Consider the following 218,500-nt stretch of genomic DNA (forward strand, 5'->3'; position numbering starts at 1 on the left):
AACGTGCAGATTTAATGTTTTTGGACTAGAAGCTTTATCCTGATTATCTTTTCCTTTCTAATTCACCTCTATTTATTTTAAATGTTGACATAATTTATGTTATCTTCTGAAAATACCCCTACCTTATCTGTCTCAGCAACACACACAAAATGCTGGAGGAACTCAGCAAGTCAGGCAGCATCAATGGATGGGAATTAATAGTCAACAAAGGGTCTTGGCCCAAAACATCAACTGTTTATTCCCCTTCATAAAGATGATGCCTGACTTGCGGAGTTCCCCCAGCTTTTTATGTGCGTTGCTCAAGATTTCCAGCATATGTGGAATCTCGTGTTTACGATTTGCACCTTATCTGTCTGCCCGGTGGACATAGAATTAAGTATTTATTTAATATTTACACCATTTTCTTTTGTATTTCCCACTATTGAGCTCAACTTACTACTTTTATTTGTGTTTCTTAGCTGTGATCTGTCTTATTCACTTCAGTCGGATGGGGTTTCCGGCCATAATATGATATGTAATAATAGTAGGTTCCCTCTGTTGGAGGAAAGAGCTATGCTGGCCTTTACATTAGTGAGAATATCTCGACCCCTTGCTACTCCGACCCACCAATAATCACTTGAAGACTGATGCGTCCTTGGTCTCTTCCTAAACCTATAACAGGCACTGAGAACTTTTTTTTTAAAAAGGGAAACATCACATGACCATCAGGCTTTTTCGTTCAGTGATAACTCTCGAGTCAGAACGCCACAGGCTCAAGCCCCAATCACTTGAACATTTAATCTTAGAAAACACTTCGGTCAAATACTGCGGGAGTACTGTTGTATCAGGGGTTCTGTCCTTCAGATACATTACTAAACCGAAGTCACACCTCAGGTTATTCTAAAAGATTCTTCTGCACTTTTCAAACTACACCATGCTGTTGTCAAACTGGTAATTTACCAACCCCCCCCACCCCACCTCCCATGTAACTATCTTGAAAACTCAAAAGGCAGAAAAGTATTGAGGGATATTATTAAAATCATTATATACATGATTTTTTAAAATGTCCTGATTGTTGTATTGATGTTACTATAGCAGTAAGAAGAGGTCAATTATCATTCTACACATGGGATCATCATGCAGAACAAAAGGAGGGAGAAAATACTTACGAGACCAAACTGAGATCAATAAAGTCAATAAACTATATCACATCATCTGGACAGGTGTTTGCCAGTTACTGAGTTCTGCCTCCCATCAATACCTACATCACAATTAAGAGGGTCTTTCCTAATATACCACAATAAAATGCCAGAAGATTTCATCTATTTTTAATTGTAATTCAGGACTCAAATCACAGTCAAAGCTTCACCCTTTTATAATCTTTAGATTGGTATTTGTATTTTCCCCTTAAGAAAACCATTCAAACTGATTGCTATAACATACAATACTCCCGTTCTATGGATGTGCAGTAGTGAGTGTATTGACTGGCTGCATCACAGTCTGGTATGGAAACACCAATGCCTTTGAACAGAAATTCCTACAAAAGGTAATGAATTCGCCCCAGTACATCACAGGTAAAACTTTCCCAACCATTGAGCATCTCTACCTGAAATGCTTTCATAGGAAAGCAGCATCCATCATCCGAGATGCCCAACACCCAGGCCTTGCTCTTCTCCCGCTGCTGCTATCAGGTAGAAGGTACAGGTGCCTCAGGACTCACACCACCAGGTTCAAGAACAGTTACTACCCCTCAACCTCAACAGAGGGCTAACTACACTCACTTGCTCATCCATTGAGATGTTCCCACAACAAACGATCTCACTTTAGGGACACTTTACTTTGTTATTTCATGTACTCCTTATTTATTGCTATTTATTTATATTTCCATTTGCACACTTTGTTGGCTTCTGCACTCTAGTTGATCTTTGATTGATTCTGTTCCACAGATTCCACAGATTTGCTGAGTACGCCCACAGGAAAATTAATCTTAGGGTTGTATGTGGTGACATATACATACTCTGATAATAAAATCGACTTTGAACTTTCTGTTACAACCCTACTAAAGAGTTAACTGGTCTGTGAAAGCTCAGTTTCTGGTGCAGATGACAGGTCTGTTTGCTGGATTGTACAGCAGCAATTGTTCTGAGAAACCAAATGGCATATTGCCAACTTTGCTGATGATACAAAACTAAACAGGATTGTAATTAGTGAGGAAGTTATAGAGAGAAGCCAAAGGGATATGAATAAACTAAGGGAGCAGCGAGAACACAGTAAATAGATTATAGAGTGCAAAAACATAAGGCAATCCATTTTGCTGCAATAAACAAAAAAGGTATATATTTAAAATGGTGACAAAATGTAAAATGCTGATGCTCAAAGCGTTCGTGCAAGCTACAGTGTATTGAATTAAATTGAATTGACTTTATTACTTGCATCCTTCATATACATGAGGAGAAAAGTCTTTACGTGAAAGCAGTTGCAGAACAACAAATTTATGCATAGCGACATTAACTATGATTGTTGGCCTGGTGTAGAAACATCAATGCCCAGGAACAGAAAAATCCGCAGAAAGCGGTGAATATGGCCCAATCCATCACAGGCAAAGCCCTCCACCCCATTCAGCACTTTTTCAAGAACCACTGGCATAAGAAAGCAGCATCCAACACCAAGGAGCCCCACCATCCTGGCTATCTCTCTTCTCACTACCACCATCAGGCAGGAGGTACAGAAGCCTTGGGTCCAAGAGCAGCAGATTTAGGAACAGTTATTACCCTACAAACATCAGGGTCCCAAACCAGCGTGGATAACTTCACTCATCTCAACTCTGAACTGATTCCACAACCTGTGGAATCACAGGTTCCACAGGTTGTGGGCTGAGTGGCCTGTATTGTGCTGTAGGTTTTCTGTGTTCTAACCTACATACTCACTTTCAAGTTCTCCGCAATTCATGTTCATAGCATTATTTATTGATTTATTTATTTTAAATTTGCACAACTTGCCCTCAACTGCACATTGTTTGTCAATCTTTCTTTATGTATAGTTTCCATAAATTTTGTTTTATTTATTTTCCTGTAAATGCCTGTAAGAAAATGAATCTCAAGGTAATTTATTATCAAAATATGTACGTGGTGACTTAGAGTCATAGAGAAATACAGCACAGAAACAGATCCTTCATCCCATCTAGTCCATGCCAAAAGCATTTAAGCTGCCTACTCCTGTCAACCTGCACTGGGACCGTAGCCTTCCATACCTCTGCTATCCATGTACCTATCCAAATTTCTCTTAAACATTGGAATCAAGCTCATGTGGACCACTTGTGCTGGCAGCTCATTCCACACTCTCAGGACTCTCTGTGTTAAGAAGTTTCCCGTCATGTTCGCCTTTAAAATTCTCACCTTTCACGCTTATGCCAAGACCTCTGGTTTCCATCCCATGCAACCTCAGTGGAAAAAGCCTGCTTCCATTTACCCTATCCATACCCCTCACAATTTTGTGCACTTGCCTCCCATGGTGTCTGAGGGAACACCTTGTCAGGTCCTGAGGATTTATCCACCCTGATTTGCTTCAGGATAGCAAACAACTCCTCCTCTGTAATCTATACAGGGTCCATGATGTCGATGCAATTTTGCCTCACTTCTGTAGACTCCATATTTGGCTCCAGGGTAATTACAGATGTATAGAATGCATTTAAGATCGCCCCCATCTGTTTTGGCTATACAATTTTGTCCCTTGCAATCCTTTTGCTCTTAACATACCTGTAGTATCCCTTAGGATTCAACTTTACCTTGTCTGCTAGAGCAACTTCTTGTCTTCTTTTAGCCTCCTGATTTCTTTCTTAAGTGTTCTCTTGCATTTCTTGTACTCCATAAGCAGCTCATTTGTTCCTACTTGCCTATACCTGCTATACACCTGGGCCTCAGTATCTCTTGAAAACCAAGGCTCCCTACTCTTGATAGCTTTACCTTTTATTCTGAAAAACACATACAAGCTTTCTACTCTCAACTTGGAAAGTTGGAGGCCTTCAAAAATAAAATTTTGAGAGTAGGAAGCTTGAAAACAGTCCGTCCCAATCCACACTTGCTAGATCAGTTCTAGCAAAATAGTAGATACTATCAGAACTGAATTTTCTCCAATTTAGATTCTCAAACCACTGACCAGACCTATCTCTTTGCATACTTAATTTGAAAATAATGCCCTTATGATCACTGGATACAAAGCGTTCCCCTATACAAACTTCTGTAACCCACCCTGTCTCATTCCCTAGTAGCAGGTCCAGTTTCGCACGCTCTCTCATTGGGACTTCTACATACTGATGAAGGACACTTTCCTAAACACATTTGACAGGCTCTATCCCATGTAGTCCTTTTACAGTATGGGACTCCCAGTCAAAATCACCGACTATAACAAACTTATGTTTCTTGCCACAGTCTGCGATCTCTTTACAAATGTGTTCCTCTAAATCCCTAGGATAGTTGGTAGCCTGTAACATAGCCCCATTAACATGGCCATACCTTTCTTACTTCTCAGTTGCACCCACAATGCCTCACTTTGTCAAGTTCTCTAGTCTGTCCTGATGGAGCACTGCCATGACATTTTTCCTGACTAGTAATGCCACCCCTTCTCTTTTAATCTCTCCCACTCAGTCACATCTAAAACAACAGAGCCCCTGGATATTGAGCTGCCAGTCCTGCCCCCCCCCCAACCAAGTCTCACAAATAGCAACATCATAATTCCAGGTGTTGACCCATGCCCTGAGAGCAACTGCCTTTCCACGATACTCCTTGCTTTGAAATATACACACCTCAGGACACTAGTCACACCATTCTCAAACTTTTGGTTCCTGACTTTGTCTGAAGTCTTACCAACATTTGCCTCTACAAAATTGTTCTGGCACTCTGGTTCCCATCTCCCTGCAACTCTAGTTTAAACCGTGAAGTACATACATGTATTCCAATAATAAATTTACTTTACCACTGCAAGAGGCTGTGTGTCTTTCTACAGTTATATGGGGTCTTGGTAACACTGCACCTCAGGTCTGGTGTAGTTTTGGTCTCCTTAAAAATAGATGCCCCTGCCTAAGAAAGAGTGTTACAAAGATTCACCAGACAAGCAGCAGAGATGGTGACTTTTACAAGGAGCCTCTGTAGACTGGGATCTTGAGAAGACTCGAGAATAGGGGCGGCATTTTGAAAATACATTTCAATACATTTTTGAAAGTGTGTGCCCAAATTGGTGAAAATACTTGAAAAAATTCTCTCACTGCTTAGGTTCAGTTTGAGCAGATTATTATTGATTAATGAATCAGTAACACTAATTATGGGCTTTTTAAAAATAAATTATGCTTATTTATGTGTATTAATTGTTTTACTGTTAAAATTACAAGAGACAGATTGAAATAAATGAAGCATTTTAGAAAACTAGTGCAAAAAATTTATTAATCCTTTAAAAAGACAATCGAAAAATAACAGTTTCTAAACAGTATTGTTACATTAAACATTTACTATCCAAATACTGATGTGCACATCAGGTTTGCAGGGATTTCAAAACATATCATCCAGTGTTCTTGCAGCCGTTAATCTAGCACCAAGCTGAAGCTGTGCGACATGATTTCTTGTGAAAGCATCTCACTCTTCTCAGGTTGTAAAAAAATAATTTGTTGCTTCATTTGGCAATAAACGTAATCACCCCTTATTGTGGGTGGAGTTTAAATAATTACAAGGCAAAACTGCATACTGTGTACCAACAAAAATTTTGTGCATGCCATTTTAGGGACAAGTGATATAGGTTCATCATCCCATGAGTTTAGAACTTAGAAGAATAAGAGATCTCAGACATTTTTTAAAGATCTAATATATAGGTTGGATGCAGGTCAGATAGTTATCTTGGCTATGAGTGCTAAAACTATGGGTGACAGTCTCAGAATAGGGAACAGGAATGAAATGAGAAAAAACCATTTGACTAAAGGTAACAAATCTTCGGGATTCTCCACCTGTGACCTGAGGTGCCTCAGTCATCGAGTACATTCAAAACAAAGATTGATATGTTCTGGATATTAAGGGAATCAAGAAATATAGGAATATTGCAGGAAAATCATACTAATGTGGATCATAATAAATGGAAGATGACTGATGCTTTTGTGTCTCTAAAGCTATTAATCCCTATGCAGAGTTAACTTACGTGATCATTAATGGAAAACAGAAATGGACTCAATATGACACATCCAATAAAAAATTCTTAGTTGAGTATTTGAAACATTTCTCAGAAAATATCGAACAACTCAAAGGGAAGGATAGTGTTATTTTAATTGTTTCACAAAGTCATTGACCAGTACTAGGTAGTTGGTGCTCATTTATTGTCAGAAGGGAAGGTGATTTGAACTAGTAAATAACCATCATAGACCAGATGGCTCCAGTTTGTCTCTTCCTAGCCATTAGCTTTATCCATCATCATAACATTTCAACAATTTAACTAAATGACAGAGACTGCCTTCAGCAAGAATGATAAAATCTTCTAGTGGGATTTATAGTTCTGCTACTGCTCTCCCATCCCCTCAGGTAACAGTAGGTCACCTGCCATACTCTAAACTATGGCCTTGAAGACAAAGAATATGAAGTCATGATATATTTTATACACACTTTACGGCATGCATACAAGCCATGTTTTTCCATTGAAATCCAAATTGTTTTCTTAAAATATTGTGAAAGGACTTATACAATATCTGTTTTTATGTTCCTTTAACCTATTAGCCCAGGCTAACTTCATTTTGTAAGCTTAAGGATCCAATACATGTCTCGCTGATCATCTTCTGCATGAATTTGAGAGGCTTAAGATCTAGATGTGATTTATGGGGACCCTGAAGGTAATTGATATTCAGCCATGAACTTTTGACTATAAAGCTAGCAAACTGTCAAAAAAAAAAGTAAAAACCAACAGAGTTAAGACTCTTTTGTGTAGAAGCAGATCTGGGACCCTTACATGTTCCGTACATATGATTAGGTGTTTACATTAATGAATGTAAGTGTACAGTGGATCTAATACAATGGTCACAGGGTATATTAAATAAATCAGAGATCAATTCATGGATAGAGCAGTCAATGATATTACAATTATTGTGTCCTAGGTTGAAAACTAATGTAACTAAAGATTCTGAAACCTGAGTGAAATCTACTGCTTGCGATCATCAGAAAATCTTCTGCAACAATGGACATCAAGTAAACTTCCAATATTTACATCTAAGGTTACAGGCTTTCTCCCACTTTACACAAGTATTTTCCAGAAGCTATTTAAAAACAAATTCTTTTACTGAACCAACAATCCAGTGGCCAACAAAAGATTTTTCTTAAAACAGGAAAAATGCTATTAATTAAAAGCATAATCACTTGTCAAAATAAGTCACTGTACTAACATACTGTTTTGCAGTCATTAAAATAAAATTCTCATTTAAATCGTTAATTGTAAACTTAAACGTTAAATACTTGCTCTTTTGTTCATAAAGCAGATCTAGATGAAGGATGAATTCAAAAGAATTTAAGATTACTAAAATCATCTGATTAAAAAAACTTTTATTGTATTGAATTTGCTCTTTGCACCTATTTACATTTCATAATTCATTTTATTGAGCTTTCAACACAAAAATAAACTTTGAATGATCAGAGATTGACTATTTACTCAAGATCTACGGGCAGAAAAATGATGACCATAATGCACCCAAGTCTTTTCTCCTCCCTATCAGGATCCCAACTGCAAACCGCAGTGAAATTTGATTTCCTCTCCTCCTTCCTGAACCAAAACTCAAAATTCACCATCTTAGGAGCTGCAGTTTAGCTCTGGCAATTCAGACCCTAGAGCAATTCTGTCCTATTTTCATTTATCTGCTTCTTTATTGACTACTCCTGTCTGAGTTTTGAAGTTCAAAGAATAAAATGCTGTACACTGCTATGCATACTTTCCAATCGGTTATTAGATAGTGTAAGTGAAAATGCTTATTGTATTCACAGCAAGCATTGTTGGAAGAACAGCTGTACTTCCTTTTCAAAGTTGTTAACACGCTACCATTGTCTTGAACAATGACTTCACCTGGCCATAATTGCTTGCAGCAGTCCAGTAGTATAGTATGTGCATAACTCAGGAAGGAATATGAAAGCTACTGATTGGAAGATGCAATGGCCATTTAGTCTTTTCATTATTTTCTCCTGCCAACTTTACCCCAAATCTGTATAACACATGGGCTAATTTTGAGATAATAATTACAAGAAAATGTCCCTGGAGAAAATATAAGATTAAACACTTGAACACCCTGGTCTTAATGTCATCTAAAGACTGGGATGGAAAGTAGTCAATAGTTATTGCTATGGTAAACACAAGTGATTCTGCAGATGCTGGAAACCTTAAGCAACACACACAAAATGCTGGATGAACTCAGCAGGTCATCGATGGAAGAGAGTGCACAGTCAACATTTCTGCCCATGGTCCTCCATCAGATTTGGAACAGAAGGTGGGGGGGTGGGGGGGGAGAGGAAGAAGCCAGAATAACAGGTATTGCTATGATCTTGCAGCTACAACTTGTGTTACTTCATGATATGGTGCATCCATGCTGTGGTCTGAAGGATGGAAACACATCCCTATTTAACAAAGTATCATGTTCAATTAGAGGAGCAACTTTAGATGATTGTCCTGCTGGCAACAGCTCAAATCTATGCTTATTAGCAGTTCAGGATTGCTCTCAATTCAAGTTACCTTAAGTTCAGGCATACTGTAGTTACAGACATAAAACTGAACTTGGCAGGTGTACAGTACTTGGTTGATGGAAGTGACCAACCGTCTTTGCTCACCTTCCCCATCTGGATGGGTAGACAAATCAAAGGAGGCCAGGATTCCTCTTTCTCATCTCCAATTAGGCCTTCAAGCCAATGCACTAATGAGTCTAGATTGCCTCCAACCTGATGGCATGTAGATCGATCTCTCCACCCGGTAAAAAAAAATTCCCTCTACCTTCCCTCTTCTGTTCACCACTCTGGCCTCTTACCTCTTCTCACCTGCCTATCGTCTCCCCCTTCGATCTCCTCCTCCTCCTCCTTCCTTTTTTCCTGTAGTCCACTCTCCTCTCCTATCAGATTCCTTCCTTTCCAGCCTTTACCTTTCCCACCCATCTGGTTTCACCTATCACTACATCCCAGAGGCCTGAGTGAGGTTGCTGAAGAGATAACAGATCCACTGGTCAAGAATCACTTGATTCCGGCATGGTCCTGAAGGACTAGAAGATTGCAAATATCACTCCATTCTTTAAGAAGGGAGAAAGGTAAAAGAAAGGAAATTATAGGCCAGTTAGCCTTACCTCAGTGGTTAGAAAGTGTTAGAATCTATTATTAAGGATGAGGTTTCAGGGTACTTGGAGACTTATGATAAGTCAAAGTCAGGATGGTTTCTTTAAAGGAAAATCTTGCTTGACAAATCTATTAGAGTTCTTCGAGGAAGCAACACACAGGGAGGACAAAGGAGAGACAGTTTATGTCATTTACTTGGATTTTCCAAAGGCGTTTGACAAGGTGCCAAACATGAGGCTGCTTAACAAGATAAAATCCTATGGCAATCTAGGAAAGGTACTGGTATGGATAGTGGAATGACCCACAGGCAGGAGGCAGCGAGTGGGAATAAAATGGGCCTTTTCTAGTTGGCTGCCAGTGACTAGTGGTGTTCCTCAGGGGTCAGAGCTGGGACTGCTACTTTTCACATTGCCTGTTAATGATTTCACTAATGGAATTGATGGCTTTGTGGCAGAGTTTGTGGATGATACACAGGTCGGTGGAAGGTAGGTAGTACTGAGAAAGCAATGCAATTGCAGCAGGACTTGTACAAATTGGAAGAATGGGCAAAAAATGTGGCAGATGGAATGAAATGAATGATAATCCATTTTGGTAAAAGGAACAACAGTGCGGACTATTATCTAAATGGGGAGAAGGTTCAAACATCAGAGGTGCAGAGGGACTTGGGAGTCCTCGTGCCAGACTCTCAGAAGGTTAGTTTACAGGTTGAGTGTGTAATAAAGAAGGCAAATGCAATGTTGGCATTTATTTCAAGGGGCACAGAATATAAAAGTAAGGAGAAAATGCTGAGTATTTATAAGACAGTTGTCAGGCTGCACTTAAGAACACTGTCAACAGCTTTAGCTCCAAATCTCAGAAAGGATGTGTTGCCATTGGAGAGTCCATAGGAGGATCATGAGGATGATTCCAGGGATGCAGGGCTTTACATATGAGGAGCGTTTGGCAGCTCTGGGCCTGTACTCACTAGAATTTAGAAGAATGAGGGGGAATCTCATTGAAACCTACCGAATGTTGAAAGGACAAGATAAGGTGGATGTGGAGAGGATGCTTCCTTTAGTGGGGCTATCCAGAACTAGCAGGCACAAACTCAAATTTGAGGGGCCACCCTTCAGAACAGAGGTAAGGAGGAAATTTTTTTTAGTCAGAGAGTAGTAAATCTGTGTAATGCTCTGCCACAGACTGCAGTGGAGGCTGAGTCCATGGGTATACTTAAAGGGAAAGTGATTGTTTCCTGATTGGTCAGGACATCAACGGATATAGCAAGAAGGCAGGTATATGGGGTTAAGTAGGATCTGGAATCAGCCATGATGGAATGGTGGAGCAGACTCACTGGGCTGAATGGCCTAATTCTGCTCTTGTGTCTTATGATCTTATCACCTTTCAGCTAGCTTCCATTCCCTCCCCCCCCACCTTTTTATTCTGGCATTTCCCCCCCCCCTTCCTTTCCAGTCCTAAAGAAGAGCCTTGGCCTGAAGTGTTGACTGTTCATTCATTTCCAAAGATGCTACCTGACCTACTGAGTTCTTACAACATTTTGCATGCATTACAGTGAGTAGAATCATTAGGATTGCAAAGTTGAACAAAAAGACAGTTTGGAGTGCAGGTAACTTTCATGGATTATCTCTTAATTCTACAAGAACTCACACACATTTGGCACACCACCTCACCAAACTTCTCTCACTTTCTGCACTAAAGCAAATTCCATATCAAACACAAATCTGACATGCCTAATTACCTCAAACAAGGTAAGTTCAACTTCTGGCAAGTCACTGATAGCAATTAAACAGATAAGCCCAGGTCAATCATTCTCCAACCCAAATGATGGTCTTATAAACACAGTCTAGTTTTGACTTTGGTACAAACCACAGTCTGAGAATGACATGGCTTTTAAAACACACTGTCATACAGTATAGTACATGTATCTACTGATCCGTTAGCGGAAGTTAAAATGTAACTATTTTCTAAAAATGTGGTGTTTTTTTTAATTCACAGAGTTACAGAATGAATGCCTGTTGATGACAGTATTATCACTTCATCTTAGAGGTCTGAAGTTTCACTGGCTTTCTCAGCAGAAGCATCCATATTCCTTGCAGCACAGGACCGCCATGTAACCGACTTATCACCAGCTGCCTCACGGGGTGCAGAAAGAAAGAAAATTCGATTCACTTCACTGATGGAAACATCTTGTAGGCCAGGGATTGCTCCTTTAACGTATGGTTTGCTCTGTTGATTTTTTGCATAACTATCTGAAAAGAAAAATGCTTTCTTATAACAGATGTTTAGTGTTTATGAAGAGCCACATTACTATAAAAATTGTCAGAATAAATATTAAACAATGCACAAATTATCTTTCATCGGTATGTATGCACTGCAATATCAATAAACTCTCGCACACAATATTTAACATTCCTAACCTAGAGAGATTAATAATTCACAGTATTATTCTTGGGCATCACTGAATAGGCTTGCGTTCATAGGCAATACAAATTGCCTGCAAAATTTTGATGAATTGCCTCACTGAACAACTGAGGATTCAGTCTAGCTGACTGCAAGAAAGTTATGCCAACTCTAATGCTACAGGCTTAAAAACTACAGATAAGTATCCAGAAACTGGGCCAAAGAATTCCTTCTAGAAAGGACATCGGTGAATCTGATTACACCTTCCAAGAATCTGGTACTTTCATGGTTCCTATTATTGAATATTAACTTTCTTTAAATCCATATTTATTTTGTTAATTAAATGAATGTAAAATCTCCAACTGCTGTGGTGAGATTTGATCACTGTCACTAGAACAATAGCCAGATCTCATAGATTAGTAACCCAAATCATTAGCCTGTCATAATCACTAAATTTGAATTTTAAATTCTATGAAGTTATCTCTCCTACATTAAACCAACTTATAAATTTAAAAAGATTTCCTTCAATATTCTTATATTCACAGTATGAAACTAGGGCTTACAAAAATATGAGCGGAAGTTCTCATTGAACAAAACTGCACTTTGAGCTTTACTTTACACCCCTCTACTTTTCATAAAATCGTCGTAACTGGAACCAAAGGCTATGTTTATAAATCAGATGACTACTTTTCATTCCTAAAACAACACAGACTATTTTGCCAGAAAATCAAATTGACATTCCATACAATTTTGTTGCAGTAAATCTCTATTGTTTAATTTAAAATACATTAAATTACTCCAAATGTAAGAAAGCAACTAAGTTGTTTAGTGGTCACATAATTCCACAATTATCACCCTACCCCTTTGCTGGGTTTAACATTCAAACTCACCTGTGACGGTATCTACAGAGTCAAGTGGAGGTGTGCTCATCATGTTAACTCCACAGAGTAAAATATAAGCAATGACTATGACAACAAGAAGATAGATAGGCAAAGCCACTGCCCAGTACCTAAGGAAAATATTAATATTGTGTTAAATTGTAACTGAATTCACATTGTGTTTACAATCCAACAAAAAACTGCAGAACCTTTTTTTAAATAAAATTTTGATGCTGGGGTTTTGCATATGAATATAAAAATTTTATTTAACTCCTTACACATCACTGGCTTATTCACATTTCTACATACAGGGGTAAAGTTCTTCAATAATGTAATGAAAAACAGAAACATTACAAAGCTATAGATACATCATCGTTCCTCTACTTAGGTTAGTGAAAAAGTAACTATTCAAGAAGAAATAATCTACATTTATTCAAAGTTACTCTTCACCTCAAGATATCACAGACACTTCAGACGGATACTTGTCAACTGTACATAAATATGTGTGTTCAGTGTGCCTGAAGGCATACACTCAACACACTTGATTCAGGAATAGCTTCTTCCCCTCTGCATTCAGATTTCTGAATGGACAATGAACACATGAACACTGCTTCATTACTTTTTCTCTTTTTGCACTAATTTTATTTAACTTTTTAAACACATACTTCTTATTGTAATTTACAGTTTTCATTAATATGCATTGCAATGTATTGCTGACGCATAACAACAAATTTCACATGTGTTGGTGATAATCATTTGTGCACAAATTCCCACAAATGCTTAAAAGGGATTAAATAATGACACCCTTCAAAATTTGCAAATTTTCTACTAAATTTGCAGCACAATGATATAGTAAATTAAAGAGGTTAATTCTGACCTCATCTAACAAATCAGTAAATAAGGCACTTCAAAAAATGTTTGAAACTGGCAAACTCTTATCAAAACTGACACCATTCCAGTTTCAATACTCAATCAGAATTATACCATAAATTGTATGCATGCATATTCTGTTGAGCCTGGATTATTAATATAAATTCAATGACACTTACTTCTGTGGCCAATAGGTGAGACCCACGGAGTGCAACCACGATTCTGGAATGTAGGCCCATACTAAATACAGAACTGTTAAGTGAGTATAATAAAACACTGTTAAAAAAAATGAATCACCTCAAAAGTCTGTTTCAGCAACCACCCTCATCTAATATCTTAAGCAAATTTAATTCTGCCCTGTTAAATGATCTGAATATTCATTTAAATTATTAAAATAGTTTATCATTTTCCCAGAATTACTACCATCACAAAATTAGCGAAGTTAATAAGAAAATTAAGAGATCCAGATTTAGTTTAGCACCATAATGTGATCATAAGCAACTGCAGTTTTGATCCAAGATGCAGATGTTTCACATATGCTTATTTTCATTTTGCAGGGGGGGGGGGGAGTAAATGCAGGCTGAAATATTATCTATGATTTTCTTTCCATTCTGTGTTCATTAGTGCCATGCTGAAGCATTAATGCAAACACTTTTAATGCAACACTTATAATATAAATGCAGCCCAAATCCAACAATAACTCTAAATGCAACAAAAATAATCATGATTCAATTTCAATTAACATTAATAGAATCATAGTATATTGGCCACTTTGTCAATATGCCAACTGAAAGACAGCTATTTAAATAAATTCCATTTTCCAGCTTAGGCCACAACTTTGCAAGTCATGACACCAGTTGTTCATTGGTACCCTTATTAAATGTGATAATCTTTTCTACCTTAACTACCCTTTCAAACAACATGTTCAAAAATCCTACTAATCTGTGCGAGAACATCTTTCCTGAATATACCTCAACCCTTCTGCCTATTAGATCTATGTTTTCTAGTAGTTGATCACTTTATAATTTGGAAATACTTCCCCCATTTACTCTAAATCATTCCTAAATTTTTTGTATTTCAAATTCTCCTCACACAATCTTCAGCTTCTTTTACGCTTCAAACAAAAAGCCAATGCAATTATTCCTCAACCATTCTCATAGATCTCCTCTGAAATCTCACCAGTAGCATCACACTCTTCTTACATGATGAATGAATGAAACATTAGGAATGAGAGGACTGGGCTTGTACCCAAGAGGAGGCAATCACTCTCTAAATGGTAAGACATTAAAAAGTAGAGAACTTTAAAAAACTGGGTCTCCATGTACAATGGAATAAAGAAATGTAGAAAGTAATCAAAAGTGAAACAATGGCCTATGGAATGGAGTGCAAACTGATTAAAAAATAGTTCCTGTTAGAACATATCTCAAGTATGGCAACCTATCGTGGGCACTATACCTTAGGAAGGATATATGTAGATGCTAGAGATTTAATCCTACATAAAACTCCAAGGATGTCAACAAACAAAATTAAACAGAAGGTGCCAGGAAAACCCAGTAAGGTGGTTTAATGTGGAGAGAAGAAAATATTTAACAATTGAAAACATTAATTGTTTTGCTTTCTACAGATGCTGATTAGGAACCAAGAGTAATAATTACATAAACTAGGGATTATGTAGTAGTATTCATTCATTTGCAGAGGGTGGTAGAAGCTTGGGATATTTCTCCACTAACAGAAAGTGATGTTAGATCAACTGCTTGATTTTTGTAAACCAAAGATATGAACTAAACTGGGACAAAGGGTGGAAGTAGGCAAGTCACACATTGGCAATAATCTCAATGAAAGGCTAGTCAGCTTACTCCTGACCCGATATCACTGAACTGGAATTGGATATTCCTTTATAAAACTGTAAAAGGTAAAGTGAATCAATTTACGCTACTGAACCAGTAATCTATGAACTCAATCACTTTATAAAAAAGTGTCAGATAATTACTGATTTGATGGTTTCCTTCAAATGAGGAAGAGTAATTGTCATATTAACCCAACTGGACCTATATGAAAATTCAAGTCCATACTTAATTGCAATCCACTATTCACCTTCAATGCTTTGGGCACCATGGTTGAAGGCTGTAAACATCACAACTATGAGCAACAAAAGTCAACTCGATCTGCTACTCCACATTTTATTCAACTAATCCTTTTGCTCAGGTAGGATTAAATATCCATTGTCAAATATTCTGATCAATTAAAAATTCTCTTCTCAGGATTTGTCTGTTCAAGTTAAACTTTTACAATATTGATCCACAAGGAGGAGGAGCTAAGGAGAGACAAGGCCACCTAACGTCAACTCCTTTGCTTGCATCTTTGGAAACAGCTCTATTTCTATCTTTAATATCTCTATTTTTCCCTTTCAGGGTTCTTTTGAAGACCCTGACCTGGAGTTACACGCTGACTTCAGATCTTTGCGGGAATGGGACTTGCTCTCAGGGTCTCACGACTGGCTGTTATTCAATATACGGCCTAGAAGATTAGCTCGCCTTTGGAGTTTCGGGGTTTCATGGCTCTGGAGGCAGGCGGACTCGAGGTCGGTGCCTCTGCAGGAAATTGGTGTGTCGTTGGAGATGGAAGATCTCCGGCTGTGTGCCCAGAAACCTGAGTTCTTTGGGCACAGAGCTCAGAAAAAGCGAGGCAACAGACTTTTAACATCGTAAATCAGCGAGCTGTTTGTTATGTCTCCCATCTTGCTGTGAAATGGAGACACTTCTTTTTTCCCTTATCAGGGAGAGAGAGCGAGCCTGTGGTATGTCAAACACCGGGTGAACTAGTAGTCTTTGGGGTACTGCTAGTCTGTGTCTTTATTGATGCTTTGCTGCACACTTGAGTGCTTGGTGGGTGGGCACTGATGCTTTTTTTTTTGTTGGTGGGGTGGATTGTTGTGTTGCTGTTGCTTACGCGTGGGAGGGGGGAGCTGGGGTGCTCTGGGGTTCTAACATTTAACTGTCATTCATTCTTTGGGGAACTATTTTTGTGGATGGTTACGAAGAAAAAGCATTTCAAGATGTATATTGTATACATTTCTCTGACATTAAATGTACCTTTGAAAACAAGACAGGTACTGAGGTAGGAACGTACGAGGGGTGATTGATAAGTTCCTGGCCTAAGGTAGAAGGAGTCTATTTTAGAAAACCTAGTACATTTATTTGGCAACATAGTCCCCTCCTACATTTACACGCTTAGTCCAGCGGTCATGGAGCATACGGATCTTGGACCTCCAGAAAGTGTCCACAGCATGGGTGATTGATAAGTTCATGGCCTAAGGTAGAAGGAGATGAGTTATACAGCTCTCATTAAGCGCACATGCAAGTCAACTCTTTCAGTGATTATGCAGAAAGTTTGAAGTTAATAACTCATCTCCTTCTACCTTAGGCCACAAACTTACCAATCACCCCTCGTAAGAACATAAGACATAGGAGCAGGAGTAGGCCATCCGGCCCATCTAGCCTGCCCCGCCATTCAATAAGACCATGGCTGATCTGTCCGTAAACTCAGTTCCATCTACCTGCCTTTTCCTGATAACCCTCAATTCCACTACTATGTAAAAACCTATCTAACTGTATCTTAAATATATTTAGTGAAGAAGCCTCAACTGTTTCCCTGGACAGAGAATTCGACAGATTCACCACTCTCTGGGAAAAACAGTTTCTCCTCATCTCCATTCTAAATCTTCTCCCCTGAATCTTGAGGCAATGTCCCCTAGTTCTAGTCTCAACTACCAATGGAAACAACTTTCCTACTTCTATCTTATCTATCCCTTTTAAAATGTTGTATGTTTCTACAAGATCCTCTCTCATTCTTCTGAATTCCAGAGAGTATAGTCCCAGGCGACTCAATCTCTCCTCATGTTAACCCCTTCATCCCTAGAATCAACCTGGTGAACCTCCTCTGCACTGTCTCCAAAGCCAGTATATCCTTCCTCAGGCATGGAGACCAGAACTGCACACAGTACTCCAGGTGTGGCCTCACCAGTACCCTGTATAGTTACAGCATGACCTCCCTGCTCTTGAATTCAATCCCTCTTGCAATGAAGGCCAACATTCCATTTGCCTTCTTAATAACAGAAGGAGCCGTAAAAAATAATCAAGTTGAAACATAACTGCTTCTTATAATTGGTGAAATACTTCAAATGAATTCATTTATTTTTAATAAATCCTACAAAAGTACTTACTGAATGCGAACTTTGAGGCAAGAAACAGCACAAATCCATAAATGGCTCTTTCAGGTAATGGTGACGGAGACGTTACCGCCATCGTACATTTCTAAAACAGACAGATTAGCATTTACCAATGGTACTCAAATGTCCTTTGGAGATCTTGGACCAGCACTTGGCTGAACTTCAGAAGGGCAAATTACAGCCCATGATATATTGACTAATTGCATAAATTAGTCAAATAAAATATCAATAGAATCAATTGCAAAGGGAAAGGTCAGTGTGCCTTGTACATCCCACCAAGAGGAGATGTTTATAGAAACATAGGAAACCTACAGCACAATACAGGCCCTTCAGCCCACAATGCTGTGCTGAACATGTTCTTAGAAATTACCTAAGGTTACCCATAGCCCTCTATTTTTCTAAGCTCCATGTTAATACTATTTCCCATTTGTAAGTCCATAATTCTGCAAGTCACATCTGCGTATTTGGGTAGTTTTTAAATGAAACTAGGATTCTACCTCTGCTGTATTTTTAAGCAAAGTTCCACATTCTAGGTGAAATTTTTTTCTTCAACCTCTTCTAGCAACTAGTTTAACTCCATGCCCCATTATAGTCATTTTAACAACTTGCATAGATATTTAATTCAAACCTGAAGTTGTAGAAATGAAGAGGTATTCTTACTTCTGATTAAATATTGAAACACAGGAGAGAATTCATTCATTAAAATGATGCACATTCCCCGCCCCCACAGATGAGTAAATGAAAACATTGGCTGAAGTGTTACTGGGCCATAGTTGTTACTGGGATAACAGCTAGGTATCAATAAATTTCCAATATCCAATCAAGTTTCACACCTACCCATAAATTGTTCAAAAATATTCCAAGAACTTCACAGGTCAGTCAGCACCTTTGAGGGCCACCTTTGTATAACACAGATGCTGCCTGAGCCGTTGACAACTTCCAACATTTTCTATTACTGTTTTCGCCTTTTCCTCCAATTTATTCATTTTATTGTCTAAAATTCACACCCTGGCAAAGAAGCTTGTTTTAAATGACTGTATGTAGACAGATTACAAACCAATTCCCGCATCTGCGGATATTTACACACAACGCTGGAGGAATTCAGCAGGCCAGGCAGCATTCATGGAAAAGTCTCCAGTCGACATTTCGGGTCGAGACCGTCCTTCAGAGCTCTGGTGAAGGGTCCCGGCCCGAACCGTCGACTGTTCACTCTTTCCCATGGATGCGACCTGGTCTGCTGAGTTCCTCCAGCATTCTGAGTGTGTGTTACTTTGATTTTCAGCTGCAGATTTTCTCGTGTTTGTTATACGCAAATGAACCTGAATGCCAGCTCCGGCCTCCCCTCCCCGGGGCTAAACGCAGACGACTTTTATCCTACCGACAAACACACCGATACAGGTACGGCGCAGACCCGCCGCTCTGAACGCTAAGCGGGGCACATATCTACGGCAACACACGCTCCCCGGCCCCTCACCTATATCGACATGGCGGTGACGGGGGTCCTGGCTCAGCGCGCATGCGCCGGGCTGCCTCCGGCCCGGTGACGCGCGGCGGCTGCAGCCAAGAGCCGGCAGAGTGGCAGAGCTGTGCATGCTGCTCATGCAGGGACTGCGCTTTGTGTGTGTGTGTGTGTGTGTGTGTGTTACGCAGTGCATATGAGTGGTGCATATTTCTGTGTGATCTCTTGCTTCGTTCAACGATTGACATGCCCTCTTTTCATTGTTTACCCTCAGGTGAGAGATACAGAAGCCTGAAGGCACACGCTCAGCGATTCAGGAACAGCTTCTTCCCCTCTGCCGTCCAACGTCTAGATGGACATTGAAGCCATGAACACTACCTCACTTTTTTATTTCTGTTTTTGCACACATAATTTAACTATTATATACATACATACTTATTGTAATTCAGCTTTTTTTTCCCCCTAAAATTTAACATATATTGCATTGTGCTGCTGCAAAATTAACAAGTTTCAGAACATACAACGCACACAAAATGCTGGTGGAACGCAGCAGGCCAGGCAGCATCTATAGGGAGAAGTACAGTCGATGTTTCGGCTTGAATTTCCAGTATCTGCATATTTCCTCGTGAAGTTTCACAACGTATGCTGGTTTCGTTAAACCTGATTCAGATTCAGATTCTGATGCTTGTGTATCAATCAGTTACAGTAAGATGCATCCGTGAGTTATCTGTTAACAGAAGTGCTGATATTGAGCGTGGAGCAGAGAAAATTGGTGGCTTGGCAGTATACTGTCACATGCAATTTTATCCCATAAAAACGGCTTTCAGTTATTTCAGAACTAATTCAACAGAGAAGATGCTGGAGGAACGCAGCAGGTCAGACATCATCTATGGATGGGAATAAACTTTTGATGTTTGGGGCAGAGACCTTTCATCAGGACCTCGGTTCGAAACGGCGACTGTTTATTGATATGCTCTGACCTGCCACCTTTTTGTGTGTTGCTCAAGATTCCCAGTATCTGCAGAATCTCTTGTGTTTGTGAAACGAAGAACTTTTGAGTCATTATACTTGTGCAGTTCTTTAAAAGAGCTATCAAGTTCACATTCAAGTTTATTGTCAACTGATTACACCCACACAACATATATCACACAGCACATAAACTAAAAAACTACCATAAGTTAGTAAAATATAATTCACAGATACAGTCTAATGAGTCAGAGTTAAGAGTTCAAAAGCCACCATGACAACTAGAAAAAATTTAAACTCACCAGGAAAACAATCTAATAACAGTGTACTGGTCCCTGCTTAGCACTGCCCCTGAGGACCACTGCTTTGTTACAGTGCACTTGGTTCTCCATTCCAAATGTTCAGGTACATACCTAACTTCACTTTAAGAAATGCATTGCTTCAGATTCAGATTTATTTATTGATGCACCATCAATAACTCACTCTGAGACGTAAAGGCGAGGTATCGGCTTTTATTGACTGGAAGAAGGAACAAGCAGTGATTGACCACCATACTACATCCTGGAGACAGAGAGGCCGGGCTCAGACCTCAATCACCTTTATACCGGGGTCTGTGGGAGGAGCCACAGGAGCAGTCAGCAGGGGGCGTGTCCAGACAGGTATAGGTAGTTCACCACATTTATCACGTACTTTGAAGCATACTGTGGAATGTGTTGCTTGCATTAACAGGGGGGCAGCCCACAAGTGTCACCACACATTCTGGTGCCAAGGTAGCATGCCCACAATGTTCAGCAGAACAGAATAAACAAGCAACAAAAGAACAACAGCAACACAATCCCCGATCCTCCCTTGCCTGGGCGGTGAGCTGCTGTGTTGGGAATGTGGCTTGAACCTCTATCCTCCACACCCTGCATGCTGCTGCACCAGGCGTGAAACCAGATCGTTGCTGGTGCTTCCCCACCAATGACTCGCACCATGGCTTGGTGAGGGGAGGCTGCCCTTGAGGGCTGATGCTGGGCAAGCTGGGGCGAGCAGCATTGCCACCCAGTGCTGAGTTGTGTGGCTGAGGACTGAGGCTTGATTGGCATGGGTGGGTGTGAACCTAGCTGAGGACTGGCAGCGACTTCTCAATGTGTTCCTCATCACCTTCTCTTCAGTGAGTTGGAACGGCTGTCTCTGCCTCTCCTCGTTCAGCTGTACAGCCCTCCCCATCCCAGAGATTTTCCACAGTAACAAATCCAAATGCCAGCAGCCAACTGTGGGTTTGTTACCACAGGGAAAATTCTAGACGGGACAGAGCTTTCTCCCCTAGCAAAGCGAGTATTTCTTCTAAATCAAGGCATATGCAATGTTGGCATTCATTTCTAGAGGACTAGAATATAAAAGCAAGGATATAATAGCGAGGCTTTATAAGTCAGACAGCACTTGGAAAATTGTGAGCAGTTTTGGGCACCCTATCTAAGAAATGATGTGCTGGCATTGGAGGGGGTCCAGAGGAGGTCCACATGAATGATCCCAGGAATAAAAGGGTTAATGAACGAGGAAAGTTTGATGGCTCTGGGCCTGCACTCACTGGAATTTAGAAGAATGGGGTGGAATCTCATCGAAACCCATCAAATATTGAAAAGCCTAGATAGAATGGATGTGGAGAGGAGGAATAAAGGGGGCCTTGTCTGGTTGGCTGCTGGCAACTAGTGGTGTGTCACAGGGGTTGGTGATGGGATCCCTTACTTTCACATTATATGTCAATGATTTGCATGAGGGAATTGATGGATTTGTGGCCAAGTTTGAAGATGATATAAAGATAGGTAGTGTTGAGGAAGCAGGGAGTCTGCAGAAGGACAGGCAGAGTGGCAGAATGGGCAGAGGAGTGGCAGAGTGGCAGAATGGGCAGAGGAGTGGCAGAGTGGCAGAATGGGCAGAGGAGTGGCAGAGTGGCAGAATGGGCAGATGAGTGGCAGATGGAATATAGTGTAAGGAGGTGTATGGTCATGCACTTTGTGAAAAGAATAAAGGTGTAGACTATTTTCTAAACAGGGAGAAAATTCAAAAATCAGCGGTGCAAAGGAGCTTGGGAGTCCTTGTGCAGGATTCCCTAAAGGTTAACTTGCAGGTTGAGTCGATGATAAGGAAAGCAAATTCAATGTTAACATTCATTCCCAGAGGACTAGAATATAGAAGCAAGTGGCTTTATAACACATTGGTCAGACCACACTTGGAGATGATTGTGGGACTTCAGGAAGGTGCAGGTAGGTCTCCACCATGGAAAGAATGAAGAGCACAAAGTTCCTTAGTGTGCACACAGCAGACAATCGAACTGCACCCACATCACGTCCTCTCTAGTCAAGAAGGCACAGCAGCATCTGCACTTTCTGAGGAGACTGAGGCATGCAAGCTTCCTCGTCCCCATTCAAACAACTTTCTACAGGAGCACCATTGAGAGTGTCCTGGCTGCATCATTGTGTGGTACGGTGCTGCAAGACCCTATAGAGGACAGTAAAAACTGATTGAATGGTGGAATGGTCAAATGTACTGCATTCAGTGTTCACAATGTGTTTCCTCAATATTGCAGAAACCAAACACAGGTTGAATGATGATTTTGCCCAGCACCTGCACTCAGCTCATCATTGTGACCCTGAGTTTCCGACACCTGTCAATTTAATTCATCATCCCAATCCCATTCTGACCTTCCTGCCTTGTAGCCTGCTGAACTGTCATAATGAGGCCCAATACAAGCCTGAGAGAACAAGCACTCATCTTCCATCTGGACATCTACAGCCTGCAGGCCTCAGTATCAAATTCTCCAACCTTAGACAACTCACATCTCCAACAGAACTGTCATCATTTTGGTCAGGTTTTCGTTTTCTTTCACTTTCAGTAGTCTGACCTGCTGGGCAAGTCTCAAATACTTCCTGTCAGCAAAACATTTCATGGACAGAAAACTTGAACCTGATCTTAAACTGCTACTTAACAGCTATGCTCAGGCACCCACCCAGACCCTCCCTCCTACCTTTCTTCCTCTGACACCTAAAACTAACTTGTTTTCTCTCTTTCACAGTTCTGATATCGGGTGTTGAACCCAAAATGTTAAACATTTCTCCTCCCACGGAATCTACCTGACCTGTTATGTATTTCCAACATTTTCTTTTTCATTACAGTGATGCCCTCTGTTCTGGAGAATAAGATCTGTTCTGCTCACTTGCTCGGTGTCACATTCAGTGCACACCTCCTGTACCTAACAAACTGGCCACCAAGTGTATGTCCATGGTGGTCTGCTGCTGTAGCCCATCTACATCGTGGTGCGACATGTGCCTCCAGCTTTTCTGCACGCCTCTGTTGTAATGTGTGATTATTTGAGTTACTGTCACCTTCCTGTCAGCTTGATAGGTTTATTTTGTCATTGTAAATTGCGTCATGATTGGGCTAGGATTAAATTGGGAGATTGCTGGGTGACATGCCTCAGAGGTCCAGAAGAGCCTGTTCCATGCTGTATCTCAATAAATAGATTATCGTTTCATTTTATCATTTGAAAACATTTAATTCTGACATGACTCGGGTGCTATGACTATGTGTTTGAAGTTCAAAGTCAATTTATTATCAAAGGACATTTATGTCAACATATAGAACCCTGAGATTTGTTTTCTTGCGGGCATACTCAGCAAATCCGACAACCCTAATAGGATCGATGAAGGACCGCAGCCAACAGAGTGGGAAACCAGTGAACAAAAGACAACAAGCTGCAAATAAACAAACAATAAATAAATAAACATCAAGCACATGAGATGAAGAATCCTTGAAAGTCAGTCCATACAATTCAGTGATGGGGCAAGTGAAGTTGAGTGAAGTTATCCCCTGTGGTTCAAGACCCTGATGGTTGAGGGGTAATTACTGTTTCTAAACCTGGTGGTATGGGACCTAAGGCTCCTATACCTTCCTCCTGATGCAGCAGCAAGAAGAGAGCATGACCTGGGTGGTGAAATTCCCTGATGAAGGATGCTGCTTTCCTGTGACAACGCTCCATGTCGATGTGCTCAATGGTGGGGAGGGTTTTACCCATAATGGACTGTGCTGCATCAGCTACTTTTTTGTTGGATTTTCCATTCAGGGATATTGGTGTTTCCATACCAGGCTGTGATGGAGCCAGACAACATACTCTTCACTACACATCTATAGAAGTTTGTCAAAGTTTTAGATGTATGGTCAAATTATAACAGTGTTTCTTTTTCATATTGTGTTTGTTACGAAATGAATATATTGCTTTCTGAATGTTTCTAATAGTAACGACTGAGATAGTGGTTACTAATCTAATGTAATCCACTCATCCTGAAATTCTATGGATAGGGTGTATTTAATGGGGAGTAAATTCAGACTAAATGTGGAACATGCATTGCAAATGACCTTGCCTCTTTTGCAAGGGTGGTTATGTTATAATTGACCTTACTGCCTTTTTAAAGTACTCCTAGATCTCTCAGATTTACCATGAACTGTGAATTATTGATGACTTTGCTGTGCACGTATGATCATTTTCAATCAAAACCATTTGCTTCAGGCAGATAGGGCTCATCAGCTGTGGTTCAAAGTTCAAAGTAAATTTTATTATCAAAGTACATATATGTTACCTTATAAAACCTGAGATTCATTTTCTTGTGGGCATACTCAACAAATCTATAGAATAGTAACTATAACAGGATCAATGAAAGATCAACCAGAGTGCAGAAAACAACAAACTGTGCAAAAAATGCAAACATAAATAAACAGCAATATATCATGAGAACATAAGATAATGAGATAGAGTCCTTAAAGCGAAATCATTGGTTGTGAGAACATTTCAAGTAGTTATGGAGCAAGTAGTTATCCCCTTTCAAGAGCCTGATGGTTGAGGGGTAATAACTGTTCTTGAAACTGGTGGTGCAAGTCCTGAGGCTCCTGTGCTTCTTCCTGATGGCAGCAACGAGGAGAGAGCATGTCCCGAGTGGTGGGGATCTCTGATGATGGATGCTGCTTTCCTGTGACAGCGTTTCATGTAGATGTGCTCAATGGTTGGGATGGCTTTACCCGTGAAGTATTGGACCAAATCCTCCACCTATTGTTGGCAGCTCATCTAGAAGGAAAATCCTGATCTCAAACCTCCACTGCCTTGCAGCTATACCCACTCAGGGGGAAGGGTTCAGGAGTAAATCCCAAGGAAAAATCTAGAGCTCGAGTCCTTAAGGCAGTCTTATGCTGAGGTTCAACACTGACTGGCAACTCCTGCGACGCCACGGCTGCCAAACTGTATCAGTCTCTGCCACTCCTTTGGATTTATGAGCTGCATGGGCAACAGTTTGCTTTCTATATTACAAGCAACGCACACAAAATGCTGGTGGAACGCAGCAGGCCAGGCAGCATCTACAGGGAGAAGCGCTGTCGACGTTTCGGGCCGAAACGTCAACAGCGCTTCTCCCTGTAGATGCTGCCTGGCCTGCTGCATTCTACCAGCATTTTGTGTGCATTGCCTGATTTTCCAGCATCTGCAGATTTCCTCGTGTTTGCTTTCTATATTGTACTGCCCTGGATTGCTTATCACATAGACAGCTGGGATGTAACATCCATGGTCAATCCCAACCAATGGAGGGCCTCAAAACTGAGAATATTCTATGAAACATCTCTCAAACACTGATTTATTTTCCAGTCACTGAGATAGGCTGCCTCCAAGAGAACCACAACCTTATCATGGTTTGGAGGCTTGCGTGCCTCAATGACCCAGAGGTCTATTTTGGCTGGAGTCAGGGGTTTAGGCTTTGGCTCTTAGTAGGGTCAAGCATGCCAAACAGGTCAATGGGTAGAGGCCAGACTAAGAGTGGTTCACCAATCCTTCAGGTTCGGGGGTTCAGATCAGGGCTGACAACCCTGACTGGTAAAACGAAACGGTTATGAAACAGCAGTGAAGAATCCTTCTACATCTGTGTGCGATGGAATTCCTGAGTCTCCACCCAGGACTTGCAATGACTGTCAGTAAACCGAGAGGAAGCTACTGGCACGATGAAGGAAGTTGTAAACACCGCCACAGATGAAGGGCCTTCATTGCTTCCCTAAATGCCAGCAGCATAACGGGCAAAAGAAGCAGTGATAGGCTGACCAATCAACTCAAGTCCTTTCTCATAATCTCTGTTGCTCTTTACAACACATAATTTTTCAGTCATCCATTATCTAACTATTCTTCTTCAAGGAGCAAGGATCAGGGATGAACTTTGTTCACTATTTCCATTTACAGGTATTAGGTATGTAACATTTACAGGTATGTAACAAAAAAAACTTCAACAATGATAAAGAATAAAGAATTATGTTAAAATAGTTAGATGTTTTAAGTATGGATATGTTATAAAATATGCAAAAATCTATAAACACCAGCATATATTTACAGTGTAAGCTGCACTGTAAAAAGCAGCTTAAGGCATTTAAGTGCTTTCCCCTCACATTCCTTCTTCACCTTTCCTGCCTATCCCCTCCCTGCTTCCCCTCCCCCACCTTGATCTTTCCTCTGATGGTTTTTCACCTGGCGCCTACCAGCCTTCTCCTTCCCACCCTCCCCCCACCTTCTTTATAGGGCCCCTGCCCCCTCCCTCTTCAGTCCTGACGAAGGGTCTCGGCCCGAAACGTTGACTGCTCGTTTCAACGGATGCTGCCCGACCTGCTGAGTTCCTCCAGCGTGTTGTACATGAAGCTTAAGGCACTTACAGTGTTCCTCAAATGAAATTCAAAATCTCGTCATCATTTATAAATTCTGCACCAATTCTATCACATTTGATCCTACATATCGGCACTTCATTCCTCTCGTTCTCCGGTTCTACACAGAACTCATCTTGCCATTCCACCATAAGAGGGACATTTTTATTCTGTTGAAGGCTAATGTTTGCAAATCATTTTTCTGCCTGTTTAAAAAATTCCATTGAAACCTCCTTTGAACTTTACATTGCTTAAGCTGTTCAAATCAGTGCTCAGGTTTGTGTATTTTTCTGTAGCCATTAATATTGTTGCCCTGGGATCTTCAAAAATGCATTCATTGGGACCTCCACTGAGAGATTTCCATGTGATCCCTGAAACACAGGCTTTAAAAGAATCTCTTTTGTTGTCTAAACTGCAGTGAGAATGTAATACTAATTCTATGTTGCATGTGTACAACACAGCATTCATCGTCAAGCACTGGTAATTCATTTTGTCATGACTTCCAGTGCCATTTCTCTGTGATGTCTTAACTAAATTCAGATAGGTATGTCAGAGCCTTTTTCTTACTAGGAACAAAATCAGAATTAAGTTTGTTATCAATAACATGCTGTGAGATTTGAAGCAGTAGTGCAATAAATTAAATATACTATTAATTATAATAAGAAATACATATTAAAAATAAAAAAGCAGTGCAAAAAGAGAGCAAAATAGTGAGTTAGTATTCATGGGTGCATTATCCATTCAGAAATCTGATGGCGGAGGGGAAGATGCCGTCTCTAAAACATTGAGTGTGTGCCTTCAGGCTCCTGTACCTCCTCCCTGATGGTAGTAATGAGAAGAGGGCAGGTCCCAGGTGGTGTGGATCTTTAATCTCGGGCACCACAGTAGTGTAGCAGTTAGTGTGACGCTATTACAGCTCAGGCATCGGAGTTCTGAGTTCAATTCCAGTGCCGTCTGTAAAGAGTCTTTGTACATCCTCCCCATAGTATGTGTGGGTTTTCTCTGGGTGGTCCCAGTTCCTCCCACAGTCCAAAGATGTAATGAGCAGGTTCATTGTACATTGTAAATTGTCCCGTGATTGGGTTGGGGTTATTCAGGGTTGTTGGGGGATCCCTGAGGCAGCGCAGCTCGAACGGCCAGAAGACCCTACTCCACGTTGCATCACTAAATTAATTAATTAATGATAGACGCTGCCTTCTTTAAGCATCACCTAAATAGATATCCTCAATGGCGGGGAGGCTAGTGCCTGCGGTGGAGCTGGCTGAGTTTACAGTCTTCTGAAACTTCTCCTAATCCTGTGCAGTGGCCCCTCCATACCAGATGGTGATGCAACCAGTTAGGATGCTCTCTGCCGTACATCTGTGGAAATTTCCTAGAGTCCTTGATATCATACCAAATCTCCTCAAAATCCGTTCTGTTTCACAGTTGCTCACCACACCAACCTACAGGCAGCATGTAACCGTTACAATGCCCATCACTTGTGGTGATTGGTAAGTCCCAACAGCCTAATTCTTTCGCTCCCTGGAGAACGTGCTCCCCCTCTCCAACACCTGCGCTGACTCACATCATCCTTGGAACAATGAAGTTGAATTCAGCATCCTGAGCCACTGGGAATAAGGATCAGTGATCACCTTTAGTCACCATATATATTCACATGTATCAGGAATTTGCTGTGGTGTTTTGGCACAACATGCAACAGAAAACAGCATTCAACAATTACGAAGAATGAAGAATCACACAAAAACAACTTAGAGATTAAAGTACGGATGAAATATGCACAAATACATAAATACCAGCATGTATTTACAGTGTAAGCTGTATTACAAAAATGTTTACCGTGCATTGCAGTGACTGAGGTAATAGACAGAGGGAGCAGCAAGATAAAGCAGCTAGGAACCTGTTTTAAGTGACAAAAGTCAATTGTAAATAAGGCTCACCATGATGCCCTCAATGGCGGAATAATTTACTGATATTTATTAACTAAAAATACACCAAAAAATTATTCACTTGGTCAGGGTTCAAGACTGCCAATGGAAAGAAAACTAAGGAAGAGTTAATGCCTTCTTTTGCGAGGGTGGGACTGAATTCACAGAAAAAAGTTTATAATTTAAATGGATTCAATTCAGGAAAGATTTTAAGTGTGAATATTCCATTTACCTGCAGCCATTGCAAACATCAGTGTCCACACTGTTGGAAGTGAGTATCAGTTATTGGTGCAATCACTCCACACTGAAATCTTAATTAAAGGTTAATCCATTACAGGGAGAAGGGATCAATATTGAAGCTCGTGCTGAACAAACAGAAAGTGTTAAATACTTTCAGCCCAGTCGGTGAAGATTTGATCACTAGTCACCCTTCTCTAAATACACAAAGATGTAATGGCATATCTGATCCCCACGGCAGAGGCACAAAAAGTGATGACACACCTTGCATTGATCTATGGGAAACTAGAAGTCCGAGCCCGGCAGGAAAATTAGAGTCAGCAAAAGTTCATCATTGCAGTTGACCTTTGGATACCCTGTGCGGACGTTCCCAGTCAATGGAGTGTCATGGGGTCACTGACTGGTCAGAGGAGCGATCGATGACAGTGGAGGGCCTAATAAGAAGCAGGGTTTCTGCTTTAATCAAGGTACACTGATATTTAGCAGCAGTGCTAAAAAAAAAAGGACTGAAAACAAACCTTATGTTCAGCTTCCATGGAAAACACTGCTACTCTGTAAACCATATTTCAACAATTCCAAACTTTGGAGATCAATTCCCTCCCTAATCCTCAATCTAGCCAAATTAGACTGAAGGAAGTATACCATTGAACAGACAGGTGATAATGTTTTACTTATACAGTACAGGGAAATTTTGAGATAGAGTACTTCCTGCTTTGTCTGAGTTTGCTGCTCTAAATCGTGACAAGCTACAGCACCTATTATCATTGATTGGGGTTCAATTCCCATCACCACCTCTAGGGAGTTAGCACATTCTCCCCTTGACCACAGGGGTTTCCACTGGGAGCTCCAGTCTCCTATGACATTCCAAAGATGTACAGGTTAGGACTGGTAAGTTGTGGGCATGCTACGTTGGCGCTGGAAGCATGCCAGCACTTGTGGGCTACCCAGCACAGTCCTGATTTGATTTGACACAAACAACAAACTTCTCTGTTTTTTTTGATGCATGTGACAAATACAGTTATCTTTAGCCACTCTTTCAATACTTAGAAAATATGCTGAAATTTCCTGTTTATTTCAGCAATGCTGCAGTGAGACGTATAGTATTCTGTTCCAGGAGTTCCTCAGAGTGGCGTCTTAGCGCCATCTTCATCAATCGACTTTCCTTCATAAGTTCAAAAGTGAGAAGGTTGGATAAAGACTACATGGTATTCTGTTCCATTCACTACTCATCACATAATCCAGTTGGGCAAATTAAGTCTTGCTGCATGCAGTAAGACCTAAATAAATTCACCATCCTGGAGGTCACCAGTGATCAGAAACTATAACGGTCCTTCTACATAAATATGTAGCTGCAAAGACAGGTCAGAGTGCTGATTTTTGTGAAGACTGGCTCACTTCAGGTGATTTGATATGTCAGCAAAGACTCATGCAAATTTCTAGAGATTGTGACATGATTGGTTGATTCAAAACACTGTGAAATCCGCTGATTTAATCTGATCACGGGACAATTTACAATGACCAATTAACCCACTAACAGGTACACCTGTTAGTATGTGTCAGGTACACATTACAAACACAGTTTGGACTGTGGGAGGAAACTGGAGCACGTGGAGGAAACCAATGCAGTCACAGGGAGAACATATAAACTCCTTATAGGCAGTGGCGGAAATTGAACCCCGGGTCACCTGTACGGTAAACTGTTGTGCTAACCACTGGGCTACAGTGCAGCCCCGTTTTTAGTGTCCTGATAATCCAGGATTGAGTGAAGAACTAACGAGATGGCATCTGCTGTGGACCTGTTGCTCTGGTACGCAAATTGGAGCAGATCCAAGCTGGCTCTCTGGCAGGAGCTGCTATGTTTCATCACCAGCCTCTCAAAGCATTTCCTCACTGTGGTTGTAAGTGCAAATGGATGAGAGATGTACGTTGTGAACTCTATTGTTATGCAGCAGCAGTACAGTGCAATACATACAAATTGCAATAAATTACTATAAGAATATATAAAAAGTAAACAACCAGTGCAAAAAGAGAGCAAAATAGTGATCAATGATTCATGGACTATTCAGAAATCTGATGGTGGAGCTGTAGGGTTGATGGAGTTGAGTGTGTGACCTCAGCCTCCTGTATCTCCTCTCTGATGGTAGTAACGAGAAGAGGTCATGTCCTGGATAGTAAGGGTCCTGTGTGGAAGTTTGGTTGATTGCCGAGCTTGGCAAAATGTTTGCAGATGTTTCTGCTCCAATCGAGAAGCCATCATCGGTGTGCGGTTGAGGGTATGCCTCCTCAGGATGCCTGCTTATATACCCCTCCAGGGTCTGAATGGATATTGGTTAGTCATGATCTGTTGTCAGTTCAAACCACTGAACACTATGAACCAAACACGACGATCGGTGCGGCTCAAAGATGCATACATCAAGATGCTGGTAGAACACAGCAGGCCAGGCAGCATCTATAGGGAGAAGCGCTGTTGACGTTTTGGGCCGAGACCCTTCGTCAGGACTAACTGAAAGGAAAGATACTAAGAGATTTGAAAGTATGAGGGGCAGGGGGAAATGCAAAATGATAGGAGAAGACCGGAGGGGGTGGGATGAAGCTAAGAGCTGAAAAGGTGATTGGTGAAAGTGATACAGAGCTGGAGAAGGGAAAGGATCATGGGACAGGAGGCCTCAGGAGAAAGAAAGGGGGAGGGGAGCACCAGAGGGAGATGGAGAACAGGCAGAGTGATGGGCAGAGAGAGAGAGAAAAAAAAACAAACAACTAAATATGTCAGGGATGGGGTAAGAAGGGGAGGAGGGGCATTAATGGAAGTTAGAGAAGTCAATGTTCATGCCATCAGGTTGGAGGCTACCCAGCCGGTATATAAGGTGTTGTTCCTCCAACCTGAGTGTGGCTTCATCTTGACAGTAGAGGAGGCCATGGATAGACATATCAGAATGGGAATGGGACGTGGAATTAAAATGTGTGGCCACTGGGAGATCCTGCTTTCTCTGGCGGACCGAGCGTAGGTGTTCAGCGAAACGGTCTCCCAGTCTGTGTCGGGTCTCACCAATATATAAAAGGCCACACCGGGAGCACCGGACACAGTATACCACACCAGCCGACTCACAGGTGAAGTGTCGCCTCACCTGGAAGGACTGTCTGGGGCCCTGAATGGTGGTGAGGGAGGAAGTGTAAGGGCAGGTGTAGCACTTGTTCCGTTTACAAGGATAAGTGCCAGGAGGGAGATCGGTGGGAAGGGATTGGGGGGGGGGGGGGGGGGGAACGAGTGGACAAGGGAGTCGCGTAGGGAGCGATCCCTGCAGAAAGCAGAAGGGGGGGAGGGAAAGATGTGCTTGGTAGTGGGATCCCGTTGGAGGTGGCGGAAGTTACGGAGAATTATATGTTGGACCTGGAGGCTGGTGGGGTGGTAGGTGAGCACAAGGGGAACCCTATCCCGAGTGGGGTGGCGGGCGGATGGGGTGAGGGCAGATGTGCGGGAAGTGGGAGAGATGCGTTTGAGAGCAGAGTTGATGGTGGAAGAAGGGAAGCCCCTTTGTTTAAAAAAGGAAGACATCTCCTTCATCCTGGAATGAAAAGCCTTGTCCTGAGAGCGGATGCGGCGGAGACGGAGGAATTGTGAGAAGGGGATAGCATTTTTTCGAGAGACAGGGTGGGAAGAGGAATAGTCCGGGTAACTACAATAGGTAGTGGATTCGGCCCAGTCCATCACAGGTAAATAACCTCCCATCCACTGAGGGCATTTACATGAAACACTGTTGTAGGAAAACAGCATCCATCTTCAGAGATCACCACCACCAGGTCATGCTCTCTTCTTGGTATCAGAGCCTCAGGACTCTCACCACCAGGTTCAAAACAGTTAACACCCCTCAACCATCAGGCTCTTGAATAAAATGGGACAACTACACTCACTTGCTCCATCAATGAAACAATCCCACAACCAAGGATCTCACTTCAAGGACTCTTTATCTCATTATTTCATATTCTGGTTATTTACTACTATTTATTTACATTTGCATTTGCACAGTTTGTTGTCTTCTGCACTCCAGATGATTTTTCACTGATCCTGTTGCAATTACTATTCTATAGATTTGCTGAGTATGCCCGCAGGAAAATAAATCTCAGGGCTGTATATGGTGACATATATATACTTTGATAATAAATCTGCTTTGAACCTTGAACTTTAATTTTTAAAAAACTGATTTTGATTCTGACTTCCTAACTTTCGAAAGCCTTACCACTACGTGTGATGCATATCTGGAACGTAATGGAATTACTTGCCTCAAGCCTGGAAGACTGGAGCTCCAACAGCATTCAGAGTTTTCAAGTCATATTGTTGTACGGCATAGAAACAAGCCCTTCATTGAGGATCGTTCCACAACGGTGCGAGGGAAGAAGATCTAGGATTTAGACTGAGTGTTGATGAAGGTACATTTGCAAACCAGGAGGTTGTGTGACCTCAAGGGGAAGCCGGAGATGATGGTATTCAGGAGTAATTACAGAGCGTTTTGCAAATAATACACACTGCAGCCTCTAGGCATCAACAGCGGAGGGAATGAACGTAGAGCACCGGATGTAGTGCTGGTCAAGTGGACTACTTTATCCTAGGTGATATTACGCATCTTGACTAATTGGTAGTGCCTCATTCATCCAGATAACTAGAAAGAGTTCCACCATGCTCCAGATTTGTGCCTTACAAATGATGCAAAGAATTTGGAATGTCAGAACTTATGTCCTCTGGTCTCAGGACACTGAGTATCTACCCTATTCTTATACCCACTGTACTTACAGTATATAGTTGGTCCATTTGAGGTTCTGGTCAATGGTGGCCCGAGGATGTTGAAGGTGGCATCTTGGCTTTAGCGATGACTTTGTACATCAAGGATATATGGCTAACCTCTGAACATAGTCACAGTAGCATTGCAGTTAGCATGGCATTATTACAGCTCGGGGCATCACAGTTCAGAGTTCAGTTCTGGTGCCATCCGTAACTTCTCCCCATGACCGCACAGGTTTTCTCCAGGAGCACAGGTTTCCTCCCACAATCCAAAGATGTACAAGTTAGCAGATTGATTGGTTATTGTAAATTGACCCATGATTTTAGCACGACACAGCCGCAGGGGACCGTGCTCTCTCCGGTCCTGTTCACCCTGTACACATCGGACTTCCAATATAACTCGGAGTCCTGCCATGTGCAGAAGTTTGCTGATGACACGGCCATAGTGGGGTGTGTCAGGAATGGACAGGAGGAGGAGTATAGGAAACTGATACAGGACTTTGTGATATGGTGCAACTCAAACTACCTGCATCTCAATATCACCAAGACCAAGGAGATGGTGGTGGACTTTAGGAGATCTAGGCCTCATATGGAGCCAGTGATCATTAATGGAGAATGTGTGGAGCAGGTTAAGACCTACAAGTATCTGGGAGTACAGTTAGACGAGAAGCTAGACTGGACTGCCAACACAGATGCCTTGTGCAGGAAGGCACAGAGTCGACTGTACTTCCTTAGAAGGTTGGCGTCATTCAATGTCTGTAGTGAGATGCTGAAGATGTTCTATAGGTCAGTTGTGGAGAGCGCCCTCTTCTTTGAGGTGGCGTGTTGGGGAGGAAGCATTAAGAAGAGGGACGCCTCACGTCTTAATAAGCTGGTAAGGAAGGCGGGCTCTGTCGTGGGCAAAGTACTGGAGAGTTTAACATCGGTAGCTGAGCGAAGGGCGCTGAGTAGGCTACGGTCAATTATGGAAAACTCTGAACATCCTCTACATAGCACCATCCAGAGACAGAGAAGCAGTTTCAGCGACAGGTTACTATCGATGCAATGCTCCTCAGACAGGATGAAGAGGTCAATACTCCCCAATGCCATTAGGCTTTACAATTCTACCGCCAGGACTTAAGAACTTTTTAAAAGCTATTATTAATGCTTTTTGAGATAGTGATTTAGATGCATATCATATTTTTTACTGAGTTAAGTATTGTATGTAATTAGTTTTGCTACAACAAGTGTATGGGACATTGGAAAAAAAGTTGAATTTCCCCATGGGGATGAATAAAGTATCTATCTATCTACTATTACAACTCGGGTCATCCAAGAATTCAGAGTACATTTCCGGTGCTGTTCTGTAAAGAGTCTCTGTATGTCCTCCCTGTGGAATGGGTGGGTTCTCTCCGGGTTTTCTGGATCTGCCCCTCCCATAGTCCGAAGACATATCCGTTAGGTTAATTGGTCATTGTAAATTGTCCCATGATTAGGTCAGGGTTAAATCGGGTTTGTCGGGGGTTTGCTGGGGTGGCGTGGCTCGAAGGTTCAGAAAGACTCACTGGTTTGCTAAATCAATAAACTAGGCTAGTGTTAAATAGGTGGGTTGCTGGGCAGCACAGCTCATTGGGCCAGAAGAGCCTGTTCAGTGATGTATGTCTCAGTAAAATAAATAAAAATATAGCCGTTGGTTGGCACTTGGTTCTCTTTTACACCTGTGTACTGAAGAATGATAACAAACAATCTTGAATCTTGCAAAATGTTGCTTGCCAATATTATCCTACAATTCAATGTTACCTAGGCCTGGATACATGTAAGCACGGGCTGTTCTATGTTCTAAGGAACTGCCAATGAAATTAAACATTGTACAATTTCAGTGGGCATTCCCTCTCCTAACCTTGTAATGGAAGAAACATAGAACATGGGAAACCAAAGCACAATATAGGCCATTTGGTCCACAATGTCGTGCCACACAATTAATCTAACCCTTCCCTTCCACATCGCCTACCATTTTTCTATCGCCCATGTCCCTATCTAAGTGTTGCTTAACTCATTGTTATTGATGACCATCAAGGTCTTTGATGAAGCACTTGAACATGATTGGCCCACCCGAGAAACTCCTGAATTGCGTACTGGCATAGTAATGATTGCCCTCCAGCAACCACAGGTATTGTCCTGTGACCCCAACCATCGGAGTGTTTTCCGCTGATGCTCATTAACTTCAGATTGACTGGAGTTCCCACTGTCTTTTTATAACAGGAGAATTTTCCACATTAACGAAAATTCCACCATGAAATGTCAATGAACAAAAACACTAATTCTAGATTTCTCCACAAATGCTGTCTGACCCACTGAGTATTTCCCCTGCTTTGCTTTTTATTTCAGATTTCCTTTATTTATCAAATTTTGCTTTTCAGTTTCCCATCAAAGTCAGTTTGATGTCAATGTGACAAATGAGCTGGAACAGCTTGTTTAGAGGTGTGTCCACTCCTGGAGCATCTTCAGAGCCATAGCCAAGATAATGCTGCTCTGGATTTCCAGCATCTGCAGAATCTCTTGTGTTTATGATTTACTGCTGTATTTCAATCTCTCTGCTCTTTCTTGATATTAAAGAATTGGCTGAGGGCTGGCATTTTATGGTGGGAATCCCAATGTGATTCATGAATCAGCATGAATCATCTGCTGAATGTGGCCACCAGAGATTAAGTCCATTCTTAGCAGTTCTATTCTAGGAACTTTGTTGAAGATAAATCTGCCTTCAGCATCTGGGATATGCTCTCTTCTCATTACTACCACTGGGGAGGAGACACAGGACCCTGAAGACCCGCAAACAACGTTTAGGAACAGCTTCTTCCCCTCCAGCATCAGATTTCTGAACAGTCTGTGAACCCATAGAAACGACCTCACTATTCCTCTTTTTTGCATTAGTTGCTTAAAGTACTTTTTATTGCCTTGCTATCACAAAATAATAAATGTCAAGATATATGTGAGTGATAATATCTGATTCTGATCTGATTCTAAGCCTCCTCCTTCCATTAATTGTTGAATTGTTCACCATCGTTCAGGATCAGATATCACAGGGCTGTAGAACTCTGGTCTGATCCATTGCTTGTAAGGTTCCTAAGCTCTATTGCACGCTGTTTAGCACATACACTCAGTGGCCACTTTATTAGGTACACCTGCATGTTAATTCAAATATCTAATCAGCCAGTAGCTGCAACTCAATGCATAAAAGCATGCAGACATGGTTAAGAGGTTCATTCAGTTGCTGTTCAGACCAAACATAAGAATGGGAATAAATGTGATCTAAGTGACTTTGACTGTGGAACAATTCCTGGTGCCAGATGGAGTGGTTTAAGTGTCTGAGAACACAACTGATCTCCTGGGATGTTCACGCACAACAGTCTCTGGAGTTTATAGAGAACGGTACGAAACAGAAATTCCTTGTTAATGAGAGATGTGAAAGGAGAGTGATGAGACTAGTTCAAGCTGACAGGAAGGTGACAGTAACTCGGGTAACCATGTGTTACAACAGTGATTATCTCAGAATGCACAACACGTGGATGGGCTACAGGAGCAGAAGACCATGAACGTACAGGAGGAACCTCATAAAGTGGCCTCTGAGTGTATATGTTTGTGCGTTTTATGACTTACTGGTGGTGGTTTAAATTCTTCCAAACCTGCAAACCAAAGAAGTAAACCATAGAAAACATTGTTTTTATTTTTGGGTCATTTGGTACTTGTCAAAAAATAGACACAAGATGAACAACTAGTTAATTTCTTAGATGAAGGAATGAGGGTCAGGAAACTACAGCGTCTCTCTACTCTTCAGATAATTTTACAGGCAATTTGCAGATAATTTTCTATTCACAGGCAATAGGTGCTTGTTTTTAATAACTAATCCCAACAACACATCCCATCCTTCAGTGAGTCATTAAAATACCTGGCCAGAGTAATGAGATCAAAATCTGGAAACACAGATGGGAAATGTTTAGAAGAGGGATGTGGCTAAGTGGGACCAGCTACAATGTATTTTGGTCAGCAAGGACCTTTTGGGTTGAAAGGCCGGTTACCTTACTACACTAGTTCTAAGTTTAATCTTTGTGAACCAGAGACATTTACAAACTGGACAGCACGGGTGAAGGCAGTTTCTAGAACTCTTAAGCAGGAAAGTTTCAGAATCTCTGCAGAAAGCCCCTGAGATCTATTCCACTAGTGGAGCGACCAAATTTCAATGACAGGTGGGTGGCACAGAGTAAATAGAGTCACTGACTCACAGAGCCAGACATTGGGTTCAGTCCTGGTCTTGGGAGCCGTCTTTGTGGAGTTTACCCTCATGCTAAGACTGTGTGGGTCTCCCCCCCCCCCCCAGGTGCCCCGGTTTCATCACCCCCCCCCCGTAAAAAAGTGTGGGTTGATGGATGAATTTGCCACTCGTGTGTAGGTGGTTGGTAGAATCCGGAGGGAGTTAATATACAAAGTTAAGTTTACAAGTGTAAACTTTGTACTGATTGTCGGCGTATATTAAACGAGCCGAAGTCCTTGTTTCCGTTCTGTATCTCCCTATTTCATGACTGCAGCACCTGGACTTGTTTAAAAAAAGAAATAAAGGAAACATATTTCAAAATATATTTTGTGTTTTAAGTTCACTGAATTCCGTGTACCAGTCACCGTTCTCCGGATTCAAGTTCTCCCAAGGGCATTTACATTCAGTTTTATAGAATCTCATGTAATTCCATCAGTTACGCAGTTCCATCTGTTGTGTAACGGACAGAGCCGAGTCCACTGCTACTGCGGCGGTGGGTTTATAGACAGCGGAGCAGTTGCTTGTCAGGGAGAGACGAGGCATGTCCGGGGTGCAACTTTATATCTCCAGCGTCTCAGCATCGAGAGAAGTAAGTACAGTATGGTGTAATGAATCCACACCACGGCTAGGGGGAGACACTTACCGCCGGCAGACCAGCCACGCCTCTCATAGAATCACAGTATTATCAAAAACAACATTCTTTCAATTTCATTATGATGTGCTAAGTATCTGGCGTGTAAATAAAAATTCTAATGTCAGTTGATGAGCTTGAACAACATAATCAAATGTTTGGTGTACAGAGTCCCTATTTAGTACCGTCGGAGATTGTCCAACAATCTATTTGACCCTCTACCATCCGGCAGGAGGTACCGTACCATTAGGACAAGAACTTAAGATGAGATATTAAGATGGCTTCTTCCAGGGAGACCACTGAACTCCCTGCCACCACACAGGTCTCATCACATGTGCAGCACTACTTTTTGACCTGTGTCATAAATGCACCTTATTATTTGATTTACTTGAGATAATATTACCTTTGTGTTGTGTACCTTGGTCCGGAAGAACGTTGTTTCGTTTGGCAGTACGAGAGTAACTGGCCAAAGCAAAGGATGTTGGGAATGGCGAGGGCGGAGCGCCGCGGGTGGGGACAGGTGGCAGAGAGGGGGTGCCAGGGGCTGGGGAATAGCGCGGGTGCAGACACACCCACCCCTGAGACACCAGGCAAGGTCATTTGATTCCAAACAATTGGTTTATTGATCATTACAGAATGTCTCTCGAGTGCTTCCTGCTTCCTCTCCTCTCCGTTCCCCTTTTCCCAACCGTGGTTCCCCTCTCCCTGCCCCCTTCCCACTCTCAGTCCACAATAGAGACCCAGATCAGAATCAAGTCACTCACAAATCAGTAACAGGTCACATAAAATTAGTATAGTACTGTGCAAAAGTCTTGGGCACCCTAGCTATATACACACACACCCCTAAAACTTTTGCACAGTGCTGTATACATGTATGATACTGTTGGATGAAAATAAATTTGAACTTGAACTTGTATAAAACCATGGTTCCTCAATTGCACTACATGGAAATCTGTTGTGATGGTTTGGAGATAGCTTAATGAAATGATAAGCAAAAAAGGTGTAATTACTGCTTCAGGGTATTTTTTGAAAGGAATTGCCTGGAGAATTTCCAGCTCCAAGAGGAGGATTGGGTGCAATCTGAGTGGATTTGAAACTAAACAAAGACACTGGGATCTCACAAGCAAAATAATCTCTCCCTTGACACCACACACTATTGCTGATAGAGTGACCTCAGAATACACCCAGTGTCCACTTTATTAAGTACACCTCTTTGGGTAGCACGTCCATTTCCAGGTTCGACATGTTGTGCAATCAGATATGCTCTTTTCACACCACTGTTGTAACACGTGGTTATTTCGGTTACTGTCAGCTTGATCCAGTCTGGCCATTTTCCTCTGACCTCTCTCAATCACAAGGCTGCTCACTGGATGTTCTTTAATTTTTCTCACCACTCTCTGCAAACTCCAGAGACCGCTATGCATGAGAATCCCGGGAGATCATATTTCTTTCCCGTTCTGATGTTTGGTCTGAACAAGACCTGAACCTCTTGACCATGTCTGCATGCTTCAATGCACTGAGATGTCCCCACGATTGGCTGATTAGATATTTACATTAACAAACAGGTGTACCTAATGAAGTTCCCACTGAGTGCACATCCTGTTGATGGCTGTGGGTTCATTTGGTTTTACCCAAGGCTGCAGGATTGGTTTCTTCAGAGCTTGGAAATTTTGTTCTAGCATTTGCCCTGACATCTGTCTCTGACTCAGACCCATGTGATCACAGAGGAAGCCATCGGGCCATGTTTCATACATGGGCCTTTGTAGGAGCAACCCCACTTGTCCTTCTTAGCTGCCCTTTCTATTTAGCTCAGTAATATATAAACTGTCCCAAAGACAGTTAGATGAACACTTGAAGGTTATTATTAAGTCTGTGCAGGCTATGTAATTTAGCTTAGACAGATGGCAGCATAATTTGGTATTGGTTTATTATTGTCATATGTACTAAGATACAGTGAAAAGCTTGTCTTGCAAACTGTTCATGCAGATCAATTACTGATGTAGAACAAGGTAAACAATAACGATGCAAAATAAAGTGTGAAAGCTTGGAAGTGCAGTGCAGGTAAACAATAAGAAGAGGTCAAGAGTCCATCTTATTGTACAAGGGGTCCATTCAGGAGTCTGATAACAGTGGGATAGAAACAGCCCTTGAGCCTGGTGGTACATTCTTTCAGGCTTTTGTATCTTCTGCTCAATGGGAGAGGGAGAAGAGAGAACGTCCAGTGGAGGAGTATTTGGCTATGTTGGCTGTTTTACTGAGACAGTGAGAAGCACTGGGAGGGGAGGCTGTATTCCATGATGTGCTGTGTCCACAACTCTCTGCAGTTCCTTTCAAGATTATTTAATGTCTTTTCAAGTACACAAGTGTAAAGAGGAGAACAAAATAGCTGTTACTCTGGAGCTGATGGAGGATCCGGTGGTGGAGAGGGTCAGCAACTTTAAATTCCTTGATGTTGTAATTTCAGAGAATGTTATCATTCCTGTGGCATGAATGCTACAAAGCTTAACTCCTGATGGGAGTGGAATAAACAGTTCGTGAGCACTGTAGATGGGATCTTTTATGATGGCACTGGCTCCCTCTGTATTTATGCCCTCGTTGGAGGGTAGGCTGGTGCCAGTGAGGCGTATCGACAACCCGTTGTACAGCCTTCCTGTCTGCTGCAGTGCCATTTCAGTAGTTGCAGCCTGTTAGGACTCTCTCTACCGCAAAGCTGTAGAATTACGTCAGTATACATGTACATAGTACGGCTCTCTTCAGCCTCCTCGGAAAGTAAGAGGCATTGGTGAGCTTCCCTGATTACGTATGATGTGTTCTGGGACAAGAGGTTGTGCAAGATGTGCACTCCAGGCACTCGAAACTGTGTGCAGTTTCCACTGCTGTGGCCCAGATAGAAAGAGGGGTATGAGTGATGCGAAATCTTCTGAAGTCAAGACTTTTTTCCTTTGTCTTGTTGACATTGAGAAAGAGGTACTTGCCTGGCCCCTGGCTTCAAGCTCTTCCACTTGCTCTCTTTAAACCACCTCATTGTTGTCAGTGATTAGCCCCACCACTGTCGTGTCATTGGCTAACTTAACAATGTGATTGCTTGGGTGTTTGGGCACGCAGTCATGTGTGAGCAGAGGGTACAGCATTGGGCTCGGCCCACAGCCTGGGGGAGGGTGGGCGGGCATGGGGGTGGTGGGGGTCAGTGTGTCTGTGCTGAAGATAATGGGAAGGGAGGACCAGTTGTGATCTTGCAGAGCAGTTGCCATAGCAAGCCGTTACGCATCCAGGTAGAATGCCTTCTATAGTGCATTGTTTAAAATTGGTAAGAGTCAAGGGAAACATGCCAAATTTCTTTAGGCTCCTCAACAGATAGAGATGTTAATGAGCTTTCTTGGTCGTGATAGCAATGTGGTTGGACCAGGTCAGGCTACTGGTGATGTTCACACGTAGGAACTTGAAGATCTCTACCTGAACTCCATTACACCGTTGATGTAGACAGGAGCAGGTGCACTGCTCCCAGCCCCTTTCTGAAGTCACTGACCAATTCTTTTGTTGAGGGTGTTGGATCCAACTTAGATTGGATTGTTAATTGTTATTTTCTTTGCAGTTTAACTATTAATTATCTGCTTGTATCTTAAATAGTTCTTATATGCATATAACAATTTAGTGGCTATACAAAGTATAACTCTAGAAAGCTCTAGGAGTTTCTTTGTTCTGCAGTATTTGAATAGGAGATATTTCATTGGTTAACCCTTATCTACAAATTCAAATGAAATGTTTCCTTACTATGGCTATAAAATATTCTAAGCACAAAGCAGCACCATCTTAGCCTCGTCTTTAAGCCTTCTGTTACTAGTTTCTGCTCCTGTTTCCTTTTTCTGATCAACGCTTAATAAACTGATTGTGAAGCAACAAGTTTTATGTCTCTTCCTTGACTTCTGAAAGAACCTTGGATTAAAAACATAAACATCAACAAGAGAAAGGTTGTTGTCACTCCATGTCGCTAAACTCTCTACATTTCCTTCATGCGCTGACTCATTGTTATTTGTGATGCGGCCCACTACCGCTAGCCTCCTGAAACAGAGATGTCGGTGAACTTCCTTAACCACAAAATCAACAGGATTGTTATTGTTTCCCTTCTGCTTCCTTTAACAATCAACATAAATCTTTGTCTGTTGGCTTCTAATATCTCTGCACCTAGAAAATTATTTCATCTCTCCACCCTGCTAAAGGGTGTTGAATGCTGTTGCATGAGGCATATTCTAGTTTCATCATTGTGACCCTTGTATAAACATTCTCTAACCCCCATTCACATTCTAGTAATTGTCGTTTCCATGTCCCTCAGCCCTCGCTATGCCTCAATGTGAAGTGTGGTACCCAGATAAAATCTGTTTCTCAAGTTTGGCATCCATGCTTCTCATCTATAAAAGCTTGTTGACAGCTTTATTTGCTTATCCTGTCATCTTCAGTGGATTTTACAAAACTCTCCGTTGAGTATCATCTTGCCTGTCTGCCTTTAAATTATACTAAATTTAATCACCATCCCTCAGTCTTCCTACCAAGTGGATCATTACGCTGTCTTTGCACTATACTGCCAGATATTTTCTAAAGTTTATTACTGTATTGCAGATGACATGAAATTCAGTGAACTGAAACCAAGGCTTATACACATGAAAAGATCAGTGTTTCTGATACTGCGCCTTCTAATATCATTGTGTACTTACATCCAACTTGAAAACCTCACTTTCATACAAGCTGTCTTAGTCACCATGCAGGCAAAGGACTTCATACTTGCAAAAAATCTCTTTCAGGTGGTACTTTAACAAATGGATTTTGAACTTTACATCTGATCATTAATCTAATTCCTCAAACATGAGTTCCCTTTAAACTTTGCAGTGCTGTTTCAAGTATCAGCCACAGATTTATTTTTATAATTAGGTTACTGTAAGCTTTAAATTCACAAAGAGAACTAGTAACTGAACTTCCCATCACTTCGGCCCAATCATCCAGCGTCATGAAATTAAAATAAGAAGTGAATATGACAGAAAAGCTCAATAGATCAGGAGACATTTGTGGAAGGAAAAGTTAACATTTCTAATTGAAGATCCATTGTTGGAATTCAGAAAGATGGAAAACAGGCTAGATTTACATTGCAGAGAAGGTGAGAGAGGGGTGGTCTAGGGAACACTGAGAATCTCTGATTGGGCAAGGCCAAGCTGGCCCTGGAGATGTTACCAAGGTCATCCATCCAACATGTTAATAGGGCAGTTAGAGACAAAACTGAACACGAGATATGAAATGAGTGCAATTAATATGTGCAAATATGAAACAAATGTAAAATGCAGACTGTAGGACATATATGTCAAACTCAAGGCCCGCGGGCCAAATCCGGCCCGCAGTGGAATTATCTTTGGCCTGCGAGATAATATCTAATTACTATTAAAGCTGGCCCCAGTTATCGAAGCGCCTATGGCGTATGATATGGCTAATGCTGAGTTTATTCAGGTACCAGGTTTTCAGGGTTTTTAGTGTTTATTCGGCAGTCTTCTTCATAAGAAACGGAATTTGTAAAGTGAAACACTTTGTAGTTATAGCAGAGACTGAGACACATGAGAGCAGGCTGAAAAAAACGGAGGCAACGAAAGCTGTGTTCTCACGCGTCCGACTGATCCGGCCCGCATGAAGCTGCATTTTGCTCAATCCGGCCCGTGACCTAAAATGAGTTTGACACCCCTGCGTAGGACATGCCCAGCTAGCCATAGTATGCTAATATACAGTGAAAACAGAGTCATTAGCTCCGATGGCTGATTTACAGTCAAAATGGCTGTTCAAGTACAGATGTAGAAATCAAGGTACCATATCAGACATTCTCTCCTCTTAAATCCAGCAGAAGATACAAAAGCTTAAAGCATAAACCACTGGGTTCAAGGACAATGTTTACCTTGCTGATGTAAGACTATTAAATGGCTCCCTAGTCAGATTAGATGGGCTCATGACCTCACAATCTATTTCATGATTATTTGCACCTTATTGTTACCTCACTGCATTTTCTCTGTAGCTGTAACACTTTATTTTGCATTATCCTCAGTTGTTACTCATTTTGTAGTCTAAGACTATTAGCAAGGCCTTTGACAAGGTCCAGCATGAGGGGTCAGTCACTTGGCATTCAAGATGAAGTAGTCAATTGAAATAGGTCTCCTGTGGAGCCAATGCCAACGTCCAGAGGAGAGCCACAGTGATCAGTACCAGGTCTGTGGTCTATATCAATGATCTTGATGATAATATCGTACACTTGATCAACAAATTTGCAGATAATACCAAGATCAGTGGTGTATTTAATGCAGACGAGTGTGAGGTGTTGCACTTTGGAAGGACAAACAAGGGTAGGACTTACACAGTGAGGGAAAAGGCACTGAAGAGTGCAGTAGAACAGAGGGTTCTGGGAAGACAAATCCAGAATTCCTTTAAAATAGCATCACATGTGGATAGGGTGGTAAAATGGGACAGGGCAGCTGAAATCATTTAGCACAGACTAGATAAGCAAAGAGCCAGTTTCTGTGCTGTGGTGTTCTAGGACTCTAAAACTTCTGTCACATTAACCTTCATATATCAGAGTATTGTGTACAGCAGTTGGGATGCAATGTTGAAACTGTATAAGTTAGTGAGGCCTAATTTGGAGTTTTGTGTGCAGGAAAGATGTAAATAATATTGGAAAAACTGCAGAGAAAATTTACTGAGATGGTGACAGGACTGGAGAGCCTGAGTTATAGGGAAATGTTGAATAGGTTTATTCCCTGGAGTTTAGGAGAATGAGGGGAGATTGGATAGAAGCATACAAAATTGTGGGGTGTAGATAGGGTAAATGCAAGCAGGCTTTTTCCACTGAAGCTGGGTGAGACTACAACTGGAAGTCATGGTTTAAGGGTGAAAGTTCAAGGGGAACTTCTTCACTCCGAGGGTGGTTGGAGTGTGCTATGAGCTGTTAGCGGAAGTGGTGGATGTGGGTTCAATTTCAACATTTAAGAGAAATTTGGATCGGAACATGGATCGGAGGGTGTGGAGGGTATGGTCAGGTGCAGGTCCATGGGACGAGGCAGATTAATAGTTCAGCACAGACTAGATGGACCAAAGGGCCAAATAATCAGAATCAGGTTAATTAAAACCAGCAAATATTGTGAAATTTGTTAACTTAGCAGCAGCACTACAATGCAATATATAATATAGAAAAAGGTGAATTAAAGTATATTAAAAGTTATATTAAAAACAGAAATAATATTTTTTTTTAAAGTGAGGTAGTGTTCATGGGTTCAATGTCCATTTAGGAACCACGTGGCAGAGGGGAAGAAGCTGTTCCTGAATCATTGAGTGTGTGCGTTCAAACTTCTGTACCTTCTTCCTGATGGTAACAATGAGAAGAGGACATGTTATGGGTGATGGGGATCCTTAACAATGGACACCGCCTTTCTGAGGCGCCGCTCCTTGAAGATGTCTTGGATATGACAAAGGCCGATTAAAAAGGACTAATTTTACAAATTTTATCAGCTTCTTTCAATCTTGTGCAGTAGCCCCCACCCCCATGCCATTCTTCAGCCCATCAGAATGCTCTCCATGGTACATCTGTAGAGGTTTAAGTGTTTTAGGTGTCAAACCGAATCTCCTCAAACTCCTGATGAAATATAACTGCTGTCCAACCTTCATTTAGCTGCATCTATATATTAGGACCAGGTTAGGCCCTCAGAGATCTTGACACCCAGGAACTTGAAATTGTTCACTCTCTCCACTTCTGATCCCTCTGTGGGGACTGGCTGGTGTTCTTTTGTCTGCAAGATATACAGCCAGATAAAAGGGAATATAAAAATCCTATTTAAAGCTTACTAAAAAATAGAAAAATTAATAGAATTTGGTAGAAGCGTTAGCTGGTTTCCAATTTCCAAGTAATTTTGCTCTGCAAACAAGCCAGTGTAGGTTGTGTGAACCTTTTAAGCATTTTAATTCCTCCTGAAATATCTTCAGCACTCTTCAACAGCTCTGGTAAAAGTCTCTTTATACATGATCACCAGATGGCAGATACCAAAGATGGCTTTCTATTTCAGTTGCTAGTTATTTATACAATCTCTCTTCTCCTAGGTTAGGTCTCAGCAGTCGGAAGTGGAAAGGGTGCTGGAAGTAAAGAGAATAAATTACAAGCCGATCGATATCTCTGTCAGTGAAGCACTGCTGGAAGAAATGAGAAGTCGGGCTGGAGATCCCAATGCACTTCCACCACAAATATTCAATGGTAACAATTATTGTGGGGTAAGAAATCACCAATTCCGGATTAATTGAAGACCTGCCATCCTCTCAGGAGGGTATAAAATAGTTTCTGTCACAATTTCAAAGAAAAGCAGGGTAATTTTATTAACATTCCTGCCAGTATTCGTTCCTATGATAATCTGTCTCAAATTATTTTTACAATCAAGAACAGAGAGTACTACAGCACTAAGTAGGCCCCTCGGCCCATCTAGTCTGTGCCAAACTATTAACCTGTCTAGTTCCATCGACCTGTGCCAGGACAATAGCCCTCCATACACCTCCCTTGCATGTAGTTATCCAAATTTCTCTTAAATGCTGAAATTGAACCTTGATTGGTTGCCTCCACTGGCAGTTCAACCCACACTCTCACCACCTGCTAAATGAAGTTCTCCCTCATGTTCCTCTTAAACAGTTCACCTTTCACCCTTAACCCATCACGAGTTATAGTCTCCCCTAAATGAAGTTCCCCTCGTGTTCCTCTTAAACAGTTCACCTTTCACCCTTAACCCATTACCTCAAGTTATAGTCTCCCCCAACCTCAGTGGAAAAAGCTTGCATTTATTTACCCTATCTCTAACCTCATAATTTTGTACTTACCCACCAAATCTCCCCTCATTCTTCTAAGGTTCAGAGAATAAAGTCCTAACCTTTTCGATCTTTCCTTATAACTCAGGTCTCCAGTCCTGGCAACACTTGTTGGTTTTCTCTGCACTCTTTCAATCTTATCGATATCTTTCCTGTTGGACGGTGACCAGAACTACACACAATATACCTAACCTCGTTACGCCTAACTAACACCTTTTAATAAACGTTTTTAGTCAGTAAATGAGATTTTTTTTTAAATCACAAGTGATTACAAAAACATAACTCTACACATTGTGGTGTTCTGAACGAGGTGAGGAGGCAGCTAAATCAAGGTTATATTTTTTAATTAAAATTCGGATGTTCCGATCAAAATCTACCAGTTCCACTGAGTTGAGAAAAGTACCAGGAGGTTATTTGTAGCACACTCCTATTAAAAAAGACAGGATTAGCTCACAGTGGTATCCACTCAATTAAATATCAGCAGGGGAGCGCAGGGAGGGGGCACCTATAAGCATAAATTGGAGCAGAACTAAATGAAACTTGAAATGTTCAAGGAAATATGCAACTGAGAAATTAGTGCTTTGCTGAATTTACAGAACTAAAGATGTTCATTTGATCTTTATTTGACAATCTAAAGCTCAATTCATAACTTTTTTTTTAAAAAAAGGACTGAAACCGAAGGTATATGGATGAAAGTCAAAGGACAGCACTAAGTACCAGCTGTTCCAGTCAGAAGGGAATAGTACAGTGAATTATCAACCCTAGGGCTCTCCAATGTGCATTAATAAACGATGTGCAGGCATCCATTCAAAGATTGCTCACCATACTCAGAAATGTTTTAAATGAAGAAGGTAACATATCAGACTGGCACGAAGATGCAGAAATAGACACATACCAATATAATTTTTATGGCAGATTTCCCACTCTCCAAAGGCAGTCGTGTTAATAGATTATGTTAGCTGCTTGAAGGACCACTCACGGCCTGTTCTCGGTAAGAGTGGATTGACTGCGGCACGGAAGCAGATCCAGGCTGCATCTCATTAATCTTTTGCAATCTATGTTACAGAATGAGTGTAGGTATGTGCCGGTGTACTTGACAGCAAAATATCTCGTCTCTATCTATGCATTAATCTGACATTGCTGACAGGGGTAGCAATTATTATCTATCCCCATACCCCTCCACCCTATCAAGTGGCAACGTAGAAGGCAGGCAAGATTCAACTACATTAGCGACTTGTATACAATCTATACCTGTATATAATGGCCACATTACTAGGTACACTTGCTCATTTAAGCAAATATCTGATTTGCCAGTCATGTGGCAGTAACTCAATGCATGCAGACACGGTCAAGCTGCTCAGTGGTTGTTCAGACCAAATGTCAGAACGGGGAAGAAATCCGATCAAAGTGACTTTGACCGTGGAATGATTACTGATGCCAGACCGACAATTGATTTTAGTATCTCAGAAACTTCCGATCTGGGATTTTCATGCACAACAGTCTCCACGGTTAACAGAGATTGATGTGGGAAACAAAAAATATCCAGTGAGCAGCAGGTTTGTGGGTGGAAATGTCTAGTTAATGAGAGAGATGAGAGGAGAATGGTCAGACTAGTTCAAGCTGAACGGAAGACAACGGTAACTCAAAAGAACATGTTACAACAATGGTGTGCAGAAGAGCATCTCTGAACACACATGACAAACCTTGACGTGGATGGGCTACAGCAGAAGATCATGAACATACACCCGGTGGCCACTTTTATTAGTTACCTCCTGTACCTAATAAAGTGGCCACAGAGTAAAATTCCAATTTCACATCATGTAAGAATAGATTTTATTTTCTTCAAGGAGATTGTAATTTGAAAAAATCTAGTTTACCTGTTTAATAATTCCAAAGCTATTACCAAGAACAATTTTAACTGCACAATGAGACTTAAATTCAAATCCTTTTAATAATCCAGGCCTCCGCCTATTGGCCCAGCTACGTAACTACTGACTTAAACTTAGCAGTAAGAACACATTTTCAGTCAAAAGTGAAAGTTCCACTTCATCTTCTTCTGGAATTTTATGTTTGGATGTGGATGCGCGGGAAGAAATGGGGGTTGTTGATAACGCTGCTTCAAGGAAATACTTGTGGAAAGAGCAGTGAGCGTTCATCATATGATAATGTCAACAGCAGATCTTCGCATGTCACGATCTGCATTGTCAAGGCCAGATTTTTTACTGTTTTGCACTGGCACACCAATGGATAGTTGACCAGTTGTTCTATGTGCACCCCAAAATTTAACACTCTCACGTCCTCTTGCACTGCCTAATCTTGACAAGCAGTGAAATTTGGTTTATTTGACCAAATCATTTAAGGACAGATACAGCCCAGGTTTTCTGCATTTGGAGACGGATTTGGACTATGGACTTCTTTCAGTCTTAGTTTTTGTTTAAAATATAGTTTTCACCTGATCCTTTTTTTGCATGAAGGGGAGGGGGATTTGGGGGTTGTTGATCGTTCTTCTCTTTCTTGGTTTCCTGGCTATCTGGAGAAGGATTTCAGAATTGTTTACTTTGATAATAGCCGAACCTTCAAACTTAATATCTCTTTCGAACTGCAGTGAATTTTCTCTCATTTATTCCCCCAGGATTACCATCGGTTTTACGAAGCTGTAGAGAATGATGAAATAGACACCTTCTTAAAATTAAGAGAAAAAGTGCAGCTGTAGGCTTCACAGATGACATCAGTCAAAATTATGCTGCAGAGATCTGTTATGATGAACCTGTTATTGCACACTGGTGCCATCAATTATTAAAACTACTTAAATTTATACTTTTTAATTATTCTAGAAAGGTAGAATTTCTGGTGACAGCACTCAAGATGGGCTTTACTTTTGCACCAGGAGTGTTGAAATAGTGGGAGCCAAACTCTGCCTCCTGTCAATAATGCAGGCCACCGGCTGGTGATCCAGTAACATAACCACAGTGCTATGTAAGCATTATGGCTTAAATTGGTACAGGGGGGGTGGGGTGGTGATTCTAGCAGCCGGGATGGAAAGCAAAAGGTAGAAGTTACATCAGAAAGAATTTATTAAACATATATAGAGAAAATACTTTGCATGGAATAAATTTGGAGCAGAAATGGGACAAATGGGAATGCCAAGAGCAAACATTGCCTTAGTAACCAAGTACAAAACACTGAGGGGGGAAAAAAAAAGGAAATCAAAGTCACAATGAAATCTACAGCCTAGAAATCCTAAACTTTAGAAGGTCAATAAACTTACTTTAATACAAACCTATTAAAATATAAAGGGATTTTACTGAAATATTATCAAGCGCTGTGCTCGTGAACCAGATCCCCATTTATGGGTAAATAGCCCCACTGCCTTATGGGCAGCCTCAGGAAAGATGAAGGCAATGGGAGTAAACCCAGACAGAAGATCTAGAGTGGAACCCCTAAGGTGGCTGAACATCACTAAACATCCTTCCGACAGCTCCTGCAGCCAAGTTGGTGCCAAATGTATTGCTTCATAAGCTTTCCTTTGGACTAGAATGGTGTCGCCAAGAGAGGGACCTTGAAGACCGGGCATCCCAGGATCTCCATACCTTCCTCCCAGATTGTGAAAAACTACCCGCATTGTCCTTTGAGACAGCTAGATGCCATCGTCAAGAAATCTCGACCCACTTTTTTAAAAATAGATTTAAAAAAGGGAGACATTTGCACTGGTGTTCAAATGCTCAGAAACAAGATCAGGAAATTTAAGCAGTCTTTCAGAAGATATTAGTGCAGCAAGCTACATTGTGGATAGATTTCTAAGCAGAAGAATGGGCTCAATTGTAATTCAGAGGAAGTGGGAAGGGTAGAATTGAAGGAACACAGTTGGTGGAAGATAATTCAGTTTTGAGGTGCTCTGAATTGCAGAAAGGGTGAGAAGTCCAACATTATAGAACAAGGGAGTTGTTCAAGCAACAACAGTTGAGCTGTTCTACTCAGTGTACCAAACAGCATTCTCCACAACAGGAGTGTACATCTGTTGTACCAAACACAAAATGTTGAAGGAACTCGGATCAGGCTGGATTTATGGAGAGGAATAAATAGTCAATGCTTCAGGCCGAACCTTTCATCAGGATTGGAAAGGAGGAGGAAAGAAGCCAGCATAGAAGGGTGGGGAAAGGGGAAGGACAAGTTGGGAGGTGATAAATGAAGCCAAATTGATGGGAAAAGGATTGGAGAAGGAGGAATTTGATAGGAGAGTAAAACATGTGAGAAAGGGAAGAAGGAAAGGCACCAGGGGAAGGTGATAGACAGGTGAGAAGAAGAGGCATGAGGCCAAGTGAGGAATGGAAGGGGGAAGGGAAAAGAAAATAATTACAGGAAGGAGAAATCGATGTTCGTTCCAACAGTTTGGAGGCTACCAAGATGGAATACGAAGTGTTGCTTCTCCACCCTGAGAGTGCCATCATTGTGGTAGAAAAGGCAGCCATGGACCGACAGATAGGCAGATATTAAAATGATTGGAACCGGGAAATTCTGCTTTTTGCGGATAGAGCAGAGGGCTCAACAAAGCAGTTATCCAATTTGTGAAGGGAATCACCAAGGAGAAGACTGTACTGAGAGCTCCAGATACAATAGATGACCCCAACAGATTTGCAGGTGAAGTGTTGCCTCTCATGGAAGGACCAATGGGGGCCCTGAAGGTGGTGAGGGAGGAGTGATATGAGAAGCTTATGGCATTAAAATAGAGCTAACATTTATTCCCTGTTCTCAGGTTCTGAAGCTGGATTCAATCTAAAACTCTTCCTCCTGTAGACTTTTCATCGAATTCCTCATTTATGCACTACCAGTTGCCAGTAAATGTAAAAATTCAGATGCTGAAGTTGCACCTCTGTACTGCAAGAACAGAATACAGCACAGGAATAGCCCCTTCAGTCCACAAACAAATTAATTAAATGACTCCTGCTGACACAATGTCCATATCCGTCCATCTTCCTCACATTCACGTCCCTATCTAAACACCTTTTAAAAGTCTGTAGTGTTTCTGCCTCTACCACCACCCAAGGCAATGCATTCTGGGCATCTACCTCTGTGTGTAAAAAATTTTGCCCCCACACCTCCTTTGAAATTATCCCCCCTCTCACCTTAAGTGCAAGCCCTCTGGTATCAGACATTTCAATTCTGGGAAAAAGATACTGTCTGTATACTCTATCCATGACTCTCAATCTTATAAACCTCTCAGATCTTCCCTCAGCCTGTTGCTCCAAAGAAAACACAGCCTTTCATGAGAATACATGCCCTCTAATCCAGGCAGCGTCCTGGTAAATCTCTTCTGCACCTTCTCCAATGTTTCAACATCCTTCCTATAACAGGGAAACCAGAAATGCATGCAATACTCCAGATGCAGTGACATAACCTCCTGACTTTCGAACTCAATACTTCAACTAATAAAGCAAGTCATATGCCTTCTTAACCATCCTGTCAGCCTGTGTAGACACTTACAGGGAGCTAAGTGGGACCTCAAGATCCCTCTACTCATCAACACTGTTAAGGATCTTGATTTTACAGTGTACTGTCTCTTTGCAAAGTGCAACACTTCACATTTGGCCATGTTAAGCTCCATCTGCCATTTCTCCACCCATATCTCCAACTGATCCGTATCCACTGCCAGTCTTGTATGCCATCCACAATACCAATCTTCATATCATCTGCAAACTTACTAACCCACCCATCTACATCATCATCCAGGTCATTTATATACATCACAAGGAGTAGAAGTCCCAGTACAGATCCCAGTACAAATCACTGACCTCTAACTAGAGTAAGTCCAATTCACCACTACTTTGTCTTCTATAAGACAAGCCAGTTCTGAATCCAAATGGCCAATTCACCATGAATCCCAAGCATCTTAATCTTCTGGATGAGCCTCCCATGAGGGACCTTGTCAAATGACTTACTCAAATCCATGCTCCACAGCTCTATCAATCACCATTGACACCTCATCAAAAAATCCAATCAAATTAGTAAGACACAGACTGCCCTGCATAAAGCCATACTGGCTCTTCCCAATTAAGCCATGGTTTTCCAAATGCTCGCAAGTGTAATTTCTAATACACCTTTCCAATAACTGACATAAGACTCACCAGTCTATAGTTTACAGGATTACCCCCGGTTTCTTTCTTGAATAATGGAACATTAGATACTCAGTCCTCCAGGACCTCACCTGTGCCTAGAGGGGACCTCAAGATTTTGGTCAAGGCCTCAGCAATCTCTTCTCGTCTCTCTCAATAACTTGGGGTATATTCCATCAGGACCTGGGACATATCCACCTTAATTTAAGAGACCAAACACTGCCTCCTTCTTTACTTAAAAATGCCCTAGCATTTCAATATGCTAAGCACTGATCTCCCTATTCTCCTTGGTAAATACTGTAATGTATTCATTAAGGACCTTACCCACATCCTTCAAGTCCAGGCAAATGTCCCTCCCTTTAACATCGAGTGGCCTGACCCTTGATTTTAATATATGTATGGAATGCCTTGAGATTCTCTTTAATCCTACTTTCAAAGGATTTTTAATGCCACCCCCCCAGGCTTTCTGAATTCCTTTGAGCTTCTCTCTGGCTTTATAATCCTCAAGGGTTCTGTTTGATCCCAGCTTCCTAAGCTTTACACTTTTCCCTTTTTCTCCATGACTAAATTCATCACCTCTCTCATCATCCAAGGTTCTCTTACCTTGCCATCCTTGTCCTTCCTTCTTACTGAAGATACCTGTCCTGTTGGTCTTTAAACACCCATCACATGACTGATGTGACTTGCCCAAAAACAGCTGTTCCCAATCAACTCTCCCTCGCTGCTGCCCAATACTCTCATAATTTACCCTGCTCCAGTTTAGTACTCTCCAACAAGGTACATGCTCATCCTCATCGAAAGCCATCTTTAACTCATCTTGACTTGTTGGATGCTGTTTCATAACTGTTCACCCACTAAAAGGCTGGTCACCCGGCCAGGCTCAATACCCACCACCAGGTCCAGTCCAGCCCTTCTCTTGTTGGACTATCTGTATACTGATTTAAGATATTCTCCTGGATGCATCTAATCAAGTCTGCCCCATTTGATCCACCTGCCCTGAGTTGGTCCCGGTTTATATTAGGGAAGTTGAAGGTGTCATGACAACAGTCCTATTGTTTTTACAACTTCCCTTAATCTGACTGCAAAATCTGTTCCTCAATGTTCCAGTGGTTGTGTGTGTGTCCCCGTCCGTGTGTGTGGAGGTGGTGGGGGGGGGGGGGGGCGGACTGTATTTCCATTAAAGATGGAAATAGAACTGCTTCTGAAGAGCAAGCAAAGGAGTCACCATTTAGCAGCATCTTAACTCCGCCTCTGTCTCACATTCTATAATTGAATGATATACCAATTTCTAACAACTGCAGTTTTATTGGCATCCCAAATATTAAGCTATTGATGCTCTAAACTTGAAGCTCTTGGTTATGAATAAGAAAAAAACTATATTTGATTCTTAGTTCTCTCAGATATAACTAAATATCATTCAAACATCATTATGATTAGATCAAGTTCGTTCTTTTTTTTCTAGGACATTTATCGTTATGAAAAATACCACAGAAACATTGCTCAAATGCAAAAGGAAGAGAAATCTGAAATAAAAAGCAGAAAAGGCTGGAAAAATGCCAGGCAATGAAGGATCCTGAAGCAGTGCTTCAGGTTAATAAACTTTCAGGGATCTGGAATATTAGCTTTCTCCCTGACTTCCAGTCAGATTCACAGAAAGACAGTGTTTTCTGTTTGGCATTGCTGCCTGCTGTAGCTCCAACACTTGCCCTTAGGTCAGCTGCAGGGTCATCAACCAGGGACCACTGCTCATTGATGTTTCACAGGGACATCTCATTGCCACCCTCTACAGCTTCCAATGGAGTTAGTTGGTCCAATTTCTGTCTTTCCTCAGCCACAGCCAAAAGCCATTTCTAGTATTTACTCTTTAATTGCTTCAACTTGTTTAGCTCAAGAGCTCCCCTGATATTCAACAGGCAAAATTTGGGGAATACAAACGACAATTACCCTAGTTTTTTTAGTCTCAATATATGCCAAATTATAAAATACTTATCAAGACAGTATTGGAATGTTGTAGTTACGGTTTGTTGTGGTAGTTAATGGGTTAATCCTATGTCACTCAGTTAGTTGCTCCTACATGGGGGGACTTCACATAATAAAGTTCAGTTGAATATCCTGCATGCTAGCCTCCTGGTGTGCTTTGCATCCTCCCTCAATATTGAACACAACAGCGTTAAACAAATAAATCAAACAATCTATCTGCTTCAATTGTTAGGTTTAGTATTGGGCAAAGATCTATGAGGCACATATTATGAAAATTTGCCTGCCAATACTCATGTCAGTAGTCATGTGTCTGGAGGAGAACTGTTGCTAATTAATAGAAGGGGTGCATTTTAGTTTTACATAACCTAACAATTTTAAAATTGCTTTGTATTGTTAAGAATACATACTTTGCTGCAGGAAGTTAAAGTTTTGAGTATTTCAGTTACTTGAAATAGACCACAACATGAAATTGGAAAAGGTGTAGCTGTAAGAATTGAGAATGGAGAACTAATTTTGGGCTGCATACCTCAGGATAGAAACAAATCTGCTCCGTAGAACTGGAATCAACATGCACTGTCAGATTTGGGGATGAATGTAACTTCTGTAAGTGCAAAAATTAAAATAAATCATGACAGACAAGACAATTTTATAAAAAAAATCCATTGCATCATTTATCAGTAATTACTCTCTCCAACATTCACAGCAACTGATTTCAGTGAAAGGAACACTGGCAGATAAAAAGAGGGGAAAATAGGCAACTCGGCATAATTAAGATGATGCAAAATTTTGCAATAATTGGCAGTATTTTTTTTTGAGGAAAGCTTTGATTTAAGGCTCTAATTGGCATTTGCAAGGTAGAAATTTTCAGAAACAGAAGCAGAGTTTAACCAAGCCTTAGAAAATGGGACTGCTTGCATTAACTTCCAAAAACTTAGATTTGCATCTAAAAAGTCCACTGAATCTAAATCATCTACAAATCAGAGGGGCTAGTTTGGTTGAGGCTCAGCGTTTGCGAAAGGGAGTAGAGGTTCGAAGGCTATGCCTCTGTTGAAATTCATGCGTTGAAATGAAGAACTTTTTTGGGCAGCGCCAATGTTTTTCTGAGATTACCACGGGTGGTCCAATGTTCCTGGTTCAAGTTCCTACACTTGCTGTTGTTCTGCAAGAGCTTCTGCTTCCTAAAAATGAGAAACAATGAAAATAGATGTTTAATTAAACAGAACATCACTCAAGTACAGAAATCAATATTGCTGTTTTCTGAAACCAATTCCCTCTAAATCCGTTCAAATCTTTTAGTGAATTCTCCTAGCAAAATTGAGATGCAAATCTTATAGTTGAGAGCGTCTGACCAAACTTACTTTATTTTTGGATTACTCTACACAAGTATCCAATAAGATCAACTTAATATTTGAGCCTATGCTGGATGGAAAAGGAGGAACATTGTCCGAATGGATATCTTACTCCAAGACATTATTTTGGTATCATCACATTTACTGCAAGTCCACTACATTCTACACAGTCTTTAATTATGACTTAATGTATCAAATGTACAAAGCATTTCATGTGATTTTACACTTCACACAAAAAGCTCAAAATATTACATCACCAGTGTATCACAATTTAAAACTGAGGTTAAATGCAGAAACAATATTACACAGTAAAATCATTGGCAAATCCTTTAATAAATAATAGATTGAAAATTAACCTGAAAGGCAAGGGTCATTAGCCACAAATCAGTAGTCATTGCTTCACTACCTGCAGATACAGTTGATGCAGACCAATGTTTACAAAATGGTTTACCTGGAGTCTATTACATTGAAGTCTTGGAAAGGAAAAGTACAATGCTCTTTACAAAGAGTTGCAGTAAATTCTAAGAAACAGATGTTATATGATATGCAGGTGTAACAGTATAAAAGCCTCAACTTCAATGCTTTAAAAATTAGATACTTCAAATGTCAAAATCATATGGGAAACACAGCCAAACATGTACATGCATTAGTTCCAAACACACACTTCGAGCAGAGCTAATCCTGTCATATGATGCAATCTACTGCAAATAGTTCAGCTAAGTTCCTCCAAGAGGACCACAACCTCTTGTGCCTCAATGACCCAGAGAACTATATCGTTGGAGTCAGGGCTTTATGCTTTGGCTCTTCGTAGGTCACCCATACCAAACAGGTCAAAGAGTAGAGGCCAGACTAAGAGTGGACTACTGGTCCTCCAGGTTTGGGGATTCAGCTAACAACACTGACTGATGAAACAAAACTGTTCCAGAAACAGCAATGAAGGATCCTTTGACAGCTGAGTGGCCAAGAACAGACAGAGATGGAGGACCTTCATTGCTGCCCGAACAGCAGCAGGCGTAACAGGCAACAACTTCATCCACAATACAGTCAAATGCATTTGGACTTCTTGAAATGCACAACGTTCTAGAGATTAGTCAACTGCAAACCACAAAATACATATTCAGATGGCTAGTTTGAGATATATTACTCACTGAAGCTAATTAGGTTTCAGGCCCAATAGCAGCAACCTGAACAGGCATATTAACTGTTTTGCATTTTTAAAATCAGAATATTTGACTTAGGCAGTCACATGTTTCGCGTTACCTTAAACCCTTGCAGAGGAAATCATACAAAAGCAAAAACATTGTTTTAAGATTCATCCGCTTCATCCTAATCAAGAAATAACAAAATAAACGACTACATTAAATTTCCTGGAACATAAACATCAGCAACTAAAAGAAAATATGCCCACCAACACCATTCATGTCATTCTCATTTAAGATGTACGGCAAAAATTATATAATATTCTTTAAGTTAAATTTCAATACCTTATGATGACACTGCCGTACACTTAAATATTTAAAATGCATTCCATAGTTCAAAGAATGCAAGGTGTCTCTAAATGCACACAGACCATTTCAGTTATTGAAGTTTATACTTGCCCATTAGTCATGTAATATCCAATGTGAAAATGTGCAATCAAGTTGCACACTTATACAGTATTTAAATACATTTTATGTTTGTCATTGCCAAGCTCGAGTTGAAAGACTCAAAACTACCTCAGTCAGTGGTTCTTCATCTTCCTCCTCCTGAAACGTATGGAGGGAGGGGAGGGGGAAAAATGAGTGACAGGAAAAAAAAGGAAGAGGAAAAACTTAAAATCAGAACAGAAAACACTCCATAAAATAACCATGGAATAATTCAACACAACAATAATGATGAGGGAGTGGTGGATGAAATTATACTGAAAAGAAAGCTACCAATCTTGGAAATTGAAAATATTCTTATGCAGAACTGAGTGATATTTTGACCAGATAAAGGAATTTTATCCACCAAGGTGTGTTGCAATACTGTTCAACTAGCGGGTCAAAGCCCAGCAGTGCTCTTTGTGGAGAATGCACTATAGGTCCGCCTGGGACAAAGTGAAAATGCAACCCAAACTTGACTAGACCAGAGCAGGTCTGAATCTTAACAGCCAATTTTACCCCCGCATCCAACCAAGAGATATTTCACTATGACATTGCAGAGGACATTCACACCGAAGAGCTGAGCACTAGTCTGAACTTGGCTAAAACACAATTTATTTGTAACTTGAAAGAGCCACTTAAATTCTGGATACAACTCCAAAAATTTAAACTATATTGTATTCCAACAATTCTACCAGATTACATTTGAAATATTGAAATGGAAACAACAATGATTAATGAGATGGCAAGAAAGATTAATGAGATGATGAGATGAGTTCACAGATCATCTACCTCAGTTACAGGCTGCTCTTCTTCATTCTAAAGGAGAAATTAAAATGGAATAAATATTTGAATAAATAGAAATCAATAAGGTTAAAATGTTTTAGTTAGCTATGATGGAGAGGGTGAAAAAAATGAGGAATGTAATGTGTCTAAATCTAATAGGAACTCCAAGCCATTTGCATAATGAACTCAAATTCATGATGAGGGCATGCTTGAAAACAAAATTTGTTAATATGAGAATGTGTTAATTTTTAATGTAATGGTGTCTTGGCACTCCAAATCTATTGGTCGAACCTCTGAAACTGGTTCCTCCTCTTCCTTGTCCTGGTAAAATTAACAGAATCAAGTTAGAGACAAAGCCAGGGACAACAGAGAAGAATGCAACTGCACAAGAGTTCTATCACACACAACAACTTTGTCTATGGCCAATACACAATTGGTTTACTTTTTGTTACCTTAATGGATTTTCTAAGTTAACATACATCAGATAAAACAGTCAATTACTCAAGACATTAAATTTTAAGGTGGAACTAGAGCAGACTTCATGAATAATGGTGAGTGTGGTGGAATGGGGGAGGGGTGAAGAGAGAAAAGAGAAGACACTATGGTAATTCAGGTGCATGGAGTAGAGAACTTTGTAATCTAGAGCAAGAAAACAAGCTGCCGGAGGAAGTCTGCAGGTCAGGCAGCATCTGTGGAGACAAAGGGATGGCCGACATTTCAGGGGGCAGCTCTATGTCGGTACTGAGTGTAAGGGGAGGCAATATTAAAAGGTGAGGGAGGTTCCACTATGCGCAATCTCATTAAGTAAATTACAGATTTGAAGAAAAAAGCTCTCCCAATTTCCTTCCCAGCAAATGGTTTGTATTGAAAGTAATTCCCTATTACATTTCCTTTAATCAGCTCAATTGTTGCAAACATGCAATTAGTTCACAATATTAACAGACTATCGGGCCAAAACTATGTGACCAGCCATTCCATTTCATTTGATCATAAAATCATGGAGAAAAGAAATGTCTGAGGCAGTGAAAAGAAATGGGAGATGTGCTCATGTAGGTGTGCACATACAAAGTTGCATCAAGTTTCAAAAGCATCATTGCTATCTCCATTGTTTACTATTGGTCACAAGCATACACTGTTTAAATGCCAATATAACCCATTCCTTACAAGACCTTGTTTAGGCATTTCCTATCATGAACTGGTCAAACTACAGAATTCAGTAAGGAGGGGGGAAAAAAAAATCAGTAAATGGTAGGATGCTGAGAGATCAAGAGATTCATATTCCCCCTAATCTACACTAGGGGACAGGTTAAAAAAAATACAAATAAAAATCTCCACAAAATACAAAAGCTGGGATGCAAACACAGAATTGCATATAGTTAGGCTCCAGCTACAGTACTATTAGGTGTGTCAGTCACTGGATTACAGATTGAGAAAGGTATGATAACGTGCAAGTAGAGCAGAGATCTTGTCCAAATCTGGAAATTTTAAATGAAGATAAACTGATCTTTTCTTTTGGAAGGTGAACACCAGGAGATTAAACAATAGGGTTTGCAAGGTTTTGATAAAATACCCATATCCTAATGCAGTTAAATTAATAGTAAAGCCCAGATTTAAGATAATTAAAAGTAAAGAGTGTAGAGGATACCAACTCCTTCCCACCACACACAGTATCCTGAATTACATAAAAATACAGAACAGTGTACAACAACCTACACACTTCCACTTCACACAAATGATATTATTTCAGGATGAGTGAAAATTTCCAACAGATCAGGAAGATCAAAGCATCAGGTGGAGATTTCCCCGCTACCCACCTCCCATGAATCCAAACTGCTTGGCCACAATTCTGTCCTTGTTTCTGACCAGTCATGAGATGAATCACAACAGTATTCACTCCTATAACATTCTCACCATCTCACTTCTCCACTAATGATCTAACCCATTTGTTTGTAATGTCTTGCAACTTTCATCTTCCTTATCATTAAACTGCTCACTTTGCCCAACAATAAAATCTTCACTCTTCCAGACAAGATTTTAATTCTTCAAACCCCTTTAGCCATTTCCTTTCCTCTGGTTCGCTAGTCATTGTAGTCTGCACTTCCCATTTCTCTATTATTGCTTGTTTGCTTGGGACTTCAATACACACCCCCAGTCTTTCTGATGTCACCACCCTTGAAGCCTTAAAACGCTAACTTTACAGACATCTTTCCAAAGAGTCCCAGTAATTACTTTCTCTCTCTCCCCCTCTCTCCCACGTGTTCTACACATGCATGCTGCTATTGCACAAGTACTATAGCACACGCATTATAGATCAGTACCTCTTTTTCCACCAATTCGCCTTCAGGAGTAGACTCCTTAGTGAAAGAAATTGGAAAGGATAAAGTAAAATGGAAGGCATTCATTTTTAATGCAATATCATTAATGGCCTTTTTGCCAGAATGTATCTAAGTAAATGATTAGTTCAAATATTAACACAAGGATAACGGAAACAGTGTTACTCATGATGAAAATGGTGGGGAATTCATCTAAATTTTGTCAAAGTAACAGAATGTAAAAATACTGTTTAAAAAATGACATAGCAAACAAATCTCAATACCACAAGCACCTATATGCAGCCCACTGCAAATGACAACTTAAACACTGTCTTCAGCAACTGTGATTGAAACACAGAACACTCCTTGGCTCGACTTCAAGCCTACCATCAAGTACCCATTAACAACACTTCCATTATTCTTACTACATCCTAGTAAACGAGTCTGCAGATAAATGAATGTAAGTGTGGAAATGGAACAATCAAGGCTTATTTGGGAGATAAGGTTGAAAAAAACATCGTCAGAGTGAACAAGACAAACGATAGCAAAATATGAACAGTACCTATCAATGGCTGATTCATTACATAAATCTGCATTTCCCCCATTCCCTTTTCCATTCATCATTTGCCAAGAGAAGCAAACCTCAGAAAGGTTTAAAAACTACCAACCTCAAACACTTTACAGAGAATTTTCAAGCTTCTACCTCCGTATTTGCCCAGAACTGATTCTCCTCCCCAAATCCTCAGCTTCAACCAGTTGAAAACTCCTGAGGTGAAGCAGTCCAAGTCTACAAGCAGAAACAATCTGACACCGTTCATAATGTTGAGGCTTTGTTAAGTCACTGGTGAGGCCTTGAAGCATACAAGTCACTTGAAGCATGGAGAGCAGTTTTGGTCCGCTTATCCAAGAAAGGTGTGCTGACATTGGAGAGGGTTCAAAGGAGGCTCGTGAAAATAATTACAGGATTTAAAGGCTCATCATAAGAAGAGCATTGTCGACTTTGGGCCTCTTTCTCAATGGAATTCAGAAGAATGAGGGGTGACCTCACTGAAATCGATCCATTGTTGAAAAGCTTCAATACAGTAAATATAGAGAAGATATTTCCTATGGTGGAGAAGTCTAACGCCAGAGGACACAGCCTCAGAATGGAGGAGTGTCCTTTTAGAACAGAGAGGAAGAGGAATTTCTTTAGCCAGAGAGTGGTGGTGAATCAATGGAATTCAAACGCTTGAATTACCTTTCATTCCCACAATCATTCTCCTGAACCTCCTCTTCAATGTCTCCAAGATAAAGTGCCCAAAATTGCTCAAAAAACTCTAAGTATGACCACTGCTCTATAAAGCCTTAGCATTATACATCTTTCCTTTCATATTCTAGTCCTTTCAAAATGAATGGTAACATTCGTTTGCTTCCTCGCCATCAATTCAACCTGCAAGTTATCCTTTAAGGCAGGGACCCCACCCTGGGGTCCATGGCATAAAAAGGGTTGGGAATACCTGCTTCAGGGAATACTGCAAGGACTCCCAAGTGCCCTTGTACCTTTGATTTAAAAAATTTTCTCGTTTAGAAAATAACTTATGCACTTTTACCAAAGTGCATGATCGTACACTTCCCAAAACTTTATTCCATCTATTACTTCTTTACCTGTTCTCCTAATCTGTCCAAGTCCCTCCGCAGCCTTGCTGCCTCCTCAAGACTACCTGCTCCTCTGCCTTTCTTCATATCGTTGGCAAACTTGGCCACAAAGCCATCAATTCCATTCACCAAATCACTGACATAAAGCTCAAAAAGAATTGGCCCCAACACCTACCCCTGCGGAACACCACTAACCACCCGCAGCCAAACAGACAAGGCTCCCTTTATTCCCGCTCATCTTGTTAAGCAGCCTCAATGTGTGGCACTTTGTTAAAGGCCTTCTGACAAAGTACACAACATTCACTAATTCTCCTTCGTCTATCCCTGCATGTTATTTCCTCAACGATTTCTGATAGACTTGTCAAGCATAATTTTCTCCTCAGGGAAACCAGGCTGAGGTTTTATCATGAGCCTCCAAGACCACATCCTTAACAACTGGCTTCAGCATCTTCCCAACCACTGAGGTCAGACTAACTGGCCTATAATTCCCTTTATTAGGTACATCTAGGAGTTATTACCATGATTACTGGAAATACAGTACAGTACAGATATTAGCTTGGGCTCCCAAGACTTTTGCACAGTACTGTAGTAATTTTATGTATTGCTGTGTACTGCTGCTGCAAGAACAAATTTCACGACATGTGAGTGATGATAAACTAGTTTCTGATATACGTGGGTCTCTATTGTGGACTCAGAGTGGGAAGGGGACAGAGAGAGAAGAATCTTGGTTGGGGAAAAAAAGGATGAGAGAGAAGGACCAGAGAAACATTCCATAATGATCAATAAAACAATTGTTTGGAATCAAGTGACCGTGCCCGGTTTCTCAGGGCTGGGTGCGTCTGCACCTGCATCATTTTCCCCCCACCCCCACCCCAGCACTCCTTCTCTGCCACCTGTCCCACACCCTTCCCATGGTGCTCCATCCTCACCATTCCCAACATCCTTTGCTCCTGCCAAAATTATAAACTTGCTCTTCACTCCACATTGACAAATACAGTCTGGGGTACCCTAGATAAATAAGTGCTTAAGACTTTTGCATATTACAGTATTGTTACTTTGAGATGAGCCATCTCCAAAATTGAGGAAAGAATATTCTAAAATGTTGGAATACCCTATCCTCACTTTCTTCACCTAAACTAATGTTTGGTGTCCTAATTCAATTAGCTTGTTAGCTGCAAAGATTATAAAATTGAATGAGAGTTATTAAAAGAATGCTAGGCATATGTCGATTCTTGATCATTGCCAAATTAAATTTGTCTTGAGTTAATTATTCAAACTGAAGTGGCTAAGGCACAAGAGAAAGAAAAATTTACAGGTTTGAGAGATTCTCCTACATCGTCTTCTGGTTCAACCATTTGCTGAGCAGTCTCCTTGTTCTTTGCAGTTTCGCTCTCAATGTTTTCCTGCAGAACAATAACAACATTTGAAGGGAAACAAAGCACGTTTTTTTAAAAAAACATCCACTGATTCTAGAGGTTCTGACAAAAGGTGGAAGATTACAGGTGCTGTAAATTCAAAAGTGAGCAAACACTTGTTAGCATCGGTGTAGAGCAAACATCGGGAGTGTGATTCAGTAGAACTGAAGTGATGATCAATAGGCTGAACAAAAGGAGGAATTTAATACGTGAACATGCGTGAATACAAAACATAGCAAAAAATGAGATTAGCACAAACTTGTTTCTTCCCTTTATTTAAGGAGGGAGGAAAAACCTGAGCTTATTGTCTGCTATAAATTCTACTGCCTGGATAAACTATCACATTGCTTGAAGTCTTCAGGGGATATGAAGTGGAAATACAAAGTTCTCCAGTATAATTGTTTGGTCTCCCTTAGGAGACATGTTCCAGTTTTATAAAAGATTAAATACTACCTTGGTTTATATTTTGTAGTAATCAGATTTAAAGGTGTTATAAGTTCAGTTGTGAGTTTTAACTGAAAATCCTGACAGATGTAATGCCATTGTCAGATTATGTAACATACATAAAACAAGGTTGAAAACTTATAACGTAACAGCTGAAGGTACAAGCCTTTACAACTCACTTCAAAGAGCTGAAAGTAAAGTTCTGCCCAAAAATTATCTGATGGCAATGATTTTAAAAGTCAAAATACTCTACAAAAATTTGAAACACCATGTAATATCCTTCCCCTACTTTAATATTTTGCAGGCCAGGGTTTATACAGCATTTATAAATATGGAATTGTATGACAAACTTATTTACTATTACTCCAAGCTTTTTTTCCCCCCAAATTAATTGTATTAAAAATATTGCTCATCTGCTAGACAGTTATTCAGGTTAAGGATTTAACTCACAATCTTATAAATTTCCATCTGGTTAAAAATGAAAGATTACACACAAAACACATGCAACATATACACACACAGAGCAATATAAGCAAATACATAATTACATTTATATCTGTTGACCGCTCAAAGTGATTATGTAACATTTCATTATTTTCTCCGAGCTGATCTTCAGTGGTTCTACACAAGGGCTGCTCATTGGCACACCAAAAAGAGAAATGGAAGTGAGGAAAAAGGTGCGCCATGCAAATATGCTGTAAACAATAATGTTATTGAAAGACTATTTGTTAATTAAACCAAAATTAATTATACACTGCAATTTGTCCTCACTCTTTTTTTAAAAAAATGGCTGAAATTAGAATTAGATTTTAACCAGGTTCCATTGACAAATCTACATTTCTTGTAGCTTGATTTATTTAAAATTCATTTCCTTTGAGATTTGAAGACACAGATCTTTCTCTAGTATCCAGTCTTTCCAACACAAACAGATTTGACCCAAGGTGCCATTGATATTTCTCCTCTGAGCAATAAATACAACCCTACAGGGTAGCTCAAAGAGAGGGGGCAGGGGTGTCTACAATGTTTCTATCATTCATTCTGTCGCGTTCTTGTTTCATGGAGGTCTCTGAAGAGTAAGAATTTCAGGTTGTATACTGTATACATTCTCTGATATTAAAATGAACCTTTAAACCTTTGTTTCATTTGAACCCTCTTCAAGGATTCTGGTGCAAGCTCCAGTCAATGCTCTAAAGCTGTCATAGCTTTGGTTCAGAGTTTCACAGCCTGAATTCACTTTCGTGCTCCCTGCCCTAATTTTCTTTAATAGTCATTCCGATTGCATATTATCTATTTCAGTGCTACCCGTTCTTTCGTAATATTACAAAAAAATAACAAAAAAGATTTCAGATCACAATGCTCCATCTCCTCCCGGTGCTTATGCTACTTAACTTGTGGGTATTTTGGTTACAATCAAAAGTATCAACAATGGAGGTAATTTAGCATGTCAATGAGCTTGCAGCTAATCATACCCAAAGTCATGAATATTCAAGATACATACAGGTCTTCAAGTCTGAAATTGAACAATTCAATATGTTCTGGGGGGGTGGGGAACTTTGCTTCTCCAAGGAAGCCAGCTGCTGCATTCTCTCCACATTAATGAAATTCCCAACCCTTCCTGTTACACCAATAATACATTTCCTGCACAACAATATGCAGAATGGCACACAACTGGTTGAAATCCAGTTACTTAAAATGTTTTGCATTATCTCCTTTACATTACAATTTGCAGCAGTCCTGGCCTGGACAAAGATTCGATATGTATTTTCAGCAACTGTACTAATGGGCCAGGGGTAGAGATGGGTCTCTACCGAAGGTGCTGCAAAGCTCACCTTTCTTCCACTAGAGTGTAGGTCACCCTTGGGCAAGGTGTAGCACCTGCTTAGCAACAACCTCCGCTTCCCCCAGATCAGGGTCACATGAAGCTGTGGGATCAGGTGGCGGGTGGTCGAATGAGCAGCTAGTGCATATCACAAGTCCTGGTTATGTGACCACTGATGCCAGAGAGACCATCTCTGAAGAGTATTGATAACGGCAGCCATAAAGACAGTCATGGAAAAAGACCATGATCACCCATGTCACGTGACACAGCACATAACAAACGAACTAACGGGCCACAACTTCTCGGTATAGACTCATCGGCAATCACCACCCAGTGCAATCCCACACTCACACTGAGAGATGAAGGGACACTTTGCCAAATTAAACACCCAGATTCCAGTTGTGAGGCCAGATTAGAAGTGCATCTAACAGCACACTCCAGAAACCTCCTCCATCTGAAACAAGCCTGAGGGACTACGATAGCTGGCGTAGCTCACTCAGTTAAATAATTTCATTTTTAATGCTTTGTTTATACTTCAATCAAATAATAATTGAAATAATTTAATAGAAAAAAAAGAACTTGCCCTTTCATTTCTTGCCTCAGACCTCTATCGACCAGGCTACCAACCCTACTCCAGTTCTAACTTGTTGCAGGATCCAAGAACCATTTTCTCAGGATTGAGGCAAACCACTGGCTCCACGGGGAAGCCAGCATTAGAGACAGGAAAACTAAAGTACATTTTCCAATAAATCTGAGCCATCCATATTTGACCACACATACACTGCAGTGCAAGGTTGACACATTGTGTGCAGTCACCTGCAAAGGCTGGCATTTGAACTCCTCGTTCTGCACCCCATTTAGTTTGCCAACCATGTCACTTACGTTGTTTTCCATTCTTCTTTCCAGGCACATCACTAGCTAATCCCCAGAAGGTTCTATGATTCTGCTCAATTCACCAGTTAACCTAAACCACAAAGCATGCCACTTACATCACCAATAAGGGAAAATAAATGGAGCCCATGGAGAGTTGGGAAACATCAGATAAAACTTCCAATATATCTCTGCATTTAATCCTACGACAATTCTAACTTGAAAAACCCAACTTCAAAGCAAAACTGACATTTAAAATGCACCTGGTAGCTTGAGCTCTTTTGAGAGAGGAACTGTATAATGGATTACAACCCCATTACAATTAATACTATAGCTTCAAGTATGACCATGGTGAGAATATACTGTTTGCAAAATCCAGAACCTGTAGGTCTGTAAAACAGCTTCAGATGTATGAATGCACAGTTCAAACATCACAAGTGCATATCAAAGCATCTATTTTGGTGGGTTAATGTCAAAGCTATCACCAGTGCAATAAATATTTGCAAACCAAGCAGAATGCTGCTCTGAAATAGAACTCTAACTAAACAGTGATGCGCAGTGCATGCATCAGAGCAATCACAATACATCAACAGCTGGATAAGCATCAATTCAAACGCAAGACCAATTACAAATTGTAAAGAAATTCAAAGCTTAATTACAAGGATTGCTTTATTTTCTGGAACTTCACCGTTCTGGATGATTGCAGCCTGATGTGCTTCCTGGACCAGAGAAAAAGCAAGCACAAGAAATCCAGGGTTAGGCAAACCACTAATCAGAAGGACAAGACAAATGTGTATTTTCAAACCCATGAAATATTAAAACTGAAACTAAGTTATTGCGAGTGTTGTTCCTCAGTCATTGAAAGATTTAGACTTCTAGTATAAGCAAATTTCAGAAACCAAATTTTAAGTTGCTACACAAGCTTTCAATAAGATTCCTTATACATAAAAAGAACATTAAAGTCTTCATAAGAAATACTCATGCAATCTTTAACAGGACCAGATATCCCAATCCCATCGGTAAACTGCAGCCTTGTTCAAAATAAAGTGGACACTGCTTAATTGGGCCATCTGTTAATTGGGGCAGACGCTTATTTGGGACAACTCTTAAAGAACAAAAACCATTCAAGAAAACAGCTGGGACTCCTATTTGGGACACTACACCACTTAATTTGGTCAGGAGTCTGTTGCCAAACTGGTTCTAACTAGTGTCAGCCAACATGCACTTGCGTGGCTGTTAGGTACTATACTGTGCTTAGAACAGAAGTTTTTAAAAAGTATCAGCTGTGTTAAAAAAAAAGTGATTTTTGTCACTGACTGTTGGCAAGAAATAAGCAGAAAGATAATTCAGAACTATTTTGCCCACTGCAGTTTTAAGCATCCAGGCTTGGAGATGGCAGAAACTGCCAAAAGTGAAAATGGAACTATTTCACCACTTCAGGTTAAGAACTACGAAGAATTTTAAAAGTATCAACAATCCCCTTGAATGTTATAATGAAAAAGATCTGGAGGATGCAATCGCCAATGGCATCGTATGAAGGCAGTTCATTATCTACACTAGGAGTCTGCACTGATTTTACTTACAGCAAAATCAAAAGAACACTACGGTGTACACTGGACGAATTCCTGTCGATAAATATCAGGAACTAATACAGCTTTATCGTACTGGAGTAATATTGGTACTGTTCTCATTTGTTCTGTATTTCATTTAAATACACAATTCATTGCTCAGTTTGTTTTTTTAATACCTTTATTAACTACTTCCATGAAACTTTGGCTAAATGGGGCTGCTTTCTACTTGGGCCAAAACATACTGGTCCTGGTGTGACCCAATTAACTGGAATCCACTATATAACATTCAGGTCAAAATGGAAAAAAGTTTACATGTTGAAGAATTCATTTACTCATCTTACATGCATTAAGCACAGAGCATTCTTTAAATCTCTTATCAATATGTAGTTTTACCACTTATAATCCATCACATCTTCTTGAGTTAATTACAGATGTTCTTCCATTACATTTTATATCCTTAAACATTGACTAAGATAATAGACAAGGAGGAAATTGTGCAAGGTAGAGATAAAGCAAAAATTTGAACCCTGGATTTTGGCTCCAATGCAGATCAGAATTTAAAAATCACAAAATGATTAATTCCTGCAACTGACAGGTAAACAATGCTGAGAAACCCTTAACCCAGCACCGAGTGGCTGTGGGTCCACTGTGAAAATGACTCGCTGACCACCTCACTCACAGACCTTACAAATGTTAAAAAGTGGGGGGGGAAGTGCAGTGCAGGAAAGCATTCCCTTCTGAGGTGGGGTTAGGGCTGGAGAAAAGTTTCATCCAAACGTGCTGCTTCTAAGGAGGTAATAATTCACTATGATATTGGACCAAATGTAATAAGCTGTTGCTTTATCCATTGCTCACATCCGACGTAAAAACACTGCATAGGAGTGGGGGGGGGGGGGTGGATAATGTGAAAGGGAAAATATTCTCAGAACTAAAATTCCGAAAGAAAGCCACGTGCTTTAATGAAACAAAAGAGCTATATTGGAGTTATAATTCCTACAACTATATAAAGTTAGCCATTTAATTTCAGTTCTGCCTGTCACCTTTGCCAGTCTATTCCAGATTAGCAGACAAACAGCAGATGTTTGCCCTTTCTCTTTTCACCTGCTCATCTGTTCGATCCCATCCCATGGGTCCACTTTCATTTATCATGGCATGGAAAATTAATTCTCCAGCTGCAGGGGATTTTAAAAAAAGCACTAATGGTGTTCATTACTCTCAACAATAAGTTTAAACACATCAGTCTGGGGTCTGCACAAGGTCTTTACACAAAGATCATCCAAGCCAGTTTGCAGAAACAATTGCATTTGAAGCTGTATAATCTTATACAGTGCAAGAGATTATAGAACTTCAAATGCAATCAAGTTTCCAGAAACTTTCTAGCTAGTTTATGAAATGTTACACTCGACTGGATTCTTCTCAACAACACAGACACATCAGTCAGATGGAATTAATTAGCATAAATAAATGGAAAAAAAGTACCTTGAAAGTTCAGATTCTTCTGGGTGCAGTGATACCAACAAGCACCCTCAAAAATAATCAGTAATTACTGAGAATCCACAGTTACCACTTACATACTTTTCCTCCAATTGATTTCGCTATTTAAAAAATCAAATCATATTCTGCATTCTGTCATTACTTTTCTTTTGTACTACCTCAATGTATTTGTTTGGAATGATTTGTCTGGGTCAAGTAAAAATGCTTTTCACTCTATTGTGGTACACGTGAAAATAATAGACTGGATGCTGCAAATAAAAATGTTACGAAAAGCCCATTTTCAGCTACCCTAATTAATTCATTAATTTCTCTTAAGATGAGATTCTCAAGCAATTACATTCTCAAGTTCAAGTTTTTCCTCATCTGGTTGTACATACATACAACCAAATAACAATATTCCTCCAGGCCACAGTGCACCCACAAAACATACACACAGCACATAAAACAAAGTACTATCACAAATAAGTTAATAAAATTCCAAAATGCATGTCGTGCACAGCACAGGTAAACAGTACAATAAGCAGCTCAGTCCTAGTGGCGAGACCTCACTTGTGGCAGGGTATTCATTAGTCTCACAGCCTGAGGGAAGAAGCCGTTACCCAGTCTGGCAGCCCTAGTCCCAATGCTCCTGTAACTTCTCCTTGACGGTAGTGGGTCAAAGAAGTTGTAGGATAGGTGTAGAATTGTAGCTTGCTGTTCTATTGTGTTGGTTCTTGTTAATGTATACATCAAAAACTAAAGCTAAAGGATTAGCCCAACTTTAATTCCTGTTATTTCCCTGCCTATTAACACTGACCTTCTCCATGTCCAAAATTTACAATTCCAGCCTCAAAGTAGCCATTGTCCATCACAGATATAGAAAATTCCAACCACTTTGGTTGCAAATGACTAATCTCTCACCCCAGAGCATGCCCTCTCCTTCTAGGCTCTCGGAGAAAATTGCCTCTTACGACCTAATCCATCAAATTTTGCATATTTCAATAAAGATCACAGCTCATTCTGAATTTCGAAGTGTAGGTCTATCTTAAATCTTCACTGCCTCATTTGAGGCAAAATCCAAAAAATGTTTGGGCAAGAATTTGAACTCTAGGAAAAAAAAATCAACACAATAGGACAGCATTCTAGATCACGCAATAGGATTAGTGCTTTTGCCTTGACCACAAAAACTTTAAACTTTTTGCTTTAAATCAGAGTCATCATTCTGAATGAACAGTAGACCAAGCTTAATCCAGTGGGCACAGACCTTTAAAAGGTTATTGCTCACTAACCAATGATTTGTCATCACTATTAAAATTGGTTTATAACTTTACAACAAATTGCATTTCTAATTTTATGGCCTGTCTTAATGAGCAAAAAATCCTAACTCTCCATTTCAAATTTTTTCCATTCATACACTTCAGGTTTGATAAACCCAACTCTGGCACAAAATTTCTTGAGACAATTGTCACCAGAACTGAGGTCAAATACTGCTGACCCCAAGGTTCCAACTGCCTGTCCCAAATCCAGATATTTATGTCGTCATTTTTGTATGGTCAATTCCAGATGCTCTGAAGGACCCAACTAGAATTCCTTCCCCTTTCCTACTGACACTAACCCTTGACAAGTTTTCCTTCATACTCATTCTGAGGAAAATTCCTTCTACTTTACCACCATCTCATCCTTTTCATTGTTAGCATGTATACAATCTGCTGTCATGATTATGTCATAAACATCTGAAATTCATCCCGTTTAATGTAAAACAGAGCAAATCCCTTTTCCAGCTGAAAACCCAGAAAAACTACATTGCACCATTTCCATCCTTTTCTGCACTGTACATTCACAGAACTATTTTTTGAATGACCATCATATCTTTGATGCAAGAACCATAGCTTGTTATATATTGTCGTACAAACTCTTCTCCCTCCTGCCATCTGGGAAGAGGCACCGTAGCATTCAGGCTCTCATGACCAGATTTTGTAACAGTTTCTTCCCCCAAGCTATCAGACTCCTCAATACCCAGAGCCTGGACTGACACCAACTTACTGCCCTATTGTCTTGTTTATTATTTATTGTAATGCTTGCACTGTTTTGTGCACTTTATGCAGTCCTGGGTAGGTCCGTAGTCTAGTGTAGCTTTCTCTGTTGTTGTTGTTTTTTTTTTTTGTTTTTTTTTTTACGTAGTTCCGTCTAGTTTTTGTATTTATTGTTTCATGTAACACCATGATCCTGAAAAACGTCTCATTTTTACTGTGTACTGTACCAGCAGTTATAGTCGAAATAACAATAAAAAGTGACTTGACTTATTATTCCAGTAACATTTATATTGCTTGATTAAGCATTCTTATACAGGTCATATGTATAATACACGAATTGCATACATCACTGTCACATGATATGTGCACGCTTCGCTTGAAGTAAACCCAAAATGGACTCAAATTTTGGACACCCCTGTTTTCTTTTGAATTAGTTTAATGTTTTGACGTTACAAAACATAATACATAGCTAATTTACAGAGAGCTGCTGCAAACAGTAGGACAACTTTAAACAGATAACCTGCTACAACGAAGTTGATAAGGATGCATTTTAGCCAGAATATTGGAGGAAACAGTGATATTTGCCATGCTCCTTAACAACTTAGTATTCTTAACACCCATTCTCCCTTTGACTTAAAACTGGTAACAATATTGTGTGTCGTCTATCATCCAAATAAAAAGTGAACCCAGTTGCTGGGGTATTAATAGAAATGGCATCCAACAGCCTGGAACACTTGCAAGTCCAGCTTCTTAAAGGCCAGAATGTGTCAAATCACTGGAGTTTTACCTTAGAATACCAAGTGGATTGAACTCCTACCTGTAAAACCTAAAAGGCTCAAGTTAGAAACGTGAAGTATTCGTGACTGGAGGAAGTATCCGCAATGCTTAGGAAACGTGGACAACCCAGTCCATACAGCGGCTTACTTTGAACCGCGTCCCTATTGTCAGATTCAGCATCCACCTCCCACTGCAACAGTACTCTTGACTGTAATATTTGCAGCCTACAGATACAATACAGCAACTGAACGGACACCATCACAAGGAGGGAACAATCTCTTGAGATCTTATCAAGAGGCTCACAAATACGTTATGAATTTGAAATTTCTGCCTGACAACAGTTGGAATCTCCAAAGCAAGGTGACTACAGAAGGAATCATGCAAAACGCACAAATCAATAAAATGGCCCAAAATGAACAGGACTATCAATAACTCTGCCAATCTTTTTCTATATCGAACACAGAAAGCAGGATAGCATTCAGTTACTGTAGTTCAAATGTCTGATGGCATGTAAAAATATTCAGAAGACAAGCCCACAAAAGATGTTAACCTAAATCCATATTACTTTTTTTTCTTTACACACATTTTCCAAACTTTCACATCAAGGAGTTGTCAGAATGCTCAGACAGCATTTACAATCCAATTTTTTGAACTGGTAGAAATTCAAATTCATTTCAATCCATTTAGTTCTAAGCACATGTTCGCTAAACCATTATTTCCCCAATACTAGAGTGTTTTAAAATCATTGTGATTTTATTTTAAACAGGTAAATTTGTCTCTCGAAAAGCTTTCTCAATGACAAAGGATCTCCCCCCCCCCCCCCACCATAATCACATAAAATACAAATAGATGAAAGTGCAGGGATATACCTTTGAACCAGGTGGTGGTGTCAGGCCAAGAAATGCGTAAACTCCGTTATCCTCTTTGGCATTGAAAAAAGCATCGAAATCCTACAATGGCAAGAACAATAACAATCAAATTAGTTAACAACAAGCTAGCTTTTAATTAACACTGCAAACGACATAAACACCATTACAATGAGATTACATTTACATGGTGCTGAAGTAGTTAAAATTGGATAGGCGTAAAAGAAGATGCTCTTCAATTTTAAGAATTTTTTTTGTTTACTTTTCTGCTTTAGGTTAATATCAATTGCAAAAGGGCCAAGATGAAACTGTTTTAAGGATGAATCACAATTGTAAAATGCCTTGATGTGATTAATTAAATTTTAATGCTAAAGCCGGCAAAGGAGGCACAGTTCAATTACTCAAGACTTATTTCACACAGACACAAGTGGCCCATGCAAGCTTGATTTCAAATTTTTAAAAGAGTTTGTATAGGTACATGGATGGTAGGGGTATGGAAGCCTATGGTCCGGGTGCAGGTCATCGGGAGGAGATAGTTTAAATGGTTCGGCACAAACTAGATGCGCCAAAGGGCCTGTTCTTTACTGTACTTTTCCATACCTTTTGGCCCATCAATTCTACTCTGACCAACTACCTACTTACAGGAAACTCATTTTATTCTCCTACCAGATGCTCAAGTCACAATGCAACCTGTGAATGATGCATATACTACTTATAAGTGGGGGGGCGGGGGGGAAGCGAAAAAAAAAACCAATATTTTTAAAAAAATCTTACCCCACAATACAGCTCATCATTGAATATCTGTGGCGGAAGAGGAATACCGTTCTGAGGGCGCTTTTCCCCGGGAACATTTTCCCGCATCCACTTTCGATTCTCCTCATTTGCTGCTATATCCATTTCTTTGAAGTCTATTTTATTGGCTTCCAAGAAGCCTAGAACATCCTGTTGTTTCTTCTTGATCTGTGAATGAGGAGATGGAAACATGATACAGGGTTAAATAACTAGCCATGATCTTGTTGAATGGTGGAGCAGGTCCAGTAAGGATCAATCATCTGAATCACCTCCTCGTGCTCATTTTCTGTTTCAAATGTTAATGACCAATTTTACAATCTGTTGCAACCCCACAATGTTTCCTCAAAATTATTTTCACCAAAACTAAGCATCACCAAGTCACCTGTAAACATCCCACTGCATTACATCTATTCTGGAATACAATGCCACTGTCATTCAGAGCAATGAACCAGAAGTTGGAGAAACTCAGTGGGTCAGGCAGTATCCGTGGAGGGAAATGATCAGTTGATGTTTCAGGCCCACACCCTTCATCTAGATAGAAAGGGTAGGAGGAAAAATGTCAGTATCAAGAGGAGGGGGCAAGGGAAGGGGTGAAACAAGAGATGGCAAGCAATATGTAGATCTAGGTAGGGAGAGACAGGCAGATGGAGGGGACGAGGGGGGAGGGGAGGGGGAAGAGTGGAAACAGCGACAGAGACTGGGTGGTGCCAGATGCAGTCAAACAGAGGATGTAACCTTGATCAGATGCTGAGACTTAGGTTTTGAAATGATCAATTATCCTGGCAAGGATCAGGAAATGTAATCAAATTGTGTGGTACTCGATAAAGGACAAATAGTAAATCTTAGAAAAGAGAAACAGATGATTAAATATTAAATTCAGCACAGACAGTAACGAAAATTTCAGTAGTTCTGAAGTATAAATTTAAATGCAATAACAGACACCCATTGCTCCTCACTGAGTGCTTGCTGTGAGAAAACATATTGGAATAAGAATTATTACTTCCTGTTTATTAAAAGCTAATAATCAATGATAAAAAAGCTAGTCATTACCAAGACTAATTTCCCCTACATATGGAAATAATTGTTGCTTACACAGTCATTATTTGAGAGGGTTTGCAGTACTTTGGGGAAATTGTGACCACGTGTACACAAGCCCACTTACTTGTTCTGATGGATGGGAACAGGATTTTCAAAATGGATTTGGGAACTCTACAGCATAATTTATTTCATGGAACTTACAGTCAGAAATTTAAATTGTTAAAGAATCAATGAACATGCTTTTGATTGCTTGAAAATAAAACTAAATCTCTTACATTGGCTTGTCTTGATTATATTTAAATCCACAGATCAGAAACTAGTTGCAAGTCCCGCAGCAATGTTTTAAGTGAAATAACATAACAGACGCCTCTTGATGTACTTACCAGTATTTGCATTAATTACTGAGACTCAGTTACCTGTTTCAATGCCAAAAGCAAAGTAAAGACCATAAGCCAATAATCTCTTAACTGTAAAACTACCAAAGATATTGATCAAGCACTCACTGATTTTAAACGCTGTTTATTTTACCTTACTAAAATACTTCCCGCATTTACCTGAATTAAATAGTTTGTGATTTACAGTAGGAAAGGCTACCAGCAATTATCATTGGGACTAGTCAAGTAGTCAAGCACTGTAATCTCTCTCCTAACCCCACGGAAAATAGTTTACATATAGTACCTACTCAAAAGTGTCAGCAGGCTTGTGGTGCTGTAAAAGGGAAAAAGATACATCGAGAAACAGATTCTCTTGAAGGCAAGACTCTCAACAGCACTGTCCGATACAAAGTATTATTGCCATCTTTTATATTGTTGAACCAATACATACTGCATCTATTAAGAATGAACTGAACCAAAACCCAAACTTGAATCTACTGACAGAATTTCTATCATGCTAGGTAGCCATTTTGTTATCATAACTAACAAATTTACATTATTCTTAAACTACTGGGGGAAACTTGTGGGTCATTATTCCTGGGAGGGGGGCGGGGGGGGAGAGAAGGAGAGGAAACAAATCATATCCTCATCTTCCCAAATTCCCAAAGTCCGCAGTGGACCATCAAGAACAAAATCAACTGGCACTTCAAAGGACTGAAGATTAAAAAAAACTGATCCCCAGCTTTCATTAAATCACGGAGAGAGGAAAAAATGTATGCTTTAGAAATCAAGTCACCTTTGGTCGGTAAAGCGTCCCATCCCTAAAATATTCATAAATATTCCAACTCGCTTTGAGGAAATGACAGGTCATTTACAGTCTACAGACATGGAGTCAATGTAAAAATAGAAATCTATTTTAATTTCCTCCCAAGGCATAGCAGCCATATCTCTGACAGGCAAACCCAAGATAACCCATCTCCCTGTCGAGGTGGAAGGGGAGTGCAGAAGACTCTGGCAAGGAACACGGCCGTCTCCCCACCCAAGCTGCCTCTTAGAGAAAGATGAGCTACTCTGAGGCGACTGAACATTCCAGACCACCAGCCTGTATGCCAGATGACGTAACTGAATACAGCAGATATACAATATCACGTCAATAGCAAAGAGCTGAAGTAATCTGCGTTGTTATCCCCATCTGCACTTCCTTGGTAATATCAACCACAATACACCCCACAATCATTGTAAGCAGCTGCACGACAATTTGTGTGGAACTTAACTGCAAAGTTCTGCTTTGTGGATTTGCTTTATTTACAAGAATTGAGTTTTAATAAATTAGTTTCATTAAAATTAAAGAGATCATGATCAATTTTTCAAACAGTAGGCACACCTTGGTAAAACTGCTACACCAAACTCTTTCCACTACTCTCAACTTCAGCACACAATTCTCAAAACTACTGCTAGCTGCCCCACCACTTCCAGTTAAATGACCCAAGTTCTAAGAGGAAGTTAAGTTCATCATAAGAAGCAACCGCCTTCATCTTTTCTGTTAAGCTTTTTGAAATACATTTTAAACACATTAAAACTGAAATATTTCCACGTAGAGCATCACCCAAATTAATTGCACTACAGAATCTTACTGAAGAAAATCACTAAGTACATGAGGAATAAATAGCTGATGATTTGGAGCCTATTTAACAGACAGATCAGACTTGAAATCTTTCCCCTTATATAGTGCAGCATATGACAAAGAACAAGAGGATGCCATTGACAAGAAGCCACGAGATCTGGAATGGGATCTGCCAAGTTCAGAATTCAAAAGCTCCACCATACAAGGATTTTTAAAAAAAAACTCATACAAGAACAGACATTGTTGAAATACTCCACAGGTCAGGAAATACTTATGGAGGGTAAAAAGGAGTTAATATGCAATGTTTTTTAGCAAGGACTCTCCAGCCCACACTGATGACTCTTCCTGTCTTCAACCCTACTCCTCTTGTCGGTCTTCTGCCTGCTCTGGATCTTTTCATTGCTAACTGCTTACGAGACATCGACTTCTTGACTTTACTACCCCCTCTCCAATTCTAACCTCACTCCATCTGAACACACTGCTCTCCATTCTCTCCTCACTAATCCTATCCTCACCATCAAGCCCGCAGACAAAGTCACACCTCAATCCAATTGAGAATTTGTGGCTGGGCTTGAAAAGGGCTGTTCACTCACAATCCCCAGGCAATCTGACAAGAGTTTGAGCAGTTTTGTAAAAAAAAAACAAATGGGCAGAAATTGCAGTGTCCAGATGTACAAAGCTGTTAGTGACCTATCCACACAGACTCAAGGCTGTAATTGCTGCCAAAAGTGCATCTACTAAATACTGACTTCAAGGAGTGAACACCTATGCTATCGACTGCTTTGTCTCGTATATTTGTAATTAATTTAGATCACTTTGTAGAGATCTATTTTCACTTTGACACAAAAGTATTTTTCTGTTGATCAGTGTCAGAAAAGCCAAATTAAGTCCACAGTGATTCAGTGTAGTAAAAACAATGAAACATGAAAACTTCCAAGGCACTGTACAAACCCACTGATTCTCTCAGCTACCTGGACTATACATCTTCCCACCCTGTCATTGTAAGAATGCCATCCGACACATCTGCTCTCAGGATGAGGCTTTTCATTCCAGAAATTATGAGATGTCCTCCTCCTTCAAAGAAAGGGGCTTTCCATCTTCCACCATCAAATGCTGCCCTCATCTGCATCTCTCCCATATTGCACACATCTGTCCGAACTCCATCCATCCACCACTCCACCAGGGACAGGGTTCCTCTTGTCATCACCAATCACCCCACCAGCCTCCACATCCAGCACATAAAATCTGCCATCTCCAACGGGATCCCATGACCAAGCACATCTTTCCCTCCCTCCCACTTTCTGCATTCCACAAGGATTGCTCCCTAAGCGATTCTCTGGTCCATTCGTCCCTCCGGGTACTTATCCTTGCAAGCGGAACAAGTGCCATACCTGCTCCTACACCTCCTCCCTCACTACCATTTAAGGGCCCCATACAGTCCTTATAGGTGAGGCAACACTTCACCTGAGAGTCTGTTGGGGTCATCTACTGTATCTGGTGCTCCAGGTGTGTTCTGATTGGAGACCACTTCGCCAAGTACTTGCGCTCCATCCGCCAGAAAAAGCAGGATCTCCCAGTGGCCACTCCTTGCAATTCTACTTCCCATTCTAACATGTCTATCCATAGCCTCTTCTACTGTTGCGAAGAGGCCACACACTCAGGTTGGAGGAGCAATGCCTTATATTTTGTCTGGGTAGCCTCCAGCCTGATGGCATGAACATCAATATCTTGAATGTCTGGTAATAGCCTCCCTCTCCTTCACCATTTCAATTTCTCTCTTACCTCATCTAACCTGCCCATCACCTCCCTCTCATGCTCCTACCCCTTCTCCGTCTTCCATAGCCTTCTGTCCTGTCCTAACAGATACCCTCTTTTCCAGCTCTTTTTCTCTTCTTAGTCGACTTCCCAGCTCTTTACTTCACCCCTCCCCCAGTTTCACCTATCACCTATCGTTTAGTTCTTCCTCCCCTACCCTCGCCTTCTTACACTGACTTCTCATCTTTTTTTCCTCCCAGTCCTGATGAAGGGTCTCGGCCCAAAACATCAACTGATTACTCTTTTCCACAGATAGTGCCTGGCCTGCTGAGTTTCTCCAGAATTGTATGGATTACTAAGATGCAATGTTGATGACGTTTCAAAACGTTTTCCCAGTTTCTGCAGAACCAAGTTTCAGAGGTATACAAGGCTTTTTTTAAAAATTTACATTGATTTTCACATGAACAGTGCAGGAAGTCAATGGAGGGGACAAATAAGAACAGCAGAGAACTAGAGAAATACAACAGGTTACGAATGCAAGCCAACTCGGACAATTCTACAAAATGGTTACTTGGTCCAAATTTGGTTTCCCCCAATGCAGAGACCATGACGTTGCTATCATCAATCATCCAATTGAAAGTACCAGTGAACTACAGGGCCACGGAGAAATGCTTAGAAGGGGAGTTGAAGCTTTGGACAGATCAGTGATGATCATGTTGAAGGGAAGAGGAGGCCTAAGGTACAAGATTGTCTTCTATTTATTACAACAAAAAGTGTATTATGTTTATTACAATGTGGATAAATATGAGGTTATCCACATTGGCTCTGAAGACATGTCAACAGTGACAGCTTGGTGAAAGTTTAAATGAGGCCTGGGTATCCTTGGGCACCAGCAGCTGAAGGCGGGCATTCAATAAACTGTGGGGAAGGTAAGTGGTACGTCACCAGCTTTAGTTTTAGGAGGATTTAATTACAAGAGCAAGAATATTGCTCTGCCTCTGTAGAGTGCCTTGCAAATACCCCAAACATAAAGCATACAATTAGGTTTCAGTGAATTATTTTACAAATCGAAGCATTGAAGAATGAGGGGGAATATCAGAAAACCAAGTTTTAACTGGACAAGACATTCCCACGAACCACAGTAGAAGTCCCAGAATATGGACAGAGAAGAAACAGAGGTGAACCTATTTAATTCTCTACCACAGAAGGCAGTGGAAGACAAGGTATTAATTTTGAGGATGTAGATACATTTCTTAATGCTAAGGGATAGAGAGAAAAGGGGGTAACAGGAGTTTGAAGTGAATGATCAACGCAAATCATACTGAAGTGGGTTGAAGAGCAAAATAACCTACTCCAGCTCCCATCTCCTCAGTCTGTCACTGATTTATGGGACACACTGCTATTTACATACTTGCTCATGTGGAATCCAAACTGTACTATCACGGAATATGTGCAGCTTGGAAAAAAGCCATTTGGCTCACTGAGTCCATATCATTTCAACACAAGAACAATACAGCAATTCCTATTCCCCTACGAACTCTGCTGCAAATTCTTCCCTTTCACATATTTATCCAGTGATAGTTGATTCCGCCTCCACTACTCCTCAAATGATATATTTAATAGAATTCTGTATAAAAGTGTTTCCCTTGTGACAAGATAAATGAATCCACATTTAAATCTGCATAGAAATGCACAGTAATGTAGAGGTTCATGTAATATTTCACAGATTCTGATTTAATATCACAAGCAGCTGGTGTGAAATTTGTGTAGCAGCACAATGAGAACTGTAAATTAAAGTACATACATTAAAAAGTCAAATTAAATTAGTGCAAAAAGAAAAACAAAAAAGGAGTGAGGTGGTGTTCATGGGTTCAATGTCCATTCAGAAATCAGATGGCAGAGGGGAAGAAGCTGTTCCTGAAATGTTGAGGGTAGCAATGAGAAAAGAGGCCATGTCCTGGGTGATGGGGGTCCTTAATGGTGGATGCCACCTTTTTGAAGAATCCTCCTTGAAGATGTCCTGGAGGTTGGGGGAGGCTAGTGCCCATGATGGAGATGACCAAGTTCACAACTTCCCGCAGCTTATTCCGATCCCGCTCAGTGCCAGCAAATGGGAGTTCAATTTCCGTCGCTGTCTTTTAGGGGTCTGGACATTCTCCCCGTGACTGTGTGTGTGTGTGTGGATTTCTGGGGTAATCCAGTTCCCTCACATTCCTTACACATTAATGGTTGGAGTTAGTGAGTTGTGGGCATGCTACGTTGGCGTCAAAAGCATGGCAACTCTCGTAGGCTACCCACGGCACATTTTTGGACTGTGATGGTCGTTGATGCAAACATTGCATTTCATTGCAAGTTTTGATGACAAATCAAGCAGATCTTTAAACATAAGCATTACAGCCAGTAGTGCCCTTACTTATAACCCAAGCAAAATATTCAAGTAACTGATAACCCAAAATTCTAAGCAAATGTATCTGCAACTATGTTTGGCCCAGTGGTGTGGACAGAGAGTTTACATTCCTGTTTTAGACCATGAATTTGTCATATCTAGGAAGATCTGGAAGCAATAGGCTGCAATGGATTAGTGAAGGGGAAGAGCACTGAATTATAAGATCCAGCAGTAGCATCAGTGTATTTGGTGTAAGAAATTCAAGGCATCAGATTATGACAAAATGATGGCCTGCTTATCATGCAGGAGTATTTTGTGACTGAAGGCGAAGCAGAATGAATGTCCAGAGAGCACGAACAGTATATTTCCAAAAGAACGCCTACAAGCACAGGAATCATAAAACACTAACTAGTTTCACACTCTGCACATGAAATGAAGGACAGCATCTTATTTCTAGTATTTTTAAATCCTGCTATGTTGGGGTCCATTACCAAGGTCCAAGTACTTGAGCAGCCTAAGTGCAGCACAAAAGCATGCCAACCAGACCAGAAAGGTGCATGCTACACACAAACTTCCTCTTGTCTCAGACCATCTGTATACCCTTGATTTTTCCACTTCCAATTAATCTCACGCCCTCAAAAGGGACTTGTGCTACCCCATTAAATGTTAATATTCAAGCTATAACCAATCTTACAGTAAACTGAAGGAATTGCAAGTTTGAAAATACAATATATGGCATCCAAAAAACTTACTTAATGAGATACAGCGCGGATTAGGCCCTTCCAGCCCTTTGAGCCAGGCCGCCCAGCAATCCCCCGATTTAACCCTAGCCTAATCACGGGACAATTTACAATGATCAATTAACCTACCAACAAGTAGGTCTTTGGACTGTGGGCGGAAACCAGAACACCTGAAGGAAACCCATACTAACATGGGAAAAAAGTACAAATGCTTTACAAGGAGCAGCGAGGATGTGAGAATGAAGTTAAAATTGTGTATTATCATACATTACTGGGAATGTAGTGATGAAAACTTTACAAAAAATTTATTGCATGTTCCTGCCAGTTTTTAAAACAGAAGGAAAAAGCAACACTACACTATTCTGGAAATCTAGTGACAAAGGTCAACACTCGGACCAAAGCTGCAAAGACTGCAAGGAAAATTAAACTAATGCAATAGTTGTGTGCCTTAACGCTGATGGAGTAATTCAAGAGTCCAAGATATAACTTACAAAGCAACACACACAAAATGCTGGAGGAACTCAGGTCAGGCATCATCTGTGGAAATGAGTAAACTGTCAACGTTTCCAGTCAAGACACTAGTTCAGGACTGGAAAGGAAATGGAAAGATGCCAGATTACAAATTATGTGGGGGGGGGGGGGGCAGAGAAAGAGGGCGAAGGAGAACTAGTCAGGTGATAGGTCAAGTCAGATGGGTGGGAAAGGTAAAGGGATCGGGATATAATATAACTTACCAGCACAATTAAGAAACTTGTCACTAAAATGCGTGACTGCAATAGCCAAAACAAAAAGTGATGTCATTTATACACAGACTGACAAATGCTTGCTTCAAGCAATATCTGAAAAGCTGAAGTGCTTCCACTCCCCACCCTACTACACTTAGCGTCAACTACTGCACTCCACTTGTCCATGTCTATACTTTTCATAAATCATTCCAACACAAATACAAAATTTGAGAAGTTAAGTCGCTGCGTGAAACTGGGATGGGCCACATTTGCAGCAGTATGTGCAGTTCTGATCACCAGACTATCAGAATGATGCTCAGGCTTTGGAGGGAGCACAGAAAACGTTCACCACAATGTTACCTGGATTAGAATGTATTAGTTATTGGAAGATGTCAGATAAACTACATTGCCCCAAAGATGATCCAGGAAAACAGTCAGTTTTCTTTCTCCCCACCCCCTCCCCACAGGGTGGAAACTTCCAATACTAGAGGCTGGGGGAGGGGGGAGAGGGAGGTCTAGCAGAGATTTGCAAGGCAAGTTTTTATTGCGTTTGGAATGCAAAGCAAGTAGATGCACAATATGATAGCAATGTTGCAAAGGCACCTAGGCAGTCATGATCAGGCAGAAAGTAGGGGGAATATTGTCCACGTACAGGTAGATGAAATTAGATGTGTATCAGTTTGCTGACAATACAACTATTGTTGGCAGAATTTCAGATGGTGATGAAAAGGCGTGCAGGAGCAAGCTAGATCAGCTGGTTGAGTGGTGTCACAGTAACAACCTTGCACCAAGACCAAAGAATTGACTGTGGACTTCAGAAAGGTTGAGATGAGGACACACACACACATTCTCTATCTCAGAGAACACATCCTGAAGCCAGCCTATTGATGCAGTTACAAAAATAAGCACAACAGTACCTATATTTCATTAGGCTTTTGAGGAGATTTGGTATGTCACAAAAGAGACACGTTCAAATTTCTACAGATGCATCATGAAGAGCATTCTGTCTGGCTGCATCACCATCTGGTTTGGGACGGGCACGGCACAGGATCAAAGCAAGATGCAGAAAGTTGTAAATTCAGTCAGCTTCATCAGGAGCTCTAGCCTCTGTAGTATCCAGCACACCTTCAAGGAACGATGCCTAAAAAAATGGCAGGATCCATCATTAAGGACACCCATCACCCAGGACATGCCCTCTTCTCATTGTTACCATCAGGAAAGAGGTACAGAAGCCTCTTCCTTTCTGCCAGTTGATTTCTGAATGGACACTGAACCCATGGACACTACCTCACTATTTTTTCCTATTTTTACACTACTAATTTCACAACATATGCCTGTGATATTAAATCTGATTCCAGTATCGTTATGTTCAGCATAGACAGGGTGGGCTAAAATGCCTGTACCTGTATTCTAACACTTTAATATTATTACAGAAGATCTGGATACTGATGACACCATTTATCATGGAATAAACGAGGCCATCTGGAGAGGAGGCTAAGAACTTATGTCTATGAGAAAGTGAATTGATTGGTAATATAAACTCAGCAATATTTCCACACTCTACAGTCTTACCCAATGCCAAATTATATTGTTCTGTTATTCATCAGAATAAAGCCACTAAGAACAAAGACAAAGCTGTTAAATTCAATTACAAAGTGGAAAAGTTCCAGACAAGTTAACTGCAAAATCCTTCCTTCAATGACTCCAGCCAAATAAACTGGTGAACATAACAGCTTTCACACAACCAGCTAACTACTCTAATCAGGCTATTAAGTTGAGAGTTAGTTCTCCGCCCTTGCTGTAGAAACCATCACCACACAACTTTGTACTTAATACTTCCATATATTGTTATGCCCATTACTGGAGTAAACATTGGTAACTCAGTTATAAATACAGAAAAAAAATTAGAAATACGTAGGTGAGGCTGTATCTATACAGAAATAAATATAATTAACATTTCAGGTCAATTATCTGTCACCAGAACCAATTCTGAAGATGGATGGCTCCCCTCTGTCAATAGATTTTGTCTCATTTCCTGAGCGTTTTTGGTATTTTCCATTCTCATTTTAATTTTTGTCAACTGTAAGTTTTGATTCTCAGTTTTAGTACCTTGATCCTCAGCTTTCCTGCTGGCTGTAATAATGCTCGCCATGCCTATAGAGCACTACAACAAAGAAACAGGCCCTTCAACCCATCTAGCTCCTGCTGACTTTATTCTGCCTAGTCCCATTGACCTACAACTGAACAATATCCCTCCCATTCATGTACCCATCTAACCCGTCTATAACATTGCAATTGAACCTGTATACAAACGTTTGTACATGTGCCGGAATCTTGTTCTGCACTCGTACCACATGCTGACTGAAAAAGTTCCCCTTCAGATTGCGCTTAAATATTTCACCATTAACCCTTATGACCTCTATTTCTAGTCTCAGCCAACCTGAAGGGAAAAGCCTACATGCAGTCGCCCTATTCCCACCTCTTATCATTTTGCATACCTCTTAAGATATCTCCCCATTCTGTTGCACTCCAGGGAATAAAGTCCTAACCTATTTAACCTTTCCCTGCAGCTCAGGTCTTCAAGTTCTGGCAACATCTATGTAACTTTGATTGTTCTCTTTTAAGTTTATTAACATCTCTCCTGAATTGAAGGAGACTAGAACTACACCCTATGATCCAAATTCTGCTTCACCAACATTAACACAAAACTGCTACTTCTCTACTTAATACTCTGATTTTTAAAGACCAATCTGCCAAAAGTTATCTTTATGATCTATTTGTAACATCGTTTAAGGAATTATGGATCTGTACTCCTAGGTCCCCTTGTTCTACCACACACCACTGGTTTGTCCTCACATTTGTCTGCATTAAATTCCAGCTGACATTTCTCAGCCCATTTTCCCCAGCTGGTCCAGATCACTTTGCAAGCTTTGATGGCCTTCCTCCCTATCACATCCCCAACCTTGGTGTAATCTGCAAATTCCAGTTTACCATATTATCTACATCATTAATATAGATCTTAAACAACGGATCCAGCACCAATCCCTGTGGCACAACACTCACAGAACTCCAATCAGAGACAACTACTACCACCCTCGAGCTTCCTCCACTAAATCAGGGATTCCCAACACTTTTTATGCCACAGATCAATACCATCAAGCAAGAGGTCCATGGATCCCAGGTTAGGAACCATTACGGATGTAAATGAAATACATCACAAATTAGAACACTAGCAATGCTACTATTTTACTATAGAACTTTGTATTAGTTCCTAATATTCATTGATAGAGGAATTCATGCAATGTTTGTGTTCTTTTGATTGACTATAAAACAAAATTAGCACAGACACCTAGTGCAGATAATGAACTGCCTTCAATAAGGATCTAAAATATTCATTTAAGATCTCACCCATCTCTTTTGGCTTCATGCCTAGATGACACTGATCTTCAAGAGGACAAATTTTGTCCTTTGCTATCCTTTTGCTCTAAGTATAACAATAGAAGCACTTGAGATTCCCTTTCACCTTGTCTGCCAGAGAATTATGCCAATATATTACTAAACATTTACTGTGTACTAGGCCGACAGCATGATTATTCCTGGTTTCAACACCAGAGTTTAAACAATCTCCAGCCTGAGGTATTTTAAATAGTAAAGAACACATTTCAAGGAAGTATGGTTTTAACATCAGGATGTTAATGCGTCTGACATACATTAAGAGCATACTTCACTTGAGTAAAATGTATAGTACTTCAATTTGAGAAGCATTTCAAAATAAGAGTCATAGGAGATCACAGCACAAAAACAGGCCCTTCAGCACAACTGGTCTGTGCTAAGCCATTTAAACTGCCTACTTTCAATGACCTACACCGGGACCATAGCCCTCTATACTCCTACCATCCATGTACCTGTCCAAACTTTCTTAAATGTGGAAATCAAATTTGCATTGGCTACTCATTCCACACTTTCATGACCTTCTACGCAAAGAAGATTCCCCTCATGTTCCCCTTTCACCCTTAATCCATGTCCTCTGGTTGTCATCTCACCAAACCCGAGTAAAAACAGCCTGCTTAAATCTACCCTATTTATACCCCTCAATTTGTATTCCTCTATCAAATCTCCTTTCAATCTTCTACATTCCAAGGAATAAAGTCCTAACCTATTTAATCTTACCTTATAACTCAGGACCTCCCGACCCAGCAACATCCTTGTTAATTTTCTCTGTACTCTTTCAACCTTATTTACATCTTTCCTGTAGGTAGGTGACCAAAACTGCACACAATCCTCCAAATTAGGCCTCACCAATGTCTTTTACAACTTCAACGTAACATCCCATCTACTTTGCTTTATGAAGGCCAATGCGCCAGAAGCTTTCTTTACAACCTTATCTCCCTGCGGCACTACTTCCAACGAATTATGGACCCATATTCCCAGATCCCTTTGTTCTACCACACTCCTCAGTGTCCTACCGTTCGCTGTGTAAGACCTACCCGGGTTGGTCCTGCCAAAGTGCAACACCTCACACTTGGCTGCAATAAATTCCATCTGCCATTTTTCACAAGCATAAGAAAATCTGCAGATGCTGGAAATTCAAAGCAACACGGACAAAAATGTTGGAGGAACTCAGCAGGCCAGGCAGCTTCTTTGGAAAAGAGAAAACAGTCAACAGTTGACCCTTCAGTGCTGTGCCCACTGCTGTACACTCTGCTCACACGAGTGTCATAACTGAGATACAATGGAATCCTTGCATTGCATCATTTGTTCATTATGTGCCATGTTGCATGATGTGGGTGACCATGGTCATTTGATCATGATTGGTCTTGGCAATTTTTTTCCTACAGAAATGGCTTGCTATTACCTTCTTCTGGGCAGTGTCTTTACATGACGGGTGACCCCAGCCAATATCAATATATTTCAGAGATTGTCTCCCTAGTGTCAGTGGTCGCATAACTAGGACTTATGATCTGCATCAGCTGCTCATACGACCAACCACCAGCGGCTCCCATGATTTCACATGACCCTGGTTAGTGGGGGGGGGGGGTCCTAGCAGATGGTGCACCTTACCCAAGGGTGACCTGCAGGCTAGCAGAGGGAAGGAGTGCCTAACACCTCCTTTGGTAGAGACATATCTCCACCCTGCTACTTATCCAAATCATTATTCTAGTAAAATGGCACCAATATTGTTCAGTTCTTTTTCAGGTGGCTCTGCTTAGACTTTCAATGTTATCGCAGCGTCAAGAACCAATCATTAGACAAATCAACCAGTTTTTACCACGGACAATGGACCTCACCAAAAGTGTTATCAGGTGAAAGTATACATAAAACGCTGAGGTTCTGAGGCTGGATTCCAGAACCTTCCAAAAGCAGGAGCTTCATTTCTAGTGCAAGAGAATGGAACAGAAATCTGAGAAACAACCGTTCACTTCATGTTTAATGTTTCTGTTGTGAAATGGAAAATGTAGTCAAAGTTTTCGTGCAGAGTCAACTTCAGGTTCATCGTTTTGACACTTGTGTAAACAGATCTGATTTTCCACAACCAATCACAAAATACAGACTGATATTTAAAGAAGATCTCTGGTGAAACTAGCTTGAAGATTTATCAATAAATAGCACTCTTAGCCAAGACTTCTTTGGACTGATGAGTTACTCTTATCTATTTTAAATCATCCTGTTCATCGACCAGAGGAAAATTAATGACTGGCAGTTAGCCTGGGTAGTTAACTTGGCCAATTTGCCGATTCTTTAGTAACATTTTCAACCAACCTCTCAGAATAAATATTATGAATAGTACTGCATTTTCTTTATTTGGAAACTAATAACCTTCTCATATTATACAATGACTCAGGCTTAAATGCTTTGAGAGACTACGTGAAGGCATTCATCACTTGAATAAAGAGTGGCCAAGACTATGATAAGATTTGCAGAGCAACTCAAATCAGAAGGCCGCAGATATAAATTTATGGAGCTTCACATGAACAATATCAATGAGAATGCAGCATTTAAATCCCAGTCACAACATTTTAGATTGATTAGTTTGAAAATAATGGAGATAGGGAGGATCATAAGGATGCAAAGGATTCAATCTTTAAAATCAATGAAGGGAGAAAAATGAGAATGTAATATGTAATATTGCTGAGGTCAGAATGCTCCATTGGAAAAGATTGGAACATAAAGGTCAACTCAACGAAAATAGATTGCTGGTGCATTACCCTTAACTAACACACATATCAAAATTTGCATTATTATTCTCTTCAGGCATCAAGCACACAAATTTATGCAAAAGTTCAACAGATAAGACAGAACACTCCCCACTTGCTCTGATCACTCACCATTTTTTGTTAGAGGATTTTAATATCTACCTTAAAAGGGAAACATTTGGCTTGCAGCTTATCCAAGATACAATGGTTAAAATAATTATTTACACAATATCATTGTGAATTGAAAATGGCAATTCATCCTTAAAGTTCTACCCGGTTCACCAAAGGAAATAGTCCAGCAAATATATCTGAGATATTGGGGACAATCAGTCCAATACACTGCACTCCCTCAGTGTTCCACAGGAACAGTCTAGATGAATCAATCATGCTAAACCAAAAATTCTGAACCATGAATGCAACTAAAATCCTTCACTAATTTGTCTTCCACCAACATGAAACCACACTTAGCTTGTTTTCATTTCTTTGTGAATATAGTTCATTCTAAGAGGGCTTGATTTACACAATGTGTGCCTACTTAGGGCTTGGTTTTCCATCCCTTATTACGTCAGCATTTACCTTTCTTCCTTCACTTACTCCAGTAAGTCTGCTCTGTTTTGACTGAATAATAAAGCTCTAACCGTCATCAGTTCCAGCAGCTTTGTTGGTAAAAATGAACCCAGATCAGGCAGTCCAGAAATCCCCGTTAGTTTGATCCATATTTGCTACCTAAAGCATTTTCTACCACAGCACTTTTACCATCCTTCCTCTCGTCCACTACCACACTAAACGCAGCTTGTGCCTTTATCATTTAAAGATTGAATTCAATATACTAACTGGCCTCATTATTCTTTACAAGATGTTCAACTGATAGAAAGCTCTACAGGCTACATTAAATTTGCACATTCTCATTACTGCTGTTCTTGATATGGTTTATGAATCCCTCGTTTCCAACATACGGATTTCAAATTCCTTCTTGGTTTAAAAATAATCACAGCCAGCCCTGACCCTTCCAAAGTAACAGGAGTCAGACAGTAGGGGTTTGCTTTTGTGACTGAATCCTGTGACCAGTGTGCACCCCAGGAATTAAACCAGAGACCCTTACTGTTTGTTACACATGTAACCGATTTGGACACAATTGTAGGACATATGATTATTAATACCAATACCACAAACATTGGTGGCGTGGACATTTGAAGATAGCCCTCTGTTGCAGAATGTTATAGATTAATTAAGAGAACAGACAGAGGAAAGGCAGTTGGGATTCTCCTGTTGTAGTTGGGAAAACTAACAAGATAGATCAGAAATGAATGGCAGGGTCCTAGGGAGTATAGCAGAATAACGAAGGGATTTCCAACCTGGGATCCACAGACCCCCTCAGTTAATGATCAGGGTCCATGGCATAAAAGGGTTGGGAACCCCAGGAAGAGAGTGATCTTGGTGTACACATCCAAAAAGTACTAAAAACACTAGTGATAAAGTGCTGAAGACAGTAGGTGCAAGACTTCATTAAGGACTTTATGTTCCAAAGACATTGGTTAGGTCACAGCTGGAATATCATGTAAAATACTGGTGCCCACACTACAGGAAAGATATGATCACACTTGAGAAGGTGCAGAGGAGATTCACCAGCTTGTAACCTGGGATGGAATTTTTCTATTATGATGCAAGACTTGGTTTGGCTTTTTGGAGTGGAGGAGCTAGTGGGGAGGGGGGGGTGAAAAGATTGCAAAGATGGCTACCTTTATGGTCAGCATAGACATATAGTCTGGAGGGCTCGTTTCTCTGCTGTATATTTCCTTGATAAGGTGATTATTACAAAAGAATCATTTGCTATACTGGTATTGGTTATTACTGTTAGGTGTACCAAGATAGGGTGAAAAGCTTGTCTCGAAAACTGTTTATACAGACCAAATCATTAAAGAGTGCATTGAGCTAGAATAAGGGAAAACAATAACAATGCAGCATGAAGTGTAAAAGCTACCGGGAAAGTGGAGTGCACGTAAACAATACAGTGCAAGGTCATAACAAGGTACATGTGGAGCCAGAAGTCTATCCTATCACACAAGAAGTCTGTTCCAATAATCAGATAACAGTGGGTTAGTAGCTGGACTTGAACCAGTGGTACGTGCTTTCAGGCTTTTGTATTTTCAGCCTGATGTGAGACGAGAGGATGTCTGGGGTGATTGGGGTCTTTGATTATGCTGGCAGCAAGAGTTTAAAGAGGAGAGGTTGGTTCCTGTGATGTGCTGAGCTGTCTACAATTCTCCACAATTCCATGCAATCAACTGCAGAGCAGTTGCCATACCAAGCCATTATGCATCCAGATAGAATGCTTCCTATAGTGCATCAATAAAAACTAGTTAGGGTCAATACCAGGGTTTCCCAACTTGGGGTCCACAGACCCCATGCTCTTGGCCCATGGCATAAAAAAGGTTGGGAACCACTGGTCAATAGGGACGTGCCAAATTTCTTTAATTTCTGAGGAAGTAGAGGCATTGGTGAGCTTCCTTGGCCATGGCATCAGCACAGTTGGATGAGGACAGGCTATGGGTGAGTTTCACATCTCGGAATTTGATGTTCTCAACCTCAACATCGATATGTAAACAGGAGCGTGTGCATTAGTACCCTTTCAGAAATCATTCCCCAGCTTTTGCTTTGTTGACATTGAGGGAAAGGCTGCTGTCATAACACTAAACTCTTCAGCTCCTTCATGTATTCCAACTCATCGATATTTGAGATGAGACCAACAGTGGTATCATCTGCAAACCTTGCAGATGGAATTAGATCAGAATCGGGCCATGCAGTCATCAGTGCAGAGGAAGTACAGTACAGAGAGGGCTGAGGAGCATCAGTAATCATGGCAAAGGTGCTGAGGCCTATTCTTATTGATTATAGTCTGCTAATGACTTAGGCACACTGCTTTAACACTCTCATGTAATTCATTACCCCAAATCAATTATATTTTGTTAAACAGCCCAGGAGCAGCACCAACAGCAGACAACATTCAGCTTTAACACCATCTACAAGTTTGCAGATGAGAACAGAGGGCCAAATCTCAAATAACGATGAGCAATGAGTCAGAGCACAGGAAGGAGGTGGTGAGCCTAGTGCATGGCATCATGACAACAACCTTGCTTTCAGTGTCAAAAAACAAAAGAGCAGTTCACTGACTTCACGAAGTGGGGTGTTTGACAGTGCCTCAGTTGAGAGGGCTGAAAGCATCAAGTTCCTAGATGTAAACATTGACAACTGCCTGTCACAATCCAACCAGCCATGAAAGTACACCAGTACCTTCAGAAAGCTAAAGGAATTCGACACATTATATTAACTCGCATCAATTTTTAATTGATGGGCCATAGAACTCAGTGGCATAAAAGTCTGGTATGATAACTGTTCTGTCCAAGACCACAAGAAATTGCAAAGTTGTGGATACAGCTCAGGAAACCAAAAACCCACCATGGACTCTTTGTACACTTCCTGTTGCCTCAGTAAAGTAGGCAGCATAATCAGTAACTCCACCCACCTCAGACATTCTCTTTTCTCCCCTGTCCCATAAGGCAGAAGATACAACAGCCTTATACCACATACAACCAGGTCAAGGACAGCTATCGTGCTGTTAAAAGACTACTGAAAGGTGCCCTACTACATTGAGATCAAGGGTTCCCGAACTGGGAACTTGCATAATGATTTTGGTCCATGGCATAAATAAAGTTGGGAACCCCTAAATAAGATGCACTCTTGACCTCACAATCTACCTCAATGTGACCATGCATCTTTTTATCCACCTGCACTTTTCCCAAAACTGTAATGTATTACTCTGCACTTAATATGTTTTACCTTTTACTGTAAAAATGAAGTGATCTGTATGGATGGCAGGCAAAACATTTTTTCACTCTTCCTCAGTATCAACCAATTTAATTTAGCAAGGTTTCAGTATGTTACCTTGCACAGTCAAACCCATTCCCATTTTTACTCCACATACGTATGGGTACCTTTCAACTCAGGCCACTAAACAGGAATCTAGCCAGTTTCTCCCCCTCACTCCTTAGCTTTGAATGCCAAGGTCAATAGTGGAACTAAATCTACCTCCCAAAACAGGGTCAGTAATGAATTGAACATTCTGGTCTATACAAATTAGCTGCTTTTAACCAATCGATGGAGGAAAAAAAAACCAGAAACCTATTTGTAGTAAAATCTTTAACAGAATTGAAAATTAAACCATGACCAAGTATCATAAACAGAAAATTTACTAGCAAATAATTAGACTTAAGTTTCATTTTGTTTTTACCACAACTCATTTTAAGAAATAGTTTTACTTCTTTTTAACAAAAATTATTCTTGACTATGATACTGTGAGCAAAGTAGCCAACAGGTTCTAACCTATTGGTGAACTATCTTACAAACCACTGCAACATTTAATCAAGCTGTATTTACCCAAGGAGTGTTGAAATGAAAACCAAGATAAATGTAAGAACATGTTGCCTAGTACCTAAATAAATCTCAATCTGTAGAAATTAGACATCAGCAACATAGACAAAATACTGGAGGAACTCAGCAGGTCAGGCAAAATCTATGTAGAGAAATTTACAATGGTCTAGGTTGAGACCCTTCATCAGGACTGGATCAGCAATAATGCTTCATAACAAAGACAATTCTAGAGTAACCCATCCAAGATGACTTGGCAGTTTTGATAGGTCAATTTTAGAGTTAAACCAGGAACCTGCAGCAGGCATGGCTCCCGATTGTGTGGTGGTATGTTCTGCATGGACACATATTATCAATGGTGCTATTAGTAAAATATCAGAGCACGTGGAGGAAAAAATAAATTATCAATAACATTTTCATTAACATTTATATTGTTAGATTTAGATTTAAATGCGTTTAGCAGCTGGACTGCAAAAGAAAATTAAAACTTGCAGTTTTGCTATTCCCTTTCCTCCAAGATATAATCAGGTTAAATGATGCAAATTCTGAGAGTTGCATCAATTTCTCAACACAGTAACAACCTTCAAGTCAATAATCTCCCCTTCTTGTGCAAAATCCAGTTTAGTTGATGGGATTTGTACTTCGGATTCCTATCATGGCTTGGAGACGTTGATTTAAGTAAGCTAACGGTTTCCAAACCAATCGTACCAGCACTATCTTCAAACTCTGAACTCATTACAACAGGGACTGCACTTAAAATACTTACTTGGTTGCAACAGCTTGCAAAAATAAATAAAAATGTGCTAAAATAGCCCTCCTTTCTTTAGAGCTACAGCTTCCTTAAACGAGCTCTCTACCAAGTCTGTTCAACTCAAGCTCTCACACTTCCTGTGCAACAGTCCTTCAAAGTTTTTTAAAAAATCACATCGTCGTTTTAATAATCTCACTCCATCACCTCTAACCTGGGAAACTCTCAGACCCCCTGCATTCCTCAATTACTCTCCTATCCATTCCCTCCTGCTGCTAAAAGGAACTATGTTGTCAACTGTCTAGCGTTGAAGCTCTGAAATTTCTCTCCTCACATCTGTTGAAGGCAAGGGTTCCTAGCCTTCTTTATGCCACGGAGCCTTACAATTAACAGAGGTTACTGCGGACTCCAGGTTGGGCACCCCTGGTGGGTACTTTTTAAAAAAAACATTATTGACTATGCTTTCTTTACCTGTCCCTTTATCTCTTTTTGTGAGTTGATGTCACTTTTTGACGTGAACGTCCATGTGACGCTATACCACATTAATGGCTGAGCATAAACAAGTCCTTACTCCAGCACAACATTGACTGATACACCAGATTTTCTTACAAGGGTTCAAATGTCTGCTGGAGAAGCTGTGTGCAGATGTGAACACTGATTACTTCATCACCGGGGTTCAAACCATGAAACCCCTCCCCAGCAGCACTGAATGAATAATAGCGACACCAGATAAAGTACATCAGTGCAAGGCAGTAGTCCGCTAGCAACTTCACAAGAACAATGAGCAGGGCAATAATTGCTGGCCTTGCATGTGACTTACACCTCCTCAAAAATAGAAACTTCATAGTCTACAAAAACTCAGAAGCCTGTTTATATCGATACCCTGCAAACCAGGCCAGTGAATTCTAGTGCAACGCACACGAAATGCTGGGACTCAGCAGCTTTGATTAAAAAAAAAGTGAATTCTAAACGTGTTTCGCTTTCTTAAACGTGCATCTGTATGAACATTGTACAATAGTCGACCAGCACAGACCTACGAACCAGAAGCATTCGTTTTGCACCGTTCAGCTAGTTAACTGTCTGAGTTACAACGCCGCGGAGTCCAAAACTTGCACTCTATTGTACTCCAAATGGAGACCTCGCAAGCGTTAGAACAAATATTAAACTATGAACTGACCGTAGAATATACACGAACGGAAAATATACATAAATGTGGAACGTTGAAGTGCACAAATGCAGTTGTAATTCTGGAAAATTCTGTGACCAGTCTGTGGGAGCGAGTGTGTTTGACTGATTGCTGCTGCGGTCTGGTATGTGTTATCAGCTGCGCTAGATAAAAAAAGAAACGCCGCTCCACCGTGAATGAAGGAAGGAGGAGGAAGCATAAATAACCTTACTTACCGCCGTGGAACCGGACTGCGTGGCAATAAAGACCTTGATAACCATGTCTTCCTTTAAAATAATCCCGAAAGAAATAGACGTAACAAAAATAGCTGCAAAAACTCCAACCCTATGAGCTCCCACCCATGCACAAGCAACGCCGAGGCGCAAGAAAACAGCACCGCTGCGCAAAGCCAAGCCCCGCTCGGAACCTCGGGCACGCCCCCCACCGGCCCTGAGATTGGCTACGTGGCACAAACGTGGGGGCGGGCCGATAGTAATCTGATTAATGAGTGGTCTTCTGACTAATCAATCATACGCTCTCCCAGGTTGGAGTAACAGGGTTTGCGCACCCTCCCTATATGGCAAGTGAACGCGACGAGCCAATCAGCTTGCAAAGCAGCAAGTTCCGCGGTGCGGTTTCTCCAAGTTAACAGAAGTTAAACGTTAAATTGGATAAACTCAAATATCTGCAGTTTTGTCCCTCGGTAGTAAACCTTAAAGTGCAGGGGACTTATTCCATCCAGGTCACTTCTTCAATTCGCAAAATGAGATGCATGTGAAAACGTCGGCGGGACAATACCCGAAAAAAGTTAAAACTACAAGTGCCGGATGTTCAGACTTAAATAAAACAGATAACATTTAAGACAGCAAGGCATGAAATGGAGAAGAAAAAGTGAAATACAATAAAAGGATTATAAGGCTAAAATAGAGTCTAAAATTTTTTTTAAAAACCTGTCGGCCCTGTAAATTTGAAATAAACAGAAAGTGCCGGCGAAAGCACTAGGTCAGGCATCAATAGGGAAAGCAACATTTAAAGTTTCAGTTCGGAGACCCCCTCATCAGAATTCATCAAACACTCATGGAGGAAGTTGGTTTTCTCTGGAGCTTCGGGTCTGAGAGGTGAGCTGACACAATGCTCGGAGATACAGGTAGATGGAGTCCTTTTCCCAGGGTAGAAATGCCAAATGCTATAGAACATGGCTTTAAAGTGACTGTAGTGAAGTTTGAAGAAGACTTATGAGGTAAGTTGTTTTACACTGAGTGTACCTGGAACGCGGTGCCAGTGGAAATGCAGGAAGCGGGTAAACAGGAACGTTTAGGAGGCAATTACACAGGCACATGAGCGAACGGGGAATGAAGGGATACAGATTACGAGCAGGAAAGTGAGATTAGCTTCATTTTGCATCTTGGTTAGCAGAAGCATCTTGTGCAAGGGGCCTGTGCATATGCTCCTCTTAGTTCCTCCGTCTCTGCCGCATCTGTTCTCAGGATGAGGCTTTCCATTCTAGGATATCTGAGATGTCCTCTTTTTTCAAGGAACTGTGTTTCCCTTCTACCACCATCGAAGCATCCTTCATCCGCAACTCCTCCATTTCCCGCAAATCTGCCCTCTACCTATCGTCCCGCCGCCGTAACTGGGATAGGATTCCGCTTGTCCTTACCGACTACCCCACGAGCTTTCGTACCCATAATATAATTCACTGCTACTTCCGCCGTCTCCGACGGGGTCCCACTGCTAAGCACATCTTTCCCTCCCCCTCCCCCTCCCACTCCCCAATACTCTGCGCTTCCCACTATGTATGACTTCCTTCTTAAGAACCTGCATGCAGGACAAGTGCTACACCAGCCTCAACAGCTCCTCCCTCACCACAATTCAGGGTTCCAAACACTCCTTTCAGGAGAGGCAGCACTTAACCTTAAGAAGAGGGACGCCTCACGTCTTAATAAGCTGGTAAGGAAGGCGGGCTCTGTCGTGGGCAAAGTACTGGAGAGTATAACATCGGTAGCTGAGCAGGCTACGGTCAATTATGGAAAACCCTGAACATCCTCTAAATAGCACCATCCAGAGACAGAGAAGCAGTTTCAGCGACAGGTTGCTATCGATGCAATGCTCCTCAGACAGGATGAAGAGGTCAATACTCCCCAATGCCATTAGGCTTTACAATTCAACCGCCAGGAGTAAGATATGTTAAAGTGCCGGGGTTGATTGTATTTAATGTATTTAAGTAAACTACTTAAGAACTTTTTAAAAGCTATTATTAATGCTTTTTGAGAGAGTGATTTAGAGGCATATCATATTTTTACTGAGTTAAGTATTGTATGTAATTAGTTTTGCTACAACAAGTGTATGGGACATTGGAAAAAAATGTTGAATTTCCCCATGGGGATGAATAAAGTATCTATCTATCTAACCCGCGGGTCTGTCGGGGTGATCTGCTGTATCCGGTTCTCCGGTGCCACTGCCTCATCGTTGAGACCCGAAGCCGACCAGGAGACCGCTCTGCCAAGCACCTTGCCAATGTATGCCGCAAAAGGCAAGATCTCCCGGAGACTACCTGTTACAATTCGACTTCCAGTCCCCATTCTGATACGATGATCCATGGTCTCCTCTACTGCCGTAATGAGGCCACTCAGGTTGGAGGAGCAACACCTCAGTCTGTCTGGGTAGCCTCCAACCTGTTGCATAGACATCGATTACTCGAACTTCCGGTAATTCTTACCCCCCCCCCCCCCCCACAACCTCTTTTTCCATTCCTCGTTCTGGATACCCTCTCACCCCTTCTCTTCTCCTCACGTGCCCATCACCTCCCTCTGATTCCTCTCAATAGATAGTAGGTGCAGGAGTAGGCCATTCAGCCCTTCTAGCCAGCACCGCCATTCACTGTGATCATGGCTGATCATACACAATCAGTACCCCCTTCCTGCCCACTCCCCATATCCCTTGACCCCGCTATCTATAAGAGCTCTATCTAACTCTCTCTTGAATGCATCCAGAGACTTGGCCTCCACTGCCTTCTGGGGCAGAGCATTCCACATATCCACCACTTCCTGGGTGAAAAAGTTTTTCCGCATCTCTGTTCTAAATGGCCTACCCCTTATTCTTAAACTGTGGCCTCTAGTTCTGGACTCACCCATCAGCGGGAACATGCTTCCTGCCTCCAGTGTGTCCAATTCCTTAATAATCTTATATGTTTTAATCAGATCCCCTCTCATCCTTCTAAATTCCAGTGTATACAAGCCCAGTCGCTCCAATCTTTCAACATATGACAGTCCCGCCATTCCGGGAATTAACCTTGTGAACCTATGCTGCACTCCCTCAATAGCAAGAATGTCCTTCCTCAAATTTGGAGACCAAAACTGTACACAATACTCCAGGTGAGGTCTCACCAGGGCCCTGTACAGCTGCAGAAGGACCTCTTTACTCCTATACTCAATTCCTTTTGTTAATGGCCAGCATGCCATTAGCTTTCTTTACTGCCTGCTGTACCTGCATCCTTAATCTCCTTCTTCCCTTTCTTCTGTGGTCCATTGTCCTCTCCCATTAGATTCCTTCGTCAGCCCTTTACCTCTTCCACCTGTCCCTCCATCTTTTCACCTCATCCCCCCCTCAACCATCCACTCACCTTCTCCCTCACCTGGTCTCACCTATCACCTGACAGTTTGTACTCCTCCCCTTCCCCGCCTTCTTAATCTGGCTTCTGCCCCCTACCTTTCTGGTCTTGATGAAGGGTCTGGCCCCTAAAGGCTGACTGTTTATTCCCCTCCAGAGTTGCTGCCTGACTTGCTGAGTTCCTTCAGCATTGTGAAATTCAAGATTCAAGTTTATTTATCCTGTGTACATTGAGACATAGGGTGAAATGTGTCATTTATGTTAACAACCAACACACCCAAGCTTGTGCTGGGAGCAGCTCTCAAGTGTCATTATACATTCGGGCACCAACACACCACGCCCCATTTTGTGTGCGTTGCTCAAGATTTCCAGCATCTGCAGAATCTTTTTGTGTTTATTCTCTACTGTTCTATGTTCTATTTTGGATGTCAGGTCACTGGCCTCAAATGTTAAAATGCATCTTTTTCACAGATGTGACCTGATCCGATAACTCGCTGTCAGAATTTATTTACTTTTGTAAATTTCTACTGTAATTCTTCATTTTTCCTATCAATGCCAGCAGGAAAATGAATCTTAAAATATACAGTCTGTACTTTGAAATAAATTTACTTTGAACTTTGTTTCTGGCAATATGTTGCCATCACCAAATGTTCTTTCATCTTTCACCATTCCAAAACGACTGTTCCTCCTAATATTCTTTATTCACTTTTCCATCTCCTAGGACACCCACTGCTTCCCATTGCAGGAGATGCAACACTTACCCTTTATCTCCAAACTCCCCACTACCCAGGGCCCCAAAAACTTATCCCAGCTGAAACAATAACTCACTTGGAAGTAGTGATCATAATATGATCGAGTTCAGCTTGGGAGCAGTGATCATAATATGATTGAGTTTAGTTTCAAATTTGAGAAGGAGAAGCTGATATCAGGTGTATCAATATTTCAGTGGAACAAAGGAAATTACAGTGGTATGAGAGAGGAACTGGCCCAAGCTGATTGGAAAAGTAAGCTAAATGGAGGGACAGTAGAGCAGAATTGGATGAAATTCCTACAAGAATTAAGGAAAGTACAGGAAAAAAATATTCCAAGAAAAAAGAAAATCATAAAAGGAAAAAATGACACAAATGTGGCTAACGAGAGAAGTTAAGGCTAAAATAAAAGCAAAAGAGGCAGCGTACAAGGAAGCAAAAATTAGTGGGAAAACTGAGGACTGGACGAATTTTAAAAATTTACAGAGGGAAACTAAGAAAGTCATTAGGAAAGAAAAGATGAATTATGAAAGGAAATTGGCAATTAACATAAAAAAGACACTGAGTTTTTTTAAATATATGAAGAGTAAAAGAGTGAAGATTTAAAAAAACTCCAGAAGATTAGTCAAGCATGATTTTCCCTTCATAAATCCATGCTGACTCGGACTGATCCTTCTACTGCTGTCCAAATGTGTCGTAATTTCCTCTTTTATAATTGACTCCAGCATCTTTCCCACCACTGACGTCAGGCTAACTGGTCTATAATTCCCTGCTTTCTCATTTTCATTAGAGTATAGAAGAATGAGAGGGGATCTCATAGAAACATTTTGAATGTTGAAAGGGTTGGACAGAGTAGATGTGGAAAGGCTGTATCCCTTGGTGGGTAAGTCCAAGACGAGAGGTCACAGTCTTAGAATTAGAGGGTACCCATTTAAAACAGAGATGAGGAGAAATTTTTTTAGCCAAAGGGTCGTGGATTTATGGAATTCATTGCCACATACAGCTGTGGAGGCCCAATCATTGAGGGTTTTTAAGGAGGAGATTGACAGGTATCTAATTAGTCAGGGTATGAAGGGATATGGGAAAAAAGCTGGAAATTGGAACTAGACGGAAGAATAGTTTAGCTCATGGTGGAGTGGCGGAGCAGACTCAATGGGCCAAATGGCCTACTTCTGCTCCTTTGTCTTGTGATCTTGCGATCTTGTACTTCTCCCAGTTTTGTTTCTTGCCAATGTAGAGGAGGCCACACCAGGAGCACCGGATGCACTTGTGAGTCTGTTGGGGCAATCTATTGTATCTGGTGCTCCTGGTGTGGCCTCCTCCACATCAGTGAGACCCGATGCAGATTGGGGAACCGCTTCGTTGAGCACCTCCACTCCGTCCGCCACAGCAGACAGGATCTCCCGGTTGCCACTCACTTCAACTCTCCTTCACATTCCCATTCGGATATGTCCATACATGGCCTCCTCTACTGCCATGATGAGGCCAAACTTCGGTTGGAGGAAGAACATCTCATCTACCGTCTAGGTAGTCTCCAGCCCCTTGGTATGAACATCAAATTCTCCAACTTCTGGTAATTTCCTCCCTCTCCCTTCCCCCATCCCACCTTCACTCTGTCTCCTCTTCTAGCTGCCTATTACCTCTCATGACTCTGCCTTCTTCTACTACCCATAGTGCTTTCCCCTTAGATTCCTTCTTCACCTCTCCTGCCTGTCCCCTCCCTGCTTCCCCTCCCCCACCCCTTGATCTTTCCTCTGATTGGTTTTCCACTCTCCCCCAACCTTCTTTATAGGGCCCCTGCCCCCTCCTTCTTTAGTCCTGATGAAGGATCTCGACACGAAATGTTGACTGCTCCTTTCAAAGGATGCTGCCCGACCTGCTGAGTTCATCCAGCTTTTTTGTAAGTCTGTAATATTCTGTGTTCTAATAAAGAAAGGTGAAGGACCGGAGGTGCTGCAGAGGAAAATATAATTCAAGTGTCATTTGTCTCATACAATCTGCAAGAAGAGCATGGCAGGTCTGGTAGCACCTGTGGTACAAAAATAATTTTCAATGTTTCAGCTCAAAGTCTAATGTGGCCACACCCAGTGAGTTCTTCCAACAGGTTGTTTGTCACTATTCCAACAAAACATTTAATTGGACTTGATATTGAGTTCAACAACTTCAGGCAACCAAATTGTCCAGTTCTTTACAGAGCAGAAATAAAAATAGCTGAAACCACTCAGAAGTTCAGACTGAATCTATTATAAGAAAGAAAAAAATTGAAGATTCAGATCAAAACTTGGAAAATGAGAAGTCAAAGAAAATGAGAAGAAGCTTTATGATGCAGAAGGGATGGAGGGGTCGGGAGCAATCTAGGTGTTATGGAGCCTTCTGTTTAATAGATCAGTGAGTTCCCTTTCAGAAAATACATTTACAGGTGTATTGACAGAAACCTTCAACCTCTTGCTCCAGCAGTGGATGGCACCCACCTGCTTCAAGCAGTCTTTAGTTGTACCAGTTGACTATTGCCTAGTGGCACTTAAATCGACAGTGATGAAGGCTGGTGTTGAAACATATCAGTTCCTGTCTGAATGGCGACTTGGATCTGCTCCAATTTGCCTACCGAAGCAACAGGTCACAGCAGATGCTTCCTCGTTGGCTCTTCACACAACTCTGTAACACCTGGACAGCAAAGATACATACTACAGGATGCTCCTTATCAATTACAGATCTGCATTTAACACCGTTATCTCCTCAAAACTAATCAGTGAACTCCAAGAACTCCAAGCCTCATTACCCACTTGTGCAGTTGGATCCTGGATTTCCTCACTGGTCGACCCCAGAGAGTTCAGATTGGCAAAAGCATTTCCTCTGCAATCTCCATCAGCACAGGAACACCGCAGGGATGTGTAATTAACCCCCTGCTCTACTCACTTTACACCTATGACTGTGTGGCTAAGTACAGCTCCAACACCATATACAAGTTTGCTGTTGACACCACTGTTGTGGGCTGTATCAAAGGGGATGATAAATCAGCATGCAGGAGGGAGACTGAAAACTTGGCTGAGTGGTGTAATAACACCAACCTCTCACTCAATTTCAATAAGAACAAAGAACAGATTGTAGACTTCAGGAGAGTGAAACCAGAGGTCCATGAGCCAGTAATCATTGGAGGATCAGAGGTGGGGAGGTCAGTAACTTCACATTCCTGGGTGTCACTATCTCAGAGGATCTGTCCTGGACGCACCATATAAATATTATTGCGAAGGAAGCACAATTCTGCTTCCTCAGGAGTCTGCAGAGTTTCAGCATGTCATCAACAACCTTGGCCAACTTCTATAGACGTGTGGTGGAAAGTGTGCTGACTGGCTGCATTATGGCCTGGTATGGGAACACCAATGCATTTGAGTGGAAAGTCCGACTAAAGGTAGTGCCTTCGGCCCAGTACATCAGGGGTAAAACCCTCCCAGCCGTTGAGCACATCTATATGAAACATGTTGTAGAAAAGTAGCATCCATCATCAAAATCCTCACCACCCAGGTCATCCTCTTTTCCCGCTGCTGCCACCAGAGAGAAGGTACCTCAGGACTCGCACCACCAGGTTCAAGAACAGCTACTACACCGCAACCATCAGACTTTTGAACAAAAGGAGATAGCTACACTCATTTAAGGACTCTAATATATTGTTATTTCATGTTCATTATTTATTACTATTTATTTTTTCCTGCATTTCCACAGTTTGTTTATAGTTTATAGTTCCTGATGTTTACGGATCCTGTTTACAGCTATTGCTCCATAGATTTGCTAAGTATGCTCACAGAAAAAGAATCTCAGGGTCGTATGTGGTGACATGTATGTACTCTGATAATAAGTTTTACTTTGAACTTTGGAAGAAATCAAACAAATAGACACACAAAAGCAGTGTAATGGGTGCTTGAATTATTACTGAACCTGAAATCAAAAAGACAAATGCCTGGCAATGTTTGTGAAGAAGAACGGACTGAAGATTGCAAATGTATAGCTTTACAACAGATCAGGCCATTTCTAACAGAAACATAGAAAATGAGCTATTTAAAACCGTTGAATGTGATATTGTGTACCAAAGGCTTGCGACATGCTGAGATAGAAGATGCGATCCTATTCCTAAAGTTTATTTTGAACTTCATAGGAACAGTGAAGAAGGTCACAGCTAGGTCAGAGTGGGATGAAAAGTTAACACGACAGTGAACTGAATGTGGCTGCTCTGTGAAGCTGTCACGCAGTTTGGGTTCTCCGCTGCAGAGCACAGCACATCATGTGCATGAACTTCAGTACATTAGATCAGAAGAAAAGGAAGTGAATTTCACTTCTCTGTTTCTCTCAAACTGTCAACGTTGATACAACTAACGAGTTTGTTCACAAACACTAGAATCAACCACAAGTTCCTCCTGCATTTTGCATTTGTTGCTCCGGTATCTGTAGAATCTCTTGTGTTTCTGGAAACACTGAGCAACCACGGCATCACCCTATCAGAGATAATACCCTTTTCTCTTATTTCTCCCCCACCATCTCTGCAACTAAAAACTAACTTGTTTTCTCATTTTGGTAAACGGTCTTTAACAGAAAGGGTAACTCTTTTTCTCTCTCCGTCGATGCGGCCTAACCTGCTGATGTTTTCATCATTTCCTGCTTTCATGTTTGATTTCCAGCAATAATTGATTTCACATCAAAATGCATCTCACAGTTCCAACATTGTATGTTTTGTGTCTCTTTCCTCTGTCCTCAGTCATCTTCTCTACACATCTCTTCCAGATAAATCATTTCCATTTAACCAGTCTTTCCCATCCTCTTCCAACGAGCTGCACCATCACTTACACTGCAATCTCTTTTGGTGTTTACCTTATCACATTCATAAGACATAAGAGCAGAATTAGGTTATCTGGCCCATTGAGTCTGCTCCACCATCTGATCATGGTTGATTTATTTAACCTCTCAACCTCATTCTTCTCCCTTCTTCCAGTAAGCTTTGATGTCCTTACTAATCAAGAACTGTGGTGAACTACATATACCTGTCTGGACTGCTCCTGTGGCTCCTCCCACAGACCCCCGCTGACTGCTCCTGTGGCTCCTCCCACAGACCCCCGCTGACTGCTCCTGTGGCTCCTCCCACTGACCCCTGCATAAAGGCGATTGAGGCCTGAGCCCGGCCTCATTCTCCAGGATGTAGTGTTGTTCATTCTTCCAGTCAATAAAAGCTGATATCTTGCTTCTTACGTCTCAGAGTGAGTTATTGATGGTGCATCAAGAACCCATCAACCTCCACTTTAAATATACCCAGTGACTTGGCCTCCACAGCCTTCTGTGGCAATGAATTCCATAGATTCACCACCCTCTGGCTGAAAAAATTCTTCCTCTCTCTTTCATTCCCTTTTCTCTCTCTACTCCTCCCTCTTCTCTACAACTGTAGTCATGCTTGTCTCTTAAGTTTGCCTAGTTTGAGGAAAAATCATTATGTAACATGTTGGACAAGAGAGATAGAGCACCTTAATTGGTTTATTGGTGTTTAACGAGGTTCATAGATTGTTTAGAGTTCCCTGTGTTTTTCTTGAGTGACTCTCTCATTGTACTGCAGTCTCCTGGTACTTTCTGCTTAAGCTTCTTAAATTTATCTTGATAGGCTCAGGGATTTAAGTGTTACTTATTTTATTTAAGCAGATGCTCATTTAGCGCTAATATGGGGTCCTAGTTTTGAGAATGTTACTTCTCATGGTGTTGTTTGGCCAAGCCACTGATGTTCATTTGGAATTATTATGAATAAACTCTTGTCATCTCTACTTTGGAGTCTGTATTTCCTCTACACTTGGGTTCCGATATTGCCGGCACACATCCTGACACAGTGACCTGAAAAATTAACCTTACGTCTCTCTCCATAGATATTTGAGCGTTTTTTTAGTATTTTCTGTTTGTATATCTGATCTCCAACATCTATACTTTTTTCCCCCTTGATCACAAAGATATGGGAGCAGCTGTGGATGGATTCTTGGGGACTCCAGATTTGGTGGCATTGCACCCAGGCAAGAATCTGTTGAAGTAATTCCTTGTATCAGCCTAAAGCAATCCTAAGCAAATGGACCAGGGAGGACTGATGCTGAGAGGATGATGTGGTCAAATGTGATCCAGGTTGTAGATTGGGAAGGAGGGTCAGACCTAACAGTTAAGTCACATGAGATGTCATTGTGACATTGATAAAGGCCCTTTCAGGTTATATGTTCATATCTGATATGCTATGCTCATGCAGAAGAGCTGAATTGTTATTAAATAATGCAAATTTAAGCAGCTTCTCGTCATTGTTCTATGGAGCTACATTCAAAAGCCCAAATGTTAAACAGAAAAAGGTTCGTCTCCGCTGAAACTAGACAGCTGATGCTTATGATGGCATGATCAACCGTAAGATTAAGTAGCTCAAAGATAATGAGTGGGAGGTGAATTTGGCAAGATATACTCTACAGAGCAGAAGCTCTGAAGCTGAATACATAAGAAAAAGGAGCAGGTTTAAGTCATACAGCCTGTAATTCAATAAGGTCATTGATTATTTTGTGCTTTAAGTCACCTTCCCTCTTAGTCCCCATATGTCAAAAAATTATTGATCTCAGCCTTGAGGACATTCAATAACTGAACATTCACTGCTTTCTGAGGTAGAGTTTTACAAACCTCCTTATGAATAATGTTTTCTTCATCACATACAGTATGCAAGGCTTTGTCATGGAGGTCTAGATATTCCAGCTTGAGAAAATAGCCTTTTGACATCCACGTTTTCAACCCCTCTCATAATTTTGCTTGCTTCAATAAGCTCACTACTAGTCTCTAATTTCCACTGAGTATAGACTAATTTTACTCAACTCTTCCTCAGAAGACACCTCATCATTCTAGGAAACATTGCATTGATTCTTAAAGCAGCAGTATCATTCTTTATATAAGGCCAGAACTGCACAAAGTATTCCAAATGATATGTTGACAAAGCCCTGAATAATCTTAGCAAGACTTCTTTGGTACAACCTATGGTTGCTGCTATCTTGTGTTTTGTGGGATGTCTTGTATTAAATACATCTTTGGCTCTCTTATCAGATTTTGGTCTGAGATATCAGTTTTTCCAACTACCCAACAGAGAAGCTGGTAGACCAGGACTAAGGTTCCCAAGCCTGGCCAGACATGAACAATTATGGAAGCACCAAAGATTCTGCAGATGCTAGAACCCAGAGAAACCCACACTAAAAATGCTGAAGGATCTCAGCAGGTCAGGCAGCATCCATGGAAAGGAATAAACAGTCGACATTTTGGGCCAAAATGTTTTCCAACTACAAAGAGGTCCAACATGATATGCTGGCTATATTTACAGTTACAATGTGTCATGCAGCAAGGAGAAAAGTCCTTAAACCTGACTTGTCCAAGACTGTGATACCTATCTGCTTTAATCCCACTTTCCTGTATTTGGCACACATCTCTCTCTTCCCTTCCTTGCCACGTACCTATCAAAATACTTTTTAAATGCTGTAATCATAGCTATGTCTACCACATCTTCTGGAAGATTGTCCCTATGCCCACCACCCTCTATATGGGTATATGTACTTTCACATCTACCCTATCTATGTTCATCATTTTATGAACATATAGAAGGACACTCCTCAGCCTCCTGCACTCCAGTGACAATAATCACAACCTATACAAACTCTCCTTGTAAGTAAAACCCTCTGTTCCCGACAACACCCTAATCATCTGCCCTTTTGGTGCAGTCCTTCATTGATTCTATTATGGTCATCGGATTTTTTTGAGTATGCCTGCAAACATTGAATCTCATGGTTGTATATGGTGACATGTACTGTATGTACTTTGAAAATGAATTTATTTTGAACTTTGAAACTCTTCTGCACTCTTTCTCACTCTACTCCATCCTTTCTATAGTTTGATGATCAGAAATGCACACTGTATTCCAAATGTGATGATCAGAAATGCACACTGTATTCTAAATGCGATTTAAAGCTTATCTTTATTTCTCAAATATACATCAAAACATCAAAATAAACAATGGTTGCATCCAATCAAATCAACAGGGAATGTGCTGGGCAGCACTCAATTGTCACCACTCCTCTGGCACTGAGCGTGCCCACAACTACTAATCCAAACTGTACATCTTTGGAATATTGGAGGAATCTGGAGCACTCAGAGGAAACCCATGCAGTTAAAGGGGAAGATAGAAACTCCAGCAGTGGGGATTGAACACTGATTGATGATCCCAGGTACTGTGAAGGGATGTGCTAACCACTGCATGACTGTGCTATCCTAACTAATATCTTGCACAGCTACAACATGGTGTCCCTTATCATACTCAAAGCCCTACAGTAACTTTGAAGGCAAAAAAATTCAAATGCTTTCTTTACTACCCTGCCCGCCTGTGTTGTCATTTTACAGGAGCTATGAAAATGTCCCCTGTGTATCAGTGCTTCTGAGGTTGACTGTATACATGCATTTATGGACAGTATAAGGCAAACCTAAATGCATTATCTCACACTTGTCTGGATTAAGTTCCCATCTGACATCACTTTGCTTAACAACCCAGCTCTCCTACTCTATGTCTTCTCCTAGCTCTGATCTCATGGAAAATAGTGAGCGTATATAAAACACAAGAATAAAATTCTGCAGATAGTGGAAACCTGAAATAAAAACTGACATTGCTGGAAATGCTCTGCATGTCAGGCAGTATCTATAGCAAGAGAAAGTAATTGACATTTTGTTGCAAGGACGTGGCAGTGGAAACAAACCCAAGTGCAGAACACAGACGTGGAGGCAGAGTCGGGAGGTATTATTAACATAGCAAGCATGGAATCAGTATCCAGGAGCGATGCTTGACCTAGAACTAGTAGTCCTAAGTACCATGAAACGAGGTTAACCAACGAACTGGCAGCTCCTTCTTGTGATCACAGAGTTTTTATACTACATTTGCTGATGGAAAGCAGGTGTTTGTGGTTAGTGGAACCTGGGAATGATTGGAACTAAATGAGGTGATTGAGGCCCAATTCCTGAGGTAAATAGCCAGGTAGGCAATTGTCAGAAGGGACCATGACCCATTTTACATGAATGAGAGAAAAAGTACCATGTTGTAGGAAAAGAGGTCAAAGTTCCTCACTGTTCCTCTCTTTAAAAAATGGATCGGAGTTCAACCTTGACATTGAGTGCTGCTGTATAGAGTTTGTACAATGCTCTGATTTCTTTCTGCATACCAAATGTATATAAATACAGATAGGTGGAAGGAGAATACCGAGAGCTGGTGGGGTGTGAGAGTGTGGAGGTGGGTGGAGTTGATTGGAAAATAATTTACAAAGAAATAAATGGGTGAATGGGATGAATGGGAATACTCACAGAGCCTGCAAAGATTTGATGGGCCAAATGGCATCCTATGTCATGAGGAAATATGGAAAGTCTGAGAGAATGAATTTCCCCTTACTCGTTTAATTGAAGTAAGGGGAAATATGAGGCTATCAGGCAGGAACTTGGAAGCATAAATTGGAAACAGATATTTTCAAGGAAACATACGGAAGAAATATGGCAAATGTTCAGGGGATATTTGCGTGGGCTTCTTCATAGGTATGTTCCAATGAGACAGGGAAAGGATGGTATGGTACAGGAACCATGGTGTACAAAGTCTGTTGTAAATCTAGTCAAGAAGAAAAGAAGTGCTTATGAAAGGTTCAAAAAAACTAGGTAATGATAGAGATCTGGAAGATTATAAAACTAGCGGGAAGGAACTTAAGAATGAAATTAGGAGAGCCAGAAGGGGCCATGAGAAGGCCTTGGCAGACAGAATTAAGGAAAACCCCAAGGCATTCCACAGGTATGTGAAGAGCAAGAGGATAAGACGTGAGAGAATAGGACCAATCAAGTGTGACAGTGGGAAAGTGTGTATGGAACCGGAGATAGCAAAGGTATTTAATGAGTACTTTGCTTCAGTATTCGGTACAGAAAAAGATCTTGGCCATTGTAGGGATGACTTTCAGTGGACCAAAAAGCTTGAGCATGTAGATATTAAGGAAGAGGATGTGCTGGAGCTTTTGGAAAGCATCAAGTTGGATAAGTCACCAGGACCAGATGGGATGTACCCCTGGCTATTGTGGGAAGTGAGGGAGGAGATTGCTGAGCCTCTGGGGATGATCTTTGCAACATCAATGGGGACGGGAGAGGTTCCACAGGATTGGAGGGTTGCAGATGTTGTCCCTTATTTAAGAAAGGGAGTAGAGATAACTCAGGAAATTATAGGCCAGTGAGTCTTACTTCCAGTGGTTTGTAAGTTGATGGAGAAGATCCTGAGAGACAGGATTTATGAACATTTGGAGAGGCATAATATGATTAGGAATAGTCAGCATGGCTCTGTCAAAGGCAGGTCATGCCTTACGAGCCTGATTGAATTTTTTGAGGATATGACTAAACACATTGATGAAGGTAGAGCCACAGATGTAGTGTATATAGATTTCAGCAAGGCATTTGATAAGGTACCCCATACTCCAACTATCCAGACAGACAGACAGACATACTTTATTGATCCCAAGGGAAATTGGGTTTCGTTACAGTCACACCAACCAAGGATAGTATAGAAATATAGCAATATAAAACCATAAATAATTAAATAATAATAAGTAAATTATTCCAAGTGGCAATAAGTCCAGGATCAGCCTATTGGCTCAGGGTGTCTGACACTCTGAGGGAGGAGTTGTAAAGTTTGATGGCCACAGGCAGGAATGACTTCCTATGACGCTCAGTGTTGCATCTCGGTGGAATGAGTCTCTGGCTGAACGTACTCCTGTGTCTAACCAGTACATTATGGAGTGGATGGGAGATATTGTCCAAGATGGCATGCAACTTGGACAGCATCCTCTTTTCAGACACCACCGTCAGAGAGTCCAGTTCCACCCCCACAATATCACTGGCCTTACGAATGAGTTTATCCATTGACCTATCCAAACTTAAACATTGAAATCGAGCTTGTATGGACAACTTATGCTGGCAACTCATTCCACACCTTCACGACCCTCTGAGTGAAGAAGTTTCCCCTCATGTTCCCCTTAAACTTCTCACCTTTCACCCTTAACCCACGACCTCTGGTTTTAGTCCCACCCAATCTCAGTGGAAAAAGCCTGCTTGCATTTACCCTAGCTAAACCCCTCATAAGTTTGTATACCTCTACCAAATCTCCCCTTGGTCTTTTACATTCTAAGGAATACAGTCTTAACCTTTTCAAACTTTCCTTATAACTCAGGTCCTCCAGACCTGGCAACATTCTTGTAAATTTTTTCTGCACTCTTTCAACCCTGTTTACACCTTTCCTATAGGTAGGTGACCAAAACTGCACACAGTACTCCAAATTTGGCCTCACCAATATCTTACACAAAATCAACATAACATCCCATCTTCTGTACTCAATACATTGATTTATGAAGGCCAATGTGCCAAAAGCTTTCTTTACAACTATCTACCGGTGACTTCACTTTCAACAAATTGATAGACAGATAGATAGATAGATACTTTATTCATCCCCATGGGGAAATTCAACATTTTTTCCAATGTCCCATACACATGTTGTAGCAAAAACTCATTACATACAATACTTAACTCAGTAATAATATGATATGCATCTAAATCACTAACTCAAAAAGCATTAATAATAGCTTTAAAAAAAAGTTCTTAAGTCCTGGCAGTTGAATTGTAAAGCCTAATGGCATTGGGGAGTATTGACCTCTTCATCCTGTCTGAGGAGCATTGCATCGACAGTAACCTGTCGCTGAAACTGCTTCTCTGTCTCTGGATGGTGCTATGTAGAGGATGTTCAGGGTTTTCCATAATTGACCGTAGCCTACTCAGCGCCCTTCGCTCAGCTACCGATGTTAAACTCTCCAGTACTTTGCCCACGACAGAGCCCGCCTTCCTTATCAGCTTATTAAGACGTGAGGCGTCCTTCTTCTTAATGCTTCCTCCCCAACACGCCACCACAAAGAAGAGGGCGCTCTCAACAACTGACCTATAGAACATCTTCAGCATCTCACTGCAGACATTGAATGACGCCAACCTTCTAAGGAAGTACAGTCGACTCTGTGCCTTCCTGCACAAGGCATCTGTGTTGGCAGTCCAGTCTAGCTTCTCGTCCAACTGTACTCCCAGATACTTGTAGGTCTTAACCTGCTCCACACATTCTCCATTAATGATCACTGGCTCCATATGAGGCCTAGATCTCCTAAAGTCCACCACCATCTCCTTGGTCTTGGTGACATTGAGACGCAGGTAGTTTGAGTTGCACCATATCACAAAGTCCTGTATCAGTTTCCTATACTCCTCCTCCTGTCCATTCCTGACACACCCCACTATGGCCGTGTCATCAGCGAACTTCTGCACATGGCAGGACTCCGAGTTATATTGGAAGTCAGATGTGTACAGGGTGTACAGGGTACAGGGTGAAAATTTATTGATGTACCTTTATTCCCATATCTCTTTATTTTACTGCTCTCCTCAGTGTCCCACTGTTCACTGTGTAAGACCTACCCTGGTGGTCCTACCAAAGTGCAAACTCTTGCACTTGGCTGCATTAAATTCCATTTGCATTTTTTCAAACCGTTTTTCCAGCTGGTCCAAATCCCTCTGCAAGCCTTGATAGCCTTCCTCGCAGTCCACTACACCCCCTATCTTGGTGTCATCCACAAATTTGCTGATCCAGTTAACCACTTCATCATCCAGATCATTAACATAGATAACAAACAACAAAGGACCCAGCACATCACTAGTCACAGGCCTCCAGTCAGAGAAGCAATTTTTCTAACCACTCTCTGGCTTTTCCCACTAGGCCTAATCCAATTTACTGCCTCATCCTGAATGCCGAATGACTGAATCTTCTTGACCAGCCTCCCATGTGAGACTTTGTCAAAGGCCTTACTGAAGTCCATGTGGACAACATCCACTGCCTTGCCTTCATCCACCTCCCTGGTAATTTTTGTTACACTGCACTGTGTTTCTTGAGGTAAAGAATGCTTTGGGGACACTGTTTGCCCATGGTTACAACAACACTGGACAGCAAAGATTTTGCTTCCTGAATACTTTTGGGTGTATCTTATGGAATTTGGACTGCTGATTATGAAAATCAACATGAACTTTCCCTATCATGCACCATTTTTCTTTTTTAAAAATTGCCTATAATTGTTATATCAATTCATAATTCGAGTCAGAATAACTGATGCCAAGATTAAGGAATGCATTTTTGTTGGTCCACAAATCAAACAGGTCATCAATGATGAGCAACTCAAAGAACTTCTGGTGTGACTGGAGGAAATTGCAATGAAGGCATTCAAGGTTGTGTTGAAAATTTTCTTGGCAACTGCAGATTATCAAGCTATGTGCAGCTGGTTGGCAATATGCTTCCAAGCCTACTAAATCATGAAGTTCAACATGTCACTAAAGATCCGTTTTCTGTATTCCCATTTAGACTTCTTCCCTTCAAATATTGACGCTATCAGTGACAATCGTGGTGAAAGGCTTCACCGGGACATTTCGGTCTGGAGAAACGGAATCCTTCAGTGCTGGCTGATATTGTTGGACAATTAAGGGAGAAGCCTCAGACACTGAGTACAAACGAAAATCATCAACAAACCATTTTTTATCTTAGTTGTCAGCACTGTTATGCAATTAAACGCATTATATTCAATAAAAGTTAATTGCACGTTTCTCCAAACTCCTAGGTCCATCTCCTTTCTCCATCCTAGGTCCCTCTCTGCCCCCTCCCCTTTCAACTTTCTGCTCCTTTATCTCTACAGTTCTTTCATGCTTATCCCCTCCCTGCTTTATCCTTCCTCTGATTGGTTCTCCACCTGGCGCCTCTAGCCCTTCCCCCCCCCCCATCTCTATTACTGGGCTTCGGCCCTCTCTTCCCCCTCCCCCCCATTCCTGATGAAGGGTCTCGGCCCGAAACGTTGGCTACTCTTTTCTCACAGATGCTGCCTGACCTGCTGAGTTCGTCCAGCGTCGTATAGGTATCCTACACGATACAAGTAGTCTGACATTATATTTGTGTCCAGCTTTAAGCGGTCTGTCATAAATAAAACAAATTCTGAGGGAACACCTTCGAAAAAAAAATGTCGTCTAGTGTAATTTATCCTCAGCCCCCATTCTGGTTTTCTAACCTTAGTTCCAGAACCTTTCCAATCCTCTTCAAGGGTCTCTGAAACACACGTCTGTGGTCAAGCTTTCTCTCCTCTTTCCTAACACCTCATGGACCTTCATTTTGACAACTACTGCAGCAGTGTGCTGGTGGAACTCAGTGGGTCGAATTGGGGGAAGGTACTTGTCCGCGTTTCGCGCCGAACCCCTGCGTCAGACTGCCACTGATGCGGCTGCAGCCACTAAATTCCTCCAGCAGATTGCTTATTGCTCCAGATTCCAGCATCTGCAGTCTCTTGTGTCACCTTTGTCTGATAACTAAAGGCAATGTGAACATTTAAATTGCGAGTAATGACCCGGAGATCTGGCAGCTTCGGACCAAGACTTACTGATATAATGATGCATTCGACGTCCACTTTCTCGCATTTTGAATTGAAAGAAAACAGTCAAGATCGTGTCTCAAATTCATTTCTCTCCTTTGGGAAATTAGAGCGATTATGTCTTTGTCCGGTCCCCTGGAGATAACTCGGAGCGCAATTGCGCAGATCGCTGCTCCACCCGTTTCCAGGGAGATGGAACTAAATATTTGATGGTGTGTCCATTCGATTCACCATCCACTGTTCCACACTCATTCTTCCAGCGAGGAGCACACTTCAATGTTACACGTCCCATGGACGTTTCGTGTCTCTTCCAGCGTCGTCTCTCCTACAGCAGATCGGTAAGTCAGATCCCCTGTATGAGACCTGTTGTGTCAGTGAGCGTTTGAAAACTCATGCCAACCCCATCCCTCTCCCTAAACTATTATCGTTATTTTTGTAGTATTCGTCGACAATTACTACCAGGGGCATTTTCTGACTCGTTTAGTAACAAACCCTACTTTAATACAGTGCAATATTAAAAGAGGGAATCCTACCTTCAGAAAAATATTGTTTTTAAACACTAAAAAAAAATCAGACGTCACAAACCACAACAGTAAATTCGTGATTCTGTGGATTATTTCCACTATTTTCGTTTAGAACGTGAGTGCTGATGACGTAACAGAGGAAAGAGTATTGCTGTCTAAACATATCCAAACATGAAAGAAACTTCGACAATGACAACTATTCTATCAGTGGCAACTTTTTCAAGTACCTAATAAATTGGCCTCTGTATGTTGGTGGACTTCAGCTGCTGTCAGCCATCCACTTCAAGGTTCAACAAGTTCTACATTCAGAGATGCTCTTCTGCACACCACTGTTGTAATGTGTGGCTATTTGAGTTACTGTTGCCTTCCTGTCAGCTTGAACCTATCTGGCCATTCTCGTCTGACCTCTCTCATTAACAAGGCATTTCTTCAACAGATTTGTGAATCACTGAATCTTTTTCTTGATTTTTCGCACCATTGTCTGTAAACTCTATAGACCAGAGGTGTCAAACTCAATTGCACATGGGGCCAAAACTCAAAGCACACTTTAGGTCGCGGGCCGAACAGGATAAACATTTATTGATCGCACTAAAACTAAACATTTTTTGAACATAAATATGAATAAAAACAGACAGGAATATTATTCCAGAAAAAATAAACTAAAACTTTAAATAACTTAAATATTTTGCTCTCCATAAAAATATCTCCTGTCAGTATTATACAAGTTAGAAATATGAGCATGCTGCAAAAAAAAAACCCTGAAAATATAAATAAAATTTGTGCTTTTCAGCAAAAGTTAAAACAACAACAAATCAAAACATTCAGTTTTCTTTGCTCTTACGCCATTTTGTCAGAGTTGGATGTTTGGCATCTTTTCTTGGCAATAAGTTCGTTTAGGTTTGGTGTAAGGTTCTGTGTTGTGGAGATTCTCAGGATGGACTGCAGGTGTTCATCAGTGAGACGACTCCTGTGTGATGTTTTGTTAATCTTCATCACTGAGAAAAGCTTCTCACACAGATATGTGCTACCAAACATGCACAAGGTTCGAGCCGCATGTAGACGGAGCTGAGGCATTGCTTCAGGAATGGAGCGAATAAACTGTACGGGCCCTGCAGTGTCGTACTTTGCCTTTAGTGTCCCATTACACTGCAGCTCTATCAGCTCCATCTGAATCTGTACAGGTGCAGTTTCCACGTTGACGGCAAATGGGTTGCGAAGCAGCTCAAAATTAATTTTTTGTTCTTCAAAGTCACCAAAGCGCCGTGCGAACTCAGTGCGAAGTGCGCTCAGTTTATCAGCAAAGTGTGCATTTGGGAACATCTTTGCGCCGACCTGGTTCAACATTACTTGGCAACGGGGAAAATGAGGCAAGTTGCACTGGTGCATTTGTGTCTCACATAAGAGCAGCTTCACTTGAAATGCCTTCACTGCATCATACATGTCAGTGATCATGCGGTCACATCCCTGGAGCTGAAGGTTTAAGACGCTGAGATGTGTTGTTATGTCAGCCACATTAGCTCCACAAATAAGACACACGGGTTTACCGGCAATGTCAGTAAACATATACTCATCGGTTTTGAAAGACTCTTTTTTTCAGAATCAACTTTTCTCTTCGCCATTGTTAGGGGTTAGCTTTGACTTCAGAATAGCATTGTATACAGCAACAGACGCTTGACGCGGGAATGTTCCCGGGTAGCCTATTGGCAGCTGTTGCGCTGCATTATGGGATCTGTAGTTTGTGTGTTATCAGCGCTTCATATCGCCGGGCCATTAATAATTAAAATAATAGATCTATCTAAAATGATCTCGCGGGCCGGATATAATTGTACGCCGGGCCGGATATGGCCCGCAGGCCTTGTGTTTGACACCTATGCTATAGACAGTTGTGCATGAAAATCCCAGGAGATCGGCAGTTTCTGAGATTCTCAAACCAGCCTGAATGCACCAATAATCACTCCGCAGCCAAAGTCAGTTAGATCATATTTCTTCCCGAATCTCATGTTTGATCTGAACAATCTCTTGACCATGTCTGCATGCTTTTGTGAATTGAGTTGCTACCACATGATTGGCCGATTAGTTATTTGCATTAATGAGCAGGTGTACCTAATAAAGTGACCTCTGAGTGTGCTGACATATGCCAAAGATCATTTCCACGATCTACGGTTAGCATGGAAATACAGTAAACATGAAAAGCTGACTGGCAGAACCTATACTCGTTCCCAGCAAAACATACCTGATGTTAATCATAATTCTTGTTGGTGAATGCATTTTAGATTATCTACCAAATATGCAAAGTAGCTTATAATGTTTCTATTATGTCCACCAAAGTGCTACTTTCATGCTGTTGCAAATATGAAGGTTTATATTGGATCAAGCGTCAATAATCAGAAAGCACAGTATAAAGTGTTGGTGAGGAGTGAGCGACTAGGAGAGGTGTTTCTTTAGGAGCTGTTAACTGACTTCTTCTGAGCCATGTCGCGCCCTTCACTCTCCATGAAGCATTGCAGTACTGCCCTCCTGTTGATCTCTTCTGCCCAGTCCGCCAGAACTGACTTTGCATGGTAGGATGTGCATGTCACTTTCTCTTGGGGTATGATGCCCATCCACTGCCCTCACCTGCTTTAGCCTGCCCATCAAAGCAGCATACTGGGGTGTGTCACATTTAAAGTTACTTGGAGCCACAGGTGAGAGATGAGTGTCTGGTGGGAACCGAAGGTGAGCAAATAAAGGGACATGACAAACCCTTCACAAGTAGGCACCTCCCAGGACACCCCATGTACCCTGAAGGACTCCTATGACAATGCAAGCAAACCAGAGTTAAACTCTCTCGAATGAGAGGTGATTGCCCAGAGTTTACCCAGAGGGCCTAGAGATGACTGTGGAGGCCAAGTCACTGGATATATTTAAAGTGGACGATGATAGGTTGTTGATTATTAAGGGTGTCAAATGTTTTGGAGGCAAGATAAAAGAATAGGTTTGAGAGGGATAATAAATCAGCCATGATGGGCTGATTGGCCTAATTCTACTCCTATGGTTTAGCTCACTCTTTTAAACTAATCTTAAATTTCTCTAATGTAGACTTTTAAAATCTATTCACTTATGTTCAACTAGTTAAATATATATAACAAGCAAACAAAAATATTGAAGTAAAATTAAATGATGAACTCATTCAAACATTTACATTTTGCCATGGGGTCAGTAACCTCAGCAAGGTTAGATAGCATGCTGTCTGCCAGTTAGCCTGTCTGCAAAGCTGAGAGGCAAGGTGCAAGGTACAATTGTTCCCTCTCTCTAGCACATTACTACTCTGATACTAAGCTCAAGAGGTGCATTCAGAGCCAGAAAAAGAGATCAGAAGCATTGATATCTGACTATTCGTCATTGTGCACCTCTGCATTTGGTCCTCAGAACAATAAGCTGAACTGTGATTTGCCGACAGCTGGGAGTTCCCGGTAGAACCACCGGCTATAGCCAGGTAAAAATGGTTTTCCTCTCAGTCTGGTCCACTTTTGCATAAATGAACAATTCAAACTGGACTCATTCCGAACCAATGTTTTCAAATTCCAGGCCTCCCAAACTACACCTAACCTCCAGCTTCAGTGGTAGCTACAGAATGTAGCTTTCATGCAACCGACAGACCACAGCACGCAACTATACTCAATGAGAGATCAGTATTAGCATCTGTTGCCTTGAGAAAACTTGAGGCTGAACCGTCTCTACAGTACTGTGAATACTAATAACAGACGTCGTGGATCTTAAAGCCAACTAAAATCTTGTAAGAAGTAGTTAATTTGACTACGTTTTACCATTTCTAATAATACTAATCAAAATGCTATATTCTGCTTCCATGCTTTGCCTACTAGTAGGAAAACAATGAAAATATTAAAAACAGGAGGGAAGTGGAACAAACCAGAATCTCTATACAAGGCCCAGCAGAAGAATAGTGAACCAAGTGACCTTCTGTGGTGCATCATGTGGTGATACCTTGAAAAAAGAGAATGAAAAAATAAACTGAATGAGTCGCAAAGAGCTAAATTTTGTGACAGATAACAGTGAATTTCGACGAAGATAGTTTCTGATATTGACTGATCTTTTGTATTCTTGTAGGATTTCTTTCTTCTTTTAGATTTCCATTAATATTTCCCAATTTTTTCTTCTACAGGAACTGTGTATGATGCTATATCTTTCAGAACAACCCATGTTATTGGAGGTTTTTACTGGGAAATCCAATATGAAGAAGACTTAATCAACGAAGATTATATTCCTGACCATGGCCAGTGAAGAGGATTTGCAGAGCAGTCCCTCAGATCGTTCCCCGAGAAGACAAATCCAAAGCTGTGCTTCCAGTAGCAGCAATTCCAATATCAAGATAAGCAAAGGCACCAAGAGCAGCAGCTCTCAAAGAAACAGCGAACTCACCGAATACTCCGAGGACTTTGATGATCGCAGCAGCAGTGCTGAGTCATTTCAAGGAGAAGATGAGAAAAGAAAACTGCAGGAGACAATGAATGAAACAGTTGAGAAAAACAACAACACGAGCTTTCAGAAAACAGGTATGCTACTTTGAATTAAAACATAGAACAATAGGACACAGAACATTACAACACAGAACAGGCCCTTTGGCCTACTATGTTGTACCGATCATTTAACCTACTCTCAGATCAATCTAACCCTTTCTGCTAACACAGCTTTCCATTTTTCTATCATCCATGTGCCTAAAAGTCTCTTAAATGCTCCTAATCTCTCTGGTTCTGCCACCAACCCTGGCAGTGTGTTCCATGCACCCATGACTCACTGCATAAAAAAACTATCTGACATTCCCCTACACTTTCCTCCAATCACCAAAAATTATGCCCCTTCATATTCATTATTTCCACCTTGGGAAAAAGTCTCGAGCTCTCCAGTTGACCTATGGACGAAGAATAAAAGCTATTTTCTAAATGGGGAATGAATTCAGAAATTGCAAGTCCAAAGGGACTTGAGAGTCTGAGTGTAGGATTCCTTAAAGATTACCTTGCAGGTTGAATTGAGAGTAAGGAAGGGAAATGGTTGCGTAGTGATGATATTACAGCACGGGTGGCTGGAATTCAGAGTTCAAACTCGACGTCCTCTATAAGGAGACTGTATGTCCTCTCCAAGGAATGCTTGGGTGTTCCCAGGTTCTCTGGTTTCCTCCCACAGCCCAAAGATATACCAGGGAGGTTAATTGTCCTGTGATTGGTGTAAGGGTTAAATTGTGGTTGTCGGTGTGGGGGGGGGGGGGGGGGGGGAGGGTGCTTGGGGTATGGTTCAAAGAACCAGAAGGGCCTATTCCATGCTGTATCTGTAGGAAAGTAAACATAAATAAATATATATAAGGAAAATTTAACATTAGCATTCCTTTTTAGAGGGATAGAATATAAAAGGAAGTAATGATACTGAGGCTTTATGAGGCATTAGTCAGACCTCATTTGGAAATTGATTTATTATTGTCACATGTACAAATTACAGTGAAAAGCTTGTTGTGCAAACTGTTTATGCAGATTAAATCACTACACAGAGCATTGAGCTGGAATAAGGTAAATTAATAACAACGCAGAAGGAAGCTACCAAAAGAGTGCAGTGCAGTTAAACGATGAAGTGTAGGGTCAGAATGAGGTAGGTTATGAGGACAGAGGTCCATCTTCTTACCTGAGCTCTGTACAAGAATCCGATGACAGTGAGATAAAAGTTGTCCTTTAGCATGATGGTACATGCTTACTTACTTTTTTTTAAATCTTCTGCCCAATGAGGAAGGGGAGAGGAGAGAGGGGTACTTGTCCGAATTGAATGGGGTCTTTGATTATGCTGGCTACTTAACTGAAGCAGCAAGAAGTATAGACAGAGATCATCTGGGGAGCTGGTTTCTGTGATGTGGCGAGCTGTTTCTTGCAGTCATGTGCAGAGCAGTTACCATACCACGTTGCTACAGTTCCAGACAGAACGCCTTCTATGGTGCACCACCAAAAATTGTTAAGGGCTGACAGGGACATACCAAACTACATGTCCCATTGAGTCTGGTCTGCCATTCCATCATGGCTACTTTATTATCCGTCTCAACCCAGTCCCCTTCCTTTTCCCCATAACCTTTGATGCTCTGACTAATCAAGAACCCATCAAACTCCACTTAAAGAAAACAATGACTTGGTTGTAAACCCAATCCCTTAAGGTTATTATAGCCGGGAGTGGTAGTGGGAACAAGCTTCCACTACCTATTAAACGCTCCCAATGGTGTGCGACTCAAATAGCCTCTGACAACCAAGTCCAGCTCCTGGCCTTCATGTGTGGCTTAGCTATTAAGCCCGTTGGAACTGTTTCTACTGTGAGGAGAAGGGGCAAAGGCAGGCTAATGCCACCTTAAAACCAGGCAGAGGGGGCTTGTCAGCTGTAGTTGGCAGCTCATCGCAAACCTCCGCTGCCTTGCGGCTATACCCACACATGGGCAAGGCCTCGTGAGGAAATCCCAAGGATAAGGTCCGGAGCTGGAGTCCCTAAGGCAGTTCTGTGTTGAGTTCAATGCTGACTGGCAACTCCTGTGACGCTGCTGGTGCCAAACTTTATCAGTCTCTGCTGTTTCTCTGGGCTCATCAGATGTGTGGAGAGTGGAGCTTGCTACAGGGTTAACTGTTTACTCTCCATATTGTAGTGCCTTGGCTTGTGTATCTAGACAGCTGGGACTCTGCATCCATGGTCGACCTCGACCAATAGAGACCTCACTCAGTCATCTACAATCCTTATATGCCAAAAAAAACCCAATCTGTTTCATAATTTTATGTATGTCTATAACATACCCTCTCATTCCCTGGTGACTCAATCTCTCAGAATCACAGATTTGTAGTTTATAACCTCATGGAAAACTCAGTGCTTGTTACTCACTCCTCTATTCAATTGGCGGGGTGCATCATACACTATCTAGGTAGTTTGCATTTAATGACATCATCAGTGAAAAATGAAAATGATGATGTAATTACTTCAATTTTACAAGAGTTAAACTTGTAGAAGTTTACCAGGAAATAACAGGATCAAATGTAGTTTTGTGTCCTGGGTCTTTGGATCACTCACACTGCCCTTTAATGTGGCAGCACAGCAGCGGAAACTGCAAGCAGTTTCACACTCCTGGGAGTGCACATCACACACAACTTCTCAAGGTCCCAATGCACATCACAGTCAAGATAGCTCACCAACACCTCTACTTTCTGAGGAAGCTGAAGAGAGCTGGACTTTGCACATCTATACTCACATCATTCTACTGATGCACAGTAGAGAGCATCCTAACCAGCTGCATTACTGCTTGGTACAGAAGCTGCACTGCAGCGAGCCGGAAGGCTCTGCAACGGGTGGTCAACACTATCCAATGCATCACAGGCACCAGTCTACTGGCCATCTCGGACAGCTATACAGAAAGGTGCTCGGAAAGGGGCCAGTAACATCTTGAAAGATCCTACACACCCTGCTTATGGACTGTTTGTTCCACTCCCGTCAGGGTGGAGGTTACTTAGCATCCACCTCAGGGCCACCAGACTCAAAAACAGTTACTTTCCCCAAGCAGTAAGGCTGATCAGCATCTCCATCCACTATCCACCACCACTTTATTATTGCCCGTCCATCACCTTATCTACAGCCTAGCATCACTTTATGGACATACAACCAATCTACGTACATAAGCTATCTTATGGATTTATATTTATTGTGTGTGTTTGTATGACTATCATTGTTTATCTTTTGTGTCTTTTATTGTGCTACATAAGTAACAATTATTTCGTTCTCCTTACACCTCTGTACAGAAAATGACGTTGAACGATCTTAAATCTTGACTCATGAGCATTATTCATGGTAGACTAGAAGATACATTATTTATTAACACAACAATCATTATATCATGTTACTTTTGGAGTGTAGTTCACATTCACAAAATCTGTTATGTAGGTTTAGTTTGAATTCAGTTTCAGATTAATTGTTATCAAGCACATCCTAAAATTAATTAGATTAACTACTTTCTTCTTAAGAAATTCATATTGATTTTTGAGGTAACTTTTCTCAACTGTGAATCACTATTGCTTTATGAATGTAATAATTGAGTAATTCAGTTGCAAGTATGAGAAGGGCTTACATTTTTAAATATAATAGACGTTCTAGTAACCAGGTAGGTAATTTTAACCCATAAAATCAATGGGTTTAGCTTAGGTGGGTGTTAATATATAAAAAGGGCATTAAGCAAAATCTGACTTTGAGTGGGAGAGAGCAAGGGGCAGGAGGAATGGGCAAAGATGGGGTCAGAATCAGACATGCATGCTGTGGAATCAAAACTCCGTGGTGTCAGGTGTCCAGAACAGGGATAACTTTATCAATCCAAACTTTTGATTGCCACATTTTATACAGGAGCAGAGGTTGTAAAGATGTATACAGACTGAACATTCAAATGACAGACAGTGGAATTGCAACACTAGCTGCAGTTCAGAGTTTGATGTTCGTCTTACGCGTTCCAAGTGCTAAAGTCCACAATCACACTTGGTATCAGAGGACCCTGGGAAATAAAACTCAATTGATTTCTTCTGCATCACCATGTTCCTCCTAACAAACTAAACTAACTTCCAAAGATGCCATTTTCTTAGAGTGAGTGCTAAAGATATTGCATTTTGCTGGAACTTGAGTTAAAGGGAACGGTTTGGACTTTATTCCGTGGAGCGCAGGGGAATGAGGGGATATATTATAGAGGTATACAACATTATGAGGGGTGTGGATCGGGTGAATGTGTACAGGCTTTCTCCCCAGGGGTTGGGTAAGACTAGAATTAGAGGTTGTAGGTTTAGGAAAACGGTAAAATAATTAATGGTAATCTGAAGGGGAACATTTTCATTCAAAGGATGGTTCAAGTGTGGAATGAGCTGCCGCTGCCTGTAAGAAGTTTGTACGTTCTCCCTGTGACCGTCTGAGTTTCCTCTGAGTGCTCTGGTGTCCTGCCACATTCCAAAGATGTACCTGTTGGTAGTTTAATTGGTTGTTGTAAATTGTCCTGTGATTAGGCTGGGGTTAAATTGCTGGGCAGCCCAGCTCAAAGGGCTGGAAGGGTCTATTCTGCACTGTAGCTCTAAATAAATAAATGAATGAACGAATGAATATTATAATATTTCAGGGAAGTTTGGATAGGCACATAAATGAGGGCTATGGTCTGAGTACAAGTATATGGGACTAGGTGGAAAGCCAGGCCAATATTGACGAGTTGGGCCAAAGTTCCTGTGTCTGTGTTGTTGTGGTGCTCTAACTAAGGGGTTATGTTTGATGCTCTGGGTCACAAGTTTGGAGTTCAAATTCAAGGGCAAACTGCAGTTCCACCCTGCATCATTCTACCCATTGGTAAGAATAGAGAACAGAACACAGCAGAGCCCTTAAAGAAAGTGGATGAGGTACTGAAAGAATTCATTTGAGAGAATACCCTTGTGGTTGGAGATTTCAGGGTGGAGTTCGTTGGAACTCCAGAATAAAAGTCAATCGAAAAGGAGAAGATATTAGGTGTTTTAGTGGACCTGAAGATGGATGAATTCCAAAGGCTTGATGAAACATCCCCATGGCTATTATGCCAGGGAAGGGAGGGGATTACTGAACCTCCTCTGGCTGTAGAAGAGGTGCCAGATGACCCGAGGAAGTGAGTGTGGTGTCTTAATTCAGGAAGGCCATAAGGTCTGAACTAGGTAATTACTAATCGGTCAATCTTGTATCAGTGGTAAAGAAACTATTTGGAAAAGTCCCAAGGTACAGGATTAATCAGCACTTGGATTGGCAGGGATTAATCAATGATAGTCAGCATGACTTTGTTCTGTCTGCATGATGATTTAAATTTTTTGAAGCATTGTTAAATTGATGGATTTCAGTAAGGTCTTTGATAGGGTCCCAGATGGGTGACTGGTTTCATGGTAATTCAGCAAATTGGATCCAAAATTGGTGAGCAAGGGCAAAGGGTGACGGTTGGATTTATAATCAGGAACCTTTGACCAGTGATGCTAGCCCATATTGGATGGGGTAGACTTGGCAGGGCAGAGAATATAAAAAGAGGGAGATTAGAATGCAACTACAGAGAGATCATCTGTGCTGAAAAATGTAAAAACAGGCACAGGGTGTGGTAAACTATGTGTATACCTATCTGAACACGCCCCCCTGCTGACTGCTCCTGTGGCTCCTCCCACTGACCCCTGTATAAAGGCGATTGGAGGCACTGCTCCTCCCTCAGTCTCCAAGATGTTGTGGTCACGTTTGCAGCTAATAAAAGCCTATCTTTTGCTTCCCGTCTCTGAGAGTTATTGATGGTACATCACAGGGCTTCATCTCTTATCTTTTCAGTGTGTTTCTATTCACTACAGAACTTTAAATTAGGCCACAATAGGAGCCTGACCTTCCAAAACAATACCACTTGCATCACCTGAACCATGGTGAGGATATAATTGATATTATTTTATCCTTTGCTAAGAATGAATAAAGCAGCCAATTACTTGTTCTACCCTTCTGGAAAACCAACAAGAGTACTTTGAAATGATACATGTTTATTTTGGTTGTTTATTTTTGCAATTCACAGGGTTTCTTGCCTATGTGCTTACTCACGGGTTGGCTGCAGCGTCAGAGGCCAAAGGGAGAACATGGTATAAGTTCTTCACTTACTTATTGGCCATTACACCGCTGACGTTTAGAGCAGCAATGAAAGTCTTTCATCCCTGGTGGTGCTCAAAGCTTCCTTCATCATATCAGTAGCTCGGTTTTCACTACTTTCAGTCATGCAAGTCCCGGGTGGAGACTCAGGAATACCGCCACACTCAGATGTCGAAGGATTTTTCATTGCTGTTTCCATAACAGTTTTGTTTTACCAGTCAGGGTTATTAACCTTGAGCTGAACCCACAAATCTGAAGGATCAGTGAACCACTCTCTCCCCTCTGACCTGTTTGGCATGGGTGACCCTACCAAGAGCCAAAGCATAAGCCCTGAATCCAACCAAATAGCTCACCGGATCAATGAGGCACGCAAGCCTCCAAACCCAACGACAAGGTTGTGGTCTTTCTGGAGGGTGTAAGTTCTGAGCAACTTAATATCCAGTCTTTACCATTCACTTACCTGGAAACAATGCTTAGCTAGCAAAACTACCAGAAGATACTGCAATGTTGGCTTCTGCATTTCTCAAATGAAATGGATGAAAATCCAAAATAAATTTACTATCAAGTTATATGCCACCATATTCCACCATGAGATTCGTTTCTTGTGGGCATTCACAGTAGAACAAATAAATATAATAGAAACAATGAAAAACTACACACACACACACACACACAAAGACTGACAAACAACCAATCTGCAAAAAGAAGCCAATATGTGAAAGACAAAACGTAATAAATAAACAAACTGACAAATCAATAAATAATACTGAGAACATGAGTCCTTGAAAGTGAGTCCATAGGTTGTGGAATCAGATCACAGTTGAGGTGAGTGAAGTTAGCCACACTGGTTCAGAAGCCTGATGGTTGTAGGGTAATAACTGTTCCTGAACCTGGAGGTGCGGGACCTAAGGTTCCTGTGCCTCCTTCCCGATGGCAGCAGCGAGAAGAGAGCATGGCCTGGATGGTGGGGGTCCTTGATGATGGACGCTGCTTTCCTGTGGCAGCGTTCCATGTAGATGCACACAGTGACGGGGAGGGCTTTGCCTGTGATGGACTGGGCAGCATCCATTGCCTTTTGTAGGCTTTTCTGTTCTTGGGCATTGGTGCTTTCATGTGAGACCATCATTCAACCAGTCACTTTATCCTGTAACCAGAAAAATAATGTGTGCTGTGTCTCCTGATTTGGACACATTTGTATTGCACTCCAGTCCAGTCCAGAACAGTTCCCATGACAGCAAGTGTAAACAGAGACAAAAGGTGTGGAGGTAAAACAAACAAATAAAACAATTACATCATTTTTACATTCCAAATGCCCAACTCATCGCTTCTTTCAGAGGAGTACTGTGGAGTTTCTTATCTCTTAATCTCTTCCTGTCAAGTTGAGTGGAAGTAGCACAGAATTGGGAGCATTCTAGTTGCACAGCAATGAATCTTGTGACCAGTATCTATAAAAAAGCATATTTTGCACACAGTGGCCACTTTATTAGTTACTTCCCGTACCTAATAAAGTGGACAATGAGTGTATGTTTGTGGTCTTCTGCTGCTGTAGTCCATCCACTTCAAGGCTCAACGTGTTGTGCATTCAGGGAAGCTCTTCTGCACACCATTGTTGTAACATGTGGTTATTTGGGTTACTGGTGCTTCCTGTCAGCTTGAACCAGTCTGCCATTCTCATTGACAAGGCATTTTTACCCACAGGACTGCCACTTACTGAATGCGACGAAGGGTCTTAGCCCGAAACATCGACGGTGCTTCTCCCTATAGATGCTGCCTGGCCTGCTGCGTTCCACCAGCATTTTGTGTGTGTTACTTAGTTAATGTTTTAGTTTTGGTTTTTGCACCTTTCTCCAAGAATGTTGAGACTCTAGAGACTGCTCTGTATGAAAATCCTAGCAGATCAGCAGTTACTGAGATACTCAAACCACACTGTCTGGGACCACAATCATTCCATGGTCAAAGTCACAGATCACATTTCAAAGTTCAAAGTTCAAACTTAAAAGTGAATTTTATTATCAAAGTACATATATGTCACCATATGCAAGTGTGAGATTCATTTTCATACTCAGCAAATCTGGAGAGTAGTAACTGTAACAGGATCAATGAAATATCAACTAGAGTGCGGAAGACAACAAACTGTGCAAATGCAAATGTAAGTAAAAGGCAATAAATAACAAGAACATGAAATAACAAGGTAAAGAGTCCTTAAAGGAGATCATTGGTTGTGAGAACATCCCAATGAATTGGCAAGTGAGTGTAGTTATCCCCCTTTGTTCAAGAGCCTGATGTTTGAGGGGTAGGCACTGTTCTTGAACCTGGTGGTGCAAATCCTGAGGCTCTTGTATCTTCTACCTGATGCCAGCAGTGAGGAAAGAGCATGGCTGGGTGGTGAGGATCTCTGGTGATGGATGCTGCTTCCCTCCAACAATGTTTCATGCAGATGTGCTCAATAGTTGGGAGGGCTTTACCTGCGATGTACTGGGCTGTGGGCTGAACTTCTTCCCCATTCTGACGGTTGGGCTGAACAACACCGAACCTTTTGACCAAGCCTGGATTATTTTTTTTTTTTTGCATTGAGTTGCTACCACATGATTTGATTGATTAGTTATTTGCATTAACGAGCAGGTGTCCGGATATACCCAATAACATGCCCACTGAGCGTATTCAGCCATTTGATGCAGACAGCAGAATTAACATGAGCCATTTGCTTTTCTTCCATAGTACAAACTAAACCAAGGTTTAAAGTGCTGCAAAATTGGAACCAGTCTACATTGAAGAATAAATCACAAAAAATTACTAAAATGAACACCGGGGAGCTGGGTAATGATTCAGTTACCCGCCACATCCTGTCAGCCAGACTGAACAAAACAAAGGAGTTGAAGAATGAGGTGTATGACCTCCAGAGAGAGCTGAAAAATGCCAGGTTGGAGAACAAGCTGCTCAGAAAGCTTCAGTACCGCCACATGAAGGCCCTGGTGAAGTTTGAGAACGAGCAGAACAATTTGCCCCAGTTATTAACCAGGCACACAAACGAGGTACAAATGTTGAAGGAGATGCTGCGGAGGTCCAAGGAGCAGGACCGGTACGTGTCGAAGCAACTGAAAGAGGCAGAGTCGGAGCTGTGGAAAACAAAGAACACGCTACAGAAGCTAAAGACTATCTGCCAAGAGAAGGACTTGGAAGAACGGGACGAGCTGACCTATAAACTGACTGAGCTGACAAAGAAACTTGAGGCTGATGAACATAAGATCCAGGTGAGCCGTTAATAATAAAGATTGTCCAAAACTCTAAAAAGTGGAAAAATAAGTATTGTTAAAAAGGGGGGAAATACAGAAGATTGTCAAAAAGTTAAAAAGGGACAAAATATGGATACGAGAATGCTGAATATGAAACATTATTCATATTGATGGCCAATTACATCCAAGTTTCACTGAGCTCTCCTAAAGTTTAACATTGGGTGAGCTGATGCTGTTAGCAAAGAGAACCAGCTTTATTTCTTTTGGTATGATATTCAACTACACCCACCTCTCCACAACGACACTCTACTTTCCCTCTGTAAAATCACCTGCGTGACCACCAAATTAGACTGCTCTCATGGGTCTCCCTTCCTTCACCCGCCAGGAAGTTCAGTTCATCCAACACACCTAATGTTATCTCATTCCACATCAGGTCCACTCAGTGGCTGCCCTTCCTCGCTGATTGTGGCTCCCATTCCCTCATGAAAATTAACATTCTCATCCTGCTCAGTTATATTACTTTATGGCCTAAATCTCTACATCTATAACCACCTCCAGAGTTATATAATTCCTGAATCCTTCATTCTAGTGTACTTGTATCCACTTATTCCATCGGTGCTGGAAGAACCTTCAACTGCCATGGCATCACACGCTGGAATTTTCTTTCTTCCTTTCCACCTCTCTGCCTTACTACAAAATGACCACTCTTTACTCCAATTATTTAATCTCTCCTAATATCGCCTTTGCCCTGGCATTAGTTTCCTCCAATTCGCACAAATAAGATTTGGCCTGGAGGGTTGTTGAACAAGAGGAAAGATAGTACTGAGCTGAATTTTCCAGACTACTAATCCTGGGGACTGGACTGACAGTCCAGAGCTAAAAATTCAAAGTTCACAGTTCAATATTGTCTACCCTGAGATTCATTTCCTTCTGGGCAATCTGAGTAGAACAAAAAAAAAATAGAATCAATGAAAAACTACATGCAAAGACCGACAAACAACTAACGTGCACAAGAAGATAAACAAATACAAAAAAAAGTAAATAAATACTGAGAACATGAATTGTAGAGTCCTTGAGAGTGAGTCCCCAGGTTGTGGAATCAGTTCAGTGTTGGGATGAGTGAAGTTATCCATGCTGGTTTAGGAGTCTGATGGTTGAAGGGCAATAACTATTCCTGAACATGGTAGTGTAGGATTTAAGGCTCCTGTACTTCCTTCTCAAAAACACTGGGGCAGATAGGGATCTTAAAGTTAATTATTCAAATAGTCTATCATTAAAGAAATAGCTGGTCTCAGTGTGGGTGACCACGCCATCATTAGTTTGGCCCAAAATCTTTTTTTTTCACTAATGTCCTCAGGGGTAGAAATCTCTCAGCCTCATTGTGATTCCAGGCCCTCAACAACCTCAACCCTTCTGTTACAGAAGTTGTTCAGCAAACTGTAGAGTATTGCTAATGGCCTTGACGTTAGTCAGGAAAGACCTTGCAGCATAAAAACTGATGGATTCCATACTGTCACCATCACTGGTAATGTAGTTGCTGTTTTGTTATGTGTTAACAACATGTGCAATATCTTGGTGGAACTTTGGAGATTCTGTCTCCTGAAATATTATGCCTTGCTGAAATACACATACTCTTGGAAAGTCCACGATGGACACAGTGTCCTCTTGGTGAGATATCAGTGGAGGTGAAAATGTTGGACTCCTTACTATATTAGTTCAAAAATTTTAAGTAAATTTATTATCAAAGTACATATATGTCACCGTATACAACCCTGAGGTTCAATTCCTTGTGGGCATACTCAATAAATCCATAACAGAATCTATGAAGGACCACACTAATTTGGGCATTCAACCAGTGTGCAAAAAAACAACAATCTGTCAAAATACAAAAGAAGAAGTAATAATAATAAATAAAGAAGCAATAAGTATCGAGAACATGAGATGAAGAGTCATTGAAAGTGAGCCCATAGTTTGTGGAAACATTTCAATGATGGGGCAAGTGAAGTTGAGTGAAGCTATCCCCTTTGGTTCAAGAGTCTGATGGCTGAGGGGTGATAACTGTTTCTGAACCTGATGGTGTGAGTCCTGAGGCTTCTGTACCTTCTTCCTGATGGCAGCTGATGATGGATGCTGCTTTCCTGCAACAACGTTTCACATAGATGTGCTCTATGGTAGGGAGGGCTTCACCCATGATGGACTGAGCCATATCCAGTACTTTATGTAGGATTTTCTGTTTACAGGGTATTGGTGTTTCCATACCAGGCTGTGATGTAGCCAGTCAGTATATTCTCCACTACTTATCTATAGAAGTTTGTCAAAGTTCGCGATGTCATGTCGAATCTTACCAAACTCCGAAAGAAGTAGAGGCGCTGCTGTGCTTTCTTCATAATTGCACTTACATGCTGGGCCCAGGACAGTTCCTCTGAAATAATAATAATAAAACGGAGGAATTTAAATTTGCTGACCCTCTCCACCTCTGATTCTCTGATGAGGAGTGCATCAAATATTTAGTGGAGCAGACGCAATAGGCCGAATAGCCTAATTCTGCTCCTATATCTTATGGACTGGCTCATGGACACCCTGGTTTCCTCCTCCTGAAGTCCACCATTAGCTCCCTGGTCTTGCTGCTACTGAGTAAGAGGTTGTTGTGGCGCCACTCCACCAGATTTTCAATCTTCCTCCTCTATGCTGATTCATCACTGCCTTTAAATTGGCCTGGTGTGCATGGAAGATAAAATCAAGCTAAGGAGATTCAGCATAGGGTCATGAAAGCAAAATCACGTTCATCAGTATCGAGCAGAATAGATAAAGCTGAACCAGTGGAACATATATTCAACCTTAACAAAGGGCCACAGAAATGAATCTTGAGCAAACTTAAAGTCTCACAGTGCAGGAGTAATGCAATGTTGTGCATTGATCACTGGTTAAAGGGCAGAGAACAGAAGTAAACACGTCATTCTGGGTTGGGAGCTGTGACCAAAGGATTGCCATTGGAAATGATGTGGGGGCCCAGCTGTTCTCAATTTGCATTAGTGATTTGGATGGGGGATTGAGTATAATCTGTTCGGGGGTTGCTAATGATACAAAGCCAGCTGGCAGTGCAGTATGCAAGGAGGATGCAGAGAGGCTTTAGGGAGGTATAACTAGATTTAGCTAATGGGCAAAGGATGTGACAGATGGAATGTAACGTGGAAAAATGTTTTCTGCCTCAGTCAACATTAAAGCAGAATATCTTTTGCTCATGATCATGATTTATTCATGATCACCGCCTCATTATTCCTCTTGCAATATTTATTTATCTCTGTCATTTATTGTAATATTGTTTCTTAGCTCTCCACTTCATCTGCAATTTCATTCGTATAGGTCAGTGATAATAAATCTGATTCTGTTCCTGATAGACAGAGATTGAAAGGTGCAGATGTCTGTGTAATTCTAATTAATATGCAGGTTTAGCCAGTAATTTGGAGTAAACATTAAATGTTGGCTTTATTAGCTAGAGGGTATGAGTACCACAGTAGAGGCATTTGTTCCAGTTTTACAGGGATTCTATGGAGACCAAACCTGATCTTCCTAGGACACCCGTAAAACTGGAAAAAAATGTTGTGGATAGATACGATCTCCCAGGCTATGGAGGGATATACTTGCACTAGAGCAACTGCAGCAAAGCATGTTGAGCTTGTTATATGAAGGGAGGCCAAGCAGACAGGGATTAAACTCTTGAATAAGAGATGATTTCAGTGAAATTTCTTTACCCAGAGGGTGGTGAGTCTGTGGAATCCTCTGTTAGAGATGACTGAGGAGGCCAAGTCATTGGGTATACTTAAAGTGGAGGATGATAGGTTCTTGATTAGTAAAGGCAAAAAAGGTTATGGGGAGCAGATATGAGAATGGTTTTGCGAGGGAAAAAAAGTCAACTACGATTGAATGGCAGATATAACTGAATGGTCCAAATGGCTTAATTCTGCTCCTGTGTCTTATGGGAAATTTACAAAATTCTTTAGTAGCTTCATAGAAAGGATGCTAAATTTTTACTTCTGGTTGTATTTACTTTGCTTGAAACCAGGCTCAGCATCTTAAAGTAGCAGGATGATCAGTCATTCAGGACAGAAATTTAAAAAACCAGAAACTGCTTCAGATAGAAGGTGGTAAATCTTTGAAATTGCCACCCAACAAGGCTGCGGGTGCTCAGTTTCTGAGAAAAACAAGATCTACCTATATTAAAAAAGAAACAGATAAACAGCTGGTGCTGGAGAGTAACCAGATGGCTTGCTCCTGATTATGTTTCTTATCTTTTTTTTGTCAATAGAACAAAATATATGTTTTATCATCAACCAATACTCTGACACATTAGAAATCAGAGGAACCAGTCCCCACCTACAGATCTGTACTACTGATTTTCTTATTCAACAACGGTTGTGTGGATTTAGTCAGAGATAACTGGACTTGCATACCCAATGGCAAACAAGCCTTATGGGAGAATGAGTATTTATTTATATCTATCATCCCTCATATCTCTAGCTGTGCTTAGCATTCATATCCTTAGCATCTTGCGATGAATAATTAAGTTTGGTCTTGCAGTCATGTATACCATACATGCAAACACAGCAGTCAATTTGCTCACAGCAGTAAAGTGTATGTTCAGTTAACCTGTCTTCAGTGGTAATTAAATGTTGAACAGGTAACAAAGGATACATATTAGAATATTAATCAAATACAGTATATACACCCAGTGGCCGTTTTGCACCTGCACACCTGCTCGTTACTGCAAATATCTAATCAGCCAATCATGTGGCAGCAACCCAATGCATTAAAGCATGCAGACATGGTCAAGAGGTTCAGCTTTGTTCAGACCAAATATCAGAAAGGGGAAGAAATGTGATCTAAGTGACTTTGACCATAGAATGAGTGCCTGTGCCAGACGGGGTGGTTTGAATTTTTTTTCACAGGATTGGCCACTGGATGTATGTTTAATTTTGGACCCCTAGTTGTGTATTTCCATTTTATCTGTGTAGTTATATCAATGTGGTTCAGTACCGACATTTTATTCCAGTGTACTGTGTTTTTTTTTCCATTTTCAAGACCAATATTCACAAGAAATCTCTAATATCTCCCTGTTAGCAAGATTGTGCAAATTAAATCTCATTAAGTTTAACAAGACTTATTACATGTTGAATAATCAAAGCCAACAGACTAAGAGCAACTTCAGCCAATCAGTCAGGGCCAAATACAAATCCATATTTAGTAGCAGACAACTTTTTTAAGCTACTACACAAACCACTTTCTCATCATGAGATATCTTGGTAGCATGGTGCATTCTGGCTTCCTGGAAGATGATTATATTACCAACTCTATTCCTATTCGGGGACTAGATACAAAATAAAGCACATTCTTAAAATGGTGTGAGATTAACATGTGTTGATGACCAGGTTGTGGTGTACTTTGGCATGAGTTACTGAAAGTTAATTTACAGCTACTGTGAGGAATTGAGAAGGCCCAACACTATGTTGGCCTTTATTGCAAGATGATGTGGATGACTTTCTGCACTTAGGTAAGGTTTTATATTAGGTCTAAGGTAGATCTTCTTACCTATGAAAGAAACTCCTTGTGATGGTGCAGTAGGGCTCACCAAACTGACTCCTGCAATGGGGATTTATCCTATGAGGGGAGATTGATCAAGCTAACCCTATACTCTGCTGAGTTAAAAAGAATACAAAAGCTGTAGGGGGCTTGACAGGGTAAGTGCAGAGTTGATGTTTCCCCTGGATGGAATGGCTAGTATAGTGTAAGACTGAAATATGTTGATGTTCTGAGAAATAGAGAGCCTTTGTGCTCTGATCACTGAAAGTTAACAGCCAGCAATTCAAAAATCAAGTGGTGCATTTGCAAGAGGATTTGAGAACAGTAGACATATCTTACTACAATTAGCCAATATCCCATTTTACTGCATGTACTCAGAACAGTTTTAAAAGTTTTTGGCCACTTTCCCATTGTGGCAGCGTTGGCACAAAGTGAATGGGCCAGGTTACAGCCACAAAGGGGAGAGGAGTCCAACTTCCAGGCTTCAGGATGTGATAAGTTGGCTGAAAGCAGACACAGTATTAAAGTGAGCACTAAAATTAAGCAGGAATCCCACTCTTGATTGGTGTGCTGTTCAAGTAGACTTTGGGGGAAAAGTTGTCTTAGTTTTAGTTGTGAGCCCTTTGGTTGCAATGGTACTAGAGGAGAATTGTCCGTCTTTTAAATGGTGACCTTGCATCTCTAACCAGCAAGGATGCAACATTCGTAGTCAACCCTGACCAGCAGAGGCCTCAGGCAGATTGAGATACAGTGAAAAGTCTTTGCATTACCATCCATACTGATCATTCCAACGTACAAGTACATTGAGGGGACAGATGGTAACATCAGAAAGAAAAAGCAGAATGTAGTGTTAGAGTTACAGTTAAAGAGAAAGAACAGTCCAGGTAGGCAATAAAGTTCAAAAATAATTTATTATCAAAGTTCATATATGTCACCATATATTACCTTGAGATTCATTTTCCTGTGGGTATGCACAGTGAATCTTTATCTGTGTGCAGTTTTTCATTGATTTCCATAGAATCCAAGAAAAGCTGCACATAAATGACCATTGATAAACAACCAATGTGCAGAAGGCAACAAATCCTACAAATACAATACATAAATAAATAAGTAACGTTGCAAACGTGAGCTGTAGAGTTCTTGAAAGTGAGTGCCTAGGTTTGAATCAGTTCAGTGTTGGAGTGAGTGAAGTTATCCACTCCGGTTCCTGAACCTGATGGGGTGGTACCTAAGGTTCCCGTACCTCCTTCCTGATGGCAGCAGTGAGAAGAGAGCATGATCTGCTTCCATCTGGTAGGCGCTTCAGATCCCTCCAGACTAAGACTAATAGGCACTGGAGAAGTTTTTTCCCTACTGCGGTCACTTTGCTGAACAGTTAACTGCCGGTTAACTGTCGGCTAACTATTACTTGGATTGCACTACCTGTATGTATAATCTATATTTTCATTTATATTTATCATTATTATTGTTATGAGCAGAGAGACAACATCTGCCGGAAGTAAATTCCTTATATGTGCATAGGTACTTGGTGATTAAAGTCTGATTCTGATTCTGATTCTGATGATCTGGATAGGGTCATGTCATGGTAGATTGTAAGATCACGAGTCTATTTTATTGTACAAGAGGTCTGTTCCGTAGTTTTATAACAGTGGAGTTGAGGGTGTCCTTGAGCCTGGCGGTGAATCTTCTCCTCATGTAAAGCATAATTGGCCATTGATTGCAGATCTGAATGTGGCAGTAGATTTACTCCACTGTTGAGACTGAAGTTCAGGAAAGTAAAGGTTGTCTGAACACAGTGTTGTCCTGAATGGCAGTATTCCTGTGGTTTTCCTGCAGGTGCTTATTTTTTTCACTGTATCTTTAGGACTTGGAGAGAATTCTGGAGTTAAAAGGTAAAAGTTTCAATCATCAGCTGGCAGCAGAACACAGAAAGACACGAGAGGCACTTGATCAGATAAAGAAGCTCGAAATGGAACAACGCGCTCTGAACCAAACGCTGACGGTATTGCTTTAACTGACCCATTGACCAGTGATTGATTTGTTTAACAATTCAACAATGAGCAACAGAAGCACATCCTTAAATCAGAAGAACATAGAAACATAGAAAATAGGTGCAGGGGTAGGCCATTTGGCCCTTCGAGCCTGCACTGCCATTCAGTATGATCATGGCTGATCATCCAACTCAGAACCCTGTACCTGCTTTCTCTCCATACCCCCTGATCCCTTTAGCCACAAGGGCCATATCTAACTTCCTCTTAAATATAGCCAATGAACCGGCCTCAACTGTTTCCTGTGGCAGAGAATTCCACAGATTCACCACTCTCTGTGTGAAGAAGTTTTTCCTCATCTCGGTCCTAAAAGGCTTCCCCTTTATCCCTAAACTGTGACTCCTCATTCTGGACTTCCCCAACATCGGAAACAATCTTCCTGCATCTAGCCTGTCCAATCCCTTTAGAATTTTATACGTTTCAATAAGATCCCCCCTCAATCTTCTAAATTCTAGTGAGTATAAGCCTAGTCGATTCAGTCTTTCTTCATATGAAAGTCCTGCCATCCCAGGATTCAATCTAGTGAACCTTCTCTGTACTCCTTCTATGGCAAGAATGTCTTTCCTCAGATTAGGGGACCAAAACTGCACACAATATTCTAGGTGTGGTCTCACCAAGGCCTTGTACAACTGCAGTAGAACCTCCCTGCTCCTGTACTCAAATCCTTTTGCTATGAATGCCAACATACCATTTGCCTTTTTCACCGCCTGCTGTACCTGCATGCCCACCTTCAATGACTGGTGTACAATGATACCCAGGACTCGTTGCACCTCCCCTTTTCCTAATCGGCCACCGTTCAGATAATAATCTGTTTTCCTGTTCTTGCAACCAAAGTGGTTGAAAAGAACATAATACATTTAAAAAAATTATTATAAGCACTATGTGGTGATATTTAAAAAGTAGGCCTGATTTTTAAGCAGTGGGAAACAAATTTAATCGGTTGTGTCATTTATTTTTCTAACCTTTATCCTTTTTCATTCCTTCCTCCATCACCAGCCTCCAAGCCATCTTCCCACCACGAAGTCCATCTCCCTGCTCTCCGCAGCTAACCCAGGGTGTTGTCAGCAGCACGTCAGTACACCACATTTTTAAGTTTGAGCCTGAGCTAGATGTGTTGGCCAATTATTGGGCATTATGGCCAACAATGATGCCACCATCACCAGTGGTAACTTTCCATTGAAATTCATTAGAGATTCCTCAGAAGGAGGATCACTAGCTGATCACTGAACGATGCAGAATTTCATCGAACGTCATAGACCAGTACAGGCCCTTCAGTGCACAAAGTTGTGCCGACCTTTTAACCTCCATTAAGATCAATCTAACCCTTCCCTCCTCACAGCCCTCCATTTATCTGTCATCCGTAGGCCTATCTAAGAGTTTCTCAGATGCCCCTAATGTATCAGTCTCTATCACCACCCCTGGCAGGGTATTCCATGCACCCTCCACTCTCGTGTAAAAGCATACCTCCGACATCCCCCCTATACTTTCCTCGTTATCTTAGTATTGCATCAATAAGATTATAATTAATGTTAGTTGACCGGATTATTTTATAACGTCTTAGCCTGTACATTTGACACCGATTACTGCCCTTTCTGAATTATATGTAATGATAATATTTAATGGGACAATGTAAAACTCCCACAAGTCATATTACACAGTATTTGAGTTCCTCCATATCTCAGTTTGAAACCACATGGCAAATAAAGTAAATTCAGAAAGTTGGTTTCTACTTAAGAAGTGAAGTGACATGCCCGTTCCTCAGGGTCAGCTGCTCAGATCTCTGCAGCAACTGATCTCTGTCTTTGCTCAGTATGATATCTTTGAAATGGGATAGCCCTTTGGCAAAGCCAGAGTGAATGACCCTACACGTCTCGTCTTGGCTCACAATTGGTTGGAGGCAGTCTTCTTCTCATGTAATCTTTACAAAAGGACAGTGAGCTTTTTTTTTCCAAATAGAATTATATGACATCATTTTTTTATCAAATCACTTGCATTAATACTTAACACTGGGAATTTATTCTACTGGGAAAAAAGGCTGTGACCAGTCTATATGATGGAAGTCATTGAAACCAAATTTCAACTGAGATATAATTTTTCTACTGACATAGTTAAGTTTTTATGGCAGGGCCACTGGATTACAGAGAAGTGCAGGAGCTTATTTCCTCACCTTACAGATAAGGAAGCTAATCTTAGTATTCCACTAATAGCCAGTTGACCAACACATTATTATGAATTATGAATCTGTACTTCATTCTCAAGATCACTGTTCTTTTTAATCTACCACGACAGTGAAGGAAATCCACACCATCACCTATTTTGCATAATTATATACAGGCAACCCCTGCACTATGTGGGGAGAGGTCGGGATTTTGTTCCTAGAAAACAATCTGCCTCACGGTTTGCCGTAACATGAAGCTGTATCGTCTCTGAATGCATCAAGAAATAACGAAAAAGTTGAAAAATATTTTGTGTGTGTTTACTTTTTTTTTCCACATGAATTTTGTAAGAGCAAACTTTTCTTATGCAAACTGGTAGCGATTTGTGAATTCTGTCAGGGCTCAATTCCATTATCTGAAATGCCATAAAGCAGGGACTGCCTCTATTTGTCTTAATTAGATCATCATCTCCCAGCCATTTGGTCCTCTGAGGTGAAGAGAGAGTATTGTTCAGTAGAAAACTAGTCATCATTTTAACTTCAAAACATTTAAGGTTGAATGAATGAGCAGAAGTTAGAATAGAACATTTTGATAATAGTGACAAATTAATGGCTCAGTAACCCAATACTAATGAAGTCATAGCAACACACACGAAATGCTGGAGAAACTCATCAGGCCAGGCAGCATCGATGGAAAGGAGTAAACAGTGGCTGTTTCGGGCCGAGATGCTTCATCAGGGCTGAGAAGGAAGGTGGAAAATGCCAGAACAAAAAGATGGGGGGAGGGGAAAGGGGCTAGCTGGAAGGTGATAGATTAAGGCACGGGGGGGGGGGGGGGTGGGAAAGATCAAGTGCTGGAGAGGGAAGAATTTGACAGGAGAGGAGGAGGGGACCAGGGGGAAGTAATAGGCAAGTTCTTCTCCCATGTCCTCTCCTATCTGATTCTTTCATTTCCAGTCCTTGACCTTTGCCACCCACCTGTCTTCATCTATCAATTTCCAGCGAGCCCCTTTCCCCTCCCCCCACCTTTTTATTCTGCCATCTTCCCCCTTCCTTTCCAGTCCTGAAGAAGGGTCTCGTCCCAAAACATCCACTGTTTACTCTTTTCCATAGATGCTGCCTGGCCTGCTGAATTTTGTGTGCGTTGCTTCAGCTCTAGATATGTTGGTGTGCGTGTGGTTGTGGATGCCATGTTAAAACAGTTAAATTTGCAAGAGAGTCCATTTACATTGTCCCACATAACTTCAGAGGTTCTCCTGGGTTTCTCTAGTCACCCAGCATAATTCTGCAGAACCCCAGTAAAATGCTACTGTGCTAGTTATACGCATTTCCACCATTCCAGGAGTTTCCAATTTAACTTGAGGGGCAGTTATTGGATTTGCCTCAGTATGCTACATTGTTGACCGGCCGAGGGACTCCCTAACCCAGGAGTTAGTTCTGCTGTTCCTATGATGGATAATATCAGCTTAAAAGTAAAATGTTCTGTGGACATCGCTGGCAAGTCCAAAATGTATTAGACTTCCACAGTCTGACTGGGCTCTAATGGCTTTATCAGAGTGCAGTTGGGAGACAACAGCATTTATCTGAAATCACATGTAGGCAGGATGGATAAGGAAGCAGATTTTATCTTCTGAATATGATGTAACAATCCAGAAGTTTTATGCCACCATTACTTGTGGTGAACTACATATACCTGTCTGGACACGCCCCCCTGCTGACTGCTCCTGTGGCTCCTCCCACAGACCCCGGTATAAAGACGATTGAGGCCTGAGCACTGCCCTCAGTCTCCAGGATGTAGCATGGTGGTCAATTGTTGCTTGTTCTTTCTTCCAGCCAATAAAAGCCGATATGTCGCCTTCACGTCTCAGAGAGTTATTGATGGTGCATCATTACTGAGACCAATTTTTTTTAAATTTCAGAATTAGCTGATTGCTTGATTTTAGTCCCTCAGCTGCCTTGCTGGGATTTGATCCTGTAGTTTGATCAGAAGCTAGTTGTCCAGTAACAACCACAATGCTACCACGGGGTGAAGGCGGAAGTGATTTTAACCCGGCTAACAATCCTAACACTAAAGAGGTTTTAACAGTGTATCAGTGATTGGTCCTTTTCAGATAAGAGTGCAAGTATTTCTCTTTGCAAAAGTGAGCAGGAATAGGCAAGTTTATCCCCTGTTCTGCATGGGAAAGCATTTTGGAGCTGAAGGAAGGAGGTTAAGACAGGGGCAAGGGTCATTTCTATTTTCAATACCAGTGCATAGATGCAAAGATTAAGGGCTGTGGACACAGTTCATATAATTTCAAACAAGCAGACTGTTTAAGCACCTTAAACTTCAGCATAGGTGTAAGCATTAGTGTGCAACTGAAGCTTAAAGTCACAAGAGTGATAATATTAGGATAAGACTGTTCCACCTCTTCTCAGAAGGCTTTATTTATGTTAATTCCAGCATAGATATCAGAAATGAGCAGCCTGACACTCTGAGTTGAGAATGCTGCAAATTTCACTAGTCTGGATCAAAGAAGAAATTTACCTCAGTGAACACTTAATAAAAAATGCCGTTTCACTTGGTTAAGGAGTTAGGCGACCTAGAAATATTACAGAAAGGGGTTGAAATATCATTCTAATTGACTGAAATGAGAAAGCTGCATTTGTTGAAATTATTGCTTTCTTGTTAATCGCTTTCAAAAGTGTAGTCATACAAAGTGTAAAGCTGAAATAAAACTGAGATTGAAAATGAAAAATAAGTTGACAATAATAACACATTTATTTCTGTGACCAAAACAAAACTTTCACAGTCGATGTACGAAAGAGCATTGAAAAAAGTTAGGCATAATTTTACATTTAATTCCATCCTTGCATATTTCCTGCTTTTTAATGGGTAGAGACAGGGTGCTGTCCTTGATTCTTACTGAGAGGAGGAGTACTGGTCTGCAGAGAGACTGAGTCCAGTGTTGATGAGGCAGGGAAATGTGCTGATTACAGAACGGTGCTGGAATTGGACTCAGAGATGCCCCGAGATATACTTGTGCTAACTGTTCCGCTACTGTGCCGTCTATGTTAAATTATCTTTCTCTCAGCTGAGCTAACTCAAGATCATCTAATGATGGAATCCAGGATCTTCTTGACTTACGTTTACATCACAAAACCATAGGATATCGGAGCAGAATTAGGCCATTTGGCCCATTGAGTTTGCCCCGCCATTTCATCATGGCTGATCCAGTTTTCCTCTCATCCCCGTTCTCCTGCCTTCTCCCCATATCACTTCAAGCCCTGATCAATCAAGAAAAAAATCAACCTCTGCCTTAAATATAGCTTCTGACTTGGCCTCCACAGCTGGCTGTGGCAATGAATTCCGCAGATTCACCACTCTCTGCCTAAAGAAATTCCTCTTCATCTCTATTCTGAAGCTGTACCCTTTAGTCCTAGACTCCAACACCATAGGAAGCACAACTCCATAGAGGCCCTTCACCATTCGATAGGTTTCAATGAGGTCACCCCTCATTCTTCTGAATTCCAGTGAGTAGAGGCCCAGAACCATCAAATGCTCTTTCAGTCCTGGAATGTGCACAACATTTCACAAGCAGAGATCACAATCTCCATATAAAGAATTTCCAGGTTCTCAGTTCAGTCTTCCTATCTGCGAAATTTTATTCCTAGGAAATAAATTTCCTTGTGTTCACGTTGTGTCAAGTTGGGGTCGGGAGGTGAAAAATAACCTCGAGCACATTTATTTACCTTAGAGAGAGATCCACAGCGTATCTTTCACATGAGAAGTTTTGCCTCACTTTAACTCCAGTTATAGGATATTGGTGTGGAGTAAATGTTTCTACTGTCATTGGTACAAGAGACTGGCAGATAGTCTTGCTGCCAGCTTTACTTACTTTGCAAATAAGAACTTGTCACAGTTGTTTTCTCTCCTTCACATTGTACTTGGCAATTTTGACTGCAGTTTTTTCAGGTTACAAAGAGTTCTCAGGAACGGGATCCTGCGAACTGCCTAGATGTGGCATTACTATTCTTGAAAATTTGTTAAACGTGACCTCTGACACTGGTGAAACTTAGCATCTGGGGCAAATCTGAAAGCAAATGTCAATCAAGATAGTTTATGGTTTCTAAGGCAAATCAATGGAAACACATTTTTCAAATGTCAAACTAAATGCTGGAGAAGCCCAGACAGCCAAGCCACATTTGTGGACATTTTCAGGCCGAGACCCTTCATTTTGTTGTTTCGGGCCAAGACCCTTTGTCTACCCTAATGAAGGGTACCGAAATGTCAACTGTTCGTTCCTCTCCGTAGATGCTGCCTGACCTGCTGGATTCCCCGAGCATTTTGTGAGTGTTGTTCCGGATTTCCAGCATCCGCAGACTCTCTTGAGTTTATGATTTTTCAGCTGTACCTTTCATTCATATACTGGTTTTTACAATCCCTCCCTTCCTCAGTGACGAGTTTTCTTATGCCATACCAGCATGGTGGACAGCTTGCTCTTTTGATCTACATTGAATATTAATCATTCACTAAGATAATCCATAGCAGATTATTTGGTTTGCTCTTGTAATATCCTTCTTCCTTAAGGCATACTAACCCTACATAGCTGTGACATCTGAATTTACTGTCTCCAGCAGAGGCCAACTAAACTCAGAACCTTTCTGCAGGAAACAGGAACAAGAATGTTTTGCTATTGAAAGACTTTGGCTCCTTTTTTTTAAATAGCTTACTCTGAAGTGTACAGAACATCTTTCTAGATGACAGTGCATACGTATGATTATACTGAGCTTATGTCTGATAGTAATTTTCAAATCTTTTAGGAGAAAGAAAGGCTCTTGGAAGCTCGGAATATCTATGCTAATCGGATCACGAAGAATAACTCATCATCACCAAGACATAAAGGTAGATCAACCTGGGTGCATTCATATTGATCAGTAGCAGTCAATCACAGCCTTTTACCTAAACTTTGATTTGACTGAGAATCATTGTAAGGAATACTGCAGCACCAGAGTTACTGTGACTTTGTTGCTAATGGTATCATTACTTTTGTATCAAAAGGCCAAGAGTTAAATTCCCACTATTATGGCCTCAGTATTAACCCCTCTCCCCTTCCGCGCACGCACGCACACACACGTGGGTCTTAAAAATTAAAAATTGGATGAGCAACCACAAATTTATTCAGAGACAAATTTATTTAGAGATCCAGCCATGCATCAGCCCCTTGCAGCCTAATTAGCCCATGCTATCCAATTACACCCATATGACTAATTGATCTACCAACCCAGAGGAAACCCATGTGGTCACAGGTAAAACATACAAACTCGTTAAAGACCATGGCGTTATAGAACCCAGGTCACTGGTGCTGTAATAGTTTTACTCAAGCCACTATGTTACCACCCTACCCCAGACATTCCATGTAAAAGCCTACAGCCAATTTTTTTGGCTGCAGGTTGAAAGATTTAAGTCAATCCCATCTTAGCAAGACTCTGTTGTCATAATTTGGCACTGACTAGATGGGCCAAAGGGCCTGTTTCTCTGTGTGTAGCACTCTATGACTCTATAATTAGATTTCTGCATTCCAGATAGGAGCAGATTAGAGATTGTTGGAGCAGCTCTTGTGGATAAGGAGGAGCAATCTCCCCAATCCTCTGATATCCTGTTTGCTCACGTACTGTAGAGAAGGAAATCTGCTGTCCCTGTCTGGGATGGCTAATATGTCAGTCCAAATGCAGCAATGTAGTTACTTCACAGACTCAGTTATTTGTCCTGTCAAAGGCCTGGTAAGACACTCAGCTAAAGGAATTACTGATTTTTCTATTTCAGAATGAGTTTTTTATTCATGATAAAAATCTACACTCAGTGGCCACTTTATTAGAATCAAATTGGGACAATAAAAGCTGGCTGGTGCTGTCCATGTTCCATGAATGAGGGGAAAACGGTGTGGTGTTAGTATTAGAATGGCAACTGAGCATATCACCTTGTCCACACTTCAGTGAGGGAAAGCCAGGCTGAGCTGTTCAGCTTTGTCTGGTGGATCTCACATGTCAGATGGTAGAGGTTCTCTGGTAGATATATAAAGTATGTAAGAAATTGTTTTGTGTCTCTTCTCGTACTCTTGATATCAATAAATATATATTTTAATATTACTTAAATAGGAGTTACTTCAACTCTTCAGTACCCATTTACGAAAATCCTCAATGAGCAATATCAAAGGAGATCCAGCAGTGTATGTCCTGATGAGGGGTCTCAGCCTGAACATTAACTGTTTGTTCCTCCTCCATAGATGCTGCCTGACCTGCTGAATTCTTCCCACATTTTATGTGTGCTACTCTGGCAGTATATGAAGAAGATTAGAGAGTTTACTGTTTCGTTCAGATTGCTTGCACCTTTGACTCCTAGTTAACCAACAAAATGTAAAATAGTTAATAAATAGTTGTGCTTTGCATTATAACAAATGTAAGGCTAATTGTCTAACCCCATTTCCTTATTCAACATGCTGTGCTATTTGTGAAATCTTGGCTATGGGCAGATGCTCTGCTGCCCGGAGATAACCTTTAGGTCAGGCTGCTTCTTGCAGTTACAGCCACCTACATCAGCTCAGGGTATTGGCTATCTCAGTGTGACCAATCAGCTGCACTGACAGAATGGCTTGGTGGACGTGCACAAGAGGGACATAGATAGAGCGGATAGGGGTGATGTCAGAGGTAAGTCTTACACTGAGAGTGGTGGGTGCATGGAACACCCTGTCGGGGTTGGTAGTAGAGGTAGATACATTAGGGAGATTTAAGAGACTCTTAGATAGACACATGGATCACAGAAATATGGAAGGCTATGTTGAGGAAAGGGTTAGGTTGATCTCAGAGTAGGTTAAAAGATCAGATGTCATGGGCCAAAGGGCCTGTACTGTGCTGTAATCTTCTATGTTCTAAATAGACAAGGCTCCACCCTCAGCAGCAACTATCTATTCAACATCTACAAAATAAAATGAGTTAAAAGCACAAACAAAAGAAAATCTGCAGATAACACACACAAAATGCTGGTGGAACGCAGCAGGCCAAGCAGCATCTATAGGAAGAAGCACAGTCGACGTTTCGGATCGAGACCCAAGGGTACTTCTTCCTACAGATGCTGCCCGGCCTGCTGTGTTCCACCAGCATTTTGTGTGTGTTGCTTGAATTTCCAGCATCTGCAGATTTCCTCGTGTTTGTGTTTTTAAAATCTACAGATGCTGGAAATCCAAGTAACACACACAAAATGCTAAAGGAACTCAGCAGGCCAGGCAGCATCTAGGGAAAAGAGTGTACAGTCGACCCATCGGTTCGAGACCCTTCATCAGCACTCTTTTAATAAAGTTATAAGACTAAAACATACACAGATGTAAACATAAAGCCATATGTATACACACACACACACACACACACACACTTGCAGTTAAATGCAGGCAAGCACATGGATATTTATGTAAAGTTCATTTAAGCAATTATTTAAAAGTAGTAGTTCTACAGTACTTGTTCTCTCAGAAGTTGATTTCTCCCATAAATTTGAAGGGGTCTGATAATCTTGAACACTACACGGGTTTAGTGTGGGAGAGATTTCCAGTCAGGGTGCTGGGAAAATGTGGAAAGATGCCGTGCTCCATTAGACCACTCGTAGAATCTAATAGACATCAGAGACAACTGAGCGGACAGTACCTTCACCAGTTTACGCCTATGCTAAAACGGGAAAACCGGGGCTTGCTCTGAGCGTCAAAGGTTAATCCAGCGAAAAACGCTGGTGTCGGAGCAGAAGCTCTGCGGTACGGGAAGAAATAGAAGTCAACACACCATTCGGTTTACAGATGGAGATGCTATCAGGAAGGGCGGGAAAACAATCGGACATCTTTCTCTTGTGCATTAAAATGGAGTTCATGGGTGGGTTGTGTATCTAGTGCAGCTGCAGTACTTCACCGGTTGAGCAGTAGGGGGTGCCATTGCACCACCACAGACCAAAGACACGCAAACGCAGAATCATGAAATAAAATAGATTTTATTTTAATCCTATGAATGAAAATGGTTGCAGCTTGACCCATTACACCACCAAAAGGCCCGCAAATGTTTAGCATTTATTGAATAATCTGTTTTTAATATCTTAATATTTACAAATGCTGAGGATATCTATAGTATGCCAACTTTGTAAAGGATACAAGGCATAATTCGTTCCCGATCATTTCTATTGAGAGAGGACTGACCCTAATTCAGTCAGGAGGAGGAACGTGCCCAGGAACAACCAGACAAAGTTACATCACAAAAAATGCATGAGAACCAATTGTTCCAACTGAATGAACTTTCATCAGTAAAGTTAGAAATTAAGCATATTTTAAGTTGCAGCGAAGAAGGAAAGATGGAAAGAACATTAGGGGAATATCTGTCACGGATTGAAGACCATGCGAGTCAGAATGATGCAAATGGTGGCGGTGCTGTATGAGAGAGAGTGGTTCGCCTGAAACCATGAGTGGACATTGAACTGCAGCGCAAACTTTTTTTCTCTCTTCACATATGCTGCCTGACCCGCTGAATATTTCCAGTATTTTCTGTTTTTATATCAGGTTTCCATCATCCAAAGCTTTTGTTTTGCAATGTAACTGAATATAAGACCTCGATTTTGCTCCTGAATTTATGGAACTCATGAATTGAATGTAGAGAAAATTTTAGGAAGAAGGAAAACCATTTGATACATTCTGTTCAATAAATAATTTACTGACCCACCAAATCCATCACTACATGGCATACAGTTAGCTTCTGAATCCTTTTATATTCCCCTATTTATCCCATTATCCCATAAGTCCTTTACTGTGTCTTTAAAAATGTTCTGCCTAATAGATGATGATTTTCCTCAGTTACAGTTTTACATTTTTCAATTTATCAAGAATGAACCATCAGAGCACAAAGTTAAGATTATATTGTGTCAAATATCTCAGTTGTGGAGTCATAGAGACCTACACTGTGGTCACAGGCCTTTCAGCCCAACTGGCCCATGCTAATCAAGATGCCAATTCAATCTAGTCCCATTTGTCTGCACTTGGCCCATATCCTTCAATATCTTTCCTTACCATGGACCTGCCCTAGTATCTTCTATAAGTTGTTCTTGTACTTGTTTAACCCTTTCCTCTGGTAGCTCTGTATGGCTCCCTGTATGGATGCATGAAAATTACTGCTATTTAATTGGTCCTTATTTGCATTTGAAATAATTTTTGAGCTAGTTTTTAGGGGCTGATGTTAGTCTTCCCTGCGTTCTACTTAAGTTCAATATATACTGGTACATATGGCACTGTATGATTTCCAATGAGTTTGGCTGCACTTCTGTCAAAATTGCGAAAGACTTGGCGCTGTTTGAATGTGTTGCGATAGAATAAAAGCTAATATCTGCAAATTTTGCTTTGATCTTGCCTTTGGCAGATTCCACAGCTTCGTTAATTGTTGTCTGTTGTTTCACAGCAAACATGGCCAAAGCAATACAGACTGAAGAACATATTTCTCCCATCAATTCCTTTTCTCCACACAATGTCCTTCCAAACTTAGAGAAGAAGACCATCCACAGTGAGGTAACCATTCTGATTTGCATTTTGATTATTATCAGATGTAATGTGGCTCTGTTGACGTTTGGATGATCTATTCCCGTAACAGAGGGAGGTTCTGAGAGACGTCGATGATGAAGACAAAGGATCAATTATACAACTCATAAAGCACGACAATGAAACAGAATCTGAGGTAGTGAAATTAAGAAAAGGTAAATCTGGTCCATTTTAAAGTTGAATGGTTCATTTACACTTATTCTCACTAACTGTATAAGTGCATCATCGTCTGGTATGGGGGGGGGGGGGGTGGAACTACTGCACAGGATCAAAGTAAATGCAGAGATTTGTAAAATTGGCCAGTAATATAAGAGCTTTATATTAGAAAATTACAAATGACGGTAAGTATACACAGTGCCTATAAAAAGTATTCACCCCCTTGGACGTTTTCATGTTCTACTGTTTTACAACATTGAATCACAGTGGATTTAATTTGGCTTTTTTGATGCTGATCAATAGAAAAAGGCTCTTTTGTGTCAAAGGGGAAACAGATCTCCACAAAGTGATCTAAATTAATTACAAATATACAACACAAAATAATTGATTGCCTAAGTATTCGCCCCCTTTAATATGACACACCAAATCATCATTTAGAAGTCACATAATTTGGTTAAATGGAGATCTGTTTTTGGAAACGTGTAGTAAAATTACACCTGTGTAAAGATTGTAGTAAAATTATGCCTGTGTCTGGAAGGTCCAACTGCTGGTGAGTCAGTATCCTGGCAAAAACACCTTGAAGACAAAAGAACACTCCAAGCAACTCCATGAAAAGGTTATTGAACAGTTCAAGACAGGAAAAGAATACAAGAAAATTTCCAAGTCACTGAATATCCCTTGGAGTACAGTTAAGTCAATCATCAAGAAATAGAAAGAATATGGCACAGCTGTTGTGGTGAACTACATATACCTGTCTGGACAAGCCCCCTCTGCTGACTGCTCCTGTGGCTCCTCCCACAGACCCCTGTATAAAGGCGATTGGAGGCACTGCTCCTCCCTCAGTCTCCAGGATGTTGTGTGGTGGTCTCTTGCTGCTGACAGTGCTTTTTTCCAGCTAATAAAAGCCTATCTCGACTCACGTCTCCGAGAGTTATTGATGGTGCATCAGCTGTAAATCTGCCTAGAGCAGGCCGTCCTCAAAAACTGAGTGACTGTGCAAGAAGGGGACTAGTGAGGGAGGCCACCAAGAGACCTGGGACAACTCTGGGGGAGTTACAAGCTTCAGTGGCTGAGATGGGAGAGACTGTGTGTACAACAACTGTTGCCCGGGTGCCTCACCAGTCACAGCTTTATGGGAGAGTGGCAAAGAGAAAGTCACTGCTGAAAAAAATCGCACATGAAATCTCGGCTATAGTTTGCCAGAAGGCATGTGGGAGACTCTGAAGTCAGCTGGAAGAAGGTTCTAGGGTCTGATAAAACCAAACTTGAGCATTTAATCTATCAGACTAAACAGTGCACATCATCAAAACAACATCATCCCTACTGTGAAGCATGGTGGTGGCTGCATCATACTGTGGGGATGCTTCACTACAGCAGGCCCTGGAAGGCTTGTGAAGGTAGAAGGTAAAACAAACACAGCAAAATACAGGGAAATCTTGGAGGAAAACCTAATGCAGTCTGTAAGAGAACTGCAACTCGGGAAAAGATTTGTTTTCCAGCGAGACACTGGTTTCCAATCATAATGCCAAAGCTACACAGGAATGGCTTAGAAACAACAAAGTTAATGTCTTGGACTGGCCAAGTCAGAGTCCAGACCTCAATCTAATTGAGAATTTGTGGCTTGAAAAAGGCTTTCCACTCATGATCCGCATGCAACCTGACAGAGCTTGAGCAGTTTTGTAAAGAAGAATGGGGAAAAATTGCAGTGTCCAGATGTGCAAAGCTGATAGAGACTGATCCACACAGACTCAAGGCTAAATTGCTGCCAAAGGTGCATCGACTAAATACTGACCTGAAGGGGATGAATACTTATGCAATCGATTATTTTGTGTTTTATATTTGTAATTAAATTAGATCACTTTGTAGAGATCTGTTTTCACTTTGACACGAAAGATCAGTGCCAAAAAAAGCCATATTAAATCCACTGAGATTCAATATTGCAAAACAATAAAACAGGAAAACTTCTGGGGGAGGGGGTGAATACTTTTTATAGTGACTGGATACACACTTACTGCAATTCACAGCTTTTTTCTCTCTCTATTATTATGTACTGCTGCCACAATGCTAACAAATTTCACAACACGGCCTGTGATATGAAACCTGTTTCTGATTCTGATTACACCGAAAGCAACTATAGGAAATAACATGGGAAGCAATTACAGTTGTTAAAGAATTGAATTCAGAAAGGTTGCATCATAGGGTGTTCATTCCCAGAAACTTTCACGTGGGATTTTCATTGTGTCGCTGATAATTATGCGAGAGAAGCCAAACGGGGGCAAACTACTTCACTGCAGGGAAATAAAAGCCTCAGGTGAAAAAGGAACGGGTGTCAGATGGAGAGCAATATCAGTGGAGAAAAATTCCACTATCCAATTTACCCAGGACAATACTCAACAAAAATAAACAGACAAGAACACACAATTTGTAGTAACTGTAAATGCTATAAATTTGTACCTTGCAACCTAATGTTAATACATGGAAAATTACAAATTGTTAACCTTTACAGTTCAGATCCTGTATTAGTGAATTATATCTCAATGGCATTTTTAGTTAATGCTTCTCTTTAAATATTTTTAAATGTATTAGAACGATTGCATCTTCTGTGTTGTCGGTTGTGCTTTACCAGTAAGTTCAAATCATTAGTCGGAGTTATGAATAGAAAAATGTTTTGATTTAAAGAAGACTGGTCTTCCTGTGCAATTACTGGACATTTGAACCTGAAGTCATTTGCCCATTTAAAAGCAGACAGAAGCTGCTATAGACACTAATTGTTGTTCTTCTGAACGTTACATGCATTTATTGTCTATTATTACTAGCGGTTAATTTTCCAGGGGTGGTGTGGAGGCTTATTAACCATCTTTCAAGTCTAACAGCCGTTCACAAGTGCCTGACCCCTTCTTGCTGAATGCATTTCAGGTGGTAGGAATACATTAGTCTTTAGGATTGGTTTTATAATTGCAAAATATTTTAACACAATAATAATCAGGCTATAAGAATGGGCACATAAGTAGAATAATAAAAAGTTATAGGGAACCACAGCACAGAAACAGACCCTTCAGCCCATCTATTCCATACCGATCTATTATTCTGCCTAGTTCCATCAACCTGCAACTGGACCATAGCCCTCCATACCCCTCCTATTCAGATAATTGAAATGTATTGATGCTACATGTTATAGGTAACTATTTCAATATTGGAGAGAGGAGAGAAGAATGAAAATGAAGACAAAAACATTTTTTTTGTAATTTATTTTTCATTGTTCATTATCAACAAACATTTCCGTAAGATGTATTTCAGATATTGTACATATATATCATATAGTCATATATGTCACAAATCTCCACATGATATTTATTTGAGATATACACTTACAGAAAAGAGAGGAAAGAAAGAACAAGCGAAAGGAGAAAACTATGTACAAGTAGGGAGTGATCTTTTTTTACAACATATTCATTGACTTGTGAGAATAAAATCAGGCCTATGAGGCATTATGTAGTTAAACCATTTTTCCCAGTATGAATCAAATTGTTCCAACTTATGATTAACAGATGCTGTTATCTTCTCCATTTTGTAAATGTCCATTGTAATTTCCATCCATGTATTTAAAGTTGGGCTCTCCTGTGATAACCATTTCCTAGTAAGAGTCTTTTTACCAGCCACCAGCAGCATATTCATTAAATATTTATCTCTTTTCAACCATTCTTGAGGTATATATCCAAAATATACTTACTTTCTAAGAGTATTTCACATTTAAAGATGTCTTGTAGGGCATTGTGTATCCCACTCTAATAGTCTTTGATAATGGGGCATTCCCAGAAAATATGATAATGGTTTGCATTTTGATTTCCACAACTTCTCCAGGTGAAGACAAAAAATTAATTCACTTTTATCACTCCATTTAGATATCCCAAAGCAATTCTTTAAGGCCATATTTTCTTAGGGAGGATGCTTACAAAAGAAATAGTGGTTTCAAAAAGAAATAGTGGCCACCCATTTTAATTCCACCTCCCATTCCCATTCCGATATGTGTATCCATGGCCTCCTCCACTGTCATGATGAGGCCACAACCAGGTTGGAGGAACAACACCTTATACTCCATCTAGGTAGCCTCCAACCTGATGGCATGAACATAGATTTCTCAAATTTCCGGTAATGCCCCCCCTCCCCCAATCCACCATTCCCCATCCCCTTTTCCCTCTCTCACCTTATCTCCTTGCTCACCCATCACCTCCCTCGGGTGCTCCTCCCCACGTTTCGTTCTTCCATGGCCTTCTATCAGATTCCCCCTCCCCAGCCTTGTATCTCCTTCACCAATCAACTTCCCAGCTCTTTATTTCATCCCTCCCCTTCGGGTTTCACCTGTCACCTGGCGCTTCCCTTTCGTCTCCCCCCCCCCCCCCCACCTTTTAAATCTACTCCTCAGCTATTTTCTCCAGTCCTGTTGAAGGGTCTCGGCCTGAAACGTCGACTGTACTCTTTTCCATAGATGCTGCCTGGCCTGCTGAGTTCCTCCAGCATTTTGTGTGTGTTGCTTGGATTTCCAGCATCTGCAGATTTTCTCTTGTTTATGAGTGGTTTGTTGACTCTAATTCTTCCACAGGTGGGGTGGAATGTGTTTAACAGGGTAGGAGGGTGGGTAATTTATGAGATGGTCTTTTCATTGCTTACCCAGGGGTTCTGTAGGCATTTGATGCACTCCATCCTGTCTTCTCCTTGACACAGTCATGGGGCAGGGATTCATAAGCATGTGAGAATATGGGAACATTCAAACAATCACTGAGCATAAGCTTCAGTCTTCTCCTGTCGCTTTGTCTTGGATAGATAGATAGATAGATAGATAGATACTTTATTCATCCCCATGGGGAAATTCAACTTTTTTCCAATGTCCCATACACTTGTTGTAGCAAAACTAATTACATACAATACTTAACTCAGTAAAAAATATGATATGCATCTAAATCATTATCTCAAAAAGCATTAATAATAGCTTTTAAAAAGTTCTTAAGTCCTGGCGGTTGAATTGTAAAGCCTAATGGCATTGGGGAGTATTGACCTCTTCATCCTGTCTGAGGAGCATTGCATCGATAGTAACCTGTCGCTGAAACTGCTTCTCTGTCATTTTGTGAGAAAATTGAGATTGGTTCTTCTGTTGTTGACCCATTGTTTAGGACCATGACTCAGATGCCATCTTGAAGGAAATGTTAAGCAGTATATTTTTGCAGGTAGCCAACTTGGGGGAGAGTATTCCACAATCCCTCCAGGTTGATGGAAATGAAGGTCATGGTCAGAGAAGGGCATGGATAATGATTGATATTGCTCCTTTCTCTTGGAGTTAGAGCTTTGCCCACCTATCATAATTACTCAGCTTCCTGTCATGACACCTCTTACCCTGTGGACACGAGGTCTGCTTTCCCTTCTTCTACACATGGCCTCGTGTGCTTGCCATTTGTGACATTTCTTGGTCAGGTTCAAGGGAAAGGTATGGTCTATTCAACTGTGATTAGATAGAAATTCTACTCCTCCAGGGGAGCAGGGGATCATCAAAAATCAAATTTCTGTAATTACATCTTGTATCAATCATAGACTCCTCATATATAATTGTGGATATTATGCAGGGATATCAGGCTTTGAATCTCTACCTGACACTGGAAAACTGACATCCAAAAACAACAAATGTTTATGAAATAATTAAAAATCATTGTATAGAATTGGAATTTAAAATCTCCTGTTGCCTCTTTTTAAGCATAAATGTCCAACCTTATCAACTGCTATCTTGTTCCCGGCTGCTGAACTATTATTGATAGAGCTGCATTCATCTGAATTCAGGTGACATCGGCTGACACCACCAAGGAGCAGCGTGGCAAGAACTTCAGCTGGAAAGCTGTTTCGCAGATTAAGGTTACCCTCAGTATTTTTGCCTCAGATTTTCCTTCAGTCTGTTAGGTCTGTGCACCCACCACAGCTCCCAGCTTTGTCTTGGCCTTCCTCTTCTGCCATTGAGTTAGAGCCAATGGATACAAATCAGGTTGGCAGTGGCAAAACCACCAGTCCCATTAGTGTAACAAATTAGGGCTAGCTGCCCAAGTACGGTTGCCAGGATCCCAGAATATGAGCTGCAAGTTTTTCTAACAAGAAACATTCCATAAAATTGTGCCAATGTTTATGATGATTGAATCAACCATTGAGGAATGGATGAGGATTACCCCCTGGGACAAGGGGCACACTTCCACTGTGCAGATATATTTACCCTCTTTGTCTCATTTCAAAGTTCAAAGTAAAATGTATTATCAGAATGCATATATGTCACCACATACAACCCTGAGATTCTTTTACAGCTGGCATACTTAGCAAATCTATAGAACATTAACTGTAAACATCAGGACCTGTTTGCTGTAAATAAACTGTGTAAATACAGACATAAATAAATGGTAATAATTAACGAGCATGAAATAACATGCCAGTGCCATTTGGTGCATTTGTCCAATTGATCAATAGTGTCTCTAACTTTTCCTCAAAAGCATCAGTTCACGTGACCAAGTCTATTGCCAACTATAATCTTCTTCTAGATGAACACATCATTAATATGACGATAATTGAAAATTAGCTTACATGTAACACATTTTTGTTCTCTCTTCTCTGTCATCCAATCATCCATTAACTTGGGCCTCCACACAACTTCTCTATCCACAGTTGCAGCAACCCCTTGAGATGGTAATTTTTCACATTCTCTCTTATTCCGTCATCTCAGTCACAAATAAAGCCATCCCAAACTAGTTACTTATGTCCCTCTCCACTCACATTCAACCCCATTCCTTAAATGTCTCTTTCTTGAAAAGTTTTCCACCTTTTAGCAACATTTTCAAATTGTGAACTGCTGAGTCTTTGGCTTCCAGACCTATGGAGTTGCCACTGTGATCAACCTCCACCTGTCCCCAGTAAAACTCACTCTCCTCTGCAGCCCGGCTTATCCATCCCCAGTACTTTACTCGGTTGAACAAACAGAAACTTGAAGGCTTATTATCATGCATCATTTTTTAAAACATTTAATTTCCAAGTCTGGTTAAACTAACTCTGATCAATCTGCTTGAAACTCCGAGATATTCCAGAATATAATGATAATTGCTGGTTTCTCCACTTCAGTACCAACCATATTTTCCAACTTGGTTAACCTTCTCCTCCATCTCACCTCCAACTATAAGCAGTGGGAGCTCATGGTTTAGTTTCTCTTTAAAACTGAGATCAACCATTTAGCTGCCTCTGCTGCTCTCCTCTCTTTGCCTGTCCCATCAACCAAATCTTCCTAAGGGTACACCATTCAGAGAAGTTTCTGAATGCATCCTTTACCTCAGGGATTTATGAGACAAGTTTGGGCACAACATTAGGAAAGATATATTAAGCTTGACAGGGTACACTAAGGATTACCGGGATGTCCTCATCATCATTATGAGTCATGTCATGACATGGGTGATCATGATCTCATGGCCACGATTATTGCAAATTTTTATACAGAAGTGGTTTGCTGTTGACTTCTTCTCAGTAGTGTCTTATCTCTTATAAATACTCTTCAGAGATTGCCTGCCTGGTGTCAGTGGTCGCATAACCAGGGCTTGTGATATGTATCGGCTGCTCATACGACCATCCGCCACCTGCTCCCATGATTTCACGTGACGGTGACTGGGGTGCTAAGCAGGTGCTACACCTTTCCCAAGGGTGACCAGCAGGCTGGCGGAGTGAAGGAGCACGTTACACCTCCTTTGGCAGAGACAATTATGGAATACAGGAGATGTTGGGTGTTCAAGTTAGAGAAAGACATTAGGCGTGAAATTCAAAAAGCAGTTTTAGACACAGTGGGTGATGCTTTTTTTAGAATCTTCTTCCCCATCTAATCTAATACAGATGTTTGTGAAGACAAGTTCAGTTGAAAGGTAAGGAATTGCAACTAAGAATTTGGAGCTGACATATGAGTGATACTGGTGTACCTACGCTCCAACTGTACAGTGCTATTGAATTGGGTAGTAGTGCTGTGGAGAGGCGTACACCTGCTCCAAATTTCAATAATAATCGCAAAGTATCATTGCATCTAGGTGGGGAAGGGCCCCAGTATGGACTCCTTCTGCTACAGCACATGAAGGGATGACATTGGGTGAGAAAGGCCCTCGAACAACAAAATCAGTGTATCGCCCCAACGGGGCCACAAAAGTACCTGGAGCTATATTTGTTTATTTTCTTTAAACTTTTTTTTTACACTACTGAGTGTGACGACCATAAATGTAAAAGTTTTTTGCACAGTTTTCTTCTATGTTTATTTTTTATTCTGATTAAAATACATTTTTAAAGTAATAAGTATAAGATCATAAGATAAAGGAGCAAAATTAGGCCATTTGGCCCATCGAATCTGTTCTCCCATTTCATCATGGCTGATCCATTTTCCTTTCAGCCCCAATCTCCTGCATTCTCCCCGTATCCCTCCATGCCCTGACCAATCAAGAATCTACCAACTTCTGCCTTAAATATAGATAAAGACTTGGCCTCCACAGCTGCTTATGGCAACAAATTCCACAGATTCACCATTCTCTGGCTAAAGAAATTCCTCTTCATCTCCATTCTAAAAGGACACCCCTCTAATCTGAGGCTGTGTTCTCTGGTCTTAAATATTCGCACGGCTGAGTCCGGTGGCACCGTGGAAGTCCCTAGCAGGGGTATTCCCTTCTGCTGCCTGCGTGGGATAATGAGTCTATCGGGACCCTGAGGACTTGTGGAAACTGTGTGGTGGTTTCTTTCAAACTTACAGTCTTTTAACATCTTTGGACTATTTTTACTGTGCCCATGGTCTGTTTTTTTTTTATCAATTATGGTATCGTTTGCACTGTTGTAACTATGTGGTTTTGTGTAGGTCTTGTAGCTTTAGTTTTTGTTTTGTTGGGTGGTAGAGTTGGTCTCCTGACTTGGTGTGTCTGGGTAGTCTTGTTTTGTCTGGTGAATTTGGAGCTCCTTTCCGGGGAATGCACTAAGATGGTAGCGCGATATTAATACGCAGCAGCCTCTCCGGACTCTGGATTTGGGGATTGCCAAACGTTATGTGGATTTTCTGGTGTAGTCTGTTTTGTCATGTGCTTTTGTGATATCATTCTGAAGGAACGTTGTTTAATTTTTTAACTGCATTTCAGTTGTGTTTTCTAAATGACAATAAACCGAAATTCAATTCAATTCATAGGAAACATCCTCTCCACATCCACTTTATCAAAGCCTTTCACCATTCGATAGGTTTCAATTACATCAGCCCTCATTCTTCTAAATTCCAGTGACTACAGGACTAGAGCCATCAAATGCTCTTTATATAACAAGCCAATTAAACCTGGAATCATTTTTGTGAACCTCCTTTGAACCCGCTCCAGTTTCAGCCTTTCTAAGATAAGGGGCCCAAAACTGCTCACAATACTCCAAGTGAGGCCTCACCTGGGCTTTATAAAGCCTCAACATTACATCCTTGCTTTTATATTCTAGTCCTCTTGAAATGAATGCTAACATCGCATTTGCCTTCCTCACCACAGACTCAACCTGCAAATTAACCTTTAAGGAATCCTGCACAAGGACTCCCAAGTCCTTTAGCACCTCAGATTGTTATACTTGCTTTCCATTTAGAAAATAGTCAACCCTTTCACTTCTTCTACCAAAGTGGGTAACCATACACTTCCTCACACTGTATTCCATTTGCCATTTCTATGCCCATTCTCCTAATCTGTGTAAGTCCTTATGTAGCCTCCCTACTTCCTCAAAACCACTTGCCCCTCCACCTATCTTCATATTGTCTGCAAACTTTGCAACAAAGCCATCAATTCCATCATCCAAATTGTTGACACATAATGTAAAAAAATTGATCCCAACACAGACTCCTGTGGAACACCACTAGTTATATATCTATAATATCCCTACAAATTACAGAAACCTTCCTCTTACATATTTGGCCATCAGGTGTTTGTAAGTTGTTAACACTTAAATATTACAGATGTCAAAAACCTTAACTATTCACTTACAAATGTGAATTCATTTATGCTTTTCCCCTCTTTCTCAATAGAATATGAGCAGGCAGAGAAGAGATGGAAAGAGATGGTCGAGAAAGATATCTTGGAAAACCTGGAAAAGGAAAAAAGGGAAAAGCAGGAGAAAGAGCGAGCTGCCCAAATTTTGAAGGAAGCCCTTGAGAGTAAAGAATCAGGGGAACAGGAGGAGACCATGTCGATGAAGGAAGGAGAACAGCAAAATGCTGAGACAGCCAGAGATGAATCACCACTAGATAATATAATCAAGGAAATAGATGAGGCCTTTCCATTGTCTGACAGCTCCAGTAGAGCTCCTTCTTGGCTCAGAAGACGTTACAGGTTCACAGAGCAAACTGAAAATCTCCACAAAGGGCTTCCTGTCTGCAAGCTGTCATGCGTGACCCAAAATAACAGCAAAAGACGACAAGAAAGGCCGGGACATGAGGAGTTGATGGATCTGGGCTCTTCATTCAGGAGTTACGAGCCATCCTTTGGGAAGTTTTGCAGCCGGGTGAATGAACTGAGGCAACACGTAGGGGATGGACAAAGTTCAAAACCTGAGAACTGTTTTCCATCACTTTCAAGGAACGACAAGAAAAACAGCCTCATGGAAACATTATTTCAATCAGGTGACTCTTTAGAAAGTGAAACCTCTAAGGACAGTGAAGCTAAAGCCTCTGAGAAACTAAAGCAACTACAAAGAAATAAACAGTCAAGTCGAATTCAGGTTACCAATCAAAACAGATTGAATCTTCTGGATCCTGACTTGCTGCCTGTAAGGATGTTGGAATCATCCACAGATGAAAGTGATAAGATTGTTATACAGTCATTAAATAAATAAAAGTAAAACTTCTGTTTGCTAATTTCTATTAAATTTAAGGTTGTTGAAGTTCAGATCACTCAATTTTTTTAATTTTCCCCAGCAAACAACAGTTGTCATTTACCATTACATGGTTAATAACACAAGATGTTAAAAAAAGATTAAAATAATAAAAAAGAGCATAAAAAGAGATAAAAAAGATAAAAAGAAAAAAGATTCAGATGATTAAAAAAGAACATTATTGATATCTAAATATCAATAATGTTAAAGATTGATAGGGAAAATGGAGGAAGAGTTGTGTTACTGATAAAGGAGAACAATGCATTGTTGGAGAGAGATGTCTCAGAAAAATCTATCCAATTAGAGTTAGGAAATATAGAGTTAAGAAATAACAGAGATGAGTTTACCCTAGAGGTCATGGGTTAAGGGTGAAATGTGAAAATTTTAAGGGGAACATGGGGGGGAAACTTCTTCATTCAGAGGGTCATGAGGGTGAGGAATGAGCTGCCAGCGCAAGTGGTGCATACGAGGTCGATTTCAACATTTGAGTGAAGTTTGGATAGGTATGTGCACGGTAAGGGTATGGAGGGCTAGGGTCCTGGTGCAGGTGGATGGAAGTAAGTAGTTTAAATGGGTCTAGGACTAGAGTGGTAGAATGGCCCATTTCTGGGCTTTGATTTCTGTCACTCTATGACTCCCAGGTTCAGTATATAGTCCATGAACTAGGAAGGAGAAATATTGGGAGCAAATTTGCAGGGAAATTACTGACAGGAACATGAGCAATAGAAGAATGAGGGAATATTTTTTACCCAAACACAGACAATGACAAAAGAAACAAAAATGGAGGGGAGTTCCTAAATTTCTAAATTCCTGAACAGATCCTCTTAAGTCTGTTCATTTCTGGTTCTACAAGGAAGGCAGCATAATTCTGAAAAATGAACCAGATCATTTGGAGAAAGCATCATTGGACAAACATTTAAGAGTTAGCTACCTGTATACAAAACCTAATGATATAATGATTGCTGTGGGAAAGGATATTGACCAGTCTGCAAACAAGAGAAAATCTGCAGATGCTGGAAATCCGAGCATCACACACAAACCGCCGGAGGAACTCAGCAGGCCCCGCAGCATCTATAGAAAAAAGAATCTATCTCGCCTCATCTCACCAATCAACTTCCCAGCAATTTACTTCATCCCTCTCCCAACCTTTTAAATCTACTCCTCAGCTTTATTCTCCAATTCTGCCAAAGGGTTTCAGCCCGAAACATCAACTGTATTTCTTTCCGTAGATGTTGCCTGGCCTGCTGAGTTCCTCCAGCATTTTGTGTGTGTTGACCACTCTGCAATAAAATTAGAGAATTGCCGAATAACTGTTTTCAGTGGGATGAATAGAGATCTGGCCTGAGTATACTGGTGTTCTGTTGTTTTCATTGCTGTAGGGTTAAGGTTGTGAAGGTCTATTCAAAAACCTGATGGTTGTAGGAAAGTAGCTGTGCTTGAACCTGGTCGTATGGGACATCAGTAGAAGCAAAAAGATGGCATGATCTGGATGGTGAGAATGCTTGATGATCGATGCCACCTTCCTGACACAGTTCCTCCTGTAGATGCTGTCACTGGGGTAAGGGCTGTGCTTGTGGTGGACCAGACAACGTCCATTACCCTCTGCAGTTCCGGTTTAAGATGGTGTTGCTGAGAGCAAGTGACATCTTACTGGCTGTTTTCACAGCAAGAAATACAACTAAATGCTTCATTAATAACATTATTTCTGTAAATAAAAATTTGGGTAAATGATTACTGCAAAGAATGAAGAGGTGAGCGAAGGCAAGGATGAGTCAAGGGTCGAAGCGTGAGCGTGACGCAAAGTGGGAGCGAGGTCAAGGCACGTTCGAGGAGTAATTGGACAGAGGTCAAGACAAGAGTCGGGCCGTGTGGATTCAGAACCTGTCCACTTAACCGAGGGTGAGGCTTAATCAATCCAAGCGCTGGGACGATTTGGAAAGGGTGGCCGAGGCCTAGAATGATTTGATGCAACAGGGCCCTGGTTCTAGAGAGAAGAACAACAACCCATTGTTTGGACTATTTTAACACCAGGCCAGTGGATTGAAAAGGCAGGTTGTCGGGAACAAAGGCAAGGGTTGGGCCGGTTCTTTTCGCTGTTTGACAATGTTCACTCTGCTTTTTGTTGCACTTGGGCTGAGGCTGTGTCAGGCACCAGGCTCCACGACATTTACTTTGTTATGGGCCATGGGCCTGCTCTGGCTGCTGTGGGCTTTGTGTCTGAGGACTCACTTTCGTTCTAAATGCTATTTGCTTACTTTTATTATTCGCATGATTTGTTTTTTTTTCTCTTTCTCTGCAGGTTGGGTGAATATTGTTTTTTTATTTGGGCTCTTTTGGGTTTCTTGTTTTGTGGCTGCCTCTAAGAAGATGAATCTCGAGGTTGTATAATGTACACATACTTAAATATTAAAATGTACTTTGAACCTCTTGTGTTCCTGTGCATTGGAATATTGGAATAACTTTAACAAGACATGATGCAACCAGGCGGAATATTTTCAACAGTGCATCTGTAAAATGTGCAACTTATTATGTGGTGTGTAACCCCCAAAACTCATCTCTACCATCAACTTCTTTTCATAGACCTTGCCCAAGCCATTTCTGGCCCAAGGGAGCATGTGTGAATAATTTCTTCTGAAACTCGTCCAGCTCCCTTGCCTCTCCTGACTCCCTCTCTGCCAGTGTGGGAATGATGACAAATTATTACGCTGGCGTGCGTGTTACATGCATTCCTTCTAGGAGCTGGACTTCCAATGTCACAGCTGTGAGATCTAGTGCTGGCAACTTTATTAAATTCCAGCAGTTTTTATTAGATCATGCCATTTTCCAAACACGTAAGTACTGGAAGTAGAAACTTGCCTGAACTAGAAGATCACTATCGTTTGGCAACTTTAAAAAAAATCCTCGAGGGCGAAGTGCCATGCTGCTTTAAAGCAACTTTTTGCTTTCTGTCTTTGATCAGATTCTCCATTCATGTGAACGTAACCCCCAACACATTAGTACATATTTCTGTAACAGCCAACTGTGTGGCACCTTATCAGCTGCCATTTTAAAATCCAGATAAACTTCATCCAGCAGTTTACCCTTATTTACCCCACTAACGTCATCTTCCAGAAGTTGCATTAGATTTGTCAAAGATAAGAATACCCTCTGATGTTTGACAAATCTCATGGAGCGTTTGAACGATGTAGGTGGGAGGATGAAAAAGGACAGGGAGAGAGGGGCTCTACCTGATGGTATCAACTTTAAATCCTCTAGCTTCCGGTAACCCACCCCCCACCCCACCACTTGGTTACCCCTCATTCTTGGTAGCCCCCTCACACCTTCTCTTCCCCACCCATCACCTCACTCTTGTTCCGCAGCTTCTGCTTATTCCATCGACTCTCCTTTCAGATTCCTTCTTCTTCAACCTTTTGCCTCTTCCACCCGACACCTCCCAGCTTCCCACAGCATCCCCCCCCCCCCCCCACCACCACTCACCTACCTTCACCCTCTCACCTGGACTCACCTATTACCTTCCACCGTGTACTCCCTCCCCTCCTCCTACTGGCTCTTCCTTTCCGGTTTTGATGAAGGGTCTCAGCCCAAAACGTCAATTGTTTATTTCCCTCCGTAGATGCTGCCCGACATGCTGATTTCCGCCAACATTTTACATATATTGTTCTTGTTGAAACACTCCACGTTGGCGAAAGCAAATTTCCCCGGTAGGATATCGGTCAGCCGCTGGTTCACTTGCAACCCGTCCCTCTTACATAGAAGAGGGTTCCAATGTTCCAAGAACCTAAATCTTTGCCTCCTGCAGCAGCATATTAATCAGGCCTATTACTCTATTCCTGGACTCACTGGCATGTGGCACAGCATTCAAAAGACCTGTGTTTATTTTTTGTTATTACAGCAAATGGGGTGAGGGAGAGAATGAAAATATGGACTGGGGCACCTTTAGGACAGGGTGTCTGTACTGTTGAAGGTGGTCAATAGCGCATACCACACCGCGCAGTGTTTAATACCAGTAGCAGAAATATAGTTCAAAGTATATTTATTATCAGTATGTCACCATATACAACCCCAAGATCTACTTTCTTGTGGGCATTCACAGTAGAACAAGGAAATACTATAGAATCAATGAAAAATTACACACAAAGGCCAATGTTCAAAAGAAGCTCTAAGGAAAATGATCGCTAATCTTCAGTTCATTCAGAACATGAAAAAGTACAGTTTTTCTTCTCTTCTGTCCAGCGAGTTTGTTAATACATAAACTTACTTAAGCTTTTTCTGTTAATTGTTTTCAACCTCCAGGCTCAACACAAGGCATGACGGTTTGCCAAGATAAGGGGTTGGGGGCGGTGGAAGATAGGACACGACCTGCAAGAATTTGGAACGGCAAAAAACATGTTCAGTGGATGAAGGATCCTGCCTTCCTCTTGTACCCAACTGCAGATCTTGTTTAGTTATTAATTTTGTTCAAAACTATAAATCCCAAGAATGGAATAAGCAAAAATACAATAAATTTCGTTGGGGGTGGGGTAAGTAATTAAACCTATCCTTAAAGTTCAATCAGTTTATTTAAAATAGCATTGAAGCAGGAAGGACACTGGTCTAACAAAGTGGGCAGCAATAAAAATGCTGCGTAGTTGTAACATTGGTATTTAAAGCACACACATTACAATGTCCTTTTATACTGGTGCAGAGGCAGACTTACTCACATATCTGTAGCCTACATTCTCTTAAAAGGAATATTCAGCTCTGCCTGGATTGTTCTTAAGATTCCAAAGCCAAAAAGAGGAATTTATCACTGGTAAATAGTTCTGCTTAAATGGTGCAATGTTATTCAATCAGACTTGTCAAAACATGGAGTAAGCATCACAGAACTTACACAGTCCCCAATGATTTCAGCCTCTGAGGCCGACATGCGAGTATCCTTCAGGAGGGTGCGCCCATGGAAAGCCCAGAGTACCAAAGACCTGTGATGCTCAACTGACAAGAGTGTTCACTGAGATCTTTAACCTCTAGCTTTGGCGGTCTGAGGTACCCATCCCCTTGAAACAGGCTTCACTTATACTGGTGTCTAAGAAGAACGTCCAGTAGTACTTACATCCACAGTGATGAGGTGTTTTGAGAGGATGGTGATGAAATGTATAAACTCCTGCCTGAGAAACAACTTGGATCCGCTCCAGTTTGCCTACTGGAGGTCATAAGGTCCACAGCAGATGCCATCTCATTGGCTTTTCACTCAACCTTGGAACATGTGGACAGTGAAGATGTATACATCAGGATGCTCTTTATTGACTATAGCTTGGCATTCAAAACTATCATCAAAATTGATCAGTAAGTGTCAAGACTTTTGCCTCAATACCTCCTTGTGCTATTGGATCCTTGATTTCCTCATTTGCAGACACCAGTCAGTTCCAGTTGGCAAGAACATCTCCTCCACAGTCTCCATCAGCACAGGTGCACCACAAGGTTGTGTGCTCATCCCCGGTCTACTCGCTTTACACTTATGAATGTGTAGCTAAACATAGCTCTAATGCCATTTTCCAGTTCGCTGACTGTCATTGGCTGAATCAAAGGTAGTGATAAATCTGCATATGGGGGGGGGGGGGAGGGGGGGAATTGAAAATATATGTCAGCTAAACCAAGGCACTGATTATAGACTTCAGGAGAGGGAATCCAGAGGTCCATGAGCCAGTCCTCATCGGAGGATCAGAGGTGGAGAGGGTCGGCAACTTTAATTTGCTCTGTGTTATCATTTCAGAGGACCTGTGCTGGGCACAACATGCAAGTGCAATAACAAGGAAAGCACAGCAGCACCTCTACTTCCTTAGGAGTTTGTAAAGATTCGGCATGACATCTAAAACTTTGACAAACTTCTATAGATATGTAGTGCAGAGTATATTGACTGGCTATATCACAGCCTGGTATGGAAACACCAATGCCTTTGAATAGAAAATCCTATAAGAAGTAGTGTATACGATCCAGTCCAATATGGGTAAAACCCTCCCCATCATTAAGCACATCTACATGGAGCGTTGTCACAGAAAAGCAGCATCCACTGTAAGGGACTCCTACCACCCAGGTCATGCTCTCTTTTTGCTGCTGCCATGAGGAAGGAAGTACAGGGGCCTCAGAACTCACACCACCAGGCTCAGGAACAGTTATTACCCCTCAAACATCAGACTCTTGAACCAAAGTGGATAACTTCACTGAACTTCACTTGCTCCATCATTGAGCTGTTGCCACGACCAATGGATTCACTTTCAAAGAAAATTCATCACATGTTCTCAATATTTATTATTATTTCTTTCTTTTTGTACTTTTACAGTTTGTTGTCTTTTGCACACTGTTTGAACGCCTAGATGGTGCGATCTTTCATTGATTGTATTATGGATTTATCAATTATGCCTGCAAGAAAATGAATCTCAGGGTTGTATATGGTGACATATACAGAATGTCTTTGATAATAAATTTACTTTGAACTTTGAAATACAAGAGTCTGTAATTAATATGAAACAGGCTATAAATGGATAATGTGGTGAAGCAAATTGCACATTTCAGAGAGCCATGTACTCACCCTTGATGACAATGTTATATTTTAATACAGATGGCAGGCTAATGTATTTTTGCACTCCATGTATAAAAGAGACTTGCATATGGAAAATACGGCAAGGTTGCGTGAAAAGAATGGAGAGAGATTCCAACATTTTATGCTCATCATGTGGAAGAGATATCGCTGAGCCTGATCCAGTAGAGTCCTTCCTAGGACACAAGGAAGACCTTAACTCTTTTTGCATCACTGTCTGGTCTCACTGACAGCTGGTGTAATACAAACTCAGGACATTGGTTTCAACTAATGGGAAGGAAGATCACTATTAACTGCTCCAGCTTAACAGTCATCTATACACAATAGATGCCAAATTCCTTAAGCAGACCAGAAATTATTGTCTATTCAGGTACAGAGGTCGCAAGTCCCAAACCAGCAAGTTCAGGGACAACTAGTACCCTAAAAGTGTCTCCTGAATTAGCATAGGTGACTTTGCTCACCACAATTCCGAATCAGTTCTCTGATCTACAGACTCACTTTCAAGGACTCTTTACAACTCATGTTATCAGTATTTTGTTTTATTTGCATTGTCTTCTTTTGCACTCGGTTGATTGTCATTCCATTTATTTTATTTCCTGTAAATGCCTGAAGTAAAAAGAATCTCAACATATGTATGGTAACATACATGTATTTTGATAATAAATTTACTTTGAACTATTGTACTGTTGTGACCAGATGTTGATTGACCTAATAACTGCGAGATATTTAAATATAATTAAGGTCACTGCTCATTCACTTTTATCTTTTCTTACCTTACACACAAAGGGAGAAATCTCAATTTTTCTGAACTTCAAGGTATAACACAATTAGCTGCATATTCATGTTAGGCAGTTGGTGAACATTTGAGAATCCTATTTCCTCAAGGAGGATCAACAGGAAGTTTAAAGGCTTTGCAATTACAGTAACATATATTTATAAAATAAATGTATTTTTATGATGACACAAAGTTATTACAAAAGTATTGAAGATCACAGCTAGGAGCTTAACATCCAAGGATACCCATCCTATCAAAAAGACATGGGGGGGCGGAGGGGATGGGTAACAAGTGAAATTATATGCTTAGAAAGAAGTGACATAGGATTTGAAGACTTAAAATCCTTGTGGATAGAGTTAAAATATTGCAGGCACATAAAGACCCTGGTGGGAGTTATATACAGACATCGGAAGTATAATTAGAATGCAAGATAGAAAAGACATGTAAAAAAGCAATGTTACACTGATCAAGGAGATTTCAATATGCAGGTAGATTAGGAAAATTAGGTTGATGCTACATCCCAAGAGAAGTCATTTGCAGAATGCCGATGAGGTGGCTTTTTATAGGAGCTCGTGGCTGAGCCCACTAGGAAAAAGGCAATTCTGGATTGGGTTTTGTATAGTGATCATAACATGATAAGAGTTCCCCTGCACTTTGAGAAAGAGAGGCTAAAATCAGATGCATCAGTATTACAATGGGGTAAAGGGAACTGAAGAGGCTTGGGAGAGAATTTGGCCATTGTTGATTGGAACAGGACACTAGCAAGGATGACAGTAGAGCTGCGATGGCTGGAGTTTCTGGGAGTAATTTGGAAGATGTAGGATCAATTCATCCCAAAGAAGAGGTAAAGGGAGAATGAGACAACTGTAGCCGACAAGGAAAGTCAAAGACAGCATGAAAGCAAAATGGAAGGCATACAATATAACAAAAATTATTGGGAAACTAGAGGATCGGAAGGCTTTATAAAAACCATCAGAAGGAATTAAAAAGGCAACAAGGAAAGAAAAGATGCAATATGAAGGTAAACTATCCAATAATATAAAAGTTACAAAAAAAAGAGGCAAGATTGGAGATCAACCACTGTAAAATGATGCTGGAGAGGTAGTAATGGGGAACAAAGAAATAGCAGACAAACTGAATAAGTATTTTGTGTCAGCCTTCACTGTGGAAGACACCAGCAACATGCCAGAAATTCAGACAGTCAACGAGCAGAAATGAATATAGTCGCTATTACTGGGAAACTAAAAGGTCCAAAGGTAGATACATCACAGTTTCTTGCAGTCTTGGGCAGAGCAGTTACTGTACCAAACCGTAAGGAATCTGTTTGGGATCCTTTCTCTGGTAGAGCAATAAAAATTGATGACAGTTAGAGTAAAAGTGCAAAATTTCTTCTGCCTCACGAGGGAGTAGAGGTATTGGTGAGCTTTCTTGGCTATGGCGTCAATGTGGTTGGACCAGAACAAGCTACTGGTGGTGCTCATTCCTAGGAACTTGAAGCTCTTGACCTTCTTGGTCTCAGCACCACTGCTGTAAACAAGAGCATGTGCACTTCCCTCCTTCCCAATGTGCTGTCCTCTGTAAGGTTAAAGACCAGGAGACTGAGGTGAGATTAGGCTAAACTGCTATTTGCTGACATAGACTAATGGGCTGAATGGCCTGTTTTTTAAAAAAAAAATGATATCACTAGAAACTGGATATCTGCACGTCCAGTGGTTTATTTTGCCACACAGTAAACACAATTACAATGATCACCACAAGGCCAACTTTGAGTTTAAAATCTATGACCATTCTTACCTCTTCATATCACAATCCACCTCCATATAGCCTGCACTTTCCCTAACTGTAACACTTTACAACAGCACTTTGAGGTAATAAGAGATAAAATAAAAAGATAAAAGTCTAGAATAATGATTTGATCGATATGAACAGTATGCAAAACAAGCTTTTCACTGTACCTCAGTACACATGACAATAATAAACCAATTTACCGAGGTCATTGTGCTTGCTGAGGGCATTACATTGATTAAAGTATGTTGCTAGAGATCATTCTGGACTTAAAATAAAGATCTGAGAAGTTGATTGGTGAAAGAGATAAAGGGCTGGAGAAGGGGGAATCTGATAGGAGAGAACAGAAGGTAATGAAAGGGAAGGGGGAGGAGCACCAGAGGGAAGAAATGGGCAGGTAAGGTAGGGGGAAATGGGAATGGGGAAAGGTGAAGGGGGTGGCGTGTTACCGAAAGTTCAAGAAATCAACGTTCATGCCATCAGGTATCACCTACCACCCCACCAGCCTCCACGTCCAACACACAATACTCCGTAACTTCTACCATCTTCAGCAGGATCCCACCACCAAGCACAACTTTCCCTCCCCGCCCGCTTTCTGCTTTCCGTAGGGCTGGGCTCCCTTAAGCGACTCCCTTGTCCGTTTGTCCCTCCCCACTGATCTCCCTCATGGCACTTATTCTTGCAAGCAGAACAAGTGCCACACCTCCTCCCTCACTACCACTCAGGGCCCCAGTCCTTCCAGGTGAGGTGACACTTCACCTACGAGTCTGTAGGGGTCGTCTACTATATCCGGTGCTCCCAGTGTGACCTCCTGTGGATCGGTGAGACCCAACATAGATTGGGAGACTGCTTCACCGAGCACCAACACTCTGTCCACCAGTGGCCACCAATTTTAATTCCACTTCCCATGCATCAATCCATGGCCTGAACTGCCACAATGAGGCTACACTCAGGTTGGAGGAGCAACACCTTGTATCCTGTCTGGGTAGCCTCCAACCTGATGAAAGGAACACAGATTCCTCAAACTTCCAGGAATGCACTCCCTTCACCATTCCCATTTCCCTCTCTCACCTTATCTCCTTACCTGCCTTCTGGTGTTCTTCCGCCTTTGCTTTCTACCATGGCCTTCTGCCCTCTCCTGTCAGATTCTCCCTTCTCCAGCCCATTATCTCTTTCACCAGTCGACTTCCCAACTCTCTAATTCACCTGTCACCCTCTACTGGTCTCACCTCTCTCCTACTACCTGTACTTCTTCCTCCCTTCCCTCTCCCACCAACCCCCACCCAGCTTCTTACTCTGACATTATCTTTTACCTCTGGCCCTGATGAGGGGTCTCAGCCTGAAACATTGATTGCTTACTCTTTTCCATAGACGCTGTCTGGCTTGCTGAGTTCCTCTAGCATTTTGTTTGTGTTGCTAAAACAACACAAAACTCTTTTGTTATGAGAAGAAAAAGGAAGCTTCAAGACATTAATTTTCTTCCATTATTAGGCACAAGAGATTAACATTTACATCACTATTTCTTGGAAGTCAGACTTGGAAGTCGAGGTGAATGTGGAAGGCAAGCACTGACTGCCTACCTTTTATCCGTTGACGGGACCGTACTCTGTGGTGTATTGCTGTGCCCAGAGGGTAGGTCCCTGCATTCAAGTGTCATCTCTTGCTTTTAATGTTATTGAGATTCTGAGTTTATGGATTTAGACTATGGTTTCTCAGTCTTATGGTTCTTATATTCTGTATTTTCACCCATTTCTTAAGGTTTTTTTGCAGGCAGAGTGGGGCTGGGGGCTAATGTTCTGGTGTTCGGTACAGAGGGTTTGGGGGTGGTTGATGATCACGTTGCTGTTTTCTTTTGTGCAGAGGGAGTTTGCGTTTTCTCTTTGAGCTAACTTCTATGGTTTTTCCCTGAGAAGCATCTTCTCCAGACAACCACAAAACAGAGCTGTATACTGCCAACATACTTTCAAAATAAATGAGCCTTTAAACTCAGGCTAAAAAGTGGCATTCTTGCTGTATGTTGTTTAAAATGTCACAACTAATAGAAAAAATATAACAGAACAGACGTGTGTGTTTTTAAACTCGATACCCTCCTACAACAAACACATGAAGAATGATTCATCCATTATCACCTATCCAGCAATACTGTCTTCATAGCTCTCGATCCTTCCCAGTATAGGGAGAATCATTGCTCATTGCCTAAATGTAATTTGGGTGCAATATCGCAAAGAGCTACTCTGGGGAGATCAAATCACAAACAGGAGAAAGTCTGAAGCTGCTGGAAATCCAAGCAACACACACACAAAATGCTGGAGGAACTCAGCAGGAACAGTTTTGGCCCAAAACGTCGACTGTACTGTTTCCATAGATGCCGCCTGGCCTGCTCAGTTCCTCCAGCATTCTATGTGTATTCGGGGGAGATACAGGCTAACAACTTTGGGTCCAGTCCAACTAAAGTGACATACAGTAGAAAAGTCATTCCTGGGTGTCTCACCCTCAGTACCTAGCAAGAAAACCAGAAGCATTGGGAGAGGCTTGGGAGCAATATCTTCACCATTAACCTCAATAGATAGCAGGAAACATTGCTAGCAGCTCCAGTTTGCCACTTCCTACTTAACTACAATGCAGGAATTCCCGTGCTAATGCTGTTGGGGAGGGTTTCATCTAGATTAGCAGGGGGGTGGGAACCAGTGAAGATACAGAGGATGGGAAGGTTGGAGAGCAAGTAGAGACAGCTTGTAGGGAGTTTGCAATGAAGGATAGCTAGACGTTAGAGCAAAGATGTACTCAGCCTGATGGTTTGAGATGTGTCTATTTTAATGCAAGGAGTATCATAAACAAGGTGGATGAACCAAGTGTGGATCAATACCTGGAACTGTGATGTTGTGACCATTACAGAGACTTGGATCCCTCAGGAGCAGGAATGGCTGCTGAGTGTGCCAGGCTTTAGATATTTCAAAAAGAACAGAGGGGGAGGCAAAACACTTGGGGGCATGTCAATGCTAATTAGGGATAGTGTCATGGCTGCAGAAAAGGAGGAAGTCATGGAGGGATGGTCTACTGAGTCAGTGGGGGTGGAAGTCAGATACAGGAAAGGGGCAATAACTCTACTGGGTGTTTTTTATAGACCACTCAATAGTAACAGGGATATCGAGGAGCAGATTGGGAGGCAGATTCTGGAACGGTGCAATAACAGGGTTGTTGTGATTGGATATATTTACTTTCCCAATATTGATTGGCATCTCCTTAACACAAGGGGTTTAGATGGGGTGGAGTTTGTTAGGTGTGTTCAGGAATGTTTCCTGACACAATATGTAGATAAGCCAACTAGAGGAGAGGCTGTACTTGATCGGGTATTGGGAATGAACCTGGTTAGGTGTCAGATCTCTCAGTGAGAGAACATTTTGGAGGTAGTGATCACAACTATCTCTTTCACCACAGTTCTGGAGAGGAATAGAAACAGACAATTTTGGAAAACATTTAATTGGGGTAGGGGGAAATATGATGCTATTAGGCAGGAACTTGGGAGCATAAATTGGAAGCAGATGCTCTCACGGAAATGCATGGCAGAAATGTGGCAAATATTCAGGGACCATTTGCATGGAGTTCTGCATAGGTATGTTCCATTGAGGCAGGGAAAGGATGGTAGGGTTAAAGAACCATGGTGTACAAAGGATGTAGAAAATCCAGTTAAGAAAAGTTTACAAAAGGTTCAAGAAACTAGGTACTGTTAGAGCTCTAGAAAATTACAAGGTTGCTAGGCAGGAGCTTAAGAATAGAATTAAGAGAGCCAGAAGGGGCCATGAGAAGGCCTTGATAAGTAGGATTAAGGAAAATCCCACAGCATTCTACAAGTATGTGAAGAGCAAGAGGATGAGACATGGGAGAATAGGACCAAACAAGTGCGATAGTGGAAACATGTGCAAAGAAGTAGTGGAGGTATTTAATGCATATTTTGCTTCAGTATTCACCAGGGAAAAAAGACCTCAGCAATTGTGGGGATGACTTACAGTGGCCTGAAACACTTGAGCATATAGACATTATGAAAGAGGATATTCTGGAGCTTTCGAAAAGCCTTAAGTTAGATAAGTCACCGGGACTGAATGAGATATACCACAGGCTACTGTGGGAAGTGAGGGAGGAGATTGCTGAGCCTCTTGTGATGATCTTTGCATCATCAATAGGGATGGGAGAAGTACCGGAAGATTGGAGGGTTGCAAATGTTGTTCCCTTGTTCAAGACAGAGAGTAGAGATAACCCAGGAAATTATAGACCAGTGAGTCTGACTTCAGTAGTGGACAGATTGTTGGAGATGATCCTGAGAGGCAGTATTGATGAGTATTTGGAGAGACATAAATTAATGAGGGATAGTCAGCATGGCTTTGTCAAGGGCAGGTTGTGCTTTACAAGCCTGATTGAATTCTTTGACGATGTAATAAAATACATTGATGAAGGTAGAGCAGTGGATGTAGTGTATATGGATTTCAGTAAGGCATTTGATACGTTCGCCATGCAAGCAAGGCTCATTCAGAAAGTAAGGAGGTATGGGATCCAAAGAGACCTTACTTTGTGGATCCAGAACTGGCTTGCCCTCAGAAGGCAAAGGGAGGTTGTAGATGGTTCACGTTCTGCATGGAGGTTAGTGACCAGTGGTGTTCTGCAGGAATTTGTCTGGGACCCCCTCCTCTTTGTGATTTTTATAAATCATCTGAAGAATTAGAAGGGTGGGTTAATAAGTTTGCTGATGACACAAAGGTTGGGGCTATTGTGGATAGTTTGGAGGGTTGCCAGAGGTTACAGTGGAACATCGATAAGATGCAGAACTGGGCTGAGAAGTGGCAGATGGACTTCAATCCAGATAAGTGTGAAGTGGTTCATTTTGGTAGGTCAAATTTGAAGACAGAATATAATATTAATGGTAAGGCTCTTGGTAGTGTGGAGGATCTGCGAGATCTTGGGGTCTCAAAGCTGCTGCGCAGGTCGACAGTGTTGTTAAGAAAGCATATAGTGTGTTGGTATTAATCAACTGTGGGATTGAGTTCAAGAGTTGTGAGGTAATGTTACAGTTATATAAGAAATCAGTTGGACCCCACTTGGAGTACTGTGTTCAGTTCTAGTCACCTCACTACAGGAAAGATGTGGATACTACAGAGATCGAGTGCAGAGGAGATTTACAAGGATGTTGCCTGGATTGGACGACGTACCTTATGAGAATAGGTTGAGTGAACTCGGCCTTTTCTCCTTGGAGCGACGGAGGATGAGAGGGAACCTGATAGAGGTGTATAACGTGATGAGGGACATTGATTGTGTGGGTAGTCAGAGGATTCTGCCCAGGGCTGAAATGGCTAACACAAGGGGGCATAGGTACCGAGGGGATATCAGGGGTAAGTTTTTAACCACAGGATGGTGGGTGCGTGGAATGCACTGCCGGCAGTGGTGGTGGAAACAAATACTTCTACCACCTGAGGAAGAGTACAAAAAAGGATCAGCCATGATTGAATGGCAGAGCAGACTTGATGAGCCAAGATGGTCTAATTCTGCTCCTATCTCTTATGGTCTTTTGGATACAATAGGGTCTTTAAAGAGCCTCTTAGATAGGTACATGGAGCTTAGAAAAATAGAGGGCTATGCGCTAAGGAAATTCTAGGCAGTTTCTAGAGTAGGTTACATGATCGGCATAACATTGTGGGCCGAAGGGCCTGGAATGTGCTGTGGGTTTCTGTGTTCTATGTTTTACTCATTGGCACATGTATAGGAAGTACTGAATCAGAAAACCTTCCCCCTGGTTTTGGGGGGAAAAAATTGCTGCCTCTGGTCAACAACATATTTGAAGAAAATTTTAATGGAGAACTTCTGACTTCAGTTAATTATCGTGGTTAACTGCACTCAGCTCAACTCTGAACTGATTTCACAACCTATGGACTCACTTTCAAGGATCCATGTTCAATACTGAGAACAACTCACATTCTCAGCATTTTTTTAAAAAATTATTCATTTATTATTTGCACACATTGCCTACTTTTGCACATTGGCTGTTTATCAGTCTTTGTGTATAGTTTTTCACTGATTCTATTTTATTGGTTTGTTCTGTGAATCCCTGCAAGAAAATGAATCTTAGGGTAGTATATAGTGACATATATATACTTTGATAATAAATTTACTTTGAACAATATATTTATTCTAATTATCTGGAAAGGTTTCATTTGTCAGTAACTCCACACCACTGCTTTAGATACCTTCAAATTATCTATTCAAGTGGATCAGTGCAAGGACTGCCATTATTTAAGATGGCTCTTCTATCATGTTCTCAAGGGCAATTAGAGGATTGGCAGTAAACAATGTCAAGCCAACTATTCTATCTCATAAAACATTGCACCCATTTACAGCATTATTGCAGAATGTTCATCACTGTCATTTAAAGATTCCTTTTACTTACTTCTGTTCAAATATCTTTTCTTTAGAGTTACAGAGTACTGCCATGCAGAAACAGGTCCCTTGACCCATTTAGAGCAACCTACCTCGGTTGCTCCAACTGAAGTTCAACACCTTGTACTTGACTGCATTAAATGCCATTTACCATTTTTCCACCTGGTCCAGGTCCAGCTGCAAGTTTTGATAGCCTTCCACGCTGTCCACTCTGGCCCGAGTCTTGTTGTTATGCTGAAATTTACTGATCCAGTTTACATTATCATGCAGATCTTTGATATGTATGACAAAGAGCAACAGACTCAACATTGATTCCTGCAGTACACCACTAGCACAAGCCTCCAGTCAGTGAGGCAACCATGTTCTACCACTTCATTGCTTCTCTTGCAACTTCAATGGCTAAACAATTTACTATCTCATTCTGAATGCCAGGTGACTGGACTGTCCTGACCAACCTCCCATGCGGGACCTTGTCACAGGCCTTGCTAAAGTTCATGTAGACAACATCCATGGCCCTGCCTTTATCAATTTCACTGGTAACTTACTTAAAAAACACTATACACTCGGCCCTCCTTATCCATGAGGGATTGGTTCTGGGACCCCTCGCGGATACCAAAAAACGCGAATGCTCAAGTCCCTTATTCAACCTGTCTCAATATGGTGGACCTTAGGACCCAGCGGAACCCCTTATTTAACGCGTCTCGCTGCGGTGGACATTAAGACCCGGTGGCGGAGCTCTGAATCCGCAGTGTTTCTGTTCACGAAAATAATCACGATTGAAAATAAAGTGGAAATAATAAAGCGATCGGAAAGAGGTGAAACACCATTGGTCATTGGAAAAGCGTTAGGCGAGGTCGGTCAATAACCGGAACAATTTTAAAGGATAAGGTAAGAAAGGCTCTGTCCTGGGCACAAATGGAGAGCGCACTCAATAGCGGTCCGTCACTGGATCGAACTTGGGATCTTCCGTTCCCGAGCCCGGCGCTGAAACATACGTTCTTAAGTGTTTTATATGCATAGAAAGGTAAAATATATACTTCATACTAAGACAAACGTTTGACTAACTGACGTTAAATAATACCAGATGTATCTGTTCCCACTTACTTAGTAAGACAACTTCCGATTTTTTTCGATCCCGATCCACAATAACCCACGCACATCCTTCCGTGTACTTTAAATCATCTCTAGATTGCTTATAATACCTAATACAATGTAAATGCTATGTAAAATAGTTGTTATACTGCACTGTTTAGGGAATAATGACAAGAAAAAAAGTCTGTACATGCTCAAACAACAAGTGCTGGAAGAGCACTTCCGGGTTTTCTCGATTCGCGGTTGGTTGAATTCGCAGATGCGGAATACGCGGATAAGGAGGGCCGACTGTAAATATAGCAACATAGAAAATAGGTGCAGGAGTAGGCCATTTGGCCCTTCGAGCCTGCACCGCCATTCAGTAAGATCATGGCTGATCATCCAACTCAGAACCCTGTACCTGCTTTCTCTCCATACCCCCTGATCCCTTTAGCCACAAGGGCCATATCTAACTTCCTCTTAAATATAGCCAATGAACTGGCCTCAACTGTTTCCTGTGGCAGAGAATTCCACAGATTCACCACTCTCTGTGTGAAGAAGTTTTTCCTCATCTCAGTCCTAAAGGGCTTCCCCTTTATCCTTAAACTGTGACTCCTCGTTCTGGACTTCCCCAACATCGGAAACAATCTTCTTCCATCTAGCCTGTCCAATCCCTTTAGAATTTTATACGTTTCAATAAGATCCCCCCTCAATCTTCTAAATTCCAGTGAGTATAAGCCTAGTCGATCCAGTCTTTCTTCATATGAAAGTCCTGCCATCCCAGGATTCAATCTAGTGAACCTTCTCTGTACTCCTTCTATGGCAAGAATGTCTTTCCTCAGATTAGGGGACCAAAACAGCACACAATATTCTAGGTGTGGTCTCACCAAGGCCTTGTACAACTGCAGTAGAACCTCCCTGCTCCTGTACTCAAATCCTTTTGCTATGAATGCCAACATACCATTTGCCTTTTACACCGCCTGCTGTACCTGCATGCCCACCTTCAATGACTGGTGTACAATGATACCCAGGTCTCGTTGCATCTCCCCTTTTCCTAATCGGCCACCGTTCAGATAATAATCTGTTTTCCTGTTCTTGCAACCAAAGTGGATAACCTCACATTTATCCACATTAAATTGCATCTGCCATGAATTTGCCCACTCACCTAACCTATCCAAGTCACCCTGCATCCTCCTCACAGCTAACACCGCCACCCAGCTTCGTGTCATCCGCAAACTTGGAAATGCTGCATTTAATTCCCTCGTCTAAATCATTAAATATATATTGTAAACAACTGGTGTCCCAGCACTGAGCCTTGCGGTACCCCACTAGTCACTGCCTGCCATTCTGAAAAGGTCCCGTTTACTCCCACTCTTTGCTTCCTGTCTGCCAACCAATTCTCTATCCACATCAATACCATACACCCAATACCATGTGCTTTAAGTTTGCACACTAATCTCCTGTGTGGGACCTTGTCAAAAGCCTTTTGAAAATCTAAATATACCACATCCACTGGCTCTCCCCTATCCACCCTACTAGTTACATCTTCAAAAAATTCTATAAGATTCGTCAGACATGATTTTCCTTTCACAAATCCATGCTGACTTTGTCCGATGATTTCACCTCTTTCCAAATGTGCTGGTATCACATCTTTGATAACCGACTCTAGCATTTTCCCCACCACCGATGTCAGACTAACCGGTCTATAATTCTCCGGTTTCTCTCTCCCTCCTTTTTTAAGAAGTGTGGTTACATTAGCCACCCTCCAATCCTCAGGAACTAATCCAGAATCTATGGAGTTTTGAAAAATTATCACTAATGCATCCACTATTTCTTGGGCTACTTCCTTAAGCACTCTGGGATGCAGACCATCTGGCCCTGGGGATTTATCTGCCTTTAATCCCTTCAATTTACCTAACACCACTTCCCTACTAACATGTATTTCCCTCAGTTCCTCCATCTCACTAGACCCTCGGTCCCTTACTATTTCTGGAAGATTATTTATGTCCTCCTTAGTGAAGACAAAACCAAAGTAGTTATTCAATTGGTCTGCCATGTCTTTGTTCCCTATGATCAATTCACCTGTTTCTGACTGTAAAGAACCTACATCTGTCTTGACCAATCTTTTTCTTTTCACGTATAAAAGCTTTTACAGTCAGTTTTTATGTTCCCTGCCAGCTTTCTCATAATCTTTTTTCCCTTTCCTAATTAAGCCCTTTGTCCTCCTCTGCTGGTCTCTGAATTTCTCCCAGTCCTCAGGTGTGCCACTTTTTTTTGCTAATTTATATGTTCCTTCTTTGGACTTGATACTATCCCTAATTTCCCTTGTCAGCCATGGATGCACTACCTTCCCTGGTTTATTGTTTTGCCAAACTGGGATGAACAATTGTTGTAGTTCATCCATGCAATCTTTAAATGCTTGCCATTGCATATCCACCATCAATCCTTTAAGAATCATTTGCCATTCTATCTTAGCTAATTCATGTCTCATACCTTCAAAGTTACCCTTCTTTAAGTTCAGAACCTTTGTTTCTGAATTAACTATGCCACTCTCCATCTTAATGAAGAATTCCACCATATTATGGTCACTCTTACCCAAGGGGCCTCGCACGACAAGATTGCTAACTAACCCTTCCTCATTGCTCAATACCCAGTCTACAATGGCCTGCTCTCTAGTTGGTTCCTCCACATGTTGGTACAGAAAACCATCCCGCATATATTCCAAGAAATCCTCTTCCTCAGCACCCTTACCGATTTGGTTCACCCAATCTATTTGTAGATTGAAGTCACCCATTATAACTACTGTTCCTTTATTGCACGCATTTCTAATTTCCTGTTTAATGCCGTCCCCAACCTCACTACTACTGTTAGGTGGCCTGTACACAACTCCCACCAGCGTTTTCTGCCCCTTAGTGTTATGCAGCTCTACCCATATCGATTCCACATCCTCCAGGCTAATGTCCTTCCTTTCTATTGCGTTAATCTCCTCTCTAACCAGCAACGCTACCCCACCTCCTTTTCTTTCCTGTCTATCCCTCCTGAATATTGAATATCCCTGGATGTTGAGCTGAACTCACTGAACGTGCTATTCATGACTTTCTCAGCATCGTGGATGCTCCAGTATGAGTCCAATTGCAGCTCCAGATGCTCAATGCGGTCTGCCAGAAGCTGCAGTTGGACACACTTCCTGCACACATAGTCATCAGGGACACTGGAAGTATCCCTGATTTCCCACATGCTGCAGGATGAACAAACCACGGGGCTGATCTCAGCTGCCATGACCTACCCAATACTTGCCTCAACTTTTGAAATTTTCTCCTTTGAAAGGAACTTACCCGGCATTACCTCACTTGGAGTGAAGCTCGTCCTCCGCCTCTTCCTGTCAAAGCCTCAAATCTCCACTCCTTCACTGGCCGCTCCGCTTGAGGTAACCCTCTATTTATTTGTTTGAGCTTTTCAAACTGCTTGGTCACCTGACCTCAATTGCCCAATCAGCTGCTTTCTGCTGAGTCTGAGCTATTCAAATCTTGATTGTCTAACCAACGGCTTTCTGCTGAGCTATTCAAATCTTGATTGACTTGATTGCACAGTCCAACTGCCAAAACTGCCAGAATCTCTCGAGTCAAAGCCTCAAATCTCCACTCCTTCACTGGCCCACTCACTCACTGGCCGCTTTCCAAATGCCTTCTGGCCCAACCAATGTTTATGCATTAGTCAAGATGTCGATAACCAGCGTGGTTTTTTTAAATCGTGGAAGCTAGTTTCATCATATCAACACATCTTATAACTATCACAAGCTCGAAAACTAACTAAACTTCCCCATTTGTGATTAGTAACATCATGATAACTCACAGTTGACATGAAGCTAGTTAACCTGCATCACTGAAAACACATATTTTACATTTCTTAATGGTTCCAAATAATGAACCAAACAATTAATATACTGGAAGATATTGCAAAACTAAATCTAATTGAAAAGGGAAAAGTTTGATCTTAAAAATTTATCAGGTGACCTACATTGCAGATATGCAAATATACCAGCTTGAATTAGCATTAAGCCAATTAAAGTTCTCCTGGATTTGAGGTGAGCTTTTCCTATTTCTAATCTTCCCTCTTTATCAAATGATTGACTCACAGCAGAGCACACTGCTGACACATACTAATTTTACAGATATTGAACAACAAACAGTACTAGACTATGCTCTCCAATTACATTACAGCTTCCCTGTTAAAATATGTGAACGAGTAAAATCGAAAAATTGGTTAGAGCGTATCTTTAAAATGCTGCAGATTTTTTCCAATGATATCCAGTAACAAATATCACTGTAAAGAAATAAAATTTGTATTCTTTTTACCAAAATTCAAATAACTTGCTGAAAAGTCTTGAGTTCAATTATCCCTTGGGATCTGGGCCAAAATTTGATGACTACTGCAAAGGATCAAAGTTGACAAGCAATTCTGTCTGGTTGAACGTTTATTTCTCTTAAAGGCTAAAAGCCATTCACTATTTCATTCAAGTTATTAAGCTCTTATTTCAATTATTTTGCTTCCAATCAGTACAGAACTTTTATTGTGCACAAAACTTCAGTGCAAGTAACTGCTGTCCAAAAAACATTGCAATTAATGTGAAGCAGTCATCAAAATGAACACATGAGAGCTCTTCCTTCTCAAAACCAAGTAACTCAAACACAGGGAATCAAATCGGTAGAAAAATGTTGCCAACACATCCAATACAATTCACATTCTCTCAGACTTTAAAAAAAAAAAGACATTGAGGTCTTCAACTTTTCTTAATATTCCTGTGAACTTCAAAAACTAGTAACAGCTAACAACTTTATTACATCACTTTCCAAAATCTATTTACAATCACAAAATTTATTGTTGGGCTCTTCTTCACATCCCTTTTTGAAATCTGCTTTCAAAGAATAATGTTGCAGCTAGTGCAAGAACAGAGCTGAACCCAACTCAAAATAATGAAAAAAGTGCACACAAGCCAATCCATGCGGGATCTTGTCATAGGCCTCGCTCTGAGATTTTAGCTGAATGGCTGCAGTGCCACAGCAACAACTTTATTGCAAACTAAGAGCCAGCAGGTAATTCCAACTCCACCTGCGAATTAAAATAGAACAAGGTTACTATACGAGCATCTGATTGACGTGTGTAACCACAAATGCAAAATATAGACAAAGTTAACTAGGAAATCTAAACTAAATCCTCCTGCTCATCCCTCCCTCCTCCTCCAAAAGTGTATGTAAATGACAGACAAGTTACAACGAGATACCAGAATCTTAAATACACACAACTGATCAAGTTCTTACAGAACAGAAATGCTGGTGTTGGCAGAATCTGGATGACAAAATAATAGGATGGAGATGCATTAAGGTGGCATAATAGTAGTTAGATTATTCTATAAGATAGATAGATAATGCTGGGTTTTGGTTACATATCTTGTTTATACACAAATGGAGATGTTTTCTAGATTTTTTTAAGGTTGGTTTGCTGTGGTATAGTAGTTGGTACATAGTTGGACAGTCCATGTTTCAGGCAGAGACCCTTCAGCTGAAAACTTCTCCGAAGCCAGATGAAGAATCTTAACTTGAAATGTTGACAGTCCATTTCTCTCCACAGATGGTGAATTATGTTCCTCCAGCACCATGTGTCACTTCAAATTCCAGCATCTGCAGTCACCTGCGTCTCCATCTTGTCTTGGTTATATACGTTTTATAAAAACTTATTGACTCAGTTGGAAAGTACAACATTAATATTATCCAATATTTGCAATTTCACACAAGAGGTCAAATTGCATTTTACTTTAAAAAGCCAGTGTGGGGAGAAAATGAAGTCTCCTACTATATAAACAGTTCCTCCTGGTGACTTTAAGTGAGATTGGATCAATCAGAGCGTTGCTAATCTCAGGTGTACCCCGTCAGACTTACTGATCCACCAATGTTTGCACTCATGACTGGAATAGCCAGTTTAGTAAGGCAGCAAGCAGTTATTGTCATCAAGTCAAGTTTGTCATTTAACTATGTACATGTGTACTGTCAAATGAGACAATGTTTCTCCAAACCAGGGTGTAAGTTACCATAGTACACATAACACACAAACACTCAATAACTTATGAAAGTAAGGATAGAAATCTGAGGATGAATTTCACATAAATAAAGTGTATAAATTAAATATTGTAAGGTACAGAACAGATTAACCAGTGACACTTTGTATACAGGGAGTTCGTAAGCCCCTTGGCTTGAGGGAAGAAACAGTTTCCCATTCTGACCGTTCTTGTCTTTATGCATCGGAGTCTCCTGCCTGATGGTAGAAAGTCAAAGAGGATGCTGGATTGATGGGTGGGATCCTTAAGGGCCCTGTAAATGCAGCGCTCCTGATAAATGTCTCCAATGGATGGTAGGGAGACCCCTATGACCCTCTTAGGATCCTATTAAGACAGCCACAGAGAGGAGTTTTCCCATGGGAAAAGCAACAGACTAAAAAAGTTAACTATGCTCAATGGAAATTAATTATTTTTAATAATTTTTAAATTTAAGTGCATAATTCATTCAGCACCTGCCACTCCAGTTGGGAAAGCCACCATCCATTCTAAGGGTGCGATCCATTTGTGTGGGAGCACAGTAACGGGTTCCGAATAATATTTCCATATCAGGGAAATCATTAAAGCTGCCTGAAAAAGAACACAATCACTTGGGAATGACACAGAATAACATGACCAGATATAGACTGCTTTCCTCTTAACACTAAACCATCATTTCCTCCCCAGAGATGAACTTCTAAACAGAGCTGAAAAAACATTCCAGTCTACTTCAACTAATCCCAGTGTAAAGTAAAATTTATCATTACTTCCAACTGATCGCACCCAACTTTCATCAGTACCATGAAGAGAGGAGAGTAATTGCGTGACACCGCAAAACACTTATGACATTTTTGGACTGGCACTTCCAACATATATTTAATAACAACTACTACTCTTAAAGCAGAGTGCTCATTTAATTTTACCCATTAAGTAATAACAGATCTTTTGTGAATGGAATGTTAACAGTTAACAGTTGTGTTACTGAACTAGGTTGATATGGTCCAGAGTGAGTGGCTGGAGGAATGGAAGTTCTAATCCTTGTTGAAGTAATTGTGATCCTTGACAAAGTGCAAGCTTTCCACAAGGATTTTAATATATCATGAGCTCAACAGTGACATGACTTGTAATTCAAGTAGAAATATTACATAGTTATACACTAGAACATACTACATCTGCTGCATTATATTATTCATCAATTCTTAATTCAACTTTTAACCTCAATTAAAATTTTCACCCTGTTGACCAACAGCTCATGTTATCTACTCAAAGCACAGCTTTGATTTTCCTATAACTTTCAACTTCAATGTCAATATTTTGCAACTACACAAGCACAAAATTCAGCAGATGGCCCTAAATTAGCTGCATTTCCAAAGCACTGCAAGCAGCGCGAGAGTTTTACCATTTTGTCAGCAGGACTGATGCTTCATACAAATGGCCCAGCCATTTTCAACAGGGCATCAGTCTACACCAGGGGTCCCCAATCTTTTTTATGTCATGAACCAGTACCATTAACTGAGGGGTCCGTGGACCACAGGATGGGAACCCCTGGTCTTGGTCCTAAACTTTGCAAGGCTGCTAGCTAAAACAATATACTGATGTAACTGCAAAGTGTAGGCAGCTGGTGGAAAGCAAATGTCAGAGGCTATTATTGGAAAAAAATTGGATTGAGAAATATTGTAAATATACACTGAAATTTTGCATACTAAACCAAGATTCAATTAACAGGAATAAAATGGCTAAATTTGCTCTTCAAGTGATCAGCTTACAAAGAAAAACTTTACATTTAAGAAACCATACCAACCTGAACAATATAAAAGACAATATTCACCACCCACTTGATCTTGGCTAACTGTGATGTTCTTGTTTTAACTGTAAGGAGAAGACATTCAGCTCAGTGGTTTAACAGAACATGTTGTAATGTTGAAGATCCACATGCAATTCAGAAACTGCCATTTACAAATCAAAATGATAAAAGGGGAGGATAATTCTACACTGGCTTGAGACTCAAACCTTGTATTGAAAAAATCCCAAGAAATGGCAGAGGAGTGAAAGAAGTTGAGGAAGAAAACCCAAAAGCTAACTGAAAATAAAGCTGTTACTTGTGCATTTGCAACTACAAGTCATGGACAACAGAGAGTCACAGAATGCTTGAATTTTTAGACCTATGCCCCCTATACTTTAGTTCCCCTTCCCCAAGGAAAAAGGCTGCGTGTGTTTGCCCATCTATAGCTGTCACAATTTCATACAGGGTCATCCCTCCGACATTTCAGAGAATACAGTCCTAGACTTTCCAAACTCTCCCAAGAATTCAGGCCTTTGAGTTATGTCACCACCCTTGTAAATCTTGTGTGCACCACTTCCAGTTTAATTGTATCTTTCCTATAACAGGGTGACCTGTTGGCGTGGCGTGGCAAATGAGCAGTTAGTGTACGCTATTACAGAGCCTCCGACCGGGGATCAATTCTTGCCGCTGACTGTAAGGAGTTTGCACGTTCTCCCCATGACTGCACGGGTTTTCTCCAGTGCTTGTTTCCTCCTACGTTCCAAAGGTTAATTGGTCATGTAAGTGTAAAGGGCAGTGTGGGCTCATTGGGCTGGAAGGGCCTGTAACTCTGCTGTATCCCAAAATAAAACACAAATAAAGTAACACAGGATCATGAAAAAGCAACAAACTCCAGAGCAATTCACCATGATGGTCTTGCCTTGCTCAAAAATGCAGGTATAAAGTATATTTTTAGTTAAGATCTTAATACACTGACAAATTATTTTCCTATAACTAAAATCAACTAACTACACTGCCTCAGAAAAAAGGGACATCTATTTAGAACAGAGGTGAGGAGGAATTTCCTTAACCAGAGAGTGGTGAATCTGTGGAATTTGTTGGCACAGCTGGCTGTGCAGGTCAAGCCATTGGGTATATTTAAAGCAGGCGTTGATAGATTTTTGATTGGCCAGGGCACAAAGGGATACAAGAAGACTGGAGATTGGAACAGAGAGGGAAAGGGATCAGCCATGATGAAATGGCTCAGCAGACTCGATGGGCCAAAAGGCCTAATTCTGCTCCTATATCTTATGGTCTTATTCGTATATTCTTAAATGTCATATACTTAACTTTAGTTCTCTAAGCCATACTACATTGGCACTGGAACGTGTGGCGACACATGCGAACTATCATTCCCCCCACTCCCAGCACACGCATGGGTGCATTGCTTGTTAATGCAAACAACACCCTTCACTGGACGCTTCAATGTTCATATGATATATAAACCTGAATCTAAACTGTCAGCAAAGGGAAAATTTGAGCCTACGTTAAATAGACTATCTCAGCAAGTGGAACAATGTAGGTTGACCTAATCAGAGTCAGGTCATTTGATCAAGAGGTGAGACTAAGGAGCTGATAATGTTCTAGTTTATTATACACTGCCATCTCTCAGTGGGAGAAAAGATTTAGCTTTGCCTGTGATAGCTTTCAGTCTCCTACTGCAGTTACACAAATAAAGTGCTATTTATTGACCATCTCTTTGTAAAAAAAAAACACAATGCATTTCATTAGGCCAGGTTCTCTTTTCCTGTTGTCCACTGCAACCTTTAGAAAAGCTAAATACCAAGAGTTACACACACAAAATGCTGGAGAAACTCAGCAGGTCAAGCAGCATCTACTGGAGAGGGATTGAGTCCTGATGATGGGTCTCGACCTGAAATGTTGACTATTTACTCCTTTCCATTGCAGGACAGGCAGCATCTGTGGAGAGGAATAAGCAGTTAACATTTCAAGCCGAGACCCTTCATCAGGTCTGAATTCCTCTCCATAGAAGGTGCTGACATACTGAGTTCCTCCAGCATTTTGTGTGTGTTACTCTGGATTTCCCAATCCTGCAGAATCTCGTGCTTATGAGATACCGTGAGTTTTCAGTTTATCGGTCATTTTGTTAATCTTGCGCTCCAGGCGTGCATATCGAGCAAATTCATCCATCATGCTGATCGTTGCCAACTCCTGCTTCATGTTTCCAATTTCAATTCTCATTTGGAGCTCAGTTTCCCCATCCTTCTGCAGAAATTTAGCTATCTGTAAAAGGCAAGTGTCAGAAAAAGATAGCGTCATTTTCCACACATCTGATAAATATACTGTTAATAGTCTTCATGCATTTGGTTAAAAGTTATTTACAGTTCTCAAGCCTCTTAATTCCAAAAATAAACAGCACACTAGGACAGGCAGTGGAGCCTTGGACTTACAGCACCGAAGACCAAGATTCAATCCTGACCTGTGTGAGTTTGCATGTCCTTCCTATGATCATGTGGGTTTTCTCCCAACGTTTCAGTGTCTTCCTTCAACCCAAGCATGTAGCAACCAGTTAACCTACCAAGCCTGTAGAAATCATCTCATGTCTGGATGAATGGAGATGATGAGAACGTTCAAAGTACATTTATTGTCAAAGTTTGCATTCCTTGAGATGTGGGGGAAAGAATCTCTGTAAATTGGAAGTTAATGATTAGTGCAGAGGGCCAAAGGGTTTGTTTCTGAGCTCGCTCTCTTTTTCCACCCATATGGAATAATAATAATCATAATCTCAGTGGAAAGGTTGCTTTTGGTCCAGTATAAAGATCTTCATGCAAAAATTAGCTTTATTTGTCATACGTACATCAAAGCATCAAAACATATAGTGAAATGATTTGCAATATACACAAAATGCTGGAGGAACTGAGGTTCTGAAAAAGGGTCTTGGCCTGAAACATTGGCTGTTTAGTCATTTCCATAGCTGCTGCCGACCTCCTCGTGCTACTGAAATGCATTGTTTGTGGCAACAACCAACAGAGCCCAGGGTTTGCTGGGGGCAGCCTGCAAGCGACTCTATACTTCTGTCACCAACATAGCATGCCCACAACTTACTGACCCAAAATGTATGTCTTTGGAATATGGGAAATAACTAGAGGACTTGAAGGAAAAGCCCGCGGTTAAGGTAAAAACATACAAGCTCCTTACAGACAGCAGCTGGAATTGAACCCCAGCCCTGATTGGTGCCGCAGCAAAGTGATTACACTATTGTACCGTACCACGACCGCAATGCTGTCAGTACTTCTAGCCAGCACGGACACTTGCAGTGATCAAAAGGTGGCTGGTTTGGTCAGTTTTAGGATGTGTATGCAGTAGAAAGTTTTACATTTCCATAACAGAGCACTTATTAGTTCAGTGTTAAAATTTTTGTTTTGGAACAGCAGAACCACTAATATACATACATAGAACATAGAAATCTACAGATTACAGGCCCTTCAGCCCACAATGTTGTGCCGACCATGTAACCTACTCCAAAAACTGCAGAGAATTTCCCTACCAAACAGCCCTCTATTTTACTAAGCTCCATGTACCTAACCAAGAGCCTCTTAAAAGACCCTATTATATCCGCTTCTACCAGTCACTGGCACTGCATTCCATGTACCCACCACTTTGTGTGAAAGAACTTAATTCTGAATTCCCACCTGCACCTTAAAACTATGCCCCCTCGTGTTAGCCATTTCAGCCCTGGGAAAAAGCCTCTGACTATCCACACGATTAATGCCTCTCATCACCTTATACACCTCTGTCAGGTCACCTCTCATCCTCTGTCGCTCCAGGAGAAAAGGCCGAGTTCACTCAACCTACTCTCATAAGGCATGCTCACCAAGCCAGGCAACATCCTTGTAAATCTCCTCTGCACTCTTTCTATAGTGTCCACATCCTTCCTGTAGTGAGGTGACTAGAACTGAACACAGTACTCCAAGTGGAGTCTAACTAAGGTCTTATATAGCTGTAACATTACCTCCTGGCTCTTGAACTCAGTGCCATGGTTGATGAAGGCCAACACACCATACCTCTTCTTAACAACACTGTCAACCTGCGCAGCAGCTTTGAGTGTCCTATGGACATGGACTCCAAGATCTCGCTGATCCTTCACGCTGCCAAAAGTCTTACCATTAATATTAAATTCTGTCTTCAAATTTGATCTACCAAAATGAACACTTCACACTTCAGCCCTGGAGTTCAATTTATCTGGGTTGAACTCCATCTTCCACTTCTCAGCCCAGTTGTGCATCCTATTGATGTCCTGCCAGACAACCCTCTAGACTATCCACAACACCCCTAACTTTGTGTCATCAGCAAACTTACCAACCCACCCTTTTACTTCCTCATCTAGGTGATTTATAGAAACCACAAAGAGGAGGGGTCCCAGAACAGATCCCTGAGGCACACCACGGGTCACCGAACACCATGCAGAATACAAACCATCTACAACCACCCTTTGCCTTCTGTGGGCAAACCAGTTCTGGATCCACAAAGCAAGATCTCCTTGGATCCCATGCCTCCTTATTTTCTGAATGAGTCTTGCATAGGGAATCTTATAAAATGCCTTACTGAAATCCATATACACTACATCCACTGCTCTACCTTCATCAATGTGCTTTGTTATATCCTCAAAGAATTCAATCACGCTCGTAAGGCACGACCTGCCCTTGACAAAGCCATGCTGACTATCCCTGATCAGATGATGTCTCTCCAAGTGCTCATAAATCCTGCTTCTCAGGATCTTCTCCAACAACTTGCCCACCACTGAAGTAAGACTCATCGGTCTATAATTTCTTGGGTTATCTCTACTCCCTTTCTTGAACAAGGGAACAACATTTGCAACCCTCCAATCCTCCAGTACTTCTTCCATCCCTTCTGATGATACGAAGATCATCGCCAGAGGCTCAGCAATCTTCTCCCTTGCTTACCACAGTAACCTGGGGTACATCTCGTCCGTATATATACACGTATGCTTTCATAATATACTTTTGACCTACCATGTCAAAAGCACAGCTTGTCACCAGAAACTGTACATTCTTTCTGATCTGTGACAAAGCACTTTCCTCAATGATGCTTATTTTTCTCAATACAACTTCTACCTATTGTCGCACTGGAACACCTTGGATACAAGACAAATTAGTTAAGCTAAAATGATGTACTTTGAAAAGTAAACAAACTGCAGGTGCTAAAAAAAAGAAAAGAAAATGATCAGCAGATCAGGCAGCATCCATAGAGAAAGAAACAGTGTTATTCTGCCAAATCAAAGTAGCTCTGATGAAAAGTTATCAACCATAAACATTACTTCAGTTTTTCTCCACACAGATGCTGTCCAACCCAAGTATTTCCAGCATTTTCTGTTTTGATGGTTACTTTGACACCACCTCCCTCAATCCCAGGCTCAGCAAATAACAGCAAGGTCCAACTGGATAGCAGTACATAAATTTTTGTTCAGCCATTCTCATGGGGACAGAAACATGGAATTCCCTGCCAACCCACCAACATCACAGGGAAGAAAATAGCTACTGTGAGCAGTTTCAAGCCCCTTGTTTAAGAAAAGATGTGCAGACATTGGAAAGGGTTCACAGGAGGTTTGTGAGAATGATTCCAGGAATGAGAGGGTTATAATATGAGGTGCTCTGGGCCTTTACTCACTGAAAGTTAGAAGAATGGGGTGGGAGGAATCTCATTGAAACCTATTGAATGTTGAAAAGCCAGCATAAAGTGAATAGGGAGAGGATGTTTCCTACAGTGGGGGAGTCTAGGACCAGAAGGCACAGCCTCAGAATAGAGGAATGTCCATTTAGAATGGAGATGTGGAGGAATTTATTTAGCCAGAGAATGATGAATTTGTGGAATTCATTACCACAGGTAGCTGTAGAGGCTGGGTCATTGGGTGTATTTCAAAGCGGAGATTGATAGGTTCTTGATTAGTTAGATCATGAAGGATTACTGGAAGAAGGCAAGAGAACGGGGTTGAGAGGGAAATGGATGAAATTGCAGAGCAGATTCAATGGGCTTAATGGCCTAATTCTGCTCCTGTGTCTTATGGTTTTGTGATTTTCCACTTGGTTAAACAATATAGTTAAATGCTTTGATTCATGGATATAAAAGGTACACACATCTATGGCTCCTCACAAACATGCACAGTTTGTTGGTAAACTAAACCCCAGCATTCTCCTTTACCTCAAGTTCAAGCCTAAGAATGGCAAGGAAACCACATGATGACAATCAACATTAACAGGATCGTTCTTGACCTATTGTTGGTTTAAGCATAGCAATGGCACTGGGGGCCAAGAGGACTACCAACTAGAAATTAAATTAAAAATCCCACAATATCAAAATTATTTCAAAGTGCTCAGATTCTTCTGTGCTTAACATAAACATTCAATTAAATCCATAACTTCCTAGAGAACGATTATTTAAAAAAAAAACCCTTCTATTAGTACTAAAAGCTTTGAGCTGATTTTGCTAAAGATATCCATGTAACTTGGTCAAGGTCATTACAGTTTTCCAAAGAACTTGAGTACGTGGAAAACTAATCTTAGGATTGGGTTCCAACAACAAATAGTTAAAGACTTTGTTGTCTAGAGCTGGATTTGAAAGTTAAAATCATTCCCAATCCAATTTAGTTTTGTAAGATTAGCTCTACATTCAGATTTAGAAGGTACTACCAGCAGGAAAAGACCTGGTTAACAGCAATTCAGCTTCAGTCTGCAACTTTAATTGAGAAAAGACATCTTAGTTGTGGATTCACTACACACAGAAACAGACTCGTTAACTGCGTCAACAATCAAGCACTACGCTAATCCCATTTTCTCGTCTTCCATCGCCATCAACTCTCCTGCCATCCACCTGCACCACAGGCAACTTACCGAGGCAATAAACAAGCATATCTTTGACACGTGGAAAGAAATCAAAACACCCTGGCAAAATCCATCTGATAACAGGGAGAACAAGCACAGAAAATCCAAGGTCAAATCCAAATTCTTGACCAAATTTACACAGACCAGCGCAACACTGTACCCACCTCAATGTGAGATAATAGCACTCGCTGATAACACCTACAGATCAAAAACTGCACATTGACTTTGAGATCTTCTGACGCTAGGGTTAAATTTGGCCCAATACGCAACCAAATGTAGCTGTTGTTGAATTGCAGGCATTTGCTGAAAGTTCAGTGTCTCAGAAGCTCTGAGTTTTAGGAAACCATTTTCCATTACAGTATTTCCCATGAGTAAAATGATCAAAGAAACCTGCTGTCAAATTTGACACAATTCAGCCACACAGAAGCAAAACACACAGTTAAAGTTGACTCATTATCCCTGCCACTGGGTAGCTCTTACAGTAAAGAATCCTGGGTAATTCAAAAGGAGCAATATTAAACATTTTGGTTCAGAGCTATAATGGAGGAGATAAGATCATGTGATCGAAAACCTGATAAAGATTGAAGAGGCATCTTCAAGTTCAGGTGCAAGTCTGATTGTCATTCAACCATATACATATATACACCAAACGAAACAGCGTTCCTCCGAGGCCAAGGAGCAAAACACAGCACCAACAGTCACACTCACACACAAACACAAGATAGCATATAATTTCAATAGCAGAAAAAGTCACCAAAAAAAAAAACCAGCCCAAGTCCCTGAGTATCACAGCCTGTAGATTGATGGTGCATGGGATGTTGTCCTGGAGACAAATTTCTGCAAGAACAAGCACACAGTAGTTGCTCATCACACACTAGTGCCGCCGCTGACGAATGCAATCCGGCTTGGCTTCCACTGAGCGAATACCGAAGAGCAATTCTGACGGGGGGCCAGCCCCCAACCCAGCACAAACTCCACTGCACCCACTGCACATCTGCTCTCTCCCACACCACATCACCTGAGCGTTAGCAACGGAATAAGGGGGCTCGAGGTCTGGATTTTTCCTCATCCACACTGGATGCCATTGATGAATCAATCATACCCAGTGACGTGCAAGAGACCAAGTGAGAGGTAAATTCTCAAAAAGGAAAGTACTATCAGAGGTGATCACAGAGAAAGGCAAGGATGAAGTCATGAAGTAGTCTGAAATTCATAAATTAATTTGTTGCTTAACCAGTAACCAACATACACCATGAAAGTGCCAAAACAAAAGCAAACACAAATTATTGAAATCACAGAGGGGGAGAAAGAACAGCTTAAGATAAGCACCACTTCATGAAGTGCATCAGCATGAAGCTAGTCAGGACAGTGTTGTAGTAGTAAGCCCAGCAAGGTTAAAAGTGATACCAAGGGGAAAATGAAGTAAAGACAAAGATGGATCTATTATGCTGGCCACAGTCAGAGTTGCCAGTAAGGGGCCCTTTCGCTACCTTGTCCATATGAACTATTGCACTTAATTATACTCATATCAATTAATCCCACCCATTATGTCTGTAGCCTTCTACACCTCGGCGATTCATGCTCTTGTCCAAATATTTCCTAACTTGCCTTGCTTTGGTTAGCCTTAATGATGGACAAATTGTGTAGGATGCTTAGTTTAGATTGAAAACACACGAATCACACTGGATTCAAAGGCTGATTGTTTTCTTTATCATAGATATTTATGGCATAGGAGGCCCTTTAACCCATTCCTTTGGTGCAGCCAAAATAACAAGCTCCTCAGGTTAATCTCTCTTTCCAGCTCTTGGTCTGTCATCAGTGAAGTGTTCTCAAGTGCTCATTCAGGTACTTTTTAAAATGGGATGGGGTTTCTGCCTCACTCCCCTTTGAGCAGAAACCTCAATTACCACTATTTTTCAAGAAAATTTAAAAAAACCTTCATTTTAAATCTACCACCATCTGGAAATCAAACTTGCCTGAGAGAGACATAGTTCTTTATGCTTCTGGGCCTCTCATAATTTTGAACCTCTCAAGTAAATCTTTATCTTATGGCTTTTGTTTCAGAGTGTACCCAGCTTAGAGATACCAAGGAGGAGATTGGGAGGCAGATTTTGGAAAGGTGCAAAAATAACAGGGTTCTTATCATGGGTGATTTTAACTTCCCTAATATTGATTGGTACCTGATAGTTCCAATGGTTTAGCCGGGGCAGAGTTTGTTAAGTGTGTCCAGGACGGATACCTGTCACGATATGTTGACAGGCCGACTAGGGGGAATGGCATACCATGTCTAGTATTAGGTAACGAACCAGGTCAGGTCACAGATCTCTCAGTGGGTGAGCATCTGGGGGACAGTGACCACCGCTCCCTGGCCTTTAGAATTATCATGGAAAAGAACAGAATCAGAGAGGACAGGAAAATTTTTAATTGGGGAAGGGCAAATTATGAGGCTATAAGGCTAGAACTTGCAGGTGTGAATTGGAATGACGTTTTTGCAGGGAAATGTGCTATGGACATGTGGTCGATGTTTAAGGATCTCTTGCAGGATGTTAGGGATAAATTTGTCCTGGTGAGGAAGATAAAGAATGGTAGGGTGAAGGAACCATGGGTGACAAGTGAGGTGGAAAATCTAGTCAGGTGGAAGAAGGCAGCATACATGAGGTTTAGGAAGCAAGGACCAGATGGGTCTATTGAGGAATATAGGGTAGCAAGAAAGGAGAAGAAGGGGTTGAGGAGAGCAAGAAGGGGGCATGAGAAGGCCTTGGTGAGTAGGGTAAAGGAAAACCCCAAGGCATTCTTCAATTATGTGAAGAACAAAAGGATGACAGGAGTGAAGGTAGGACCTATTAGAGATAAAGGTGGGAAGATGTGCCTGGAGGCTGTGGAAGTGAGTGAGGTCCTCAATTAATACTTCTCTTCGGTATTCACCTATGAGAGGAAACTTGATGACGGTGAGGACAATATGAGTGAAGGTTGATGTTCTGGAGCATGTTGATATTAAGGGAGAGGAGGTGTTGGAGTTGTTAAAATACATTAGAGTCATTAATGCTATTAAGATGGTTATTTTACCTAAATTTTTATATATTTTTCAAGCGGTACCAATTTTTATTCCGAAATCCTTTTTTACTAATGTTGATTCAAAAATTTCCTCATATATATGGCAGAATAAAAATCCCAGGTTAGGTAAAATATACTTACAGAAGACAAGGAAGGATGGTGGGTTGGCATTACCCAATTTCAGATTTTACTATTGGGCAGTTAATATTAGATATTTGATATGTTGGTTGAAAGAATGGGATGGTCCTTTTGGCCCTCATTGGGTGAGTTTGGAAACTAAATCGGTATCTGCTTATGCTCTGGGTTCTATTTTAGGGACATCTCTCCCTTTTGCTCTTTCTAAATTGCCGAATCGAATTGACAACCCGATAGTTAAATATACCTTACATATATGGTTTCAATTTCGGAAATTTTTCGGGTTGACTCAATTCATGTTAAATAGTCCTATTTTATCTAATTGTTTTTTCCACCCCTCAATTATAGATCAAGCTTTTTTGGCTTGGAAAACTAAGGGATTATTAAGATTTTCTGACTTATTTTTGGACAACTATTTTATGTCTTTTGAGCAATTAGCAAATAAATATAATTTGCCTAGATTTCATTTTTTTAGATACTTACAGGTTAGGCATTTTTTAAGTACGGTACTTCCTTCATTCCCAAATTTTGTGTCTTCAGATATTTTGGAGAGTTTGTTTGAATTAAACCCTTTTCAAAAAGGGCTCATATCAAAACTTTATAATATAATTATGAAGATACGTTCAGTGCCCTTTGATAAGACCAAAAATGATTGGGAAAGAGAGCTTAATCTTATTATTCCTATTGAGAATTGGGATAGAATTCTTCAATTAGTTAATACATCATCTATATGTGCCAAACATTCATTAATACAATTTAAGGTTGTGCATAGGGCCCATATGTCCAAGGATAAATTAGCTCATTTTTATTCTCATATAAACCCTATTTGTGACAGATGTCAATCAGAAATCGCATCTTTAACTCATATGTTTTGGTCATGTCCGATTTTGGAAAAATATTGGAAAGATATTTTTGATATTATTTCGGCGGTACTGAACATTGATTTACAACCCCATCCTATTACCGCAATTTTTGGTTTACCGATGATGGGCTCACTTCACTTATCTCCTTCCGCCTGTCGAATGATTGCTTTTCTCACTTTGATGGCTAGAAGATCTATTTTGTTGAATTGGAAGGAAATTAATCCTCCCACGGTATTTCATTGGCTTTCTCAAACTATGTTATGTCTAAATTTAGAAAAAATTAGAAGTGCTGTATTTGATACTTCTATTAAATTTGAAAAGATATGGAGACCATTTATTCAATATTTTCATATGATGTAATGGCCCTGTGCCAGGCTTATTGGTTTTTTCAGCTTTAATCGTATGTATGTTGAGAGGATCGGAGTTGACGACATTGATGTTTATGTATGCTTGTGAGATATTATGAACAGCCCTTTTTTTTTCTTCTCTTTTTTTAGTTTTTTTTAGTTTTTTCTTCCTTTTTTGTTTTTTTTCTTAGATATTAGATTAGTAGATTAGTTAACTTTCATATATAGATTTTTTTTTCTCTTTTTTTTATATTATATATTATGGAATATCTAGACTTACCTTGTTCATATATATACTATATGGTTTATGTTTTGGGAAAGTTTACTTATACTGTATTCATTGTTTATGTATTCCTTCATGTGTAATGGGAGTTTATATGTTTGTAATCCATTATTAATATTTTGATTGTATTTTGTTCATAATATTTTTAATACTAATAAAAAGATTAAAAGAGAAAAAAAAAACATTAGAGTGGATAAGTCCCCGGGGCCTGACGGAATACTCCCCAGGCTGCTCCACGAGGCAAGGGAAGAGATTGCTGTGCCTCTGGCTAGGATCTTTATGTCCTCATTGTCCACTGGAATGGTACCGGAGGATTGGAGGGAGGCGAATATTGTCCCCTTGTTCAAAAAAGGTAGTAGGGATAGTCTGGGTAATTATAGACCAGTGAGCCTTACGTCTGTGGTGGGAAAGCTGTTGGAAAAGATTCTTAGAGATAGGATCTATGGGCATTTAGAGAATCATGGTCTGATCAGGGACAGTCAGCATGGCTTTGTGAAGGGCAGATAGTGTCTAACAAGCCTGATAGCGTTCCTTGAGGAGATGACCAGGCATATAGATGAGGGTAGTGCAGTGGATGTATCTACATGGATTTTAGTAAGGCATTTATCAAGGTTCCACATGGTAGGCTTATTCAGGAAGTCAGAAGGCATGGGATCCAGGGAAATTTGGCCAGGTGGATTCAGAATTGGCATGCCTGCAGAAAGCAGAGGGTCGTGGTGGAGGGAGTACATTCAGATTGGAGGGTTGTGACTAGTGGTGTCCCACAATGTTTGGTTCTGGGACCTCTACTTTTTGTGATTTTTATTAACGACCTGGATGTGGGGGTGGAAGGGTGGGTTGGCAAGTTTGCAGATGACACAAAGGTTGGTGGTGTTGTAGATAGTGTAGAGGATTGTCGAAGATTGCAGAGAGACATTGATAAGATGCAGAAGTGGGCTGAGAAGTGGCAAATGGAGTTCAACCCGGAGAGGTGAGGTGGTACACTTTGGAAGGACAAACTCCAAGGCAGAGTACAAAGTAAATGGCAGGATACTTGGCAATGTGGAGGAGCAGAGGGATCTGGGGGTACAGTTCATAGATCCCTGAAAGTTGCCTCACAGATAGATAGGGTAGTTAAGAAAGTTTATGGAGTGTTAGCTCTCATAAGTCGAGGGATAGAGTTTAAGAGTCGCGAGGTAATGATGCAGCTCTATAAAACTCTGGTTAGGCCACACTTGGAGTACTGTGTCTAGTTCTGGTTGCCTCACTATAGGAAGGATGTGGAAACATTGGAAAGGGTACAGAGGAAATTTACCAGGATGCTGCCTGGTTTAGAGAGTATGGATTATGATCAGATTAAGGGAGCTAGGGCTTTACTCTTTGGAGAGAAGGAGGATGGGTGGAGACATGATAGAGGCGTACAAGATATTAAGAGGAATAGATAGACTGGACAGCCAGCGCCTCTTCCCCAGGGCACCATTGCTCAATACAAGAGGTCATGGCTTTAAGGTAAGAGGAGGGAAGTTCAAGGGGGATATTAGAGGAAGGTTTTTTACTCAGAGAGTGGTTGGTGTGTGGAATGCACTGCCTGAGTCAGTGGTGGAGGCAGGTACGCCAGTGAAATTTAAGAGACTGCTAGACAGGTATATGGAGGAATTTAAGGTGGGGGGGTTAAATGGGAGGCAGGGTTTAAGGGTCAGCACTCCATTGTGGGCCGAAGGGCCTGTACAGTTCTGTGTTCATCAGATCCACACACTCCTTACTCTCTCCCCCCCCCATAACTACAACTATACACACAGTGGCCACTTTATTAGGTACAATTGAGGAACCAGGTGTGCTTTTGCTGCTGTAGCCCATCCACTTCGTGTTGTGCATCCTGCAAACTACTGTTGGAACCACAACAGTTAGTTAGTCACCTCCCTGTCAGCTTGAATCAGTCCAACCATTCTCCTTTGACTCCTCTCATTAACAAAGCATGTTCACCCACAACACTGTCATTCACTGGATTTTAATTTTTGGTTTATTGCACTATTTTCTGCAAACTCTAGAGACTGTTGTGTGTGAAAACTCCAGGAGATCAGTCGTTTGAGAGCTACTCAAACCCACCCTGTCTGGCACCAACGATCTTTCCACTGTCACTGTTTCTTTGATCACATTTCTTCCCCATTCCGACGATTGGTCTGGCCACCAACTGAACCTCTTGACCATGTCTGCATGCTTTTATGTATTTGAGTTACTGCCACATGATTGGCTAATTAGATATATGCATTAACAAGCAGGTGTGCCTAATAAAGTGGCCACTGTGTATTTCTCCAGCTCTGACAAAATCCTTATGAATCTCTCCTCTAATGCTATTACATGCAGTTGTGTCATGACCTAGCAATTACTTATAGCCAAATCTAATATATATTCCGATTAGTGAAGTGAAACAAATGTACCTAAAAGCCTGAAAACTACATGGGAGTGATTTTTGTCAACAGTTTGATTTGTGTAGAATTAATTTTAAAAAGGTGCTCAGTATCCTAAATTAATTTTATAAAAAAGCTGAAGGGGGAGTGAACAATGACACAGGTAAAGAAATTTTATGTAAAATTAAATACACAATTTTTAGTCATGGTCTTCAAATCCTCAAGTTTGAATGAGGGTCCTGGGGTTCCTTTCATCTTCTCCCAATGCCAGTCAGTAATTTGAAGATGTACAGATATGCTTCTGCTCCAACAATGAACAAGCAAAATCTCCACCTTAGTGTCTTCAGTTAAAGGGTGATATCTAAAGTAATTATCAAACAAATCTGTGTCATCATGTAATCAGCACTGTTTGAGATTTCAAAGGCTTGGATTATAAATGGACCTCTGTGTCCCATACACAGACTATTTTTCCCTGAGTTAATGACAGCTGGTTGAACGTTTACAAGGTTGGAAAAAGATTAAGGCATGGCCAAAATGTTAATCTGGCTGAACTACGTATTATAGGACATACAAAGCGGATTTAACATGAACACTACAGCACATCAGTTGTTTGGAGTGGACAAACAATGGTATGTCCTACTGAAGCATAAATATTACTGAACTGATTTTGAAGTAATCAGAGTTAAAAACAACGAATGGCATTACAGAGCCTCATTCTGGGAAGAAGTGAGGTAAATAAGACAGAGTGTAAAAAGAAATGTCTCTAATGAGACTAATACAAGTATTAGTATTCACCAAGACAGTCACCAACAATCCGTTGGTGTCAAACACTCATGGAAATTATATCAGCTCAATACATTTCTGAAGTTTCCCATTTTCAGTGAACTTGACCAGCAATAGTAGGAATACTAGGCATGGCCAAACAGCCCACAAACCAGACGTCATTAAGATTGGGGCCATAGCAGCCAAACCCATACTGCCAGCCTCCCAAATGATGGATCATATGTATGGGCTGTACACAAGTTGGGCATTCATAAGCGGGGATGACTTGTGCTTACACACTCATACAATTGACTACTAACTAGTCTATTTGAATCCAAATAATGACCAATCGTTTTATGAACAGGGTCACAAGAGATTGTGGAGCTGGAGCAACAAACTACCTGCAGAAGGAACTCGACAGTTCGAGCAGCATCTATGGGAGGAAAGGAATTATCAACACTTCAGGTCAAAACCCTACATTGGGACTGAAGTGAAAAAAAATCACACTTAATTCTACATTGCTATACCTTGTTCTACCTTAATGCACTGTGTAATGAATTGATCTGCATGAAGGAAATGCAAGACAAGTATCTCAGTACATAGTGACAATAAACAAATTCCTTTCTCCCACAGATGCTGTTTGACTTAGAGAACCTCTAGCATGTTGTTGCATTCAGTTTATTAATTCCCTTTGTAAAACCTTCCCTCCCATCAATTGAAGACCCAACTCCTGTGGTACCAGTTTAACATCCCTCATGCTGCTTTGCCCTGGAGTGAATCCTTCACAAAGAAATATACAGAGTACTTGGGAGACTCTGAAAACCTTATAGACATGCTCAATCCTGTTGCTGCCTTGTAATACACTTCAGGCTATTCAAAACTAGCTTTTTGTAAGAGACCCAAATTTATCTGCATTAAAAAAACTCTAAAATCAGTTTGATCTGTTAAGACACCATCCTGAAATACTAACAATAAATCAATAGGTGTCCACTATAAAAACTCAGAATGCATAATCTGCATTTATCCCAATTCCAAGAACACAATAAACTTCAAATTAAAAACTTTTGTTTGACAAATATAAAGATAGGATAATCCTAAAAAAAGGTGGGGGGGGGGCTTGTTCAAAAAGAACAGCGATCTCATTACAAAGGAGAGCTTTTCTTCAAAGTAATTATTTTGCGCTCTGGGCATCTCAAGTTCAAGTACTGTCATTCAACCACATGCATGTATACCACTAAACCAACCAACGTTCCTTTGGGACCAAGATGCAAAGCATAGTACATATAACTCACAAACAACACAAAGTAATATTACCACAAATAAATTAACATATGATAAGGTGCACTTCCGACACAAGTTAAAAAGTAAACAGTATAGTGCTACTGGTGCTTCACCTGGGTGGTGACGGAGGTTCAGTAGTCTCACGGCCTGCAGGAAGAAACTATTTCCCATTCTAACAGGTATGCTACAGTACCTCCTACCTGACGGTGGTGCTGGTGGGGTCAGTTGGCTCAGACAGGTGGGAGAGAGATCCTGGCAATCCTCTCAGCAGTCCGTGCAATACTGGTGTTGGGTCTTGAGGTCAGATGCTTTGCAATTCCCGTACCAGACGGTGATGCCGCTGGTCAGGACAATGCGCTGGATCTCAGAATGCAGTTGTGAGTCAGCATGAACGGTAGCAGGTCAAGTACACAGCCCTGGGGGGCACCAGCACTCAGTGTGATTGAGCTGGTGCCAAAGACTGACTGCGGTCTTTCTATCAAGAAGACCAAGATCCAACAGCATTTTCCAGGTGGGACAGGATGGAGTGGAGGGCAGAAGCTTACAGCACCCGTGCACCAATTTGAGTGATAAGCAAACTGGAAAGGCTTGAATCTACTGTGTAACTTTAAACACGTTTCAGATGGCATGGTTTCACCAGTGGAATCAATGCAGTCTGCATGCTGAAAGGATGCCGATGATGCCCTTGGGTTGGTTATTCCACTGGGTTAACTGAGAGCGATGGAGCAACAGTAATTCAGTTGCAGGTATGGAAGATGAAACAACGCAGCAAGAGAGAGAGAAATGTCATAATGGGCCTGTGTCACAACATAGTTTCAAACAAATCTTTGTGATTTTTTTTTGCTGGATCCAGATTGATTTACAACACAACTGCACATCACTTTTCAGTTCTTGGAAATCATAATGAATTTTATCATTCATTTTATCCTTGAAGCAGTGCTTGGATCAACTGATCACTAGCTGTAGGTAGAACCATGTAAATGCAGCAACAGGGTAGCAGCCTAAAGACAGAGGCCACAAATAATCTTCAATGGCATTAGCCAGGTTTTCCTCTTCACTATTGTTTGCCTTACTCAGTAAACACGAGTGTATGGCTGCATAATGTATTTGCAACATTCTCTGAAAGCTTGGGAAGAAACCAGAACCAACTGTGTACACAGTTTGTTGTTCTTTTTCCCCCAACTGCCAAATTAATTCTTGCTTCTGTTTGCAAACCATTTGAGCAGTTGGCTTCGGGTCAAATAAGTTGAATGCATAACTATGTCGTGAGGCAGGGCGAGAAGGAATGAGTGTGTCCTCTCACATGCTGAAGCACAATGTTTCAGCTAAATTAGCACACCTTTTGGCTTCAAGCTGTCAAGGTTGCTTTGCGCTGACTGGACTAACATATGCAACCAAATATGTCGTAGCATCGATACATGCTGCAACATAATCTTCAAAGTTCATTAGATAAGAAACCAACAACCTTTGGAATGTAGCACGTCTCCATTATCAACAGCATGACCGTAAACACACGTTGAGCAAAAGCAAATTGTGCTTACTAGCACCTGCCAATGCCTCTGACCAGGTCTGAACGTGCCAGATACATGACATTACAAAACAAAGACATTTTCCCCCCACAAGACAGTAAATAGTAATTTGGTATTTTGTCAAATCAGACACTCAGTATAAAAAATCCATAAGACATTGGAGCATATTTAGGCCATTTAGCCCATCAGTCTGCCCCACCATTCCACTATGGCTGATTGACTATCCCTCTCAGCTTCACTCTCATGCCTCCTTCCTTGCAACCTCTGACACCCTGACTAATCAAGAACGTATCAACTTCCACTTTAAATATAATCAATGACTTAGCCTACACAGCCATCTTGGGAATGAATTCCACAGATTCACAATCCTCTGGCTAAAGAAATTCTTATCTCTGTTCTAAATGGACATCCCACTATTTTGAGGCTGTGCCCTCTGGTCCTAGACTCCCTCACTATAGGAAACAACCCCTCCACAATCTATCTAGGCCTTTCAAGATTCATTAGGTTTCAATGAACACCCCCCCCCCAATTCTTTTATACAGGAGGCCCAAAACTGCTCACAACAATCCAAGTGCGGTCTGACCCGTCCCTCAGCATCACATCCTTGCTTTTGTATTCCAGTCATCTCAAAATTAATGCTAATATTGCATTTGTTTTCCTTACCAATGATTCAACCCGCAAGTTAACCTTTAGGGAATCCTGCACAAGGATTCACAAGCTCCTTTGCACCTCTGATTTTTGAAGTTTCTGTTTAGAAAACAGTCTACACCTTTATTCCTTCTACCAAAGTGCACGGCCATACACTCCCCTACACTATATTCCATCTGCCACTTCTTTGCCCATTCTCCCAATTTGTCCAAGTCCTTCTGCAAACTCTTTGCTTCCTTATCATTACCTGCCTGTCCACCAATCTTCGTATTGTCTGCAAACTTGACCACAAAAACTATTAATTCTGTCATCCAAATCATTGACATATAATGTGAAAAGAAGCAATTCCAACACAGACCCCTGCAGAACACCAACAGTCACCAGTAGACAACCAAAATTAGCCCCCCTTATTTCCACTCTGCCTTCTGTCAGTCAACTGATCTTCTATCCATGCGAGTATCTTTCCTGTAATATCATGAGCTGTTATCTTTTTGAACAGTCTCAAGTGTGACATCTTGTCAAAGGCCATCTGAAAATCCAAAAAAACAACTTTTGACTGTCCTTTGTCTACCCTGCCTGTTATTTCCTCAAAAAATTCCAACATATTTGTCAGGCACAATTTCTCCTTAAAGAAACCATACTGACTTTGGTCTACTTTATCCTGTGCCTCCAAGTACCCCGAAACCTCATACTTGATAATGGATTCCAACATCTTCCCAACCACTGAAATCAGGCTAACTGGACAGTAGTTTCCTTTTCGCTTCCTCCCTCCCTTCATAAAGAGTGGGGTGACATTGCAATTTTCCAGTCCTCCAGAACCATTTCTGAAACTATTGGTTCTTGAAGGAACCAATGCCTCCACAATCTCTTTAGCTACCTCTTTCAGAATCTTGGGGTGTATTCCATTTAATCCAGGTTACTTAACTGCCTTCAGACCTTTCAGCTTCCCAAGTAGCTTCTCCTTAGTAATAGCAACTACACTCACCTCTGCCCCATGACACCTGCAAGTTTCTGGCATACTACTGGTATCTTCCACAGGTGAAGACTGACGCCAAATACTTACTAAGTCCATCCACCATTTCTTTGTCCCTCATTACCACCTTTCCAGCATCATTTTCCAGTGGTCCACTCTCATCTCTCCTTTATTCTTTATATATGGGAAAAAAAACCTTTTGGTATCCTCTTCTGTTTAACTTTATATTTCATCGATTCCCTCCTCAAGGCTTTTTTTAAGTTGCCTTCTGTTGATCTGATTTTCCCAATCTACCTGCACACTGAAATCTCCCAAGACTATCGTAATATTGCTGTTATTACATGGCTTTTCTATTTCACATTGTAATGTGTATCTCATATCCTGGCTACATACAGAGGCCTACATACAACTCTAATCAGGGTCTTTTTGTCATTGCAGTTTATTAACTTTATCCACAAGGATTCTATATCTTCTGATCCAATAAGAACTCTTTTTAAGGATTTAATTGCACTTTTTTTTAAACCAAGAGCCACCTCTCTCTCTCTGCCTATCCTTTCGATACAGCGTGCATCCTTGGATATTAAGCTTCCAAATATGATCTTCCAGCCACGATTCAGTGATGCCCACAACGTCATACCTGCCAATCTCTAAATGTGCTACAATATCAGCTACCTTATTCAGTATACTGTGAGCATTCAAATATAACACCTTCAGTCCTGTACTCATCAACCTTTTCAATTTTGCTATGTTGCACTTCAATTCATCCCACTGACTGCAATTCTGCTCTATCATCTACCAGTCTTTCCTCAGTCTCAGTACACACAGCATTGACTTGTATACCAACTGCCCCATCTTCAGCCCTATCTCTTCACTTCTCAATCACCCCCCCAGCCCAGATTACTTTAAACCCTCTCCAACAGCTCTTACAAAACTGCCCACTAGGATATTAGTCCTCCTTGGGGTCAGGTGTAACCCTTTTGTTTTAAAAACAGGTCATAACTTCCCGAGAAGAGATCCCAAAGATTCAGAAATCTGAAACCCTACCGAGCTATGAAAGCATATTGGATCATCCACTATGCATTCAAGTGTCTCTACTTTAAGAGGCAAATCTTTTGTTTAACTTTCCGCTACTAAAATGCAAGTCCTCATAAGGACTAGAATATAAGAGCAAGTATGTACAGTTGAGATATTCCCCTTTATTGATAATTGGCCCCTTTATCTGAGAAAGGATATACCGGCATTGGAGAGGTTCCTGAACAACTTTTCCTCTAAGGTAAGCATGCGCACACATCTTTTGCTATGAGCGCACAAAGGAATTTAAACTGTGCAAGTATATTTCATGATTGTACACAGTCACATTTCCTTTTCCGGTTTCTGATGTCAATGGTGTTGACAATGTGGAGTTTGACAACATGATTCGTCTGCAGATTTTAGAACTGGCTTATTTACATACTGCTTTTGTTGAAGAAATTACTGAATTACTATCTGCAAATGGGAAGAAGTGGAGTGATATTTAGAAACTTGACTCTTTAAAGCACCATTTAGCAAGCAAATCACAGATATGAGGAAAAATTTCTTTAGCCAGAGGATGGTTAATCTGTAGAATTCATTGCCACAGATGGCAGTGGAGGCCAAGCCATTGAGAATATTTAAAGCAGAGATTGATAGGGTCTTGACTAGTAAGGGCATCAAATGTTATGCGGAGAAGGCAGGAGAATGGGGTCGAGAGGGGGAGAAATCAGCCATGATGGAATGGTGGAGCAGACCTGATGGGCTGAATAGTTTAATGCTGCTCCTGTGTCTTTTGGTCTTATGGCCAAGCTTGTCCTATACGACGCATACGGACCACAGCGCTCTAAACCTCTCCTACTCATTTATTTCATTGGGTTTTAAATGTTTCTGCTGTGCCTTTCTCAACCACTACTTCTGCCAGCTTAATCCAAACATTTTTAGTTTATTTAGGGATACAGCGTGGACACAGTCCCTTCCAGCCCAATGAGTTGCAATGCCCAGCAATCCAACTATTTCAAACTGGACTAATCATAGACAATTGACAATGACCAATTAACCAACCTAGTAACTGGTACAGCTTCTGACTGTGGGAGGAAACTGGTACACGCAGAGGAAATTCATGTGGTCATAGGTAGAAAATAAACTCCTTACTGACAGCGCCAGAATTGAGCTATACCATCATGCGAACTTCTACACTACCGTCCTGATAGACCACAAAACAATAAAGACAAGGAGCAGAATTAGGCCATTCAGCCCAACAAGTCTGTTCTGCCATCCAATATGTTTGATCCGAGATCCCACTCAACCCCATACACCTGCCTTCCCGCCGTATCATTTGATGCTCTGACCGATCAGGAAACTATCAGTTTCCACCTTAAATATACCCTCAGCCTCCAGATTCACTACAGATTTTTAAAAAAGTCTTCCTTACCTCTCTTCTCATAAAGTCACCTCTCAATTTTGAAGCTGTGCCCTCTAGTTCTAGATACCCCACCATAGGAAACATGCTCTCCATATCCACCCTATCTGGTCCTTTCAACATTCGGTAGGTTTCAATGAGATTCCCACGCAATCTTCTAAATTCTAGTGAGTACAGGCCCAAAGCCGCCAAACATTCCTCATGTGTTAACCTTTTCATTCCCAGAATCATCCTCATGAATCTCCTCTGGACTCCCCCCAATGACAACACATGCTTTCAAAGATATGGGGCCTAAAATTGTTGACAATACTCCCAGGTTCTGCATGACTAGTGTCTTATGAAGGCTCAGTATTATCTCCTTGTTTTTATAATATATTCCCCTTGAAATAAATGCCAACATTGCATTTGCCTTCTTTACCACAGACTGAACCTGTAAATTAACCTTCTGGGAGTCTTGCACAGGGACTCCCAAGTCCCTTGGTACCTCTTTGAGCCTTCTCCCTATTTAAATATAGTCCACACTACTGTTACCAAAATGCACAATCGTACATTTCCCAACATGGCATTCCATCTGTCACTTTTTTCCCCATTCTTCCAATTTGTCTAAGTCCTGCTGGAATTGCATTGCTTCCTCAGCACTACCTACCCCTCCACCTATCTTTGTATAATCCGCACATTTTGCCACAAAGCCATCAATTCCATTATCTAAATCTAGACAATGTGAAAAGTAGTGGCCCCTATACTAACCCCTGAGGAACACCACTAGTCACCAGCAGCCAACCAGAAAAGGCCCCTTTTATTCCCACTTGCTGCCTCCAGCCCATCAGTCATTCCTGTACCCATGCCAGTATCTTTTGTAACACCATAGGATTTTATCTTGTTAAGCAGTCTCATGTGTGGCATCTTATCAAATACCTTCTGAAAATCCAAGTAAATGACATCCACTGCCTCTCCTTTGTCCACCCTGCTTGTTACTTCCTCTTGTTACTGCTGTTCAGGAGGCTTTAAACTAATGTGGCAGGGGGATGAGAACAAGTGCGGAGAGACAGAGGGGTGTAAAATGAGGGTAGAAGCAAAAAGTAGTAAGGTGAAAAGTAAAAGTGGCAGGCAGGCAAATCCAGGGCAAAAAGCAAAAAGAGCCACTTTTCAACATAATTGTATAAGGGCTAAGAGTGTTGTAAACACAAGCCTGAAGGCTTTGTGTGTCAATGCGAGGAGCATTCGTAACAAGGTGGATGAATTGAATGTGCAGATAGTTATTAGATAGATAGATAGATAGATACTTTATTCATCCCCATGGGGAAATTCCAACTTTTTCCAATGTCCCATACACTTGTTGTAGCAAAACTAATTACATACAATACTTAACTCAGTAAAAAATATGATATGCATCTAAATCACTATCTCAAAAGCATTAATAATAGCTTTTAAAAAGTTCTTAAGTCCTGGCGGTAGAATTGTAAAGCCTAATGGCATTGGGGAGTATTGACCTCTTCATCCTGTCTGAGGAGCATTGCATCGATAGTAACCTGTCGCTGAAACTGCTTCTCTGTCTCTGGATGGTGCTATGTAGAGGATGTTCAGAGTTATCCATAATTGACCGTAGCCTACTCAGCGCCCTTCGCTCAGCTACCGATGTTAAACTCTCCAGTACTTTGCCCACGACAGAGCCCGCCTTCCTTACCAGCTTATTAAGACGTGAGGCGTCCCTCTTCTTAATGCTTCCTCCCCAACACGCCACCACAAAGAAGAGGGCGCTCTCCACAACTGACCTATAGAACATCTTCAGCATCTCACCACAGACATTGAATGACGCCAACCTTCTTAGGAAGTACAGTCGCCTCTGTGCCTTCCTGCACAAGGCAATATGATATAGTTGGGATCACAGAGACATGGCTCCAGGGTGACCGAGGATGGGAGTTCAACATCCAGGGATATTCAATATTCAGGAGGGATAGACAGGAAAGAAAAGGAGATGGGGTAGCATTGTTGGTTAGAGAGGAGATTAACACAATAGAAAGGAAGGACATTAGCCTGGAGGATGTGGAATCGATATGGGTAGAGCTGCATAACACTAAGGGGCAGAAAACACTGGTGGGAGTTGTGTACAGGCCACCTAACAGTAGTAGTGAGGTTGGGGATAGCATTAAACAGGAAATTAGAAATGCGTGCAATAAAGGAACAGTAGCTATAGTGGGTGACTTCAATCTACATATAGATTGGGTGAACCAAATTGGTAAGGGTGCTGAGGAAGAGGATTTCTTGGAATGTATGCAGGATGGTTTTCTGAACCAACATGACGAGGAACCAACTAGAGAGCAGGCCATTCTAGATTGGGTATTGAGCAATGAGCAAGGGTTAGTAAGCAATCTTGTCATGCGAGGCCCCTTGGGTAAGAGTGACCATGATATGGTGGATTTCTTCATTAAGATGGAGAGTGACATAGTTAATTCAGAAACAAAGGTTCTGAACTTAAAGAAGGGTAACTTTGAAGGTATGAGACATGAATTAGCCAAGATAGACTGGGTTGACGGTGGATATGCAATGGCAAGCATTTAAAGATCGCATGGATGAACTACAACAATTGTTCATCCCAGTTTGGCAAAAGAATAAACTAGGGAAGGTAGTGCACCGGTGGCTGACAAGGGAAATTAGGGATAGTATCAAGTCCAAAGAAGAAACATATAAATTAGCAAAAAAAAGCGGCACACCTGAGGACTGGGAGAAATTCAGAGACCAGCAGAGGAGGACAAAGGGCTTAATTAGGAAAGGGAAAAAAGATTATGAGAGAAAGCTGGCAGGGAACATAAAAACTGACTGTAAAAGCTTTTATACGTGAAAAGAAAAAGATTGGTCAAGACAAATGTAGGTCCTTTACAGTCAGAAACAGGTGAATTGATCATAGGGAACAAAGACATGGCAGACCAATTGAATAACTACTTTGGTTTTGTCTTCACTAAGGAGGACATAAATAATCTTCTGGAAATAGTAAGGGACCGAGGGTCTAGTGAGATGGAGGAACTGAGGGAAGTACATGTTAGTAGGGAAGTGGTGTTAGGTAGATTGAAGGGATTAAAGGCAGATAAATCCCCAGGGCCAGATGGTCTGCATCCCAGAGTGCTTAAGGAAGTAGCCCAAGAAATAGTGGATGCATTATTGATAATTTTTCAAAACTCCTTAGATTCTGGATTAGTTCCTGAGGATTGGAGGGTGGCTAATGTAACCCCACTTTTTTAAAAAGGAGGGAGAGAGAAACCGGGGAATTATAGACCCGTAAGTCTGACATCAGTGGTGGGGAAAATGCTAGAGTCGGTTATCAAAGATGTGATACCAGCTCATTTGGAAAGAGGTGAAATCATCGGACAAAGTCAGCATGGATTTGTGAAAGGAAAATCATGTCTGACGAATCTTATAGAATTTTTTGAAGATGTAACTAGTAGAGTGGATAGGGGAGAACCAGTGGATGTGGTATATTTAGATTTTCAAAAGGCTTTTGACAAGGTCCCACACAGGAGATTAGTGTGCAAACTTAAAGCACACAGTATTGGGTGTATGGTATTGATGTGGATAGAGAATTGGTTGGCAGACAGTAAGCAAAGAGTGGGAGTAAACGGGACCTTTTCAGAATGGCAGGCAGTGACTAGTGGGGTACCGCAAGGCTCAGTGCTGGGACCCCAGTTGTTTACAATATATATTAATGATTTAGACAAGGGAATTAAATGCAGCATCTCCAGGTTTGCTGATGACACGAAGCTGGGCGGCAGTGTTAGCTGTGAGGAGGATGCTAAGAGGATGCAGGGTGACTTGGATAGGTTAGGTGAGTGGGCAAATTCATGGCAGATGCAATTTAAAGTGGATAAATGTGAGGTTATCCACTTTGGTTGCAAGAACAGGAAAACAGATTATTATCTGAACGGTGGCCGATTAGGAAAAGGGGAGATGCAACGAGACCTGGGTGTCATTGTACACCAGTCATTGAAGGTGGGCATGCAGGTACAGCAGGCGGTGTAAAAGGCAAATGGTATTTTGGCATTCATAGCAAAAGGATTTGAGTACAGGAGCAGGGAGGTTCTACTGCAGTTGTACAAGGCCTTGGTGAGACCGCACCTAGAATATTTGTGCTGTTTTGGTCCCCTAATCTGAGGAAAGACATTCTTGCCATAGAGGGAGAACAGAGAAGGTTCACTAGATTGAATCCTGGGATGGCAGGACTTTCATATGAAGAAAGACTGGATCGACTAGGCTTATACTCACTGGAATTTAGAAGATTGAGGGGGGATCTTATTGAAACGTATAAAATTCTAAAGGGATTGGACAGGCTAGATGCAGGAAGATTGTTTCCGATGTTGGGGAAGTCCAGAATGAGGGGTCACAGTTTAAGGATAAAGAAGAAGCCTTTTAGGACCGAGATGAGGAAAAACTTCTTCACACAGAGAGTGGTGAATCTGTGGAATTCTCTGCCACAGGAAACAGATGAGGCCGGTTCATTGGCTATATTTAAGAGGGAGTTAGATATGGCCCTTGTGGCTAAAGGGATCGGGGGTATGGAGAGAAAGCAGGTACAGGGTTCTGAGTTGGATGATCAGCCATGATCATACTGAATGGCGGTGCAGGCTCGAAGGGCTGAATGGCCTACTCCTGCACCTATTTTCTACGTTTCTATGTTTCCTCGAAGAACTCTACAGAATTGTCAGGCAAGATTTCCCTGTACAGAAACCATGCTGACTTTGACTTATTTTTTAAATTAGTCTCCAAGTACCCTGAAACCTCATCCTTAATAATAGACCAACACTTTCCCAACCACTGAGATTAGGCTACTGGCCTATAGTTTCCTTTCTTTTGCCTTCCTCCCTTCTTAAAGAGTGGAGTGACATTTGCAATTTTCTAGTCCTACAGGGCAATGTTAGAATCAAGTGATTCTTGAAAGATCATGACCAATGCATCAGTTTCTCTTCAGCAACCTCTCTCAGACGCTGGGATGTAGTCCATCTGGTCCAGGTGACTTATCCACCTTAAGACCTTTGAGTCTGCCTAGCACATTTTCCTTTGTAATAGCAATGGCACTCACTCCTGCTCCCAGACACTCACAGACCTGTGGCACACTGCTAGTGAATTCCAGAGTGAAGACAGATGCAAAGTAAGTTAATCTAATTTCTTTGTCCCCTATTGAGGTAGCAAAAGCATATACGGTAATTTTCCCAGTGGTCCAATATTAACTCTCACCTCCCTTTTACTCTTTATATGACTAGAAAATCTTTCAGTATCCTGTTTTATATTATTGGTTATTTTGCCCTCATTTCATCTTTCCCCTTCTTATAGCTTTTTTGGTTGCCTTTTGTTGGATTTAAAAAGCTTCCCAATCATCCAACTTCCCACTCACTTTTCTACCCTATAACCCCTTTCCTTGGCTTTTATGCAATCCGTAACTTCCCTTGTCAGCCACGGATCCCTGCTCCTGCCACTTGAGAGCAATTTCTTCTCAGGGACACATCTATCCTGTGCCTTGTTCTAAGCTCCACGTACCCAGTCTGTTTGAAGACCCTATTGTATCCGCCTTTACAACCTTCGCTGGCAGGGTATTCCAGGCACCCAGTCTCTGTGTGACAAACTTACCTCTGACATCCTCCCTTGTACTGAATTTCAAGCACCTTAAAATTATGCCCCTTCACGTTAGCCATTTCAACCCTGGGAAAAAGCCCCTGGTTATCCACACAATCAATGCCTCTCATTATCTTATACACCTCTATCAGGCCACCTCTCATGCTCCATGGCTCCAAGGAGAAAGTTCATTCAACCTATTCTCATAAGGCATGCTCTCCAATCCAGGCAACATCCTCAATCTCCCCGCACTCTCTCTCTCTATAGTTTCCACATCCTTCCTGTAAAGAGGTGACCAGAATTGAACACAGTACACAAAGTGGGAAGTGGAAAATGCTGAACATCACCTCCACATTGCCTGAAATAAAACAAATTCATCTGTGGGGACAGCATTTTCTGGTGCTTGAAAGTCTGTCAATTCCAAAATGACCACCCTTTATTGTCAGCTGAGAAGGCACAGCTATTCCAATTAACAGCTGAACACAGCCCTTTGAGCACAATACAGTAAAGGAGGAAAGCTGCACAGTTGAAAGCGTCAGCTTGTGGGTAAGGCATTACATCAAATAGATGTGCCATCTTTCTGGGATAAAATAAAGTCTGATTGTGTTTGTTTGACCAAATGTATATTTTCCAGACCCAGTCTTCTTCATTCAATGCCCACTCCTCTTTCCAGATTTCCATTTTCATAGTCGTATAACATTACATCACAGAAACAGGCCCTTTGGCTCAATTAGTTTGTGCAAACAATTAATCTGTTTATTCCATTGAACTGCACCTGGACCACTCCCCTCCATACCGCTCCCATCCATGTAACTATCCAAATTTCTCTTGTGTTGAAACCAAACCCACATCCTACCCATACCTACCCTTTGAGTGAAGAAGTTTCCCTTAAACATTTCACCCCTAAACCCACAGGGCTGCTTTCAAGAAGGAGCTAGATAGGTATCTTATGGATAGGGGAATCAAGGGATATGGGGACAAGGCAGGAACCGGGTATTGATAGTAGATGATCAGCTATGATCTCAAAATGGCAGTGCAGGCTCAAAGGGCCAAATGGTCTACTTCTGCACTTATTGTCTATTGACCTCTAACTCTAGTCTAACCCAATATCAGTGGAAAAAGCCTGCTTGCATTTACCCCATCAATATATAATATGGGTGGCAGGGTGGTCACCCTTGGTCAAGGTGTAGCACCTGCTTACTTCCTCGATCAGGGCCACGTGAAGCTATGGGAGCAGGTAGTGGATGGTCTTATGAGCAGCTGGTGCATAACAAAAGTCTAGGTTATACAACCACTAATGGCAGGCAGGCAATCTCTGAAGAGTATTGATACTCTTTGTATCAGTGTATCTTTGTAAGAGTATTGAAGAGGATGAAGAGGTCAATACTCCCCAATGCCATTAGGCTTTACAATTCTACCGCCAGGACTTAAGAACTTTTTAAAAGCTATTATTAATGCTTTTTGAGATAGTGATTTAGATGCATATCATATTTTTTACTGAGTTAAGTATTGTATGTAATTAGTTTTGCTACAAGTGTATGGGACATTGGAAAAAAAGTTGAATTTCCCCATGGGGATGAATAAAGTATCTATCTATCTATCTAATGGCTGGGGTCACCAGTCTTGTAAAGACACTGCCCATCAGTCAGCAATACCAAACCACTTCTTTAGAAAAATTTGCCAAGTACAATCATGATCTTGGAAAGGCCCATGTCATACAACATGGCACATAATGAATATCTACTATTTCCAGGGTTTTCTGTGGTTCTACATAAACAATTAGCTCTAGTTTGCCATATCAATTTATTTATTTTGGGGAGGGGGAGGAATGCTCAGGTTTGCTCCGCCATTTGTTTTGATCATGAAAGCATCCAAAAATAACATCTCAATTTCTTCTCCCCTAAACAGAACTGCAATTATTTCACTTAACATGGAACTGAATTTGTTCCACGAGCAAGAATATACTTGTCAAATGACTCAAAATCGTTAACAATTTCCATCAGATATCTACAAAAGAAACTTGTTTTCTCAACATTACACCAATACTAACTATAATCTATTTTATGAACATTGCAAATTCATACAGGATTAAAATTAACCTCCTAAACATATGGTATTTTAATTCTAAATTCGTATCTTCCCCCGTGGTCAGTTTAACGCACAATGTTAAAATATTCAGCAGTCACTTCAGGCTTGCAACATTTTTAAATTTTAAGTTCTGTAGTCATCTTTATACCAACTTTCTTCCCTTTCCCACTTGTAATACACAGTACAAGTCATTATTGCATTCTTGATGGACATAATTTATAACAAGAATGAATACATAGCCAAAGCTTCTGAAAAGAATGTATGTTCCTACTACTCGTGGCATGCCTGCTTACCAAGGCAACAACACCCCGTCATCCCTCCCAGTTTTGGATTAAATTTAACAGGTACCCCATAACCATTTATTCATTTTGATTAACAACATGCCTTCCCTAAAAATTGTGCTTATTCTAGTTCAATTTCTATCAACAATATGAAATTACTTTCTACTATTAAGTACACATTGCAAATCCAGATATTTGCTTTAAATGTACTGGTATTGCTCATAGAACAAAGAGGATAGCATGTAAGATAGCTTTCAAAAACTTCGCATTTTTTTTAAAAAAAAATCCCATCACTTAGTAAAAATATTTGCACAGAAGAGCGGTTGACACGATTCGAAATGGTCGCATTTTATTAGCTGGTTCAGAGACCGTTGAAATGCCTGTTATAGTAGCATTTCTGCTGCTGTACATTCGCAAATAGATACTTACAAGCAAAGAAAGGGTCGGGAGCAGCATCTTAAACAGACTACATAACAAAACCGAGCCCAGCACTAGCAACCACGCACAGCTCTCCGCCATGTTTGAGCTTCCTATTGTAACCCCACCCCGATGAACCACGACAACAGTAAATAGAAGCCATTCCATTTATTAACAGTCTCCGTGTGAGACTCCCCTTTTCAACAGTTAAAGCCACATAAGCACTTGCAGAAATAATTCACACAAACAAATGCAATGCCGGTGGTTTAATGCGCACTGTTGGGTATAAAACTCTGAAATACAGATTGCATCGTCCCTTTGTTAAGCAGCAAACCATGTGAGAGGGTAGCTCCAATCAGCAAGGTCCGCTAGAGCTCTCGGCGTTCGAGTCAACCGAACTTAAAAAGGGTCCCGGGGAGATGAGAACGAGATGGGCGCCTGACAGCTGGACTTGGCCAATAACTTCGCAAATTATGGTCTGCTTGCGAGATAAACAGGCATATCCAGCCAATCGGAGTTAGGTACATATCATAATGTTAGGTAGCACGAAGTGAAGGAACAAATCTGGTTCGAACTAGTTCGTTTGGCAGTATTAACGTGCCATAGTTGTATTGTAACAAGGTAGTTGAATACCATTCTGGGATTGAGTTAGTTGCCGATCAAGGAGTGCAATCCGTTCGCATTCTAGTTTGCCCAATTTTCATATTGTAGTGTTTCTAAAAAATCCTCAAAAATATGCCCAGGAAGCTGGTGAGTAGTTTTAATTTCATTTCTGACAGAAAGAGTCCAAAAAAAAAAGAGGGAAAATCAATTGCACGTTCGTTCTTGTATGTAATTGCGTCTGGAATGTTGCATAGTGGTGAAGTGTGATTGTAATACCGTAATGCGTTTTTTTTAAAAAAAATATATAAATGAAAACAAGATCTGTTAATGACTTGAATATCCAAGTGTTCTTAACTGGAGAGATTTCCCCCTTCCTGAAGCAGACGTGCAAAATTGCACCCCATGAATGAAGACCACTTAATCACTTTCATGTGTGGAAGGTCAATGCATTTATATAAACGCTTAACATTTACCATTATTCACCCAGCCCCCCAGATAAAATGTGAAAGTTTTATTTTTTTTTTTGGCCTTTTACGCGCAAGCAACGGAGGTAAGAGCCGTGTTTTCGCGAGGTTGAAGGGTGCTCCTGCCTAAATTCCGAGCTCCATTCGGAATCTCGAATGTTCTGTTACCATTTGCAGAGAAAAGGCAACACGGAGTTCTGAAGTTCGTCCAGCAGGTCACAAATAGGCGGGAAGGATTCGCATTACGTCCCTTGCTGCTCTCGACATCCTCCCTCCCAACACGCTGATTTCTCGCATTTTACGGCCTCCACACTGTTTGCAAACACAACACTGCCATCCTTCTGAAGGCTTCTCTTCTCCCCACCCCCTTCAATGACGCTGCAGTTAAATAATTTAATACTTTTAACATGTTTGTCATCTTCATTTAACAGGCTTCTGATACAGTATCAGACAAGGTAAGATTTATTTTCTTTAGTTGGAAACATAGTTTTTAAACTCCGTTGAAAGAGTTGCAGACCTCTCGTGCAAGCGTACAAGAAGATTAATATGTTGTGAAAAAGCTGAGCTCATTAATACACACTGAAACGGATTCAAATTTAGAAAAGCCAGAAATTTAACCCTTTTGCAAACAATCTTTTATCTTCTCCTATAATAAAAGTGGTTTCCTTTTGGATTTTAGAATTAACTTCAGAAAATGTAGTTTGCAATTAATTTCACATATATTCATTCCTTAGTGACAACTTTGATGCTATTTTTCCCAAATACACTACATTTAGTTGCAGAAGCCTCTGAAATGCAAATGGCAGTCTATGGGTAGAATGTGTATTTTTGCTTTCTAATTTTTTTCCTCTTTCTAGAACCCGCCACCAAGTAACATGCAACTGAGGAAGGTAAGGTGCAAAGTTAAATGTTTTGTAATATATTATTCAAATAAAGCTTTTGTTTAAACGGCTGACTTTTGTATTTGCTTTCTCAGAGACAAATAAAACAATCCAATGACATCCCAAGAAAGAAACCGGCTACCCAAGTGAGTTTCACTTGCTTTTTAAAAGAAATTCTGTATTCTCTTTTTTTTTCGGAAACATGCCCTAGAGCTGCCTTTCTTCTATAGAAAAAAACCAAGGCCAAAGCTACAAAAGCGAATCCTCCACAGGCTAATCAAGAAGCCAAGGAGGATTCTGTACCCTCAGAAAATGGTGAACGGAAAACCAATGAGGTAAATAAGTTAATCAAAATAATGATGTGCATTTTAGTTTACTTCGTATATTAATACACATTCATATTTTGCAGGTACCAGCAGCCGGAGAGAATGAAACCAAGTCAGAATAACATCTGTCTTGCCTCTTTATCATTGGTCGAAGTACCTCTTGTACAATTCAGAGGAATATTTTTATCAACTATTTTGTAAATGCAAGGTTTTAGTAGCTCAATAATAGGCAACACATTTTGAAATAGGAGGGAATCCTGCATATCTATGGCCATTCTTCACCCTAGCATACATTTTTTTTGCATCTACAGATGTTATGTCTGTAAATGTTTTTTGGCAATGTAAAAAAAAAAGGTTAACAAGTTATATGTACTTGGATGTTACAGATTTTTTTATCATGAAATTCGTAGACAATACTATTAAACAGCAGTAAGCTGGAAGGCTTTGAAAGAGACTTGACAGTTTAAACATACTGTAACATTCCATGAATGAGGATGGAGGCTGTTTGTTTTCCCAACTTGTCACAGACATAAAGGGAAAATGTTCATTCTGATACCTTTTTTTTAAAAAAAAAACACACGTTTGTCTGGTAAATAAATCAAGATCAGATGACCATGTTCCCATTGTTGGAATTGTAATAGATGACTGCTTCAAAACTTGTTTTAGTTGCAGATTTCCCTCTTAATAATCTGTGGCAATGTTGTCCTGGCTATATTTGTGATAGTGCTTCTTGGATTTATGTTTTCTTTTCATGAAACTTGTGAATGGGTTCATTAAGTATAGTTCTTGGGGTTTACAGTATGATTTATTAGAAGTGCAAGTAGGTGAAGTTGCCTGCAGAGAAAATTGACCACCAGGACTGTATATCAGGAGTCATAGGTATTTGGTCAATGGTGTATCCTAAAGTTACTGACATTGAAACAAAAATCATGCTGAAAAGTCACTGGAAGTTTAGAATTACGGTATTAACATTTAATTACATTTGGAGGCTTACATTTTCTATTTCAGTACAGGTTCTGTGTAGGATTGTACAGGCTGTTTATAGCTGTATCTGTGTACTGGTGGATTTAAAAAAAATAAAATAAAATTTGTGGCTGAAGTGTGACTTTTGTGGAATGGGCTGAATTTTATTCCGGAGTCGGTGCGAAACTTGACTTTGAGAATGTCGGTTGTGAAAGGAAGTTGCAATTTTCTAGCAACTTTTTTAAATTATCTAAAATGCACCTAAATAAAAAATATTTTTAAAAATCCCAGGGGATATCAGTGGTGAAAAAGCAAATGTTGGAAATATTCCGCAATTTAGAACATTATGGGGGGGGGGGGGGGCAAGGGTTAAGATTTAAATTTATCATGCTTTCATCAGGGAAGATTTTCAATAGAGTGGAGAGATTAAAAGGAGAAGCCAAATAATACATGGATAATTGGGAATATTCAAGGCCAGCTTTGAAAGAAC

General features: G+C 41.0%; 5 protein-coding genes across 33 annotated transcripts; 2 read left to right on the forward strand and 3 right to left on the reverse strand.

Annotated features, from left to right (window-relative positions):
* Positions 1-11,259: 11,259 nt before the first annotated feature.
* pigp (phosphatidylinositol glycan anchor biosynthesis, class P) lies at positions 11,260-39,137 on the reverse strand. 4 transcript variants are annotated; one of them, XM_073044958.1, is made up of 5 exons: positions 39,064-39,137; positions 17,670-17,760; positions 13,627-13,699; positions 12,590-12,708; positions 11,260-11,548 (listed from the first exon to the last, which is right to left on the reverse strand). In XM_073044958.1, the coding sequence occupies exons 2-5, from the start codon at positions 17,749-17,751 to the stop codon at positions 11,340-11,342; spliced, it is 483 nt and encodes a 160-aa protein (XP_072901059.1). In that variant the 5' UTR covers positions 17,752-17,760; positions 39,064-39,137; the 3' UTR covers positions 11,260-11,339. The 4 variants fall into 4 exon arrangements, with proteins under 4 accessions (XP_072901059.1, XP_072901057.1, XP_072901056.1 ...); XM_073044956.1 differs by lacking the exon at positions 39,064-39,137 and adding an exon at positions 19,150-19,220; XM_073044955.1 differs by lacking the exon at positions 39,064-39,137 and adding an exon at positions 19,054-19,166.
* A 6,550-nt stretch (positions 39,138-45,687) lies between these two features.
* LOC140728621 (SH3 domain-binding glutamic acid-rich-like protein 3) lies at positions 45,688-50,317 on the forward strand. The gene is made up of 3 exons (XM_073047623.1): positions 45,688-45,708; positions 46,773-46,940; positions 50,155-50,317. The coding sequence occupies exons 1-3, from the start codon at positions 45,688-45,690 to the stop codon at positions 50,233-50,235; spliced, it is 270 nt and encodes an 89-aa protein (XP_072903724.1). The 3' UTR covers positions 50,236-50,317.
* Positions 50,318-56,256: 5,939 nt separating this feature from the next.
* Positions 56,257-96,979, reverse strand: LOC140727524 (adapter SH3BGRL-like). Of its 23 annotated transcripts, none has more exons than XM_073044933.1 (12): positions 96,787-96,979; positions 75,359-75,544; positions 74,588-74,668; positions 68,524-68,583; positions 65,724-65,807; positions 64,651-64,719; positions 61,688-61,723; positions 59,661-59,690; positions 59,376-59,402; positions 58,677-58,706; positions 58,222-58,287; positions 56,257-56,790 (listed from the first exon to the last, which is right to left on the reverse strand). In XM_073044933.1, exons 1-11 carry the CDS (start codon positions 96,829-96,831, stop codon positions 58,267-58,269), a joined length of 669 nt encoding a protein of 222 aa, XP_072901034.1. In that variant the 5' UTR covers positions 96,832-96,979; the 3' UTR covers positions 56,257-56,790; positions 58,222-58,266. The 23 variants fall into 23 exon arrangements, with proteins under 23 accessions (XP_072901034.1, XP_072901031.1, XP_072901036.1 ...); XM_073044930.1 differs by having other exon boundaries at positions 64,630-64,719; XM_073044935.1 differs by lacking the exon at positions 59,376-59,402 and having other exon boundaries at positions 64,630-64,719.
* A 667-nt stretch (positions 96,980-97,646) lies between these two features.
* On the forward strand, positions 97,647-160,430 carry LOC140727273 (lebercilin-like protein). Of its 4 annotated transcripts, XM_073044535.1 has the most exons (8): positions 115,680-115,774; positions 120,123-120,513; positions 129,335-129,867; positions 137,291-137,428; positions 144,433-144,514; positions 149,086-149,192; positions 149,275-149,377; positions 159,454-160,430. In XM_073044535.1, the coding sequence occupies exons 2-8, from the start codon at positions 120,231-120,233 to the stop codon at positions 160,257-160,259; spliced, it is 2,052 nt and encodes a 683-aa protein (XP_072900636.1). In that variant the 5' UTR covers positions 115,680-115,774; positions 120,123-120,230; the 3' UTR covers positions 160,260-160,430. The 4 variants fall into 4 exon arrangements, with proteins under 4 accessions (XP_072900633.1, XP_072900636.1, XP_072900635.1 ...); XM_073044532.1 differs by lacking the exons at positions 115,680-115,774; positions 137,291-137,428 and adding an exon at positions 97,647-97,668; XM_073044534.1 differs by lacking the exons at positions 137,291-137,428; positions 144,433-144,514; positions 149,275-149,377 and having other exon boundaries at positions 159,454-159,475.
* Positions 160,431-181,382: 20,952 nt separating this feature from the next.
* On the reverse strand, positions 181,383-214,921 carry get1 (guided entry of tail-anchored proteins factor 1). Its single transcript, XM_073044953.1, has 5 exons — positions 214,786-214,921; positions 186,915-187,080; positions 184,816-184,883; positions 183,491-183,605; positions 181,383-182,035 (listed from the first exon to the last, which is right to left on the reverse strand). The coding sequence occupies exons 1-5, from the start codon at positions 214,873-214,875 to the stop codon at positions 181,962-181,964; spliced, it is 513 nt and encodes a 170-aa protein (XP_072901054.1). The 5' UTR covers positions 214,876-214,921; the 3' UTR covers positions 181,383-181,961.
* Between the last annotated feature and the right edge of the window lie 3,579 nt (positions 214,922-218,500).

The sequence above is a fragment of the Hemitrygon akajei genome, chromosome 5, assembly GCF_048418815.1.
Source record: "Hemitrygon akajei chromosome 5, sHemAka1.3, whole genome shotgun sequence".
NCBI classification, from domain to species: Eukaryota; Metazoa; Chordata; class Chondrichthyes; order Myliobatiformes; family Dasyatidae; genus Hemitrygon; species Hemitrygon akajei.

Bases quoted from the DNA above. Each gene is read 5' to 3' on its own strand.
- LOC140728621 (XM_073047623.1), top strand. From the start codon at position 45,688: ATGGATCGGAGGGTGTGGAGG. The intron at 45,709-46,772 runs GTATGGTCAGGT...CTCTTCTCCTAG, and splicing joins TGGATCGGAGGGTGTGGAGG to GTTAGGTCTCAGCAGTCGGA. The intron at 46,941-50,154 runs GTAAGAAATCAC...TTATTCCCCCAG, and splicing joins ATGGTAACAATTATTGTGGG to GATTACCATCGGTTTTACGA.
- get1 (XM_073044953.1), bottom strand. From the start codon at position 214,875: ATGGCGGAGAGCTGTGCGTGGTTGCTAGTGCTGGGCTCGGTTTTGTTA. The intron at 184,884-186,914 runs GTATCTCATAAG...TTCTCCTTACAG, and splicing joins CGATAAACTGAAAACTCACG to TTAAAACAAGAACATCACAG. The intron at 183,606-184,815 runs GTTGGTATGGTT...GTTCTTTTTCAG, and splicing joins TTGTCTTTTATATTGTTCAG to GCAGCTTTAATGATTTCCCT.
- pigp (XM_073044958.1), bottom strand. From the start codon at position 17,751: ATGGCGGTAACGTCTCCGTCACCATTACCTGAAAGAGCCATTTATGGA. The intron at 13,700-17,669 runs GTAAGTACTTTT...CTCACTTAACAG, and splicing joins TGCCTCAAAGTTCGCATTCA to TTCTGTATTTAGTATGGGCC. The intron at 12,709-13,626 runs GTAAGTGTCATT...TATTTTCCTTAG, and splicing joins CTCACCTATTGGCCACAGAA to GTACTGGGCAGTGGCTTTGC.
- LOC140727524 (XM_073044929.1), bottom strand. From the start codon at position 96,831: ATGGTTATCAAGGTCTTTATTGCCACGCAGTCCGGTTCCACGGCG. The intron at 61,724-64,629 runs GTAAATTTTTCT...TCTTTCACTAAG, and splicing joins TAGGAGAATCTCTCAAACCT to GAGTCTACTCCTGAAGGCGA. The intron at 56,791-58,676 runs GTAGTTTTGAGT...TCTCATTTTTAG, and splicing joins ATGAAGAACCACTGACTGAG to GAAGCAGAAGCTCTTGCAGA.
- LOC140727273 (XM_073044535.1), top strand. From the start codon at position 120,231: ATGGCCAGTGAAGAGGATTTGCAGAGCAGTCCCTCAGATCGTTCCCCG. The intron at 129,868-137,290 runs GTGAGCCGTTAA...CTGTATCTTTAG, and splicing joins CTGATGAACATAAGATCCAG to GACTTGGAGAGAATTCTGGA. The intron at 149,193-149,274 runs GTAACCATTCTG...TTCCCGTAACAG, and splicing joins AGAAGACCATCCACAGTGAG to AGGGAGGTTCTGAGAGACGT.